At 37.4% G+C, this 283081-nt stretch overlaps 1 protein-coding gene across 15 annotated transcripts; it reads right to left on the bottom strand.

Annotated features, from left to right (window-relative positions):
- Nucleotides 1-64752: 64752 nt before the first annotated feature.
- PDLIM5 (PDZ and LIM domain 5) lies at nt 64753-282284 on the bottom strand. 15 transcript variants are annotated; one of them, XM_074396453.1, is made up of 18 exons: nt 282177-282284; nt 277819-277957; nt 215032-215183; nt 164524-164566; nt 161795-162216; nt 155298-155312; nt 153119-153136; nt 152679-152851; nt 151957-151993; nt 130339-130458; nt 128188-128253; nt 127273-127404; nt 119550-119737; nt 95717-95891; nt 79478-79658; nt 74812-74932; nt 70138-70253; nt 64753-68658 (listed from the first exon to the last, which is right to left on the bottom strand). In XM_074396453.1, the coding sequence occupies exons 2-18, from the start codon at nt 277912-277914 to the stop codon at nt 68569-68571; spliced, it is 2145 nt and encodes a 714-aa protein (XP_074252554.1). In that variant the 5' UTR covers nt 277915-277957; nt 282177-282284; the 3' UTR covers nt 64753-68568. The 15 variants fall into 15 exon arrangements, with proteins under 15 accessions (XP_074252554.1, XP_074252560.1, XP_074252562.1 ...); XM_074396459.1 differs by having other exon boundaries at nt 161795-161886; XM_074396461.1 differs by lacking the exon at nt 161795-162216 and adding an exon at nt 158814-158830.
- Between the last annotated feature and the right edge of the window lie 797 nt (nt 282285-283081).

The following is a 283081-nucleotide window of genomic DNA, read 5'->3' as shown; positions in this document are numbered from 1 at the left end:
ACCTTTAAAAAATATCCATTACCTATTCTTTCATTTATTTTGTAAATGTTTAGAGCATCTATTTGGCAACAACACAGGTGATCTATGAAGACAAGGCATGAATGAAGCATCTAAACGCTAGTCTCAACGGTTCATACACGTCAAAGCACTCAGAAAGCCCTGCTATGGGAGGGATAATGGGAGATTTTCCAGAACTAGGGCCCGAAGATCAATCTAGACTAGATAATTCCAGAAATCCATCCAAGAGGAAGCTACAAGGAAATTGACATTTATCAGGAGTCTACTTTGTGGCAGGCACCCTACACGTATGAGTTCTTATAATAAAATACTTTATGTAAAGAAAACAAGGCGGTGCAGAAAAATGAAGGCTAAAGCTGTGAAGATGACTTTGGGCATTCCAGTCCCCATCTCTACCACTTACTGGCTTTGAAATATTGGCCAAAGTATCAGACATCTTTGTTTTTGTTTGTTTGTTTGTTTTTGAGATGTACTCTCGCTCTGTCGTCCAGGCTTACTGCAACCTCCGCCTCCTGGGTTCGAACATTCTCCTGCCTCAGTCTCTTGAGTAGCTGAGATTACAGGTGCACACCACCACACCCATGTAATTTTTAGCAGAGATGGGGTTTCACCCAGGCCGGTCTCCAATTCCTGGCTTCAAGCAATCCACCCACCTCGGCCTCCCAAAGTGCTTGGATCACAGGCGTGAGCCACTGAGCTTGGTTCCAAACCTCTTCGTGCTCAGTTCCCTCATGTGAAACTTAATCATCCTTCCCTCATAGGATTAGTATAGGTAAATGAGCTTGTACATGTGAAGTGCTGAGAAAAGCACCTAGCATATAGCAAGAGCTCCATAAATGTCATGACAATTCTTAAGGAGTTCTTATGCTAGACTAGGGTCTAGCATCACACAGCTGGCAAGTTTCAGACTGTAATTTGAACACACGTGTGTGAGACTCCAAAGCTCATGCTTTTCCCACATCTTGGTTGAATTAGAAAGTGGCAATGATAAGCCAGTGAGAGGGACATGAGTCTGTTCATCTTTCCTTCTTCCTTAAAATCCTGTTCTCTGATCCCCTCCCCCAGAACCTCTGAAATTCCTAACTGTAGTGATGCTGAGGCACCACCCGACCACCCCCTTTGACCCATGGCACCTATCCTTCCTTTCCCCATCCCTGTTCTGAGGTTATAATTTAATAATAATTTGACTGCTCATGGCTCACAACAACATCCCTCTCTGGGAATTATTTTTGGCCAAAGGTAGCTGCCTCACCCAAGATTATGTCCCATCCTCAGGGACTACTTATATCTAATCACCATTTTATGTGAGTTGGAGTCTCCAGGCTCTCCTGCTTTAACTCAGGACACTTGTGAAGGGTCATCCCACTTGCAGAGTTCCCTGTGGGATCAGTGGAGGTCTGTGTCGCCACCTCTTCTCAATTATGCTTCTCTTACTTACTTCCTGCATGCTCCAGGAGCATGCAGCAATGCAAACCCCCATCTCAGCATCTGTTTCCAGGAAACCCAGCCGAGGAGTTGGTACCGGAAGTATTCTTAGGAAGCAGCTCTGCAGTGGAGCTTTGGAAAGGGCTCAGCAGGTGGAGTACCAAAAAGCTCCTGGCAGCTGAAGCAGTGCAATTGTTCACGAGAGGTTAAGGAGTACAGAAAATCGGTGGAAAGGAAGGTTCTGAAGCAGGCTGTTGTCTCAGGCATTTGAGCAGCATGGAGGAAGTGGTGTTTTTAAGGACCATGGAATTAGATGGCTGTTGCTGGGTATTATTAATGCATTAGAAAAAAGACAATGAAGACAATGGTGTTGAATCAGCAACTTAAAAACTGCGAGTTATAGACTGTCCTTGGCAGCATATAAAGAGGTTCATCTTCTGCAGCTAGAGGGCAGAAAAAGCTAAGCCTCTAACATTAGACTTAATTAGAAAGGGGGTGATGTTTAGAAGTTTGTAGTCCCAAATCTGATTTGATTACAGCACCCCGATTGGAAAAGACCTGGGACTTAAAAACATCTGGGTCAATGCAATCAAGAACTCTGAAATCTCAGAGTCTGCTGAATCCCTGGAGCCTGAAGAAGTGGCCCAGTCCTTTCTGTTGAAGGCCAGTCCTTCTAACCTCCCTTAAGGATGTTGTAGAAGTCTCTGCCTTGCAAGATAAATACACGCTGGCCAGGCACAGTGGCTCATGTCTGTGATAGCAGCACTTTGGGAGGCTGAGGCAGGGGAATCACTTGCAGTCAGGAGTTTGAGACCAGCCTGGCCAACATGATGAAACCCCACCTCTACCAAAAATACAAAAATTAGCCAGGCATGGTGACATGTGCATGTAATTCCAGCTACTCGGGAGGCTGAGGCAGGAGAATCGCTTGAACCCAGGAGGCAGAGGTTACATTGAGCCAAGTTCACGCCATTGCAGTCACTTCAGCCTGGGCAACAGAGCAAGACTTCGCCTCAAAAAAAAAAAAAAAAAAAAAAAAAAAAAAAAAAAAAAGAATGCCGTTATTTATCAGGTACTTTCATTACTGGAAAAAAATCAACGTATATTGAAATCTTGGGAAAAAAAATCCTGTTTACATATAAAATAGAATAAGGATCTAGAGTCAGTGAATTGTAAACAAGTATTTACTTACGTTAAGTGTCCAGCAGATTGGAAAGACATGCAATGTAAGTTAGTGCTTAATTGTATAGAAGTGCTTTTCCACTGAAGGATACTAAATGCCAATAGCACTTACAGTCATTGTGATAACCAAACTTGCTCCCCTTTGAGGAAGTACCTATCTTGATAAGAACCACAGCCCTTCTATGTCTGAATTTCTCCTGTTTCCTTTGCCACTCATTACGTGCTAGTTTCTCAAGGTATGAGTTGTCTGCTAGTAACCCCAAATCCACCATTATTATCTTCTTAAGCTTTAGATATACGTTTTCAACTTTCTGAAGGATATAGAATCTGAAAATCTCACCCATACATCAGATTCAATCTGTCCAAGTCATTTTAACCTTTACCTAAATCTACCTATATTTCTGTTGTCTTCATCTGCACCACCCTCATATACTCAATCCTGCAAGCTAGCACCCTGGGTATCATCTTTGTTTCCTTCCAGCTCCTACTCCCACATCAACCCTATCACTAAAACCTTCTGATTTTGCCATCTCTCCGTTCTGTAATCATTGCACAACATACAGAAAACAGTTACCTAGCAACCAGAGTAAAACAGCTGGATTGTAAATGTGATGTTATTCTCCTGGTTTAAACTCTTCAGACTAGGCTAATGTCTCTTCTGTGTTCATAAATAACACCTTGCACGTACTTCACTCATTGCCTGTGCCACACTGTATTATCATTACCTATTTGTATTTCTGTCCCACTAAGCTATAAGCTCCCTGGTGTCAGGAATTGTGTTTTATTCAGTTGTACATCCCCAGGGCCTAGCACAACACTGGACACAGCATAACAGTCAATAAATATTTATCAAATGAATTAAATATCCATAAGAAACCACAATACTAATGACTAACTTAATGTGAGTGAAGTAAGGAGTAACTCAATCATAACATACAGATTTGGGGGCCGGGCGCAGTGGTTTATACCTGTAATCCCAGCACTTTGGGAGGCCGAGGCAGGTGTATCATTTCAAGTCAGGAGTTTGAGACCAGCCTGGCCATGATGGTGAAATCCTGCCTCTACTAAAAACACAAAAATTAGCCAGGCATGATGGTGTGTGTCTGTAATCTTAGCTACTTGGGAGGCTGAGGCAGAAGACTTGCTTGAACCTGGGAGGCGGAGGTTGCAGTGAGCCAAGATCATGCCACTGCATAACAGCTTGGGCAACAGAGCAAGAATTTTTTTTTTTAAAAAGAGAAATTTGGGTGATGATCTTTACATTATCAATGAAATTATTGACTACCAAATGATCATCTTTTGAAATTATTTTGGGACAAAAGACATATTAAAATAATTGTCATACATTCTTTACTTTATATGAACAATAACAAAAGGATTGGTCTGATAACTTGATGAACTTATTTTTCCTGTTTTAACAGCTTCTTTAAGCTGTTCAAAAAAATCTTTTTTTTTTTTTTTAAGAGTTTTGCTCTTGTTGCCCAGGCTGGAATGCAATGGCGTGATCTTGGCTCACAGCAACCTCCCTGTCCTAGGTTCAAGTGATTCTCTTGCCTCAGCCTACCAAGTAGCTGGGATTATAGTCATGCACCACCATGCCCAGCTAATTTTTTTTTTTTTTTTTGTATTTTTAGTAGAGACAGGATTTCTCCATGTTGTCCAGGCTGGTCTCAAACTGCTGACCTCAGGTGATATAGCCACCTTGGCCTCCCAAAGTGCTGAAATTACAGGCATGAGCCACTGCATCTGGCCAAAAAATCTTTTCTAATCATAAAAGGGAAATGGCTTTCTTGATTGTCCTTTTCCTCATTTATTTAAAAATAGTCATTAAATAGTAACCACATGCCAAGGAATGTGTCAAAAAATGAATAAGGGTGGGTATGGTGTCCAAGATCTGGTCTTTCTTTAGAGGCGTTCGAAGCATGATAGGGGAAAGAGTCAGTAAACAAAATCACTAAGCACTGTGGCAAGTGTAACAATGAAGTTACGTAAAAAACACTATGAAAGCACAAAGAAAATTGTGAATAACGGGTCATTGTGGGAAAGACACGGAGCAGGCTTCCTAGATAAAGTCATACTTGAATTTAGTTGTGTTGTTCTATCAGCCAGGTTAGGTGAGGTTATGCCATGGTAACATCACCAGTGTTTCTGTTGCTCTAACACATGCACTAGGTTCACGTGTCACTCACGTTACACATTCAATTCCAGTGAGCAGCAAACGACTGCTCAATGTAGTCTCTAGGAACCCCTAGTGACAGAGACTTCATGTCAACAGGTTCCTTCATGATAGTTGTAGCTGGGGGAGAGAATTTGGTACCCCTCACCCTTGAAACTTCTGCCAGGAAATTTCTGCCTTTTGCACATAGCACATCTGCTTACAACGTATTGGAAAAAGCAAGTCACATGACCACATCTGATTTTAAATGGGATGAGAAAAAAGCAAGCTTACCGAGTGCTTGAAACTAATGGAGAAACTGACCATTTGTAAATGGCCCTAAAGATCACCAGTTATCAAGGATGAACAAGGCTGTGCTGCATGAAGAAGAGAAGGAATAGCAGGCACAGTGTCACAGAGTGTGTTATGATGAAACAGGAACGTTCCCTGACCCCCTCACGGGAGGTGTGACAGGGGTGTGGCTCGTCTCTTTGGCCACAGTAGCCAAACCCCTTATGGGACAGGGAGCATGCAGACAGGCAGGTGCAGGAAGTGGGGCATCTAAGGATGGGTGCCTGTGACTCTGGAAGCCCTAGTGGGCATGCCACTGTGTTCTTTTAGCTCTGTCATCTGAAGACGGCTTAGGAGTTAACCAGCTCAGTGCCCTCTTGGTACCCAGGTTCTTGACTAGTGTCCAGGAAGAATTAGGTAACACCCAGACTTGAAGGATGATGAATGCAGGGATTCTCCTGGGTGATAGAAGTGGCTCTAAGTGGATGGATGGGGAGCTGGAAAAGAATGAGTGGGAAGATGATCTTCCCCTGGAGTTCAGCTGTCCCAAAGATGATCTCTCCAACCGTTCCCAGCCAAACTCCTCTTGATACTCAGACACTCCTCTTCTTTCCTTCTATGCTGTGCTACTCTTCTGCTCCTCCACTCTTCTGTTTGTCTGCTTGTGGAGAATGAGGTTTGGGGTTTATATGGGTACAAAATAGGGGAGTGTGGTGGGCTAAAAGGCAACATTTGGGTATGAAAACAGGAATGCCTGTTCCCATTTAGGGCCACAGGTTTCCAGGCTTGAGAGCAGGGTATTTGCCAGGGAACTCCCCTCTTCTACCCAGGATTTCCCTGCCTGCTGTCTCAATCAGTAAGATGTATGGGCAATGACACTACTTTCCTGCAGTCTGGAACATAGGCTGTAGAGCCAGGGATGCTAGAACAGTTGGAAAAAAGAAGTGAAGGCCACACTGAGAAAGGTCTTCTTAGCAGGTTGAAGAGTTTAGACTTTTATCCATCAGTAACATAGAAGTACTTTGCAAAAGCTTTCAATCAGTCTAATCTATGTACCCATGGTAAATTGGGAGATATTAAGAAGTAATTGACAGTGGTTAGAATCCCTATGCTTTTAAAAGAAACGACATGCTTGTAAGCTGTTTCTGTTTTTTTTTTTGTTTGAAAGGAAGGAAGGAGAGAGAAAAGAAAGAAAGAAAAAGAAAGAGAGAGAAAGAGAAAGGAAGGAGAGAGAAAAGAAAGAAAGAGAAAGAGAAAAAGAAAGAAGAAAGAAAGAAAAGAACGGAAGAAAGAAAGAAGGAAAGAAAGAAAAAGAAAGAAGCTACCTGAGAGAGCAAAGTTCCATTGTATCCTCTATAATCTGTATCCACAGACTGTGTGGACACAGGCCTTGGGCTGAGTATGTGTGTGAATGCAGAGCAGCCTCTGGCTGGAGGCAGCACTTCCCTTAAGGAGGTTACAGCTTTTGGAAACAACAGGGTGCTTTGAACTGTGATTTCACCCCTGACTAGAAAACCACAATTCCCCCTGTGGCTTAAGGGTAACCAGGGTTTTGTTTTAAATTAAAAGCAAATTACTTACGTTAAAGATGCCCTAGGGACCATTAGGTATTTTATCATTTAAAGCAAACCAAGCAGAACTCTGAAAATTATTAGAATTCCTCTAGAGAACACTTCGGGCTATCTCCTATTGTCCATTCAACGGCCAGTTGTTTAGGAACTTCTGCGAGGATTGTATATCAAACTCAAAGCTCTTTCCATTTAATTATCAGTCAGAGAGAGGGTCTAAATAAACAGAAAATACAGGAATAACTAACTTATCTTTCCAACAGATATTGATGAGAAAGCTCAGGTTTAAACTCCACTATGGCAACCAATACCAGAAATATGCTTTATTTTTTCCCCATCACAAAACAAGTTTATTTAATAAAGAAATTAAGATATATGTCTGGAAACAAAAACCCATCCACTCACTCATTTATTCATTCAATCAAATTCTAGCAAAGGTCCCAGCTGGATCCCAAACTGAAATTCCAACATCACAGGCATGCCTAGTAAATAGACATGTTAGATTACTTAAAGTTGAGAAAAAGCCCTTCATGGGCACATGAAATTAGGGCCAGGAGAAGGCAGACAGCAAACTACTTCTCCCGGCTCTTGATTCCACTGCACGTTTGATGGAGTCTTATGTACAGAGGGACGGTATCCAGATGGTGAAGTTGCTGTCTAGAGAGGGATAGGAAACAAACAGTACTACTCCTGTGCTCAGGTGTCCAGGGGAGTCAAGATGCAGACACACACACACACACACACAGAGCATCAGTACACAGTGGCCTCCACAGAGTATCATGCTATTTTTTGACACCCAGGGGATGTGTATTTGTGTGTACAGGCATAGCCACCTTGTAGCACAATTCCAGGGAGTATCATTCTACTGGAGTGTAAGGAAATGGTGGCCCTGGGGTTGTGCAGGCCATAATGTCTGTGGTGCTCCGCAGCCCTCCCTGCAGCCCTGTTCAGATCAGAAGACTGCATCCTGAGCCGAGATACCAGCATTGCCATCTTGGCCCCATCACGAGTTTCTAATCAGTTAAAATCAAAAGGGGGCTGGAGTAATTGCCAAGGTGGACCTGCTTTTTAGTACAAAGAAGCCATTCCTTTCAAATTCCCAGAAATAGCTGCGTGAGACATTAAGAGGGCTGGAAGACTCTGCAGGTACAAAAGGAGTGAGTTCTTGCTGTTAGTTTAACAGATGTGGGGCCTCAAGAAAGGTGGGCTGTAATTTATTCAAAAGCATTTACTGAGCATCTAATATGCCAGAGTACCATCCTATATTGTTGTAAAGCATTTTCAGAAAATAAATAAAAGCCAATGCGTTTTACTGTGGAAGTGCTGTATATAGCCATAGGGTGGCCTCTCTGCAGCATCCCGTCCAACACTTCTCTCATTATGAATAGCAGCTACTTCTGGGGGTACGTGCGTGCACACACACACACACACACACACACACACACACACACAGAAAGAGAGAGAGAGGTTTTTCATACTCTATTCATATTCTCGTTTAAGCAGAAATAAATACTAAAATCCCCTTGGGTGCTCTTTTTTTGGGACTCCACATCCAGCATAAGTGATAAAACAGAAAAGATTTTCTTACTTTCCTTCCAAATTCCAATTGGTATTAAAAAAGAAAGAGTTCCAATAAAATTGGTGGTACAGTCAGTTTTGGTGGAGGCATAGTCTTTTCTTTTGTATTCCCACATCCTACCTACCTCTAATTTGGTCCACCCACAGAATGTCACTGCCAAAAAGGTGATACTGAGAACAGAGGGTCCTACTCAGATACATTCTTTGCTCAAAACAACTTTAAGCATTTAGATCATCTGACGCAGGTGGCGTCTCCTCTTAAATCTTGTTTTGCCCTTGGACTTTGACCACTTACATTGGATACAGCTAAACCTCTGAAAATGCCTCACAGAAATGTATTACCATCCACGTATATAAATTCTCTACTTCACTTTCAAGTTCCATTTCAGTCCTCCAAACCAAGACAACATAAAAACAAGAAGAAAAAAATCAGCACACTCTGCCAGCAAAGTCAACTTTTCCCACAAGATCCAACTATTCCAGGTTCATAGTACACATAAAACTTTTTATACTATTGCATTGGCAAGGATATTTCCAGTGACCCACCCATCGTTTTTTTTTAGCCTTTAAATATCTTAATACCCGGGATCATTCTTCACACTCTAATTCTCACTCTGAACATGAAACTGAAACTGTTAAGCTCCAAGTGACAGATTTTTATTTTAGGAAAAGAAGCTCACTACTTAACAAAATAAATTCATTTCCTCACATCTATTAAAGTTTGAAGACTGCCCCTCCCTCCCCAAGACTCCATCTCTAGACTAAGCTAATGTTTAATCTCCAGTTTACCTGGGACTCTGACAAAAGTTACATCAGACGGCCTTTGTTAAACGTCCTTTCAGAGGTGATAAATGAGAAAGCACTTTAACAGAAATTGATTTAAGCAAAACTCTTGGCCCACTTTGAAGCCTTTTCTCACACCATTTTCTGTCCTGATGTAAAGTCCAGGTTGACAACTAGGAAAAGACAGTGAGGCAAAAATATCTCTTATCATGCAATGAAAAAGATGATATTGAGAATTGAGATTTTCATTACAATTAAAATAGTTTTGCTTAATCTAATGATCAAATGGAACAATGTCAGAATAAATTCTAACCCATTAGTGAGTGGGCCTTCTAGTTTAAACATTAGAATTTGTTCACTCTCACGAAAATTATTTAACTTCTGTATCTGTTTAGAGGTAGTCTTTTTTTTTTTTTTTTTTTTTGGTAAAGAAGGATATTCTGTGATTCAGGATTCAGGGATAGTGAAACTCATTTTTGACTATTTGATATAAAGAATGCATTTTGATAAGTGTTACTCTACCCCTTTTTTAAACTCAGTGCTTGACACCTGGAAAAGTGATATGTCAGTTTTAAATATTCTGATGGAAAAGCAATTACGTTTTGAGTAATGTTTCAATTACGCCTCCCCTGAGCTTTATGGAAGGAAATCTGAGCTCTTGCTGCTTCTTAGCACCTATCACCAAGCGTAGATTTAATGAAGAAGTGAATACGATAATATTATACGCAAATATTGGAGGTGGAAACAACAACTGTGTTTCTTGCTTCAGCGAGGCTAACCACATAAACAGTTTTGCTTTTTATGATTAAACTGAACGGTCAATTTAATACAAAAAACAACCACTGTGGTGAGATCAGTTAAAATAGTCAAACTTGGGCTGGGCGCGGTGGCTCACGCCTGTAATCCCAGAACTTTGAGAGTCTAAGGTGGGCAGATCACAAGGTCAGGAGTTTGATACCAGCCTGGCCAACATGGTGAAACCCCATCTCTACTAAAAATACAAAAATCAGTCGGGCATGGTGGTGGATGACTGTAAGCCTAGCTACTCAGGAGGCTGAGGCAGGAGAATCGCTTGAACATGGGAGACAGAGGTTGCAGTGAGCCAAGATTGTGCCACTGCACTCCAGCCTGGGTTACAGAGCAAGACTCCATCTTAGAAAAATAAAAAAATAGTCAGACTTTTTAACAGTATCATTCACATTACATTAGTCAAGTTTCCCAAAACTTTAATAATCTTTTTTTATCAGTTCATGACAAAATTTTTCAAACTAAGAACACAAAATAAGTAATAATTGAAAATATCAAGAAATACCAAGAAATTGTGGCTGAATATACAAGAGAAGCTTATGTTAAAATGGATGTTAATTAGAACCTGGTTTAGGCAGCATAAAAACCGTAATTTAAATGTTTGTTCTAATAGAAAACATGTGAATAGGCTCTTGTGTTCTTATGTAAACTGGCATAAATATGCTTGTATATTTTATGAAACATAAGTGCCAGCATCCAAATGGCAAGTTTTAGCAGGTGTAGGATTCACGGCCAGTTTTGTGGTTTATCACATCTCCCCTTACAGGAAATGAAACTGGAAAAAAGAAAAAAACAACAAAAAAGCAGAAGCTACGAATATGGTCAAGGGCAATTGATGTGTATAAGTACACACTTAACTTTCCTGGCTGGCATTCTACAACTTTGCCTGTATCATAACAAACTGAAAAATGACTTCTACAGACAGTTTTGTCCGAATGCAACGACACAGCCCTACCCTTATACCGGAGGTGGCTAGAGACAAGGCAAGCAAGGGTGAAAAACGGAGCTCAATTGAAGAAAACGTGCACAGGATATTTTGTTAAGGAAGCAAATTTTTATGATTTATTTTTTATTATCTACAATAATAGATTTAAACTGGAAAATTAGGGCCATTTTTTAATCATTAGAATGGGAAGAAAAATCAAATTTGCTTTCCTGAGTAGAAAAGGATAAACGTGAACTTAAGCATTGTTCAGAAAAGGAGAAAACACATGACTTTCAGGAGGGCCACTGAGTATGGCTGTGTGAATTGTAGCCTGCACCAGGACGCCCAGCCAGCAGAGTTGGGAAGATAGAATCCAGCTGGCTGTCCTTTTGCAAAGCCATATACGCTAGTGGGTGCATCTGTCCGGCCAGAGGAAAGGGCACTTTTTTCTAATTCTCAAAGAAGCAGAGGCCCTGTTTAAAAAGAATGTGCAGTGTTTCCCAGGGCTCTGGGAAGTAGAAACTTGCATATACTGCTAGAGGACTATAAATGAATACAAATTGTCTGAAGGGCAATTCAGAAATACGTACTGTATAAGATGCTTTCATATGTATCTTATCCTTTGAAACTTCAAGTCCCACCTATGGAAATTTATTTCGAGCTCAGTTGTGGCGGTGGTTTTAAAAATGTGTCTGTAAAATGTTTAAACACTCCTCCCTTCAAAAGACGGAGCCTATGAGATTGTGCCACAGCAGTCCAGCCCAGGCAACAGATCAAGACTCAAAAGAAAAAAAAAAGGTGGATCCTAATTCCCCTCCTTTTGACTGTGTACCAGACTTTGCGAGGACTCACTTCTAAGGTATATCGTGTAGGAGGTATTGCTATATGAATTTGAAGGCTAAATTGTAAAACAACAACAACAACAGCTTTTTCTCTGGCTTTCCCTCTCTCACACTTGCGTTGCGGGGAAGTGAGCTGCCATGTTATAAGAAAACTCACGCAGCCTGTGGGGAGATCTATGAGGGAGGAACTGTGGCCTTCCGCCGAAATCAACAGCATTAGTGAGTAATGACAGCCAAGTCTTTAGTCTGGGACAAGGCTTCAGGTGACTGTAGACCCTGTGACATCTTGACTACAGCCTTACAGGAGATTCCAGCCCAGAACTACCTCGTCATATGTGTCTCTGCTTTTATTTATTTATATATTGTTTTGAGACAGAGTCTCACTCTGTTGCCCATGTTGGAGTGCAATGGCACCATCTCGGCTCACTGCAACCTCTGCCTCCTGAGTTCAAGCAATTCTCCTGCCTCAGCCTCCCAAGTAGCTGGGACTACAGGTGTGCGCCCCCATGCTCAGCTAACTTCTATATTTTTAGCAGAGACAAGGTTTCACCATGTTGGCCAAGATGGTCTTGATCTCCTGACCTTTTGAGTCACCCACTTAGGCCTCCCAAAGTGCTGGGATTACAGATGTGAGCCACCGTGTCCAACCCATGCCTGGCCAATTTTTGCATTTTTAATAGAGATGGGGTTTTGCCATGTTGGCCAGGCTGGTCTTGAACCCCTAACCTCAGGCAATCCACCGCCTTATCCTCCCAAAGTGCTGGGATAACAGGTGTGAGCCACCACACCTGACCCATGCCTTGCCAATTTTTGTATTTTTAGTAGAAATAGTTTCATCGTGTCGGCCAGGCTGGTCTTGAACCCCTAACCTCAGGTGATCTGCCCGCCTCAGACTCCCAATGTGCTAGGATTACAGGTATAAGCCACCATGCCTGGCTCCCTGTACTTTTTCTAAAAGTCATTTTAACTTGAGTGAGATGATATCTCATGGTGGTTTTTCATATATCTGTTAGTCATTTGCATGTCTTCTTTTGATAAATATCTATTCAGATCTTTAGCCCATTTTTACATCAGATTATTTGGATTTTTTTTTTTTTTTTTTTGCTACTGGGTTAAGCTTCTTAAATATTCTGGTTATTAATCCCTGTCACAGGGTTGTCTCTTCACTTTGTTGATTGTTTCCTTCACAGTGCAGAAGTGTTTTCGCTTGATGTGATCTCATTTGTCCATTTTTGCTTTGGTTGCTAATGCTTTTGAGGTCTTACACAAAAAATCTTCACCCATACCAATGTCCTGAAGATTTTCCGAATGTTTTCTTCTCATAGTTTCATAGTTTCAGGTATTAGATTACATCTTTGATTCATTTGATTCATTTTTATTTGATTTTTGTATACAATGGAAGATAGGGGTCTAGTTTCCTTCTTCTGTGCACGGATATCCAGTTTTCCCAGCAGCATTTATTGAAGAGACTGTTTTGTCCCCATTGTATGTTCCTGACACCTGTATTGAAAATGAGCTGGCTGTAAATATCTGGATTCTCTATTCTGTTCCGTTGGTCTAGGTGTTTGTTTTTATGCCAATACCATGCTAATTTGGTTACTATAGCTTTGTAGTATATTTTAAAGTCAGGTAATATGATGCCTCCAGTTTTATTGTTTTTGCTCAAGATTGCTTTGGTTATTACGGGTGCTTTGTGGTTCCACACAAATTGTAGGATTTTTTTTTAATTTATGTGAAGAATATCATTGATATTTCAGTAGGGATTTCCTTGAATCTATAAATTGTGTTGTGTAGAATTGTCATTTTAACAGTATTAACTCAGCCAGGTGTGGTGGCTCATGCCAGTAATCCTAGTAATTTGGGAGGTTATATATCAGGTCATCTGTGAGCAAGGCTAATTTGACTTCTTTCTTTCCAGTTTGGATGTCCTGTATTTCATTCTTTTGCCTGATTGCTCTAGCCAGGACTTACAGTAGTACTATGTCAAATAACAGTGGTGAAAGTGGGTTTCCTTGTCTTGTTTCAGATCATAGAGGAAAGGCTTTTGATTTCTCCCCATACAGTAGGATGTTAACTAAGGCACATTATAACTCTATTACATTTTAAAAAATTTATAAAATCTATATGTCTATAAAAGGACTAGAGGAGTCTAAAATAAAATGTTATTTATTTTACAGCAATTTTCTATGGGTAACAGAGTTAATTTTTTTTTCCCCTGCTGGTTTATATTTTCTTCAATGAGTATATATTACTTTTGTCAAGACAATAAAAATTTTGTCAGGATTGAAAAAATACCACAATGGAGTGGAAAGATAAATAGAACAGTAGAAGGTCAATAGTCCTGATGTTTGAGATCCTTCTACAGTATTCCCGGAAGCAAATTTGCCCTTTCGGTTTCACCACCCTAGAGGGCTGGAAACTTCTTGTTCCCTAAAATGAACCATTTCATCTTTAAGCAGCTTTACTGAGAGAAAGTTATTTTGTTTATTTATTTATTTATTTATTTATTTATTTATTTATTTTGAGACAGAGTCTCACTCAGGCTGGAGTGCAGTGCTGCAATTCGGCTCACTGCAACTTTTGCCTCCTGGGTTCAAGTGATTCTCCTGCCTCAGCTTCCTGAGTAGCTGGAATTACAGGCACCTGCCACCAGGCCCAGATAATTTTTAGTATTTTTAGTAGAGACAGGGTTTTGATATGTTGGCCAGGCTGGTCTGGAACTCCTGACTTCAGGTGATCTGCTTGCCTTGGCCTCCCAAATTGCTGGGAATACAGGAATCAGTATACCACACCCAGCTGAAAGTTATTTTTTATATGAGCTAAAATTATTCTTTCTATAGTTTCCATTCAAAGTTTCTGAGAAGGGACATACTCTTAAGTGTAAAATAATCTCTGAAGAATTAAAGAAAATTTTTATTTCTCTTATTTTATATATTAGACTTTTATCAGTAAAGCATCAGATCTTATTAACTTTTGATGGCTTTATATTATCAATAAATCCAGAGTTTACTGACAAATAAAAACCATGAATTCTTTTTTTCTTGATTTTTGACACAAATATTACACCAGTGTTAATAAAAGTAATAGATATTTTTGAAGTAATAAAAAATTTGGACTTAAGTCAAGGATTTTATTTTAGTCATTTAAAGAGATTTAATATTCAGTAAGATGGGTCCTGGGAATCTCTATTTTTAACAACATCCTTTTTGGATAATTCTGGACCTCAAATTGCACTTTGAAAGACTCTGTTTTAAAGATTTTACAAAAGTTACATACCCTCAGAAAAACACTCACATGCACAAATTTTTCACAAAATTTTACGAGTTTTGTAAACCTTCTCAAAGCATTTTTCCATATTCCAACAATTGTGGAGCAAGTCTTAGATTCAGTATCTTTATTCAGTAAACAGCAATTGGGGCATACTATATACCAGACAGAGTTAAAACTTAATAAACTCTCCAAAGTCATGATTTCCTCACTTTTGACATTTGACGGAGCTTTGTGAGAAGAGGACTAAATGAAAAAGGAAAATAACGGGCGTGTTTACATGATTTGGGGAGTTTGAAGTAGAAAGTTTACTAATGGATATTATCTCTGAATAACCTCATTGTGCCATTCGGTCAGGCTACATATGCATCATAGACTCAAGAATATTAGGAAACATTAAGCTGAAGAATAAAACCAGAGACTTCTGGTTTAAGGCGATAGATTGAAAAGAATTTTCTGCTGCTGAATACTTAACAAAGATAACTGCATTAAAAATAAAAAGGTTATCTGACATTCACTAAGTGCTTACTATATGCCAGGGACAGTTCTAAAAGCTTTATCTGTATTAACTGCTTTGATCTTAATAGGAACTCTTTTAGGAAGGCACTCGACACACTGGAAAACTAACATACAAGCTCAGTATCTTCACACCCAGTCTCACTGAGCAAGGAGCAGAGACTTGAAGCTAACAGTGTGGCTCTAGAGTTTATGCCTTTATCTATTCTACTACAGCTGCCTGTCATATGGTTTAAAAAAAAAAAAAATGTAAAAACCAGCCAGGCACAGTGGATCACAACTATAATCCCAGTACGTTGGAAGGCTAAGGAGGGCAGATCACTTGAGGTCAGCATTCGATACCAGCCTGGCCAACATGGTGAAACCCCCATCTCTACTAAAAATACAAAAATTAGTCAGGCGTGGTGGTAGATGCCTGTAATACCAGCTACTTAGAGGCTGAGGCAGGAGAATTGCTTTAACTTGGGAGGTAGAGGTTGCAGTGAGCTGAGGTTGTGCCGCTGCACTCCAGCCTGGGTAACAGAGTGAGACTCCATCTCAAAAAAAAAAAAAAAAGTAAAAACCAACAAGAAGAAAAATTAATCAAGGACCAAATAAAGAAAGAGACACAATTTACTGCAGTGAAAAAATAGCTGATTCCGGAGGTGGATCCAAGATGGCCAAATAGGAACAGCTCTGGAGTGCAGTTCCCAGTGAGAACAAAGCAGAGGTGAGCACCACATTTCCAAATGAGTTGTTGCTGCCCACAGACCAGGAAACTCCTGGGCTGAAAAGCACCACAAGCACTGCTGTTTCAGCCAGTGCAGTGGGTCTCCGCAGAAAAACTCACACAAATCTAGACAGCTGTTTCAACTTGTGCCTGGAACACCTGGGGGACAGAGCTGCCCATTCAACGGAAAAAAAGGGGGCTGAAACAGGGACCAGGTGATCTGGTTTGGCAGGTTCCACCTCCACAAAGACCAGCAATCTGAAATGCTCTGGATTAAGAGCTTCACAGCAAGCACAGCTGGAACCAGGACAGTCCAGCTCTGTTGGGGGAAAGGTGTCTACCATTACCAAGGCAGTTCTAACTATACCTCTATAAACAAAACCGCAAGTAAGTTCACACAGCAGCTGGACAGAGCCCACAGCAGCTCAGCAATGCCTCTGCCAGCAGACTGTGACTAGGCTACCTGCTTGCTGGGCAGGGCATCTCTGAAAAAAGGCAGCAGCACATCAGGAACTTATAAATAAAGCCCCACCTTCCCAGGACAGAGCACTGGGGAAAAAAGGTGGTTATGAGTTCCACTGCAGCAGACTTTAACGTACCTGCCCAGCAGCTCTGAACAGAAAAATGGAGCTCACAGCTCAGCACCTGAGTTCCTATAAGGGACAGATTGTTTCCTCAAGCAGCTCCCTGACCCCCATACATCCAAAGAGTCACCTTGTAAAGGAGAGCTCAGGCTGACACCTGATGGGTATCCTTCTGGGACAAAGATAACAGAAGATGAAACTGGCAGCAACCCTTACTGTTTTGCAGCCACCACAGGTGATCCCCAGGCAAGCAGGGTCTGGAGTGGACCTCCAGCAGTCCTACAGTAGAGGGGCCTGACTGTTAGAAGGAAAACTAAAAAACAGAAAGAAATACTTTCATCATCAACAAAAAGGAGGTCCACTTAGACTCCATCCGAAAGTCACCAACTACAAAGACCACAGGTAGATAAATCCACAAAGATGGGAAGAAACCAGTGCAAAATGGATGAAAACACCCAAAACCAGAATGCCACTCCTCCTCCAAGGGATCACAACTCCTCACCAGCAAAGGAACAAAGCTGGATGGAGAATGAGTCTGAAGAATTGACAGAAACAGGTTTTGGAAGGTGGGTAATAACAAACTTCTCTCAGCTAAAAGAACATGTTCTAACCCAATGCAAAGGCACTAAGAACCTTGAGAAAAGGTTTGATGAAATGCTAACGAAAATAAGCAGCTTAGAGAATAATTTAAATGACTTCATGGAGAGGAAAAACACAACACGAGAACTTCACAAAGCATACACAAGTTTCAATAGCCAAATCAACTAAGCAGAAGAAAGGATATCAGAGATTGAAGATCAACTCAATGAAATAAAATGAGAAGGCAAGATTAGAGAAAAAAGAGTGAAAAGAAATGAACAAAGCCTCCAAGAAATATGGGATTATGTGAAAAGACCTACTCTACATTTGACAGGTGTATCTGAATGTGACGGAGAGAATGAATCCAAGCTGGAAGACACTCTTCAGGATATTATCCAGGAAAACTTCCCCAACCTAGCAAGGCAGGCCAGTATTAAAGTCCAAGAAATACAGAGAACACCACAAAGATATTCCTCAAGAACAGCAACCCCAAGGTACATAATCATTGATTCACTAGGGTTGAAATGAAGGACAAAATGCTAAGGGCAGCCAGAGAGAAAGGTTGGGTTACCCACAAAGGGAAGCCCATCAGACTCACAGTAAATCTCTTGGCAGAAACCCTACAAGCCCAAAGAAAGTGGGGGCCAAGAGTCAACATCCTTAAAGAAAAGAACTTACAACCTAGAATTTCATATCCAGCCAAACTAAGCTTCATATGCAAAGGAGAAATAAAATCCTTTAAGAACGAGCAACTGCTGAGAAATTTCGCCACCACCAGCCCTGCTTTACAAGAGTTCCTGAAAGAAGCACTAAACGTATAAAGGAACAACCAATACCAGCCACTCCAAATACATACCAAATGGTAAAAAGCATCGACACAATGAAGAAACTGCATCAACTAATGTACAAAACAACCAGCTAGCATCAAAACAGTAGGATCAAATTCACATATAACAATTTTAACCTTAAATCTAAATGGGCTAAATGGCCCAATCAAAAGACATAGACTGGCAAATTGGATAAAAAGTCAAAAACTCTCCAGTTAGAATGGCAATCATTAAAAAATCTGAAGACAACAGATGCTGGAGAGGATGTGGAGAAATAGAACACTTTTACACTGTTGGTGGGAGTGTAAATTAGTTCAACCATTGTGGAAGACAGTATGGTGATTCCTCAAGGATATAGAATTAGAAATTCCATTGGACCCAGCAATCCCATCACTGGGTATACACCCAAAGAACTATAAATCATTCTACTATAAAGACATATGCACACGTATGTTCACTGCAGCCCTGTGTACAATAGCAAAGACCTGAAACCAACCCAAATGCCCATCAATAATAGACTGGACAAAGAAAATGTGGTACATATACACCATGGAATACTATGCAGCCATAAAACACAATGAGTTGGTGTCGTTTGTAGGGACATGGATGAATCTGGAAACCATCATTCTCAGCAAACTGACACAAGAACAGAAAGCCAAACACCATATGTTCTCACTCATAAGTGGGTGTTGAACAACGAGAACATGTGGACTCAAGGAGAGGAACATCACACACTGGGGGCAGTTGGGGGGGTAGCGGAGAGACAGTGAGGGGTGGGGAGGGAGGAGAGGGTGGGGAGGGATAACGTGGGGAGAAATGCCAGATATAGTATGCACCTAAAGTAAAATAAATAACTTATTATAAAAAGTCAAAAACTTCCAATAAACTAGGTATTGACAGAACATATCTCAAAATAATAAGGGCTATTTACAACAAACCCACAGCCGATATCATAGTTAATGGGCAAAAACTGGGAGCATTCCCTTTGAAATCTGGTACTAGACAAGGATGCCCTCTCTCACCACTCGTATTTCATGTAGTATTGGAAGTTCTAGCCAGAGCAATCAGGCAAGAAAAAGAAATAAAGGGTAGTAAATTAGGAAAGGAAGAAGTTAACCTTATCTCTATTTGTAGACAACATGATTATATACTTAGAAGACCCCATTGTCTCAGCCCAGAATCTCCTGAAACTGATAAGCAACTTCAGCAAAGTCACAGGATACAAAATCAATGTGAAGAAATCACAAGCATTCCTATACACCAACAACAGACTTAAAGAGAGCCAAATAAAGAAAGAACTGCCATTCACAGTTGCTATGAAGAGAATAAAATACCTAGGAATACAACTAACAAAGGATGTAAAGGACCTCTTCAAGGAGAACTACAAACCACTGATCAAGGAAATAAGAGAGGACACAAACAGATGGAAAAACATTCCATGCTCATGTTTAGGAAGAAACAATATCATAAAAATGGCCATACTGCCCAGAGTAATTTATAGATTTAATGCTATCCCCATCAAGCTACATATGACCCTCTTCACAGAACTGGAAAAGAACACCTTAAACTTCATATGGAACCAAAAGAGAGTCCACATAGCTAAGACAATTTTAAGCAAAAAGAACAAAGTTGGAAGCATCACACTACCTGACTTTGAACTATACTACAAGTTTACAGTAATCAAAACAGCATGGTACTGGTACCAAAACAGACATGTAGACCAATGGAACAGAACAACACAGAACAGAGGCCTCAGAGGCAATGCCACACATCTACAACCACAATTACACTGTTGGTGGGAGTGTAAATTAGTTCAACCATTGTGGAAGACAATGTGGCGATTCCTCAAGAATCTAGCAATAGAAATTCCATTTGACCCAGCAATCCCATTACTGGGTATATACCCAAAGGATCTTTGAAAAACCTGACAAAAAGAAGAAATGGGGAAAGGATTCCTTGTTTAATAAATGGTATTGGGAAAACTGGTTAGCCATGTGCAGAAAGCAGAAGCTGGGACCCTTCCTGACACCTAACACTAAAATTAACTCCAGATGGTTTAAAGACTTAAACATAAGACCTAACACCATAAAAATCCTAGAAGAAAACCTAGGCAAAACCATTCAGGACATAAGCATAGGCAAGGACTTCATGACTAAAACAGCAAAAGCATTGGCAACAAAAGCCAAAATAGACAAATGGGATCTAATTAAACTCCAGAGCTTCTGTACAGCAAAAGAAACAGTCATTAGAGTGAACCAGCAACCAACAGAATGGGAAAAAAAATTTTGCAATCTTCCCATCTGATAAAGGGCTAATATCCAGAATCTACAAAGAACTAAAACAGATTTACAAGAAGAAAAACAAGGAAACCCATTCAAAACTGGGCAAAGGATATGAACAGACACTTTTCAAAAGAAGACAGTTATGAGGCCCACAATCATATAAAAAAATGCTCATCATTACTGCTCATTAGAGAAATGCAAATCAAAACCACATTGAGATACCATCTCACACCAGTTAGAATGGTGATAATTAAAAAATCTGGAGACAACAGATGCTGGAGAGGAGGTGGAGAAATAGGAACACTTTTACACTGTTGGTGGGAGTGTAAATTAGTTCAACCATTGTGGAAGACAATGCGGCGATTCCTCAAGGACCTAGAAATAGAAATTCCATGTGACCCAGCAATCCCATTACTGTGTATATACCCAAAGGATTATAAATCATTCTATTATAAAGACACATGCACACCTATGTTTATTGCAGCACTGTTTACAATAGCAAAGACCTGGAACCAACCCAAATGCCCATGATGACAGACTGAACAAGGAAAATGTGGCACATATACACCATGGAATACTATGCAGTCATAAAAACAGATGAATTTGTGCCCTTTGTAGGGACATGGGTGAACCTGGAAACCATCATTCTCAGCAAACTGACGAACAGAAAATCAAACACCACATGTTCTCATTCATAGGCTGGTGTTGAACAACGAGAACACATGGACACAGGGAGGGGAGCATCACACACTGGGGTCTGTTTGGGGGGACTAGCGGAGGGACAGCAGGGGGTAGGGAGGTTGGGGAGGGATAACATGGGGAGAAACGCCAGATATAGGTGACAGGGGAGTGGAGGCAGCAAACCACATTGCCATGTGTGTACCTATGCAACAATCCTGCATGCTCTGCACATGTACCCCAGAACCTAAAGTGCAATTAGATAGATAGATAGATAGATAGATAGATAGATAGATAGATAGATGAAATAGCTGATTCTGGAATGAAAGTGCCGATAAAAGACATAGGTTGGCTCTGAATTCAGCCCTCAGCTTTCCAGAAGCCATGTTGGTAAGTTCACAAAAATCTGGGAATTCCCACAAAAACTTCCAAATATGGAGGAAAGGAAATTGAATTGGTTTTATTACCCTATTTCTCTTCTGACTGAGGAACAGTGGCAAGAACTAAAGGGGAGAAATGGGTGAGAGAGAAAACAATCCACAGCTCAAGAGCACTCACTCCCCAGTGCGAATGGTATTGAGCCCTAATTAGTTGGAGTGAACTCTGGTACAGGATATGCAATAAAATCTCAGGGAAACAGTGCAGGACCCCAGGTCATCTAACACAGCCTGCACACCCCTCCCATTCCCTACCATTTCCTAAGGTACAGATAAAAACAGTAAGAACATAATAGAATCTCAAGCTGTTGGTGGAAAGTGAGTTGCGGGGGAGGGAAACCACTTTAGACAGGCTAGAAAGAGAGTTGGGAGATCACCCAAACATCATCAGAGCAAACAGACTGGGGAGAGTCACCTAGACATGATCAATACAAAAAGAAACAGCATAGCAACTCTGCAATGTACAAGAATAAATGACAGCCCACTGAGAAAATAAAGCAACAAATCACCTGAAGGACAAAAAAAAAAAAAAAAAAAATCCAGAAAAAATAAAATTCAAAACAGGAGATTCCTTTTGCATTGTTCATCTTAATAAGAACATTGAAACTAAAAAAAAAAAAAAAAAAAAAAAAAAGACTTAAAGATGTGATTATACAACCAAGTCAGATCAAAGGAATATGGTAGTTAAAATGAAACGAAGTTAATAGGGAAAACAGATAAGGTAGCACCCAAATAAGGATAATTGAGGTCTCTGAAGCGAAGACCCCACAAAAAGAATAGAATATATATTCAAATATAGTATATTACAAGAAAATACCTCTGAAGTGAAGTGAAAACTATAATTGCAGGATACAAACTGTTCTTCAGTAAAATTTAAAATGGAAATCTTAACTTTAAGAGATATACTCAGAGAGTATATATGTATATAAAACATACTCATATATAATGTATATAATATATATGCTCAGTATAATATACAGTATATTATACTGAGCATATATATTATATTGAGCATATATATTATATACATAATATATACAAGATATAATATATATTATATACATTTATATGTATATTACATATATATATACTCAGAGAGTAGAATATATCAGAATATAATAATGTCATAAACCTGAGCAGTAAAAAAACAATAAGTAAATAAATTCAAGACATGAATCAGGGGGAAAGAGGCACTGTGAGGTGCTCATGTCCCATCTTTTGTAACAAAGGGTCAATTTCTACTTTGTTCTGTTTTTTTAGAGACATGGTCTCATTCTGTCTCCTAGGCTACAGTGTAACACCCAGATCACAGTTCACTGCAGCCTCGAACTCCTAGGCTCAAGTAATCCTCCCACCTCAGCCTTCTGAGTAGCTGAAACTACGGGCATGCACCACCACACCCAGCTAATTTTTAAGTATCTTTTTAGAGACGAGGTCTTGCTGTGTTGCCCAGGTGTGATCTCAAAGTCCTGACCTCAAGTGGTCCTCCCACCTCAGCCTCCCAAAGTTCTGGATTTTGGGTATGAGCCACCGTGCCCAGCCAATGCTTACTGTTTTTAAGAGCAATGTTTTTAAAAAACAAAACAAAACAAAACAAAACAAAACTCATGGCAATGCTGATTTTTAAAAGTTATTTAAAAATTACCTTTAGCCTTAATTTTGTATGTCTCCTGAGATGTATATATAAACCATAAATGTGTGTGTGTGTATGTGTGTGTGTGTAACAATTTGTTGTCTTCCATTTTAGCTTTTCTTGTCAGCATTTAAGTTAAATTAAATTTAGTGCTTTTATATTAGAAGGAGCATCTAGTGTATGATTCAAGTTTAATGCAAAAAGTTTTAAGCATCTAGTTATCTCTGTCTACATGTATAGAAAAATAATTTAACTGATATTCACCTAATTGTTAATGACATTATTTCTAGTTCTGGGATTTGGGTTTTCTCTTTCATGTTTACCTTTTTCTGTATTAGTGCTTTATAATTAATGTATCATTTTTAAAAACAAAAGAGTGATTAGGTTGAAGGAAGGAAAACAGGAAGGAAGGAAGTATGTTAAGGTTTGGGTGTTAGAAATGTGAAACATTGTATTCTCTGTGTACCATTGTCTTTCTTAAATTTCCAATAAACAATTTTAAAAAGGGTAATAGAACTATAGATAGAATGAATGTTCTCTCTCACACAAAATCAGAGGATTATGTGTAAAAAGTACTTGGCTGGAATTAAGTGGTTATATTTTAAGACGTCAGGACTGAAGACCTTCGCATTCAGTCTTTGTGCTCTGTGTCTTGTGCATTGTTACTAAGCACTCGCACGTGCTTGTCTGCTTTTCCTTCCACCTCCCTCCTCCCGATGGCTGCCCAGAAAACCTCTGTAAAGGACTGAAATTTGACTCCAGAGAATTCTTCCCTGCAAGGACACCCGGAATGAAACAAGACAATGAAATCCTGAATTCTCTTATGGTTTTCTCTAAGTTAATAGGCCAAGGCAAACTAGCAAGATTATGTTTAATCTGTTATATCAAAAACTGACCCACAGGCTGGAGCGTTGGCTCATGCTTGTAATCCCAGCGCTTTGGAAGGCGGAGGGGAGTGGATCACAGGAGTTGAATTCGTGACCATCATGGCCAACATGGTGCAACCCCATCTCTACTAAAAATATAAAAACTAAGCCGGGTGTGCCTCTAATCGCAGCTACCGGGGAGGCTGAGGCAGAGAATCACTTGAACCCAGGAGGCGGAGGTTGCAGTGAGTCGAGATCACAACACTGCACTCCAGCCTGGGCGACAGAGTGAAACTCCATCTCAGCAACAACCAACACATAAAAAAACCAAGCAAGCAACCAACCAACGCCCAAAGAACAGAAGTCAGCATTTCTCCTTCCTCGGCCTGCCTTGGGTTGAAAGTCGCAAGTAGTATTGAGGAGACTGATTTTTTCTCCTCCATTCTTTACTGAAGATTTTTAAGAAGCACCCCACTGTCCCTTCATGTAAGGTGCTGCTATCAAAAGGATTATTTTTGTACCTTTTGGAAAACTCTAAAAAAAACTTTAGCAGGCGGAAGCAATTATTGTGGAGCTAATGGTCAAATCTATGTGTGGAGAATCACAGAGTCAGGATACAGATTGAATGAGATGCTTATGGCATCGTAACATATATTTCTTTTTGAACATTCATCATTATGTCCTTTTTTTAAATTTTTTTGAGACAGGGTCTTGCTCCGTCACCCATGCTACAGTGCAGTGATGTGATCTCAGCTCAACCTCCCAGGCCTAAGCCATCCTCCCCCCGAGGCCTCCTGAGTAGCTGGGACTACAGGCATGTACCACTATGCCCAAGTAGTTTTTATATATTTTGTAGAGGGACAAGGTCTCATTGTATTGCCCGGTCTGGTCTCAAACCCTGGGCCGCAAGCCGTTCTCTCATCTCAGCCTCCCAAAGTGCTGGGATTACAAGGGCTGAGCCACTATGCCTGGCCTTAACTTGACTTCTTAAAATTGTTGGTAATAAAGTCATACTTCCATTTGGTTGTGAACATAAACAAAAAATTTCACGTAAAAGTACGTTAGCTTACCAAAAATTAATAATCTAATGGTATGGTGTTCTCTGATATGAAATATTTGACAATTATAGCTGCACAATTGGCACTATCATGCTCAGAAAAGTGAAATGTGGACACAATACTCAATTTTAGTTTCTACTAAGCATATTATTTGCCCTCTTCAAGCAACCATCCACGTTATCTGTTAAGTAGAAGTTAGTACACTACCAAAGAATAGAAATAGTCATCCTAAATACATGAAGAGAGACAAAATCATATTTCAAAGATTCTGGTCCTGAGAATCAACAGAGCCTCTCTGAAGAAATGAACCTCAGATTAAATGAGAGCTAAGTGTGCTGATTACTCCCTCTGCTCACTTAGGAGTGGAAACAACAAGAAATAATTATCATTCTTCCACTCATTCATTCAACAAATACATACTCAGCACTAGTCAGCCTCTGGGCTTTTTCTCTTCTCTTTTTCTAATAATGGCACCTATATTTTTCTTTGGCATCTATAATCCCCTCCCCTTTCCCACTCACGGTTTACTTGACTCCGTTGGGGCTAATTTCCTTTCCTGGCATATGACCCAGGATTGGTCCATTAGTAGTTTTTTTAAAAAATTCTTTTGGCTATAATTATTGGTTCAAGGATGGCACATACCCAAAAATAGACCCATGGGACTCAATTCTGGACTTTTACTGGAAATATTGAGAAAGAATTTTTTTTTCCATTGGATTGGCTAACTTGAAAAACTGTGAATCCTGGGCCACCAGCAGCCATTTTTCTACCTCAATTTCATTCAGTTGGCAACTCAGACCCCTTGAGCTTGTAAAGTTAGGCCCTCCTTGCAGCCCTAAGGGACCATAATTGGTCTTTCAGGTAGTAGTTGTCAACCTTGGCTGCACATTAGAATCACCTGGGAAACTTACACAAACAAACAAATCTGATGCCCAAGTCACACCTCAGAACAATTTCACTCAGAATCTCTGGAAATAAGTCTCAGGCATCAGTGTTTTTTAAGGCTCCCAAGGTGACTTCAGTGTGCAGCGGAGTTTGAGACACGCTGGCCTATGTCAATCACAGTAATGCCTTTTCCTCTTGCTAGTGATTGTTCTGGGATAGGCATAGGACCCAGTTTTAGCTAACATGTATGGACCCAATTCCAGCCAAAAGGATGTTAGAGATAGCCCATTGCTTCTGGAAAATTTTCTTCCCAGGTGAAAAGACTGAGCCCATGAGGCATCCATCCTTCCATCCTTCTTCCTCCTTGAGCCAGTTCAGTGAAGAACAGTGGCAGCGGAATTGTTCCCATGAGATTTCAAACAAGCCTTGGGGACGTTAAGAGATGGTAGAACAGATAGGGAGAAAGAACCAGGGTCCTTGGGGATATTGTTGTTTTTTCATTAAACGTGGGACTGCTTACTTTCACTTTTCTTGTTGTGTGACATAATCAAATGTCTTGCTGCTTAATACGCAGTTAGTTGGGTGCTTTCTTTCTGTTGAAAATATTCTTAAAAAATAATTGGCCAGGCGCGGTGGCTCAAGCCTGTAATCCCAGCACTTTGGGAGGCCGAGGCGGGTGGATCATGAGGTCTGGAGATCGAGACCAACCTGGTCAACATGGTGAAACCCCGTCTCTACTAAAAATACAAAAAATCAGCTGGGCATGGTGGCGCGTGCCTGTAATCCCAGCTACTCAGGAGGCTGAGGCAGGAGAATTGCCTGAACCCAGGAGGCGGAGGTTGTGGTGAGCCGAGATCGCGCCATTGTACTCCAGCCTGGGTAACAAGAGCAAAAACTCCGTCTCAAAAAAAAAAATTAACTTATAACTTAAGAAATGTATTTTTGTCTGGGCACACCTGTAATCTCAGCACTTTGGGAGGCTAAGGTGGGCAGATCACTTGAGGCCAGGAGTTTGAGACCAGCCTGGCCAATATGCCAAAACCTAATCTCTACTAAAAATACACACACACACACACACACACACACACACACACACACACAAATTAGCTGGGCATGGTGGTATACACCTGTAATTCCAGCTACTTGGGAGGGTGAGGCACAAGAATTGCTTGAACCTGGGAGGCAGAAATTGCAGTGAGCCGATATCATGCCAAAATGAGAGACTCTGTTTCAAAAAAAATGAAAACAAATAGGTTTTCTCCAAACATGGCATGTTCTCACTCGTGAGTGGGTGTTGAACAATGAGAACACATGGACACAGGGAGGGGAACATCACACACCGGGGCCTGAGGACGTAGGGGGCTATGGGAGGAATAGCAGGGGCTGGGGGATTGGAGAGGGAAAGCATTAGGAGAAATGCCTAATGTAGATGACAGGGCAATGGATGCAGCAAACCACCACCATGGCAAATGTATACCTGTGTAACAAACCTGTACGACCTGCACATGTACCCCAGAACTTCAAGTATAATTTTAAAAATAGGTTTTCTATGTGAAATACTATGTAGCTATAAAAAAGAACAAGATCATGTCCTTTACAGCAACATGGATAGAGCTGGAGGTCATTATCCTAAGCAAACTAACACAGTAACAGAAAACCAAATACTGCGTGTTCTCACTTCTAAGCAGAAGCTAAACTCAAGTACACATGGATACTAGGAGGGGAACAACAGAAAAAGGAGGAAGAGGAGCAGAAAAACTGCCTACTGGGTAGTACGCTTATTATGTGGAAGTTAAATAATGTGTACACATAGAGAGCGGAATAATAGACGCTGGAGACTTGGGTTGGGACGTAGTGAGGGATGAGCAATTACTTCATGGGCACAATGTATACAATTCAGGTGACAGTGAAACTAAAAGCTGAGCTTTCACCACTATGCATGTAATAAACATGATATTTTATCAATGTAACAAAATGACAATGTACTTCCTAAATCTATAAATAAATGGTTTTCTGTTCCCTGCAGGCATTTTTATCTTTTCTTTCTTTAAATATAATTGGCTTTCACCATGTAAATTCATACTTCTATTTACATTAAAATTGTGTCTTTATATCAACATTTGAAATACAGACAGGTGTGGTTTTGTTGCTTATTGTTTCTGCTGATTCTTGCTCATGGTACCTTATTTCCTTGTGTACTGTATTACCACTGACTGCTGCTTTCCTTTGAAAAATTCTATGCAGAAAATATTTAAGGCCTGAGATGCAGGTGGGTTTCTCCATAAGGGATTTGTGTTTACTTCTGCCATGTTCTACAGGGGCACTATCAGTCCTAGAATATTTTAGGTTAACTTCAAGACTTGAATTTGGTGGGGACATCCCAGAAGATGTGAATTTTGCCTGTAAGATCTCTTTCAGGACAGGCTGGAGGGTGCAATTTCTGAGGAATAGCTTTATTATTTTTTCCCCCATACCCTGCCTAAATGCAAGACAACTTTCCTTTCAATTTTTGAAATTCCTTGAGGTTGGAGGAGTGGAGGGAGAAGAAAGCTTTATTATCAGTTCACTCTTACAGGCTTACATATGTGGTGGAAACTTTGAGGTCCCAAATACATTAGGAATTGACTTGTTAGACTTCCCAGTGTTATGATAGACGGGCTCTGTCTCCTGTCCTTCACACTCCACCAGGCCTTGAAACATGAAGCTAGTTTCAGCATCATAGCTTCGCTTACCTTTCTGGTTATCTCCTTTACATGCATTTTAGCCTGTTTCCTTACTATATTTTCAGCATTTTGATGCTTAAGTGCACGCATGCACACACACGTGCACACACACACACACACACACATACACAGCATTTGTAGTCATTTTCAGTAAGAAGTTTGATATAAGTGTGTTGGTAGCCACATTACAAATATGGGACTCATAGAGGCTGCCATCTTTCCAGAATATTTGTGGAATCCCTTTTCTCTTTCTGTTCTTATGGATCCTGCCCTAGCTGAAGTCACTGCTTCCCACCTGAACTGTTGAAATAGTTTTTTTTTTTTTTTTTCAGACCGAGTTTCGCTCTTGTTACCCAGGCTGGAGTGCAATGGCGCGATCTGGGCTCACCGCAACCTCCGCCTCCTGGGCTCAGGCAATTCTCCTGCCTCAGCCTCCTAAGTAGCTGGGATTACAGGCACGTGCCACCACGCCCAGCTAGTTTTTTGTATTTTTAGTAGAGACGGGGTTTCACCATGTTGACCAGGATGGTCTCGATCTCTCGACCTCGTGATCCACCCGCCTTGGCCTCCCAAAGTGCTGGGATTACAGGCTTGAGCCACCACGCCCAGCCCTGAAATAGTCTATTAAACAGTTTTCTTCATTTCCAATCATTGCCCATTAATTTCTTTTTTTATCCTGTTGACAAATACTTTGTAAAACACTGATCTACATGTGGTTTCTTTATTAAAAATAACAATATAGGCTCCCTGTTGCCTAACAGAGGCCACACTCTAGTCTTGTCCCAACTTGACTTACGTTCAACCACTTTCTTCTCCACACACCAAAGCATGACACTGATACCTACACTTTTATGATACTGATATACTTTTATGATACTGATATACTTTTGTACTTCCATGCCTTGGTTCAAATGAACACTCTGGGCATGTACTGGTCTCCGCATGCTCAATTTCTTTCTTCTTTCTGGACCAAGTCTACTGTCTTCTCTTCTCCGAGATCAGCCATAATTCACCCAGTGAGAGCTAACACTTTCTTCTGCTACTCTACCATATCACATATTAATAGTTTCTTTGCATGGTCGTCTGTCAAAATAGAATGTGAGCCCGAATGAAGTCAGGAAACAGGTTTTATTTACTTAGTTTTAAAATGTCTAGGCGTAAGCATAGTGCCTGCTCTGGAACCAGGGCTTAATAAATAAATGAATAAAGGCAGTTGACTTTATAAAATCTAGTGTGCAGTTTTTGTTTTAAATTCCCCACTGTGGCAGAGTCGTCATAGCATTTCAGAGTTAAAAGACACTTTAGAAATCATTAGTACAAGTGCTTTTATGAGCATAAAAAATTAAAGCTCAAAATAATTAAGCATAAAAGTTGACATCCACGAAAACTCAGTGGATGTTTGTTTTGAAAATGAATGCTATTTATTCACTGTTTACCGGACAGCAGCCATTGCTAAGTACGTTACATACTTTATTTCATTTTCTCCGTGACCCTATAAATTAGGGATATTTTCTTCATTTTATGCAGCATTTTATCAGTTATACCAACTATATGATCTGAAATCATGCCACAGGTTCAAGTTATTGGACCATTTCATGGCCCCTGGCACCTTCTCCTTCAGCCAGTGCCTGGCTGCTATGTAAAGGAAAATGTTTTATTGCCTCCTTAACACCTTCTGGTTACTCCAGGCTTTTAATTTTTCTCCCCCAGGGCTGTTCCCGACTTAGAGGTTAGAGCTTGAGCCTCTGTGCACTTTTTGCTTTTATCAAAATGGTGGCAAATCATTTTGTAAAGCTGTCCCCACGATTAAGGAGAGCTGCTGCTTCATAGAAAACAATTCCTGTATTTGGAACTCTAGTTTCTTAAAGGTACCACGTGCTTTTTCTATCTATTTTACGTATATCTCCTCTCACATCATGTCAACCAAGTCTGAATGATTAACTGATTTAAACAAGCATCATTTGATTCCATTAGGAATCCCTCAGTCAAAACAGTTTTCTAATTGTGTGGTTTATAACTCCTTTTACCAAGCTACCCTAGCTATATAGATATTTGAATTCTCACAAAATAATTTTCTAAATTTCCTAGCTACAGTAAGTTTTTTAATGGAATTTGATAAGGCTGAAATAGTTGGAGGCATTCATTATTAGTAAATTAGACATTAATTGGGAGCAATTAGCTATAGAAAGCCTTAGTAATTCATCCTAAATATAACCAAATATTTATTTGTAATAAAAATGTTGTTTTGCTTAAAAATAGGTATTGTTATCACTACTCTGCTCAAGCATTGATTAAGAAATCATAGAATTCTTTTTTTTTTTTTTTTTTTTTTGCAACAAGATCTCACCCTGCTGCCCAGGCTGGAGTGAAATGGCATAATCACAGCTTACTGCAGCCTCGACACCCCCTAGATTCAGGTATGCTCCCACCTCAGCCTCCTGAGTAGCTGGAACTACAGGTGCATGCCACTAAGCCTGGCTGATCTTTCTTTTCTTTTTCTCTCTCTATTCTTTTCTTTCTCTTTCTTTTTTCCTCTCTCTCTTCTCTCTCTCTTTCTTTTTGAGACAGGTTATGCTATGTTGGCGAGGCTGGCCTCAAACTCCTAAGCTCAAGGGATCCTCCCATCTTGGCCTCCCAAAGTGCTGGGATCACAGGTGTAGGCCACCACACCTAGCCAAGAAATCATAGAATTCTTTTTTTTTGAGATGGAGTCTCACTCTGTCACCCAAGCTAGACTGTGTAGTGTCACAATCTCAGCTCACTGCAACCTCCACCTCCCAAGTTCAAGTTATTCTCCTGCCTCAGTCTCCTGAGTAGCTGGAATTACAGGTGCCCACCACCACCTGGATAATTTTTGTATTTTTAGTAGCGATGTGGTTTCACCATGCTAGCCAGGCTGGTCTCGAACTCCTGGCTTCAGGTGATCTGCTCATCTTGGTCTCCCAAAGTGCTGCGATTGCAAACGTGAGCCATCATACCCAGCCCATAGAATTCTTGATAAATGGAAAACGAATGAAAAAAGTAGAAAATCACCATTAGGCAAACATTATTGTAAGGCAGGAGCCTTCTGTGCATGTCAAAATTAGTGAGCAAAAGCACAACACGGCATATTTGTATTGTAAGAATGTGTCTCCTCCATGAATAATTTTTTCTTTTTCTGGAGAGACCTGGTCTTGCTAGGTCACCTAGGCTGGTCTTCTACTCCTGGGCTCAAATAACCTTGTGATCTGTTTGCCTCGGCCTCCCAAAGTACTGGGTCATATCTATATTCTTAAGTAATACCTTTCCTGTATTCATGATCTCTCTCTTACTCTAAGTCTCCCTCAGCCTTCTAATCATAACCAATCATATCAGCTGGCGGTTCACACACCCAGCTTCACTAGATAATTTTTAATAACAGAGGGGAAAATAGTAGCTTTACAGTGAAGAAGCCTGGCAGACATCACATTAACCAAATGAGTGAAGTTACCATCCCCAGCTAGAAAACCTACTGATGTTACATAAACTCTGATGTTATATCAGACTCAGAGTTTCACATCATTAAAAGAAAGAAAGAAAAAAACCCTTCTGTGTGTGTGTGTGTGTGTGTGTGTGTGTGTGTGTGTGTTTTAATGCATAACTTCAATTCAATCCTAGAAAACTTCAGATGAACACAAATTGCTGGACATTTTACAAAAGGACTGACCAGTACTCTTCAAAGCGTCGAGGCCCTGAACGACAAAGGGCTGAGGGACCTACCCAAGGAGACCCAGGAATCCTGGATTAGAGTCTAGAGGAAAACAACACATTAGTGAGGAGAGTGGCAAACGTGAATGAGGTCTGCCGTTAATAGTATTGTATCCACGTCAACTTCCTGGTTTCGATCACTGGACTATGGTCACAGAGGTTGTTAACATAAGGGGAGGCAGCGTGAGGGGTATACGGAACTCTCCTATTTGTGTAATTTTTCTGTGAAGTCTAAATTATTTCACAATAAAAGTTTAAAAGAAATCATGAAATTCCAAGAATAAAATCAGCCCAAAGTCTGTTTCTCCTCTTCAGTTTACTCCAGTCAGGAGGAAATAACAGACTCGTATTGCCTGCCTGTACAAGGTGAACAGAGAAAAATGGTTCCTGTGACAGGAATTTATAGTATGCTTGGTGTCCCCACTCCATCACTTGTAAATTCCCCCCCTCTCAGCCCACCTGTTTACTTCCTTCCCCGGCATAACCATTCAGGGTTTGTTTTTTAACTTTCACAACCAAGAGCCTGCACATAGACTGACAAGCATTAGAGCTAGCCTCACATTTCTGAATTCTCATCCATCTTTTCCCATACTTTCCTATTTTTATTTTATTTTGATCTTATCTCTAATATCTGTATTCCTTTTTTCCTTTTTTGAGACAGAGTCTTGCTCTATCTCAAAAAAATAGGTAGAGCTGAAGTGCTGTGACCTGATCTCAGTTTACTGCAACCTCTGCCTCCCGGGTTCAAGGATTCTCCTGCCTCAGTCTCCTGAGTTGCTGGGACTAGAGGCAAGAGCCACTATGCCCAGCTAATTTTTGTATTTTTAGTAGAGATGGGGTTTCACCACGTTGGCCAGGATGGTCTCGATCTCCTGACCTTGTGATCTGTTCTCCTCGGCCTCCCAAAGTACTGGGTCATATCTATATTCTTAATACCTTTCTTGTATTCGCGATCTCTTTCTCTAAGTCTCCCTCACACTTCTAAAAATAACCAATCATATCAGCTGGCAGTTCACAGAGCCAATTAAAATACTTACCTTTACACCTTGATTTCTGCTTTTAAAAGTACATTTGTTCCAGAGGCTGAGGCAGGAGGATTGCTTGAGTCTGGGAGGTTGAGGCTGCAGTGAGCACTGTGATCATCACTGTGTTCCAGTCTAAGCGGCAGACCTAGTCAGACTGTTAAAAAAAAAAAAAAAAGGACATTTGTACACATTGTTTTATTTGACTCTGTGAAGTAGGTGGGTCTGTTGTCATTGATCCTGTATTCAGGCAAGGAAACTGAGTCCCAGAGATAACTGACTGCCCAAAGGAGAAAAACAAGATTGGGAGCCCCTTCAGCTGTGAGACCCAGACGTCTCCAGTAACACCGGAGAGCAGTGCCACAGGGTCCTGGCACCAGAAGACGGCACCGCTCCCATCATGATGGCAGACGTGGGGGGCAGCCCGTGTGGCAGCCAGTGAGACGTCCCCCCGAGTTCTCCGAGACCCTGTCGTACCCTCAGGCAGCCGAGTTCAGGGAGACTCAGCACTAAAAGCCACAGAGACCTATGCCCTTCGTTTGCTTTCCTTATGAAAAGTTGCCACTTCGGCGCCTTCCCCAGAGTTCTCTGTTCCAAAGAGAAAACTCTCACAACTGTCATATTTTTCAAAATGTAAAAATAAAGGAAAAACGTTTTGTTATTCCAGCGCATTTGCTCTCAAAATATACAGCGATTAGAGTGAGCTATGTCATTTGGCTGTGAATGCTGGACCACCCTTTGGTTTTGTCTGTTCCATTCTTGAAGTCCACGAGAATTCTTGGCGCTCAGTTTTCTGTTTTCACAGCTTTGCCCCAGCACCTGTTCCAAAAGCAATTGAAAAGGCTTGACTGGATCCTGATTCTTAATTTTCAGCTCACAAGCAAGAATGTTTAGGATTTAAGGTATAATACCATATTTTACAGTGTCAGAACTAAAGCTTTTATGTGGAATTATGCCATAAAACACTTTTCACGATTTAGTGAAAATAGTATATTTAAAGGGGATTTTGTCCTTTCTGCAAGAAGACAAACAGAAGCACATATGATAACGGTGTAAGGAGGGAGAAACACATATTTGCATGAGATTTTATTGACTTTTCAGTAGATTGTAAACTTTTATGGAATCATATAGAGACTAAATGCCTTATAGATGTTGTTTCATTAAATGATGAAAAAATAAATTAAGGAATAATGACTTCGGTATTGTCAGATGTTTGCCCACCTACGTGAACCAAAAATCTTTTCAGTATTACCACGGTACATGAATTATTCATTAAGGCATCAAGAACAAAAAGTTTAAATTAAGTACTAATTAATTCAGTATATACATAAAATAAGAGTCCAAAACTGTTACCTGATCATTAGTCAAGTTCTTCCAAAGAGGATTGGTACAAAGTGGTCATGGAAAAGCAAGCCTTTTATAAGACTTCAGCTAATTTAGAGACCAGCAGCGGGGAAAAAAAAGTAAATTTTGGGAGTGATGTCTAGTGGCTTATTTTGTTATGAAAAGAAGACTCCAAGCCTAAATAACTATGAAGAGACTTTGTAAACTCCATCTTTCACGTAAAATTCATTCAAAAAAGCAAAGCTGTAATTATAAGTGGCACTGACTTAGTGAGACTTTGGACATGGGTAGGGACTCCTTTCCCGGGTAGGGAGGAGCTAGGGCAGGGATGAGGCTGTTTCTTGAGGGTCAAGTCAAGGGCAAGGTGGCGGAGAGGACTGGCTGAGAGAAAGATTAGGCCAAGGCTTGGGCCCCTGCAGCATCCCCAACACAAGAAAAGGAGCAAGACCAGGCCGGAAATTTCGGTGTGAAGGAGCAGGCATCAAAAACGTACAAGTTTTGCTAAGAAATTGAAAATGGGAGAGAAGAATAAAGAGGTTTCCAGGCAACAGCTGAACAGGATGGAGGGAGCTGTTCCAGGAGGGAGGGCAGCCCCAGGGCCACAGGCTGGGAATGGCTGAGAGTGCATGGGTCCCCAGCGGACGGAGGGTGGAGCTAGGCTATCAAAGGGGAATTGCTTAAGACATGAGTGGGTCACAACTAGACTTCAGAGAGTATGCACAAAAGATAAAGTCGTTCTTCACACTCGGTTCATCTGTAACACAGAGGAATGTCATTCTGTCTCTTAACAATGGGTTCTGAATTATTCATGAAATGGCTTGTTTAAAATCAACTGTAGATTCACAATCAGGTGGGTTCAGAGGATTTCCCAATGGACGAAAGAAGAAATGGTAATAAACTTTCTCATGTATAGGATTTAAGAAGAAAATTAAAATATTTACGTTTGTTCACTTTATACGAAGTCTAAATACCAGATTAAAAGTTCCCAGAGAGTATTATCATTCAGGATTATTCTCATTTAACATACGGACTTTTGAAAACTGCATCATTAAAATTCACTTTTACTAAATTGTTGATATACATATCCATAGAGATGGCAGGGGTCCACATACTGATGGTTTTTATAACTCTACTTGCAAAGTTGTTTACAAGTTGCTTCCTCAACTTATAATTTCGGTATTTTTAAATTAAATAGCAATGAGAACAAAATAGACATTTCAAAAAATTGAAAAATATCTCTCCAGTCTCTCATAAAGATTGACTTGCAGACTAGAGGTGGTGGCTCACGCCTGTAATCCCAGCACTTTGGGGAAGTCCGAGGTGGGTAGATCACCTGAGGTCAGGAGTTCAAGACCAGACTGATCAACATGATGAAACCCAGTCACTACTGAAAATACAAAATTAACCAGGTGTGGTGGCACATGCCTATAATCCTAGTTACTTGAGAGGCTAAGGCAGGAGAATCCTGGAACCCAGGAGGCAGAGGCTGCAGTGAGCCAAGATTGTACTATTGCATTCCAACCTGGGCAACACGAGGGGAAAAAAATCTAAAAAAAAAAAAAAAAAAAAGACTGACTTGCTTCATTAAATGAATAGTAATCTCCTAGAATTGTGGAGCAACTTAATAAAAATAATAATATATCCACTCTTTTTCAGGGGATGTGTTTTGATTTTCACATTGTAAAATTTTGTTTAAACATAGAACGTTAGCCTTAAAAAAATTGGAAACCTCTGACCTAGTCTAAACTGAGGCCCAAGATCACAGAGCATCTAAATGGCAGTGTTATGACTAGCATCTGAATTTCCTGACTTCCGCCCCAGTGCTATTTTCATCAGAGCATACTTAGGCAAATAAAACAAAGTCGATCAAACTGATGTTGAACCTTAAGAAATTGCAGTAAAATATAGTTTCAGATTTTGCCAATATATTTATGATAAATAATTAAAATATAAAACATCTACAAGATATCCAATCTTATTTGTGTAGTAAACAAAAAGTTTTCAATCTGTAATACTGATCTAAACATAAACTTTATGTATCCTGGCCATGTGACACTATTATATTCATATTTTAATCTCTGGAAATAAGAGTATAATAGAAGTGTATACTACAACTGTGGAGGAGGAATTGTGCCAATGTCATAAAATTCAATCCCACAAGTTTTCAATTTTATACCAAAAACATTAAAAAAATAAGAACATATTAAGAAATTATGCAGAAAACCTATCAAATGTTTAAGAGACAATAAAACTGCCACTAAACCATTAAATATTCTCTTGTAAGCATAAGAGCAAGAGCCAATAGTACTGAAGGTCCCAAAATTAAAACAAAACAGAAAGGAGTGGAGGGGCATGAAATTCTAAAGAACAAAATGACTGAAAAGTTAAAAAAATGGCTTAGTCATGGACGAGAATAAATCTAATAGTCTGAACATTCTACATACATCTACTACTGTACATCGTAAGGACAATAATTATCAGAAGAAGATGAGAGTTGAATATAGGATGCTTTAATCTGGGATTAAATTAAAAATTTAGGACATTTTTCAAATCACTTAACAGAGACCTAAGAATATGCAGACCTATGAATCGATAAACAGTTTATCTACTTTAAACAAAGTTGGGGCCGGGCGCGGTGGCTCAAGCCTGTAATCCCAGCACTTTGGGAGGCCGAGGCGGGTGGATCACGAGATCAAGAGATCAAGAACATCCTGGTCAACATGGTGAAACCCCGTCTCTACTAAAAATACAAAAATTAGCTGGGCATGGTTGCACGTGTCTGTAATCCCAGCTACTCAGGAGGCTGAGGCAGGAGAATTGCCTGAACCCAGGAGGCGGAGGTTGCGGTGAGCCGAGATGGCGCCATTGTGCTCCAGACTGGGTAACAAGAGCGAAACTCTGTCTCGAAAAAAAAAAAAAAAAAAAAAAGTTGGAAAGAGGACACATACTGTATTCTTCATGAGGCACATCTCTACTGTAGTTCCTGGAAGAAGGACTATCATTTGGAGAAGAAAATGAAATCATTTTCAAACAGAGCATGCTGTATAGAATATAAATATGCTTTGTGAATCAGGAAAGAATATTGATTTATGTGACACATTCATGCAACCTTAAATACAGCATTGTCATTTTGTTCAAATACTTGCTGACAGTATGAAAGATTGTTTTTTTATTTGAGGTGGAGTCTTGTTCTGTATCCCAGGCTGGAGTGCAGTGGTGCGATCGGCTCACTACAAACTCCGCCTCCCGGGTCCAGGTTCAAGCAATTCTCCTACCTCAGCCTCCCAGGTAGCTGGGATTACAGGCAGAAGAGCCACCATGCCCAGCTAATTTTTGTGTTTTTTAGTAGATACAGGGTTTCACCATGTTGGCCAGTCTGGTCTTGAACACCTGACCTCATGATCTGCCCGCCTCTGCCTCTCAAAGTGCTGGGATTACAGTCGTGAGCCACCATACCCAGCCTTTTTTTTTTTTTCTTTTTTTAGATGGAGTCTCTCTCTGTCACCTAGGCTGGAGTGCAGCAGCTCGATCTTGGCTCATTGCAACCTGGGCCTCCTGGGTTCAAGTGATTCTCCTGCCTCAGCCTCCCAAGTAGCTGGGACTACAGGTGCATGCCACCACACCAGGCTAATTTTTTGTGTTTTTAGTAGAGATGAGGTTTCACCATGTTAGCCAGGATGGTCTCGATCTCCTGACCTCATGATCAGCCTGCCTCAGCCTCCCAAAGGGCTGGGATTACAAGCACGAGCCACTGTGCCCAGACAATATGAAAGATTTCTAAATAGTATTTGTGAATTGTTTTAGTCAGACTTGTTGAATTTTAAAGGGAACTCAGTTAAAGAGGTCTTTATTGTTAAGGTAGATGTAGAATCTTGGTTTTCTAACAAGTGTTCTCAGATGGGCACATGGTATGTAGAAATTTAGTCAGGTTCCCTCATCAGAAAAGGGAGGTCCTACTTTGATTAAGCACTCTTTGTATCCAGCCAAGTTAACAAGCCTCTGGACTCAGATTGTCTGCTTTTGGATCATGAGCTCACCACATGCTGATATCATTCTTTTTGAAAAATTATTATTCTTTCTGAAAAGTTATTTTGTGGGAGCCACGTGTGGTGGTTCATGCCTGTAATCCTAGCACTTTGAGAGGCTGAGGTGGGTGGATTTGCCTGAGCTCAGGGGTTGGAGACCAGCCTGAGCAACACTGTAAAACCCTGTCTCTACTAAAATACAAAAAATTAGCTGGGTGTAGTGGTGGGCGCCTGTATTCTCAGCTACTTGGGAGGCTGAGGCAGGAGAATCACTTGAACCCAGGAGGCAGAGGTTGCAGTGAGCCAAGGTCGCACCACTGTACTCCAGCCTGAGTGACAGAGCAAGACTCTGTCTCAAAAAAAAAAATTATTTTGTTGTTATAATTGGAAAATACGACACAAGCATATCATTGCTTTTGTCTACTATTTTTGTAACTGCTTCCAAACAAAATTTGCAAATTATTTAAATAGCATGGAAGAAACAAAACCACTTCAACATCAATACAACTCTAGTAACATCAAGGAAACTCTGATGCCTCTTCCTTTAGGAGTTTTGTATCTGTAAATGTTTGCCTTCATGGCCTTGCTGAGTGAAAGGAACAGAAATCAGATACCTGGGTCCATACTGGGTGAGAAATCACATATAAGAAATTCTCACCACGATAAGCTGAAGTGCCAAAGGGCTACACCTTCAGGATAAAGTTGAGCTGTAAGTAAACCAGCCCTTGCCTAGTTTTGAGGTCCAAGTTTACACCACGAGGGTTGCCCAGGAAAGTTAAGGTGGCTGTATATTAGCAGTGTCTCCAGGCTTGTGTAACTGTTACATGTTAAGGTAAAAAAAAAAAAAGCATTATTGAAAGTAAAGACAGTAATTTAATAATAATAAATATTTAATTCATCAGAATGTATAACACTTTATTATATAAATAACACTTTATATTTCTGTGTGTCTAATAACACAGCCTCAAAAGGCATAAAGCAAAATGACAGAATTAAAAGGAGAAATAAAGTCAAACGTTTTAGGAGCAATTTGATAGAACAAAATGGGCAAAAAAGGCAGTAAGCTTAAAAGAGATTTACACAATCCAATTAACAAACTTGACCTAATGGACATATATAAAAGTGTAAGAAGAAAACAGTCACAGAATATATATATATATGAATACGTGCCATGTTTACAAATGTTAAGCATAATTGGCCATAAAGCAAGTCTTATTTCAGTGAATTGAAATCATAAAGACTGGGGTTCTCAAATAATAATTTCTAGCAATTAAGCTAAATATAGATAACAAAAAGATAACCAGCTTCTACAGTGTTTCAATATTAAGAAATTTACTTCTAAGTGATTTAAGGGTCAAAGAAAAAAATCAAATTAGAAAGTATTTTGAATGGAATAATCATTAACTTTCAAAATTTGTAGATATGGATACAACAAAGAAACAGGGATTCAAATATACATATTAGAAAAAATAAGAGGTAGAAAATTAATTAGGTAAATATACACCTCAAGTTAGAAAAAGAATGAAAGGAATCTTTAGAAAGGCAGAAAGAAAATTAAAATAGCAGAAATCAATGAAATGAAAACAAGTATGTAATACAGAGATTCAACAAAGTCAAAAGCTGATTGTTTAAAAAGAGATATTAATAGACTTTCGGTAAGATTTTAATCAACAACAGTGAGAGTGGCCAGCTGCAGTGGCCCATGCCTGTAATCGTCATCACTTTGAGAGACTGAGATGGGCAGACCACTTGAAGTCAGTAGTTTGAGACCAGCCTGGCCAATATAGTGAAACCCCATCTGCACTGAAAAGACAGAAATTAGCCAAGTGTGGTGATTAGTGCCTATAATATCAGATACTTGGGAGGCTGAGGCAGGTGAATCGCTTGAACCCAGAAGGCGGAGTTTGCAGTGAGCCAAGATCGTGCCACTGCCCTTCAGCCTGGGCAATAGAGCAAGGCTCTGTCTCAAATACAAAAAAAACCACAGCCTATCAACAACAAAAAGGAATATTACCACATATGCTGCAAACATGAAAAAAATTAAAAGATAAACAATTTTATGCAAACAATTTAAAAATATACATGAAATGAATTATGGAAAAATATAACCTACCAAAATTTAGGAAGAAATAAATTATCTGAAACATCCTGAATTGCTAAGTTGAATTGTTAAAATTATCTTTAAAAAAAATAACAGAGCTAGGTGTGGTGGCTCACACCTCTAATCCCAGCACTTTGGGAGGCCAAGGCAGGTGGATCACCCGAGGTCAGGAGTTCAAGACCAGTCTGACCAACATGAAGAAACCCTGTCTCTACTAAAAATACACACTTAGCCGGGCATGGTAGCTGGTGCCTGTAATCCCAGCTACTCAGGAAGTTGAGGCAGGAGAACTGCGTGAACCCAGGAGACAGAGGTTGCAGAAAGCCAAGACTGTGCCACTGTACTCCAGCCTGGTGATAGAGCGAGACTCCATCTAAAAAAAACAAAAAACAAAATAAAACAAACAAACAAACAAAACCACCATTATTTAGCTGTTGCTCTTAGCTTTATAACTTAAAGATGTCACAAAGAAGAGTAATGATTCGTTTTTATATTTCCTGGACCAAAAATTCTTTGAAAAATGAACCTTACTAGATGTTTAATTGCAAGTAAATTACATAGTTTCTGTGTTTGAGCTTTCTCATCTGTGAAGTGGGGATGTTAAAAATAGTGCCTATCGCTGGAGGCTGCAGTGAGCCAAGATCGCACCACCGTACCCCAGCCTGGGGCCTGGCGACAGAGCGAGACTCTGTCCCCAAAAAAAGAAAAAAAAAAAGTGCCTGTCTCATAGTTTCTAAGAAGTAAAAGGGAGATAGTATACAAAGTGCTTAGCACAATGCCAAGCACATAGGAACTGATTTAAAAACAGCTGTTATTTATCAATGGTAACATTGTGAGTCTGATAACCTTGAATCAGTTTTGTTCAACAGTGTGCTCAGAAATCAATTGGAAGAAAAGAATGAGAAAGCCCTATGTCAATGGAAATAATTTGAGCCCACATGGATAAAACAAGGAGGAAGTAGCAGCAACTATGAAAGTTAATTCATGATTTTTCTATGCGGTAAATTTGAATTAAATCTCAGTGTTATAAAATGCTTCTATAATCACAATTCAAAAATATTTGTGTTTCATGCACAATAGAACATATCAACAAAAACAAGGTGGAGTTTAATATTGACTCAATTCATATATAATGCATGACTTTATAGATAAGTGTAGCATTTATAACCTTCTTTAAAAATATTTGGCCCATGGCCAGGTGCAGTCATTCACACCTATAATCACAAACAACACTGGGGGCCAAGGTGGGGGGATCACTTGAGCCCAGGAGTTTCAGGCCACAGTGAGCTATGCTCAGGTCACTATAATCAAGCCTAACAGAGTGAGACCCTGTCTCTAAAATATATATATTTGGCCCCTAAACTTATATTTTTGTAATATCTGCACATTGCGATTACATATCTATTATGTACAACATGTTTTCTTTCCAATGGCTTTATTGTTTGTTGATTTATGGTTTGCAAATATCTTCTCCTAGACTGCGCCTCATCCTTTCACTTTTTTTTTTTTTTTTTTTGAGACAATTTCACTTTTGTTGTCCCAGCTGGAGTGCAATGGCACAAACTCAGCTCACTGGCACGATCCCAGGTTCAAGCGATTCTCCTGTCTCAGCCTCCCGAGTAGCTGGGATTACATGTGCACACCGCCATGCCTAGCTAATTTTTTGTATTTTTAGTAAATATGGGGTTTCACCATGTTTTCCAGTCTGGTCTCCAACTCCTGACCTCAAATGATCCACTTATCTTGGCCTCCCAAAGTGCTGGGATTAAAGGTGTGAGCCACTGCGCCCTGCCCCTTTCACTTTTCTAAAATGATCTTCAATGAACCTAGGTTTTACATCTTAATGAGGAAGAATGCATCAATACCTTCCTTGTGTGTATGTGTGTATGATATTTTTAAACTCTTATGATACCTTAAAGAAACAAATTCCCTATATATTATTCTAAAATTTTTGAAGGCTTCCTTTTCACCTTTACAGCTTTATACACTTGAAATAAATTATTGCTTGTGATGTAAACTACAACTCCCATTTCCCCCATATGGGCAACCAATCATGGCCGCTCTATTTATTTAAAAGATTGCTTTCTCCAGCTCATCTGCAAAGCTGTGATAGACCAAATGTTCATGTGTTCATGGTTTTGAATCTGGACCTTCTAGTTGTTTCCATTGATTTATACGTCTATCCCTGTGTCAAAACTACTTTAAATTGGCCAGGTGTGGTGGCTTATGCCTGCAATCCCAGCACTTTGGGAGGCCAAGGAGGGTATATCTCTTGAGGCCAGAAGCTTGAGACCAGCCTGGCCAACATGGCAAAACCCCATCTCTACTAAACGCCCCCCGCCCCACCAAACACACACACAATTGCTGGATGTGGTGGTGCATGCCTTTAATCCCAGCTACCCAGGAGGCTGAGGCAGGAGAATCGGTACCTGGGAGTCAGAGGCTACCCTGAGCCGAGGAGATAGTGTGACTGCACTCCAGACTGGGTGACAGAGTAAGACTCTGTCAAAAAAAAAAAAAAAAAAAAAAAACTACTTCATTTCTGTTTTAAGGCAAATTGGTTATATAAAAGGTTTACTGCAAAAAGGCTTAAATCACTTAAAATATTTTAGGACATTAATAACAACTTAGTTTTTAAGAAGTCTAACTCATATAACAACTCAGGAACTATTCTGCAAAAGCATAAAACTGCATTTACCATATGGTCATTGGGGTTAATATTTGCTTCGCCTGGATGAAAATGGATCATTTAACAGTATCTGTTGAACTCAATACTTGTAAGTGCAGTGACTGAATGATCAACAATCATTTCATGTAGAATTTCTGGCATGTTTGTTAAATACCAACTTGAATACTTAATAATTGTACTTTAGATTATTAACTCTTAAGATTAAAGTGTAGAAGTTAATAATTGCCCTTGTCCAAAGCTCAGAGCTTCTAGGAATAGTCTCAATAACGATGGTATTCCTTTTGTCCTGGAAACTCACTTTTGCTCTGGGCTTTAAGGATTTTTTTATACATTCTTGAATGTGTATATTGTATATATGTGAGTGTCTGTATAAGCATGTGCTGAAAGAGCGAGGAAAAGGGAACAACTGCATTTATCTATCATTCTCAAGTTATTTTCCTATTCAACTTTTTCAAAATTTGCCCATAGATCAAAGCGACAGTTGAGACCACTGTCCGTCAGCAGAGAACAGGGCTCTTACAGCAGCAGGTGGATCTGGTCCCTGATAAGGAGAAAGGAAATGAAAGGATAGAACTGAACCTGCCTTAAGGCGAGTTCAGGCTTCGGTTAAGGATCTTCTTAAAACCTTACAGCAAATTGGCATCTTGTTTTTAATTTATAGGAAACCGATTGCACAAAAGTTAACTGGGAAGGAAGAAGCAGGAAAGTAACCTAGTCTATGAGAATTCAGCTTTAGTGAGTGTAGGGTGTACATGGTCTACTTTCCAATGCTGGCCCTAAATAAGCCATGGTGATTTCATGGTAAGAGTCTAGAAGCAGTTTTTGCCAAGGTTCAATAGAGAGAGGAAAGTTGATTCCAATTAAGGCCACAAGAACAAGCACCCAAGACTGATGGGATCCTTGAACCCATTCAGACTAGAACAATGTACTCTCAAAATATTTCTGAGAGCACACTCAGTCCCTAAACTAAACAAAGTTCTTGTTGGAATTAAAAGCAGGTTTTAAAATTTTGTATTGCTCTTGGTGACAATTTTAGAACTTACTTTTATTGAGTATTCTGTAACATCCTCTTACAAAAAGTATAAAATTTCAAGTTAATAACAAAAAAGCAGCCTGGGCAACAGAGCAAGATCCCATCTCTACACAAATTAACTATTAGCTGGGCATAGTAGAGCATGCTTTTAGTCCCAGTTATTTTGGAGGCTGGGGCAGGAGATTGCTTGAGCCCAGGAGTTCAAGGCTGCAGTGACCTACGTTCACGGCACTCAGCACTCCAGCCTGGACAAGAAGGGAGATCTTGTCTTCAAAAACAAACAAACAAACAAACAAACAAACAAACAAACAAACAAACAAACTTTGGCTGGACGTGGTGGCTCACACCTGTAATCCCAGCACTTTGGGAGGCTGAGGCAGGCAGATCACCTGAGGTTGGTTTGGAGTTTGAGACCAATGTGACCAACATGCAGAAACCTCATCTCTACTAAAAATACAAAATTAGCCAGGCATGGTGACGCATGCCTGTAATCCCAGCTACTCAGGAGGCTGAGGCAGGAGATTTGCTTAAACCTGGGAGGTGGGATTGCAGTAAGCTGAGATCGTGCCATTGCACTCCAGTGTGGGCAACGAGCAAAACTCCATCTCCAGAGGAAAACAAACAAACAAAAAAAACTTTAAGAAAATAATGTACCAATGTAAGTTTCCGAAAATCTCTCTCAACACAAAGAGAATCATTCCTTATTAGGACTGCCTGTTCAAGGAAGAGAAATTAACAATGGTAATAGCTAACATTTAAAAGTGTTTTACTAGGTACGGGTAGTGATATATACTGTTTTCTATAAATTTTTCTTTTTTTTTTTTTTTGAGATGGAGTTTCACTCTTGTTGCCCAAGCTAGAGTGCAATAGCGCAATCTTGGCTCACTGCAACCTCTGCCTCCTGGGTTCAAGCAATTCTCCTGCCCCAGCCTCCCAAATACCTGGGATTACAGGAATGTGCCACCACGCTTGGCTAATTTTGTATTTTTATTAGAGACAGGGTTTCTCCATGTTAGTCAGGCTGCTTTTGAACTCCCAGCCTCAGGTGATCCTCCCGCCTTGGCCTCCCAAAGTGCTGGGATTACAGGCATGAACTACTGCACTGGGCCTGTTGTCTATAAATTTCAATACCACATGAGGTAAGGCAATATTATTTTTTTCTGTTTGACAGACAAGAAAACTGAGGCTTAAATGCATTGACAATCTAGGTTTTCCTAAAGTTGCATTGCAAGTAGGCGGTGAGGATGGGAACTGGGAACTGGAATTATGTCTGATTTGACCCCAAAGCCCACACAATTTTTTTCCTAAACAAATTGGTATAATCATCGTATAATCGCTGCGCTAGCCCCACGCCTTTTTCTAACTCCTGTGTCCAGTAGTGAATAGTTTTTGTTTCCTACAAGGACCAGATAAAGGAGAGCCAAACCCTGCCAGATTGAGACTCTGGGCCAGGTACCAACCTCACTAAATCTGTCTCCTCATCAGTATCTACATCCCATGGGGCTTTTCCAAAGGTGATATTAGACGACCCACAGTGCGTAGAAAAGGCTCAAAACTGGTGGCAATTCTAAGTGTTTAAAACATTCAGGACATCACACCAACATTTTATCTTTAAAAAAAAAAAATGCCTTACGAACTGAGCCCATACCTAAAAGCCTTGTAGGAGACGCCAGAAGCTTTAGAGATGCCTTTTTACTTGCCTGTTCTGCTTGCATTTCTTAAGCCTTTCTGTTCTTACTGTGCCTTTGTGCATTATGCCCTTCTAAGACCCACTTGTAAAACTGCAGGATGCTGATTTCCTTACACATAGTATAATTCTCACAATGGATATTTAAAATTTATAGCCAAATCTCCCACATGAAGTTGGTCTGGCAGCCATCATTTTTTCCTTCTGAACATAAATGACTATTAACTTGTTGGCGTTTTGCAGACAGGTTTTCATGAACTACGATATTTTGCTTAAAATCATTCCAAGAATAATGTCAGACTTCATAATTGCCTTACCCGTGACCACCAGCAAGCAAAAATCACCTCCACTGCACAGCTTACGTTAAAAGGAATCGAACTATAACTATGGACAGAACTGTGCAGACAAGAACACAGGGCAGACAGCTCCTTTCCTACAAGGAATCAGCAATATACTCAGAAGTGGCACAGAGATTAGATTACATATATCTATACGTTGATTTCAGCAAGTGTAGGAATATGCTGTGAGAATAGATTTCGTAGGCTGTTTCAGATTTGAAAAAAACTTTGCAGATGGTTTGACATGAAAACAAAGCAATAATCAAAATTCACTCACAGTGGCAATAGAAATATTTCAGTTTGTAGTGGCGGGCTTTTTAGAACAAATTGTTCCCTAAATGCCAGACGATGTTAAAGTGTTCATTCATACAGAGCAAGATCAGACAAATTTGCAACATTCCTACATGTAAAAGCAAGTGTACATATGTACGTCAGGGTTACATTACTAACGATGCTTACTCAGGAAAAGTTGCCAGTTATTCTGAGAGTGTGCCCTTTCAACTGCTTTCATGTTAAAATGTTCTTTCTTTATGTAATTAATACTTTCCACAGAAGATAATTGTCAATCTGTGGAAAGTTTTTAAATTGTCAACCTCTGAATTTAGTTTTTTGGAAATGTTAATGCTACAAGAAATCAAAAAGCCTCAAAACCCGAAATGGACTGCATTTTCTATTTTCCAGGCCACTGGTTTGCTCTCATATCAATTATCCTAACAAAGGACAGGGCAGGAAGTCATGTGGGGTGATGTCGCAAGACCTGAGGCTAGTTCTCAGGCACAATCTCAGTCAAACTCACAGGTTTGCACAGAGAGCTGCAGCCCCACCCACCACCCCCACAGAAACCCACTGAGAGGGAGTTTACAATTATTTTCTGTTCAAGAAACAAAAAAGAAGAAAAAAATTGGAGAGAAAAAAGAAGAAAAATGAAGTTCGGGCTGGATGTGGCAGCTCACCCTGTAATCCCAGCACTTTGGGAGGCTGAGGTGGGTGGATCATGAGGTCAGGAGATGGAGACCATCCTGGCCAACGTGGTGAAACCCCATTTCTACTAAAAATACAAAAATTAGCTGGGCGTGGTGGTGTGTGCCTGTAGTCCCAGCTACTCAGGAGGCTAAGGCAGGAGAATTGCCTGACCCCAGGAGGCGAAGGTTGTAGTGAGCCTAGATCACGCACTGCGCTCCAGACTGGTAAGAGAGTGAGACTTCGTCTCAGGGGAAAAAAAAAAAAAAAAAAAAAATGAAGTTCATTATGCAATGCATAGTTCCGTTAGGACCTTTCTTCAAAATCTTCTTGATACTTTGCATTATTCCATACCATTGCGAATGAATGAACTTTCTAGCACATACTCAAAAGAAAATAGCTCAGGGCATGCTACCTTGGGTAAAATCGCTTTTCCTAGATCGGCCTTTCTATCTTCAACTATAAAAAGAAAAAAGGATTGGACTCAGTTGCTAAAGTGTCTCCTAACACTATCATGGCACGCTTATTGACTTCTTTAGCCAACAAATACTTTGAGCCTCAGAATAGCTTGCTGAGTGGGAAGATTTGAATGGAAATTAGTGAATATTAAGGATTACCAGCAATTGCATAAATTGCTATATGCACCACATTTAAAGATCTATTTTCATGTATCATGATGTACTTTTTTTTTTGCTTCTTGAAATTCTTCTTTCATCATGTTTCTTTCTGACTGAAAGCTCTGTAGCTTTTCATTATTAAATGAAATAATGAGGTCTCTCACTCAAGTGCCAGGCTTTGCAGGTTAATAAAAACTAGTGAAGCGGGCTGAGCACAGTGGCTCACACCTGTAATCCCAGGATTCTGGGAGGTCGAGATGGGCGGATCACCTGAGTTCAGGAGTTTGAGACAGCCTGGTCAATGTGGTGAAACTCTATCTCCATTAAAAATACAAAAAAAGGCCGGGCGCGGTGGCTCAAGCCTGTAATCCCAGCACTTTGGGAGGCCGAGGCGGGTGGATCACGAGGTCAAGAGATCGAGACCATCCTTGTCAACATGGTGAAACCCCGTCTCTACTAAAAAAATACAAAAAAATTAGCTGGGCATGGTGGTGCGTGCCTGTAATCCCAGCTACTCAGGAGGCTGAGGCAGGAGAATTGCCTGAACCCAGGAGGCGGAGGTTGTGGTGAGCCCAGATCGCGCCATTGCACTCCAGCCTGGGTAACAAGAGCGAAACTCCGTCTCAAAAAAAAGAGAGAGAGAGAGAGAGAGAGGAGATTAAGGAGAAGGAGAAGGAGGAGGGGGGGAGGAGGGGGAGGAGGAAGGGGAGGAGGAGAAATAATAAGCTGGGTGTGGTGGCGTGCACCTATGAACCCAGCTACTTGAGAGGCTGAGGCAGGAGAATCACTGGAACCCGAAAAGCGGGACTTGCAGGGAGCAAACATGTGTCCACTGCACTCCAGCCTGGGGCACAGAGTGAGACTCCATTTCAAAAAAAGAAAAGAAAAGAAAAAAATTAGTGAAGCGATTCTAGGAGCACAGGGCAAATGAGCCTGTTCCTGCCCATGAAAAGGGACTGTGGCCACTCAACTCCAGCCTCGGGTGGCCAAACCTTAAAGGAAGTTAAAGTTGCCAAATCTTTCTCTTCCGTGAAACAAGGTAGAAATCTGATCCTTTGGGTATCTTATTATCTTCAGAATTTTAGTATCGACATAACAAATTATGTTTAAAATTTCCTAAACCTGATGGCTGCATAAAAGTCACAACTGTCCCAGCACTTTGGGAGGCCGACACAGGTGGATCACCTGAGGTCAGGAGTTAAAGACCAGCCTGGCCAACATGGCAAAACCCCCGTCTCTATTAAAAATACAAAAATTAGCCGGGCATTGTGGCAAGTACCTGTAATCCCAGCTACTCAGGAGGCTGAGGTAGACAGAATTGCTTGAACCCGGGACGTGGAGGTTGCAGTGAACTGAGATCATGCCACTGCACTTCAGCCTGGGCAATAAATAGGGCAAGACTCTGTCTCAAAAAAAGAAGAAAAAACCACAAGTGACAGGTGGACAGTTTGCTTGTTTACAGTTTCTGAGATTAAAGGATTACTGTTCTGAGATTCTGAGAACCAACCCTCTTTCACATAGTCCTGATTTGTTTGGGGCCTCAAATATACACCTTTTCTTTTCATTTTGTTCTTAGAATCAGCCACTGAGCCCAACACTCCTGATATACAGATGAGGGCACAGATCATGGGCTTTTTGTTTTTGATTTTTTGATTCAGTGGACACATGTACAGTTTTTTCCATGAGCATATTGTGTGGTATTGAGGTTTAGGCTTCTACCAACCCTGACACCCAAGTCCTACTGAATGTAGTACCGGATAGGGAGGTTTTCAGCCATTGTCTCTCCCCTCTCTCCCATTTTGGAGTTTCTAGTGTTTATTGTTCCCATCTTTGTGTCTGTGTGTACCCACGTTTAGCTCCCACTTATTATTACCTTTTTTATTTTTGAGATAGTCTTGCTCTGTCACCCAGGCTAGAGTGCAGTGATGCGCTTGGCTCACCGCAGCCTCCACCTCCCACGGTCAAGCCATTCTCCTGCCTCAGCCTCCCGAGTATCTGGGATTACAGGCGCCCTCCACCATCCCTGGCTGTTTATATTTTAAATAGAGATGGAGTTTCACCATGTTGGCCAGGCTGGTCTTGAACTCCTGACCTCAAGTGATCCACCTGCCTCTGCCTCCCAAAGTGTTGGGATTACAGGCGTGAGCGACCGCACCCCGCCTTGGCTCCCACTTATAAATGAGAACAAAAACATGGGCTTTGAAAACAGACAGCTCTTGATACAAATTCCAGTTTTGCCATTTGCTACTTGGTGAAATACACTTAACTATTTTGAACCCATCTCCCTAGCTTTAAAATAAAGTTCAGGGCTGGGTGCCTATAACCCCAGCACTTTGAGAGGCTAAGGCAGGAGGATTGGTTGAGCCCAGGAGTTTAAGACCAGCTTGGGCAATACAGGAAGACCCTGTCTCTACAAAAAAAATTAAAAATTAGCTGTGTGTGGTGGCAGGGGGGTGAGGTGGGAGGGTCCCTTGAACCTGGGAAGTCAAGGCTACAGCGAGCCATGGTCGCACCACTGCACTAACTCTGGCTGACAGAGCCAGACCCTGTCTCTAAAGAAATAAGCTTCACAATTCCCCAGCACTGTGTTGTGAAATGGTTTCACTCTCTTTTCCCCTCCTCTCGCCGAGCTGGAAGTGTCTTTGGATACATCTTTAGTCTTGCACCTGGACTGTTCTTTGCCTATCACTTATTTTGTTTCTACACAAACTTCAAGGCCTGACTTGTATCCCAGTCCCATATGTGGCCTTCTTAGACCAACTCAGTCTGAAGCAACTTCTCTGCCTTATCCTCTCATAAGCATTTGTGTTGCCATCACCCAAAGTCTTTCTGTGATCCTTTATCTCATTCAAGATTACAAGGAACCAACTGAAAATGATCGACTCCCACGGTCAAAGTCTATCCTGAGTCAGGAAGAGCAAAGTGATTTGACAAGAGAACACACACTCTTAGATATTGTCTAAGTCCCAAATTTTGATTAGTCCTAAGCACCATCCCTTACATCAACTCAGTGATACGACGCTTCTACATAGGATAATTCAGAGACTTGGAAAAGTTATCTTTTGGATGGTTTCTTTTTCAAAACCAGCGAAGACCGATTTCAGGCAGTTTTTTCTATCCTGCTGAACACCACCAGTATCACTTACCGTAACTAGCACGTGCCACCGTGGCTGCTCCCTCTTGTCCCCCAATTTGTGGCCTCAGTTCTAAGCTGCTAAAAGATCCTGTGCTAATTTTGCTCTGGGCTATGTTCAGAGTTGCTGGTGAAACGCTTTGGATACACTGAGATACACAGAAGCCTCAGGAGTGTTTTTCGTCAAAGCCTTGCTTTAGTGATAAACCCTGCTCTGGGAGGAGATAAGTAATGCCCTCCTGCGGCAATCCATTTCAATATCTGTCCACCAGAGGTTTCTCTGGAGATTTATTTGCACTAAGTTCCCATGATGTCACATAGAGGTGGCGATCTGGAAGAGGTGTTTGGGGGCATTATTCTAATAAATGATTGGTCCAGGAGGATGGTGAAGGGGGAACACAACCCTAATGGGCCTTTCTTACCGGAGATAAATGATCGACTGACTGCCAACCGCCCGTAATCTTTCAAAGCTCATAAAATCTAGCCGAACAAATTGGCAAGTGCACATGATGTACCTGGAGTCCAAAAGGAACAAACACTGCCCTGTGCATAAAGCATCCTTATGTGTGCTTAGCGGGAACTGTCTGTAAAGCTTTGAAAGTTTTGCTATGTGGCCAGAAAGTCATTGGAAGAACAAAGGGCGTGTTGTCTGGCTGGACAGTAACTCAAGACAAGCACACGGCAGGATGGAGGCAGGCAGCCAAGGAGGCCCCTCATCAGCGGAGGCCCCCAAAGCCCGAGGGCACCACACACCCTCGTTATTTTTCCTCCATCTCCATCAAGTCCAGCACACCACGGCGGTCTCCATGGCCTCCACACTCCCTTAACTTGAGTGCATTCATGATCTGTTTTGAGGACTCTCTTTTGCCTTCAAATTGCTCTTGAGAGTTACTTTTTCTGGGCAAAAATGTGTGAGGTGAGCATTACCATGTGATTTCCAAAAAGCTCTACATAGTTCTAGAATGGGTGAAAATCACTTTAAGACCATCAATCAACCGAACAAACAGATAAAATCTAAGAGTTTTCTATTTTTAACTTACTCAAGTTCTACAACAGCCTTTGTGGGAGCATCGTGTGGGAAAAGGCAGTGATTCCCTTCATCTCAGGACGCAGGTCCAATGTCCTGTGCCCATCTGCAGCACGTTTGCCATTTCCATGCTCATCCCAACCCTTAAGAATTCTTCCCTGCAAAGCCCCTTTCCAGGGCCGAGGAGCAGACTTCAGCAAAGGCACGTCAAAGGCTCATCTTGGTGTGCGGCTCACCCTGTGAAAATGAGCTCCCTTTGGGCACAGAAATAACAAAAAACAAGAAAAGGAAAATTGAAGACTACTAAATTTTGTATTACGGAAATTATAGGGAGTCCAGACTTGTGAAATTTCATCAAGATGAGAACTACATAATTTCTCTTACAAGCCAGAAATAGAGTGTTCCGGAAGCCCTGCCCTGTGAGCAAGTCACAGTAAAAGTCAAAGGTGGTTAGTAATGTTACAGACACTTGGGCCTTCATTCATTCAGACATTGGAATGTGGTCTGCCCGTTGCCAAAGACCTGCCTCAAAAGTGGAGAGAGACAGACAGAGAATGAATAACATGCACCAACCTAAAAAACTTGTTAAACTATTTATCATTAGAGTGCAGTGAAAGCCATTAAAATGTCCTGGCAAGCCCTGTCTGGCCTCCTCAAGCCCCTCTCCTCCCCTGCCTCCTGTTTTCTTGCTTCCTCCGGCCACCTTGGCTCTTTGGGGTTCTTTGAACATGCCAGGCTTTCTCCTTTGCCTGGAACAACCTTCTCCCGAATATCCACGTGACTCCCCACCCCCCACTTTGGTTCACTCGCTCCTATACTCTGTCCCTCACTCTTCTTCATCACACTGCATTTACCATCTGATGATATTCTGTAGATTCGGTTGTTAGTTGGTTTATTCTAGTTGGTTTATGCTGTTCTGATTAAAATGGCCTGTGTTTTTACAGTTGCTGGTTGGACTTTATCTTGATACAGGAATGTATATGCATTTGCTATATCTCTAATATGTTCCATCGAATTAGAAGTAATGCCATTTTGCTGTTTTTTTTTTTTAGGAGATCTTTTGGTCCCTTAAAATTACTTCTGAGTCCTCTGAGATGGAAAAAACTTAAAAAATAAGACTGAATGTCACTGCAGCAGAATGTGTCTCTCCTGACTAGCGTGTCTGCTTTAAGAGGGTGGAGGCTTATGCTTTGTTTACCGCTAGATTCCCAGTGGTAGATGTGGTACATGGTAGATTCTAGGTGCTCCACATACCTTAGTTCAATAAATGAATGTCTGAAAGGGTGAATGAGGCACCAACATATGTGGCTCATATTCTTTCAACTCCCTTGAAGAAATGTGTTCTGGGATGACAGTATTCTGCTCTTAGAAAGAGTTGATTTAAAAAACATAACTTTATGTAAATGATGCTCTTTGCCACCCATTCAGAGTTTGAAAACATGGGCCATTTTGTTGCCCAGTGTCTCTCACAGAAGGATCAACACAATAAATTCCTTCAAGAATCCAGGGCTTGGCGATTCCTCCAGAGTAACACTTATTTGCATCTTTTGAAACTGACTGTGCAGACCACATAGCGCTTGTCTCTTAGCTTAGCTGCCAGGAAAATAACTTAATACCACTGTTGCTACTAAGTCACGGAAAGCGTGTGTGCGCATGAGCCTGCGCAGGAGGCTGTCCTAATTACAGTGACCTGTGCTTTTGCACTTGCTGGTTAGACTTCACACTGACACAGGAATGTATACACATTTGTTACCTCTCTAAGATGCTACACAGAATTAGAAGTAATTTTGCTGTTTCCTAGGAGACCTCTTGGTCCTTAAAATCACTTCTGAGTCCCCTGAGATGGAAGAAACGAAAAAAACTATGACCAAATACCATTGTAGTAGAATAACCCAAAAGGAGAGCCATCGGCCAGACCATGGACAGATGAGAGAGAGAGAGAGAGAGAGAGAGAGGGAGAAATGGGGAATTAAAAGAGAAGGCCCACTACCGATGGAACCAGGGGAGCACTGCACGCTATGGCCTCCAAACTAACCCAACGGGATTCTGGAATATCCATTACTCAGTGGAGTGCAGCATTCACGTTGGCCTCTGTCCAAGCAGGTTTAGTGGGAAAAGTATTAACACCTGCAAGGTGGTCCCACAGCAGGGTCCCTGAGGACAGAGGTTCCAGTATAGCTGGGGAAGGCAGGAGGAACAGGCTGATCCCAATACCGCAGGGTCTGCTGCTAAGTGACAAGGCACTATATCATGTAACAAATTGCAGCTTCAGAATGGGAGATGCTGGAGGAATGATTGAAACCCATGTGTCCCACAGATGGACATGGAATGAGTGAGCAGGCCTGCCCTTGGAGAACATGATCTACATACCAGAACAGGCACGGGTTTGTTTAGGTATAAGCCATGGCAACAAATTTTAGCCTTGCAGCTCAGAGCAGCTGTACAGCAGGGGCCTTGGGCAAGGCCAGCTATGGCGTTCCTGGACTCCCTACTCTGGGCTCTGTTGTATTATATCTTCAAACAGCACCTAAGTGTTAAACCTTCAGTTCATTTGCACAGCACAGCTAAGAAAACAAAGCAACCCCCAGACCTCCCCGTGTGGCTGTAAGACAACCTTTCCTCTTACCTCCTCTCCCAGAGTGAAGCCATTTTCAATAGCTTGAAAAGAAAAAAAAAAAAAAAAAAAATCTGCCTATTAGTTTTAAGGCAGAAAGCACTAAAGAAATGGACTATGATTTAAAACAAAAACAAGACTATTCTGAAGGAGAAGCCCAAGTCATTGTGGGGAGTTTGATTGGATGTGCATCAAATAGCACAGACCCGCAATCTCCCACAGCTGTGCGATTAGAACTGGGGGAAGCTTCCAGCTAAGTCAGCTACAAATCTTGTTTCTGAGAACTTGAGGAATCCAGAGGCCTTTTGCTGGTTCTGAAAGTTAGAAGTATCTTCTGCTAAGAAAACAATTAAGCAATTAAAGTGCCCGATGCTTACTTCCTGCTTGTTTCATGTATTAAGTTCTCAAGGTGTTTTTAAAAGAGTCACTTTTGCCTTTTTTTTTTTTTTGAAATGGAGTTTCTCTCTTGTTGCCCAGGCTGAAGTGCAATGGTGTGATCTCACCTCACTGCAACCTCCACCTCCGGGATTCAAGCGACTCTCCTGTTTCAGCCTCCCGAGTAGCGTGCCACCATATTCAGTGAATTTTTGTATTTTTAGTAGAGATGGCATTTCACCATGTTGGCCAGGCTGGTCTCAAACTCCTGACTTCAGGTAATCCACCTGGCTTGGCCTCCTAAGGTGCTGGGATTACAGTTGTGAGCCACCATGTCTGGCCTGCCTTTTTAATAATAGCCATTCCATGATAAATAAATAAATAAACAAACAAATAAAAACAAAGTGTTCACAGTGACATAGAGAGTAGAATGTTAGCTAATGGAGACTCTAAAGGGTGATGGGATAAGGGTGGGGGTGGGAGTGGCGAAAATCATGATGTGGAATTGTTTACAGGGGCAATGCTAGTCAGTTGATACATACCCAAAAAGTTCTAACTCGACCACTATGCATGTAATGAAATTGCACATGGCCCCCATAAATTTGTACAAATAAAAAGGAGGCCAAGTGAGGTGGCTCACACCTATAACCTTAGGGAGACTGAGGCAGGTGGATCACTTGAGGTCAGACGTTTGAGACCAGCCTGGCCCAACATGGTGAAACCCCGTCTTTACTAAAAACACAAAAAAATTAGATGGGTGTGGTGGTGCACGCTTGTAATCCCAGCTACTCAGCTGGCTGAGGCAGGAGAATTGCAACCCGGGAGGTGGAGGTTGCAGGGAGCCAAAATCGTGCCACTGCAGACCAGCCTGGGCGACGCTGCAAGACTCCGTCTCAAAATAAATAAATACAGACAGACAGAAAGAAAAAAAAGAGTTACCAAAGGAAAGTATAGAAGACACCAATCTGGTCAATTTCTACAGAGCAGAAAGCCCTGTTCAAACCTGGTCAAGTGACTTTTGCAGTATGGAAGAAATAATAAACGACCAGCCAGCCAAAGACACAAATCCGTTCCCTCTGGCTCCATGCATGCTCTGCTATAACTGACTCCTGCCACACTCCCGTGAGGTTTATTGTTAAATAGTAGAGAAATTAACACTCTTAATCTGGAATGATGAAAAAAATCTACCGTTAAGATTTAGCTGAGTTCCAAATTCCCTTGCAGGGCTCACATCCATTGCCGGCGTTTAGTGTCCTGGCTCCGGCAGCAGCTCGTGCAGGATCTATTGTTCCAGTGCTGCTTTTCACCAGCGTCGGAAATTCTAAAAGAACAAAACATGAGGAAAAAACCCTGCCAAGTTCTCAGAGCAGATCATATTTTTCAATGTATCTAATTTTCAGAAATCAAAGCATGATTCTGTGATTTTAGACACCAGAGGAGAAAACACTGGGCTTTACCTTCAGGCTCACAAGGTTCCTCAGCATTCTGTTTTGTGACCTCTAAGCCAGACCCTCAAGTGTGGTCTGTGGACCAAAAGCACCAGCAGCATCTGGGAGCTTATCTGAAATGCATGGGTACCGGCCCCACTCCACTCCCACGGAGTGAGAATCGCTGGAGGTGGGCCCCAGGCGAGGCACCGAACACACTCCCTGGGTCCTTTGCTCGCACACTAAGGTAAGAAGTGTTGGGCTAGATCTAGAACAGGTGTTTCCCGAAGCGTGCTCCCGGACCAGCGAGATCAGCTTCACCTGGGAACTCGTTGGAGTAGCAGAGTTTCGTCTTGCTCCAGACCTTCTAAATCAGAAACTCTGGGGGTTGGCCCAGCAATGTGATTTTAAAAAGCCCCCCAGAGGATTCTGATGTACACCAAAGTTTGAGAAGCACTGGTCCAAAATGTGAAGAGAGTTACAACTCGGGGTATTCACCCTAAACAAACAGAAGGGATAAACCAGTGTTTCCCAACTTGTACGATGTAGAATAGGTGTTATGTAAAGGGTTCATGGTCAAATATATTTTTCAAATATGTAGTTAAAACTGTGCAAGACTACTCAGCTTAAAGTTGTATTATGAAGCTCTGAGATAAGACAGTTGATGGTAATCCCCAGTTTACTTGGGATCACTTAAGATTTAAGCAATAGCAATCCATGTATTTCCTAGTGTGTCTCATTTTCTGAACAAAGGATTAAAAATTTGAATTTGTTTTTTGAGTAATACCTCTTCTCTAGCCTGGAAAAAAGGGCTGAATATGTTGTCTGATGCACATTATCTCATGTGTGTCACTGCAGTTCTCAAAAACTGAGAATTATCCTCTAAGAAGATGAGAGAACACACTCATCAAGAAATGCAGGTTCAACCAAGTGATGTAGTTTTTCCAAGGCCAGAAGATTACTAAGTGAGGGAATATTGGCTAGAGTTGATCTCCTGGGCAGTTGCCAAGGGTGCCAGTCCATGAAGAGCTCTAAGACCTTGCTGAAAACATTACAAGATGGAGACCAGTGTGGTTCTTGGTGAGAGAACTTTGTGGGGCTGGACGTGCTATTCTGATAAGCAGCTTAGAGTCAGGGACTGAAACTCTTAAGATTCCGGAGCAACACCAGGTAACTCCTGGCCAAAGGCCACTTTTCTGAGTGTGTGTGTGGGAATACGGGGCAGAGCTAGGTGATCAGAGTATTTAACAGTCTGGTCTTTGTTCCCAGTTATTCTCCATTTTCTCCCTCCTCATGATGAAGTGCTCAGGCTTCCCTCTAAATAAATGTTTAATACTAATTTAACAAAGCAACATAGTTGACTTGAAAGGGATCCGAATTATTAGCCAGTCTGTGGCACTCCTACATATCAATTCAAGCTGAGTAGCATCAAGATTTATGCTCAGGTGGGTCTTTTAAATGCCAGTACCTGTGTTCCTCATAGACAAGATCTTTTCCTTTAAGAATTTGACTGTTATATTAACATATAATTGCTATATTCAATTACTACTAGTTAATGCTTCTACTTTAACAGCTGCTTAAGTTGGTCTTAAGATAAACCATAACCCCTGAACCTATTCCATTGGCTACCCATCATATTGGTGTAAGAATGAAATTTATTAGTAGGAAATTAAACTTTATTACAGTCCTTTCAGGAGATATTCTTTAGTGATTTTTTTGGTTTTAAAATTTTGGGTAACTAAATATTTTCAGGACCCTTTGTTACAACTTGGAACTCAGGCAAGCCTTCCAACAAAGTCCTAGATCTTAAGTGAGAGTAAAGTCAAGCTACACAGATTTCTGAAATGTAATAAATGTAATAGAAGTTGAAAACACTATTTCATCCATGTTATTTTAGTTTGAACCAGTTTAAGAGCCTAAACACTTAAGATTTCAGTCACAGCAGTCCAATCACATATTTCATGATATGTCTCATTTTCTGAACAAAGGATTAACAGCTTGAATGTAAGAAGCAGGTGTGAGCACTCTCAATAGGTCAAATCCTTCTCCCCACCCAGACAAGTCGACAATTTCTGGGCACAGTACATGGCATGCGTGAATTTTGTTTCAATATGTTTTCCATAGCTATAGCTTAGAAAGTCACATAGCCATATCCTACCCAGACTTCTATTCCTAGTGGCAGAAGTATTTGCTCTTGATTAAAAGGTCATGCAAAACAGATGTGAGGGCAGCTGGATTTTCCAGCTATGCTTCAGTGGACTTAGCAGTGGTGCCTGTCATTACCAAATAGTAGAGAGATTTTATTTCAATTGAATAAAACCAAGAATATCATGCAACCTTGTCAGCCTAATTGAACAGATATGCAATTTCTTTTCCCTCTCGTGGAGGTCTCACCTTTTCCATCCTTCGTTTTTCAGACTCACAGTCTGGAACTAAATCCATCAAACAGAAAAGGTAACAACTGGGTGTCAACCATTCTGACCTGTTTTTTTTTTTTTTTTTTTTTTTATCATCTTATCAATAGGTATTATTGACCTTGCTGTGTGAACGTAATTTTAATTGCATTTCCTACAGTCTTCTAATCTGTTTGATACCACATTTGGTTTATCTACACTTCAAATCAACTTTTTTCTCTCCTTATTTCTGTGGTTGTTTTATATCCACAGTGTATAGACTGTGAAATGTACTGAAAACACAAAGAACAGCAAATGGTGCATTGCAGAGAGGACTATCAACTCACAAATACCCTTGAAGAACAGATGGTCCAATTGCAAACCTCACAAATATTGACATCTGTGTAGCAGGCAACTGCGTAAGTCAGAGATAGTCTTTAAGTTTTACATACTACAGCAAAACTAAATACTTTCTAACAATATCCTTTACCAACTTAATATATGGGAATTGTCCCTTAATAATAAGAAGGACCTTAAAGAAATGTGTTTAAATAATAAATTTCCTCCCTAGGCTATTAGAAAGTCTAAGTCTCAGATTTGCTTTAATAACTGTGTATTTAGAGACTCATTTCTCTGAGTTTTCATTTTCTCATGTGTAAAATGTAGATTTAAAAATACTTGACTCTCAGAGTTTCTCCAATTATTAGAACTTTACAGTATACTAGTACATCAAGTAATATAGCACACAAATTACAAAGACGACACAACACATGTAAGCTGTTGCAGATCTGCTGGGCCTGAGCCCTTGATGGTTTAGTTTATTGAGAAGGGGAACTTGTTAATCTCTTTGCTTTCTATTTCTTTTTTCTTTTTTCTTTTTTTTTTGAGACGGAGTTTCGCTCTTGTTACCCAGGCTGGAGTGCAATGGCGCGATCTTGGCTCACCGCAACCTCCACCTCCTGGGTTCAGGCAATTCTCCTGCCTCAGCCTCCTGAGTAGCTGGGATTACAGGCATGCGCCACCATGCCCAGCTAATTTTTTGTATTTTTAGTAGAGACGGGGTTTCACCATGTTGACCAGGATGGTCTCGTTCTCTTGACCTCCTGATCCACCCGCCTCGGCCTCCCAAAGTGCTGGGATTACAGGCTTGAGCCACCGCGCCCGGCCTGCTTTCTATTTCTAAATATGAAAATCATTCATTTTTTTACATGACAAGGATTGGAGTTTATACAGAAGTTTCTATAAGCTGAAATCCCAGTTAACTAACATAAGCTTTCAATTCAGAATATTTTATTCATTTTAACTTTAGGAAAAGCATTACAGTAGAAGAAAAGGAACTAAAAAAAAAAAAAAACCCTTTGGTTATATCTGAGTATATATCCAACTAAATCTCTGAAATATTCAGAACTACTTAGTTATACTGAACATTTAGAGGACAGACCTTGAAAAACACAATCAATGCAACATTGTTTACTTTGCACATTGAAAGCATATTCATAAGAGGATTTTTTTACAAGAAAGAACAAAGTCGGAAGAATTTCTTATTTGACTTTATAATTCACCAATAATATACAGTGACATTCTAGATGATGGAAGCTTCAGTTTAGTTGAGAATCTAGTTTCTAGTTTGCATTAAGAGTGCCAATTACCAGTGTATTGACTTGCAGGTCCAAATTTCACCCTTTACTCTTCAGTACCAACTTTGTGGTAGTAATCATTTTTCCTTTACAGTGATCAAGATGCTTTGTCCAGAAGGGAGCAGAAGGAATCCTGCAGAAGCAAGGGGCCTCTCTTCTGGTTCTGGGTGTTACATTTGTTTTTTTCTGTGTGGTCCATCAGAGCACGTGTGCAGAGACAACTGGTGCTCTGCCCCAGCTGTGCTTCCTGCGCGCACAGTCCCTCAGGAACTTCACATCCCCGGCTGGGGCCTCATGATCACCTTGCTTCGTGACATGGGTACTATGTATTCTGGGACTGTGCCCACAGCAGCACCCAACTCTGTGCGCCCACCCGTCAATCTTGTCTGCATTCCAGAAGATTGTTTCCTTGTCCTCGGAACCTCAGCAACCTAGAGAACTGTTATGTAGTGGTCTGAAACCACTTTCTCCAACAAGGTCCTACGCCTAGCCGTGTGGAGGGGATCTCCTTCGAAGCTTGTCTTCTTTGGGTCCTCTCTCAGCCCAGGCTATCCTTTAGAGGATATATATATATACACACACACATGTTTTTTGAGATGGAGTTTTATTTATACATACATTTTTTGAGATGGCGTCTCACTCTTGTCGCCCAGGCTGCAGGCTGGAGTGCAGTGGCATGATCTCGGCTCACTGGAACCTCCGCCTCCCAGGTTCAAGAGATTCTCTTGCTTCAGGCTTCCGAGTAGCTGGGATTACAGGCGCCACCACAACCGGCTCATTTTCGTATTTTTTTAGTAGAGACGGGGTATCATCATGGTAGCCAGGCTGGTCTTGACCTGCCTCAGCCTCCCAAAGTGCTGGGATTACAGACGTGAGCCACCACGCCTGGGCTGAGGTCACTTTATATTTTCACTCTTCTAGCACAGCTTAATAATTCCTTATATTCCATAATAACTCTAACTTATTTTGTAATTTTGTCCTCCTGACTGTATCCAGATTTATCTACCAGGAGTAACCACTTTCCCCCCTCAGCTGTAATTAATATTCTTGATTATAATCTATGTTGATACTGTCTAAGGTCATCCAGAACTTCCCTGATATAGGCACAAACAAACTGTAAGGGATTCAGATCAATTTACCTTTTCTAGGGGCAGAAGAATTCAAAGCATTTATATGTACTAGAAAAATCACTAAGCAGTAGCACTATAATTTAGCAAAGCAGAATGAATTGTAAGTTCCAGTTAATTAAGCTGGAATTAATTTAACTTGTATTTCAAAGTTCATAGTTGAAAAGCTCCACGGATTCCTCTGTTCTCCATTTCATTCAATTAAGGAGGCTGAAATTGTCAGGATTCTAAAGGAAACAGGGATAGAGAAAGCTTCCGGGGTTAGATGACATCAATATAGGTTAAGTAAGCAGTTTTATTTATGCCAAAACTAATATTGCTATAATGTAACTGGAGTTCCATTTACTTTCTCATTTACCAAGGGAACAACTGGGCATATTAGTAATAAACTAGGATAGAAAATTCAAGACACACCTGAAGGTATTATAGTCTACTCCAATTCTTTAAACAAAGAAACAGTGGTAAGTTAGAATAGCACCAGTTGTGTGTGCTTTACAAACAAAAGAAACAAGAAAGAGGAAAAAAGAAAAAAACAGACCTCATTATATTTGAACTAGAGAGCAAACATGAGTTTGGAATATGAAGATGAAAAATAATATGGAACCCAATTAGGAAACTTCAGAAAGGACAGAAACTTTGTCCTTTGAAACACGGATGCATAAGAGACCGTGTCAATCAATTCATGGACTTGGCATAGAAGTCGTTTTCCTTGGGAACTATATTTACCATATTTGAGAAACTGAAAAATTATACTCCTTGAGAATTCTAAATTGCTTTATTTATCTCTCCAAGGCCAGATCAGTGGTTTTCTGACATGGAAATATCCCATTCTACACTAACCAAGAGCTCCAAGCTTTTTTGTGTGTTATTACATGCAGTCACAGACAGAACAAAATAAAAACTGTTTTCTTGGCAAACTTCTATTTAATAGGGCTCCCCTAGTACTCTGCCTTTAATGCAAATCACAAAATGCATCTCACTTTTCTCTAACCTCATGCTCAAGGTATGAAGGCTGCACCTTTCTTTTTTTCTTTTTTTGAGATGGAATTTTGCTCGTTTCCCAGACTGGAGTGCAATGGCATGCTCTCGCCTCACTTCAAGCTCCACCTCCCGGGTTCAAGTGATTCTCCTGCCTCAGCCTCCCGTGTAGCTGAGATTACAGACATGTGCCACCACACCCAGCTAATTTTTGTATTTTTAGTAGAGATGAGATTTCTCCATGTTGGTCAGGCTGGTATCGAACTCCTGACCTCAGGTGATCCAACCGCCTTGGCCTCCCAAAGTGCTGGGATTGCAGACTTGAGCCACCACCCCCAGCCACTGCACCTTTCTTATTAATCATTGATGCAATCTTGCCACCTACCCAGGCAATTTCTAAATCAGAGAATCAAGAGTAAAAGTTCCATAATATAATACTATAGACAAATGGTATACAGTGCTGTAAATTCTCCTCAGAAAATGAACAGTTTGGCAAATCAGACACTTGCTACATTAAAAATAATATGCATATCTCGTTAGTATGAAAAATATACAGGCAACATTTGGGCTCCATACTTACTGAGTTAAATCCTCTCATTCATATGTACAATACAAAACCATATCAGTCTGAGATTTCTGTTAGGTAGACATGTGTCCTAGCCCCTTTCCTCTGTTAAATTTTAAATACTGCAAAGGAACCATTTTCCCTGGGAGGCTCCCACACTTGGGATGAAGCTTTCTCTTCGGAATTTTGGCACCCTATTAATTAGTGGTTATGAGTGGGAGCTGCTCTCTCTCAGCAACTCCTATTCTGCCATCAGTCAAGTGTGATTCTGTAATAAATTTCCACGAAGCAAACTATTTCTGGTAATTCTCCCTAATTAACACCAGGCCTGCTAATAATACATCAGTACCTATGTGTTTCTGATATAACCAAGATCTTGTCTGAGAGTACTCAAAAAGGGAAACCGCCAACCCAAATTAAGCTTTTGCTGGCAAAAGGATTTTATATGTAGTTCTGTAAGAAAACCTTTGATAATCTTATATTGGGGACATTTTGACTAGAAAACACTGAACGACAGGGAGGCTTGCTCTGGTTTGAGCACTGAATGGGGATTTATTGTGAACACACGGTTGAGACTTAAGCCTATAAATCTTGTACTGGATTACTGTTTCTTAACGAAGGAATGACAGATCTCTTATTTTGTCGGTGCATTTTAATGTGCAATGACGTGATTGATAGAAACCAAACAGCAGCTATTAAAATGTCAGATGCAGACTTGATGCCCTTAAAAGTTTGGCTTCTGGAGTTTAATATACTGTGAGCAAATAGACTTGAATTTCTCTTTTATTGCCAACATACAGCATGCAACAGAAACATTTGTCTTAACTTTATACAGTTGGAAAAAAAAATCTGACTCAAACAAATAAACAAATGAGAAAGAGGTGAGCCTACCTAGTTATGGAACAGTAAGTTAATGAGATCGGGATGAGTTAAGCATCCCTGTATCTAATGCAAAATGTGGAAATGTGGATGATGATTTATGTTCTAATATAATGTTTGATATGACAGGCTGTTCTAATACATCATTTCAGCAATAAATATTTTAAAAAGACATTAAAACTTATCTATTAATTCACAAACATTGGGTACATTCTACATGCACAGCATAAAAACAGAGAGAAGTATAATAAATGTGATAATATTTTCAAATATTTTGTTTGAGACATTTTGATAAGCAAATATCATACTAGAAGGATTCTTCTGAGAATTATTACATCCAGTCCTAACCTATGAATATGGAACTTGATTTATTTTCCCATGATGACTTGATGGAAACCACTTACCACCCAACAACAACAACAACAAACCAGAAGAGCTCATTTACAACAATGCAGTCATTTATTTATTGAGTATGTGCACATTATGGTATTACTATACTGATTATATTTCTCATGTGACTTTTAATTAGAAAATGTATCCAAAAGCAAAACAGTAGATATATACAAACCTAAAGAGACAGAAGATAGAGATGAACAGATAAGGCAAATTACACATTGAGAATCCAAATCCCATACCTTTAAACATTTGGGAAATTAGGGGGACAAATGGAAGACAGATCAAATTTGGGTAAAACTATTCAGTATGTTTCCCTTGCTTTATGTCTGAGCAGGCTCTTCCTTCAACAGGGATGACTAAACTCCAAATACCACACAAATGTTAACAGAATACTAGGTTCATGCTTTAACAGGGGTAAAGAAGAAATTATTTTACATAAAAGGGCTCCTGATACAGTATTGCTTGAAAATGGTATATTTTTGTTGTAGATTATTTTAAACATAATACTACATTAATATTTTGAAGGTTTGAACTGCTATTTCCATTTGTTTTTACACTGTGACCAAGGGATTAGGTTATAGTTTTAGATTCTAAATGTAATCTTAATTAATAAGAAATAAACATGATACTACAGTTATCCCATGGTACCCCTCTGGGTGACTGGTTCCAAGGACCCCCTAGGGTACCAAAGTCCATGATGTTCAAGTCCCTTATATAAAATGGTGAAGGAATTGCCAAATAACCTATGCACATCCTACCATATACTTTAAATCATCTCTAGACTACTTATAATAACTAATACAATGTAAATGCTGTGTAAATAGCTGTTATACTATATTGTTTAAGAATTAATGACAATAAAGTTTGTACATATTCAGTAAAGGCACAACCATTAATTTTTTTCCCCCAAATATTTTTGACCACAGTTGATTGAATCACAGATGCCACACGGAGGGCCAACTGTAGAACCATCAGCAGGGGCTACTTTTTAGATTGCCTACTTCAGCGGGCAACATTCAGTCCATGTATGTCCAGAGAAAGATTATAAGTCTGAACTTATCACCAGAAATTTTTAAATGGGAAATAAATCCAAGGAATTTGTCAGGCATTATGATTTTCATCTACGTTATGCCAAGTACATCATTCCAAAATATACATCTAGAGAGGCTAAAAGTAAATGCTCTATAGTGAGGAAGTAATGATAAAAAATGCTACTGACATAGAAAATTTATAATCAGAAAAATAAATATTCAGGGAGCCCACCAGAAGAATAAAGTGCTGTGCCAGTTATTAAAGGATTACTGCTGGTGAATTAAATATGGCATTCTCCACTGGAAATACAGAGATTCTTCTGGATTATGTTCAATATTTATTTCACAGGATTAACTGTTTTAGGAACAGATATAAAGCTTCGCCACGGAAGAGATGGACAAAGTACAAAGACGAAAATGATACATTAGGAAGCAACACTACCCTTTCAGGAATATAATTGGAGAAATGCAACATTATGCTTCATGAATAATATGCAGAAAGAAAGGTCTAACAAAAATGATATCCTTAATGTAACATAACGTTATAAGAAATCTGGGTCAAATAAAAATCTCTGAAGAAAACATCTAAATGCCATAGACTTATCAAATACTATCTTGACATATAACCTATAAAGTCAAAACTAAAAAAAAAAAAAAAATCACACCAAACAAAACCATCAACTTATTTTGTATGCCATAATGTAAAAGACTGTAAAGATGTGATGTGTACATTATATGACAATGCACATTAGCCAGAAAGTCCTTTATAGGTGGTTTCAGCAGCAATGATAAATAATGCAGAATTCAGTTCCTGCATGTTGTTTCAAAAGGAATCTCCCACCTCCCTGCAAGATGCAGGGTGAGGAGGTAGCTTGGGGTTGCTATTGTACAAGTATTCAGTTTGCTACTTTGTGTCACCCCTTGCCATTCTTTTATCCCCTGTTAATTATTATCTGCATATAATATAAATCTGCTAGACCATAAATTAACAGCTTTCAGGACAGATGCCTTGAAAGTTCTTAGGGAGGTTAAACAAATATTGCAGCCTAAAACCTCCTCTATAACAAACAGGCACACAATGGAAGTGATGTCGTGAGTGAGTGATGGGGCGGGAAGGACCTAGGGCTCTGTCTGAACTATAAAAGCACCTTGCCCCAAACACATTTAAATTATAACTTAGGGGGTTCATGGTCTTTCACCCATTCTGGAAACAAAGAGAAAAACCAAATCAAATACCAAAATCTGTTTTCTCACTGGGCAAATAGTAACAGGATCCACAGTTTTACCGCAATTGTTTCCCGGTCTCCATGTGGTAGCTACATAATTCTTTTCCCAAAGGAGGAAATCAAATAACAGGCCAATCTGAATAATTAAACTCCCCTCCTAACACTACCAAACCTCTGTGAATAAAAGCTTTTCAAACTTTATGATCACATGTGAAATTGGTCCACTTATTGAGAGAAATCCACAAAAAGTCTGAATTTCATCACGTCCTCAAGCCTATCTTAATTTTTAAAGGTAGAAGAAAAAAAATGAAACAAAAAGATTATTCTGCAAAGAGAGCTCTCAACTCTTCATCAGCCAGTGGCAGAACTCAGAAACTGATTTAACTGATTTATTATTTGAGAAGCGGGGAATGACAAAACTGCGGGGTACAATCTTCTGATTCACTATAGCTCCCAGCCACATTTCCTATTTATTCTCTTTAGAGAGAGAGAAAGCTGTTAGAGGCCAAAATTATTTAATTAAATCTTTGCCTTAGCATCAGGGAAGAGAAAAAATGGAATTTGCCTACTATAAGTGATGAAGCATACACAATGAATAGAAAGTCACATTTTAGCAAAAGGCAAACATTTGAGACTTATAAGCTATATGGTAGCTTATTTTTCAGTGGGGAAGAAATGAGAAAAGAATACAACATCTCTTACTGGCATGACACATTTTGATTAAAAAAAATCTCATTGCCCTTTCCTACTAGAATGATTCACTGTAAGGCAAAAATAATATACAAGCAATTTTTTTTTTTTTTTTTTGAGACAGTCTTCCTCTGTCACCCAGGCTGAAGTGCAGTGGCACGATCTCAGCTCACTGCAATCTCCGTCTCTCAGGTTCAAGCAATTCTCATGCCTCAGCCTCCCAAGTAGCTTGGACTACAGGCGCATGCCACTGCGTCTGGCTAATTTTTGTATTTTTAGTAGAGATGGGGTTTCACCACGTTGGCCAGGCTGGTCTCGAGCTCTTGACCTCAGGTGATCCGCCCACCTTAGCCTCTCAAAGTGCTAGGATTACAGGTGTGAGCCACTACACCTGGCCTACAAGCAATTTTAAAAAACTGACATCTACTACTGATAAAATTCTCTGTTTAAAATCCTATTTACTATTTTAAAGATAAGTATTAGTTTTTTAAAAAATGGTTCTCTTATTGATATAATTAAAGGCATTTTCATTGCCTTTTGTGGATTTTCTTGTAACTACCTAACAGGAAAGAAGGTATAATTATTTCAGATCGGATTATTTATTCTAAAATTTAATTCTTCACTAATTTATTCTAAGATGAATTTAATAGTCCATCAGGAAATTGGTTTTTATAAAAGTTATATTATGGGCATAAAATACAGGAAAAAGTAATAATAAATGCCAAACTGTCTCTTTACTTTATGAAGCCAACTATTTCCTCAGACTTGGTTTTTAAAGCTGGAATTTATTCCTTCAGGGCCACTATGATTTTTCAAAACTCCATATAAATATTGAATCTAAAAATTAATTAGTAATTTTAATTTTCCTTTTTCTCTTCAAATTTCTTCTCTTCTCCTGAACTGTTGACTTTCAAAAATTCACAGAATGAGCATGTTTCTTACACAGTGGCTTGTCCTTCTTGGAGAAAAAGGTCTGACCTTCCAAACTTTCACAACACACCTGAAAAAGAAGCATTATTTAAGAGGATATTATTTAAGAGGATACTACGCATTATTTAAGAGGATATTAAGAGGATTTTATCAAGTTTGTTGGAGAAGGAGAAAGTGATTTTCCTCCCAATGGATAATATGGCAAAACACTTTATTTGGTTATGTTAGACTCCCTAATATTTCACGATTACTATGACATTAGATATAATCTTTCAAAAGCAATGAAAAATGTTTTTTTCCTAGAATATGTTCTACTTTATAGAAAGCACTGAGCATCACTTTTCTTTATCCAGAGGAAAGATTTATAACTTAAAATTTAATATAGAAAGAGGGCCCATTAAATATATTGTATGTCCCCAAATTCTAAACAATGTCTTAATTTTGCTTCGTGTTGTAGAGAACCAAAACATGACAATTTGCTTTACCAAACCTTCCCAAGCCCAACATTAGCTTGCCCCCAAATACACAGGCACAGAATACCTGAGAACTACTTTTTAAGGGGTGCCTTGTGTTCAAACTGAGACCTCTTTTTAGTTTCGTATATAAAGACCCAGGTCAACATCTGGCTGCTGCAGAATTATACAGTCAGCTGACTACCTACATGTATAGCTTCCTGTTCTTCCTACTGACTTTGTTAATTAAAATGCTCATGAACAGCTTTATTAAAGAAAAGGTAAATCTGCTAAAACTTTTGCTTTTTATAGACTTTATGAAGTCTAAGAGATGGATGAGGTAAACATGAGTTCAGTGGTAATGTTTGGGGAAATCATTAGGCTTCAATTAATATTACTTTTGCTCCCTTTATACAATGGGTATTGAAAACTATAGCTATGTTAGATCTCATTTTCAAAAATCAAACACCTGAACAGAGGCATGTTTAATGGATATTTACTTCCTACATTTAAAAACTATATATTTCAATCTCTGAATCTATCCTAATCATTAAACATAAAACCAAAAATGTTAAAATATCAAATGAACAGGCAAATACTTTATTACGTGTTTATTAGACTACAGTCTCAAAAAGAAAAGAATATCCAGGAGCTACTGCTGAGAAAAGAAATGAATCAACATATAGTTTATTCCTAGTGTTAATTCAATAGATTTTCATAATTGTTTATTTGTATTTTACGAAGTACCTAACATTTCCAAAAACTACAAAAAACATTCTAGTAACAGAAGTTTTTTTCTTTTTTTTTTTTTTTTAAGTAAAGGAATCTTACTGTTTTAAGAAATACACAGCTTCTTCTTATAGACAAAAACATGTTAAAATTATATTTTCTCTAAGGACTAAGGATCTCACTGTTTGCCAAATAATTTCAAAAATGCCAAAAAAATGTAATAAACAACTTTAAAAATTTACAAAACAGTAAAAAGATATATTTTTTAGGTTCAATGGACTAAAAGATGTAAGAACTGATATTTCCATTAAATACTAAAGCTAGAATTGGCCGCACTATACCCCTTTAATTAGGAAGACTTTACTTACTGAGCATACAAAGCAAGTGTCATGCCAGGTGTAGCCCAGAGCTTCCAGGAACATGTCACCAGCTTCTATGGGAAACTCACATCCATGGCATATAGTACCAAAGAGGGCATAATAATCTGTATTGGGGCAGGGCAGAGAAACATAATGTAAACACAATGAAGCTGTAGAATGATCGTTCCTAGAAGGCAGCAACAAAATCAGGATTAAACAAGATGCTAAAGATAAAGATAATTAGGAATTTGAAAAATCTCAGGAGGTGGCATAACGTTTGGCTTGAAAGATACATTTAGCATGTTTCAGGATTCCCTTGGTAAATATTATTTATGCACCCTTACATTCTTGATTATAATTTTCCATGTAATACTTCTCACTTCCCTCCAACTACTTAGTTGCTTAAATACGTATAAAGAAGAACTGTTCTGGCTGGGCGCAGTGACTCACGCCTGTAATCCCAGCACTTTGGGAGGCTGAGGCAGGTGGATCATGAGGTAAAGAAATCAAGAGCATCCAGGCAAACATGGTGAAACCCTGTCTCTACTAAAAATACCAAAATTCACTGGGCGTGGTGGCATGCGCCTACAGTCTCAGTTAATCAGGAAGCTGAGGCAGAAGAATTGCTTGAACCCAGTAGAGGGAGGCTGAAGTGAGCCAAGATCGCACCACTGCATTCCAGCCTGGGCGACAGGGTGAGACTCTGTCTCAGGGGAGGGGGTGGGGGGAGAAGAAGAAGAACTGTTTTGTGACCAGTTATCAGTAGAAATAACTGTTCTGAAGAAATACAAAGGACTTCTAATAACTAGCAACAGTGAGACTAATGGACAGAGACCAGGAACAAATGTCTGATATTGGCAGATTTCATAGTGTATCTGACTTGGTCAAGAAAGAAAAAGAAACGTTACAGGAGACTTACATGAATAAGTGCTATGACTGAATTTCTAGCTAGACTGTATCACAACAATATTAGCCACAATTTATTTTGTTATATTTTTCTTTTAATTTTGTAACTTCATGTTGAAAACCCTTGCCCAGAAAAGACCACTTATTTGACATAGACTACGGTTACAAGAATACTCACAGGATTTCCTTCTGAAGAAAGCAGTTTTGAGGAGATGTTTCTCTATACTCAATTAGAATTTTCTCTTTTTTTCCTTAGAGAGACAGTGTCGCTCTGTCACCCAGGCTGGAGTGCAGTGGTGATAACAGCTCACTGCATCCTCCACCTCCCGGGCTAAGCCATCCTCCTGTCACCATCTCCTGAGTAGCGGAGTCTACAGACATATATCACCATGCCCAGCTAATTAAAAACTTAAAAAAAAAAACAAAAAAAAAAAACAACTTTTTTTTTTATGTAGAGACAGAGTCTTGGTAGGCTGCCTGTGCTGGTTTTGAACTCACAGCCTCAAGTGATAATCCTGCCTTAGCCTCCCAAAGGGTGGGATTAAAGGCTTTGAGTCACTGTGTCTGGCCCTAATTTTCTTTCTTTTTTTTTTTTTTTTGAGACAGAGTCTCACTCTGTCGCCCAGGCTGAAGTGTAGTGGTGCAATCTTGGCTCACAGCAACCTCCGCCTCCCGGGTACAAACGGTTCTCCTGCCTCACCCTCCCGAGTAGCTGGGACTACAGAAGAGGAGCCCAACACCATGCCTGGTTAATTATTTTTGTATTTTTAGTAGAAACAGGGTTTCACCGTGTTGGCCAGGCTGGTTGCCCGAATTTTCTTTTAAGCAGCTCCTCTCACTACTGTGTTGACTCATGGTTCACCCTTTGGCCTTTGACATTGTCAGTCCAACCTCAGCTGGAGAGGAAGGCAGGCTATAATTTGCAACTCAATTCACCTTCCTTAGCAACCGTCAATCTTTAGTATTCCTTCGCACCATTTGTCAGCATAGATCCATGCAGTCTACTGTGTGCCAGGCATTGTTCAAGGCACCGCAGGGGTACAGTGATGAAGAAGACAGTTGAGGTTGCTTTCCTCATGGGGCTCATATTCTCATTGGAAAGAGGATAGCATGATTTATTGAATTTAAGAAATAAGTAATTTCAGATTATCATAAGTACCATGAAAAAAAGAAAACAGTAATTTAATATAAAATAATTCGGGGGGCACCTATGCTATTTAGGAAAATTAGAAGAGGCCTCTCTGAAGATGTAATAGTTGCAACGAAACGTGAAGAATAAAGAGAAATTGCCACAGAAAAGCTGACAAAGAACATTACAGTTAGAAGAAACAGTAAGCACAAAAGCCCCGAGGAAGGAAGGATCTCAGCATGTTTAGAAAACGCCAAGGGGCTGGGTATGGGTAGAATCTGGTGACAGAAGGTAAGGTGCAAGGAGATGAGGATGGCCAAACAGGCCCTAGGAAGAAAGACGGGGGCATGGTAGCGACGCCTGTAAACCTAGCACTTTGGGAGGCTGAGGCAGGCGGATCACTTGAGGTCAGGAGTTCTACAGTATCGTGGCCAACATGGTGAAACCTTGTCTTTACTAAAAAGACAAAAATATTAGCTGGGTGTGCTGGCAGGCACCTGTAATCCCAGCTACTCGGGAGGTGAGGCAGAAGAATTGCCTGAACCCGGGAGGTGGAGGTTGCAGAGAGCCGAGATCAGGCCACTGCACTCCCGCCTGGGTGACAGAGTAAGACTGTATCTCAAAAACAAAACAAAACAAAACAAAAAAAACAAAGAGAAGTGTAATTTTTTTTCTAGTGGAAGCCACTAAGGGGTTTACGCTTGATCTAACTCACATTTTAAAAAAATATTACCATAGCTGCTCTGTCCCTGCTATTTGGAGGCTGGAAGGAATGGGAGGGGCGATACCATTTAGGTGCTAATTACAATGACCAGACAAAGGGTGAAAGCAAGTTAGATTGAGTGACAGTTAAGATGGAGAGAAATAAATGAATATGATATACAATGGAGGCAGAACTGCCAGGATTTACTATTTAGATAGGATAAGGAAAGAACAAGGGAAAAAGCAGAATCCAACATGATCTGAATGTTTTTGGCTAGTGGACAGTAGGATTATTTATTGAGATGAGGGAGACTGGGTTCCGAAATGGTTTGGGGGGTTAAAAGAAAAAAAAGAACAAAAACAGACCAAGTTGATTAAATGTGACATTTAAATAAATATTCAATAACATTTTTCCTCTTCTATAAGCAAGTATGTGGTTTTTAAAATATGACTTCAAATACATTAAATATGGTATTAAGGCTACATAGTTTTATGTGTTTTGGCTATTTAGGGGCTACCTGCCAGTTAGTCAAAATGTTTTCCAAAGCTGCTAAAACAAACAAATGAAACTAAAAAAAAAAAACATACAAAAAACCGCAGTTCTTGCTTCAGAAAAATTAAGTATAATTACAAAATATTAAGCATTATTGTTGAATCGAGGAAGGCAGCTTGTGGCCAACTTGTCTCAAAACAGCCCATGGGGTATTTCACTGGAATTTCTGGGGCTCCTGGGAGACAGTCTAGAATATACCCAGGTTGGCTCAAACTAAGGAGCTGAAAGGAAGATGAAAATAAGAGAATATTGAGTGGGCAAAGAAGGGCTGAATAATGATGATACAGCTTCAATTCAGAAGCTGACTGCTCCTTTAACTCCACCATCCTGGAATATCCCCTTCTTCCAGCACAGCACTTTGAATTTCAAGGGAGAATAAAACTCAGTAGTGAGAATGTGGTGGTAGTGAGGGAGTGAAGGCATGATAAGGGAAAAATGTTTTCTATTTTGAAACGTGTATGTGGTAGTAATATCTAAGGGCTACATTAATAAGTAAATCACATGAAAGTTCATGTACAGACTCTGGGAAGGAAAAGGAAATGTTCTGAGGTTATGTGATAAGACAAATATAGTAGATAGGCCCTTATAGTCTAGTTTATTAAAAACCATTTTACCATGGGAACAATCCAAGTCAGGATTACCTTCTCATTCAGTAAAAGTATCAAAGGATTTCAAGTTTATTTTCAAGGCAGTTGCCTTAAAGTGCAAATCAATATCATATTCTAAAGTGGAACATTTCTGATGTTTACAAACACTCAAAATTCACTACTGGACTATAAGAAGTGGCCTTAAGGTACAAGATTTGGTAGAATTTATATCCATAAATTATTGGGGATTCAAGCAAAACATTTTTCCTACTAAGTAATGCTTACATTATCAGTTATTATAATAAAGTTGGGCATATATGTTTTGACAAAGTCACATTAAAAATTCTACATAAGGCCAGGCATGGTGGGTCATGCCTGTAATCCTGGTACTTTGGGAGGCTGAGGCAGGTGGATCACCTGAGGTCAGGATTTCGAGACCAGCCTGGCCAACATGATGAAACCTTGTCTCTACTAAAAACACAAAATTAGTTGGGCATGGTGGTGCATGCCTGTAATTCCCAGCTACTTGGGAGGCTGAGGCAGAAGAATTGCTTGAACCTGGAAGGCAGAGGCTGCAGTGAGCTGAGATCGCACCATTGCACTCCAGCCTGGGCAACATGAGCGAGACTCCATCTCAAAAAAAGTCTACATAGTTTTTTTTCTATACGTTTAGAGTAATATTAAATGCTCCCAAAATAATTAAGAAAATGACTTTGCCTAATATTTTTTTGAACTTTATAGTCATATATGGGTTAATGTTTTACCTTTATTCAAAATTCAAGAAACAAATGGCTCCCTGATCTTACCAGTCTCACAGTAGGGTTCACCATCCTCCAGGTGAAAAACATTGTTCCGAATGGGCTTTCCACAGGCTACACACACGAAACAGGAAACATGCCAAGTTTGTTTTAACGCATTGATGACTTCCTGTTACAGAAAGGTAACTGGATGTTAAAAAAGAAGACAATAAATACATAAAAGTTTATTCTAATATCTGTACCAGTATATCCCTGTAAAGCTAATCCAAAGTAGGCACACATACTTCATTTTTGTCTTGAGCTTTCCCTCAAAGTAGCAGGATACATAAGAACAGACTCACAAATCATCTGAACTGATGCATGTTTAGATATGTGTTCTTCACAAATGCCAATCAATAAATTTAAATAATTACCACTATGTTATTTATACATTATATATACAGTGAATAAAGTAAGCATATTTCGTAAGTGCTTACTACAAAACTGTCTGCTTCCTCTCAAAGGGTGCCAGGAAACATTAACTTACAAAGGTTTTATGGTATTATCTGCAAAAGTTCTAAAGGAAAGAGGAAGCATTTAAAAATTAAAACAAACCTATACTTTGGTGCATTCTAGAAGCAATAATCCAATCAGTGTAATCCAATCAGTTTAACAAGTGTTTAGGCTTTCATAAATTAGTTATGATAGCCCTAAAGCATAGACTGAAATGAGTATCTATAACTTGAACCATAAAGCATGGATTCTAGTCAACAATGGCCCAATGGTTAAATATACCAAGCTATAAAGTTTTGGGCCAGATATTAACGAGTAAAGAGGTTCTGGGAAGCTGGTTTTACAAAAAATCACTTCTATGGATTGAGAGAAAGATGGAGCCATTAAAATATTTTTGATGAATAATTAATACTCTTTCTATAATATTTATCACAAAAAAGAGAATGTTAAACATAAAGCATGGTTACAATTTTGTAAATGAATTACTTATAAAGAGCAAACTGGAAGAAAACACACCATAAGGTTAACAGTAACTATCTGTGATTAGTAACTATTTACGTCATTTAAATTTATTCTTTACATTTTTTTGTTTTATTGTTCTTGAGTGAACTGTTTTCTTTTATAAAAAAGAAAGAGCCAGGTGTGGTGGCTCACGCCTGTAACCCCAGCACTTTGGGGGGCCGAGTCGGGTAGATCACAAGATCAGGAGATTGAGACCAGCCTGACCAACATGGTGAAACCCCGTCTCTACTAAAAATACAAAAAAATTAGCTGGGCATGGTGGCGTGCGCCTGTAGTCCCAGCTACTCAGGAGGCTGAGGCAGGAGAATTGCTTGAACCCAGGAGGCAGAGGTTTCAGTGAGCCGAGATCGTGCCATTGCACTCCAGCCTGGCTAAAAAGAATGGAACTCCATCTCAAAAAAAAAAAAAAAAAAGAAAAGAAAATTAGCTGGGCATGGTGGTGCGGGCCTGTAATCTGAGGCAGGAGAATCACTTGAACCTAGGAGGCAGAGGTCGCAGTGAGATGAGATCATGCCACTGCACTCCAGCCTGGAGGACAGAGTGAGACTTCATCTCAAAAAGAAAAAGAAATATATATATATATATACACACACACACACACACACACACACACACACACTATATGTATATATGTATATGTGTGTGCACATATGTGTATATATATGTGCATATATATACAGAGATAGATACAGACATAGAATTATTAGCCATAGAAAATTTTATAGTTCACTACTGAAGGAGCATGGGAAGAAACAGATATTTCGATGCAAAAAAATCACCATGAACATATATAGAAGATGTACATTGAATCAAACCATCTCCCAAGGCTTCCAGAGTATTCCTCCCTTTCCATTCTTTTTTTTTTTTTTAATTGTACTTTAGGTTCTGGGGTACGTGTATGTGCAGATCATACAGGATTGTTGCATAGGTACACACATGGCAATGTGGTTTGCTGCCTCCATCCACTCTGTCACCTACATTTGGCATTTCTCCCCATGTTATCTCTCCCGGACCTCCCCACAACCCCGCTGTCCCTCCCTTGGCCCCCACCCAACAGATCCCAGTGTGTGATGCTCCCCTCCCTGTGTCCATGTGTTCTCATTGTTCAACACCTGCCTTTGAGTGAGAACATGCGGTGCTTGATTTTCTGTTCGTCACTTTGCTGAGAATGATAGTTTCCAGATTCATCCATGTCCCTAAGAAGGACATGAACTCATTGTTTTTTATGGCTGCATAGTATTCCATGGTGTATATGTCCTACATTTTCCTTGTCTAATCTATCGTTGATGGGCATTTGGGTTGGTTCCAGGTCTTTGCTATTGTAAACAGTGCCACTATGAACATACATGTGCATGTATCTTTGTAACAGAATGATTTATAATCTTTTGGGTATACACCCAGTAATGGGATTGCTGCATCAAATGGAATTTCTATTGCTAGATCCTTGAGGAAGTACCACACTGTCTTCCACAATGGCTGAACTAATTTACACTCCCACCAACAGTGTAAAATTGTTCCTATTTCTCCACATCCTCTCCAGCATCTGTTGTCTCCAGATTTTTTAATGACTGCCATTCTAACTGGCATGAGGTGGTATCTCAGTGTGGTTTTGATTTGCATTTCTCTAACAATCATTGATGATGAGCATTTTTTCACATGATTGTTGGCCTCATATATGTCTTCTTTTGAAAAGTGTCTGTTTATACCCTTCTCCCACTTCTGGATGGGTTTATTTGCTTTTTTCTTGTAAATCTGTTTTAGTTCTTTGTAGATTCTGGATATTAGCCCTTTGTCAGATGGGTAGATTGCTAAATTTTTTCCCATTCTGTTGGTTGCTGGTTCACTCTAATGATTGTTTCTTTTGCTGTACAGAAGCTCTGGAGTTTCATTAGGTCCCATTTGTCTATTTTGACTTTTGTTGCCAATACTTTTGGTGTTTTAGTCATGAAATCCTTGCCTATGCTTATGTCCTGAATGGTTTTGCCTAGGTTTTCTTCTAGGTTTTTTACGGTGTTAGGTTTTACTATCCCCATCAAGCTACCAATGACCTTCTCCGCAGAACTGGAGAAAACACCTTAAACTTCATATAGAACCAAAAGAAAGCCTGCATAGCCAAGACAATCCTAAGCAAAAAGAACAAAGCTGGAGGCATCACGCTACCTGATTTCAAACTATACTACAAAGCTACAGTAATCGAAACAGCATGGTATTGGTACCAAAACAGAGATATGGACCAATGGAACAGAACAGAGGCCTTGGAGGCAACACCACACATCTACAACCATCTGATCTTTGACAAACCTGACAAAAACAAGCAATGGGGAAAGGATTCCCTGTTTAATAAATGACGTTGGGAAAACTCGCTAACAGTGTGCAGAAAGCAGAAACTGGACCCCTTCCTGACACCTTATACTAAAATTAACTCCAGATGGATTAAAGACTTAAACCCTTTACATTCTTGAGACCAATCTTTCTTTAACAGATAATCAAATAACTAAAACACTATCTACACAAGCTATCAAAGTTCTGGTTCATCTCCAAAGCAATAAGTATGAGATTCCCATTTCTTAGAACTTCATTTGGTTCTAAGACACTAACTTCACTTTATTATTCTAGCATTCATAGAACATCTTGATACACTAAAACAGTATTAATGAATATTCCATTAATTATTTGCTATTATTTGGGAAGGTACAGTCTGAACCATTCCACTTCTTTATTCCCAACATACTATACAAATTAATAATCTAGAAATATTTCAGGTGGCATATTTATAATTTTAAGTGTCTTCTAAGTTTTATACACATTTAAGGATATCCTAAGAGATATCTTAAGACTACACAATAATGCATACTAACTATTCTCTCAATTAATAAGAATTAGAGTTTCATTATCATATTTTCACATAGAGAGTTTATTAGAGTTCAGTAGGGCCATTTCCAACTTTTGCGTGAAGCCACATATTTTGGCTTCTTCTGAAATCAAATTCCAGCTCCTCGTCACCCATAAAGTATGCCTGACTCTTAATTTATAATTGCAAACTAAGTATTCCAGAGCAAGAAATTCATGTATTCATCATTATTTATTATATACTGTATCTGATTCCTAAATTACTCCTTTTTTGCAAAACAAGGGAAAAAAATAATTTTTCCCTCACATGTGCACCCTCATAAAACTGAGGTTATATTTTTAAACATTATATGTATTCAAGAAAAATATATCATTTATAAACCTCACGTTTTATATATTTCATGAAATCAGTGTCCTGTGCTTGAACTCTGACAAGTGGGGAAATACTGCCCTTATAAAAGCCATGGAATTTAATTTAAAACAGTGAAGGTGTCAGTTCTGAGAACTCAGCTGTGTGTGGTCCTATGTGACCTCTTCATTCCTGAGCAAACAGGGTCCTGTTGAGGAAGCACACCCATGGTAAATTATTTTTCCCCCACAGTGGCTAGACTTTCACCAGACAAGTCAGCACTCAGTGAGACAAAACCAAAGACAACCTAACCCCATGAGTCCGATATATTTCCACAGAGCTCTATTTAGTTTTGCTTTACAATAATAAATAGTGATAAAAGCAGGGAGGGCACAAAGCAAGAAGAAAATAAAAAGTTAAAAAGATAGAAGAGTTTCATATCAAAAAATTATTCTACTTTAAAACTCAGTAAGAAAAAAACAAAAAATTTCCAATACTTACTCCAAGGATCTTCCTTTGGCATCTACCACACTCAGGAGCGAAGAATTTCTCATAGCAAAGCTCACAATATAGGGCTCCTTTTTCCTCTACAAATCCAATGTAGGCCATTGTATTTTTGCAGTGAGCACAGTTAAATTCTTCCGGGTGCCAAGATTTCCCCAGTGCCACTAAGAATGGTCCTCTGACAGAAGAAAAAGAACTCAACTAAGTTTGAGAATTAAAGTTTCCAGAGTTAGCCTCGATAGAACCTCTTTTATGCACTGTCCAGTCAATTAAATACTTGCTCAGTTTTCCTCCTTAAGGACTGAACTCATGGGTGTTGGGTGTTGTAAATTCACACTGGGACTCTGCATTTATGTGAAGAGAAAAGGGGAGAGGAGCACTTAATGGATTCCTTCAAGAAAGGGTGCTCCCCACCCCTTTTTCTGTCTTAAGGGAATTTGATGATATGTTTCATGGAGCTTAAATGAACCAATCTGTCTGCATCATGAGAAGGATTGAGAATGAGGATGTTAACTGTGACTGTGACAGAACATGAAACAACCAGAAAAGAAAATATGGTTTAGGAAGAGAAGAGACTTTGACATTTCTATAAAAGAAACAAACAAAAATTTCAATTTGGTAAGTCGAAGTGCTAAAAATAGTAATAATTATTACCTGAGACAATTTCTTTTCCCCACACATTGTTTCATATACTTATTTCTCAATTTTACTAAACATAACAAATCCTCACCCTCCAAAATGTCTACAGAAACTATAAACTAGATATTATGGATTGTCTGAAACTACTAGGAAAGGTTTTATTTCATTCAAATATGACTGTTTTCAAAAATTTAATCTTATTGTAAAATGGGATCCACTCACTTAACAGATTTTTTTTTTTTTTTTTTTGGAGACGAATTCTTGCTCTATCACTCAGGCTAGAGTGCATTGGCATGCTCTTGGCTCACTGCTACCTCTGCCTCAGGTGCAAGTGATTCTCCTGCCTCAGCCTCCTGAGCAGCTGGGACTACAGGCGCGCACCACCACGCCCAGATAATTTTTTTGTATGTTTAGTGGAGATGAGGTTTCACCATGTTGGCCAGGATGGTTTCAATCTCTTGATCTTGTGATCTGCCTGCCTCAGCTTCCCAAAGTGCTGGGATTACTCGCAGTGAGCCACCTCGCCTGGCCACTTAATAGATTTTTAAGAGTACAATGTAATATATTGTTAGGATGGACACAATGTTGTACAGCAGATCTCTAGAACTGATTCATCTTGCATAAGTGAAATTTTACACCCACTGTGTGCCAACTTCCCTCTTTCCCTTCCCCAACATGACTGATTTTTAACACACATTTGTATCAAGGTAACAAATGTTTGTAAAAAGAGTTTTTTTCCCCCCTATTAAATGCTATATGGTCATGAATTGATAAGATGGGCTTGGTTTGCTGGGCAGAAATCCATTATTAATCCTTATCTAGTCATGAAGCCTGCAGAGACTAACCATTCTAGCCTCTGCAACATACTTTTCAGTAGCTATATCACACTAATTTATATTCATAGAGAGGCTTTACCTCCAAGGCACTTTTCCGCTTATCTAATTTGTCCATGCAACATTCCTGTGAGATAGACCAGGACAGTTATTATGAATTCAGTTTAACAGATGGAGAAGCCAAGGTACAGAATGTTCAAAAGATATGACAAATATCATAAAATCACTGACTGAGCCAAGGCCAGAAGCTGAATTTCCTAATTTCTTGTATGCCACTCTAGTCAACTGATATTCTGCCTTTGACCTCATTAACATCACTTATCAGCCCTAGGCGACCATATGGTAATTATTAGTAAGCATCAGATACCAGACTTCTAGGCAGATTATTAGCAGGAGAAGACACAGCAATGTGTATCACAAAATCACAGCACTTTTAAACTTCTGACAGTAACATGAACCTTGCTATTCAATAACTATCTCCCACTGTAAATTCTTTGTCAACATATTGATGTTTACCCAGAATCAGTACCTAATTCTGCAAGAGTCACAAAAGGAGAAAAGAAATTTTTTATGTGGGGTTTAAGAGGGTATTTTCTTCCCCTAATTTTTGTTAACTTGTTTCTTATTAATAACATGATGCCACTTTGTATAAGCTAGTACATACCATTCTCTCTTTTTTTTTTTTGATAAAGTGGATTTATTCAATTGAACAGTAAGAGATAATTTCGAATAAAGTTTTAAGCAGAAAATATCCAACAAGAATGCAAAACTTAATTCTAGTACAAGATTAATTACAATATAAATCCATGGGGTATATTATTTTCTTAGGACTGCCATAAAAAATTTGCCACAACCTTAGCGAAACAACAAAAATTTACTTCCTCACAATTCTTGAAAATCAAAGTCTGAAATCAAGGTTTCAGCAGGGTGGTGTTCCCTTCAAAGGCCGTAGGAGAGAATTCTTTCTTTTCCTCTCCTAGGTTCCCGTGGATTCAGGCATTCCTTGACTTACGGCCATATCACTCCATTCTCTACCTCCAGGGTCACATTGCCTCTTTTATATATGTCTTCTTATCTATGTATCTGTCCCTAGTGTTCCTGAGGTTCTCTCTTATAAGGGTGAGAGTTCTCTCTTACATGGTTGCATTTGGGGCCCACCCAGATAATTCTGTATAAGCTCCTCCTTTCAAGAGCTTTAGTTTAATCACATTTTTGGACACGCAAAGTGTTTGAGATAAGCAGTTTATTATTATTATTTTTAAAACTTTCGGGTACCGTAATTTTGTTATGACTAGTAAGGAATGCCTTTGTGTTTATTAATTCTTGCCAGAAAAGAAAGGGCTATCGATGACCTATTCTGTAATCAAGTATCTTACATTTGGTAAGTGGGCTGTCATTTTTAACTAATAACAATCCTACTCAACAACTTCACTGATCTAATTTTCTCAGTGTATACTTGGCAAGTATTATATCAGCAAAGATAAACCAGGAGTCACACTGCTCAAAGCCAGACAAAGTTTGATGAGTGACCTGCGCTTTTCTGCCAGGTGAGTAACCGGTTATATATGCATGAAAAATCTTCCAGACTCAATTTACTGTGACCATAATACAGGGTATGGTAGAGCTTTGGGGTTTCATGCTACTATCTGGCTGCACATTGAAACAGACTCAAAACCATTTCCTAGGGTGAGTTTTTTACTAGGGCCCATCTTTAGCTCATTCATGAGGTTGGAGGACTCTTGAGGCTAGTAGTCTTATTTGGCTTCTCAATTTTCAAAGTCAATCCAACGTCAAACTGCATTCCGTTAAAGCATAAGTGTTGGTATGTACCTGGAACAAAATGAAAAGCTCTGCTCCTGGAACATGTCTATTGGTGCTATCAAATATTTGACAAAGTTCATCTGAGAAAAAAAAGACATTTAACAACAACTGATCAAGGAAAATACATTCCATTTGCCAGATTTTCTAAAATATGTGTTGAGTTCAAGTTAGCTCAACAGAAAACTGGGTTCTGTGAATCATAGCATATTGGGCCTGCTGCACCCCACAGGATTATTCCTTTTATGAACAGTGCTTCTTGTGATACATCAGCTTATACTGACAGTTGTTACAGGACAGAGCTCTATGAAATTCACCCTTGCTCTTCCTGCAGGTTGTTGCTGGAGTGTTGTTAGATCAGCCAGCATCATTTTCACATTGACTCATTCAGAAAAATTCCTCTCTGATTTTTGTAGCAAGAACTGTTACGCTTTTTCTCAGCCATAGTCTTTTTTTTTTTTTTTTTTTTTTTGAGATGGAGTCTCACTCTGTTGCCCAGGCTGGAGTGCAGTGGTACGATCTCGGCTCACTGCAATATCCACCTCCTAGGTTCAAGTGATTCTCCTGCCTCAGCCTTCCAAGTAGCTGAGATTATAGGGGCATGCCACCACCCAGCTAATTTTTTTGTATTTTTAGTAGAGACGGGTTTTCACCATGTTGGCCAGGCTTGTGTCAAACTCCTGACCTTGTGATTTGCCCACCTTGGCCTCTCAAAGTGCTGGGATTACGGTCTTGAACCACCGTGCCCAGCCAGCAATAGTCTTATTTTTATCTTACTGCAAATTGCAAAACTACCTTTCATTTTTCGTAGACTGCTAGAAGGCCAAAAGCCAAATTTACAGTCTAACCAGAGGCAAGTAGGCAGGTCATTATTGGAGTACTGTCCAGTCTCAATGTTAGGTTCATTTTTCACAAGTCCACCCATGAATTTCATTCTTTTTCCCCTTTTGTAATTTATAAGATTATCTTATATTTCACATATCCTTGAAATTCTTTTTAAAAACTTACTGGGATATAGTTCACTATAAATACATAAACTAAACCTATCATCCATTAAAAGGATGACTTTAAAATATTTCATTAGTTCCTTTCAAATAGCAAAAGGAATGTCAGACAGTAAAGAAATTCCCTCTGCACCTTTAAAAAAACAAGTTGAAAATGACTCTTACTCCTGTCAGATCTCCTTTGTTAAACAAGCATGCTCAGGGCAACTACTGGCCTAACTTGATACTTCCTGGCTATCCTGAAAGAACATCTTTCCCCACCAATGTCCTTGAAATTATGCATAGATCAAACAATGAAATAAATCTCTTACATATAGCAAAGTGTTCTCCTCTCTGTGTCAGCAAAGACTAATTTAACAAATTCATTAACACAGGATTAGCACTAAAGAAGTTCTTCTTATTCCACGTAGGATTGGGTTTCCATTTGTGACCAGGAATGACAGGCTCGGCTAACTGCAGAGTGGAATTAAGTATTCAGCTATCTCTTCTGGTACTCGATGTCCTGTGAGGCCTTACTAAGTACATGATAACTGACAAATGTAGGGAAAAGAGGGACTTAAAGCATTTGATTGGAGAGACAAGAGCTATGGCATGAAACTTTTCACCCTGTTTATCTTCTGTGAGGCCTATCCCAAAAAGCGGTTCAGGTGAGGGAAGGAAAGAAAAGGTAGGGAAGGATGCTAAGGAAGAGTTCAGAGAAAGAAAAGCTTACAAACACAAAGGTGAAAAGAACTGCAGATAGCAACAGGCACAACCTAACTGGGATTTAGCTTCAAAATCCGATGCTTATTGTTTGCTTCCCTTTGTTATTTAATTGTCATAATAACGCCAGTGATAGAAATTAACTTTTCCATTTACACGCAGATCAAGGAAACATCAGATAAATCAGCCTACTTTTCTAAGATCATATGGATGACAAACTAACTGTAAAACTGGAATTTTTCAAAGCCCAATCAAAACAGATTTTATCAGACCGAAAATTACTGCATCAACAGAAGTCAGTAACAAAAGTCTCCTGACGCTATAAAAAACAACTGACGTGCTCAAGAATAAAAATGGAATCCGATATTCTACATAGGTAGATACACTAATACAAATGTGCAAACCACTTTTATATTCTGAATTTGCCTACATAAAGGGAGAGCCTGGCATCAGCAAAGGGCAAAAGAACAATACAGCCACAGGAACAAAGTGAAATAGAAACAAGATAATTGGGAGAAACTGCATATATATACATTCACAAACACACACACAACACAAGCAGGAAGGGAGTAAAAGAGAATCAAAGACACAGTGACTCGTCTTAGAATACTCAACAGTGCAGATATTAACAATCCTTCCTAAATTTGGAAACACTGTATTTGTCACTCTTAATTCTTCATTTCCAGTGGATTATACCCAAACCTCCCAATTTGGAACATTAAAAAAAATAATTCTTTCATTGAATATTATCTTTAATTTGTAGTCCATTAACATACTACATTTAAAGGATTGTGAGGCCACCTATAGTTTTATATTTGAAAAGCATAAATGACTTGCTTCTCAAAAATGAATGCACAGGTAAAATGAGTTTAAACATAATAGTGAATAAAGAAAACAAGTTCTAAGGAGGTGATGTGAATTGACAACTTTTTAAAAGTCTACTGGAGACAATTATAGTCAATTCTTTTTATTGAGATTATTATAAAATCTTGCAAAGCAAGATAAACGTAATTCAATAATAAGACAAGTGAGATATAATTTCAATTTGGCAACACTAATATCCAATCTAAAAATATTTAAAAGTTCATCTAGCAATTGAACAAAAATTTACTAAATGCAGTATGTGCTAAGCACTATTCTAGAAATAGGAAATCTGGCAGGAACAAAGCCAAAAAAAAAAAAAAAAAAAAAAATCCCTGCTTGCATGGAATTTATAAGCTAAAGTAGGACAGGGAGAAAACAAGATAAATAAATAAAATACATGGCATGTTAGATATTAAAGGCTGAGAAGAAAAATAAAGCAGGGAGGGCAGACAGGAAGACGGTATATGTGGGTAATAGTTATGAAACAAGAGAATTTAAATAGGTGACCAGGAACACTCTGATATTTGAGTAAAGACCCTCTCCATGAGAGTGGGTAGAACCTGTGACCCAGATAGGATATCACTCCTGCGATTAAATAACTTTAAATCCCAAAACGGATTGTGCAGATACAATTACATCCCCCTAGGCTGGGTGCAGTGGCTCACACCTGCGATCCCAGCACTTTAGGGGGCTGAGGTGGGTGGATCACCTGAGATCAGGAGTTCGAGACCAGAACAGACCAAATAGTGAAACCCCGTCTCTACTAAAAATGCAAAAAATTAGCCAGGCGCATGCCTGTAGTCCCAGTTCCTCAGGAGGCTGAGGCAGGAGAATTGCTTGAACCTAGGAGGCAGAGGTTGCAGTGAGCCGAGATTGCACCACTGCACTCCAGCCTGGGCAACAGAGTGAGACTCTGCCTAAAAAAAAAAAAAAAAAAAAAAAAAAAAAGCCAAAACCGAAAAACAATTACATCGCCTAATCACTGGATACTGAGTTAATAAAAAAAACAGATGATCTAATCAGGTGAGACCTTAAAAGAGGTTAAAAAGCAAAAGCAAGGCCAGGCGCGGTGGCTCAAGCCTGTAATCCCAGCACTTTGGGAGGCTGAGGCGGGTGGATCACGAGGTCAAGAGATCGAGACCATCCTGGGTCAACATGGTGAAACCCCATCTCTACTAAAAATACAAAAAATTAGCTGGGCATGGTGGTGCGTGCCTGTAATCCCAGCTACTCAGGAGGCTGAGGCAGGAGAATTGCCTGAACCCAGGAGGTGGAGGTTGCGGTGAGCCGAGATCGCGCCATTGCACTCCAGCCTGGGTAACAAGAGCGAAACTCCGTCTCAAAACAACAACAACAACAACAACAACAACAAACAAAAAAGCAACAGCGGAGGCTCTACTGCTGGCCCTGGAGAAGAAAGCAATTATGCTGTGAACTGTCTAAGGTGGGGATGGCCTATAAGGATGTCAGTCCTAGAGCTACAAGGACCTGAATTTGTGCAACAACCTGAGTAAGACTGGAAGAAGATCTGGATCTCTAGATAAGCTCAGCTGACACCATGATTTCAGCCTGGTGAGATTCTGAGCAGGGGACTCAGCTAAACTCAAGACACAGAAACTGTGAGACACTGGCTGGGCATAGTGGCTCACGCCTCTAATCCCAGCACTTTGAAAAGCCGAGACAGGTGGATCACTTGAGGCCAGGAGTACGAGACCAGCTTGGGCAACATGGTGAAACCCCATTTCTACTAACAATACAAAAATTAGCTGGGCATGGTGGTGTACCTGTGGTCACAGCTATTTGGGAGGCTGAGGCAGGAGAATCCATTGCCCCTGGAAGGCAGAGGCTGCAGTAAGCTGAGATCCCGCCACTACATTCCAGCCTGGGCAATACAGTGAGACTCAGTCTCAAAAAACAAAAACAAAAAACAAAGAAATAAAAACTGTGAGACCCCTTAGTGTTATTTTTAGTAATCACAAGTCTTTTTTTTTTTTTTCTTGGTAGTTTAGCTAATGATCTTTCCAAGGAACCAACTTACAGATTCATTGATTTTTGTTTTTGTTTTTTTTTTTTTTTTTTTTTGAGATGGAATCCCACTCTGTTGCCCAGGCTGGAATAGTGGCATGATGTTGGCTCACTACAACCTCTGCCTCTTGGGTTCAAGTGATTCTTCTGCCTCAGCTTCCTCAGTAGCTGGGACTCCAGGTGTGCGCTACCACGCTGGGCTAATTTTTGTGTTTTTAGTAGAGACAGGTTTCACCATATTAACCAGGCTGGTTTCCAACTCTTAACCTCATGATCCGCCCTCCTCAGCCTCCCAAAGCACTGAAATTACTGGTGTGAGCCACCATGCCTGGCAAGTTTCATTGGTTTAAAAACTCTCAATTTCATTCATTTCTGTTGTAATCTTTGTTCTTGTCTTCCTTCTATATTTTGGATTTAGTTTGATCTTTTTCTAGAGTCTTAAGGTAGAAGGGAATGTTATTGATTTGAGATTGTTCTTCCTTCTAAATGCAGACTTTGCCAGCTATCAATTTCCCTCTAAGCACTGCTTTAGCTGCATTCAATAAGTTTTGGTATATTGTATTTTCATTTTCATTCAGTTCAAAGTATTTTCTAGTTTCCCTTGTGATTTCTTTTCTGATCCATTAGTTGTTTAAGGAGTGTGTTTTTTATTTCTACATATTTATGAATTTCCCAAATTTTCTTCTGTTATTGATTTCTAATTTCATTCCATTCTGGTCAGAGAGCATACTTTGTATCATTTCAGTTCCTTTAAATTTACTGGAACTTGTTTTATGTCGTAACATATGGTCTATCCTGGAGAATGTTCTATGTACACTTGAGAAGAATACCTATTCTGCTGTTGCTGAGTGAAATGTTCTACAGATAACTGTTAAAGTCTACTTGGTATTTGGTGTTGTTCAAGATTTCTAATTTTTTTTGTTTTTCTGATCAGTATTCAATTATATCCATTAATTAAAGTGGAGTGTTGAAGTTTCCAACTATTACTACTGAATTACATATATTACTCCCTTCTAGTCTGCCAGTTTTTATTTCACTTATTTTGTTGCTCTGTTAGGTAAATACATGTTTATAACTCATATTTTCTTGATGGATTTAACTTTTTATCATGATAAAATGTAGACTCTGTCTCTAGTAATATTTTTTGTCTTAACATCAATTTTATCTGATACCGTACAGTCATTCTAACCCCTTTTTGTTACTATTTGCATAATATATTTTTCTATACTTTTACTGGTAACATATTTGTATCTTTTTAAAAAACTGTGTCTCTTGTAGACAACTTAAAATTAGATTATAATTTTATCTACCCTGCCCATCTCTCTTTTAGCTGGAGTGTGTGACATATTTAGTTTAATGTAACCTACTGATAAAGTAGGATTTATTAGTGCCATTTTGCTATTTATTTTCTCTATGTTGTATGTCTTTTGGGTTCCCTTTCCTACATAAAAAAGTAAAAGAGGAATCAAGGTCATCAGCTAATAGTGAGGATGGGAAAGGGGATTTTAGAAGTCTGAGGCAATAACATTGTCTTCTACCTTAAGATTCTAGAAAGACGACGTAAAATCAGTTTTTTGGGGAAAGTGGGAAACTAAACATAGTAGAGAAACATAGCAGTTTTTTGTTACTATTAAGAACTTACCTGGGGAAAAGAAAGAACATACCTGAGATTAGCAGTGATGAATTTAAAATGAGACTGGTTAGTGTGATTGTGGGATTCCAGTCACACCCATCTGTTCAGGTGTGAGCATGGAGTAAACTAGAAATATATACAATGGTGCCAGTATGGTAACTTTCATAGCAGTTTTCAATGGACATTTGTTGTACAAAATATTGATTTGATTATAAACAGACTTCTGAACCTTATTGCTTTACATTCTTTTCAAATAACATAAATTGGTTTATTAAAGTTAGATAATCCTCACCTCTCCTTCTTGCACTGATGTAATCCTAGATGTATCTCTATTTGACTTACCATATTAATTTGGTTGTTGATTTGCTTGTCTGTATTTTTGATTAGACTATAAACTGAATTACTTTCCCAGGACTGCCTTAACAAAGTGCCGCAGACTGAGTGGTTTCAACAGCAAGAATTTATTTTCTCACAGTTCTGGAAGCTAGAAGTTCAAGGTCAAATGTCAAGAGGGCCTCTCCTCTTAGTGTACAGATGGTCATGTTCTCCATGTGTCTCACATGGTCTTCCCTCTATGTGTGTCAATGTCTTCTTTCCTCTTATAATGACACCAGTTACATTTAATTAAGGCCCACCCTACTGACCTCATTTTACTTCTTTAAAGAACAAATGCCCTCTTCAAATATAATTGCATTCTGAGACACGGAATTTGGGATTTCAGCAAATGAATTTTGAGAAGACACAGTTTGGTTCATAACAGTAACCTTTTTAAGAGAAAAGAGCATGTCCTTGATTTTTGTGCCAGTGATATCTGAGGAGAGTGGTACACAAAATAATCAATGTTGCTTACACTCAATTAGATGAGAAACCAGAAAACTGAGCCCCAGGTCACCTACATGAGTTTAAGAATACATATATGTGATACAAAATAATTTTAGAGGGGAGATAAGAATATGTACCTGTTCAACTTATTTATTATCTATTCTCTTCTTTCTCATCGATTCATTCAAACACTGTGAATGAAAGTATATTGCCATACTCTTCAGTTATGGCAGGTTTACTGAAGCTATTTTTCTGATTTAATACAGTAATATATATTGTGTGTATATTTATTCATCACGAACACACACACAATCCTTGTGCAATAAATTAGAAAGACTGAAGTGACAGAGAGAATAAAATAAACATCACATTTTGCAAATCCAATTATCTGGGGATTGTAACTCCTAATTTTGGGGTACAGTTCTCTTTTGGGTTTTTTTCTAAAGCATACTGCCTATATGTAATGTTTACTACTATATTCTTAAAAACAGTGGGATAAAACAGTGCCTAGTTCATTATAGGACCCTCAATAAATATTTAATAAATTAATAGAAGTATTTCAGAATCAAACAGATGGATTCCAGCCCTGGTTCTATTATTTAACCAGCTCTGTGACTTTGGACAAATAAATCTAAGCCTCTGTATTCCCATTTATAAACAGGCATAAGAATATATCTACTAGCAGGAAAAGATGTCATTATATGAAAAATATACTTGCACACTCATGTTTACAGCAGCATAATTCACAACTGCAAAAATATGGACTCAGCCCAAATGCCTATCAATCAATGAGTGGATAAAGAAACTGTGGTGTACACACACACACACACACACACACACACACAAGAATACTACTCAGCCATAAAAAGGAAAGAATTAATGGCATTCACAGCGATCTGGATGGGACTGGAGACTATTATTCTAAGTGAAGTAACTCAGGAATGGAACACCAAACACCGTTATGTTCTCACTCATAAACGGAAGCTAAGCTGTGAGGATGCAAAGGCATAAAAAATGATATAATGGACTTTGGGGACTCAGGGGGAAAGAAAGGGAAGGGGGTGAGGGATAAAAGACTACAAATTAGGTTCAGAGTATACTGCACGGATGATGGGTGCACCAAAATCTCACAAATTGCCTCTAAAGAACACTCAAATAACTAAGTACCACCTGTTCCCCAAAAACCTATGGAAATAAAAATATTTTTAAAAAAGAATAGTTTTAATTCTTTGGAGTTATTTTGGGGATCCAGTAGAATGATACTATTAAAGTTCTTGGCATGATACCCGTCATGTTCAATATAGAGAAGCTATCTTGCTATCTTTATTGTTAGGCTTAAATACATATCTTGGTGTATAATTTCTTTACACAAAATTGGAATCATACTTTTGAGTTCCTTATTTCATCTTTGCCACATTAATATGATACTATAAACATTTTGCTATGTAGTGGTAGTTAAAAGCATGAATACAAATTAAAGGTAGACAAAAATACACAACTTCAAGCAAATATATAACTTCTCTGGGCCTCAATTTTCTCAACCTTGAAGTGGAATAATCATAGCAACTGTCTCAAGAGGGCTATTATGAAAATTCAGGCAAAATTCTTAGTGCAATATTTGGAATATGCCAAAAACACATTTAATACAACTATTATCTGAAAATCACATTACATAGATGTGCACATTTATGTTCTTTCTAATCTTTTGCAACAGTAAATGGTAAAATCTTGGTCTCTGTCTTGCTTATGAGTCTTGGTCAATGTCTTTAGTTGTTTCCTTAAATACAAGGGCTAATATATTAAGCCTGGAACCCTTTTATTTTCAAGTAAAATCTCAATCAGTGGGGATGGTAAATAAACCTATAAATAAAGGGGTGCTCAGAGACTGAAATAAATGGTAAAACAGGCAAAAAAATTCTGCATGCTTTTCCTTGGTAAACTGAGATGGTGCTCCTTATGAGAGAATTTTTAAAATCACTGAGCAAAAAACAAATCAATAATATTAAAACTTTTTCTCTCACTAGAATAAACAATGGATTGGCTGTATATGGTTTTGCTGGTGCTGTACTGTAGGCAAAGACAAAACAATAGCAATGTGGCTATTTAAGCATTCCATATTAAGAAGAAATTCAAGTACAATGAGCCCCTAATTCTTTTACAAAGATGCCAAGAAGCTAAACATAAATAGTTCAGTTAACTCCATGTAATACAAATGGTCAATAGATTTTAATGCCACTGGATCTAAGACTTAAGAAATAAGCTAGAATGTTCGTAAGCCCATTCTACCAGGGAAAGTGAAATGTGGTTTTGGCTGCAATTACCTGATTTTCTATGATTCTCTACTATTTTCGCATTCCTACAGTCAATCTATTCACAAGTATGAGTCAAAGAAATGCTGCTTCTATCATAATTTGACTGGAAATGTCCCATAGCAAACTTAAAGCTTCAACTGAAGTTCCTAAAATGTAACTTCCTATTCATTTTTATCTAGTCAAAGTGATGTCACCATAATTTAGGCAAAACATCCATAATGTTTTCACAATTCAAATAAATCAAAAAATTTTAAACATTAGATCCAAATAAGATTAGCTATGAAATTTTAAATGAATGTGTTATATAAAGAGATAACCAGTTCAGTTCTAACATTCAGATTTCTGAGGTTTTCTAAAACAATTAACTCCACTGAAAAAACAGAACAATAAAACATAAAATGTGCTTTAGTTTGCCTTTACATAAAAAGTTTCTTTGCAAATTTGAAATATTGAAAAGTAAATATAAAACAAAACAACATAAATTAGTACAAATAATATAAATTACATGGTAGAAAACTCACAATGTAAATTATGAATTTAAACTTCTCCAAGCTTTCCAGGGTACAATACTCTGCATCGAAAGTATCAAGCCTGAAACTGCAGCTTGTTTTTAAAACAGGTGTCCAAGAGAATGTCACTTGATCTAAAGCCTTCTTGCTTGGGTAAGTAATACTGACACTGAGGCCAAGAACTAGAATTATGCTTTGACTAGGCCTCTGAACTGACCACAATCGATTCAAGCTGCTTAAGCATTTGAGCACCAGGCAAATGTGCTATGTTAATTACTGCTACATGATCTTGACATGAACTAATCCCCATTCCTATTAACTTTCTTAGTAAATTAAGCTTTAATGCTTAACTGATAACAAGTGCTGGATAATTCAGAACAATATAAAATTTAACAGATGAGGGAGCAATAAATGATGGCTACTCATGTTAGCATAATACATATTTATTTTACATGGCAGGATGATTGTATATTAAAATTGCATCCTGGCCTGGCATTAAATTTAAAACCAAGGCAGGTAGGGGTGGTGAATGTAATTTCTACTTTGATCTTCATATTTTCTCCATACTAAGTATGTTTTTTAGAAGTGCCGGAAGTGGTGGTTACAGGATATCATGAAATTTGATAACTAGACAACATGAATCAGCAAATGATGTGGTATGACATTTTGTTAACTCACCCAGTAATTACTTGCTTACAACAGCATACAAATAACAGCAGAGACTCCTGTCTCCACAAAGGGTGTTTTTATCCAGAATATAGTTTCCCTAAGCATCAGTCTAGGCAACCAAAATACTATAACTTATAGAAGCAATGTTACAAGTCAGAGTTTGTTTCTATTTTATTGGTATTAAACAAAAAATATAACAGCTAAATGTAGGTAGTAATTAAAACATTGCTTTCTTTATTAGGATAAAGCAGCAACATACTAGATCTTACATTAAATATTTCTGTAAGACAGAGACCCCATACTAGTACTTCTAGGAAAATAACTAACCAAATTGACATTATGGCCTAAATGATGAATGGGTCTAGAGTCAGGCGTGATCTATGCAGTTAAACATTTACTGAATGCCTCCTGTGTGCTGAATGCTGCACTAGACTTTGGAAACCTCTACTGATTTTCCCTTTCTCCCCATAACCACTATGACTACTCCCACTGCTTCTGGCTCATTCTTACTAAGCAGACACTCACTCTGAAAAATACAATTTAAATGAAAAATAACAGCTTAAAAAATACTGCATTATTCTTCCATTTTTGTAAAATACTCTGTCCTTATGAGTGAATGTTTTAAAAGTCTGAAAGAAAATAGTAGTAACAGTTACTTTGGGAGGTGGGATTATGTGTGAAATTTGTTTTTTGTTTTCTGTGTTTTTTGTTTGTTTTCTACGTTTTTAAAATGTCATAATGAACACTGACTACTTTTAAAATAAAAAAAAATCTATTCAATTTTGAATGACATACTGTGTGCTATGTTCTTGAAATATATATTATTTAATTAATAGTAGGCTAAAGAGAGGGGTATTTATATTTGATTCTTAAATGAAGTATTGAGGTTTCCTGGCTCCATTTTAAACATTATCTAGAAACATTATGCTATAATTATATAATAGAAGAGATGAAAATGTAATTAAGTTTTAATCTTATTCAACCTCAGAGAAGTCATTGTTTCAATTATTTCAAAGTAGGACAAATTTAAAAAGAAGAGAGTCTGAAAAAATCACTTTAAAGGATCATTTGTTCCTGCCAACAAGGCAACTCACAAAGTGCAACAGCTCCTTGGGGTGGGATGCCTGCAATCAGCACTGCTGCCTACACTGCCAACATTCTAAAAGCCCCTTATTCAGAAATACGCAGAGATTCAATAAGCTGCAGTACAGTGCATTCTTAAGGTCTCTGAGACTTCTTTCTTCTTGTAACTTAAGAGACAATGAAATAGATTTGGATAAAACATACATATACATACATATATATATTTTTTAAGGTGGAGTCTCGCTCTGTCGCCCAGGCTAGAGTGCAGTGGCACGATCTCGGCTCACTGCAACCTCTGCCTCCAGGGTTCAGGGGATACTCCTGCCTCAGCCTCCCAAGTAGCTGAGACTGCAGGCATGCAGCACCACACCCAGCTAATTTTCGTATTTTTAGTAGAGATGGGGTTTCACCATGTCTCGATCTCCCGACCTTGTGATCCACCTACCTTGGCCTCCCAAAGTGCTGGGATTTACAGGTGTCAGCCACTGCGCCTGGCCCTTTTATTTTTGAGATGGAGTCTTGCTCTGTTGCCCAGGTTGGAGTGCAGTGGTGCAATCTCGGCTCACTCCAACTTCCACCTCCCACATTCAAACAATTCTCTTGCTTCAGCCTCCTGAGTAGCTGGGACTACAGGTGCATGCCACCACACTCAGCTAATTTTTTGTACGTATTTTTAGTAGACACGGAGTATCACCATGTTAGCCAGGCTTGTCTCGATCTGCCCTCATGAATAGCCCACCTCAGCCTCCCAAAGTGCTGGGATTACAGACGTGAGCCACTGCACCAGGCCCAGATAAAACATATTTTAAAGAAGCAGGTCATAACCTAATTCAACATTCAAAACATTTATGAATAGGTCTGAAGGTACATTTCAATGCCTGTCTACTCAAAAATCCAATCTTCTTTTTCTCTAAGGCTCAAAGTTCTTTAATGTCACTAGTTATTTTTCATCTAAATGAATGTCCTCACTTCCATAATTTGTAGAATAATGAAATTAGAATAAGTGATTTTCAGGGCCCCTTTGAATCTTAAAATTTTATTATTCTCCAAAAAACCACATCAATCAGTTTTTCTTCAGTTCTAATAGGAATTGATAACTGATACCGAATACAATTAGTACTTTTATTTTCACAGAGCTCAGTATTACCTTTCATTAAAATAGTTTCTAATAGATATTCATATTTATCTACTCCATAATTAGTACTCTATAGGATTATGGCAAGAATATTTTCACTAATTATACTACACATATTTCAAAATGCAAAAAAAAACCAAAAAAAATGGCATTAAGTACTTTCAAGAAAATTTCAAAAAACAACCAACCTGATGACCTGGTTACAGTGGGCACACATTGGAGTTCGTTTCCCTGCTGGAATGTGCTCAGCTCTTTGCACTAAAGTGTCCTGGTCGCTTGGCTGAGGTTGTCCCAAAGCTGAGTTGGCTGGTGCCACTGCTCCTGAGGAAGTAGCACTGTTTGAGATTCTTCCAGTGGAAGGTACTAGGAGTTAAAACAGAAGAATCAGAATGAGAATAAGCCACATACAAATTTTTCCTAACAATTAAAATAAAATTATTATTTTAATAATAATCTATTCACTTGTTATTCTCTCACATTTACAGTGAAGTGATGAATCAAACACTGGGCTGTGACCATGCAAATGAAAAGGAAAGAAAACCAAAGATTCCAACATAGTGAAAGAATTATGACAGATATATGTATAGAATGTTTTAAGAAAAGGGCCAGGTGCGGTGGCTCAGCCTGTAATCCCAGCACTTTGGGAGGCCAAGGCGGCTGGATCACGAGATCAAGAGATTGAGACCATCCTGGTCAACATGGTGAAACCCCGTCTCTACTATAAATACAAAAAATCAGCTGGGCGTGGTGGCGCGTGCCTGTAATCCCAGCTATTCAGGAGGCGGAGGCAAGGGAATTGCCTGAACCCAGGAGGCGGAGGTTGCGGTGAGCCGAGATCGCGCCATTGCACTCCAGCCTGGGTAACAAGAGCGAAACTCTGTCTCAAAAAAAAAAAAAAAGAGAGAAAAGCATCTCCTCTGCTTCTAACAGGAGATGGTTACGGTGAATGTTGAAGGTGAGTTATTTCTAGTTATCTAGACATTTCTGCTAACCATTAATTAGATTTAATTCCAAATATAATCATAGACACATTAAAAATCCCAATGTGTTGAAGATAACAAAACCAAAAATTAACTCACTATATTCTCTCTGTTCCTGTATTCTCTAAATAGACTGTGCAACCAATCACCCAGGAATAGAAGGCAGATATATAAGCAGCATTCTTGCCCCTTCCTCCCCGTCCTTTGTAGTAATAGGTCCTGCTGGTTTGATACTACATATTGTTCTTGACTTTGCCTCCTCTTCCCCATTCCTATAATACTGCCTTAATTTAGATCTTCAACATCTCCCACCTCAACCAGCTACCAAAAATGTCTTGTCCTGCTTAAATTCATCCTCCCATCTGCCACCTACGACTGAAATCTTACCCAACAGCATTTAAAGATCTCCCTATTTGACCCCTAAATGTAGTCCCTGCTTCCATGTGCTGCATACAAATCTCCCAAGTGGTTTCTGCTTGCCCCACAACGTCATCTTACATTGCCCATTGCCTTTCACTTTATGCTCCACAACACTAAACTGCCTCACTTTTTCTTGTGAATCTATGCTCAGGCTAGATTCTATGCTCAGGCTGTTTTCACCATCAGTAATGCCATTTTCTATCCTTCTTCCTATTAACCTAGTAACCACTACTTTATTGTTTAAGTCTCAGCCCAGAAATCAACTTCTCCAAAAACTCTCCTTGAATTGCATTTCTCCCCAACCTGCTCCATATAATCACGATTAAATGTTTCTCTTCTATGTTCTCATAGTTTTCTGTTAATGTCTTTATTACTGTTTTTGCTACATATTTCTGTGCCTTTCTTTCCCCCAACTAGATAGTACACCCCCTGAGAGCAGAAATTATGTCTTTTTCATCACCCTAGCAACTTAACAGAGTCTGAAGAGAATGAATGAATGAATAAACTGGAATCAATAGATAAGTGAAAGAATGAGAAAACAGTGAGGCATTGAAACCAACAGATGGCCTGCTCCTTAGCCATAGGCAATTAAAAACCCATGGAAGAGAAAAAGTGTGCATGAAAATAGTCTAAAAGGAACAACTTTTAAGGAAAGCACACAAATAATACAAATTAACAGTGTATTTATATAGATAAATATACAGGTATTTACATAAATAGACATATATATGTGTATACACATTGACAGTATCTATATTGAAGTATAGTTGGAATTGGGAAAGATTAATTAGGATAATTGATAAGTAATTCTCCCTTATTAGAGTGAAGCCTGTTTGCAATAATGTGCAATTACAGATCCAGAAACCCAGCATTTATAGACACTTCACACATCTGCAGTGCGCTGCCTGGCACTTGATCTGTGAAACGGCACTTTCAGGCCAGGGATCTCTACTATTGCCCATGTTTCAAGTGAGTCAACTGGACTAGAAACATGTTTCCATTCTCTTAGACCCACACTTTCTCTTATAGAAATGGGGAAGAAAAGTACTATAATATTCACTTGGTACACTACTTTCTTGTTACCTACTCATGCAGCCCAACTATTACCTCTGTGCATCTTTAATTTCTTTATCTAGGCCTGATTTCTCCTAGAGCACCAAATATGTATTCTCAAGGGCATTTTCAACTCTACCACCAGTTATTATCTTTAAATTCAATACATGTAAAAAGGATGTCCTCTTCTTGCACATATTACCAGCTCTTGCCAAGAACACCTAGATGCTTGAATTCTCCCATTCACGCAGCATGGAATTCTGCCTCCTATGGCCCTAAGGGTTAGTCCCCAGACCCTAACAACTGTTTCATAGAAAATGTTTCTTTCTCAGGTCTGTCTTTCCTTTCTCATCCATTCCTATCCTCTATCTTTTGAACTGTGGTCTTGAATTCCTCAAATCTGTACTATTGCGAGTCTCCTAACCACTCTCTCTGCTGCCACTCTCCTCTTCTACCTATTCTGCTACATTGTTTTTCCAAAAACACTACTCTGATCATATATTCCTGCTTCTAAAATAAAGCCTTTGTAACTCATTACGAACTATAGGTGGTCTTGAAAGTTGAGTCCCTCAATGAGTCCACTCCAATCTTCTATAAAATCTTGTCCTTTGTGTTTCCTCACATATCACTGCCATCATCTTCAGACTAAATTAGAGTTATTAATATTTAGTTTGTGCAATTATTTAATACTATTTGAAGGTACTTTTTTTTTTTTTTGAGATAGAGTCTTGCTCTGTTGCCCAGGCTAGAGTGCAATGGCATGGTTTTGACTCACTGCAACCTCCGCCTCCCAGGTTCAAGCAATTCTCCTGCTTCAGCCTCCTGAGTAGCTGGGACTACAGGAGCCCACCACCTTGCCCAGCTAATTTTTGTATTTTTAGTAGAGATGGGGTTTCATCATGTTGGCCGGGCTGGTCTTGAACTCCTGACCCTGTGATCCACCTGCCTTGGCCTCCCAAAGTGCTGGGACCACAGGTGTGAGCCACCGTGCCTGGCCTTGAAAGTACTATTCTTAAATCCTTACAAAAGCCTTGTGATTTTGGTATTAGTACTACTTTTTTAATTTATAAGGAATCTGAGGCAAAGAGAGGTTTAAAAATCTGCCCAAAGTCACACAGCATGTAAAAGTCTTGAACTTGGGCTGTCTGGCTCCCGAGTCTGCTCTTAAACTATGCTACAGTTTATTCACTATCCCTTGCATATGCCATACCAGCCATTACCTCTGTGACCCTCAGCCAAGGAAATGGCTCTTTTTCCACTGCTACTTACAGTTTTCCCATTCTGTAAGGCCCACAGAAATTTCATTTTGGAGAAAACTTCTCCAAAGTCTTCTCTGACCACCCCAGTTAGAAGTTAACATTCTCCACCTGTATAATTTATTAGCTGTTTATCAATATCCTGCCAATATCTTTTCCTCCCTAAATTAATTATTAATTACTTAAAAATGAGTACAAACTCTATATACTTTTTCTTACAGCCAGAAAATTGCCTTCCAAAAAAATGATGAAAAAATAGTATCTAACCAATTAAATGAAAAAACGAAGATTCCCAATCTTTTCTTCTTCTTCTTTTTTGCATTTGTAAAGAAGACTATACAGATAGATGCTTTAAAAATGTGGATTAGGTTCAGGATTTCAAATAATGGGACAGTAACCAATTGGAAAATCTGAAAATCAGACTTCAAAGAAAGCCAAATCCTTTCATCTAACATATGCCTTTATTTTATCACATTAATTATGCATAAGCTCTAAAGTACTGAGTCACTGAGACACTTTTAGCAATAAAAGAGTGTGGTGATTCTCCATCATGATGGTCATTGTAAAATGGGACATAATCCATGTGTCCCATACCTCAAGGAGAAGGTATATGGGGAACTAACTTACTTAGCATGAGAAGCCATTCTTAAACATGAAACATGCGACTGTATCTTAAACACACATAAAGAGGCTCTCAGCTCTACTGCTATTCCTTTCTTGGGATGAAGAGCTTTGCTTTCTGTTACTGTCCCATTTTAACCACTTTGGAAATGAAATAAATTCTCACACCTCCATTTGTTGCTGTGTTGTTAGCACATTGGCCCGTACACAAAGCTATACAAGCTCTATTAATTACCAAGTCCTGAACATTTCCAAGGCACAGTTATTTCCCGTATGAATAAAGTAATGTTTCATTCCTTCAGACTGAATTTCGCACTGCTCCAGCACAGGAATGGGCAATCTGAGCAGTCAAGTGCCAGCCTCCTAGTTGCTGCTCACTTGGCTTATGGGGAAGACGGAAGCTAAGAGGGTGAAATCTTGGGAGAGCGGAAGTACCATAAATGAGCCCTGCTTCAATTATAATTTTGTAGAGAACTACACTACCATACTAAGAAAACCAGTCTTCCATGGGTAACACATTGACCAAAATGCTTCAAATGCATTGAACCCACTACAAAAACCATCTACTTTTATGTAGGAAAAAAAAAATACTTCTCTTTAGAGATCGCTTAAGGATGAGAATCTACTTGTTTGTAATGTTTTTTTTTCTCTTAAGTTCTAATGATAACATTAAACAGGAGAACTGAATCAGCCTCATTTCACAATCTAGGAATGTAAGTCACAAAAAATGTGACTTATTCGAACTGAATAATGAGCAAGTCAGGAAGCTGTTACGATGAGAACATTAGGAGGAAGTTGATTCTTGACTCAAGATTTCCTTTTTAACCTTAAGCTTGAGCAACTTTCATTAAATATTGGCTTCTTTTATGGCTAATCTCTACTCCCTGGGAGCTTGTTTGAAAATTACTTTTTAAAATCTTTTGTACGAAACACATTTCGCCACCAGAAAACTGTAAATTCAAATCCATTAGCTTCTCTCCAAACCAACAGTGTTGGTGAGAATCTCTTTCATTAACTTTAGAATTGCTATTTATGAGTCTTCTAAAGGTTCAGGATGATAACACCCATATTTAATCTTTCCTTTTGATTTCAACACTATGATAGTCAAACCTAAGATTACAATAATTACCATTAAAGAAATAAATTTACTGGAAAACCTAGCAATGTACTAGAAAACTTTCTCAGCATACAATATATAAATTTGCTAAGTTAATCCAGTAAAATATACCTAAACCACAATATACAGAGTTGTTACAAGTTTCCAATAAGAAAATGTTAATTAAAATCCATCAAGTTCCTGGTAGTACATATGTGAATTTTTTTGAAAACAGATGTTTTCTCACTGGATTAAGAATAAAGTGAGGGTTATTTGATGTTTTTGGTCTCTGTTCCTGTTCATAATGGCGGTTAATTCTAAACCAACACACTTAAAAGACAGTAGTGAGGATTATAATGCATAGATTAAGCACCTGGCCAGACTGTACTTGAATAGGCATGAAATTAATCAGTTGATTCTTTGGTTCAAATAAAATTATTCAACTATCAGTAAAATATTCTTATTATTGATATGTACTATGTGAAAAATATACTACATTCTATCAAACTTTACTCGGAAACTTAACGTAAGTCAGCTGGGAGTGGGGGTGGTATTCCAAAGCACAAACTTGCAAGTTTCGTGTTGGAAGATGAACTGCTCATGATGATACAAAAAACACATCACTTAATGACGTCTCACCATCTCCATAGTACATACTGGTCCAAGCCACCATCCTCATCTCTTGCTTGGATTACAGCAGTGACTGCCTACAGATCTCCTTACTTCTACCCTTGCCATAAACACAGAAAACAGTAAAAATGAAGTCAGTATATAATTGAAGGGTTTTGAACAGATACTCCTCTGCTCAAAATCCTCTAACAGTGACCTTTTAACTCAGCACTGAAACGAAAGGTCTTAGAGAATCTGACCCCTGCTATCTCTCTGACCCAATCCCCTACTACTCTACCCCTGGCCAATTATATCCTAGACATGCTGGCCTCCTGATTATTCCTCTGTACTGGCCAGAGTGCTTCTGATTCAAGGCCTTTGTACTTTCTGTTCCCTCTGCCTGGAAATCTTTTCCCCAGCGTTCACATGGCTTGCTTCCTTCTGATTTCTGCTCCAAAGCCATATTATCAATGTAGCTTTCCTGGACCATCCTATATAAAACACCACCCCATTCCCCACAAACCAGCAGTTCCTCTATTCCCCAGCAGTTTCTCTTTATCTACAGCACTCATGTTATATTCTGTTTATTGTTTATTATCTCCCTTCTCATATCTTGAGGTCGCGAACACCATCTATTTTGTTCATTTCTATATCCCTAAAACCCAACAGTCCCTGGCATACTGCTCAGTAAGTCTTTGTTTAGAGAAAAAAATGACTCCTGTACCAGAATTATTGTCTTTCTACTAAAAAGAACCAGATGTTTTAGAGAAATTGCTGATTCTAGGATTGGGGCAAAAAATGAATAAGGAGTTCAGAATATCTTGTCAAATTATAAAGCAGGGAAAATACTGAAGACTACTAGAGTTGCATCAAAATAATCTGAAGAAATAGATGGTACAGTTTGAGCATTAAGAAAAATAAAAATAGTAACTACAATGGATTGAAATACTTCAAATATATCTAAGTCTATAAGTTTACAATGATTCTAGAATTTTTTTAAAAATCCACTTTGCTTATCTGTAGAGGATGCTATGGAACCAATTCATTATTTAAAAACTACTACAACTTAATAAAAGGAAAAAATCAAGCTTTGTTAATCATTGCTTCATAATTGATCATGTTTCATCAATATCCCATTTACTCCCTGCCATGTCTGAACTATTATGAAACAAATTCAAGATCTGTCATTTAATCTACATTGTAATATAATCTCTAAAAGAGTACTCTTTTTTTAAAAACATAACCATAATACTGTTATCACATTTAAAAATATTTCTTAATATCACAAAATACCCAATTTTCAATTTTTTTTCTAATTATTTGATTGACTATTAGTTGTCTATTGCCACTGTAACAAATTACTAATAATTTACTGGCTTAAAAACAACACAAATTTATACCTAAACCTAACAGTTATCCTACGCAGATATTACTGGGTCAAAATCAAGGTGCTGGTAGGGCTGTTTATCTCTCTGAAGGCTCTAGGGAAACTGAGACTCTCCAGTTCTATGTTTCCAAAGCCCCTTCCACCATCTTCAAAGTCAGCAACCATGGGTCAAATTGTTTTCACTTAGTATCACTCTGATCCTCTCTTCTGCCTCCCTGCTATTCCACTTTGAAGAACCTTGTGATTACAGTGGGTCAAAGCAAAATAGTTTCCCCATTTTTAGGGTCAATTGAGCAATCTTAACTCCATCTGCAAACTTCATTTCTTTTTGCCATATAACATAGTCACAGGTCTGTGTTCATGGACATCTTTGGAGGGGGCATTATTTTGCCTACCACACGTCTCCCCACACAGTAATTTTTTTTTTTTTTTTTTTTTTTTGAGATGGAATCTCACTCAATTGCCCAGGCTGCAGTGTAGTAGTGTAATCTTGGCTCACTGCAACCTCTGCTGCCCGGGTTCAAGCAATTCTCCTGCCTCAGCCTCCCAAGTAGCTGGGATTACAGGTGCCTGCCACTGTGCCCAGCTAATTTTTGTATTTTTAGTAGAGACAGGGTTTCACCATCTTGGCTAGGCTAGTCTTGAACTTGTGACCTCGTGATCCACCTGCGTTGGCCTCCCAAAGTGCTGAGCCAGTGCACCCGCCCCAACACAGTAATTTTTTTGGTTGCTTATTTAAAAAACTAGAGACAAGGTCTCACTCTGTTCCCCAGGCTGGAGTGCAGATACATATATTTGAATATTCTTCTATAGTAAAAGTTTTGAAGAGAAAATAACTTAATTGTTTCATCTTTACAACAATATTTCAAGGTACTGTCACTATTTAACAGATCAGAAATACAAACTTCTGAAAGGATAAGTAACTAGTCCTAAAATGTGTAGAATCATGAAATGGGGCAAATGTTTTTAGAACAACTACTGTGTGCCAAAAAATGTGCTGGCTCTACCGACTTGGACAGGACAAACATGATTTCTGCCTTTACTGAGTTTAAAGGAGGTTACAGGAAAGTAAAGTCTATTATGTTATAGTGGGACAAGTGCTAGAAAGGTGTAAAAATACTGAGTTTACCTACAGATATCTTTCACTCACAAGTTTATACCAAGAGCCGGTAATGAGGCAGGCACTACGCTATGCATGTGTTCACAGTGGAGGATAGCACATGTATGTTCAAGTTGGAGGCACCTGTGGTCCATCTAGTACAAATAATTTATTGAATTAAAAAACTCAGGAGAAATATCTAAGCTAGAAGAATTGATTCAAGAGTCACCAACATACTGATGACATTTGAGTCTGTGGGAGTGAACGAGACTGTTTCAGGGAAAGTGCACCATGAAAACAGAAGAGCTCCTTAGGCAGAAAGCAAATAACAAATACCTCGGGATTCACAGAGAGACAGGAGAAAAACCAGGAGGGCGTGTCATGGAAACCAGTGGAGGAGAGGAGAATCTGGGACCCCAAACCATATCTATTTGACTCCAAAGCTTATGTCCTTATGCAATAATTCATCAATAATTATTTATCAAGTCCCTACTGTGTGCTAAGCTCTTTGCCAGTTAATGTCTTGATCCGTTAAAATATGAAGTCAGAGCTCCTTAAATGTGATTTAAACCTGGTAGTACTAACTTCTGCACCAGTCTGGAGGAGGGATAGTGATAGCTGAGATGATTTATTTCTGCTATTTTAATTTCCTTACTGAGCTTGCTAGGATAAATTTAGGAAAAATGTATGAAGGTGTTATTTTTTTATTTTCTTTGAGGTCTCTAATAACTTAGATTATCACTTTTAAACCTTCCATGTGTTCTGTAAAATATTAGTTTTTTAGAGAAATACTACTTTATTTCCATAAACCTGGCTGCCCAAAGTTTTTAGCCATTATAATTAATGGCTGCAAAATTCCTGAAATAAAACATGTGGATAAAAGGCTATATTCTTTATGTTTTGAGAAACATTTAGAAGAATTTATATAAATTGCTTTAGAAGAGAAATGTGGCCAGGTGTGGTGGCTCACATCTGCAATCCCTGCACTTTGGGTAACTGAGACAGGAGGCTCACTTGAGGCTAGGAGTTTGAGACCAGCCTGGGCACCACAGTGAGACCCGAATCTCTAAAAACAAAACAAAACAAAACTTAGTTGAAGCCAGGAGTGGTGGCTCATGCCTGTAATCCCAGCACTTTGGGAGGCCGAGGAGGGCGGATCACGAGGTCAAGCGATCAAGACTATCCTGGCCAACATGGTAAAATCTTGTCTCTACTAAAAAATATAAAAATCAGCTGGGTGTGGTGGTGCACGCCTGTAGTCCCAGCTACTCAGGAAGCTGAGGCAGGAGAATTGCTTGAACCTGGGAGGCAGAGGTTGCAGTGAGCTGAGGTCACACCACTGCACTCCAGCCTGGTGCCTGATGACAGAGCGAGACTCTGTTTCCAAAAAAAAAAACTTAGTTGGGCATTGTGGCATGCACCTATAGTCCTAGCTACTCAGGGATGTGAGAAAGGAGGATCACCTGAGTGCAGGAGCTTGAGGTTGAAGTGGGCTGTAATAACATCACTGCACTTCAGCCTGGGCAACAGAACGAGAAACATAATTATAGATCTAATACTTTTGCTAAGGACAAACAGACTTAAGTACTAAATCTATTTTATTGTTAATAGTTCACAATAAAAATCGGTGTGAATACTTCAACTACTACATTTGGATTAAGATAAAGCAGCAAAGAAAGTTATAGGGACAAATGTAGGAATAATCGTAAAATACATTTTGATTCCTTATTTTAAAAATCCTATAATACTTCATTCTCATTAAGTCAGAAGAAAGGCTGATATTGAAACCATCAATGGATACTAGGCTGGGTGCAGTAGCTCATGCCTATTAACCCAGCACTTTGGTAGGCTGAGGCAGGCAGATCTCTTGAGGTCAGGAATTTCAGACCAGCCTGGCCAATGTGATGACACCCTGTCTCTATGAAAAAATACAAAAATTAGCTAGGCATAGGTGCCTGTAATCCCAGTTACTGGAAGGCTGAGGCAGGAGAATTGCTTAAATCCAGGAGGCAGAGGCTGCAGTGAGCTGAGATTGAGCCACTGCCCTCCAGCCTGGGTGACAGAGCAAGACTCTATCTCAAAAAAAAAAAAAAAAGAAAGAAAAAAAATCAGTGGATACTAATACTCCCCCTGACAAATGTTTACAGCCCCAACAAGGCAGAAGTCATATGCGAGATTTTACGGTGTGAAAAACAACTGGCTCAATTGCAAGAGGCGTTCTTATTAAAAACACTGAGGCTGATGTTGTGCTTGTATAAACAACTGGGCTACATCAAAGTGGCACTCTTGGGGAGATAAAGTATTGTCATTTAACATCTCAGGAAGTATGTTCTCAATGGTATGGTAGCAATTTTATACATACTAAATTGGGTAGCAGTCATGGAAACATGCTTGCATTTCATTGTGTGCAGCAAGTGCTTTCTTCCCTGCCCCTTCCCCAGCCATTGCAAACAGATGGTGGCCAAGAGAAGCACAGAATATGTGCATTTTGTCTGTCAAGCTCCTTATGTTGAAAGCCTAAACAACAGTCTACTCTTTATAATCCAGGCATGAAATCACATCCAACAGAAATGGAGGAAGTTATGCCAAGATCTGGGATCAGAGGAAAGTACATTCTGGAGACGTTTGTGCAATTTTTAAAAAATGAAATCAGGATTTTTTTTTTCACTCAGTGATTAAAAGCAAATTGGACAGATTAAAATATTACCATTTCTCTAAGCAGTGGAGAATGCTGGTATGTATGCTATAAAAAATTGGAACAGGTGCACCCAAGGCTAAGTATCAAATATTTCCACATCTTCAGGAGGTTAGCTTCTTCCATTAGCAAACAGCCTTTCAACTTTAAGAACCCAGATTAAACCGGATCTACAGTATCTTAATTAAAGTGAGTGTGGGGACTTGGATTACGTTCAGTTCTCTTTTTAATTTCTTGTATCACACATCATCAAAATTCAGTACACACAGACCTGCCTTTTTCTCCCAGCTGACCTTACATAGAAAACTTCCATTTGGTCAGAGATACAAGTTAAAGAAACCCAGTATGTACCTTGAAGATAAAAATAGGAGATCTTAACATATCTGGTTCTACCAGCATTCAATGAAGTCAACAAATTACTTATTACAATATACACAGTTTTCTAAATCATCTTAATATCACTGTTCCATTTTCTACTTAGAGTGAAAAGACAAGTCTGTGCTTTTACTGTAGGAGGCCAATGTGCTTCATTTTCTTTAAAAAAAAAAAAAAAGAACAAAGGAAAAGAAATAAAAAATAATACAATTCAGATAAAATATTTTTAAAAGAACAACAACAAAACTGAGACATAATTCATGATCCCAGGAATACTAAAAAGGATCAATGGTAAACTTGTACAGACTTTGTAAGTGTAGAATGTATTTAAAATATTAAATTTGTAAAATTTTGTTCATATTTAGATGAGAAAACCATAAGGACATACATTAAAATTATTTTATACTCAAATTATGCCTAGAGTTCTAAGATGTCTTATTTCCAGAGTAACATGAAAGCTAAACGAAATTGGCTTTTACTATTTTCCCATCAATTTTGAACTATTTATACAAATGAGAAAGCAGCTTAATTTAAGAAATAAAGGTGAAAGGTACCTAAGGTTGAAGTTGCCCTATAAATAGAGTTCTAATCATGTAGGGGAAAAAAATGAATCAGGACAAAAAAGAGAAATTTTAAGATTTCTCCATGTCAATATCCACAGTGTCTCTAATGATGAATACAAGTTATTGTAAAATTTTAAAACGGGGTACTCCTTACATTTCTATTATTACCACTAATTCTCTAAGATATCTCTCAAAGTCATTAGCTCTCCAAAACAATTGACACTTTATCATTTTTCAAAGTTATGTTTGAATTTAGTATCTTTTAAAAGCAGAGATGGTGGGCCAGCTTTTTCACGGTAGAAACAGCAACACATATAGCATAAAAACTAAAATTTAAAATATACAGCCTACTAGCTCTGTGATGTTTGAAATGTCATCATTCTGTGTCTTAAGTTACCTTATCTGTAAAACAGCAATAATAACTACCTCAAAGGGTGAGAGGATTAAATGAGGTAGTAAAAGTGTTTACTTACACTTCGTTGAATGTGTAAGAAATGCTTAAGTGTTAATTTTTTTTTTTTTTTTTTTTTTTTTTGAGACGGAGTTTCGCTCTTGTTGCCCAGGCTGGAGGGCAATGGCGCGATCTCGGCTCACCGCAACCTCTGCCTCCTGGGTTCAGGCAATTCTCCTGCCTCAGCCTCCTGAGTAGCTGGGATTACAGGCACGCACCACCATGCCCAGCTAATTTTTTGTATTTTTAGTAGAGACAGGGTTTCACTATGTTGACCAGGATGGTCTCGATCTCTTGACCTCGTGATCCACCCGCCTCAGCCTCCCAAAGTGCTGGGATTACAGGCTTGAGCCACCGCGCCCGGCAAGTGTTAGTTATTATTACACTCTGACACAAGATCTTACATAGTTAAAAAAGTATCTACTCATTCAACAACTACTTAGTACATGAAATGTTTTAGACCTAAGAATTTTTCTGGTATAGAAGATACATTTATCTTATCCTTAAGATATCTTAAGGATAAGATATCTTATCTTAAGGATAAGATATCTTATCTTAAGGATAAGATATCTGCCCAGAAAGAGTTAATCTTCTTAAAGGCACTATAGACAAGCAAATAGGAAATCATAGTATCTCAGGACTAGTGCTGAGATAACCAAGGGTGCTGATGGCTGTCAATAAAGTCTGCAACTACTATGCAGAATTATCAGACATCGTTATTCTTATTCATGTGCTTTAAAACCAGTCTTAACCAAACTTTTTCTGTAAAGAGCCAGAGAATAAATATTTTAGGCTTCATATGGGGCTCACATGGGGCTCACAGACTCTTACGACTACTCAACTCTACCACTGTGGCATGAAATCACCCACAAACAATAGGTAAACAACTGTACTGTAGCTGTTTTCCAATAAAACTTCATTCACAAAAATCGGTGGTGGGCTAGATGTGACTGAGGAACACCGTTTGCCAACCCTTGGTTTAAACCATACATGTCTATTAATAAGAATAGTTCTTTATGAAAAGCATATATGAGAACAAATCTAGATGTCTACCTTTATAAAAGGTTTAATATTTTAACCTCAGAATGAGAAGAAAATGGGGAGAAAGAATAGTTTTCACAGATGTGCCCTTGCATCAGCACTGGAAAGCTTCCAACACAGAAATAAATTTCAACGAAGGAACACTTAGAAGAAAAGAAAGCAGACAATTAATGGTAGTTACTTTTATTTTTTCCTGAGAATCAGAAACAAAAATCTACTTGTTATGTAAGGAGATGGATATATTTACATGTTTCACACCCCAGTTTTGACAATGGACAGCTCCAGTCAGGGCTTTATGGCAAGTGGGCTGTTTAGTTTAATGATGTCAAAATGCAGGGGAGCAGATGGCAATAAAACATTATTAGAAGAGATGAAATACACACAACTGGTAGCAGTTTACTTATTCATATAAAAATTTTAAAATGGAACCAATAAATCTATCCATCTTAGCTAAGCAAATCTAGTTATCTTGATTTATTACTGTAGTGCAAAGCCTACAATGAAATTTGGGATGGTTGTAGAAACAGCAATTTCCTTTCTCACCCCTATCTCCCTTAGACTTCAAATAAAAGATAGAATTTATATTCACTTATAACTGAGATGCACATCATTCAGTCTTTGATCTAATCAAATCTCACAAATATATTTGAGTCTCAAAAAAAAAAAAAAATGAAACAACATATCAGATCTCTCCAAAGCTCAGTCCATAATGAAATAAATAAGCTTTTCTTTCTTGCTAAATGTAGCATACACCAGAAGCAGGGTATGATTTAAAAGGGGGGGGAAAAAAAAAACCACATTAACTACACTCTTAGCCAAATGATCTAAATTTCAAAAATGGAGTTTAGATGCAAAGAAAATGTTACTTGAAACAGATCTTAGCAGCTGCCAGTCACTTGATGCTCCCTATTATCCAAGGCAAGAATCCTTTCTATCCCATCCCTAAGACACATAGTCCTCCTTAAATATATTCACTGATACTGTCTTTTGACTCAGGAAAACACACTTCCTGAAATAGGGATGGTGAGAACTCCTCAGATAGGGTACAACAGAAGCAAAAATTAACTATTCATTTTGAAAAGCAAGTTTGTATCTTTTTCCCTTTTCTGTTTGATCAAAGGAAATTTACAGCATCCCCAAAAGACCTTCAAATGGTCACAACTTTTATATTTATAGCTTACTTGTATCATGCTTCTTCAAAACACAAGACTTATATCCTAAAAAAGAATCACCAACTTTTGTTTTTACATTCTTGACAGTTAAGAGCCTTTGTCTTTACTACATATTAAAACTGTTTCATAGAGAAAAGCATATCACTAAGATAAAGCTTATATACATAACACCCAATTCACATAAAGTGAATGGTGCCTTTACAAGAGCATAGGGAAATTGGTATCGGTTCATTACGGAGTATCAGAGGTTAAGAATGTCTAATATTAAATGATAAAATACTACTGTCTTGAATATGTCACCATAATATCAACTAATATCAATATATGCTTTTATTTTCCTTAGCAGAATGCCTGCCTCCGTGGACACCTTTAATAATAAGAAGAAATCTACTAATTTCTTGTCAACACCAGGGATATGAGAGTAAACAGGGCTTAACTGGGAATTGTGTGTACACACAAACAAAGTATGAAGGTAGCATTCTAATATGCTATAAATGGAATACAATCCTCCACTGGTGTTTTAACAGAGGATATACAGTTAAGCTCCCAGGGAGGGCAGTGGTTAAAACCGGCAGCCCAGTTAAGTAAAAGTGTAAATACCTTGCAGTTCTCCTGCCCAGGGAATTCTCTCCAAATCACTGCCACTGCCCAGGGCAACATTCATTTTCATATCTCCAGATTGGATTACCTCAACAACTTCTTAAATGGTCTCCAGGACTCCAATCTTAATCTCTACAATGAAGTCATGATGATCTTTTAAACACATTAATGCTATAATAATCTTTGAATAATTCAAGTCTGATTTTGCCACTTCCGGCTTATAAATCTTTTAATAGGTTCCTTTCAGCATCAAGTCCACACTCATATTCAAAGCCGCCATTAATCCATCCAACCTTCTCCCTGGGCCACTAGACAGTCTTGAACATATTGAACTACTTGCCCTTCCTACCCAAAGCCAAATTCTCTCAGTTTTTGCATATGTTGCTCCCTCTCCAAATTGGCCTCCTCCTAAAAATGGTTAAGGGTCGTTGACTACCTGCAATTTTGTTTTAGGCATTAAAATATTATTTCTGCATAAAATAGGACTTCACTATAAACAAACACATATTTTACCTTAAGATTGTATCCTCGGAACTTTATCTAAGTCTTTTTCTTCCCTTTCCACTGATCCGCATCTCCATGCCTTCTGACCTGGGACTCATAATCAGATCTGACTCTTCTTTGTGCCTTTTTTGATGATTTCTATATTACATACTGGTGCTTTGCATCCCAGCTAATTTGTCCACAATGACAAAATGGGTGATCCCACATTCCTAGTATTTCCTCTGTACTCCACTGCTTTGTTCCTTATGTGCCGTAAATTATCACTTTTTTTTAGATGGGGGTCTAGCTCTGTCACCCAGGTTGGAATGCAGTGGCACAATCTTGGCTTACTGCAACCTCCGCCTCCCAGGCTCAAGAGATGTTCCCATCTCAGCCTCCTGAGTAGTTGGGATCATGGGTGTGCACCACTATGCCTAGCCAACTTTTTTTTTTTTTTAATTTGTGGAGATGCGGGTCCTGCTATGTTGCCCAGGCTGGTCTCAAACTCCTGACCTCAAGTGATCCTCCTGCCTTCACCTCCCACAGCGTTGGGATTACAGGTGTGAGACACAGTAGTGACTGGCCCTCGTATTTTGAGGAAAAAAAATTCCTATCATAGGGCTTTACAACTGTCATCATTTTTTAATTTCCAAAAATAAACAATACATTACTAGTTATAGTACTGCTTATATTCACAATCTTCATTCTTAAGAGAGTTAAATGCTTCAAGGAGAGTGGAGCTCCCTTCTCCTTAGCAACATGCTTATTTTCTAATAGCAGCCTTTGGCAGACAGTGCTCCCACCTTTTCAATGACTGTTGTTGGAATTTCAAGTTTGGTAGGAGGACAGATCAATTATCTTGGCAGATGAATTCTGAATCCTTCAGATTGTATGATATCCTAAATAAGACAACTGACTTCTCCACCCATTCACTTTCTTGGGGATATTTACTGAAGGCCTATAAACTGTGCCAGGCATTGTTTAGGTGCTGTACAATAGCGATCAGTATGACCCTGTCCTCAAAGGAATGAATCTAAAAACAGCAGTAAAAGACACCTACATAAACAATTAAAATGAACAAGATGAATGCTATAATAAAAACATTATTGAACTTGTGTAGGAGCATAGAAAAAGAACAGGTAACAAGGGAGCTCAAGAAAGTGTCACAAAGGGGTAACAGCTGGTCTTAAATGGTGAAGAGAAGTTTGTCAGGGGTAGAAAGGATGGAAAAGCATTTCAAGTAAAAGAAGCAGCTTGTACAAAGCAGAGAAGTGTGTGCTAAGGAATGACGTAAACTCATGAACTTCAGTGTGAGTGGACTATAGGGAACAGTATTATAAAATGAAGCTGGAGAAGAAGGTTGGCCTGAAATCGCAAGGGGACTGAAAGTTCTGTTAAGAAGCTAAGCATTTTGACCATGGGCAGCAGACGGCCCCAAACATTTTCAAGTAGGGACATCACATGAGAACTGGTTTTCGTTGGACAGTAACAATGTAAGTCAGGCGCCCCCAAACTACGGCCTGGCCCGCGGGCTGCATGCGGCCCCCTGAGGCCATTTATCCGGCCCCCCGCTGCACTTCAGGAAGGGGCACCTCTTTCACTGGTGGTCAGTGAGAGGAGCACAGTATGTGGCAGCCCTCCAACGGTCTGAGGGACAGTGAACTGGCCCCCTGTGTAAAAAGTTTGGGGACGCCTGATGTAAGTTATTAATGCCATCCAGAAAAGGAATAAAGGCATAGAAAGTTAACTTCTGAGTATTCTCTAAGTATCAGGTATCTACAACCTAGTTACATCATTTCATTTCACAACAATGCTGTAGGAGATGTGTTTAAGGTCTTTATTTTAATAAAGAAATGGAGGCCAGGTGCACTGGCTTATGCCTGTAATCCCACCACTTTGGACGGCTGAGATGGGTGGATCATGAGGTCAGGAGATCGAGAACATCCTGGCCAGTATGGTGAAACCCGTCTCTACTGAAAATACAAAAATTAGCTGGCCATGGTGGTGCGCGCCTCCCAGCTACTAAGGAGGCTGAGGGAAGAGAATCGCTTGAACCCAGGAGCCAGAGGTTGTGCTAACTGCGCTCCAGCCTGAGCGATAGAGCGAGACTCCATCTCCAAAAAAAACAAAAAAGAAATAGAAAAGACTCACAAAAATGCTAACCTTCTGAAATTCATACCCACAAAGGGCAGGCATTTCTATTTTGGGGGGCCACCACCAGTCAGAAAACCGGGCTCAATGAACAGGTCCTGATCTATCAAGGCATTGCTTATATTCTAATGAATTAATCATTCTCATTTTGTATATGATTAAACCAAAATTAGAAAACTGATGGGTTCCAACACAGAAAGGCTCTTCATTACTTTCTGACTGGATTTGTGAAAATCATTTCATTACATTTGTAAGATAGTAATATTTTATACATATTTGTATCAAACTACATTTATCTAATCTGGTATCTATAACTTAGAGGATCTAAGAAAAACATCACATAAGAAATTAGGTTACCTACAAAAATACAGAAACATATTTTTATGTTCCTAACTGCTTATTAATTATACATAATATGAAACATTTAAACATGAAAGCCTATTAGACATACAAATGTAGTGAATTCAGATTAGGTTTTAAAAAGTACAATTCCTGGATTCCTAAGAAAAATCTCACCTTTTATATCTTTTTCTAGATTCAAATCCATATTTATGAAGGGACGATTGCATCTTAATCATGGAAGTATTACCAAAGATACAGGGCGAGTAGGAGGCAGTCTTGCTAGCTTAAATAAAGTTCGAGTTTGTATTCTTACTTTTTTTGTATTAACTTCCATCCCAACTGTGAACTTTTGGACATTTTGCATCCTAAGACATTTGGCTCTTTTTCAGTCCCTGGCAAGCTTGTGTGTGTGTTAGCGTATATTAAACAACATGCCTGAGAAAAAGATAATCCAATCTAAACTATAATGCTGTTATATACATACCTAGTTCCTATTTATCAGCTGCTATAGCATGACTGTGTTATTCAAAGACTTCTGGGTATCATAGGCCACATAATACCACAAGTGAAATGATCTAAGAGTTAAAGCTGAAACTTCAGTAGAGGTAACAGAAACCCATGACCAGCTCAGAGTACAATGGCAGTGTCTTAAAATTTCAGTCATTTCAATGCAGCTTTTTTTTTTTTTTTGGCCCCTCACTTCAAAACTACAATAGTCATCACTCAATAGACAAAAAAAAATGAGATATTTACTTAAATCGGTGACTTTCAAACTTTTCTTAAAAACTGTAAAACACAGTAATAAATATACTTTATCTTCTGACCCAAAACTTATGTGTTTGCCATGTGTGTATACACATACTTCCTTATAGACATTTATGTATTTATGTTGGCCCTCTGTATCTGCGGGTTCCACATCCATGAATTCTACCGATAGAGAATTGAAAAAGTTAACACAGCACTTTTTAAAAAGATCATAAAAAATACAGTATGGCCAGGTGTGGTGGCTCATGCCTATAATCCCAGCATTTTAGGAGGCCAAGGAAGGAAGTTTGCTTGAGCTCAGGAGTTACAGACCAGCCTGGGAAATATGACAAAACCCTGTCTCTACAAAAAATACAAAAATTAGCTGGCTGGTGGTGCAAACCTATAGTCCTAGCTACTCAGGAGACTGAGGCAGGAAGGATGGCTTGAGCCTGGGAGGCAGAGGTTGTAATAAGCTGAGATTGTGCCACTGCACTCCAGCCTGAGTGAAAGACGGAGACCCTGTCTCAAATACATATATACATACATACATACAGTACAACGATTTTCATAGTACTTACCTTATATTAGGTATTATAAGTAATCTAGAGATGACCGAACACGAGAGGATACATGTGGGTTATATGCAAATACTGCACTACTGTACATCAGGGATTTGAGCAGTCTCAAATTCTGGTACTGGTGGGAGTCCTGGAACAGCTATTCACGAATATCCAGGGATGATTTAAAATGTCATCAATGGTAACAGTCACTCTTTGGTGATTTGCAGGGTTAGGAGGGATCAAATTGTGTTGTTGTCGGTTTTTTTTTTTTTTTTGACAGAGTCCCACTCTCATTCAGGCTGCAGTGCAGTGGCTTGATCTCAGCATCTCAGCTCACAGCAACCTCTGCCTCCCAGGTTCAAGCGATTCTCCTGCCTCAGCCTCCTGAGTAGCTGGGATTACAGGCATGTGCCACCAAACCCGGCTAATTTTTGTATTTTTAGTAGAGACGGGGTTTCACCATGTTGGTCAGGCTGGTCTCGAACTCCTGACCTTGTGACCTACCAGCCTTGGCCTCCCAAAGTGTTGGGATTATAGGCGTGAGCCACTGTGCCTGGCCTGTTTTTTGTTTTTTCCTTTCTCAGCTAAGAGAATGAGGCCTGAAGCTTTAATGTGAGAGAAGGAAAGCCACCTGCCTTAATACTTAAAGCCCACAGACTCACTTCCTGACTGCTACATCTCTTTAGTTGGCACCGTCATTTCCACAGGTGAACTATGAAGAACGCATGAACCCATGATGAGCCCACTATCATCTTCTAAATCGAAAGACTTTTTCATTTGCATCAGGAAGCTTTTGAAACTATTTATCTAAGACTAAGAGTACATTCTGAAATTATTTTGTTGTCGTTGTTGTTGTCTTTAAACTATGGCATACCATTGCGTAGGGCAGAAGAATTTGAATGGCTGGGAATTTTGTATTTATTTTTAAATTTTCTGAAATAGCACAAAATAAGTTAACTTTGCTACAACATAATAATGCATTACCTGCCCATTTATAGCATCTGGAGTAAGATAAATAAGAGCTCAGTAAATATTTTCTAATTTGAGCTAAGCATTATGATGTAATTCAACTGTGACTTCACAACAGAAAACATACTTTCTTTTTATAATTTTGCTTTATAATGTCACATAATGTATAATGTTTTATACTGTTGTAGTTTTGCTCATGTAAAATTCATTTACATTTTCTAGAAAAAACAATGTTTTAAACACTAACCATGTGAATCATTATTACAGTTGCTAATATTTGCCTACTTTGATTATTCTAACAAATTTAATTAGGCTTGGAGAAAGCACTCCATTGCCCTCTTGTGGTAATTTTCCTGTACTATGTTCACCAAGAGTGCAAAAAAAAAAAAAAAAAACAATTTGTTTCTTTCCACGTAGTTCATCACATGTACCCCAAAACCTAAAATGCAATTAAAAAAGAAAGAGGCAAAACAGTATTTTAACCATAAATTTCTGAACTTCCAAAGGCCGTATATAAACTTTCTGTCCTCCACTGTCCATTTACTTTGTGCCTTCCCTTCAGTTTCTACCTCAGAAATTTAGTCTTTTCCTTCCTTTTTATAAAAGCCATTGCCATACCAACAGCATTTTTTTCTGAAAGTTACTTTCTGTATTCAAATGCACACAAAATAATTACAGAAAATCTTCATCATCATACATACACTTTAAAATAGAAATAACTAAAAAATGTATGGGGCTGAGCTTACCATTTTTTCCCCAAGAGCACAGGTCTTGCTAAGATGGTTAATAGGCCATAAATTTCATAGACTAACAATATTAGACTGAATGGTTTAAGTTTTTAGAAGTAATAAAAGTCTTTCCTCTTAAATAGTCTAACAATATGCAATGGCCTATCCTCTTTCCAACACAATAGAAATAATTCTAACTTCTTAGCAAAATTAGTGACATGTGACATATGCCATTATAAAATAGACTGTATAAGGTTTTCTAAAAAATATAAAGGATTTTAATTAATGTTAAACATTGTGGAAAATACAAAAATAAGATGGATTCCTAATTAACTAAAAATTCACTCTTACAAATGGCAAAAATATTCTCAAACAAATAATGAGTGATCAAATTTTTTTTTTTTTTTTTTAGACACAGGGTATCACTCCTGTTGCCCAGGCTGGAGTGTAGTGGCGTAATCATGGCTCATTGTAGCCTCAACTTCCTGAGCTCAAGTGATGCTCCCACCTCAGCCTCCCAAGTAGCTGGGATTACAGGTGCACGTGCCACCATGTCTGGCTAATATTTTATATTTTTAGTAGAGATGGGTTTTGCCATGTTGCCCAGGCTGATCTCAAACTCCTGGGCTCAAGTGATCCTCAGCCTCCCAAAGTGCAGGGATTCTAAATGTGAGCCACCCAACTCAGCCATGATCAATTCTTAAAGCTATCATACTGTGAAAAGTGGCCACTTGTGTACTCAATCAGCACTCATCTCAAAACTGATGAAGAAAGACTAGAAATTACAGGACTAAGTGAAGAAGTACCTTCTGTACAGAGGGGTAAGAACTTTCAAAAGCATGGTAGCATGGCATGTCTTAGAAACTGAAGATGGTTTAGTGCAACAAAGCACAGATTATAAATTGGGCAAAGCAGGAGATGAGGTTGAGAAGCTTGTAGGGGCCAAAGAAGAAAAGGTCCTAGATGATATGTTAAGGAAGGATGAGATAGTCGAGCATCCACAGCTTGGGAGTGAAGCAGCAAATCAGAGTTAAGAAAGGCTAAGCATGGCAGCTCACACCTGCAATCCCAATGCTTTGGGAAGACAAGGTGGGATGATCACTTAAGCCCAGAATTTTGAGACCAGCCTGGGCAATATAATGCTACCCGTCTCTACCGATTAAAAAAAAAAAAAAAAAAAAAAAAAGGAAGCTGCTAGGGAAGTTGAGGTGGGATGATCACTTGAGCCTAGGAGTTTGAGGCTACAGTGAGCTATGATTGTGCTACTGCATTCCAGACTGGGAGACTGTACTTACATTATATTAGGTATTATAAGTAATCTAGAGATGACTGAAAGTATACGAGAGGATATATGTGGGTTATATGCAAATACTGCACTATTGTACATCAGGAACTTGAGCAGCCTCAAATTCTGGTACTGGTGGAAGTCCTATTCACGAATACCCAGGGACGACTATATCTTAAAATGACGTTTAATTTCCCTGTCTCTTAAGAAAAAAAGAAAAAGCAAGATCACTCATTCTAGTATGGCCGTATGGAGGACACACTGAAGGAGTGAAAAGGAGACAGGGAAATTAGAAGTCATTTGCAATGAAGAGGGCATGAATCAAAGCAATGGCTCTGATGACACAGAGAAGAAATTTGAGAAATACTGAAAAATAAAACCATTAGATGTGAGTTACTATGAGAATGTGGGACGTGGGGTCTAAAAGTTCACACTCTAGCTTTGGTGACTACGTGGATGTGCAACTCCCAGAGATAGGAAATGGTATTTTCAGACATACTGGATTTGAGGTGCCACCAGGAGATGGCAAATAGGTTACTTGGAGGAAGCTGGAGAGAAAGATCTGTAAATTATGGATGGCTAAGCAGTGAAAAGAACCTGGATGAGAGATCACCCTGGGAGAGTATAAAGAGTGAGAAGAGATGAAGGCTGAGTTTGAGATTGGCAACATTTGATTATAGTCCTATTTCCCTTTTAAAAGGGTTACTTTTGTTATATAATCATAAACTTTGTTCATGTTGGGAGAAATAGAAAATGATTTAGTTTCTCTTTGTTTTGCAGAACAGAAAACTGAGGGTGTCAAAGAGGTTATGTGACTTTATTTAAGGCTGTTAACCTGTAGAAGACAATGAGAACTCAGGTTTCTGGACTGAGGCCAAGTTGTTCCACTGCTGCTCAAATGTTCTTTCTAGGACTGTGTCCTTCTTTCCCTATGCTATACACATTGTAAGAACAAGAATTGGAGGATGTTTTCTTGAATAATTGTTTGATGGCAATAAATGTTTCTGTGGTTGTTATTTGCACATATCATCAAAAATAAAATGTTTTATTTCCAAGGATAACCTTCCAACAATATAGTCTGTTATTAAATAAGACCCAAATTTACAATTCAACACATGCTTCCTGAATATTCTGGGAAACAAGGCAATGCCGAATCCTACAATTATGAGTAGCAAATGCAACTGTATCAAATACAGAATATTCATGAGATGTCTAATCTTGATAGTCCTTTCTAAATCTTAGGTTATTGAGAATGGGTTTTACCAGAGAATAATACCATATATCGCAGAACACACACTCTTTAAGAAAAGCAAGAAGCAAGACATTTCTTTGGACTACCTGCTTGGTTTGGCCGTTGCCAGCTTGGTGACTTGATGATACTGGTGGATCCTACAGGTTTGAAGGCAGCTGCAGTGGCGAGGCTGGCCACCCCGGGTCTGCCAGGGGCTGGGCTGTCCAGGCTTTCCAGCATGCTCCGTGTGGAAGCTACTGAGGAAGCCAACTGTGGAGAAGGCTCCTGAGAGTTACTGTAAAGGAAATAAAGAAACATCTTTGGTGAAGTGGTAGCAATGTAACTTAGCAATAATCCTTTCTTTTCAAAATCCATTAATTTTTAAGGAAAACAAAACACTAATTAATCAATTTTTTAGAAAAGAAAATAGGGACTGCCTCTCTTTAAAACAAAAAAGGAGTCAGATGACATTTGTTCTCTATGTTGAAAATTATTTTTAAAAGATCTACCACAAGAAATTAGGCTACTGAAAACTTATGCAGTTAATCATTTTAAACAATAAAAGTTTCCCTGACACCTCACCCCTTACCAGTTACTTTTTTTTTTTTTTTTTTGGTAGACACAGGGTCACTATGTTCCTCAGGCTGGTCTTGAATGCCTGGCTTCAAGCAATCATCCCACTTCAGCCTCCCAAAGCACTGGGATTACAGGTGTGAGCCATTATGACCAGCCCAGTTACTCCTTCTACTCACATACTCATTCGTAAATATTTAAGTACTTACTATATGCCAAAGGTTGGTTGTGCTATGCACTGTCCACAAAACAATAAACAAGAGACAACATCCCTTGCCTAACAGAACACCCAGTGTTCTGCATTCATAATAAAGGGAAAAAAGAGACAAGAATACCATTATCTTCTCTCAACTACCATTATCTTCTCTCCTGTTTACAAGAGGTTTTATCTATGGTAGATCCAATTTGGTTTTGAAGATCATATGGCCTTTATTACCAAGTCATTTGTTATTTATAATTATATATGACATCATTTCCAAAAAATAATAATTCTAGGTAGCCCAAACTATAAAATATAGTAATGATTATTTCCATCAAGTAAAGTATAATAATACTACTTAAAAAGAATACTTTCAGGCTGGGTATGGTGGCTTATGCCTGCAATCCCTAGCACTTTGGGAGGCTGAGGTGGGTGGATCACCTGAGGTCAGGAGTTCAAGACCAGCCTAAAATACATGGTAAAACCCTGTCTCTAATAAAACCACAAAAATTAGCTGGGTGTGGTGGTGGGCACCTGTAATCATAGCTACTTGGGAGGCTGAATCAGGAGAATCACTTGAATCCAGGGGGCGGAGGTTTCAGTGAGTCAAAATTGCATCACTGCACTCCAGCCTGGGTGACAGAGTGAAACTCCATCTCAAACAAAAACAAAAACAAAAACAAAAACAAACCACAACAAAATACAGGAAACAGAATCTTTCTATTACTTAACTTTTCAATGACGGTTGCTTAAAAAATTCCATGCACAAAAATTCAAATGATTTCAATACCTGAAATCAACAGCTGGAGAAGAGACTGATAAAGACAGGGTACTATATTAATGACTTCGATAAAATATCCTTACTTATACTGTTTAAAGTGGAGATTATTTTAATAAAAATAAGTTACAAACTAAATATTGTCCATGATCTTACCAAGTGAACAACAGTTTATAATTTCCCCAGTGACTCTTAAATCTTAGGTAACACCTAACATAGTAAGCCCCAGACTGCCCATCCATAGAAGGCCTGCTTGCAAAGTTGGCCCTTGACTGGCATCGGGGAACTTGGCTGGTGAACTGTGGCCAAGTGACATAAAACTTTCTCTAAATGCTAAGAGTGGCCCTCTGTGTCTTAACTGTTTGTATAAACAACATGGTTTATGTTGAACACCTGCTTTCTTTCTGAGAGTCTACAATCCTGGTACAAACTCACCACAAGGTGCCTATGTAACAAGCCCTTAAGAAAAACCTTGGTATGTGTTCTCTAATGAGCTTCATGGTAGGAAACGCTTTGCATGCTTTGCCACATTTGCTGCTGGAGGAATAGTGCACTTCCCGTGTGACCCCACTGGGAGAGGCCTTTTGGTAACTTGAGCCTCATTTCCTCTAGACTTGGTCCCATGCACCTTTTTCCTTTGCTGACCTTGCTTTGTATTCTTTTGCTATAAAAAATCATAGTCATGAGTGCAACTATATGCTCAGTCTTGTAAGTCCTTCTAGTGAAACAATAGACATGGGAGTGGTCTGGGAGCATTTCTGACACTAAACAGCTTTGAAAAACCATACAAATGATTTTCTTGAAATACTGCTCCCTATTCTTGTTTTCTCAAATGCAAGTGTCATAGAGCCATCACCTTTCATTATTTCTGATCAGTTTAATTTAAAAATCTAAAACTTGCTTGATTATAAAACACACTATACAATAAAAAATGTTAAGCACTTAAAAAATCTTTATAATAAATAAAAAGTCAAAGACTGCCTCCCTCATGATAATATTGAACACAACTATCAGTAAAGGCAACAAAACAAAAAACATTAATGGAAACAGGGTTGAAACATTATAGTACAGTGGTTATGGGCATCTTCTAAAAACACTGTACTGGACAAATTATTTTACTTCTCTAAGCCTCAGTTACCTAAACTTTAAGTGGGAATCACATTTTGCTCATGAGATTTCTATGAGGCTTAAATAAGATAATTATGCATAAAGTGCTTAGCATACTCTAAAGCACAGAATATAACCTTAACATAATTATTGTATTCAATAATAAAAGTAAGTCTTATTTTCAACACTTTTACTTATTACAAATAAATGATTTTTGAAATACTTATATAGAGGTCATTTTCATTCCAGGATTAAATTACTCTTGCAGATTTTATTTTTAAAAGTAATTAATAATGTATATGATCACAGGTCTAAGAAGAAAATTTATGACCAAGCAATGCTAGAAATTATAGATGAAACAAAAATATAGTCTGGAAATAACAACAAAACCCAATCCATCACCATTTAATGTGTAAGTCATCTGAAAGAATTAAAATTTAATTCCAGGGAGCTGCCAGGCAAACTGACTTAAAAGAGAGGACTTTGGTGTCAAGCCTAATACAGTTTGGGTGAGGGAACTGGTAATAGCAGCTCAGGTTATGAAAAAAATTTAGAGAAGTGCGAGAGTCATCCTCAAATTTCTGACATGGGGATTCACTCTATGTGACTATATTGTTTGCCTAATTTCATGGAGTGAAATCTATAGTGAGATGGATTTGCTTCAATAAAAGGTGCTTCCTAATACAAAAAATCATCAAAAGGAAAGAAATCTGTTCCTACTGAGGCTTTCTGTAAGACCCGTCACCAGAAGCTACTTAAGCAGAGGATGGAATGCTGCAGAATGAATGTAGCTATTTAGCCTGTAGAAGGCTTAGTTATATTTCAGAACCACACACAAAGCCTTCTAAGATAAAACTACAATCTACTAGTCTAATCTCATCTATCACTGTGCTATACAAACTATATTCTTGCCACCCCTACTGTCTGTCCATAATTCTACATTTTTTTTCCGGATTCTACATATGAGGTACCTCTTCATACTCTCTATATGCACCCATCCATATCTTATCTGTAATTAATAAAAGAAGTAAATATAATACACATCATGTACCGTGTTCAAATTAACATACATCATTTTGTTTATTTATTCAAGCTTCCACCAGTAGAGACACTCCTTTTAATTCAGGACATTTGTTAACTGCATGGCATATAATTTTATACTGATTTGTAATAGCCCATTTAAAATTAGTATTAATAGTTACTTCTTTATGCATCTTGTCTCCTCCACTACATTATAAACTACCTGAGGTTGGGGATTTTACTGTGACTGCAGGCAAATTATTTAAACTTGGCAAATTTCCTTATCTGTAAAATACTATAAAAATACTACCTTTATCCCAAGGTTACTGTAAGAAACAAGATACGAGATAATACATGCGGAGTACTTAGCACAGTGCCCAGCACAGAGTATGTGCTCAGGAAATATAAGGGATTCTTATTTCTACATCCTGTAATATCTGGTTTGGTGATAATAAAATTAGCAACAAGTATATTTACTAAATAAGCATCCTTCACCTGCACTAAGAATTTTGCTTCTAAATGTACTGTGGATCATTAGAGTACAGGGTATTGACCCTAGACAAAACCTTACTTCCTCAGTTCAGTTTTAAAAACACACAATACTTTTTAAAGTTTCCACAGGATAAGTATTATATAAGCTAAATAAAATTTTAATTTTGATTGTATTTTGTATACAGATTTGTATATATTCTCTCTCAAAGGCCTAAGATGTTTAAATCTTAAAAGAGTACTCTTTAGCTACAAAGGGCTTGGAGTAGACTATAAAGAATTCATAGAAATCTAAGTCATAACCAAGGCAGTTCTTCCATTTATGCTTAAATCCAGAATTGGTCTGAAGTTCAATTTTCTCTGGGGAAATAGATCCCTATTTACTTGAATCATTTAATTTTGTCATGGAAGAATATTAGGGTTTATCTAGACAATCATATATCTGAATATATGATGCCCAATCCTCTAAAACGCTAACATTTTCCCCCTAATTTTAACTATTAGCTACTATATACAGAGAACACATAAACATTAGGTATTGGCTGGGCACAGCAGCTCATGCCTGTAATCCTAGCACTTCAGGAGGCCAAGGCAGAAGAATCGCTTGAGCTCAGGAGTTCAAGACTAGTCTGGACAATATAGCAAGACCTTGCCTCTGTAAAAAAACAAACATTGTACTAAAGATGAAAGAAATAAGTCACCAACCATATTATTTTATACATGGGAATAAAATGTTATCAATAATCACTAGCAGCAAACTTCTAAAATTAATGATTTATTAACATAGTATGACATTGTTACTTAAATTAGATTGCTATTTTATTTCTGAACTCATGATTCAAATATATTTATTCTAATTTTAAATTGTTTAAGATGTACCTAAATCCTAAAAAAAAAATTAAATGTTTTCTAATGATTCTAATGAGGAAATTGTTGTAAATCCATAGATATCCTTGGCTGATACCACAGATACTGAAATTAAAATATGGTTATTTTCACTAATCTGCCAAATAAACAAGGATGGAAATGAAATAATATATTGATATCAATACCAAGATTTTTCTGTCTCGAGAATACCAAGATTTTTGTTTCATTTTTTCAAAAACTGAAAATAGACACAAATACACTAATAGAGCAAAAGTTTATTTTCAAGATGGAGCTAATGAGGAAAAAAAAGGAAGAAAAGTTAACTCTCAGTGTCAGCAACCTGATTTATCTTGAGTTTACATTCCTTTCCCACATTTGTTTAACTATTATAACAAATAAAGCTCAGATACAGATTAAGAACGCTTGGAAATTTTAAGTCTATTTTCAAAGGAAAAACTCTGCTTGAAGAATACTTTTGAAAGTAACATTCTAATTACGTGTTTAAATTTTTTTTTAAAAAAATCTAAGTGTATATCACAGGTTTAATTATCAATTTTTAAGTTAAACAGCTTTTGGCTAAAGTCTTACCAAACAATGGTATACTAACATACAGATTCTGAAATGGCAGGAAAGGAATATTTCTGGAAAGGCCTTAGTTACGAGCAATTGTTTATTTTATAGAATTCCTCTGACAGAACTCTTTTAAAGGACCTGGACATGTAGAGAGGGTAATGAGTATCTTTCCTTCCAGAATTCCATATTTAGAAGAAAGTTTTTAATATTTTCATAAGCAAAATTCTTTAATTTAGAGTTTGTAAGCCAAAATTTACAGCATAATATACTAATATATATTATAATGGAAATATATTTTAATGGGAAAAATATTTTTGGTATTATACTATGCTTATAATTTTAAGGATTACTATCACACAAAAGTAAAAATCAAGATAAAATATCTCTGACACATTTTATGATTACTATCATTCAAGGTAAAATGTTTCTGCTCTTTTGAGTACCCCTCTCAGTAAGTTAGCAAGGGTCTCCTCAAGAAACCCCATATTTCAGCTTTCTAGAATGCCAATTAGCCTATCTTTTTAGGAACCATTTCCCTCTCTCAATATCAAACTATGTTTTGTCTAAGCCCTATTGCTGCTAATAAAAAGCAATGGTGATGACTACTAATACTTGCTCTAGAGGTGAAGCCATAGATAGCACAGTCAGTCCATAAATGCATGCACACTCTTGCATGTATATGCACACAGGCACTTTTCTGGAGAGAGGATCTATAGTTGTCACCAGTTTGAAAAGTGTGGTCTCAGCAATCCCATTACTGGGTATATACCCAAAGGAGCATAAATCATTCTATTATAAAGACACATGCACATATGTTTACTGTGGCACTGTTCACAATAGCAAAGACTTGGAACCAACCCAAATGCCCATCAATGATAGACCAGATAAAGAAAATGTGGCACATATACACCATGGAATACTACGCAGACATAAAAAAGGATGAGTTCATGTCCTTGGCAGGGACATGGATGAAGCTGGAAACCATCTTTCTCACCAAACCAACAGAACAGAAAACCAAACACTGCATGTTCTCACTCATAAGTTAGAGCTGAACAGTGAGAACACATGGTCACAGGGAGGAGAAAATCATTCACCGGAGCCTGTTGGAGGGGTGGGGGGCTACGGAAGGGATAGCATTAGGAGAAATAGCTCATGTAGATGATGGGGTGATGGTGGAGCAAATCACCACAGCACATGTATCTATGCAACAAACCTCCACGTTCTGCACATGCACCCCAGAACTTCAAGTATAATAAACAAATAAATAATAAAAATTAAAAAAAATTTTAAGTGTTGTCTAAGTGTACTCAAGTACTCAAAGTATATTCTAAGCATGGCCAATAACCTGCCTCTGTACAATTTCATCCCTGATGATGAAAGACTTCTGCTCACTGAACACTCACAATTGTGCAAACATATAAAATAATTTCAGGTATTGTCTTTTCTTAGAGAAAAATGTACTATGATCTTTCCCCCTTGTTTAAACACCTCCCTTAAAAGTTACCCAGAATAATAGGTAAATATATTGAAAAATCCCTATAACAGTGGTTAAGACACAAACATCTAATCAATATACAGTCTAGTTATATCAGGTTTTCACTATGTTGTACACTTTGCCACTGATTTTATGTTCTGTCAAAAATCATTGTATACAGTTATTTCCTTGTGATTTTATGTTTAGTAAACACCTGCGATATTTTTATTTTTTGTATTATGCCTAAAAATTTCTGGCTTCATCATTAAGCTTAGGAGAAAAATCTATGTTTGTGTTTAGCATTTCTCAAATACAGTGAAAATTAAGTTGCTTTTCCAAGCAAAACTTTCATATTTAAGGACTATAATATATAGCCAATCAAAATTGATAATTCTTTTTCATTTTTTCAAAAGGTATATCAAACATTTGAGTATTCTAATATAGCTATATCCATGCAATAAAAGACAGAAATTCTACTGCAATTTAAATAATTGTACAATTACTCAAAATTTCACACCGAACATCAAGTATGCTAATGAAAGATGTCACAAAAGGTTAAAAGGTGAGTTAATAGGACATACTGTGCTTGTGCATTAGCATGGCATTGAAATTACAGTTAATTCAAAATTGGGCACAAATCCCTAGAGCTCTAAGGTCTTCTCACCTGGCCTGTTAATACAGTGGTGAAGTGAGACAGAAAGCAATCTCCTTAACAGCAAACCACACTTGCCATATCTGCTCCCACAGTACCTTGTTTTCCTAACATGGATAGAGCCAGTCGATTTCCTTGAGGACTGCAGATAGGAAAAAGCTAAAGGCTTGGAGACAGGGCTGATGCAAAGTGCATCCAGGATTGAGTGGTATCTTTCAGGAGTGTAGAGCCTGGTAAGCATTTGGAAAGAGTTTTAAGTCAAAATTCACACTACCAATAGCAGATAGTAGTTTTTAAGGTCTGTGATTTGAAACATTTCCTTTGAGAGAGGGAGGGTTGGGGGAGAAAGAAGAAGGAGGAGAAGCACAAAGCAGCAAAGGAGGATCAAAGAAGGTAAAAAGAAGCACCAAGAGTTTATTCTATCACTTTACTCATTAATATAACCTTGATTAGATTTTCACCAAAATGGTCAAAGCCATCAGTTAGAAAGTATTTGAAGCTCTAAGGACTACAGAAATTATCTAAAACCCCCGAGTCACGAAAATAAAACATTTTATTCTTTTTAGAAAAGGAAGCAATTTTATTTCTTTTAGGGGAAAAGGGCTATTTCAGAGAGTGGTCTTCAGATCACCCTTTAAAGGTTGTGGGAGAAGATAAAATCAATAGAAACTTAAAATACTCACTAATACTTTATTGTTTCAAATATAAAACCTGAAAATTATAAAAACCCAAGTGCCAATTAGCACACAACATGTAATAATCCACGCAACTGAGAAATGTCATACATAAACGGCAGCAATGGAGAGAGACCAAAAGGTGATTTTTTAAGAAAAAACATTAGTAACAAATACTGTGACATTTATCCACAATCTAGATAAAATATCCACTATACAATTAAGAGCTCATAATAGAGCTATGATTGCTTCAAATGGGTATGTTTTCTATGAGGTGACTTGTAAGACAGTGAAGAGCACTGGGATCACATCAGACAGATGCTGCACGTGTAGTTCTACCTGGTTTTTGCAGCAATAACAGCGGACACAGTAGCAGCTGCCCTGCTCAGAACTGCAGCACTGTATCTAGCAGGAGAAAAGAAGGTAGAAAAGTTTAGAAAACCTTCAAAAGAATCTTCCACACTTCCTGTGGAGCAGCTTAAACTGACAAGAGGGAAAGAAAAACAAGAGAGGAACAAAAAGGAAAGTAAGAAAGGGTAGCGTGATAAATATAAGAGAGCAATCATTCCATATTAATATCCAGGCATTGTAAAGGGGTGAAGTGTAAGAAGTGTAATAGGAGTTCAGGCCATTTAGTTACTGTTGCTATGGTTTCTCTTATGAGGTAAAAGCTGGTGTATAATCCTCCAAAAAGCAGATTTTGACATACAAATATTCTTGTATTTAAGTTCACTGACTCTATTCCTATTTAAAATTACCTTGTATCACACATTTAAAGACTGACTTGCCAACAACTTAGTAGAAAATAAATCTAAACATGAAGTCTGAATTTCTATAAGCATAGAAAAAAGAAAACTTTGTGGTGGTGTTTTTTTTTTCCAAAAAGCCTCTAATGAGCTTTACCTTAGAGACGATATACACTGACAGTGTAACATTTCAATAAGACTTATGTTTTCAGGAGAAGCAGGTACAACTGACTGCCTATTGAGAAGCAGCAATATACATGAACATGAAAAGAGATAATTGTTTAAAATACTGAGAGTAAAGCTATTTAAGGACTGAAAGTACCTTTGCAAAAATAAACAGATGTTACAGTGAATATGACCAAAACATCACCTTTTCTGCTGAGTTCCGTATTTCTATTATCAGTTAGTTCTGTAAGGATTTTCAAATACAGGTATAGCATTTTTTCTTCAGAACTAAGTAATAAGTATTTATTATTTAAAATAATAATTTTCTTTTGGCCTTTTAGAAAAGATTAAATGCCTGGACAGGAATGAACATACTATCATTAAGACTATAATGATTTTCAAATTGATTATTAAGTAAAATAAAAAGAGTGTCTAAACTGCATAGTGTGAAACTTGTCGTCTCTCTGCTTTATTTGTGGGTGCAAGTTATCAATGAGTGTTATCACTACAGCATGACCACTTTTTTCAGAAGTTTGTGACAATGGCCACCTCCAATGCAAAGCAATTATTTGGCAAACTCAAGCCCCAGTTAATGAGAGGTTAGATATTTGAAACTGCGAGGGTGGACATAAGTCTCTTTTTCCTGTCAGAAGAATTTAATAAGTCATTCTTCCAAGTTCCATAGGCTATAACTTTACAAAAACCATTAGAAAAAAAATTAAGGAACAGTGGCAAGCTGTTTTTTCAAAATTATACAGAATTAAGTAAATTTTTTTTGGGGGGGGGTCTATCCAGGTCTATCCATTAAATTAAACTGTATGGCTAAGTTTTAACAACTGTTGTGAATGGTTAGAAAAGAAAACATCAGGTTCTGGAAAGAGAAAAGAAAGATGCTATCAATGGTAGGGCAGGGTAGGTAACATGAATGTCAAAGGGAAGAATCAAGTTACCACGTGATTCAACTTTTGAGTTTCTGAATTGCTCTGCATCTTTGAGGCAATGGTTACTATTTAGAGAAGTAATGGTGAATAATAAGAACTGGAAACTTAAGTCTATTTAAAAAATCACTTAAAAATAAATCAGCTAATTCATTCTTCAGGAAGAAAAGGAAATGGTAATGAATTTCATATTGTATCACAAATAATAGAAAAGGATTTAGTATCACCAGAATCTAGTAACATCTCATAAGCAGTTGCTTATCTGACTATCTTTAGAATATGTCTGGGCATCTGGTAACTATCGTGTATGACCTTGATCTGTCTTTGAGGCAAATGCTCTAATTCAGAAAAAGAGACTCATGACAAATCCAGCAAGTTAATTTTCCAAATCACAAAGTGAATAAATAAAAGAGATTTCTTGATTCTATATTAGAAGTTAAAACTAATCAAAAATATATAAATATAAATATAAAAGCAGTGAGAAGTAGTGTTTTGAGGTTGAGTGCCAAGCTTTCTTGTCTATATGTTAATCATGTCAGTTCTGCAATCAACAATCACCTTTTCTTTTTCAAACAGTTTAGTATATTTAAATTCACTGCCAGCTTTGAAATTTTAAAAACACCAAGAAGGAAAAAGTCTACCTAGAATAAGTAGTTGCTACTTTAGAAAGTGTGGCCACTTGGCTACCAATAGTTAACACCTGAGGAGTTGCAGGTGGGTGCAGTCCACTCTTAGGTAGGTCTTCCAGAGAACTGTCAAACCTAAGTTTTCAGAAGTAAAATATATAAGGCAAAGGAAATATTAATGAAAAGCACAAAAGACATTTATCATCTATACCAACCTTTAAATCTATATTAGTTCAATTTGGGGAACACTAGGTGTTTTTTTTTACTTCACATCTACAAATGGTTAAAACAAAAACACCCCCACCACCACAAAATATGGGCTGTTTCCCCCCCAAATCCTTTAGCATGGCTACTTCTAAGTAATAAAATATTACGCTTACAGGGGAAAAGAAGGTGGAAATTCCCATTCATTATGTATTTTGAATGCTTTAAAAAAAACTTAGGCTCCAAGAAGTTAATTAAGTTGCCAAATACCATACATCTAGTAACGGTTAGGTGGAATTTGGACCAGGTCTGTCTGTATTATTTCCACTATGTAACGCTTTCCAGCATATTATGAAGTGGCTGCCTATAAAGTGCCCTATAAGCAACCAACCGAAAATTTCAAGTCAGAATGTTGTGTTTGTAGATCTGAAATTATATGGATGTTGTTTATCTTGATGTAAACAAACTATTTTATCTACTCTTACAAGAGATGGTTGCATGCAATTTTAGGACTTTGTTTTTCTGGTATCTGTACTATTTTTGATTTAGAATGCCAGAATTAAATTTTAGAACTACTACCAGGTAAAGAAAACATGAAAACCTCAATGTTAAGTTAAAAAATAAAAAGAAATCACTAGGTATAAAACTTTGGGAAGAAAAATAAAACAGGAAAAATACAAAATAGAGATTTTTTTAAAAGTCTGTAAATAAAAAAATAGAATGGTCAGTCGTGTTATATAAATGGATTAAAAAATGGATAAAAAAATAGAAAAAGAGAGGTTACAGTCCTGTTTCTTATTTCACTTTAGTCAAACCTTTACCAGAGTGTTGAAAAAACGTAGACAATTGAAGAAAAATGTCATGATAGAACTAAAACATCATTTAAGAGGTAGAGCAGAAAATTTTAGAGAATAAGAAATACAAGAACCGTAACATGGGTCGGCAAACCATGGCCTGCTGGCCAAATTCAGGCCCTGCCTGCCTTTGTATGGCCTATGAGCTAAGAATAGTTTTCATATTTTTAAATGATTAATGGTTAAGAAAATCAATATAATAATATTTCAAGACACACAAAAATTATATAAAATTCAAATTTCAGCATCCATAAATAAGGTTTTATTGGAATTTTATTGGAACGTAGCCAGGTTCATTCTTCATATCTATGGTTACTTTCACATGATATGAGAACTAATTGTGAGAGACCATATGACCTCAAAAACCTAGTATATTTCTTATCTGGACCTTTACAGAAAAATATTTGCTGACTCCTGTCCTAGAGAATAACTTCTCCATAGAGCTACCAGATTGAACTCTGAAAAACACAAATCTGATAATGCCTGTTGTTTAGACCTTCTAGCACTGCTCTACGTGATCTTGGGCTACCTGTTCTTCGGTGTTATGTCATGAAGCTGGTCCTCTCTCTTTGGCTTCTCCAGTCCACTGGAGCCTTCCATCTCTTTTTGAAATAGGTCCTGCTTCTTCGCACCTCCTGGCCTCTGCACAGTCTCCTACTCTTCACTTTCTACAACCATTGCTCTACCACACTTTCACTGGGATAATTCCTAAGCACCCTTCTGGCCTCAGTTTAAATGTCACCTCCTCCCAGAGGGCCTTCCTGATTCCCCAAACCACCTTAGGCTGCCCTGTTGTCATGTGCTGTCATAGCAGCCTGTACTTTTTAACTCATAGAATTTATTATTTTTATACAATTTGTGTCATCATTTGTTTAAATCCAGTCTCATAGACAAGAAGCTCCCTGATAGAAATAGTTACTGATATACATGAAGTGTACATTAACAAAGTGCTTACCATAAGGTTATCAACAAATATTTGTGAAATAAATGCTTGAAATTTGTTTTTTCCAAATGACTAATTCATAATATTTATATATTGAAACATATTTGCACCTTCTAGAGACTGTGTCACAATTTTGACTAAATAGATTTTTTTGCCTAAGGAGGCACATGGTAACTCCAAAGAAATGACTAGTGTTCCAAAATACCTTTAAAAAAATCTCCTCTATAATATTAAAACATTATAATTATTTCAGGAAAAAAGAAAATATGGTTATAAATTATTAACATAGCTATATATTACCACAGGACAGATTTTAAAAAAAAGGGAGTGAGTGGGAGAAGCTGAAGCTGAGTCTTCCAACATCTCCATGAAATATGTTGACTGGAAAAATCTGAGTGCCACTTGAGAATAAATTCCATGTAAGTCATGAAACACCTTTGAAGGTAATCTCCAAGTTTCCAAGCAAATGCTCTTTGGAGGTTTCCCCTGTGTTACACATACTGATTATCTCTTCATTGCTTAGCCAACCTCTAAAAACTAGACTTAAGACAAAATCTTAAACTACCTCATTTAATATGGAACAAACATCAGTATCTGTTCTCATTCTGACATTCCCTAATGTTTATTCCTTTTAGGTTGAAAGAAGCTCTGATTAATAGCATGTCTGCAGTAGCCAAATTTTCTGCATTGTCCTGCTTAAATGAGTTTTCATTTCTCACCAGAGAGAGGTATGAAGACTTTCTCTTTCCCAGATAAAGTCTTTCCCTTTTTGCTTGCTTTTCTCAGGATAAATGAACATAGAGCGAGTCATGCATTGTGACTTTGTACCATCTCTGCGCTTATTCAATGTGGACCCCTGTGAGCAATCTGTCTGGCAAATCAGGTGTGAGTTGTCCATCTAATAACTTACCAGCTTTACCATCCTGTAGGACCAGTAAGAAGAATTTTTTCTATCCCTTAGTCCTGACAACTGCCCAATAGCAACATTCTTATGTGGTGTACTCCATCTCCTTCCTTAATCTAAGTGGCCTCAATTAATCCATCTCTCCTTCTTCACTGGAGGCTTTGAGTTCTCTTTTAAAATGCTGTAGTTTCTCTTAAAAACAACCACCAACTATATCTTTACCTTCTATTTTCCTGTTCCCCTTAACAGTCAGACTGAAATAACAGTATACTCACTGACTGTCAGTCTTCAACCATCTCAGCTGGGCCCCAGCTCCCAGCACTCTATGAAACTATATCTTGCTAAGGTCCCTGATGAATTTTTTGTAGCTAAACTCAATGGACAATTTACATTCCTCGTTTTAAAAATTGTGGTTAAAAATACATAAGACGAAACTTACTATCTTAACCATTTTCAAGTGCACAGTCATTAGTGTAATGTATGTTCACATTACTGTGAAAGAGATCTACAGAAATTGTTCATCCTGCAAATTTGAAACTCTAAAACCATTAAACAACTACCCCTTCCCTCTCCCCCTAGCCTGTGGTAACTACCACCATTCTACTGTTTCTATGAAGATGACTACTTTACTTTTATTTTTGGAGACAGAGTCTCACTCTGTGTTCCAGGTTGGAATGCAGTGACGTGATCCCAGCTCACTGCAACCTCTGCCTCCCGGGTTCAAGTGATTCTCCTGGCTCAGCCTCCCGAGTAGCTGGGATTACAGTCATGTGCCACCATGCCCAGCTAATTTTGTATATTTAGTAGAGACGGGGTTTCACCATGTTAGCCAGGCTGATCTCCAACTCCTGACCTCTGGTGATCCACCTGCCTCGGCATCCCAAACTGCTGGGATTACAGGAGTGAGCCACCACACCCAGCCTGAAGATGATTACTTTAGATACCTACTATCAGTGAAATCATGCAATGTTTGTCTTTTTGTACACATTCCTCATTTTACTTAGTGTCTGGCTCGATTGACTACTGCTTCTCTTTTCCTGTCACCTGTGCCTCAATCCTATACAACTGCCTGTTTTTAGTATTATTTCACTGGCTATTCCATTTCCTGAGAGTTCTCTGTCCTAGGCTTTATTTCTCTGTACTCCACTATCATTAGTATAATGACATTATTCTCTCCTGTAGCTTTAACACCACCTATATACTAATGTCCAAATTTATATCTAGCCCAGCTCTCTCCTATGAGCAGAAGCCCATATTCTGAATTGCTCTTTAGTTATTAATACCTATAACATCCTTCTATCTCAAATCATCTTTCACCATGTCCCAATGACTCTACTTCCAAATTAATATTTTTAACCCATCAGTGTGACGTGTCCCCCACCAGGTTACTTAAGAGTGTTATGTCCAATGTTTGAACCTTGAGGGCCAGGCAGTTAGCTAAGGCCATGGTGCCTAGCTGAGGAGCCAGTGTCCCTGAGAACCCAACATCCTGAGGCATGGCTGGAAATATACCAAGGAAAAAAGTCCCATCACGCACACACGTACACACAGACCTGGACACACACACACAGGCACGCACATGCGAGTGTGGAGCAAAGAGCCAGAAAATTAGGTTAAAAGTAGCCTAGAGATGGGGAGTTGTGTGGATCTCTTGGAGCCATACTGCTGCTGTCCAGCAATGCCCTGTATGTAAGTCCTAATAAATTCACCTACTCAGCAAGCTGGACTTGTCCGAGTTGTTCTTTGGTCTTTAGGCAACTTCACAGTTTGCGAGGAGTTGTGGGGGGCACTACAGTCCCAAGTTTTCTCATTATACCATCCATCTGTCCCCTATCTCTGCAACCACCCTCTCTCATCTAGACTATGATAAGCACTAACTTATACTAGGGATTTAAGAACTAACTGCTCTCTTGCTTCTTCTCTTGCCAAATCCTGCCTATCCAGCCCGTGTTATCTGGCATAGTATAGTGTAGGTCACATGCCTTAAGAAAAAACAATAAAAAACATTTTAGCAAATCATTCTTGTGACTAAAACCTTGCAATGAATTCCTACTGCAGTTAGGATAATATCTGAAACGCCTAACATGCTCTACAAATCCCTAAGTGACCTGTTATGATCAACCTCTCAAGTATCTTTCCACACCAATTTTCCCTTTATTCACTAAACTCCAGTCACATTAGACTACTTGTCCAATGTCTTGAACAAATTAAGTTCTTCCATAATTCAGGCTCTTGGTCATTAATGATAATATTATTACTTTCACTTTATTTTTTAACTTACACATAAATTATTTGTTAATAAAAGCAAAATTTTTTTCATCGCTTAATACGTATCATCATATTTAATTCTTCCAGCAATCTTACAACGCTGGAACTAAAATTATTCTTGGTGATTAGCTAAAAAGCCAGTACTTTGGTATATGTTGGAGCTACCATACTGGCACCCATGGTTAGAATAACTTCAGTGGAATGAGGAGAACAGAAAGGGGTGCAGGGGCCTGGCATGGTGGCTCATGCCTGTAATCCCAGCACTTTGGGAGGCCAAGGTGGGTGGATCACCTTAGGTAAGGAGTTCAAGACCCGTCTGGCCAGCATGGCAAAACCCTGTCACTACTAAAAATATATTTATATAAATTAGCTGGGCATGGTGGTGGGCACCTGTAATCCCAGCTACTCAAGAGGCTGAGGCAGGAGAATCACTTGAACCTGGGAGGCAGAGGCTGCAGTGAGCCGAGATCCCACCATTGGATTTCAGCCTGGATGAGAGAGTGAAACTCCATCTCAAAAAGAAACCAGGCTGCAGAATGGTAAAGTTCTCTATCAGCAATAAAATCTCAAAATGTTAATTTGGGTTATTCAGATTTTGATGGAATTATATGCAAACTATTTAAGAAGAAATCTGTCACAAAGTCGAACCTTTAAAATCTTAAAAATAATGCAAACATTTTCTTTCACAGCATTAAAAATAGCATCTTCAATTAAAATTGTAAATGCTTCTTATATCTGCATTTAAATCTGATAAAATGATCAAAGAGAGTGACTTATTACATACATACATGATGAGTTTTCAATAAATGGAAAAATTCACAAATCTTGAAACACACATTTTATTAAAAGGTAAAGGAGGAAAATGGCAATAAATTGTCCTTGTTATTCTACTTCCACAAAGCAAACTTTTATGCCATAATACTGTGAGGCAGAAACTAGAATATATCAGTCATAGCCAGATTCTGTCCTTTTGGGATTCACTATTTATGTTAGCCAAGGAAACTGCTAGGCATATGAAAAAAGTATCTTCTGCTGGCTTCCTGACAATAAAGATATTGAGTCTGCTCATTTGTAACTATGATCTCCCTTCTGCAAAATTAAATCAACTAAATCTCAGGTGGGAATTTCTGGTACTCTCAATCATAAGCTATAAATTTATTAGTTGATTTTCAATGGTCTTTGTTTCCGTAGCAGCCCAAAAATATTACCTGAACCTGCTAATTCTACATCTATTACATAGATGACATCTTGAGAATTTAAAAATAAGCAAGTAGAGGTTTCTTTGCTTTGCATGTGGCAGACAAGGAAGACTTGATCTTAGAGGCTAAAATGCTGTGAAGTAAATTATCAAACATGAAAAAAATATTACCCAAAATGAGGTTTATTCTTTGTAAGAGCAAAGAAGGACTAACTCAAAGAAATCATTTTTCTAGAATAGCTTCCCATTTACTGAAGCAAGGAAAACATAGGGAAACAAAATGCTGAAGGCATTGGAATTTATTATTTGTTGCTATACAGTGAATGTTTGTGCCCCACCCACCCCAAATTCTATGTCAAAATCCTAAATCCCTATGTGATGGTATTAGGAGGTGAGGCCTTTGAGAGATGATTAGGTCACACAGGCAGAGAGCAGTCATGAATGGGGTCCCTTGTAAGAGACAACTCAGGGAGTTCCCTTTCTCCTACCATGTGAGGACATGGCAAGACGGCGTCATCTATGAACCAAGAAGCAGTCCCTCCAGACAATCTACAGGTGCCCTGATCTTGATTTCCCAGCCTCAAGAACTATGAGAAATAACTGTGGTTTATGTCACCCAGTCCACAATATTTTTGTTCTAGCAGCTTGAACTAACTAAGACATTTGTATTAAGGGAAAAGTTTGCTCTTTGGTCATATTTTCCATTTTCTCACGTCTTTCAAACTATGCCTTAACTCTTACACATTTCTCTTCTGTTCTCCATAATGGATTTTATCATTATTAAGTGTTCAGTACTTAATATTTTGCAAATTCTTTAGTTATCTAGAGTATTTTTTGATCTCTATATAGAAAATGTTCTATATGATCTAAAGACAGGCAAAGAATGGGCATATATTATATCTATACAAAATGCAAATATAATACGAATATTTTAAGGTGTAATGGTAACTTAAAAGCCCCTGGAGCAATTCCCTGATAAAGCCCTGACTCCCTCAGTAACCGCAGGGCACTTATCACTAACCTTAGGCCCTCTCACTTTACATCATCTGCTTCTTCACTGGATCATTCCAATCCATGACTTCAGAGATTTAAACTAGTTAGAAATAGCTTCTTATATGGGACAAAAATCTGCCATAGTTTTGACATAATGCTAACATTAGAAATTTATAAATGATAAAGGTATTTTTCAGATTCAGGATAAAGATGCAAAAGGCACGTATTATTTAATAAATAGTGTTGAGTGAAGTTACCTGTTTGAAAATATAAAAGAATCTGTCTGAACGTGTACCATTGAATAGCCACCCACAGTGAATCCTTAGAGAGGACACGTCTTGAGAAGGCCACAACAGTACCTCACGCTCCGCTATGAGTGTCCTGTTGGCATTGCAGAATAGCCAAGTGGCTACACACTCACTAGCCAATTTTCCATTCTCCATTACCCTCCACTTCAATATTTCTATACAACTATCAGCTCTTCCACTAGAATACAAACCCATCCAATGCTCTCCATCTCCATGGCTGCTATATTGGATGCCTGAACTAGGGGAATACTTGTAACAGTCTCCTGCTTCCATTATTTCTCTCTTACAATTAATTTTCCATAGCATTCAGGGTGATCTGTTAAAAATATACATCAGACGTTACTCTCCTGACTACCATCCTATGTTGGGCCTCTCATTTAATTAGGAAAATAATCTAAACTCCTTAACACAACCTACAAGACAATAATCTGGCCCCTGACTACTTCACGTAATCTCTTATCAATCTCTCTCTTATTTACTATGCTCCATTCATAATGGCTCTTTTTCAGTTCCTTAAACACACCAAACTGATTCCTGTGTCAGGGACTTTGCATTTGCTGTTCCTTCTGCCTGGAGAGGATATCTCCTCCATTTCCACATGACTGACTCCTTCAGGGTATTCACATTTGAGCTCAAATACCTTCTTTTTCTCCAAGTAGAGTCTAATGACCTTACTCTTCCCTTGCCCTCATTATATTCATCATGTTGCATTATATTACTTTATAGAATATATTATTTCCTTACTTTCCTTTTTCATTGCATGTCTGCTCCACTAGACTAAGTTCATAATAGCACCTTCATTTTCCTAGAAACGAGTACAATTAAGTACCTCATACTTAATTGGATGTATTTGTTATATATATAATATATGCTAAACATGAGCAGGGACCACTGCTAATTAGTGAGGCCTGAGACTAAAGGAGAATGTTTAGGAAAGAAGACCCACTTGGATTTAGGTCAAAGAACCAGCCCAGTATCAACTACTCATATAACTGCTTCTCACTCAAAGACAGCTTAATTGTCTCAGTGAGTCTTCAGTTGATTTTCCTGGGATTATCTATGTAATTGTCAGAGATTAATGCCAAGGACTAGCATCACATGCCACCAGGTGGGATTTACTAGTGCAGCACAGAACTACTGCTTATCATTTTAGGAGCCATATTCCATGACTAACTCTTACAGGGTTTATTTTCTTTTAAAATTCCCACTTCTTTAATATTTAGTTTTGCCAACCTTAACGGTTATTGAACACATATGCTATATCTCCCTGCTTCATGGTTCTCACAGATATGGGCAGCAAGTTGTGGATGTCCTCATCCAAGTCACTGATTAATCCTTTAAACAATATTCTTTGTTTAAATGTCTTCAACCTTTTATGCATTTAAAAACACAATACTTATCGACCTCATTTTATTATTAAATTCAAAGGAATTTTAAGGGCATTTCTTTGATGAACTGTTAAAATTAACATCTCCCCCAATCTATCCAAAATGTGTTAAGATGGATGCGATCTGTTTCTTGAGAATTTATTCTGGGTCTGGGAAATTCTGCCCCCCTCTTCTCAGTGCTCACTAGCCATGCTTCTCAGAATGCCTGCTAGACTTGTTTCCAGATGACCTCAAGTTCAAATTAGTTTATGATTAGAAGTTAATTTTTTTTTTCTTTTGAAAATCAGTACTGTATTTTCCTCTTACCACTCTTTCCCATCCAGGATTTGAAACAAACACGGATAGTACTTAGCGAATCTCATCTGTAAATCCTCTAAATAAACTGAGCTGTAAATCATTAAGAAAAAGAGCCTAGTGAGAACCATTTAGAATTACTTTCTATCTGTGGTTTCAAATCCCTCCACATGTAAATAAACCAAACCTGTTTCAGTATTTACCTCTGGGTTTCAGTTATTTTTATTTGCTATGTCTTTTAACACAGAGAATTTATTAGTTTCATAATCACCCTTGACAACATCACTTCTGTTTTTTACTTACCCCTTGAATGGATGCTATCTGATTATTTTACCTTTCAAATATAAAGGATTTTTAGTTTTACTGTTGATGCGTGCACATTTTTTAAAACATACATGTGGTACTGCTCCAACATCCCTGCTAAGCGCTTTGCTGATTTTAACAATCAAGTATGTGATTCCACTGCTGTAAGCCAAGGTTAAACTTGATTCCACCAAATTTGTCTAAGTGTTCCTTCTCTGTATTAAAGCTTCAAGTTCACTCATTGTCTATCCAATGATATACAGCTACCTGAAGCCATTAAAATCTTGCAGAAATTTATTCTCAATTTTTTTCTTCTTATGAATTACTAGCATATGAGGATAAAGTACGTGAAGAGGCAAAATAAGTGTGTATCACTAACTTGAAAATTCTGCAACAGGTGTCACCTTAGCTTTAACACAGTCTTCTCCTCAAAGATATAAATTTAGAATCTCTGGGAGTAATTAATTGGGTGCATCTGCGAGATGAACACCTATTACAGAGTTGGACACAGGGGTAGCATTCAAACGATACCCTTTAATAGAAACAAAAACGGAGAAACACAAAAGAGAATACATGAACATGTGAGGCTAATTTTAAGGTAAATGCAATTTGTACATAGAGTTCTTTAATTTGACTAAAAAAGGAAAATGAAGATGTCTTATCTGTCATATGCTTCATACTATATTATGTAATATATTGGTTCGATTTTCTTTTATAAAATCATGTCATTCTAATAAACATAACTTCACATAATATAAAAGTAGAAAAACTTGGACTTCTGAAACCTTCAATGTGATTGAAGTACATAAAATAGGATAGCAGCAAAAGATAGAAATTAAACTCTCCATAATTTTGAGGACCCCCTGTTAGCAATGCTTCTAATTAACTTTTAAAGTTGTGATTTCTTTTGAAGTAAAAAAAAAAAAATGCTAAAGTGCAGGAGTCTTCTTTGATACTGAGTTTTAGCAAAGGTAATTAAAAAAAAATTCTGGTTTAATTCAATACAATAATTTTAATGTGTAATTTACTTCTCTAAAGGTGAAATGGAAAACAACTTATTCTAACAGCATCATAAGAGAATGGTCACTAGTCTGACAAAATTCTGCCTCTAAGGAACTTGGTGAATATTCTCGGACTATGAAAGCCAATTTTGCATATTACAAACACTGACTTTTATAAATAACAGATATTTATAAGTGCTAATAGTGCAAGTTTAATTTGGTTAAAAAAACAGGCATTTCCCATATTAAACAGATAATTAAACAATTTGGGTGTGAAAATACGTAAGAACGATGTTTCTGGCCTCAGTAATTTTTAAGTGTTAGTCTCACAAGAAACTGAAGTGTAGTAATTACTTATGTTCAATAGATGGCGACCTTTACATTGTAGTTAGAAAACCAGTATTTGCATAAACAGTATAATAAACCAGCAGAAAATAAAAGATCAATTACAAATATTCTACCTTTTGGAAGAGACAAAAACTACTTGATCGTATACCCATTTTTTGACCCATGGTATTTTTTAGTTGGAAAACATTATTTTGTGGGAATGTATCTTGGTGTTCTATATTTTGGGGCAAGTCCAATCGCTAATTCTTACACCATGAAAATACGAGCAAATACCAGACTAGGAAATAATTCTTGCTTTGTCTGCATAGCTTACGAAGAGTAGCAGCTTTAAGTAATACACTCAACTAACATGTTTTAATAAGGGTATGTCACAAAAGACCAGTATGTTTGTGAAACACAGCAATAATGAAGACACAGAATGGGTCAGCAAACTGTTTCTTCATTAATCGATTTTGTGTGGGTCAGTGAATACCAACAAGCAAAGTTTTTTTTTTAAACTTACAAAACAGTATGTTCAGAAATATGTAATTTATGCTTCCTAAATTTTCAATGAATATACAAAAGCAATAGGTTTCTCCTCAAGAAGTAACTTTATTCTTCCAGTGTTAAAATCCAATTCTAATGGCCTTCAGTCAAAATGTGGACATTATTTGGTGCTAGAGGATAGCCTATAAGAAGATGGTTTCCTCCTCAATGTAACTGTTTCAGTTTGTGTATTGTAACTGGCAACCTGACTTTGAATTTTTTTTTTACTAAAGAGAGAAGCAGTCACTCCTCTCCTAAAGAGAATTTGAATTCTTTGACAATAGGTGAAGCCATTTCATACCACATAATTCTTAACCATTTATATGGTTTGGCTCTCTGTCTCCACACAAATCACATGTGCAATTGTAATCCCCACGTATTGAGAGAGAGACCTGGCAGGAGATGACTGCATCATTGGGGTGGTTTTCCCATGCTGTTCTCATGACAGTGAGTTTGTTCGCACAAGTTCTTGTAATTTAAAAGTGTGTGGCACCTCCCCCTTCTCTCTCTCTCTCTCTCACTCTCTCTCTCTCTCTCTCTCTCTCTCTCTCCTGCTCCGCCACTGGGAAGATGTACCAGCTTCTCCTTCACCTTCCACCATGATTGTAAGTTTCCTGAGGCCTCCCACCCATGATTCCTGTAAGTATACAGAACTGTGAGTCAATTAAACCTCTTTTCTTCATAAATAATCCAGTCTCGGGTAGTTCTTTATAGCAGTATGAGAACAAATACAACCGTAACAAATATGTGAAAAATCAGAACCCATCATTCTTTAAGCAAGGGAGACAAAGACTGATCAAAATATGTTTTAATCATTATTTTAGATATCCTTTTACTAAAATAAAATGCTACTTTGTAGCATTAAAAATTTTAAACTACATAGATTGATATTACTATTACAATAGTAGTAAATGAGAACATGGTGAGATCAAGAAAAACATTCTTTAACTGAAATTACACTTTGACAATATTTTTCAGCATAAACATGAGTGTGTGTGTGTGTAACATAATTATCTTTGAATAAAATTTTCTATGGGCTTCCATAATTCTCTATTCTGGTAGGCCACATATTATTAATAACATTCTATTATTAATATATTATTGATAAGACGGCTCTTGCCTCTTTTAAATCAATGTTGTAGTTTAGATTCTTAAATTTAAACATTTCCTTATTAATGATAAAAATTTTCTCTACTAGTATTTCTATTCAGAGCACTAACTAAGCATCTCATATGCCTATTTCTAAAATAGTTATTCTCTCCTCATGGGAATCACCATGCTCTTCATGTTGAAACACACCAAAAACACAAAGGAAGACATTAAAAAACAAATGTTCACTTAATGAAAAAAAAAAGTCTTTTACAACTAATTAACAAACAAAATATCAAGATAAAAGTGTCAACTTTTGGCAATTAGATTACTCCAACAAAGTACAATTCCCCTTTCAAGTGACTTAGGTATGGTTTCACTTTACTTTCAACACAGGTATTAATGTTTTGCTATTTTAATGTCTTGATATTTAAGTTGAACTTATATTGCATTAGACATTGTGTGTTCCATACTGTAAACAATTTCCCTAAAATTCAACTATTAGAGAATTGGAGAAATATGCCATTAGTAACTCTTAGTACCAAACGTGGTGGGATACTAAAATTCTTGTATTTAAAGAGCTTATATTCTAGTTGAGGAAAGAGAACATGGAGACAGGTACCTGTCATCCAAAGGAAAAAAGAAAGCACCATAAGAGAGATGACAACAATACTTCCAAATTGGGTCCAAGTCAATGATTCTACTTAAGAATAACTTTTTCTTAAATGATAATCTATCAAAATGAGGATTAGTATACAAAGACAGTTGGTGTATATTATGGACCAAACTGTATTCCTCCAGTATTCATATGTGGAAGCCCTAACTCCCAATATGACCATTTGGAGATAGGTCCTTTAAAGAGGTAATTAAGGTTAAATGAGGTCATAAGGGTGGGATCCTAACCCAATAGAAATGATGTCCTCATGAGAAGAAGAGAACCCAGAGCTTTCACTCTTTCTCTGTGCTCCCACAGAAAAAAAGCCACATGAGGAGACACAGTGAGACAGTAGCCACCTATAACCATGAGGAAAGGCCTCAACAGAAACCAACCCCGCTGGCACCTTGACCTAGAATTTATGGTCTCCAGAACTATGAGATAATAAGTTTCTACTGCTGGCCAGGCATGATGGCTCAAGCCTGTAATCACTTTGGGAGGCTGAGGCAGGTGGATTATCTGAGGTCATGAGTTTGAGACCAGCCTGGCCAACATGGAGAAATCTCGTCTCTACTAAAAATACAAAAAAAAAAAAAAATTAGCCGGGCATTGTGGCAGTTACCTGTAATCCCAGCTATTCAGAAGGCTGAGGTAAGAGAATTGCTTAAACCTGCAAGTCAGAGGGTGCAGTGAGCCGAGATTGCACCATTGCTTTCCAGCCTGGGTGACAGAGCAGGACTCCATCTCACAAAAAAAAAATTAAAGTTTCTACTGTCCCAACCAACCGGTCTGTGTATCTTGTTGTGGCAGCCTAAGGTGACTGACAGTGTATTTCTAATTGAAGAAGTAGTTTACCAGAGATGAATTTGATCATCTTAACAACCACCTTCAAGAAGAGTCATTTCATTGAATAGCTAGTCCTTTACTTACACAGCTACAGTTGCATCCAGGAAGAAATACCATGTCTATTAGAATGCCTTTTCCTTCCAATTTATACTATTACACTAAGACTCTTGTCTTTAAAGAGCTAAACTTTAATCAGAAACTTAAGACATGTAGATATATATCCATAAGACAAAGTAGAAAAGCAAGTGCCAAAAGAAAGGTAAAAAATTACATAGCATTTAAGTTCAGAGGTGAGAAGATTATTTCCACTGTGTGGTGTGGCAGTGGAGAGGGTGCTCTGTAGGTGAGAATGCATGATTATGGGAAGGAATAAGAAAATCTAGGCCGGGCGCAGTGGCTCAAGCTTGTAATCCCAGCACTTTGGGAGGCCGAGGCGGGTGGATCACGAGGTCGAGAGATCGAGACCATCCTGGTCAACATGGTGAAACCCCGTATCTACTAAAAATGCAAAAAATTAGCTGGGCATGGTGGCACGTGCCTGTAATCCCAGCTACTCAGGAGGCTGAGGCAGGAGAATTGCCTGAACCCAGGAGGCAGAGGTTGCGGTGAGCCGAGATCGTGCCATTGCACTCCAGCCTGGGTAACAAGAGCGAAACTCCATCTCAAAAAAAAAAAAAAGAAAAAGAAAAAAAGAAAAAAAAAAGAAAATCTAGGCCAGATGTGGTAGCTCACGTCTTCAATTCCAGGACTTTGGGAGGCTGAGGCAGGCAGTGAGCCATGATGGTGCCACTGTACTCTAGCCTGGGTGACAAAGAAAGACTCTGTCTCAAAAATAAAATAAAATAAAATAAAATAAAATAAAATAAAATAAAATCAAATCAAATCAAATCTTGGAAAAGGGAACATTTATACTCAATCCAGTCATTCTCAGTAGCATATATCTGGAATACTGGGCTGGATGATTCTTTCATTTGTAGGATTCTTCACTGCATTACAAGACATTTAGTATCTTTAGCTGCCAGTAGCATCTTCCTTCCTTTTAATATCTGTACATTACCCTACACATTTCCAAAGGCTACTCAGTAACAGAATCTCCCCAGGAGAGAACTAGAGGTAAACTTTAAAGGATGTGAATAAAACAGCAGATGTGTTCAAACAAAATTTATTAAGTGATGTATTAAATGGCTAATATGTAAGATTCCAAAATGCTATATATGGAAGACTATAACATGCGATATCATAATATTTTAAGTGCTGCTTTCCTGTTTGTAAGTGTTGCTTACATTTACTTGGTAAATCCTAATTCCCCATTTTGAAGCTTCTCATTTCATTGCTTCATTCCCATCTCTCTGATTATATTTGATTTCTAAATTCATCTGCTTGCTCATTACTCTCAGGCTGCCTGTGATGAAGTCAACAAATAAACATCCTTTACTTGAGGCAAAAAAAAAAAAAAAAAAGAAAGAAAGGAAAAGAAAATGCATGTTTCTCTTGATTTCCACATACCTTTCGGGCTTCTCTTAATTGATCTTTTACTTTGAAGACTTCTAAATGCTGTGTTTCTGATCTGGGTTGAAGATTTAAGGAGAAAAGATGAGAAGTGACCAAGACAAAGAAAATGATGAGAAGACAAATAAGAGACCCTGTGCAACTGAGGTCTAAATTGGGATCTAAAAAATTACGATTCTTTTGCAGATCAGGTTCTCCAGAAAGCAGAGCTTAGCATGTAGGATGCTTATTAATAAATGTCTCGTCGGGCGCGGTGGCTCAAGCCTGTAATCCCAGCACTTTGGGAGGCCGAGGCGGGTGGATCACGAGGTCGAGAGATGGAGACCATCCTGGTCAACATGGTGAAACCCCGTCTCTACTAAAAATACAAAAAATTAGCTGGGCATGGTGGCTCGTGCCTGTAATCCCAGCTACTCAGGAGGCTGAGGCAGGAGAATCGCCTGAACCCAGGAGGCGGAGGTTGCGGTGAGCCGAGATCGCGCCATTGCACTCCAGCCTGGGTAACAAGAGCGAGACTCCGTCTCAAAAAAAAAAAAAAAAAAAAAAAATGTCTCTAGGATCAACAACTGTGAAGTGGAAAGGACAGGAAAGGAAGCAGGAGTGGGCAGGAGAGGTAGAGTTGCCAAAACAAGACTTAGGACAGCCTCAGCTGACTCCACAGCAGCTCCTGAGCTAGAATGGTCCCCTCCAAGTTGGGCTTAATTGGGCTGAAATGACCAGGTTTTTGACTTCCCTCTCCTCCCAATCAATCTGTTCACTGAATGTGGGCAGCCCCACCAAGCCTAGGGCCTTGAAGAGGGGCTGTCTGCAGCTGAGATGATTTGTGAAGGGGCTGGCACATGAGGGCTGTCTGCCCACCACACTCTCAGCAGCAGGGTATCAAGTCTTCCACGAAGTGGTATCTGAGTGGGCAGCACAGTGTCCACCACAGATTCTAGCTCCATATTTTAAAGAAGTGGAAATAGGAAATGCTATGATCTCTATTGAAAAGAATGTGCAAGGAAATATTTATTTGGTTTAAGGAATTTTCTGGAATGGGGTAAACAAAAGGAAAGTCCAGATAATTCTAGCTAAGATTTTACAGAGAAGCCTAAATCATTGATTCATCACTATTATGAAGAGCATCATATGTCAAGTTTTTTTTGTGTGTGTCTTGTTTTGTTTTGTTTTGTTTTTTGTAGAAAGTGATTTATTTAGAGACAGAGAGAGAAACCGGAAGAGAGGGAATAAAATAGCTAACTCTCACACTGAGTGAGAGAATCCAGAAAGATGGAATCCAGGAAAGGAAAGCAGCTTCTACACTGAGTGGAAGGGAATAGAGAGAGATGGAGTTTAGGAGGGGAAGACAGGCTTCCACCGGAGAGTGCGGAAGGGGCATATGTCAAGTTTTATACATCAAAGTGTTTTCATATTTTCTGAATGGCTTTATGTATGCTCTACAGGATATTCTGTTTGTGTTCCCTACATACATATTACTAACATAAATTTATGCTTCTCTTTTCTAGGTCTTCATTGGGTCTCAACAGGAAAAATATTAAATTGTTAATAATCAGGACTGGTACCAACTAGGTGAGCACACTTCATTTAGCAGCCTGACTAACCTCCCCGCTTCTTCACTTTCTAATTCTATTTGGAAGCAATTAGATATGATATAATCGTTGCCTATTTAAAATGCTATGGATAGTAATGAGCATGCAAGTGTTTTGTCCACGTACACAGGAATTCTGTTTCTCTACCACACTTCCCTGCCTAGCCGGGACTCCGCCACACTGACCTTTCTGTTCTGTGTTCTTGCCATGCTCCTTTCCACATGTCTCCCCACCCTCAAATTATCACATGGCTGACTCCTTTTCCTCTCCCAGCTGCTGGCACTAAGGTCGTTCTCCTCAGAGGTCCACATAATCTAAAGTAATCCTTCCTTGACTAAGCCAAATTTATTTTATATTAACTTACTATCTTGGTAACACAATTAGCTCAGATCATCTTGCTTATACATTTATCTGTTATTCACTACTGTATCCCTAACACATTGATTAGTGCCTGGCATTTACATATTCAGTAATTATTCATTTGAAAGAATGAATGCCGGCAATGAGTAAATATTTACAATTTATATGATTTTAAATACACGTCAGAAACACAATAATAACAAAATTATGTATCTGGAGGGAAAAGCAATTCATTCTATAGTTTTGAAAAATTTTGAAAAAAAGAAGGAACTGCTACTCTGTGACCTACTACCACAATTTTTATTAAACAAGCTCTAAGATGTCTATATATCTGAGCCTTCCTAAAGAGCATAGAAATGCATCAAAGAATGCTTCTGTTTCCACGAAAAAAAAGTAAGTTCTGAGGTAACAAAAATACACTGGACCATAGTGAGACACTGTCTTCTGAATGATAAAACACTGTAAGAAAAGAATGCTGAAGCCAGGTACAGTGGCTCATGCCTGTAATCCCAGCACTTTGGAAGGCCAAGGCAGACAGATAACTGGAGGTCAGGAGTTCGAGACCAGCCTGGCCAACATTGTGAAACCCTGTATTTTTCATTAAAAAATATGAAAATTAGCTGGGCATGGTGGTGCATGCCTGTAATCCCAGCTACTCAGGAGGCTGAGGCAGAAGAAGTGCTTGAACCTGGGAGATGAAGGTTGCAGTTAGGCGCTATTGCGCCATTGCACCCTAGCCTGGGTGACAGAGCAATGTTCTGTCTCAAAAAAAAAACAAACAAAAAAAAAACAAGAAAGAAAGAAAGAAAGAAAGAAAGAAAGAAAGAAAGAAAGAAAGAAAGAAATGTTGAAAACATTCTTGAGAGCAACCTCCCAATTTCACCTTAAAAACAAGCCTACAGCGGGTGCTGAACAATGAGAACACATGGACACAGGGAGGGGAGCTTCACAAACTGGGGTCTGTTGTGGGGGAATAGGGTAGGGAGGTTGGGGAGGGATAACACGGGAAGAAATGCAGATGTAGGTGACAGGGGGATGGAGGCAGCAAACCACATTGCCAGGTAGGTACCTATGCAACAATCCTGCATGTTCTGCACATGTACCCCAGAACATAAAGTGTAAATATATAAATACATATATATATATATATATATATATATATATATATACATACATACATAAACAACAAGCTTATAATGAAGAAAGTCTGTATAGGAGAGACAAACAAAAGCAAGTCATAAATTAGGTCACCAGATTTACAATAATATTTTTGCAAGAAGCTTTTATAATTTTTGGCTAGCTTTTAAGCTAAGAATATAAGATGTCCCAGGAGATTCATTGATCTCAGGAATTCATCTTCTGACAGGGTCAAATGGAATGTCCTGTATGATCCTGGCTGAATATTTATCCTCATACTCAAGTGCAGATCATTCTAAGTCTATGCTTTCAATGAAACACTAAATACTTCATTTTTAATTAAGCAAGGTATTAAATTTTTATTTTAACTACACCTGTTTTAAGTTGTAACTCTATACATGTTGCCTTGTCTGTATTAGGGAAAATTTTTTCTATTTCCCTAAAATTCTTTTGCGTCATTCTTTCTATCAACTCTGCGGTTATTCTAGAAATTGGATTCTTGGTGGAAAATACCATGTTTACTCTACCACACCATTTAATTTTATGAGGCTTTAAATTCTATCATCTTTCAGACATCATCTTTTGGGATCCAGAAAGAATTACTGGGTATAGGAAGGCCTGGTCTAAGAAAGTAGATTTTCTTACAGAGGCCAGAGACATAGTTATAACTGGAACTGATGTCAGAATCATAAAATCCAAGCAGGCAGGACCTCTGGCTTAATATCTGAAGAAGAACTGATACAATGAAAGATGTCTTATATGTCATGAAGTATGCTAGAAATGAGCATAGATAAATCCTAGAATTATTTTAAAATGCATTTGATAGGCCAAATTTTAGCAATTACTATCTAAGATTAATGCTAGTTTCTCCAAATTATCAGGAAGTTGTACTAGACTATTATGTCACTAAAGTGAAAGAATACCTCGAAAAATAAAAATAGACCCTTGAACGCAGGCAAGGTCCTTCAGCAGTATTTTCACATAAATAATAATTCTATGTTGTGTAATAGTCAACTGATCTTATATGTTACTCACATAGGATACTAAATATTGTAATAATTCGGGGGGAAATAATCAAACGTGATCATTTGCCATGTTTTATACTCATATTTTAGTAACTTCACAAAATTAAAAATGTTTTCCAAATGAAATGTCAGAGAATTATTTATTTTACCCAGTTATATTGTAACAAGTCCTGGATGGCACTGTGTCTAGCCTCAAGGAAACAGAACAAGTACAAAGCCAAGTTAAAGGCAACTTTATTACAATACTTTTCAAAACTTCAAAATGCATTTATTACTAAATTTAGCTCTAACATATAATACACTATATTACAAGGCAGAAAGCATTTCTGGTCATATTATTTAGCTTCCATGTATTGCCCAAAACACAGCTTCCTAGGAATAGCAGCAATGCACAGTAATTTATATCACTAAGTAAAGTATTTCTCTGATGTCTCATAATGATTCATATTGCAATTTATTTTATGTTCTTCTGATAAAAAAGCAAAGCTATCTTTTCTATATCTTATTAGTTAATACGTAGAAATTGTCTATACTCTAAAAACATCCACTAGCTTAGAGATATTTCCTTTGATAGGAAATAGGATTTGCAAATCCAACCAAACCAAAGAACACTGTGTTTCTCCATTGCAAATAGGGATAAAATTCTCTTCTTTCCTTTTTTAGGAGTCAAATCTGGACTTCCTCCTCTTCATACAGCCATCCTTAATAGTACCTACTTTAAAAGATACCTAAATCTACAATGCACTCTTCTTTAATAAGGTCTTCTCTGTTTATTCTTGCCTCCTTATATTTACTTACTTAGAATAATTTATAATCGACTTTCAACATTACATAATGATGAACTTACAAAGTAAACTTGGGAAAGGTTAATAATAACATAAAGGAGATATTTTCCAAATTAGACAAGGACATTATTTGCCCATTATCCTCTGCTTCAATCAATCAACTAACCAAATTCAACTTATGAAAATAATTCATTTTCCAAGGTTACCACCCTAATAACAAGAAAAACAGATATAAATCCACTGAATAGATCTAGTCCCTTAATTTTCTTTTTTTTTTTTTGGTTTTACACTTGTGAGCTACCAACTAGCACAAAACATGTTCATCTTCCTTTTCTCACAACAATAGGAAATTGTTAGAAAAGTATAGAAAAAGTTCTATTTTTTCACAAGGCAAATTTAATACAGATTTTGCTATGAAGTTGAAAAAAATGTAAATGAAAAGGTATGTGCTGGCTACTTGGGGGGCAAGGCTCATAAATCACTGTACGTTAAGAGCACGTGCTGAAACTTCATGGTGCCAGTCACGTAATTTTGTGTATTTGGGACTAAAGACGTGAAGGGGTATCTTTTCCCTGTGGAAATAAGAAAGAGAGTGATAGAAGGGTCATAAGAGAAGGAAAAAGGTTCTAGGCTAATTCCATCATGCAGAAAACATGCCTTATATAAGCTTAATTTCACGGAGCTGTTTTATTAAGTGGCAAAGATTTTAAGGGTAGAGCGTTTTTAGAAATAGAGAAATTAATCCATAGATCCCTCCTGGAAATATACATTTTTACACTCTTAAAGTGTAATAAATAAAGTGACTGCAAGACAACACATGAGCTCATTCACAGACATGTATTGTTAGCAAAGCACTACGAAATACACCATTCTGCCCACTTCTTATTTCAATACTAAGGAAAACAAGCCTTAAAATCCAGATAACATCTACTACTTTAAAATCCGCAAGTTGTACGTTTAGGTCACACAAAAGGCACCAAAGTTAAATGCTTAGCTTCTAGTTGCAAAGACAAAATGCCATACCATTACACTTGACAATGTGAGAAACCAAATTGAGATCATTCATGAAAGGAAAACATTCAATTGACAAAAAGATGGAGAACTTACTTTGCCTTCTTTGTATTATCGGTTTCAGATTCTTTCACTGAAATATAACAAGCAATATCCAACATTAGTTTGTTTTGTTTAACTTCAAAATCACTTACGTAATTGCCTGCACCAATCAATATCAAATGTTCAAGTTTCATGGAGCCACTAAAGCGAATTCCATAATAGCCTGTTATTGGCTATAAACCATAGTTAGTACAAATACTATTATTTCTATACTTTTCAATGTTACTCTCCTGGGCTGGTGCCTTGTTTACTTATTTATTTATTTATTTTTGAGACAGAGTCCCTCTGTTTGTTGCCCAGGCTGAAGTGCAGTTGCATGATCTCAGCTCACTGCAACCTCTGCCTCCCAGGTTCAAGTAATTCTTCTGCTTCAACCTCCTGAGTAGCTGGGATTATAGGTGCCCACCACCATGGCTGGCTAATTTTTGCATTTTTAGTAGAGACAGGGTTTCACCATGTGTCGAACTCATGACCTCAGGTGATCCACCCACGTCGGCCTCCCAAAGTGCTGGGATTAGGGGAGTGAGTCACCGCTCCTGGCTTGGGGTCTTTTTTATATTACCCATACTATGTACAGCACATCGTAAAAGCAAACGGTCTTAGGGTTGTTTTCTGACAACTACCAATCAGTCTAAGTATTACTCTCTGTGGCAAAAACAAAACAAAACAAAACAAAAAACACATTCATCCATTAGGATACAGAGAAGTTCACTCACAATGTTCAGTCCCAGTGATCTGGGCAAGGATTCGGAAAGAGCGAGACTGAGTTGTTCCAGTCCTTGGACGCCAGTCTTCAGTATCCTCAATCAGTCTCTTCTTGCTGGCATCACTGTGAGTGGGTATATGATAAAACTCTGTATTGCGCTCCACAATGTGTTTTCTTGGTGGGCTAGGGTTAAGAAGAAAACAAAAAGAATTAAAAATCGTAAAATTATATTAAAAGGATAAAATATCTTCTACTGAATTATTTATAATTTCTGTTTAATCTTCAATGTTCCTTTTATATAAACAGTTTGCTCTGCAAGTATATTTTGGCCTCAATTGTTTAAAAGATCTGTCTAAAATAGACTAGGTTTTAAAAATTATAAGTTAAACACTGCACTTACAATGTTAATATAAAATAATGCTATAAAAATGTATTCAACAGAAAGATTACCGTTTAGGTGGAATTTTCCTTTAAATTGGCAGAGGAAGGCAGCAGAAGAAAAGATTTCCAACATGAAGAAAAAGGAAAGGAAAATGATAAGAAAAAAAAAAGAAGACAACTAGAAAATGAAAGTCCACAGAGTCAAAATCAAACTTGAAATTATTTGTATCATTCATTGTATGCCATAAAAAACACAGATGTGGACTATATTCACAACCACTGTTAATATCAGTATACTGCTAGAATATACTGGCTTTCATGAAATTAAATGATCGAATCTTCACTAGGTCCAGGAAACACCTATGGTTTAGCAGAGGCTAAATGAGCAATTCCAAACACAATTTTGGAACGGGTCCAAACTATTATTTTCTATAGTTTTCTCATTCATATGTACAGGTATTCCTTATTCTAAAGAAAGCTTTGTGTGGGATCAACATAATGAAAAGGAGGTATGGCATATTAGCAACTACTGAAATATATATTAAAAGATCAGAATTTAAAGCTTGACTCTAAGACTCTTTAGAAAGTCAGTCTCTTGAATATCACATACAAGATAGTGCTTTTCTGAGGATTAAATATGTGAAAAAGATGTGTAAACTACAGAGTTTATGAACTTTGAGTTTGCTACGAACATATTTTCTTTTAACAGGACATAAATACAAAGGAATTTGCAATACATATTTCTGTATAATATATTGAACATAATGACTAGTCTCCACTTCTTCCCCCTCAAAATAGGGCAAATGCAAATTTTTGGAGGCTATGAGTTTAATTTCCAAAGAGAAAAAGAAGCATGAGTCTGGATTAGCAGACTACTGGCACAAGATCTGAGTACAGAAAGTGTTATAAAAGTGGTCGGATGTGAGTGGTAACACCTGCTAGTTTCACCTCCCTGTTAAAAAATCACAGTGCTATCTGTAGGCCAAATGACTGTTACCATTTAATAGTTACGCAACCAAAACCGTGTCAGCACACTGGAAAAGTTTCTCCCCAGTGAGGAACATGATAGAATTAAAGTTAGTAACACTGGCTTAAAGTCAGATTTAGTATGTACTTTATGCAAGTCATTTCTCTATGCTCAACTTATTTCCTCATTTGAGAAATAAGACTTGCATCTTAAAGGGTGATTTAAGAACAAATAAGATAGAATAAGTATGTAAAGTGCTTTCCTCCATATATAACATGCAGTAATGATCATGATAATGTATTATTTTATGATTACTAGAAAATCAACTGCAATACATGTTCTAACACTATGAATAATCTGCATATATGAAATAATAAAATCAATATTTATGCACAAAATAGTAAAAACTACTGTAACTTATGGTAATATGGTAATACCATATGATTCCATAATTAAAATATCTAAAACACCTTCCATTAATATTGAACAAAACCTGATTATTTTTAAAATGAACAAAATGTTTTAAAATTAGGAAATAAGTATAGATTTCTTAATAAACACTCTGTCTCTGGCAGACATAAAATAGACAACTCTTTATCTTATGCATGTACTTGAAAAATTTTACATCCAGCTACTAAACTTACTACAGTTTTAAATTTCTCTGCAAATATTGAGTGTAGTTTACTCTTAAAGGATGACAATTTCAAATGTAAAACTATTTTATCCTCTATAAAAAGTTTGGTCTCTAAAAACAAAACAACAGTATCAAGCTAAGATAGGGAGAATAATACAACGACATCACCTAAGCAGCATTTTTAGCTATCACACATTTGTAAAAAGATAAGAAGTTTCTAAACATTTACTAGTGCTTTCTGGTTCTGAAACTCTAGAGTGTGATGACTATAATGAATGAAAAGAAAAATTTCAATAACTTTATTTTTTAAAATGCATTTGGGTTAGAATGTAAACTTTACTCTCAAGAGCAAATAATTTATTTCAAAATATAGACATTGAAATATTAGTAATAATAAATTAAAGGAAAGCCCAAACTACTGTTCTAACTCCATTATACACTCTCCATACTACTCATATATCCCAATGATTACCACTGATGCATACAAAATTCTCTAGCATAAAAAAAAAAAATGCTTCTTATGCTCTTTAACATTTTTGAGAATTTTTGTAATGAGAAGATCCTAACAAAATATGCTGGTATTATTAAATTGAAAGAAGGAAAGTTATAGAGACAATTACAAAGTAAACCATTGGTTAAGTACTTACACAGTGCCAGGGTTACTGAGGGAAAATGATATACACACAAAAAAAGATGTGATAAAGTAGAGAAGACATTGATGTTCCCCGGAAGATGAACAACAGACAAAGAAGGGGAAAAAAAGAAGAAAAAGAAAAGAAAATGAAATAAAATTCAAAACAATGATTTTCAGTGAAGGTGTTACACAAACATCATGCTTCAAAATAATCATATAAACATAGACAAAAAAATGAACAAATGTTAGTTAAAATTCTACTACATTGTTACAATCAAGACAACAGTTTTGTTCCCCACCCCACAAAACAATGAAAACTATTTTATGTAACAATGCCAATTCAAGTATCAAGTGACCACTATTTTTAAATGTACAAGGTTTTATAAAAATCATTTAAACAGGAATCCAAATTCTTATTATGTTCTTAACAAAGGACGGAAAGCAATCATATATAAAATGTAGAAATGGATCATTTTAGAATCACTTTTAAAATCAGAAGAAACAGAAAAATCTCTCAGTCTCACATAACAGAAGTATGTATTAATAGCAAGTATATTTTCTCACATGAATTATCCTGAATCATATGTTATTTTAAAAAATATGTCATTTGAAAAATTTATTGTTTCTTAGTAGTGATTATGATGAAAAATGTAGGAAGCACAGTGGATCATGAATAATAAGCTATCACTCAATTTTCTTACTCCCCCCGTCCCTCATTACTACCATCCTCATTCACAACCAAGTTCCAGTAAGTGATTTGTGGGAATTCCATAGTTCTGTATTATCGGTGACATAATTATTGCCCAGAAGGCATGTCTGATAAGACATGGTAAAGGAACTAAGTTAGTAACACCTGAAGAGAGGGAGAACTTCAAAACATAATTCATTCATATAGCCTATTAAGTGCAGAATCGTTAACAACACAGTCAAATTACACTGGGGATAGAAAAGACTAAACTGTATAGTTCCCTAAAGAACACACTATAGTATTCTTCAATTCTAAATGACATTTAGTCAGAGTAAGTTACAATTCATTACAAACATAGTAAGAAAAACTGCCTGCCAGTTTTAATGTTAAAACTGGTCAGTGTTGCTATATTTCCACATGTCAAAATGGGTTTCATAAACTGAACAGAGGGCTGAGTTACAATGAGTGAGGCTGAGATGCAGGATTAAGTTGGTCTCAATAGTTTGCTTGTATTTACTCTTCCGTAGCCACAAGACACAGCATTCTCTCTTCTGCCTTGTTATTTTAAGTAGCAGGGAATTCATTTTGCAAAATAACCTCATCTTGAACAGATGAGAGTAGATGTATATTTAAACATTTTAAAGTCTAGGAAAAGTTTTTCATATTAATATGAAGTTAATGGGGTGGTCAAATGTTCAATGGTGTGGTGAGGGGCAGCAACTGGAGGGTTGACTGATTTTAACCTAAAGGTGACAATCTGAATATGTCAAACAAAGATTTTTACATATTTTAGAAAATGTGCGTAAATGGAATAGTTCATCATATACAGCAGTGGCAAATGTGCTAACATGCAGCCAGGTGATCTGGCTTTTCATTCTGGCTGTGCTGCCCACTTTCCCCCATGCCCTGGGCAAGCTGCAACCTACAGAAGCCTCATTTTCCTCAACAGTGAAATCAATGACATTTTCTCTGTCTTTCAGACTTCCTCTAAGGATTTATGTTTAACATATTTGAAGGCATTTTGAAAACTAAACAAATACAGGTTTACTGTTGGAACAGATTCCCCAACTGCTCAAAAAAAAAGTGGGGAGGAGTATCTAACCCAATTGTAGTACATGCACATCAATTGATTCATATAACCTCAATTCAATTCTATAATCATTAAGTATAAATACTAGTTCAAAGTCACAGAAATAAGTCAAAGTCACAAGCAGATGACACAGGGAAAGGCACATCAAAATTTGGCTACAGAAGAGCTAGGATCAAATATTAGCTCTATTACTTTTTTTTTTTTTTTTTTTTTTTGAGGCGGAGTTTCGCTCTTGTTACCCAGGCTGGAGTGCAATGGCGCGATCTCGGCTCACCGCAACCTCCGCCTCCTGGGTTCAGGCAATTCTCCTGCCTCAGCCTCCTGAGTAGCTGGGATTACAGGCACGTGCCACCATGCCCAGCTAATTTTTAGTATTTTTAGTAGAGACGGGGTTTCACCATGTTGACCAGGCTGGTCTCGATCTCTTGACCTTGTGATCCACCCGCCTCGGCCTCCCAAAGTGCTGGGATTACAGGCTTGAGCCACCGCGCCCGGCCTAGCTCTATTACTTTTAAGATGTGTGACTTGAAAAAGGTATGTAATCTTTTGGCATCAGAGTTTAAAGAATCAAATCACATAATGCATTTAAAAACACCTAAAAGAATGTATGATAATACCTAACAGATTAATGAATCTTAACCTTGAATTAAAAAAAAAAATTCTATCTAACTTAAATGCTTATTGTTCCCAATCCCATTTTTTCCCTTTACAAGTCAAACATTTTTTACACTAGAATCTAGTAACTAGCCTAAGTCTCTGTGCAAAAGAATTTAAATGGACAAAAAAATTAAATAGGGTTTGGGGATGTTTACATTGGTGTGCAATATTCATATATATATATATACACACACACACACACATATATATATACTGTAAAACTGTTCAATTGGTGACATCACAGCCACATTAGAATGAAGTTGCTCTGATAATTCAGAAGTTAATTATCTTGGATGTGTCCCAAGATAGATATTTCATATTTCCAATTCTACATTATAGGGTGATGCTAAAGAAATTTTAGTACACATTCAGAATAACCATAAGTTAATTAATAAAAATTATTTTAGGTTTTTATCTAATGTGATTTTTATGTATTTTTAAAGCTAGTAATCATTAGCCAGTGTTGCATCAATACCAATGGAACACAAAAGTGAGGTATGAAAGTTATACCGTATTGATTCCCAACATCTACAAAAACAGTGACATTTAATAAGTTGATAATTACCTCTCTTAACACATTTCAAAGATGTGTGGACTTTCTATTACCACTGACACACACAATGTACATATAGAGGTCTGAACCTGCCAGCAACATTGAATTAAAACTCTCTGGAAAAATCACACAGGTTCTTAAGAGACTTCACCATTGGCTTTTGACATTAATTTGGACATCAACTCAGTTTTCCGTATGTTATTCACTAGTGGTATAAATGTTTATGCTTTCTCTTCTATCTTTGTGTTCTACCAGTCTTGACTGATATAAATTACATTCTCCCAAGCACTGCTTCTTTTACATTGATATATAGCAAACCGTATATGTTTTATAACTTATGTTAAACACTGCTATTTATTACTATAAAGCAATTCACCACAACATAGCAAAGCAAACCAAACTTACTGAAAACACTAAATGTGGTTATTCTAAATTATAGCTCTTTTGCAAAATTTAGCTTAATTTTGCAAAAATCAGGCATTCATGCTGTTTACTCATATATAAATCACCATATTTCCTCTCCAGTAATGCGGATACTAACTTTGTCACTTGTGTTTTCTGCAAAGAGAAAAGTATTTTAAAATATTACTACCACATCATTATATTTTCAGTCTTCCTGGGTTCTTCAAAATACAACACAGGAGCTGTTAGAAGAAATTTCAGTCCAACAACATTAAAAATCTTAAAAGATACTAAAAGACTTACCTCTTGAAAGCAGTGGCACATTATAATGCAAGGATATATGGAAAGGGAAAAGGTAAATCACTTAAACTATGTGATGCAAAACAAGTCCCATTTTACTCTTAGTAGAGTAAGGAGAGTAGTTAACGAAAACTGCCAGCCATGACCAATAATTTGTACATACAGAAGAAAGAGTTATTTTCTTAACATGCCTTAATCCTTACTCATAAGAAGGAACAGAAATGCTGACACTATTATTTTAAAATATTCTAAAAATATCAACAATATGTACAGATTTCATGCTATTAGGATGAATAGCTAATTATTTCTTAGCAATGATGCTTCGCATCTGTTTACGCCTTATGTTTATCAGTCCTATACAAATTTGTGTAAAATATCAAACTAGTCAGCTACCTTAAATCATTAAAAACTAATAGTCCTCCTGGTGCTTTGAGAAAAAAGACAAGTTAAGCATTTAACTTTACATCCTTCTGAACTCTTAAATTTTTGGTCATTGACATGTATTATTTTTAAAATTAAAAAGTAACTAATATAAATATAAAGTAACAACTCTCAACTTTAAAAGAGTTTTGTTGCAGATATTTTTGCAACATTATAAAAGTCTGGAAAATATAATACTAACAAGTTTGACACTCATTCCTAAAGAAGTTTGACAGCTCATGCAAAAAATGCATCCATTAATAGCACAAAACACCTACTCTTCAAAATGACACGTCACTGACTAGTAAAGCGTGTAATTTATTTTTTTTCCTATAATGTAAACATAGCGAGAGAAAGGGCACTGCCAATGTGTCTCAGAGTTTCACAACAATATACTTTATTTTTAGAGTAATCAAGTTTTTACTGTCCTAACATCTGGACAACATTTGAAATCAAGCTATTTTTGTATACACCCAATTTGCAAGTGCAATGCAGTTACTTGCCTGATAATGATGTAAAATATGTAATAATCTCTTTTCTCCTGAATTTTGCACACTGCTGGACAGCAGGCATATGCTTAATAAACACTGTCAACTGATTAAGAAGCCATCATAAAGGCTCTATAACACTGCCTAGTTTCAGTTTTAAAATAGTAAGCTTTAAATCATTTCAAGTTTTATCACCAAATTTGTGCTTATAAAGCACAAAACTTAAGCTTGGTATTTTCAGATGTTTTAAATGCAATACTTTTCCATAACCTCAGTTTGCCTTTACCTCTACAAATTTCCATTTTAAGAAGACTTTTTTATGAGATTTCAGTAAGTGCTAGTAGAAGAGATTTTAGTTAAGACATGTCCTTCAATGGATATTTTTCTACTGAACCTGGAATTTAATAAACATAGTAAACTTCTGTTTTAGTCTTCTGTGTGGCTTGTATTTGACAGGCAGCATTTTTCTTTGCAAGGTATCTACTCTGATTACTCGAAAAGCTATTGTCTTAAAACAAACATACCAAAAAAAAAAAGTTAACACCCAAACACTCCTGAACATTCCATACTGCTTCACTTCCTCACACAAAAGAAAAAATAACATCTTCTTCAAAGGATACTGGTTTTCTCTCTCTCTCTCTCTCTTTCTCTCTCTCTCTCTCTCTCTCTCTCTCTCTCTCTCTCTCTCTCTCTCCTCTGTCTCTCTCTCTGCCCAGGAGCTATTCTTCCAGAACTCCTGCTCTCCCTCTCAGCAGCAGCCTGGAGTTTTGCCACCTTCTCTTTCAAAGCCCCAAAGTTGCCATGGCAGCAGTGCTACAGAAAGCACAGCCTCTTCATTACAGGAATTAACATTAGGAAGGGATTATCTCATAGAACGGACCTATCCACACAATTATTTTAATTATACTTTCCTGGGAACTGACATTGGTGAAAACCATCAGGCGTGCAGATTATTTCCCTTTGTTTTCCTTTTAAGGTACATTTTTGTCACAATAAATCTGATCAAGGTAATTTTACATAAATGACTGCCTTAAAGTATTGTCCCTGAATTCCAAAAGGAATAAAATGACCATCAATAATTGAAGGTTGCTGAAAAATAGATGTGCAAACTTATAACTATGTGTGGTTTAAATAAGTTAATAACGTCAATCATTTTTTAAAAAAAAAACATACCCCCAAAAGGGGAGAAAGATAAGGAACAGATTTTTTAAATGTTCTCCTAACATTAAATGTTTAGTGTCCAATGGTTTAAACTTACCCATTTTAGAAAAATCTTTACAATGAAAATATTTTATAATTTGCCAGTGATGCTTTCTAAGCATGCCTTGTTGTTTCACTACTGTTTGATTTTAAATAATAAATTCTAACTTAAACTTATCTGAAAGAAATGTTGTTAGCTCTCTGCTCAAAGTTAATGCGTCATATATAGACACTGAGCCAAAAGTGGACTGGTTTTCTTAAGGCTACTTCCTAGAAAAAAAACTACTTTCAAATTCTTCATTTCCCCTCTCCTTATGATGAGCTGCATAAGGTGACAACAACTGTAATCAACGTTTGAACTTCTGGTGGCCAATAAAAGGATGAAAAATTGAGGAAGAAAGATTCAAGATTTGCCTTGCATTATAAGTGCCAGCTGCTCAATGCTGTGACAGGACTTGCAGAAAACAAGTTACAGAGATATTACATGGTTCAGAACATGTCAAAATGCACAAGTACGTTCTGAGTAAGTGATCATTGCTTTGTACAAAGTGCCCTATGTATACAAAGGCCATATGTTAATGAAGCAAATAATACTTCATCTCCCTTCCTTCAAAGATAAGCTGGTTTGAGGGGAGAGGAATATAGTCTGTTTCCTGGAAATTACCTGAAAGAAGAGTTTTGGTAAGAGCAGAAAGCACCCTTAGCCACCTACCCATTTTGTTGTTTACTGTCACCCTGGGATCCTCTTCTCTGTCCCTCTGCTAGCTCCTGAGAAGTCTCGGAACACACGCTGGTGACTGTGGGCTGCCGTGGGACATTAACTGCAGTTTTACCAGCACTCAGTGCAGATGGAGACTGGTCAGCACTAAGATTGGCATTAGCATGCAGTCCAGATGCAGCGAACGGGGGAGGAGTGACGGCAGCAGCCATGGGTGGAGGGGAAGCATGTGATGAAGTGGTCGAATGGGCTGGGGTGAAGGCAGACGATGGTGATGGGATGGATGTGACTTTTGGTGAAGACACAGAACCAAAAGGCCGTGGTGCCTTATTGTAGGCCATGTTGGTTGTGGAAGTGATTTTGGACACAGCAGGAGATGTAATGGGCACAGGTTTAACTACTTCTTTAGGTTCTCCCTATGTAAAATAAAAATAAAAATACACAAAAACACACCAAACACATGCAAAATATATTTCACTGAAAAGAACACAAAGCTGATTTTTTGAGACAAACACAATCAGGTTAGCAGCTCAAACAACACACTTCCAGGTAAAAACGATGGGCTGATAAAGCATAACATGCATGCTAACTTGTCCCAACATGCATAACACAGATGCTTTCACTAAGCATAATTTTTTTAAATAAAAAGGAAAGTAGTTTCAGAATATTTAGGAAATAAAGCAAGAAAACTATCAAAAAGCCTAAAGCCCTTTATCAGTGTCAACTTAGGCATATTCTAAAGAAAAAAATTTTAAATACCCTACAATAAACAAAACATTGCTAACTTTTATTAACAATGTTCTGTTTATTGTAGGGTATTTAAAAATTAACTTTATTGAGGTCTTTTTTTTCTATTTTCAACTATCTAAAGCCCATCTTTCCATCTTTCAAAGCCCATAGTTCTATTTTTCAAACATGTTTAATTTCTCTCCAGAGTAGAATTATTTGTTTCATGCAGAAGGAGCAGCACATGATTTCTAATTCTTTAATTTAAAACAAGAACAACAACAAAAAAATAAGGAATAAGATCATTTTCAACTAACTCAGAAATGTGCAAACTCTAACAATCTTAAATAATTAAAAAAAAAACTTTAAAAAGCAAGCAAATGAACAAAACAAAATCCTTTCTTTCCTGTAATCTACTTCTATTTCTCTCTGAATATTTTAAGATATGATTTAGAGACAGAATAAAATTCTTTCCCTTTTCCAAAATAAATATTTAATAGTTACATGAAGAAAAAAAGATCTTCAATATTTCCTCACTGTCGGCAGCCAAAGAAAAAATAACTAGTAAGAAAGGTCAATTCCTCCTAAAATTACCAGAATTTGTATTTGCAAATCCTTATTCCAAAGCATATTTAAAGTTAAACAAAATCAGACTAAGCTTCTACAACATTCAAGAATAAATCCCAGGAGGGGGGATATCTCAGAAATAGAGCATTAGACTGCAGATCAAGAATAAATCCCTACTCCACCTACCAGAGCAAAAGAAAAGCAATCAAATTTTTGAAAAATCATACAATGGTGGTTCTATTATGTTTAATTAAAAAAATAGGTAATCTCAATTCTTTTTTTTTTTTTTTTTTTTTTTTTTTTTTTTTTTTGAGACAGTCTCCCTCTGTCACCAAGGCTGGAGTGCAGTGGTATGGCGTCAGCTCATTGCAACCTCCACCTCCCAGGTTCAAGAGATTCTCACACCTCAGCCTCCTGAGTAGCTGAAATTACAGGTACACGCCACCATACCCAGCTAATTTTTGTATTTTAATGGTGATGGAGTTTCACCATGTTGGCCAGGCTGGTCTCGAACTCCTGACCTCAGATGATCTGCCTGCCTCGGCCTCCCAAAGTGCTGGGATTACAGGCATGAGCCACTGTGTGTGGCCTCAATTCATCTTATAGAAAGAAGAAAACTAACTGAGAAAAATAAGTACCTTAATGCCCACACAAATCAATACAGGTTGAGTATCCCTTGTTTAGACAGCTTGGGACCAGAAGCTTTCAGATTTCATACATTCTCAGATTTTTGAATCTTTGTAGAATGCAGGAGTAACCCTAATCTATGAATCCAAAATCCGAAGTGTTCCAATGGCCATTTGGGCATGGCAGTGCTCAGAAAGTTTGGGATTTTGGAGCATTTTGGATTTTCTAATTAGGGATGCTCAACCTGTATAATGAGTTCAATAAAAGGGCACAAATAAAATTAGAGAGAGAATAAATCAGATATATATGAATAATGGTTTGAAATATTTTGAAGCATAAACCAGTTATATATGAATAACGGTCTGAAATATTTTGAAGACATATATGAGAGAAAAGGGATACTTGCCAATAATAGAATATTCTGAAATGTAATTAAGCACTTATTAATAAAATGTTATTAAAGACTTATTGTGTTATTAATTTTCAGCAACCATTTATTCTCTTAAGAAAATATATGAATATGGATAAAGATTGGCACATCAAAAGTGAATAGAAATATAAAAAATCTGACATAAGTTATTGTAACATATGGGTTTAGAAATAATGTTTTAGAACATGTATAATTACAAATGGTATGTGCTGATCTCCATTTTCCTCCTCATCTCTTAGGGAAAAGAACAAGGAAAATTGTACTGAGACTATGAATTAAATGAATGTCAGTATGATCTGAGACAGAAATGGAGATTACAGTAGCTCAGCAGGGACAATCAAATGATACCCTGGATGCTGGCTTAGAAACACACCTTTTGAACAGGAACTGGCTCAGACTTGGGTGTAGCAGATGCTCTGAGGAAGAAAAGAAAGAAAAAAAAATGAATTTTTATAAGCTTGCAGACTTCTTAATGGAATTTTTGCTATTATAAGCATTAATACACTGCATCATTAGAATTTATAGTTTTATAATTCATAGTTTTATTGTTCACAATCTTCCAATATATTAATGTAAATCAAATGTGCAAGGTTCAACATTCTTACACACTAAGTATTCAACAGCAGTATCTGGTTCTCTACAAATTCATCTGAGGAATGATAAACATCAATCCTGTTTGTGACTGCACCCATGTTTAATAGTTAAGGCTATCGCCCACCTAAAAGGGTGAAGTCCAACAAACATGACCTTCTGATCTCTGAGTGGCTCCTCAACCATCTAATCTGACTCCAATCTCCAATAGTATCTGTCTTGTCTCCTAACATCCATGAACAACATCCATAGGATACCGGGTCTCTTGTGAAGATGCTGAATATATTCTGGTTGAACTGGGTCAATAAATGGATATTTATTTTGTATTCCTATTCTTAAGTGTTTATGCAAGTTAATATATATGTTTTGCTAAAAATAAACTGTAAGTTCTTCTTTTAGGCTATAATTTCAGTAAAGGCAATAACCATGTCCCATTTGTGTCTGTATCTCAGCACAGTGTCTGGCATGTAACAGGTCATCAGTAATGAGTGTGGAAAAAAGAGTGAAAAAAGACAAAAATCCATGTACATAACTTAATTATTTCCAAATTCAAATTAATTTTTATTTTAAATATATGCTTCTTGTACTATGTTATTATTGTGCCTTTGGTTAGCATGGGCTCAACAGTAAAAATAATTGGTTTGGAGCAATTATCTCATATAATCTTAACCATAATCCAAGTAAAAACTATTGTCATCCTAATTTTCAGAGAAGAAACTTCAAAAGAAGTGTAGGTAAATTGTTTAAAATGGAGCTGAGGCCTATATTTGTTAAATATAATAATATACTGGTTGTATTCAAGGAGATTAACTAAATGATTGGGAAAGCCTCTAATGTTTTAAAGCCTATTTATTTAGTGTTAAGGTATATGTTATGTTTAATATGCCAGAAGCAATTTGATTTCTCTCTTATCACACCAGCTGGAGGGTAACACAGCAAGCACAGAATTTAAGAAATACTAAGCATAGCAGGTAAATACTAAGTGATAATTTTAAGCTATAAACCATGAGACCATTTTACTTTAAAGAAAACAGATTACAACAGAAGACAGTAGCATGGGATATCTGGTCTCTATGAGTGTAATCTAATAATGAACTCTGACCAACAATTTTAGCAGCAACTGAATTTTCCAAAAACAGTTAATTTGGTTAGCTATGGCAGACACTGAGAATTGGCTAACCTAATGAGAGGTCACAATGGATGCTAATATTCAGTTACCGCAATACAGATTACTCTCTGTGCAGTTGCATGACCTTCTATGTGTATAATTTAATAGACAATTTCTCTTTTAGCTTGTAGGGTTATTATAATAAACAAAGGAAACAAGTTCAAGTAAAGAACAATGGAATCCTCCTTTCAGTGAAATTTCTTAATAAGATACAATCACAAAGGATCTACTCATTAAAACCACCAAGACATTACAGAAAGTTTGCCAATAGAAAGGATAGCATTCTTCCTCATCTAGACCCTCAGGTGCAAGGGGTGCTTCTTGTAACATAAAAGCAATTTGTAAAAACAGAACATGATATTTAACAGTCATTAGGCTACCAAATTTAGATAAAATGCATATATTCCATGTCTATAAAAACAAACCCATTAGTTTTTTTTACAGCTGACAGCCCTTATTCAGAGTGTCAGCAACAACAAAAGCATGAGAATTATTAGTTTTTATTAATTTTAGAGTCTAACCTTTTATTTTGTTGAGAAAACATAAAATGAGTCCTAATAGACTTTGTTAACTGAAAGCTCTATAAAAATAATACTTGAGATTTTCAATTCACACATAAATATCAAATCTAAAATTTGAATGTTTGTCCTGATTCCCTTATGATAAAGTCTCAGAAGTGCAATGACATGAACTAAGACAAGCAAACATGGAAAAGAGGGGCCATATACCTTCACACTCCCAGGGCTGAGTTCATTACACATTCAAATCCCAAACATGTTTTTGCAGAGAAAAATATGGACTGGCTTATAATTAAATGTCAGATAAAATAATTGACATTAGAAGCAATAAAAATCAGTTCTTCTGGTTTAATTAACCTCTAAATGAGTCAAAATCATGTGAAACTTAAAAAAGAAGGTTCCTTAGATTTACTTTATTACATGCTAATCAGAGGGTTGTCTGACTTCTGTTTGAATATTTATAGAAGCTCACAATTTTGGCCACACAAATTTTGAACCCAACTGCTTAAATACTCTTCATTTTAGTGTGCTATTTGCTTATTGAAGTAAACAGAAGAAATCAAATTATCCATATTACATTAAAAACACTGGGAAAAACATTTTTAACACACAGTATTATGTACATAAAATTTAGGGGTCACGCGCAGTGACTCATGCCTGTAATCCCAGCACTTTGGGAGGCTGAGGCAGGCGAATCATGATTTCAGAAGTTCCAGACCAGCTTGGCCAACAAGGTGAAATCCTGTGTCTACTAAAAATACAAATATTAGCCGAGCATGGTGGTACACACCTGTGATCCCAGCTACTCAGGAGGCTGAGGCAGACTGAGAATTGTTTGAACCTGGGAGGCAGAGGTTGCAGTGAGCTGAGATTGTGCCACTGCACTCCAGCCCAGGTGACAGAGCAAGACTCAGTTTCAAAAAAAAAAAAAAAAAAACTAGGCTGGGTGTGGTGGCTCACACCTGTAATCCCAACACTTTGGGAACCCGAGGCAGGTGAATCATCTAAAGTCAGAAGTTTGAGATAAGCCTGGCCAACATGGTAAAACCCTGTCTCTACTATAATTACAAAAATTATACTGTGGTAGTGGCAGGTGCTTGTAATCCCAGCTACTCGGGAGGCTGAGGCAGGAGAAATCACTTGAACCCGGGGGGTGGAGGTTGCAGTGAGCCGAGATTGTGTCACTGAACTTCAGCCTGGACGACACGAGCAAAACTCCATCTCAAAAAAAATTATAACATATACTAGTTATACTTTAAAAGATCAGTAAACTACAAAAATCTTATATTTAATTACATATTCTTAGGACACTACAACTACTGTGGTTCAGAAAATTTACAATATATGACAAAAGAAATCTATAAAACAGATGAATAACAAAGATACTAGTTTTAAAAAGCAATTGTTACTAACTCTCAAGGAACAAAATATAAAGATATACCATCTTTTCCTTACAACTGTATAAAGATTTTCTTAATGTTAATACATAATACTTGTGAGAATACTTCTAAATGTATTTTTCTTCCAGTATTGGGGAAGAACTATACATTAATACAGCTCTTTTGGAAAATAGTATTTATTTGTTAAAAGCCCAGAAGAAAGCTCATGTCCTTTGACACAATAACTTCTGGGAATCCATTAGAAGGAAAAATCTGAAATATGAAAAAGACAATGTATAAGGATATTCATTCACCACAGTATAATTTATAATAGTTCAAAATTAGAAACAACCTATTAAATATACAACGAGGAAATGGTTAATTTTAATATAATAATACGATGAAACATTATACAATAATTAAATTAATTCTTGGAAAGAATTCTGCCTTGCATGATAAAATGCTTACTTTATGATATCAAGTAAAAAAAATATAAAATGACATATATACATGATTGGTAAATGGAAAAAAATGGATAGAAACACACCAACATTTAGGAGAGGTTCTCTCTAAATACTACTTTTTTCTCTTTTATGTGTATATTTTCCATATTTTATATATAACAATGCATATGTACAACTTTTTACAATACAAAAAAGTATTTTTCAAAGTATGTTTCATGGAAAAGTACTTTCCAAAAAATAAAAAATTATTTTATGAAGCTGTCTGGAAAATATGAAGTTACAGTTACATAGCGTCTTAGCCACAGGACTTCTCCAAGCCTTTAAATGCCTAAAGAAGAAAATACTGTGGATTATCACCCAAACTCATTTGAAGGAGAACTCATTGTTTAGGGAACATTTCTCAAGACTGGAGTTAGGAGAAGAAAAATCTTCTGGGAAATTTTATTTTAAAGGAATATTTAAAGAAAGAGCAAATCTTTGTAAAGTCTAAACGTTTATTAAGTCTCCTATAAGTGGCTAAAATTAAGGGAAAGAAATATTACAAGATTTATAAAATATTTAAATCTTTAAAATTCTCAAACCCTTTTCTTATATGAATTATCTTTCTTATCAAACTAGCACTTTCTTGAACTTTATGTTTAATAAGATACCCAAATACCAACAGCATAATTTAATCAATACTTAAGGAGCAAAATCCTATTTCCTTCACCATAGTGAAATATATCTATTTCCAATATTCCCTGGGGAGAAAATCCTAATATGTGAATACGGAAATCTATTTCTCAAAATTAGAACTGTTGTAATTGTCTTTCTTTTCTTTCAACAAATATTAATCATCTTTTACTTTAACAATGTCACAGATTATATAAAAGCAATAATTTTTTAAAAGATGTTTAAAAATTTGAGGTATAATTATGATAAAATTTCTTCCTACATTTTTGTCTTCAAATCCTGGCAAATACACAATGGGGTAACAAATCCCCGTTGAATTACAGTGATCAACACAAGTCACTTTTGTGTAGTGTGTGAGTTTCAAACCAGCAGAGAGAGATCCTGGCAATGGCTTAGTGCCATGAGTTCAACAATTTGCTTATTGTTCTCTCTCCTTGCTGTGAAGCCACTGTTTAGGAGTAAGCCATGGTGGTGAGATACCAGTGCCTTAGCCCAGTAGTATCCTCAGTTCATGAAATTCAAAGAACAAAGCCATCAATGTGGCTGGAACAACCTATATGAAGTTAATTGATTTTTGTAAAAGCAATGTCCAAAATAAAAATCCCCGATGCATTATAACCAGTTTCAGAACCTCTACCTGAACACTTGAAAGGAGTTTTAAGTGATAACCCACTATATTAAAAACTAAAATTGTGATGTACTGGTTAGAATAACATGTAGGAAAAATTATGCCATAAATAAACAGCAGCCCTATCAAGAATTAGATGCAAATGAATCAAGCTAAACCGTATCTTTTTGAATGCCCAATGCAGCATTATACTTGTTATATTTTTAACTAATTAATGTATTTTCCTAAAACTGCTTTATAAAATAACATGTTTTTTAGTTAATAAAGTTCTGAATGTTCACATTGGTGTTTAAGAAAGAAGAATTAGACAATAGAACTAGAATGATAAACATCATGCACGTTACTTGTTATGTCTTGGTGGCTCCCTCAAACATCTAATATACTTAACTCATAAACAATCATACAGAAAAAAAGGAGGGTGTTTGGTTCATCTTCTATGAGATGAGCCCTTATCTAAGTTTCCCACAGTATGGCCATCTTTGGACCCACTGACCTTGGGACCCATAAACACTAGGGTACATCATTAATCACTTTAATTGCAAAGTTGTCAATTTGTAATAACAAAGCAACTCCAGAAGGAAAAAAGTGAGCACTCGAGAGTACAGAAGGATGTCTTTCTAAACCGTTTCCTCACATTTTATTGCATATTCAGCTAGTTTACTGTCCCAAATACTCAAACCTTAAACATTTAAATCCCTATGGCAATATATCAGTAGCTTTTTCTAAATGGTTTGAGATTATGTAAAGATTCTATTTCCTATAAACCAAAGTACAAAATAGTTGTATCTCAGCATATTATAACAGTTTGTAGCTTATAAAAGACTGTACTCTCCACATACACATGTACTCACACACACTCACTTCCTTTCTCCCTCTTTGCATATTCTCTATCTTACTATAGGAACTAACATGTACTTTTTCTTTCCTACAGAGAGAAAGAAATAACACAAAGCTGGTCAGGCTTTTTGAAGAGTCAAAGGAAGAAGGAAAAAACACATAAGCAGGGGAATTGCTTTAGCGCATCTGACTGTGGCTTTAAATTGAATATGGCTCTGATATATATCCAGAACAGGCAGTTATGACTTGATAATTACAATACTTCTCTAAGTATACTTAATTATAATATATTTAATTACAATACTTCTCTAAGTAGGGTTAGTGCTTCTACTGTAATAATCCTCTTGAGGTGGCCATGAAAGTTTATTAGAGTTTGAGAAGAAATTTTCATCAACCAAATATAAGTCAAGCCAGAGAACCAATGGATGGAAGAAAGGAAGAAAATAAGAGACTATTAGGGCAAAGTGTAAGTGATACCACCCCAATTTGTTATTTTAAAGTTCAAATGATTAATACTTAAATACCTGAAAATCTCTAAGAAAGAAAGCATTTTGTGGCCGGGTATGGTGGCTCACACCTGTAACCTCAGCACTTTGTGAGGCCAAGGCAGGCAGATCACAAGGACAAGAGATTGAGACCATCCTGGCCAACATGGTGAAACCCTGTCTCTACTAAAAATACAAAAATTAGCTGGGTATAGTGGTGACGCCTGTAGTCCTAGCTACTCAGGATGCTGATGCAGGAGAATTGCTTGAACTCGGGAGGCAAGGGTTACAGTGAGTCGACATAGTGCTACTGCACTCCAGCCTGGTGACAGAGAGAGATGCTGAGAGGGAGGGAGGGAAGGAGGGAGGGAGAATTTTGTAAAGTAGCAATTCAAGCAAATTTAAATTTAAATAGAATAAGAGGAAGCAAAAACTAACAGCTACATTAAATTTATTCTATGTGCCAGGTACTCTACAACATACTCATATACTATACTTTTCACTTCTAATAATCTCATGATATAGGTGTCATTCTCTAACTTTAAAGATGAGAAACTCAAATGCAAAGGGGTAAAATTGGACAAGCGCGCTGGTTCATGCCTATAATCCAGCACTTTGGGAGGCTGAGGTGGGCGGATCACCTGAGGTCAGGAGTTTGAGACCAGCCTGGCCAGCATGGTGAAACCCCATCTCTACTAAAAATACAAAACTTAGCTGGACATGGTGGTGTGCGCCTGTAGTCTCAACTACTCAGGAGGCTGAGGCAGGAGAACTGCTTGAACCTGGGAGGTGAACGTTGCAGTGAGCTGAGATGGTGCCACTGCACTCCAGCAAGACTCTGTCAAACAAATAGACATACAAACAAAGGGGTAAAATGACTTATCAAGTCATCCATCCAGTTTGGAGTGGCAGACTAGTTATCATTCCAGTCATTCTGCAAAGACTCTGCTCTTCAACACAAATCGCTTGAATTTCTAAAATCAAAATCAACCCAAGCAAAATGGCTTTCCAGTATCACCCTCTCTTCTAACCCCCTCATCACAGAGTGGGGGGGCCATTTTTTGGGAAGAACACTTACTCCATACGGGTACAGGTCGTCTCTAAAGTTACCCACAATCCAAAATTATAAAGAATCACGTCATGGAAGAATAAGAATCAATAAAGATATCATTTCACTCAAGGTGCAAAAAAAAAAAAAAAAAAGTCCAAAACAAAACTTACTGTGGGCATAAACTGACTTGGTGACCTGGTAATATTCCATGTAAATTCATTTAGTCAAAGCCTAAATCTTCTAAAGTATTCCAACAAAGATACAACACTTAGTTTTTTATCTCCTTAGCTACATGTATTTTAAAATATTAGCATATGGCATATTTTTAAGAATAAGTGTTTTATATATCTTAGAACTTATTTCCATACATCTTCCTTAAAACTATTTTCAAATTATGTGCAAAGTTTCACAGTATTCTACTTGATTTCAGAGGGAGAAAATTTACTGTTGTAATTCTACATTTATTTCCATAGTAACATTTTTATAAGGGAAAAAAATTTCATTTGCCCATTGTGCCTCATGTCCACACTCAAAAATAACTTCAGAATCATTTAAAGAAAAAAAATCCATTTTTCTAAATAGTATCTATAAATTTTTATATCAAAAAGCATGAAGAGATTGTATAATAGTTTAGATGTATTTAAGAATAAAAGAAAATTTCAAATTTAAAAGTAATTCATTTTTACTATAGAAAAAATTTCATTATGGTGAAAATACCATTTCAAAAAAGGGTTTCTATACAAAAATTATTTTATATGTCCCATTTTTAAGAAATGGCAAATTTTATTACATGGGGCCAGATAGTAAATATTTTAGTCTTTGTGTGTCATATGATCTCAACTATTCACCTCTGTCACTATAGAAAGACACAGACAAAACCTAAGTAAGTAACCATGGTTGTGTTCCAACACGACCTTAGTAAAAACAAGTGGTGAAAGAATCTGACCTGTAAGCCATCATTTGACAGCCTCTAGTTTAGATCCTGTTAAGGTTTTGATTACAACAAACCTTTTAGTAAGTAATCCTACATGACCATGGCTCTTTTGTTCTCTAAACCTCATAATCATTCTGCGCTATGACAAGCCCTAATTATAATATGTTTAGAGATTGATAAAAGAAATGAAAGTTAAACGTATTATTCCTTCTGTAGTTGCAGGACACTATCTTTAAATTCCTCTTACCTCCTCTACCTAAAATTTTCACACTGTTTACAACTTTTTAGCTGATCTATCTGCACTTCCATACCACTCATCTAAATGAAATTCACACCACACAGCACTGATACTGAAGCTTAGTCAGATTTAATATTATTGGACTAGAATAACATTTTAAGCAGTATTTGTAACTCTGCTAGTCAGCACTCCAGTTCATTTGCTAATAGATAAAGACTACTAAAAACTCTTTCATCCCTGCTTCTACATACTATAAACAGAAGTATTAGTAATATAATTATTTTTAAAAAATTCTAAAAGAACAAGTGAAAAGAATACACCCTGGATTTTTATGCAAGAGACTGATAGGTATAATTCCCTTCTTTCCAGTCTTTCCATTCTTTTCTACCAAAACTCTGTATTTTTTAACAGTCATGAACTATACTACCTTTAGGAATGATTTTAAAAAAAGCAATTTGTAATAGAATTGAATTATCAGAAAACTTACTAAGATCTAATGCTAAGTAGTTACTGCTACTTGATAGATTTTCTCTTCCAGCTTCAATCAGGTAGAGAAAAATAACATTTTAATCAACATAGCACTTCATTACTAATATGAAAATAATAAAACATGCAAAGAAAATAATCTGCCTGTGAAAAATGAAGATTCTACATTTTATTGGCTCTTTTGTGACACTACTAAACTGCCCTTAAACATAGTTAAAATTCATATTAGGGGAATAAGCATCAAGAACAGAACCATATTCTAAACTCTATTTTCACAGGCTTTAAACAATGTAGATAAAATTAACTGCTTCAGGAAAACCTGCTAAAGGTCAGATGCTGAATGGGGGTTATATACACGATAAGAGTAGCATAAGCAAGCACAATTCATAACCTACTTAGTTTTTTCTTCCTTTCCAGAAAAGCTTAGAGCCCTAAAGAGACACAGAGTTCCTGCATTTCACATTCAAGCCTTCTCTTATAAAGCTCTTTGTTGACATAGGAATTCTTTGAGGAAAAGAACAAATAGCTGAGTAAAGGTTGCATTAGGCAACATACAGTTTCTTTGTTGACATGAGAGTCATAATACCTCCCTTGCAGAACTGTTTTAAGGATGGAATTAAGTAATGTATATAACATATCTAGTGAAGTTCTTGGCACAAAGTAAGCAGTGATAGATGGCACCTTCCCCAGAAGCAGATGACCTGACTCTGGAGTTCTGGAAATTATTCTGTTTCTGATTATATACTGTTAGAATCAAATTAAGCTAATAGGATCAATTTCAAGGAAAACAATAACAACAAAAAACCTAGAGATAAGCAAGAAAATATCACTTACTGAGTACCTATCAAATGCCAATAATTTCAATTGATCCATTACATAAATTATCTCATTTATTCTTCCTGAAAAAGTAGTATGTTCTCATTTTAAATATAGGAAATAGAAGCTCAAATCGGCTAACTTGACCAAAACTTAGAATTTGAAAGTGGCAGAAGCTGGATTAGAACCCAAGTTGTCCAGAAGCCTATATGCAGCCCTAACATTCTGCCCTCTAGCTGCCCTCTAGGAATAACATCAAAGAGAAAGTTACAAAATTAACTTTGATAAAGAACTTCAGAGAGTAATGCCTTCAAACAATGAGTAACTACTTTCTATTAACAAATAGCTATTCATTTTCAATGACATGTTGTTTATAGAAGGTCATTTTTTATTTAATTCAAGTAAATTCAGAAGTTACTCACTGTATATAATATATACATATATGTCTATGTATAGTCAATATATTCAAACATATAATACATCTATCTATCTATTTGTAGAGTGAACACTTTACAGACTGCACAATATACATATAAATAAGAGATTAAGTTCTTCAGAAAATTCCCAGTGAAAGCTTAGTAAGTAGATGCAAAAACAAAGAAACTGTTTTCAGACCATTGTTCTTTACTTTTCCAGAAAAGAAGATTAGTTTGTCCTCCACAGCAACAGAAAATCTCTAATAATTTCATTTTTCAGCAGGACGGGATTGGAATTTCTGTAATGAATATCTTCTGTGGTGCTAAATTGGGTGTTCTATTCAAAATAGTAAACAGCTTTTGACATCAGTAGCCATGCAGATACCAAGATACCACATCACATAATCTTCTTGTGAGTCTTGAGAAAATAAAGGAAGAGGAATCATGGTCCCCACTATAACTATCAATAGTGACATGCTACCAATAACAAAATGAATTAGTTATCAGGACTGATGTGTGCCCTGTGATACAGGGGGTTGCATATTGAGCATGCAGGATTTATAGAAATAACTATGATGGTTCCTTTCTAATTTGGTTTTGATTACACATTCATATAACTGCATATATACCTAATCACTGAATAATATATTTTTAATCATGTTCAACTCTTTTTGAATCAGCCTCTGCTTTTATAAACGTAAAAAAAAAACACCCTATGTTACAGTCAGAATCTAGCTCCTGTCATCCTGACAACTGTGTTAGGACTAACACGGCTTTCTACATTACCAGAAATCATTTAACCAGTCAACTTATCATTCCTGACTGATAATTATTTTACCCAGCATCACTTCAAGTTCAAGGGCAACATTCATGCTATGTTTTTTCCTTAAAATAATTTATTTCATTAATTTCTTAATTAGTTCCACAAATATTTATTAAACCCATGATGCAGAAGGCTCTGTTGAAGGAGGTGGGGCAATTGTAATAAATAAAACAGACAAAAGTCCTCCTTTGAAGGTGCTTTATCCATCTGAGAGAAGCGCACCAACAGGCAAAATATTTCACATGGTAATAAGTGCCATGGAACATAACAAAGCAAGACACAGGAAAGGATACACTGTTTTACACAAAACGATCAGAGAAGGTTTCTCTAATGAGGTAAAATCTGAAAAGAAACCTGAAGTACAGAATTCCTGGCCAGCCAAATAGCAAGTGCAAAGTCCTGCCTGAGGCAGGAATGTACCAGTGGGGCTAGAATGGTTCCAGAAAAAGCTGGGGAAAGCAGTGAGAGATAAAGCTGTAGAAATGGCAGGGGGCCAGAACACAGGAAGCATATGAACCCATAAAAGGACCTGGTCTTTTATTTGAGTGAGATAGAAAATTATTCCTAAATGTAGTACTTCATTTTGGAAGAAGGTTAAATCCAAATCTCAGTGTTAAGCAATAAATTAGCCTATATGTATGTTTGATCTGTATAAGCCTACTTACTAAATGAAAGGAAGAAAGAAGGAATAAAAACTGCCCCAAATCTTATATATATTGTGATGAACAAAACACAAATAGAAAAAAACAAAATATCTAATTTGTCTTCCACCTTTTCAAAGTTTGAGACATGTTATTTGAGGTTCACCTTTATATGTATCCTGTTCTATGCCAATACCAGAAGCACAACTTTGCCAGTAATTTTTAAAAATTAATTAATTAATTAATTAATTATTTTGAGACAGAGTCTCACTTTGTCACCCAGGCTGGAGTGCAATGGCGCACTCTCTGTTCACCACAACCTCTGTCTCCTGGGTTAAAGCAATTCTCCTGCCTCAGCCTCCCAAGTAGCTGGGATTACAGGTACGTACCACCACACCCGGCTAATCTTTGTATTTTTAAGTAGAGACAGGGTTTCACCATGTTGGTCAGGCTGGTCTTGAAGCCCTGACTTCTTGATCTGCCTGCCTCAGCTTTCCAAAGTGCTGGGATTACAGACCTGAGCCACCCCACCTGGCTGCCAGTAATTTTTTTCCAGGCACATCTCTTTTTCTATTCTTGCCCAGGCTAAACATGTTAAATTGCAAACCTTTTTGTAAAGTGAGTATTTTTAAGTATTTCAATAAAATTTAAGGGGATAAGTTTTCCAGCATTCAACACAGCCTTATTAGAAAAACAAAGTCAGTCTGCTATCTTCTGTGTAGAACACATGAAATGAGATTTCTTCATAGTCTCAACCTAGCTTTTTCCAGTTTTGTAACACTTAAAAAATAATTTTGGGTGAGTTTAGATTTTTTTTTAAATCTGAAGGTATTCAGAGTCAAGGAATTTAAAAATTAGCGATCAAATGTGGCTATTTTAGCTATAGATAGGCCAAGTCTCTCCTTATTTAATAACTTCAAGATGAGCCTTTAACTTCACATTCATTAGGAAATAGAATTTTGTCTAACATCCCTATCACTAAACTTACATTATTAAGTCAAGGCATTCAAAGTGATAATAATGTCTACATCTAAAAATAGGAAATTGAAAGCCAGCTAAATTTTCAAAGGTATGTTTTTATAATTTCTTATATTATTTGTGATTTATCTCACATTTTTACCATCACAGAGAGAACTAAAACTTATTCAATTGTTTATTAAGAATCTTTATTTTTGTTTATAGAAAACAATGTTCTTTACAAAAGACTTGTTTATATTACTGACAGAAAATTTAATGGATTTTATTGAAAATTTAAGCTAAATTAGAATTGTAAAGCTTTTCAATATTAACAAAGTGTTACTATCTTTTTTTCTAACAAAGGAACCATAGAAAATATAAATTGCATTCTTCACCTTCTAATAACTTTTCTTTTACAGGTAAAAAATCTGAAACCATAGCAAATTAGCAACACATTATGCCTAATTCACCAAAAGGTACGCTTCTTAAATCCCCACGGCTCCACCACTCTTTGAGTCTAATAGATTAGGAAATGACCTAAAATGGTGCTAAACATACACAACTCACAACGTATGCTACTCATCAGGGAATCTCAACACTCAAACTGAATTACACTTGTTCGATGGGACAAATCCACTAAGCAAAAAGCTTGAAAACTGTGGCAATGTGAAATGGCTACAATAGTTCCTAAATGCTTCTTCTTAATTTCGTGCTTATCTCCCTGCAAACCAGGAACAAACAGTTCAGACTGGTATCAGTACAAGACACACAAATTAAATAGCACTGATCTAGAAAACTGTTTTCACACTTTTATCACACTGGACATCAGATATACATTTTCTATCATTATCTATCTAATACAATTATGGAGTAGTAACATACATATTTTCCTGCGCAGCCTGTTAAAATATATTATTTTTATTTACAAAGAAAACAAACTAGCTCGAGGGAGAGGATGCTGGTCTTGACCCTAAAAACTGAATATATAAAGTCTCAGTTTGATAAACATCAACCTTGACTCAAAGGTGGAGATCTCAGAAAGGTCTAGAGGTCTGAGAAGCCGCATAATAAACATGATGACTGGCTAACAGGGGTCACAAACAAATGTCCATTGAATTGTACTGGAAAAGCCCATTTGTAAAATACTATTAAACTATTTTAACTTTAAAAAAATTCTGCACGCAATAATATTCTCAAAGACATAAAATAAGCAGATCTATCAACAACAACAATTAACACAGAGTTCCGGCTAGGACACGTCTGCAAAACTCATCACCACCCAATTTGCTTTTGACATAATTAGAATGACTGAGAAGAATAGAAATGCTGACCATAGATTACTATACGTTTTGTTCCAACAATAACATCCTGCAGCAAGTGCTTATAAAACAGAACTACACAAGAGAGATTTCCCCTATTTGGCAATGAGTAAAAATGTGAAGAAGCCAGACACTGATGCCTATCTCTTAAGATAAATAATCTAAAAAATATTAGATTCCTTAGTGAGAGAAAAACAAACCCTCTAATCTGATGTCTTCCTTACTTTGGCTCTAAGGATCCCCTAAAAGACTGCCAGAGAATAAGAATAGAGATTCCTGTCATATTAATTTCCTCTTTTATTAGAGTCACAGAAAGATCTGAGACCTCGTAAAGGGTAACAACCAGCACATAGAAAAAAACACATGTTCCATGCTGTGATCTTTAAAAAAGTATTTACGATAAACAAAAAAGCACGTATATAACTCTAGCATCAAAGTTACTGACTCCTCTCAAGATAATGCTCCTTTTCTCCCAGAACTATTTTGTAACTCTTTTGGCTGCTTTTCTAAAATGTTCTTGCTGAATACCAATGGTGAGTTTTTAATTCAAAAAACTTTCCCTTAATTAGCATTGTCTAACTGGAATAAGCTGTATCACTGTATCAGGGATTCTTGAGGAGGGGAAGGATCAATTGGCCCACAAGATCTCTTCAAGCTCAACGGAATTTGAATAATATCACTAACATACAGCCTGTATCATACTGTGTTCTTCATTCTAAAATCTGTCTATATTAGCTAATTATTTTATTTTTCTCAGGAGTATATTATTTGTAACAAGGTAGAAGAAACTCAGAACAGACTGGTAAATAAACCCAACACCAGACTGACTTCAAAGACAAGCAAATCATAGGTACATTTTAGAAAAATCATCTAAGTCTTGGCCTGGTTGTTTTGACAAGCAATGTAACACAGCCTCAAAAATGTCCAGTATCCCAGAGCTAAAAGCAAACTGCCGAGATACTAACCCTGGCTCCTCCATTTACTAGCTTTTCAACCTGGGGCAAGTGACTTAACCTCTCAGTTTCCTTGCCTGTAAGATGGAACAGCAATAACAAGGTATTTTTAAGGTAATACTAATAATAAGGTACTTGGGACACTAAACCCAATATTGTTTTGTGAAAGCCATTCCACTAGACTTATTTCAGAAAATTTCAGTTCTTGGCTGCATAATAATGGGAGAGTATGGGAATAATGATAAGTGAAATAACTCAGGTCCAAATTATATAAAACTACCCCTAAGTTCCTAGAGTGAAACTAAAGTCCACCTGTCTTCTAAACAGTTTTCTTAATTAGCAACAAATTCAGGGTTTGGTGGCAGCTACATTCGTTTCTGTAAAGTTCAATCAAAGAGAAAGCATATATGTTGAATCACCAAGGTGAACTCAATGATGCCTTTTCTGAATTCCCCTCAGGTCCTTTGCTGAATCCTAGGTACAAGGAAAAAACATAGGTTCACCATGACCTAGAATTACGTGCATCTGCCCTCAGAGGCAATGTCTGGGGGACAAAGCGGGCCTTGGATGCTTCCAAACCATCACAATGATTCGCAACGGAGTCCACATAGATAAGAAACAATCACAGACTGACTAAAGATGGAGCTTTGCTCCCAATCCTCGTAAAGAAATCCAGCATATTAAAATTTTCTCTGAAAGTGCTTCCAACTATTAAGTTCTATGAAAAAAAGTTATGACACAAATAGCCAATGCCAAAAACATGTATATTACTATATAGCCAATAAGTTTCCTCCTCTTTCATTTGCATCAGTGGTAATAACCCAAAGGCCCAGTCATAATGGCAATAAAATATAATAATTACAGAACAGAGTAGCAGCTGTGTGTTTATGGACCACACCCAAGGCTGTGGGTGAGCTGCATACCACAATTAATGTTGGGATCCATATTTAAGGAAAATTGAACTTGCATTATAATCTTTGTTCTTGTTTTGACATGCACAACATCTAAGAGTTTGGCTTTCAACCATGGCCTTGTTTGCAGCCTTCTGCCACATAAAATTTCAATTTAGCATCTCACTGATCTTCTCTGTTTTCTAGGGAAACCTACCCCAAAGCAAACACTGGCATATGCTGATGCTTCAGTGTTCCAATGAAAACAAGATGCAGCATGATTCACTGCTCTTCTTGTTGAATCTGTGCCTTATGTGAGTTCTAAAGAGATCAGCAGTTAAATGAGCTAGAATATTGATGAGTATGGCTATAAGAAGATAGAGTTACAGAAGAAACGTTTGACAGTGAAGCAGCCTTGTAAAAATAGCACTAGATAGAAGGTCCGGTTCAGATAATTACAACTTTGCATCTCAGAGCCACCAAAAACATCTGCTATAACCTAGATATTTGCTGTAGCCTACGTTCAATAAAATTGGATACTAAGAAAACTAGTTTCTGAAATTTGACAAAGTTCTCAGAAAATGCTTGAGAAATCAAAAAATCATAATAAAATCTTTTTTATTTTTTCAGGTTTCATGATAGAAAACAATAAACTGGTGTATGTAAAACTATCACAGTTTCTTAATAGTCTAATAAAAATCCTTATCCTATATTTTCTCTAGTTTACCAAAAATAATGAGCATAAAAGCTACTCAAATTTATCATTGCTACAGCTGAAATGCTCTAAACCAAAAAAAAAAAAAAAAAAAAAAAAAAAAAAAAAAAAAAAATCATCAGAACTACTTGCAGAGGTGACCCAACACATGATTTTATTAAAAACATTTAAGATCAACATCTACTTACATAACGTAGTTCTGATTAAATTTTTCGAACCCCTCTCCCACACACAGAAAAGAGACCATGACAATTCATTTTACAGAAAAATGGACAAGGGAACTAATTTATTATTTCGCCTTGAATTAAAAAAAACAGCAACAAGAAAAACTGGAAAGCCCACATTTTTATCCCCCAACTATGTTAGTATTATAATTCTTAGTCATACTTGAACATATTTCAAGGTTCAATATATAAAACAAATAAAAGCAAAGCTTCTCTGGTTAAAGTACAAGTATAGGCAGAAAACTAAAAACATATTCTACTGTTCTGCTATAATACCACCTTAGGATACCTTAAGACATTTCATATAGTTGAACACTTGTATATAGACAGGAAAACAGAAATTCAGCAAGAATAGGTTGACTACTATTTTATTGCCCAATCTACCACACTTAAATCCTAGTCTTTTTTTTCTGTCTCAGTTTGCTCATTTGAGACATGGCTATAATCATTTCCACACATTTACTTCACCATTACAAAGAGACAGCATAATACCAAGAAAATTAACAGCATGAATTTTATTTAGAGCCAAGCAAGACTTAGGTCTCAATACCATCTTAACAACAGTAAACTCACCTAAGTTAATTAACTTCTCTAAATTAGTTTCCTCATCTATAAAGAGGCTAATACTACCTACATCACAGGGTTATTCTGAAGATTAAATGATGCAATCTATGTGAATTATCTTACTTTACGCCTATACCTTGTACTTGATTAACAAAATAACCTAGAATTGGTACAGGATACCCATGTAGATACAATATAAATCTACTCAATGTTACAGTCATCATATGGTATTTTCATGGGGAAATTAATTATTAACAATTTATCTCCCTATTCTGGTACTTCAGTAGTGGCAGAAATAAAAGATTAAAATGAAAAAGGTTACAAGCTAAAGTTGAAAGCACAGGGATTCTTCACACTTGTATTCAATTCTACTAGACCACAATTCTATAATGAAATAACATTTGACAAATTTACATACATTGTGGAATAAGTTTTTCTCCACTTACATACAGATGCTCCTCGACTAATGATGGGGTTATGCCCCAATAAACCCATTTTTAATTGGAAATATCCTAAGTAAAAAATGCATTTAGGCTGGCGCAGTGGCTCATGCCTGTAATCCCAGCACTTTGGGAAGCCAAAGCGGGTGCATCACCTGAGGTCAGGAATTCAGGACCAGTCTGGCCAACATGGCAAAACTCCCGTCTCTACTAAAAATACAAAAATTAGCCAGGCATGGTGGCACATGCCTGTAATCCCAACTACTTAGGAGGCTAAGGCAGGAGAGTTACTTGAACCTGGGAGGCGGAGGTTGCAGTAAGTGGAGATTATCATCACTGCACTCCAGCTGGGGCAACAGAGCAAGATTCTGTACTGAAAGTGAAAAACAGAATGGTTTCATACCATTGTAAAGTCAAAAATTCATAAGTCAACCTTTGTAAGTTGAGAACCATTCTGTATATATAGATACTCTACATTGCATATACCAAAAGTATACACTGCATATACCAAATGCATTTTATTATATACTGACAGTAAACTTAAAAAAAAAAAAACTGACAAAACCTCTTCACAAATTTGATAATGCTACTCCTTCCTTAAAACTGTTCATGCTCTTATACCATATGCATTTGCTAAAATTATAATAATGTGATTGTATACTGAATATCATCCTTTATTAGCTAGTGTGGCAGCTGCGTGGCAGCAGACACCATCTCTCTCTTGTTCCCACCTATTTTCCTGAAGCTTGTTTTGAAAGAATGTTTAATCTGTGCCTTTATATATATGTATGAATGTATGTATGTATGAATGTATATACATATATAAATGAGTATATATAAAGAGAAAAAAGACTAGATGGATATCTACCAAAATATGCTTATTTTCTCTGAATGGCACATGAGGGTTTTTTTCTGTATCTTCCAAATGTTTTTCAATATATGTGTAATTGTTTCACAAACAGAAAACAGCTATTCAATATTTTCTTAAAGAGAAATGTTACTAAAAAAAAAAGTAACAATTAAAAAAAAAAAAACAGAATTAGTTTGGAAAGCTACTTAAACTCAAATGATTTCTGGATGAAAGATGGTCTCAACAGGGATTCCTGCATGTACTCAAGGAAAGGACAATGCAAAGAAAATAAATTAACTGGTTTTAAATAATAAAATGATTAAAATTATAGGAAGACTAACAAAAGCTATAAAGTCCAACAACAAAAGATAGGACGAATAGCTCATTCTTGGCAAAGACTTTTTTGACACAGTCATTTTTCAAAGACAAATTATCTGTGGAGAACAATGTAAATAAATACACTGAGAATGTAAAAGAAGAGATTTTTTAAAAATGTATTTTCAGAAAATATTTTCACATTTCCAGCAAGCTTATCTAATTTATTCATCTCCCAATGATATGTCCATATAATACTCTCTGTGGGAAGCTGAATTTCTTGATACTACAGAACCTGGATTTCAAACAAGCAGTGGTAAACATAACGTATGGAGAACTCTGTAATCTGGCAAAGAGGGATGGGCTGCAGGATCATCCACACGAGGGTAATCCAAACAGTGAGTGGGGCAGTGGTTCACACTTCCTTAGGACCCACAATAACCACAAGTGCTCTCTATAGACCCTGTGAATTCTCTATTGAATTCTAATACACTGGATTCTCCCATAATTTGGCTCAGCACTGAAAGAATATTTACATTGCCATAAGAATGAGAAAGTTGACTATGGAATTTTAAAAATTATTGTTAAATAATGATGATACTGAGAAGATGGCAAGAGTAGCAGAGTTGTAAAGCAAAATCTTCACCTACCACAAAAGGAAGTCAGAGGTTAATAATTAAAACTGATCATTTGGCCGGGTGCGGTGGCTCTTGCCTGTAATTCCAGCACTTTGGAGGCCCAAACAGGCGGATCACTTGAGGTCAGGAGTTCAAGACCTGCCTGAACAACATGGCTAAACCCCATCTCTATTAAAAACACAAAAATTAGCTGGGTGTCATGGCATACACCTGCAATCCCAGTTACTCAGGAGGCTATGGCAGGAGAACTGCTTGAATCTAGAAGGCAGAGATCTCACCACTGTACTCCAGCCTTGGTGACAGAGTGAAACTCCATCTCAAAAGAAAAAAGAAGACAATAATAAAACTGATAATTTAATAGAGTCAGCAGACAGTTAATATTTAGAAATATAAAGGTAAATACTAGAAGAAGTCACTGGTTGCCTCTGCTGAAAGATACCAGGAAAGGCAAGAGGAAAAGAAAACAACTGGGGTTTTTCTTGTATTAGATGACACTATATTTCTAGCTATTTTTCTCCTGCTTCAGATGCACTAATCAAACTAGACTACCAAAGTCACTTTATCTTGCTCTGTCCCTTCTAGAGTTACCTGATGTTACCATGACATGCATTTTTTTTCTGCTGCCACCATATAAAACTAGATAACACTTTTTAAAGTAATTTCAAATACTACTATTTTACAAAGCAAAACCAAAGGAAAAGATATTTTCCTTCATTATGTTTCTACTTTATTATATTTTTTCTTATGAAAAAATTCGTATTTGGATTTTATATTTATATATTAGTATATGTAATTTTACTGAGAGTAGACTTTGCTATAAAGAGATTTTTATATCTATCTGCATTCAATTGGTCAATGAATTTTCTATTGGGATCATATGCATAATCAGAAATTAATTTTAATGCGCCCTCTTCAGGACTTTTAAATATAAAGATAATATTTATAAAGTTGGAATTTAGTGTATTTCTTTTTTATTTTAAAAGACTCTACATCTCACATATAATCCCTTTAATAATGCAAGCATTCAAAACAGCTTTTAACCAATACTTTCACTTTTCCCTCATTTTTTCCAACCACAAGGATGTTGCCCACATTTCTTGAACCAAATCTCTTAGCCACTCAACTTGACGTCTTGTAGATATTTTAAAATTATACTAGAGTATATATTACATTGTCAAAAAATGGCTGTCACTAAATGGAATATATGACTTAGAAAGGAGATTAAGCTTCTAAAGATTCTGAAAATAGTTAACTGTGTTTATCTATAAAAAACAATCATCAAAATCTTCGTTTTACAACTGCAGTAATAAAAAATTGTATACATATCCACAGGTCATCTTAGCTACAAAATCACACTCTTACTAAGCATTAGGTAGCTATTAAGTACAGTGATTAAGCTTCCAAATCATTAGGCAGAGTCCAAAATCTTACCTTAGTTTAAGTAAACTTTACTACATAATATCTTTGCCTAATAATCAGTTCATCATATACAGGAAAAAAGTCAATCAGTCCTTCTATAGTGAATGAATAATGTACTTCCTAAAGCCAAGAAAAGACATTCTTCTACTTCTCCATATCATCTTACAGGACAATTTATTCTCAACTGCACAGGAAAACTATTCTTTCTGAGATGACCTCAGTCGTTACCACTATTTTCCTTTATGGGTCATATACCATACACAGCAGCTGGTTAGGTAATCATTATTTTGCCTCAATTTAATTTCTCATGTTTATGCATATTTTACCATTGCTATGTGTCAAGACTTTTTCACGTATTGTAAGAGACACTACATAGCTGAATAAAAAGTGACTCCTTCTTCGAAGGATCTTAACATTTATTTGGGGAGATGAAATGAATAAACAATACAGGGCTGTGGTTAAAAATATGGGCTATGAAGTAAAAAAAAACTTGACTCTAGAATTAAAAACCCCTGATGATGGAACCCAGTAATCAGCTTCAAGCATTTTAAACTCAATAAAGTTTCAGGGTCTTCATTTTAGAGAATCCAAGGGATACCCTTTGATTTACTACAAACTTACACATGTATTAAGGTCCAGCTCTGGCACAAGTTAATTTATGGAGTTCTCTACAAACAGAGTAAATCTAGTAGTTTAAGACTACTAATTCTTCTATCCTCAGCCTTTGGCATTAAACAGGTATACAATAAGTTAAATTTGTTAAATAATGTTAATAAATAATATCACTTCATTGAAAATAAATGTAGATTTAACTGAGTTAGAACCAGACCAGCTAGAAAACCCTGAGATGGAAATGATCTTTTCTAGCAGAGGCATTACAATGATTACAGCCTCATGTCACCAGTAACACACTGTCCTTAGCTTTATACATGATTGGGTATCCTTTCACTTTGTTCTTCAAAATTTTCTAAACTCTTCTTGGGCCTTTGACTTTCCATTTGAATTTTAAATTGGTGTATTAAGTTCAAGTTTTTATTCTTTTTGCTTAGCATTTTTTCTCTTAGTTCTTTCTGCCTCTATTTAATTTTATTGCCATAAGGACCTCAACCAGTTCATGTGAGTGTATTTCAAAGAAAAGTTACACACTATTTTCATGACCTTCTTTCTAGTAATGCTTGTACACAAACTATTACTTAAAATATGATGATCAGTAATTTTCACTGTGAGAAATAAAACCATCATTAATTGCAGATATAAGAACTACTTTCTTTTGCTCAAGTATGGAGAATTACAATTGAGCACCACAGAATTCCAAAATTGGAGTGTTAGAATTCCAAACTTTTAGAGTTCCAAAATTAGATATTTATATCCTTCAAGCTTAAGTCAATCTGTGGTGCGTCTGATGGATACTTTGAAGTGCATCAACTAAACTAAAATGCTGCTAGAGATAATACACCAAAGTTATTCTAAGAAATGATGATAAGCTCTAGCCAAAGCCACACTGTTTGCTTGCAACTTTCAGTGTGTGACAACAGATAGAGCTTAAAATAATTTTACAAGGACAATAGTATTTGCTAAATACTTGCTAGCAAGTCTTTGTAATTTCTCATTTTCTGTTATTCACTCTTTACACATTGGAAAGTAATTGAGAGATTTCTACTAAATATATAATACATAAATATTTCAGAAATGTCCTAACTTTAAATCTAAAATGTGAGAGTAAAATGCCTTTTATATAGAAAAATAATCCATATGCAATTATAGATTAGGACAAGAATATTTAAGACAAGAGCAATGTCTTGAAGCAAATCTTATAAAGTGAGCAAATAACAAAAATATATTCAGATGACAATTCTACTGAATCATTATGTAACTAATATATTACTATACAATTTCCATATACTTAAATATGTGTATTTATGTGTATGCCGGATATTTTACCACTGACTTAAGTAAGGAAGTATATAAAACAAAGCTTTCTATTCTGTAAATCATTATAGAAATATGAGGTACTGGTATCATCATTTTATTGAAGATTTTATACAGAACATAAGAATTTTTTTTTTAAGACAGAATCTTGCTCATTTGTCCACGCTAGAGTGCAGTGGTGGATCTCCGCTCACTGCAACCTCTGCCTCCCAGGTTCAAGCAATTCTGTGCTTCAGCCTCCCCAAGCAGCTGGGATTACACGCCCTGCCACCATGCCCGACTAATTTTTGTATTTTTTGTAGAGTCGAGGTTTTACCACCTTGGCCAGGCTGACCTTGAACTCCTGACCAGAAACTTTTTTGAGATGGAGTCTTGCTCTGTCCCCCAGGCTGGAGTGCACTGGCACAATCTTAGCTCATTGTAAATTCCACCTCCATGGTTCAAGTTATTCTACTGCCTCACACTTCCAAGTAGCTGGGATTACAGGCGTGTACCACCATGCCCGGCTAATTTTTGTATCTTTAGTAGAGACTGATTTCATCATGTTGGCCAGGCTGGTCTCAAACTCCTGACCTCACCTACCTCGGCCTCCTAAAGTGCTGGAATTACAGGCATGAGATACCATGCCCAACCAGAACATAAGTTTTGAATCATGGTATGTAAGACGTCTCTAGACTCTAACCCTTCTGATTATATTACCATTTACCAATCTCAGTTTTCCTCGAAGCTGTGGCCCAGGGATGCTTAATAAATGCTTAAGAATGAATGAGTAAAGTAGGTAGGAAAAACTCCTCTTCAATAATAAAGAAGCCACCTCTGACAATTAGAACAAATAAATATAGTTAAGAAAAGTTGAGTGCTCAATTCATTGTGCCAACAGAAAGGAATATTCCAATAGATTTACAAACCCTATACAATACTAGTAAGCGGCTGGGCGTGGTGGCTCATGCCTGTAATCCCAGAACTTTGGGAGGCCAAGGCGGGTGGATGATGAGGTCAAGAGATTGAGACCTTCCTGGCCAACATGGTGAAACCCCATCTCTACTAAATATACAAAAATTAGCTGGGCGTGGTGGTGTGCACCTGTAATCTCAGCTACTTGGGAGGCTGACGCAGGAGAATAGCTTGAACCCGGGAGGCGGAGGTTGCAATGAGCCAACATTGTGCCACTACACTCCAGCCTGGCAACAGAGCAAGACTCCGTCTCAAAAAAAAAAAAAAAAAATACTGGTAAGTAACAGGTGACAAAGATGAGAAAGGTTTTTAGAAGAAGGAAAGCACTGCTGGAGGGTAACAAGCTCTACCTGCTTATTACCCAGGGAGACAAAGGGAAATTATGTTAATTGAGCACAGAATACTTTGTCCAAATTGCACTCTGACGTGTGTACAGTATCTACAAATGTACATAGATACTATGCACACTGTTTTACATCTTGCTTTTTTAACTCAATTTTTGAAACTTCAGCTTATTTTTACTTGCTCAAATAAAAAACTGCTTATTTAAAAAATAATATATATTGTTCCTTTATGCAGACAGACCAAAATATATTGACTCCATTCCCTGCTGATGAACATTTAGCTTGGTTTTAACAATGCTTTAATAATTTACTTCAAATATTCTTCATTTTACACATTTGTGAGTATATCTATGTGATAAAGTTCTAGAAATGGAATTGATAGGTCAGAGTATAACCATTCCCTTTAGAAGAGAACAACCCTACAGATGTCCTATCCATCAAAGGCCTTTTCTAGCAATGCATACAAATAGGCAATTTCACAGGAGAATGAGAATGCATACATCAAGACAGATAAAAAGATGTTATTTAGCAACTAATCCTGTACTCCATATAGAACCTCCTCACATATAAGAATATGAGGCTTGCAGGCATTATGTTATCCTAGGACGCTGGCACAAAAATGAAGTTCAATTAACTCTGCATATAGTGTCCTTAACTTTACGACCAAGAGCAAATAGACACAAAAGTTTTCTACAAACAATTATTGGAAACCAAGGATGTAGGAAATTTAGAGTAACCAATTAAAGCAAAACATGAATTAATGAAGTCATGTAGGTATTTAGCACCTTATACGCTTTTTTTTTTTTAACTTAGCGCCTTAGATGGCTTTTTCAACTCAAGAAATATTGTCAAGGCAATGGAACGCTTAGGATTAGACAAAACACTTGTGAGTCAGGTATTTATTTATACGTATAAGGAAGAAACTGAGACAGAACAGGAAGAACATGGCCAGCCACAGCCACAGGACATCAAATCACCACTGGCAAGGTAACTACATAGCAAAAGGGGTGAGCTGAGAAAGACCAATTTATCTGTGAACTATACTAAGCTTAGAGGGAAGTGGGTGTGCCCTAAAGAAGATTAGATGAATTCCTTACATGTTTTTCAAGTAGAATAATGTGAGTCACTCAGAGGGAGTAAACAGGCACTTTATATCTGATGTCTTTTGGTTCACTCCTTTATTTCCTCTCTTATCTTCCCTTAGAAAAATATCATGAAAACAATCTAATCCCTTATCTCTTTCTAAATTGAAAACTGGATGTACATGAATTGTTTCTACTGAATCTACTAAAACACTGACAATATATCTCCAATTTCCTGTTGTAGACTTCTAAGAGGGTGAGGCAAAATGAAAGTATTTCATCTAACTACTATCTTCCTGCTAGTAAATAAATTTATATTTAAAGTACTTTCCTTTCAGTTTTAAAGACTTCTTTACAAAAATATCAAGACAAATAGATTTCAAAAGTAAAGGCTTACAATTTGGAATGAATGTTGGATGACAATCCAGTTGAGTGGTAGGTATGGCCTCTTCAGGATTAAGCAATATGGGTTCAAATCCTGCATCACTGATGAGTAACCTTGTGTAAGTTACTCAAACTTCCATTTCTTTATTAAGAAAAAAAAAAGTGCTTTAGCACACACACACAAGAAAAGTGTGAAAGAACAAAGAGTACAGTCAGCACCAAGAAAATCAGGGTAAAATTAAAAGTGTCATAAAGCTGGCACCCTCAATGACTAGATGTTAAGACATATGAACTGTGATCAACTGTGATAATGGTGAGAAACTTAATGATAGATAAGGATGGAAAAAGGCCGTTTTTTTGGTAACAAGTAAACAACCAAAAGGTTACTTAATAGCACTGTACTTATCAGGAGTGAGAAGAGATGGCAAACGCTGACATTTTATCAATAGTAGTCCTGAATGACTCTGGTATAGAAATTCTCTACAATGTAAGAGTGCAGTCACCTGCATAAAGTACTAGAAAACCACAAGGCCAACCAACTATCCAACATGAGAAGTCTGGAAAGGAGTCTGAATATAATTCCAGCAAACAGGTGGTAATAAAATACATCAGTCAGATCTCCTATTTCACATAATCTCCATTGTTATAGTCAGTTTGCTATGCATAATTTACCCTTTCAGAAGACAAAATGTGTACACAGAATAACGGCTTCCCAAAGATATTCCTGTCCTAATCACCAGAACCAAAAATATGTTACATTAACATGCAAAAGAGAATTTAGGGTACCAGATGGAATTAAGGCTGCTAATTAGATGATCTTAAAATAGGAAGATTATCCTAGATTATCCAGTGGGCCTACTGTAATCACATGGGTCCTCAATTGTGGAAGAGGGAGAAAGAAGAGTCACTGTTAGGATGATGTGATGTGAGACAGACCCCTTAGCCACTGTTGCCTTTGAAGACAAAAAGAATGCAAGTCCAAGAATATAGGTAGCCTCTAGAAACTGCAAAAGGCAAGAGAAACAATTCTCCCCAAGAACCTCCAGAAAAAAAAGGTGAGAAGAGCACAGTGCTCTCCTTAATTTTAGCATAGTGAAGCCCATTTCAGACCTATAAACCTCCAAAACTGTCAAATAATAAATTTGGGGAATTATGGGGTACAATTTGGCCACTAAGTTGGTAATTTGTTACAGAAGAAATAGGAAACTAATGCACAAGTAAATTAATGTTTGGAAAACTTTTTTTTTTTTGAGACAAGAGTTTCACTCTTGTTACCCAGGCTGGAGTGTAATGGCGCTATCTCGGCTCACCGCAACCCCCGCCTACTGGGTTCAGGCAATTCTCCTGCCTCAACCTCCTGAGTAGCTGGGATTACAGGCCCGCACCACCAGGCCCAGCTAATTTTTTGTATTTTTAGTAGAGACAGGGTTTCACCATGTTGACCGATGTGGTCTCGATCTCTTGACCTCATGATCCACGGGCCTCGGCCTCCCAAAGTGCTGGGAATACAGGTGTGAGCCACCCGTGCCCGGCCCTGGAAAACTTTTATGAAAATGTTGTAGTAAGCATTTTTTTAAATTGAGGTATCTGATGTCAATTTATCTAGCAAATTCAGTTATTCAGAATTAACCATGTCCTGGGGTTTCTGGGATAACTGAAGTTTACCACTAACTTTAGATTTTTTTCCCCCTTAAGTCCTAAGATTATTAACAGTTAAGTGTAAAACCTAGATGTTACAATGGTAATTAATGTAACCACAAAATAATTCACATGCAATTTCCAATACCTTAAATCCCTTGACTATTCAGGTTGAAAAAGAGAGCCTACTGTCAAAAAGAGTGCTAGGGATGAACATATTAAGTAGAAATTGTAAGTAATACATATATTAAAATACTAACAGTAAAAAACTTAATATCCATAGTGTTTTTGTACTAACCATAGATTAATTTAGCTTTATAATTTAAAAATTACTTCAAATTATAGATGATGTATTGTAAACACAAAGAACTCCTATGATTTAAAATATCTTCTATTAAGATAGTGAATTTAATTTGTGTTTAGTATCATATAGATAATTTAGTCATATTAATGTTTTTCCCTAAAGAATATTAGGAAAAAGAATCTGTTTGAAACTTCTTCAAAGTAATGAATTCCAAAGATTTCCTAATAGCTTTTGTTTAATAACAGTTTAAAAAGTAAATGTAAAAAGGAAAGGAACTACTTACATCTGCTTCTCTATCTAGAAAAAATTTACCTTCTTTTTTTACACTGTTGCTTTCAATATGAAATTGTTCTGCTTGGAACAGAAGTAAGGCTGTGTGTTTACAGATGTGTGTGTGGGGCTGGGTGGGGTGGGGTGGGCAGTAAGGTTGAAATGGGATATAGTAAAAAAAAAAACATTTTCTACTCCAGGAGAAATTAATGCCAGGAACAGTATTGACAATGCAATATCATTTGGGTCAGAATATTTAAAAAATCCATCACAAATTTCAGTTCTATGAGGATATCCTCTTTCCAAAGCAAGCACCATAAATGGTCGAAACAAATTTTATAACCATCATTTGTATAATCTGCACAGAAGTGGAAAATTAATATTTATAAATACTACTGAATAAGTTACAACTTCACAGCTTTTTGCATTATATAATCAACAGCTCCACTTAAGACAAATGGAATACATTTAGACAATAGTCTAAGAGTTGTTATAAAATGTCAAGAAATAAGACATATTTCAAAAAACACTTCTAAAAAATATACTTTTGAAGGCTGCTCACCTGTCAGTGATTTAACAGGAGAAGAAAACACAATACTGGGAAAAAATTTAAGGACTTTCATAAGAAATTAGATGAAAAATATATCTGACTACCATGACCTTAACAAATAGGCTTACACAAGTGTGAAATGCAAACAAGAATAAGAGAACAACTAGACTGGGGCAGTTTGTTTTATTCAGCACCCAGCCAGCTCAACAATCATCTACTAAAAAATGACTATAAAAATGAAAGGTGATCGATCATGTTTCCTGTCTAGGAAATATTATTCAAAATCAGAACACAGTGCTCTTAAGAAGAAAACAGTGACCTCCAACCTTAACAAGAATATCTTCTTCTTAGGAAGAGTCTATCAGCCACAAAATGCCAAAAGTACAATAATCTGATGTTGTGATCTGAGCAACATTCTTTCTCATAATTTTTCCGTTTTTGGTATGTGTGTCAGGCACTGAGTAAGAGAAATGATCCTTTTTTTTCCCCTAGTGAAACACACACAAATAATGAAACCAATGTGTGTTGAGACAGATACCACAAATAGGCAAAGCAAATATTATTTGGGCTTCTAAAAAGATATCATATGGGTAAATGGCTAACAAAAGATGCTGACATATTAGAGTTGCAAAAATTTAAAGGAGCAAGCTCCATCATTTGTGATGCAAAAAATGGTTTCAAGAGTTTTATTACTATGGTAGAGGTATAAACAAGCCTGAAGAAAATCACACACATTACGATTATATTTTTAAAAATATTTATATGCTTAAGTTAGGCAAACTATCAAATTCTGAGGCTTAACTTTTTAAAGTAAACAAACTACAAAATAGGAACTCCTAATTTATGGGTAAATAAACCCACAGAGTTGAACTAACTTGCTCATAGCCAGTAAATGATAAAGTCAGGTTTAGAACTGACATTTCTGATTAGTCTCATTAAACCAGAAAAACAAAAGTCTATGCTGTTGTCAAAGTAGTGAACTGTCTCCTCTTCTCCTGGATTTAACCACAGCAAAGTACTGCTAATCTTTGCATCAAGAGATTCATCAATAAATCTTAGGCACATACTTCCCAAAACAGAGGTTATGTAAGTAGCAGCAAAAACTGACCAGTTATTAGCCGGGTGTAGGGTCACATGCCTGTAAAAATTCCAGCTACTCAGGAGGCTGAAGCACAAGAATTTATTGAACCTGGGAGGCAGAGGTTGAAGTGAGCTAAGATTGTGCCACTGCACTCCAGCCTGGGCAACAGAAAGTGAATTCACCCTTAATTAAATAAGGGACTGGATTTCATACAGAGAATGCTTGAAAACGGATCCTTTACAAATTAGAATAAATTAGCATGGCATCACAGTGTGATGGTGGAGATGCACAGCTCCTAGTGATAACGCGTGGCCAGTGCCAACTTCACTGCTTACTCAATGTATTCCTATAAAACTGGGAAAATAAGAATATGTACCACTCTTCTGCCACTTGCTCAAGCCCACTCCCACTCTGTAGAGTATACTTTTGCTTCAATAAATCTATGCTTTTATCTTCAAAACAAAACAAAAGAATATGTACCTATATGGGTTGAATGGTGGCCTCCCAAAAAAATGTACCCATGTCCTAATATCCAGACCCTATGAATGTTATCTATTTGGGAAAAAGGTCTTTGCAAATATAATTAAGTTTAAAATTTTGAGATGGGATCATCCCAGATTATATTCAGGTAGAACCTAAATCCAATGACAAGTGTCCTCATAAAAAACAGAAGAGGAGAGGACACAGACTGACTAAGAGGAAGAGACAAACTGACCAAGGAGACAGAGACTGGAGTGATGCAACTGCAAAGAATGCCAAAAGGATCACAAGTGTTGGTGAGGATGTGAGGAAGGGAAAGAAACCCTTGACGTACTGTTAGTGGGAATGTAAACTAGTATACCTGCACTCCCGTAATACAGAATCAACCTAAGTGTCCATCAGTAAATGCATGGATAAACACACACACACACACACACACACACGCACGCACGCACGCGCGAGTGGAATACTATTCAGTATTAAAAATGAAGGAAATCCTGTCATTTGTGAAAACATGTATGAATCTAGAGGACATTATGTTAAGCAAAATAAGCCAGACAGACAAATACCACATGATCTCCTATGTGGAATCTAAAGAAGTTGAACTCGTAGAAGCACAGAATACGAGGGTGGTCACTGATGGAGGAGGGCTGGGGCGATGTTGGTCAAAGGACATAATTTCATTTAGGTAGGAGGAGTAAGTTCAGGAGACATCATAAAATATGGTGATTATACTTAATAACAATGTAGTATATTCTTGAAAATTGCTAAGAATAGATATTGAGTACTCTTACCACAAAAAAATTAGTATATGAGATAATATATATGTTAATTAGCTAGATTTTGCCATCCCACAATGTATGTATGTTTCAATACATCATGTTGTACATGATAAGCATATACGACTTTTATCTGTAAATTATTTAGAAATAATTTAAAAAGAAAAAGAACTGCCAACAGCCACCTGAAGGTGGAAGAATGAAGGAAGGACTCTCCTAGTGAGAATGATCCTGCCAGCACCTCGACATGAGACTTGTCTCCAGAACTGGGGGAGAATCAATTTCTGTTGTTTTAAATCCCCTAGTTTGTGATAATTTATACAGTAGTCACAGGAAACTAATATAGTACCCAAAAAGAGTTTTAAAAGGATCTGATAAAACAGTGTAAGCAAAACACTTTCATCTGAGTACTGACTACTCATGAATGAAAATATATGAGGGCTGTCCATTCTGTCCACTTTTGCATTTTCCCAGGGTGGAAAACATCACATATTTCTTTGTTCATTGTGAAATGAATTATGAAAATGTACTCAGTGCCCCAGTAAGCATATTTTTTAAAATAGCAGTTATAACCATTAAACTTTGTTTTTAGGAAATAATTTTCTCTTTTAATAATGTTTCTCATTTATTTTACTAACTTAGCTAAAGCTAAATTTACCAGGAACTATAGAAAACTAGCATTCACTCCTACTAAATAGATGAAATAACAGGAATTAGAGATTCCTAGAAGTGACTGAAATTATTAAAATAGGGTAGATAATTTAATAAAAAGATTCATTTTCCAACAAGTGAAATATTGCTTGTGTATGACAATATACACTCACTGAAACACAATAATTTTTTTTCCAACCCAGAGAGACACTTCAGTCATCAAGCAGTCCATGAAATCTACTGATTAGGTAAAGACCCAAACCTCCCCTCACCTAGAAGGTAAGATGTACCACTGAAACCAACTTCTCTGCAGGGTTGTGGTCTATTAAAAACTGGTAGGCAAATGAGAAATAAATGTGCCCCTTAATAAATGTAATCTCTCCCTGGAAGGCCCAATATACAGGCTTCCTTCTTGTTTTGGTACAAAAAGGGGGCCCTTTCTTTCTCCCTCTCTTTCTTCTTCCTTCCTTCTTTCTCTCTTTCTCTCTCTCTCTCTTTTCTCTCTCTCCTTTCTTTCTTTCCTTTTGAGACAACCTCATTCTATACTCTAGGCTGGAGCGCAATGGCACAATCTCGGCTCATTGCAACCTCCACCTCCCAGGTTCAAGTAATTCTTGTGCCTCAGCCTCCAGAGTAGCTGGGATTACAGATGTGCATCACTACACCCAGCTAATTTTTGAATTTTTGGTAGAGACGAGGTTTCACCATGTTGGCCAAGCTGGTCTGGAACTCCTGACCTCAGGTGATCTGCCCACCTCAGCCTTCCAAAGTGTTGGGATTACAGGCTTGACCTATGCTGGCTGGGCCTCTTACTTTAAATTCCCATCTCCCTGACTCCATTCACTTTTTCAAAACAGCAGATAAAAGAAACAGGAAGCCAGAGAGAATAGCATGCCCTGGCCAGAGCACCTGCCACACCTGAGGACAGAAGGTGAAGTGAAACTTGGAGACCATGATTCTGCTAAAGCACAGTTTATTCATTCCATCCATCAGAAATGTGACCTAATGAAGATCAAATGAAGACTAATCAGTCACAGACTCACAGGGGAGGGGCTGGATGACAGAAGCTGTGCCTTCCATCAGCCCCCTCCAGCTGGGCAGAGAAGATACATATGGAAATTCTGTTCTCATGATAGGCTCAACTGGTAATGAGCAGAACAAGAGGTTAGGTATACAATTTGACATTTAAACATGGGGATGATAAGTTATGGCTCCCTTGAGAGGGCTATGGCATGTGGGGCTGTCCCACAAAACTGTTGTTGCCAATGTGTGGCCAGGACTTAAGTGTTATTTTATTTAGCATCACAAACTTAGGCAGGTTCACTTATTTCTATATTTTGGTCTCCAAGTTCTTGATAAAAGCACTTTTAGAGAAATTTCACCCTTGTGTGCAATACTCAGTTTAACACATATTTTAGCATACATTAAGTGGTAAGTTTGCAGAAAATGTCAGGGCATACTACTGAAAACAAAAGAGGAATGGCTTTTGGCCTTAGGAACTTCAGTCCAGTGGCAGATGTGAATGAGGTTTTACATGGATGATATTTTGGTCTTGTCTAAGGCCAAGACAACGAAAAATTGGGAAGTGGTATACATTAGGGTATACTAAGTATTGTACATCCCTAAAGAGAGAAAGTGCAATGGCATAAGAGGGTCCAGCTCTGACCTTAGGGAAACCAGGGAGCTGGAGATCTCACCAGCCCAGATGAATCTGCCTCAAATAGTTTTATATACACAAAGGAAGATGAAGTATACAAGCAAACGGCACATGGTTCTCCCAGAAGTTTGTATCAATCTGATGACTTCTCTCATACTGACTTCTGATGCAGGTTTTTTTTTTTTTTTTTTTTTTTTTTTGAGAAGGAGTTTTGCTCTTGTTACCCAGGCTGGAGTGCAATGGCGCGATCTCGGCTCACCGCAACCTCCGCCTCCTGGGTTCAGGCAATTCTCCTGCCTCAGCCTCCTGAGTAGCTGAGATTACAGGCACGCGCCACCATGCCCAGCTAATTTTTTGTATTTTTAGTAGAGACGGGGTTTCACCATGTTGACCAGGTTGGTCTCGATCTCTCGACCTTGTGATCCACCCGCCTCGGCCTCCCAAAGTGCTGGGATTACAGGCTTGAGCCACTGCGCCCGGCCTGATGCAGGTTTTGACTTAGCTGTCATACTATAGCAAATGCTCCTAAAAGGCAAGGACTTTGTGTCTTTTTCTTTTTGCAACTGTGCAACAGTTAGCACAGTCATATCAACCCAAAACTGACATATAAGTGTTAAATGAATGAGTATTGGCGTTACTAATGGGAGGCGAGAGAGAAATACAAACAAAAGAAGCAGAACAGAGTTTTAAATGGAAGGTAAACAATAAAAAAGAGATAATAAGACATGGATCAGTGCAGCTGCTCAAAAGAAAGTCACTCAACCAGTTTCAGGATTTTCACTGGAACTCTCATTCCTCCACCCCAACTCTCTCCTAGCACCCAGGCCTTCATTAGTTCCCACCTACACTTGTGAAACAGTCTCCTCTAACTGGTCTCTTTTTTCCCTCCCTACACATATTACACAGCCAGAATACCTGGGTTTTTCATCCTGGCTGTGTGACCTTAGGCAAATTATTTAGGCCCAGCTCCTCCACTTCCTCATCTTTATTAAGAGGATAATAGTAGTATCTATGCCTCACAGAGTTCTTGAAAGAATTAAATAAGTTGTATGTAGAGCATTTAAAAGAATGTCTGACACACATTACCTGCTCTATAAATATTACCAATAGTATTATTACATATTTTATTACTGCCTTATTAAAAAAAAAAAAAAAACTCTTCCACAGTTTCCTATTAACTTAGAAACAAAATTCAAAATTTTACTTATGGCAGTTCAAGACCTTTTATAATCTGAACCCTCCCAACCCTCTAACCACCTCCCAACTCTTCCTGTCCCCTCAAAAAATCTGTATTTTTGCCCCAATGAACTACTGCCAAGTTATTAGAACTGAGTGCATCTTTGCTTAAGCTGTCCTCTCTGCGCCAGAATGGCCTCCTTCCTCCTGCTATCAACCACCTAGCAAGTTCTGTATTCAAGTTTCAATTTATGCTTTACCTCCTGGGACATGTTGACTCCACAATCTTTTCTCTCTGCTCCAGTTGCTACCTGTACATATCTACATTCTGAAAAACATCCACCTGTATTATAAATACTGTCACTTTATATGTCTGTTTCTTTCTATTAGAATCTTCTTAAACTGAGAGACGCATTTTTTTAAATCTACCTATTCCCTAATCCTAGCATAGAACTGGCATACCACCATAGTTAAATAAATGCCTACAGAAGAGAGTGAGAAAAGAAATGAGGAAAAGAGGGTGTTTTTTCCTTCATATATCATGGCCGCCATAGCCCACTCCTCTCCTGCATTCTTCCATATCCCATATAAGTACTCTTTAGCTAACAAGTTCATATATAGCAAGCACATGTAACAGTTTTTCTATACTACAAATGAATTTGGGGTATGAATTAATTATATACATATTTACATTATGTATATAATATATATATTATATAAATATATATACATATATTATACATAGATACATATATGTGTATAATGTAATTATGTATATATGTATATATGCATATATAGTATACATAGATACATATAAGTACAAGTCATGGGGGACTCTGTTCATCTTGTCACTTATTTACATATTATTAAGGTTTGTACAATCCCTTCAAGTTTCTTTTCCTAATTTATGCTTGATCCCAACCTCCAGTCCAGCTCAACTCATTTGATTCCTGAGAAAACAGTACTCGTACTAACTTATTACTTGCCCTGTCTTTTAATTATGGAATCCCTCTAAACTAGGATCTCTCTTCTTGAAGATCTAAGCAAACTTTATCACTGTCCTTAGTTTTAAGAAGTCTTCCTTTTCAGAATTTCAAACTTCAATTGACAAAACAGTGCTACTCTGCTCTCTCCTGCCATCATCATTCACCCCAATCTATATGACAGGGGCGGCATTTCAATATTTTTAATGTTTCTGTGTCCACTTTTCCAATTTCTGTAATTCAGTTACATAAGGTTTATTCAAGGTCTACATATCATAGTTGACAGAGGACATTATGGCACCACAGAATCAAGGAGGGATTTTGAGGCTCTAAAGAAAGAAATTTAGGAAAATAAGCAACTTAAAGTATAAGAAAAGGTTACAGAAAATGGAAAACATGATGATTTAATAGTTACGGTATTTGCTATAAAAAAAAGTTACCACTAAATCCAGAATTTCCCAATCTCAGGATAAAATACTGATGAGATACATAAAAGAAGACTGTAATTAGACCACAAAATAGATGGAGAAGCAGTGGAGCAAGGTCAACAGGGTGGAAAGGTTAAGATCACAGTTCTACTCTTCCTTCCCTCCCCAACCACACAACTCCAATTCCTGTGTCACTACTGTGACAGAGGTGTCACAGAGCTGTCACAGTAGGCAATCTTCTACATAGATCAAAATGAAATTTTGAAGCATAAATAAGGACAAGAGGCTCTGCTGATTGATAGCTGGAGTTGCTTCAAATTCTCAAATGCTATGAATTTATGAAGTCTGTTCTCAATACTCAAATTTAACCATGCATTTTAATTCAACTAAAAAACTGTTTCACAGATGAAGATCGTATTAAAGCTACTTTAATTAGTATTCAGAGAATGTACACACTGGAGCTGCTACGGAAACAAATAAGGTAATACTGATACTGGAATATTTTGTAAGCTTCTAATAAAGCAAAAATTTTCAAAGAGCATTGACTCCTTGCTAGAAGTTTCCATGGAATCTGAAATTACTGGAATATCAAAAAATGTCTTCATAACTGCCTCTTTCTCTGCCTCCTATGAAATATATTTAATGGCAAAAATTCTTACTGCATTGTATTTGGAAAAGCAAAACAACTTTTAGAAAAGAAGAACTTATAATTACTAAGCAGTAAAAATATTTTAAAATTTCTGTACTTAAAGAGTTGTGTGCAGACAAATCATTACATTAAGAGACAAGCAAATCTGAGATTGAACTCTGGCTTAATTACTTACAAGTTGTGTGACTATGAAGTACTTGCTTAACTCTCTGTAAAGTACATAATATCTGCCATAACAAGCTGCTACTAAGATTAAATGACTAATGACAAAGTTCTTATCTCAGTAACTTATTAGAGGTCAGAATTTAAAGTGTAAGTTCCTTTTTCTTTAACATGCTTTACTTACCAAATTCCTACTATGTACTAAAAAACAACACTGAAATTGCTTCCTTAACAACTTGACCACTTTTTCCCTCCTACCTCAGAAGAAAAACTATTATCTAAAGTTCTTGGAATAAAGAACACTGTTATAATTTATAATTTATTTGAAGCCTCTTCAAATATAAAACTTTTCTTTCAAAATATAAAAATATCTTTCTGTTTTAAGAATAATTTAAGGACCAGAAATATTTTCAGGATAACAAAACATTCTGGGCTAATAAATAACCTATTATTTCAAAGCCTTGTCTATATAACATAATTCCAGTAAAACAGAAGAATTTGGAAAGTCCCTCACATTCATCGCAACAGGAAAAAGTGTTGTAAACTTCAGCCAAAACAGCCAAGATAAAGGCAGACTTGAGTGTAAAAGAGGTATTTTAACTCAGGGTTATCCCCTATGAATTTTTATTGTGATGTGGAAGTGAACCTGTATTGTATTACCCAAGAAATTAAAAGTTCATAAACAAAAACAAATGAATGAAAGACCATTTTTCATCTGCATTTCAATTTGAAAGAACAAGTATTTAGAGAGATCACAGCAAGTAAAAAGAAATTATTAGGTAAGACTAGTAACATCTGAAAAACTATTTTAAAGCTGATTTACTGTGAAAATGCAGGCTTTAAAATACATTAAACAAAGGAGTTTGACAGTTTAAATACTCTGCGGTGTTTTGCATGGCCAACCACTCCTATGTACTTTTCAACTCACATAAAGCCTAAGCTATTTCAGTCTTTGAGACAATAATAGCAACAACAGCCACTGGAAAACAGTTGAGAATGACTTGAATTTCAATCCTTTGAAAAATTCCTGGAGCTATGGAGAAAAATGTTTCACTGGAACTCTAAGGAGACTGCTGCCATTAATATAGGAGAAAGACTAGCTTGTCACTATTTACCTCACTAATAACTTGTAAATTATTTCTAAATTTATCAGACAAAAGTAGTAAAAATTGTCATATTTATAAAAGTGACATTCTCTACAACTCAAAGCAATAAATACATATTTGGTGTCTTCTATGACACATCCAAACCATGGTGGTAGGCACTGGAGTACGTAATAAATACACACAATTTCTGCTTTTGAAGAGTTGGGTATGATTGTGTTAATCATAGCCTCTTTTTCAGCTATTCCTTTTCATACAACAAGGAAATATTGAGTACTTCTCATTTAACTGAAATTAAGCTATTTTTATTTTTAAAATGACAATAAAGGTGTGGTTAATTTGGTGGAATCCAATGTTACAGAATCATGCTCCTTTTAATCTACTGATACTCAGATGTGGCCAGGAAAATCTTATGTGACTACTTCAGCTGTCTTCCAGCCTGGGATTTTCCATCTCTGCTATCCTCCTCACCCTCATGCCGTCTCTCCTCAATCTCTCCCTCCCTGCAAGTATCTCTGCTTTCCAGTCTCTACCTCCAGATGCCTTAAAATATTTTTGGTCTGTGCTTCCCAACTCGTATAGAGCCACACTTGAGGCAGCTGGAAGTAACTGGCACACAGTTTTAAGCATTCACCAGTGATCCATAAACAAAGCCTGCATAAATCTTGTATATACTTGAATTTTTAAATAAATGTAGATTATTGTATATCAAGATAGAAAATCTACATCTTCATTTAAAACTGCAATACAATATTTATAAAATCTCCAGCTACCGAAAATACAATTATTACCTTAATGTGGTAGGGGAAGGGTTGTCCACAAAACACTTGACATAAAAAAAAAAAAAAAGACTTTATATGAGGTTAGAAATCAGCACTATGAGCTTCAGGGCAGGTATGAGAACTTCCTTTCTATCTCCAGGGATCCACATATAGCAAGTGTTTTAATTGGTGTACGCTGAAACGCGAATCTTAAACATTTTTGTTCAAGACATAAGCATAATGACTAGGAGCGGGGCCTCTCTCCACTACCATGCTGTGATGCCATGGTATCTACTCTATTCCTAGTCTGTTTGGAGACATACATGCTAAGGCTAATGAACAGGTGATCACAGGTGAAAGTGAGGGGTTCAGGCAAGGAAGGGGTCTTTTTGATCTGGCTAACAGGGTAAATGGTGGAACCATTTACCAGGACAAGTGTAGCAGCAGGAGACACAAAATTGTGAGACAAGGCATACAGCTTAGTTTTGACCACCACATTGAGCTTGCAGAATCTGTAACACATCCTAGTGAGAAGCAGTTTCAGTAATGTAATAGGAGCAAAGCCAGACTTCAGTGAGCAGAAGAGCAAGAGGAAGGTAAAAGAAGCAGAACACTGAGCCTGGGCACAAGCAGGCCAAAATCCTAAGACACTTTTGTCTCTTCCCTCATGCTGCACCTATCAAGCCCATGACTGTGGCTTTTAGAAGTACTGCTCAATTCTCACTTCTCTCATTTCTCCTGTTTTCTATTTCAAGCCCTCACTAGGCCACGTTACTGCAATACTTGCCTGACTAGTCTCCCTGCCTCTGGTCTCTCTCTACCTTCTTCTAAGCAGTCTCATAAAATATGGTCCTGAAAATGTCACTTTTCTGATGAAAGCTTTCAATAATACCTCCATGTCCAAGACCCTATAAAACGGTATTCAGACCTCACTTTTCTTTCATTCTTATCTCTATTTCCAGTGGTCAACATGCTTATCCCAATATCTGCCTAAGGATTTGTCATCTCCATACTACTTCAGAGGGCATTGCTCCATCTGAATATGAAACAGAGAGGGAAGTCCGGTAGGTAGTCAGGTACCTACCGGACTTCCCTCTCTCAGTCTCTCCCTTTTTCCCTCAGTCACACCCATTTTGTTGCCAAGAAACAAAACAAATATGATCTTCTAGAAGTACTTTACAATGGATACCATACTAACACTTATCAACTGAAGAGGAAATTAGGGATAAAAAAGAAAACTTACCTTTATTATGTCCTAGGTTCTTTACATATGCTATTTCATTTTACCTCATCCTTCATAGCCTAGCCCGGATTTCTGCATCTCCACAGAGGCTTTCCATTAGAATGGGATCTCACTTTCCTTTGAATCCCTGTAGCACATTCTGTCTCTTCTGATCCCGATGAAGAGATTATAAATTCTTTTTTTTTTCTTTCTTTTTTTTTTTTTTTTTTTTTTTTAAGATGGAGTTTCACTCTTGTTACCCAGGCTGGAGTGCAATGGCACGATCTCAGCTCACTGCAACCTCCACCTCCTGGGTTCAGGCAATTCTCCTGCCTCAGCCTCCCGAGTAGCTGGGATTACAGGCGTGCGCCACCATGCCCAGCTAATTTTTCATACTGTTAGTAGAGACAGGGTTTCACCATGTTGACCAGGATGGTCTCGATCTCTTGACCTCGTGATCCACCCGCCTCGGCCTCCCAAAGTGCTGGGATTACAGGCGTGAGCTACCGCGCCCGGCCGAGATTATAAATTCTTTAAAGGCAAAGATTATAAATCTCTTTAGATCCACTTCTTATAGCTGCTAGTCATAACATAAATCTGAAGGAAAAGTGTGGATTTTTTTTTTTTTTTGAGACAGAGTTTCGCTCTTGTCGTCCAGGTTGGAGTACAATGGTGCAATCTCAGCTCACTGTAACTCCACCTCCTGGGTTCAAGCGATTCTCGTGCCTCAGCCTCCCAAGTAGCTTGGATTACAGGCATGTGCCACCACGTCCGGCTAATTTTGTATTTGTAGTAGAGGCAGCATTTCCCCATGTTGGTCAGGCTGGTCTCAAGCTCCCAACCTCAGGTGATCTGCCCGCCTCAGCCTCCCAAAGTGCTGGCACTACAGGTGTGAGCCACCATGCCTGGCCCCCAAATTTTAAAATTTAATGAATATTTAATTTTAAACCTCAGTAATTAATGATATTGTTGAGAAAAGGTTTTAAAAGAAAATTTATTCTAAAAGTATCAGAAAAACACATTCCAAAAGTTAATAATTTTGCTTGATTTTAAGATGTTACTCAGAAAATTACTTTAAAGGGAATACACATGAATATAAAATGAGAGAAAAAACTTACATTTTTGTTTGTCTTTCTGACTTAACCCCCAGTAAAAAGAACTATATTTGTATTATCCCTCTAAGCTGAAAAAGAAGAGTTAGCAGAATAAATAAGACTAGATGTGTACTGGTTTTTCTTTGCTGCCACTATCTTTCCTGCCAGATGGGCCAAAAATTATTGGTTAGACAATAATTTTGAACCAAAGCAGTAATTAGCTGGCAGTAAACATGTTTGCATCCATTAAATACTCTTTGAAAAGGCTTTAATTACATCTACAGGATCTAAAATCACTCATTTGACTAACCAATCCTCTCTTCTAAAACTTGCATCATTATCTTTCTAACTTTGTCAGGTAATAACCTACTGACTTCTCTCTCTCAGTTCCTACCTCTTTTCCTCAGTTACACCCATTTTTGTTGCCAAGAAACAAAACAAATATGATCATCTAGATATACTTTATAATGATACCATGCTAATACTCACTTATTAACTAAGGAGAGTAATAGGAAGAGAGAAAACTTATCTTTATTATGTCCTAGGTTCTTTACACAGGCTATTTCATTCAACCCATGTAAAAGCCCTAGAAGGCAGGTCTTATATGCCCATTTACAAGTAGTTAACTGAAACTCAGTTACATAAGCTGCCTAAGGTCATATAGCCAGGAAATGGTGAAACCAGGATTTGGACCAAGTTTGCTTAATTTCAAAGCCAATGCTGGTGCCATTCACCTTCTTTACATCTCTATTTCATGGACCTTAAAAATTCTACACATTTGCAAAGACTATTTTAGGTGTGATCTAAAAAAATTTTTTTTACAGTAAAGATTTAAAATTAAACAGGTCTTTGAACATATTCCTGGTACTGTTTTCCCAAAGGACTACAGATTGAAATAATTTTTCCTTCAGAGAAATAAATAAGATTTTTACATGTTAAAAAACAAAACTTTCAAGATGTAAAGTTCAAAGTGAAGAATTTCAAAATACAAAATACATCGTCACCAACCCATATTTATCAGATCTGTTTAACTGTCAAACTGCCACAGACTATTCAGAACTAAATTGAGCCTTCAAGTCCATTTCCAATAATCTTTATTCCTACTGAATTGAAGAAAAAGAGATAGATAAATGCTTCTCTTCTATGTCTGCTGATTGATTTGTTGATTGACAATCATGGTCTCTCCCAGTGAGTGTCATGTTGAGCAAATAGTCCCTAAAACATATTATATATTTTTTCTTTTCTTTCTTTTTTTTTTTTTTTTTGTATCTTTAATAGAGATGGGTTTCACCACGTTGGTCAGGCTGGTCTCGAACTCCTGACCTCAAATGATCCACCCACCTCAGCCTCCCAAAGTTCTGAAATTACAGGCATGAACCATCATCCCTGGCCCCTAAAACATATTTTTTTTTTTTTTTAAGAATTCCTGAATCTTCAGTTACTCACAGAATGCATACATAGAAGCACAGGAATGAACTAGCAAATAGAGTCAGCAGGCTTGTAAACTTGGGAGATAAAAATAAAAAATGACTTTCTGACTTAGGATGGGAAACCATATACGCAGGTCAGCATCCAAATGAATGTTTCTATCTGGTGGCTCATTAACCTATTAGCTTCCCATCCCCCCCACCCTCCACTTTCCCTTTCTTTCTAATATATAGCATCTTTTTAAAGCACATAGAAAAAAAAAATTAGGTATAATTTTTATTACAGGATTCTGACACGGAAGAATAAAAATGAAAAGTACTTTTTAACAGAGATGCAGTTGCTTACAAGTAGAGGAAGAGTCACCCCTATTATACACTATCCCATTTTATCAAACATATACTAGGAGACTAGTCATTAAGTCCTTTGTCACAGCAAAGAAAGTAAGGAAGGTACTGGCTTTGAACTGATTTGAGTTTGTTAGGCATGTCACATAAACTCTCTAAGCCAAGCTCGACCAACCCATGGCCCATAAGCTGCATGTGGCCGAGGATGGCTTTGAATGCAGCCCAACATAAATTTGTAAACTTTCTTAAAACACCGAGGTTTTTGGTTTTTTTTTTTGCGATAGTTTTAAAGCTCATCACCTATCGCTAGTGTTAGTGTATAGTATATGTGGCCCAAGACAATTCTTCCTCCATTGTAGCCTAGGGAAGCCAAAAGATTGGTTATTTCTGTTTTAAGCCATTATATTTACCTGAAATAGGCTAACTTCTTCCTCAATTGATTGATATAAAGATTTAATGATACATGTAAAAAAAAAATTCACTAAGCAACTCAATACATGTTTTTCCTCTTTCCCTTTCCTAAGCAGCATTTCTCATTTTAATGACGAATGGGAGACATAATCAGACTCAGTCCTTCAAAAAACTGTCATCCTCCAACCTAAGAATTAAAAACAAATAAGCAAACAAGAAGTAGTAAAAGCTAAACTGAAGAATAAACACTAGAAAAGTACATGAATACCAAAGAGAAAAAAAGTAACTTCAAATGTGATGACTTGAAACTCCAATTTTTAATAGAAAAAATAATCCAATGAAATACTTTCAATTCACATGAACTGAAATATCCCAGATAGAGAAATGAAAACTTTGAAAAAAGTACTTTCTAAACTCCTGCCTCTATTCTGTTGGTGAAAGAGACAGCAGAGTTGAACCCATAAAGCTAACAGTAATGGAATATTAAATAATCCATTAAAATGAGACAAAAGATGGCTAATAGCTTCAGTCTGGTACAACAATTACTTCTTTTTCCTTATAATCCAATGTACCTATTAAATTACTCCAATCATTAGCAGTAGTATCTGGACCTCTGGCAATCTTTTTGTTGTTTGAAGAATGAAGAAGGAGGAGAAGGCAGAAAGAGTAGCATATCAATATTTTTCAAAATTCAATTCTTCTAGGTCTTTCATTTCCAATCATAATGAAGTTTGAAGTTTCTCCAAACTAAATGAAGTTTGAAGAACAAAAAACAAAAATTTTTAAAAAACCACAGACATGCCACTACTAATAATATAAAAACAAGGAAGAGTAGAAAAACTATATATATATATATATATATATATATATATATATATACACATATACATATATATATATTCTGTGATTCCAAGAGGATTAATTTAACAATATCAAATAAGAATGAAAATATATAATACTATATTTTCTAATAAATAAACGATGTTTGCATATCCATCTGACCTACCTTTCACCTTAAAGTTAGCAGAACAGTACAAGTCACTTGGATAACCTGGCATAGTTTAAGATAACTCCAATGAAGAAAGTCCAGTTTCCTGATTCTCCCAGCCAAAATAAGCAAACTTAAATTGGTTTGATCTAACAGCAAGCTCTAGGGAACTTATACACTTACAGTTGAAAAACCAGAACAAGAACCACTATTTTTATTACAAACAGGGAATTTAGAAATCACCCATGACCTCATTTTATAGTCAAGAAAATTAAGGCTCAGTAGTTTAGCTACTAGCCCTAAATCATACAATAAGTATGTAACAAGTTTATCTATGTCCTATGTAGCTACCTTCTTAAATAAATGGAACAGTTAAAAACCTTATTTATAAAAACCAGTTCTAATACAGTTAATCGTTATTAGACATGAAAGCTTCTGAAAGTAATTTTTTTCTTGTATCAGCTGAAATAGTATAATTTTAAAAACGGTAACACTTTGATTTTGGATCAAAATCACAGGCAAAACACATTTGACATTTAAAAATATGCACTGCTATTTGCCTGACTTCCCCAAAGTAAAAATAATTTTAAATAGAATTTTTCGTAGTCCAGTTGTAGTACTCCTAGAATTAGTTTCAGGTGCAGAAAAAAAAATACGTATTTTCCAAGCCTTTCCAACGACAAATGACAAATCAAAATAAAATCATTTACATTTCTACATTCATTAGATATCTGCAGTATACTGAGTCAAGTCTTATTTTTCAGGATATCATGGAAAGACAACGTGTTTGCTTTATTATATGCCCCCAAATTAAAGTAGACATAAATAACAGTTACAAAACAACCCCATTCAAGAAAGTATCTTTATCTTACTTTTTCTTATCTAAATTCTATTTTAAGATATTGAGGTTGGGCCTAAAAAGGAAGCCAAATTTTGAATATACACATATATTTTCTTAAAAAATTAGTAGATATACAAGAATAATATTCAATGCAAAAAAATTCACAAAACAAAATTATTGGTAATTTTATTTTCAAGGACAAAAATGGACTTTCTCTCTCATATTCTCTCCCTGGGAATTCTTATGTTGAGGAGAGCAGAATTTGGCGCAGTGGTCTTCATCCAGTATTCCTACAACGCTAGCAGGAAAGGGCAGTGCCACCACCATTGAGTGGGGAGAGGCTTGGTCTGCTCCTTTCTCTGGCCTCCCTTTCCGTGACTGTTTTCTCTCCCAAACCCTGCTCTACATACCTGGCCAACCAGCTATAACTTTACAGAGTTTTCTCACTATGTTTTAATAGGCCCAGGCAAACTTAAATTTGATTACAAACATGGCAATGACCCACGAGGCTCTATAAGTTCTTGCCACTTCTAATCCCTTCCCGCTACCTCTCTGACCTTGCTTCTTACCAGTCTGCCTTCACTCACTCTGGCTATACCAGCCTCCCTGACAGAGGGCCTGCACACTGGCTCTTTCCTCTGCTTGGGATGCTCATGCAATTCCCTGGGGAACTGCAGTTTAAAATAGGGTGGTAAGGAAAGCCACAGTGAAAAGGTTATTGGATATCTTGGGAATTAGTATCCCAAGTGAGTAGATGCTCCCTATGTCCCACACATGCTTTATTTTTCCCTATAACATTTATCCACACAAGATATATTATATATTCTGCTTACTTGTTTATTATCTGTCTCAGTCCTTTAAAATGCTAGTACTATGAAAGCAGGGATTTTTGCTTGGTTTGCTCACTGCTATGTCCCTCCCCAGCATCTTCAACAGTGCCTGGCACATGGTAAGAGTTCATGAAGTATTAGCGAAATAGACAAATGATTCTAAGTTTGGGAAATAATACTGGTGCCTATCAAAAATAGACTACTATATAAGATGCTGTCAAATACAAATAGACTAAAAAAAAACATAGCCTTCCTCTTAAAGACTCTTCTTGGAGAACCAGGACTAATATACATGGGGTAATTAGTAAATAACACAGGCAATCCTAGGTATGACTGTTTGCTAATTAGGTTTATTTGTATAAGATTCATAGAATTGCCCTTGTTAGTCCTGATTATACTTAGCGTAAAATTAAATGCTGAACTGAATGGCATAAACTATTTCATACAAGTTCAGAAGGGGGAAAAGGAATGAGGTGTAATAGTAGGAACAGACTGTGGGCAGGAGACATTTGATTTGGGTTAGTGGATGTGAAGGCATGCACTGGCAGTGAACAGGTGGTGGGCATTTCAGATGAAGTGAACTTCATGAGAGGGCATAAAGGCAAGGGAAGGATGTGAGAAACCTATCCTAAACGGAAGAGAGGACACTCAGTGATGAGTGGTCGTGAGTGGTCGTGATCTGCAGAGTACAACGTGAGGAGAACTTGATTACGGAGAACATAACCTTCTGAGCAGAGGGCTTAGTCTGGATAGAATCTCACAGCATGTGCTGTTGTCTGTGCCCAGCTTGGATCTCCTGGAACCCTCCTAACAGTTTGCTACACCCCTCCCTCAGGTGTTTCTTCCATTGCTGCTAATGGTTCACACCAGTAATTTTTTTTTTTTTTTTTTTTTTTTTTTTTTTTTGAGACAAGAATTTCACCCTCGTTGCCCAGGCTGGAGTACAATGGCATGATCTCAGCTCACTGCAACCTCCACCTCCCAGGTTCAAGTGAGTCTCCTGCCTCAGCCTCCCAAGTACCTGGGATTACAGGCATGTGCCGCCACACCCAGCTAATTTTTTGTATATTTAGTAGAGACAGGGTTTCTCCATGTTGGTCAGGTCAGTCTCGAGCTCCCAACCTCAGGTGATCTGTCCACCTTTGCCTCCCAAAGTGCTGGGATTATAGGCATGAGCCACCACGTCCAGCCACCACAGGAGTAATTTTCTTTGGAAGCAATAGAAGCTACCTATTCCTCTTCTCTCTGTTTACTCACACAACATACTTTCAGGAAAGGTGACAGCTAATTACTAATCAATACAAGGAAGGGGGTACAAAAGCCCAGTTTCATCACCTCAAGGCAAGACCAGCTCTCTGTAATACAATTTTGTTCCCAAGTTTCCTGCTGAATCAAGTGAAGCTGGATATCACCTGAAATCACACCTTTGCTCATCTCAGTTTCTTCTGCTTCCCAACCCTGTTTCACTCACTCCCTTCCAAGTAACATTTTAAAGGACTCCCTTACTGTATCACTTACACAAGAATCTCCATCTCAGGCTCTGCTCTAGCAAACTGGACTAAGCCAAGTCTGTGAATGATAGTAGTACATATTCATGCAGAAAACTTCAAGTTTATGAAGGAAAGAGTTGGACTAAGAAACTACTCTTGCGGGTAATTCAGTTTGGAAGAATTCAGAGCAGTCTGGTTGGTGACAAGTGGGATGAAGAAGTGACCAGAGGTCAATTGAGAATGCTGTTCAGGCCAGGTACAATGGATCATGTCTGTAATTCCAGCACTTTGGGAGGCTGAGGTGGGCAGATCACTTGAGGTCAGGAGCTCGAGACCAGCCTGGCCAACATGATAAAACCCCCTCTCTATTGAAAATACAAAAAAAATCAGTCAGGCGTGGTGGCATGCACCTGTGATCCCAGCTACTCGGGAGGCTGAGGTAGGAGAATCCCATGAACCCAGGAGGTGGAGGCTGCAGTAAGCCGAGACTGTGCCACTGCACTCCAGCCTGGTGACAGAACGAGATTCATTCTTAAAAAAAAAAAAAAAAAAAAAAAAAAAAAAAAAAAGTGCTGTTCAAATTTGGAAAACATACTTGCTTGGATATAAGAGAGAAAACTTAAGGAGAGAATGGTCCTGGCATAGAGAAGAATCAAAGGTATCTCTTCAAAGTTGTATTTTTTCCTTAAAAGGCAAAAGTATTTCTTCAGTAGCAGTGTCAATGTTATACTATGAATTTTGTTAACCACACACACTATCAAAACAAGCTGACATTGCCTAACACAAGAAGTGTTCAAAAACTTGAAGAGAACTTCAGTGAATAACAATGGGACTCTACAATATTTTGGGTCCTGGAATGTCTATTATTTAGAAATATGAAGATACAATTAGGATGTTTGTAACGAGTCTATTTTGTAAGTTGGTTTGTTAGATTTTGTATTTAAGCAGGCTGAAACAATCTTTATTAGAATCAGTAGCAGATTACTTAAATTGGAATGGAATCCAAATAGGGCAACATCTGGTTTTCATCTATTCTTATGGGGCCCAGAAGTGTTTTCAATAGAAAATCAGATACTGGTTCCTCGGTCATAAAATAAGCAGCACAATGTGAAAACAAGCAGGCTGGTGTGAAAGAAATTATATGCAACCCATGAAAGAGCTCATATCCTTACATAAACTTCCAGTTTTAGAATGTGTAAAACACCCTGTCAACATCTCTATTTGTTTTTGCTTTCTTGATATCTCAAATAAGTGAAGCTTCTTGACCTCTTGATTTCCCTTCAAAATTTATACTTGGTAAAATAAAAATGACTACTTTCATTTGATTAGTAACAACTTTCATGTTACATGTCTCAATATAGAGAACAAAAGAATACTAATGAAGCACATTTTCTTAGCAACCAATTACCTTTCTCATTGACTACTTTTCTACGCATTAAAATGTAAAGCTAATAGCCTATCAAAATTTAAAATACATATAAACATTGATTCAGCAGTCCCACTAAAAAGAATTTCTTTTTAAAAAACTTTTTTAAAAAGACCCTGAAGAGGAAACTGGTTAGAAACTCATGATACATCAAAATAGATCTGTATGTCCACATCAGTCTAAGTTTGTAAAAACAATATCCTATTCAGTTTTAATACCAAATTGATACTTACTCAGACAGGTAAATATAAATTATCCTGTAGAAATCCTTTCCCTAGCAATCCCTCGGACAGCAGTTGCAAAAAACAGAGAAGCAATATAAGTGTTTTTCATAAAACACTACTTCTAGGATAGGCTCCATGAAAAAGGTTCCATAGCCAAATACATTGGGAAGGTACAATGTTTTAATTCCCTCTTTATAAAATTTTTTTTGTTTGTTTTTTGGAAGCAGGGATAGAGTGTCACTTCATTGCCCAGGCTGGAGTGCAGTGGCATGATCTCGGCTCACTGCAATCTCTGCCTCCCGGGTTCAAGTGATTCTCCTGTCTTGGCCCCCGAGTAAGGGGATTATACTTTCTACTTTTATATTTACCTGTCTGAATGAATATCAATTTGGGATTACAGGCATGCACCACCACACCCATCTAACTTTTGTATTTTTAGTAGAGACTGTGTTTCACCATGTTGGCCAGGCTGGTCTCAAACTCCTGACCTCAGGCCTCCCAACGTCCTGGGATTACATGCGTGAGCCATGGCATGCAGGCTATTTCCTTCTTAAAGATTCATAATATGCATGACAATTTATAGAAGACTAAGACAATCATATGCAATATAATTATGGAACAGATTGGGGAGGGAGAAAAATGGTGTTTTCCAAATTTCATAGAATTCAGAACACTTTGTAATCAACAAAAACAAGATTTGCTTAAAATGCTCCATAACTACCTCATAAAGCTGAAGGTTTCACAGCTACCATCCTGTCACTTTCCATTCCCTCTTTCTCCTCCCTTCCCTTTAGCCCAGGATACTACAGTGATCAAACTTTATAAGTCATAATAACCACAGAGAACTTCAACAAATATAACTCCTGGTCTTTCCTTCCAGAAATTCTGATTCAGCATAGAAATCAGTATTTTCAACAAGCACTCTAGGTGATTTTGGTACAGGTTTCAAATGATGAGATGCTCAAAATACCTGATATTTTATAAATAATGTGATGATTAATTATTTTATAATTATGGCCAGACTGACTTTAGAAAGTAGTAGCAGTAAGTTAAAAAGGTTCAGCCTTCAAATGAGTCCATTAAAAATTATTTTTCTACTCAGAAAAAGAGAAAAGGACAAACTAAGGAAAGCCGTATCATACCCTAAAAGAATACCCTTTAATATACTGCTCAGAATTTTACCTAGCAAAAAGAACTCTTAGCCTACACTTCACTGAAAAATTTCAAGAATTCCTGGATTCTCTGAAATAGTATACACAATTTTCTTTTCTTTTCTTTTCTTTTCTTTAAGATAGGGTCTCATTCTGTCACCCAGGCTGGAGTGCAGTGGCACAATCAGAGTTTACTGCAACCTTGACCTCTTAGGCTCAAGCAATCCTCCTGCCTCAGCCTCCTGAGTAGCTGGAACTACAGGCACATGCCACCACACCTGGCTAATTTTTTTATGTTTTGTAGAGAGAAGAACTCATTATAGTGGCTAGGCTGGTCTCAAACTCCTTAGGTCAACCAATCCTCTCACCTTGGCCTCCTAAAGTGCTAGGATTACAGGCCCACACAATTTTCATTAGTATGGGAATACATGCCTTTTGATGGGGAAATAACCCATAGCTTTCAGCAATTCTCATGCTGCTCAATTATCCAATTTAAGAACCATTATTATTTTTTATTTATTTACTTGAAACGATGGTAGCAGAAACTGAGTCTTAGTTAACATCATGAATCAGACACACAAAAACACATTCCTCAATGTTGTTTTCTCTTTCAGGGACAAATAAAAAGCAACTTACCTTTGCAGAGTCATATTCAAAGAGCCTGTACAACCCTTAATCTTATTCTGGGCTTCAAGATGAGTCATTCCTTGTGCACTTATTCCATCAATGGTGAGAACCACATCACCTATTCTTACATTTGCCTGGGCTGCCTTGCCGCCATCTTTTAGCTGTAATAAATATATTTCATTAGGTGTGTCACTCTTTGAAAAAGAAAAATAAATGCTGATAAAAATTATACTTTTTCTTGTACCCAAAGTATATTAATATACTATTAAAGTAACCCAAAACTATCTTGTTTAACATGTAAAGAATTTTAGCACGTAAAGTGAAAATTCAAATAATTTTCATGTTTATTTTCTTAACTTCTTATTTGTTCTCTTTAAAAAAAAAATGGAAATAATTCTCTGAGAAAGATTCCCTGATCACTTCTTCATTGTGCAACAGTAGTTGTGGGATTTTTTTGTGAATCAGGAAGAGAAGCAACAACAAAAACTTCACATTTTAGCAGAATAAAAAGAATGCAATCTGAATGGGGTTTTTATACTCTTTTAGAAATATTTTTTTAAAACTCTTTTAACAGCTATATTTTTGTTTGAGCACAAAGAGGAATAGAGAGGGAAGATCTGCTAAACAATCCTTCCTGTTGAGTCCAGTTCATATGCAGGATTCTGGGACTGAAGTCTTTCAGATTCTAAGCCCAAGTATCTTTTATACTGGGTGCGCTTCCTGCTCTAGGCATTCATTCTCAGAAGGGAAACTCTTTGTATCTGAGACACCAGACCTTTTTTGTGTGTATCACAGTCCTTAATCCTTAGTCTTTCTTCCCCTGCTCAATAAAACCTTCTATGTGTTTATGTTATTTAGTTTGATCTCCTTCAAATTTCGTGTGTATATATTTCATTGCCCCAAAAGAAGCAGATATAATATTGCACTAGATGAGTGACAATGAACTTTTCATAGATACCTAGAAATATGGAACAACTACAAATTAAAGAAACCATTCAAATTGAAATGACAATTCAGCATTCAATAAGTACAAATAGATCACACTGAATACTGAGTTTCTGGAAGATGAGTGAGACTAGGCCTAAAAAAGCAAGTAAATAACCAGTATTCCTCTAGTACTTGAAACTAAAATCTTAGTTTCTGTTTGTGATGATGAAAAAGTTCTAGAAATAGATAGTCAGGAAGGTTGCACAACACTGAGTATTCAGCGAATACAACATTTTAAAATAATAAACCACTTTGGGAGGCCGAGGTGGGCAGATCACTTGAGGTCAGGAGTTTGAGACCAGCCTGGCCAACATGGTGAAACCCCGTCTGTACTAAAAACACAAAAATTAGCTGGGCATGGTGGTGCATGCCTGTAATTCCAGCTACTCAGGAGGCTGAGACAGGAGAATCGCTTGAACCCAGGAGGTTGCAGTGGGGCAAGATCGCGCCAGTGTACTCCAGCCTGGGTGACAGAGCAAGACTCTGTCTCCCCCCCAAAAAATAAAAAATAAAATAAAATGGTAAACATGGTTAACTTTTATATAATTTTATCACAGTTTAAAAAAAAAACTAATGATTTTAGAAAACATTTAAAGAAAGCAGTTCTGAAAGTGAGCTATATACCACTTTCTCTGGGACTTTGGGAAGGTCATTTCACTTATGCTATCAAGTTATCATAATGATTATATACAGATAATATAGTTCAATAAATTTTAGCTATTAATGTATTATTATTCCCTTGACCTCAGATTATTGGTCTGAGAAATGTGGGGCCTGCACCAGATGATCTTAAAGGTCTTCTAAGATCCCTGCTAGTTTTAAAAGTTTATCTGTGAGCTGCTACCTATAAAAAGTTACAGGTTTAATCCTAAAATACAAGTCAAATCTGGAAGACTTCTGTGACACAAAGGGACATCTATTCCCTACTAAAATCAACAAATGAATTGAAATTTGAAATTTTTGTAACAAAAGAAAATATAAACATAGGTCATCCTAGATTTTATTTTAGCAAAGAAGGGCAGGTATTAAAAAAAAATTAGGCCTGGCTTGGTGGCTCACGCCTATAATCCCAGTGCTTTGGGAAACCGAGGTAGGTGGATCACCTGAGGTCAGAAGTTCGAGACCAGCCTAGCCAACATGGTGAAACCCCCATCTCTACTAAAAATACAAAAATTAGCTGCGCATGGTGGTGGCTGCCTGTAATCCCAGCTACTTAGGAGGCTGAGGCAGGAGAATTGCTTGAACCCAGGAGGCGGAGATTGCAGTGGGCTGAGATTGTAGCACTACACTCCAGCCTGAGCAACAAGAGTGAGACTTTGTCTCAAAAAATAATAAAATAAAATAAATTTTAAAAAATAAAAAATAATTAACCAGAAATAGAATGCAGTTAAATTACCTCACCACTCTCATCTAAAGTAGTCTTAAAACAGAAACACTGAAATCAATGGGCACTTGTTCTAAACATACCCAAAAGAAACAACTTAAATACTCCTAGTTAGTAGTAATACAAAGGTAATGAACAATGTAGAAAGTAATGGAATCAAAGACAATGTCATAACCAAATAACTTTTCTTATTCTATTCCCCTTACATACTTGATCTCTTGATACTCTATCATCTTAAGATGTTCAAAACCAATTTCTTAGAATTACCTTTCTTTCTAGGACTGCTTTTATTCTGTCACCCTTATTTTCAGATCATGGAGCACAGGAATCCCGTAGCCACATAGATTCTGCCCCTTCTTTAAGTACCACATCTAGGAAAATTTCTAAATGTACCAGTGTAAATGTAATCTGTCCATCCTTCCATTCCTCTCCTGTGATACTCCAAGTCTTGCTCATCTTTCACCTTGTCCCTGCCTATAGCCTACTTGCCTTCCACTAGAGTTTCCTATAGACCTTCCCTACCTTCGCATGCTCCATATTTGTCTTTTCCATTCCCGAATGGTAGCCCCACTACCTCTCGTACTGGAGAGTTCTAACCATATCAACTCTCTCTTTATAAAATGAGTAGAAAAACTGCAAATGTCTTCTGTTTCCTATAATGTAAAAAAAAAAAAAAAAAAAATCTATAATTTGTCACCAATCTGTTTCCAACTGCAAAACAAGCTCCATAAGATCAGGGTTATATTTTGCTCTTCTCCGAGAGCCTTGAATATTGTAGGTTTTCTAAAACTTACACAACTTCCCTTGGTAACTTAGTACAATAAGTATTAAGAACTTAGCTGTACTGAATCTCAATTCTTTCTCAACCAATTAGCACAAATGGAAACAAATGCCCATCATCTCAACAATTTTTCATATATTTAAAATGCCATACAAACTCCCCCCCCTTTTTTTTTTTTACAGTTTTTCAGCTTGGTAATATTAATCATCTTGAGTTTTTGACACTGATGTCTTTTTGGAATCTCTAACTATCTTCATTATTCTCTACCCCAGCTTCCTACTCATATATCGTAAACTTGAGGGCGTGATGAGCTTGAGCTAATGCTATATATAGTGGGAAATGCCCAATACACAGAAAAACAAATTTAGGACTTGTAAAAAGGCAGCACTTAACTAAATATTCCTATGAGCTTCATTTATCCCAGAACCACTTCCTCAATCTTTTCACTCATTAGAAAGATAAATGTTGCTTTTCTCTTAATTGGGTAGAATGTAGCATTATGAATACCAGCAGCTAAGGAAAGACTACAGTCATTCATTATTTGCATAGCTCTTTGTTTGTTTGTTTCACTGTTGAATTTCAAGTCTGAATAGCTTACATTTGTTTAAAGCAATAGTAACTTTCTGTCATTAGTACATCTTGAACAGGGCAACCACAAGTGTGTGTATATTTCATAAATGCACAGAGTAGGAAGGAAGCAGTTGTGGGAGGCTCCTGGGTTGAGCTCTGTATAAATCAAACTAATCAGAAGCAAATGCTTCTTTTTTGATCTTTAAATGCATTTTTCAATACTGCTATCCAATCTAATTTTCCACAGACTTAATTGTAGCTGTGTGCTTTTTCAAAAACATTACTTTGTGGTCTCACTTTAGTTGCAAGTACACATGGCTGTACATGTTGGAACTACCTCTGAGTTCAGGTCTGTTTACTGATGCTGAAATGAAGGAAAACCAGAAAACTGTATGCTTTTGAAGAGAGTGTTATCTTTACTAAGCCTCCCCATTAATTTTGGTAGGAAAGGATCTAGTATCAATTATCTGTACTCAGATTAAAACTCATCCCTAGGAACAGCTGCATTTTAATTCTTTTATCTGTAATAACAGATTACAAGAAGTCTTCTCTTGAAAAGGAAGTCCAGTCTTTAGCAAGCAGTTAGGAAAGACTGGGAGTTTGCAAGCAGATAGGAAAGACTGGGAGTTTGCGGGGAGAATGTAAAATGGAATCAGAGCCTTGAGCTTGCCCATCCTTCTTAACTAGGAAAGACCCAAAGGTAAATTTTTTTCAGTCATTTTAGGAAGGTAGCTCCTCTCACACAGTGTTTTACTATCCTAAGAAAGAAATGACCCAGAAAAAGTAATTAGTACTATCTACAAAGCATGAACCATAAGTTGGGGACTTTGTGGGATGCTTCAACGTTCCTCTCTATTGTAAGGTAGTTGTAGTCTGTTTTACAGATGGGAAAACAGAGCTTCAACATGATTAAATAACTTGTCTATGTCCATACAACAAATAAGACCACAATACTGAACACAGGCTTTGAAGTTAGGCAAATGAGTTCATATTCATGTTCTGCTATTTACTAGTTGTGTGACCTGAATTTACTTGGCCTCTCTAAGTCCCAGTTTCCTCTCTTTGAATATTAGGACCATAATTCCACCTCCTTCACAGAGCTGCTGAGCAGGTTAAATTAAACACCAGCACAGCACGTACCACAAAATGCACAGGAAATCTTCAATATTATTGTTTATTTTTATACGATGCCACAAATTCACATAGGTGGGAAGCTTACTTCAAGGTCGTACAGGGCAGAAAAGATAGCGTTTCAAACTGACCAGTCATACCTACTTCTGGGTTTTCACTTCCTTACTTAAACTTCCTTCTGCTTCTTTCTAAGTCTAACTTTCCCCTCACTAAGCAACAGAGATGAGTATGCCACACATTCAGAATCTAGTTCACTGCACCCTCCTTCCCTCTGTACTACTATCCAATTATGAGTTTTCCAAAATCCATTCCTATGGAATGATGGCCTCTTGTCATCATTTCCCAGGAGTGTTAGGTGTTGCCACTGTACCAAAAGGCCAGAGGATAAGAATCAATAAGGTGATGATGGTGAGGAAGCCTTGAACTGGAGGTCAGAGAAAGACAGGAATAAAAGAAAAAGAGAGAACACACGGGAAAAAGGAGAGTATTAGTATAGATGGTAGAGGAGGGAACCAAGACCATGAGGGAAGAAAGGATCATGAGATGTCTCAGGTGTTGGAAAGTGAGATCCAGGCCTTATCTCTAGGTGTGAGATACATCCAAGTACATATGCACAAAATAGTATTTAAACTGAACATCAAAATAACCACTAATTATAGAAGAGAGAAGATTCTATGCTTTGATTTGCATTTAAAATAATATACATGAACATAATTAGTAACCATAGAGTCAATTTTTTCACAGTAATACTTGTGTGTCTAATAACATGTCAATTTATTTTTCTCAAATAAAATTTATAACTAAAATTACCCAAAATGCTTAGCCTCCACATACAATGTTCCAGCATTTGTTTCTAATCATTTTAACAATAGGAGAAAAAGTAGTACTGTGTCTTTATAAAATTACTCTGAAAATAAAATACTAGTATCTCAAGACAGCAGAACGCTTTGACAAGGAACTCAGAAGTGCACTAAGTAGAAAACTTATCCACAAAGAAATATGTTATTTAGGACTTATAAGGAGTTAGATATACCTGCTACACTAGCCCTTGCCCTTAGCTATTACCTCTTGACAGCACTTCCATCACAAACAAACCAATAGAGCTTTCATTTTTAAAAATTATAACCCATTACGGTAGATACCTTTTGAAATAAGTCTAACCATCTAAGATTTCTCTTAAATATAATCGTTCAATATAGCTGCTAAATGCCCCAAGCTTTTCCATAAAAAGGCACAATGTTTAGCAGTAACAGTGACTCCAATGTGTTAGAATTCTCTATGTATGAAATTTATCCTTCTGAATTGTAGAAAGAGTATGCACACAAAAACCTCTATTTGCTTTTTCTCGAAAATACGCCAACAGTTGCCAAACTAAGAAAATAGTCATCGGCAATAGAAATGATTTATAATACAGCCAGGTAACACCATTTTAATAGTCAGATGTTTACTAAATAGAACAATTTATGCCAATTCAAAAGAAATTTATTTTAGTGATTCTCCTGTAACATACTACAGACAACAAGCAGGAGATGTACTTATATAATAAGCCACTACCAAAGGGCAAGTTTCAATCTTCTGCATATTTTCAACAAATATGGAATGCCTGGAAACACATGACCCTAACACCATGGGTATGGCAGGAATGCCATCAGACATAGTAAATGTAAAAAAGGTACACATAAACATTAGAGCTACAAAAAGAAACACTAACAGAAATTTCCCATGTCCAAAAACCCTGGGAACCAAACCATGGGAAAATGAAAGCTGTTGTTTTTCTAACAGTGCTGTTACCAAAATTTGAAGAATTATGCTAATAAAATTATATCAATCTGACAAACAAGACTTTCTTGAGGCAAAAAAAAAAGCATTGAGAAAGCTGTCATTTTTCTTAAAATCTACTTAATGAGCAATCTTGAATTTTGTTTTAAAATGTATTTTCCAGTACCTGCTGTCAAATAAAAAAATGGAATCTGAACCAACCATGAGACTATGGTTGACAGTTTCTAGTTATCTCTCTCCCACATACTTCCCAGGATACCATAAACATGACTATGTGACTTTTTGCATCACCATCCCCTTGCAAAACACCTACGTAAGAATGTATGAGGATTACACCCATAACAGAGAACTTTCACAGAACTTGTTTTCCTGCCAACAATATGTAGTACTCAACCCACTACCAAATATCACAAATAAATAAAATTCTGATGGAGTTTTTTTTACTAGCAACTGAGGAACTAGTAAAGGGAGCAGAAGTAAAGAAAACGTGTAAAGTGCTGATTTTCTCCCAATATATGAATTAAAGCTTTTTTCAAATCATAACGGGTTTACTATCATCCTAGTGCTTATTAATCGACCTTACAATATTACACTTCAGCACCTAACATTGTTCTATCCTGCACTATTTTTGTTGTTATATAATGTTGGCACTTTGACCAGACTACAAATACTATTCACTACATTTAAAATGTCAATCTCTGGCTTAGGTGACTAATGTGAACATGCCTCTTAAAAATCTAAGGTTGGGGTGGGCACAGTGGTTCATGCCTATAATACAAGCACTTTGGTAGGCTGAGGTGAGAGGATCACTTGATCCCAGGAGTTTGAGACCAATCTGGGCAGCATAGTGAGACCCTGTCTCTACAAAATTTTTTTAAAAAATTAGCCGGACATGGTAGTGCATACCTGTGGTCCCAGTTACTCAGGAGGCTGAGGCAGGAGAATGACCTGAACCCAGGAGGTAAAGGCTGCAGTGAGCCATGATTGCACTCCAGCCTGGGAAACAAGTGAGACCTCATATGGATTAAAAGAGAGAGAGAGAGAGAGAGAGGGAACTTTGGATTTATTACCTTTTTCTGTGAAATAAAACGATATGCTTTTTTGTAAGTTAGAATGGTAGGGAAATGAAACAAGCAATCACTGATATCTCTCTGTAAGCAAACATGTAAAATCCTGACTCATATGAGCAGTACTTTTGTTAACAGTAGGCCTTATTTTGGTTATGCCAATTTTACTCAAAAGTTAGAGAATACACCTTATATGGTAACAATGAGGAGAATATCTCAAAGTATGTGTCATCCCTTATAAAACCAAACAGAAGAGGGCAATTATGCCTCTTTCCTAATGTAGCCATGGAACTATCTTGTTCAAACACAGGGCTTTTGCTGATACTGCACTGTCTGTTCTAGTACTCTATTTCCTACAATGAACCCTTATTTAGTAAAATAGTATCTTACTCTACTCTACCAAAGGCCTAACAAATAGAAACATGTCTTCATCAACTGTGATTTACCATTGAGATGTCTCATTAACATTTTTTATTTATAGCTAATCTATATATGTCTAAATCCAAACCATTAATGTGTGAATATCCTACTAGAAATGTGAAAGTATGGGCCAGGCATGGTGGCTCACACCTGTAATCCCAGCACTTTGGGAGGCCAAGTGGGCAGATCACCTGAGGTAAGGAGTTCAAGACCAGCCTGACCAACACGGTGAAACCCTATCTCTACTAAAAATACAAAATTAGCTGGGCATGGTGGCACATGCCTGTAATCCCAGCTACTTGATGGGCTGAGGCAGGAGAATTGCTTGAACCCAGGAGAAGGAGGATGCAGTAAGCCAAGATCATGCCATTGCACTCCAACCTGGGCAAAAAGAGTGAAACTCCACCTCAAAAAAAAAAAAAAAAAAAAAAAAAAGAAAAAAAAAGAAAAAGAAAGAATGATAGTCTGTAAAAAGAACACATCCATAAACATCTGAAAATTAAACAAAATTTGTTCATTACAGAGAAATCAGTGTTTCTATGCAGTCTACTCTGGAATAATAAAGAGAAATGATAGGAAATGTCACAAATAATTATAAAAGACTAAAAGTAAATTAGTCAAATCTAGTATACCTGGGAACGGATTAACAATGATAATCCTACATTTCAAGCTTCCCTCAATGATGAGACAAATCTTCTGAAATTGTAAGCAAATTCTGTGCAAGCATGCATGTATTTTGCATTAAGTGGGACCACAACTTTCTACAAATTCTCAAAGGCATCTAACCAAAAAAAATTTTAAGAACTTACAATGTAATGAAACCTGAGAACAGAGTTTCTCCAAGTGTGGTTGGTAACCACCAGGCGAGCATACTTCTACGGTAGGAGAAAAAATCCCAGGCCTTTCAAAACCCACAAGCTAAAGATGTTTCTAAACAAAAGCTCAAGAAAATTTAAGAACTTTTAAAACAGAATGCTTATTCCAAATGGCACAAAATCATAATTTCACATGCTAAGGTAAGTATAACTTACAAAAACAGGGATTTGCTTTTTAAAAACCTTTATAATCTTCAAGTGTTAATCATTAACATTTAATAAGGGTCTATTCCAATAAAGTATTACCTTCAATTCTAAGAAAAGATATTAAAAAAGAGGCATGGCTCTTTCTCTCATCTATTGCTTTATACTATTTCACTTTTCACATGTGTTCACAGCTCTCCATAATACAATGCTCCTCTAATTGTATCTTATATTTCTATTTAGGTCTATTGTACATGAACGTAAACACAAAATGCAATAAACATCTGATGAACTACTACACTGCAAATCAAAGGCATTTAATAAACAGGCTACTATTTAGACTTTTAAGTCACTTCCTAATATTTTCGTTCTTTTTTTTTTCTTAAGACAGAGTCTTGCTCTGTTGCCCAGGCTGGAGTGCAGCGGCATGATCTCAGCTTACTGCAATCTCCACCACCCTGGTTCAAGCAATTCTCTGCTTCAGCCTCCCAAGTAGTTGGGATTACTGGCACCCACCACCATGCTGGGCTAATTTTCGTATTTTTAGTAGAGATGGAGTTTCACTATCTTGTCCAGACTGGTCTTGAATTCCTGACCTCATGATCCTCCCGCCTCGGCCTCCCTCCTAAATTTTTGTTCTTATACATAAAATGATGAATAATATTATACTTCTATTGTGGCATATGTATCTTTTTCTTTAGAAATTCTTTCTTAAAAGGTATGCACATTTAAAAATAATATCAGGAATGAAAAAGGAGATACTAACACTGTTACTGCAGAAATCCAAAGGATCATTAGTGGCTACTATGAAACACTATATGCCAATAAATTGGGTAATCTATAAGAAAGGGCAAATTCCTAGTCACATAAAACTTACCGAGACTGAACCAGGAGGAAATCCAAAACCTGAATAGACCAGTAATAAGTAATGAGATCAAAGCCATAACAGAAAGTCTTCCAGTAAAGAAAAGGCTGGGACCCAGTGGCTTCATTGCTGAAGTCTACCAAACATTTGAAGAACTAATACAATCCTACTTAAACTGTTCTGTAAAATAAAAAAGAAAGGAATACTTTCGAATTCATTATATGTGGCCAGTATTACCCTGATTCCAAAACCAGACAAAGACACATCAAACAAAACAAAACAAAACAAAAAAATGCAGGCCAGTATCTCTGATGAACATTGATGCAAAAATCCTCAAGAAAATACTAGCAAACTGAATGCAACAATACATTAGAAAGATCATTCATCATGACCAAGTGGGATTTATCCCTAGGATGTAAGAATGGTTAAACACATGCAAATTAATCAATGTGATGCATCATATCAACAAAATGAAGGACCAAAACCATATGACCATTTCAATTGATGCTGAAAAAGCATTTGACAAAATTCAACATCCCTTCATAATAAAAACCCTAAAAACACTGGGGAAAGAAGGAACATACCACAACATAATAAAAGCCATATATTACAGACCCACAGCTAGTATTATACTCAATGAGGAAAACTGAAAACCTTTCCTCTAAAATCTGGAACATGACAAGGATGCCCGTTTTTATCACTTACTCAACACAGTACTAGAAATCCTAGCTAGAACAATCAGACAAGAAAAAGATATAAAGGACATCCAAATTGGAATGGAAGAAGGCAAATTATCCTATTTGCAGATGATATGATCTTATATTTGGAAAAACCTAAAGAATACACATACACACACACACACACACACACACACACACACACACTCATAAAGTTGCAGGATACAAAATCAATGTACGAAAATCAATAGCGTTTCTATATGTCAAAAATGAACAATCCAAAAAAGAAAGCAAAAAAGTAATCTCATTTACAATAGTCAAAAATTAAGAACCTCCAAATTAACGTAACCAAAGAAGAGCTCTACAATGAAAATTAAAAAATGGAGATGTAAGAAATGGAAGAGGACAGGAAGAAATGGAAAGATATTCCATGTTCAAGGATTGAAAGAATCAATATTGTTAAAATGTCCATACTATCCAAAGCAATCTACAGATTCAGTAGAATCTCTATCAAAATACCAATGACATTTTTCACAGAAATAGAAAAAGCAATCCTAAAAAACCATGAAAGGCCTGGAATAGCCAAAGCTATCCTTAGCACAAAGAACAAAACTGGAGTAATCACATTATCTTATTTCAAATTACACTGCAGGCTTACAGTAACCAAAACAGCATGGTATTAGCATAAAAACAGAAATATAAACCAATGAACAGAATAGAGAACACAGAAACAAATCCACACACCTACAAGAAATTCATTTTTGACAGAAGTGCCAAGACCATACACTGGGGAAAAGACAGTCTCTTTAATAAATGGTGCTGGGAAAACAGAATATCCATAAGCAAAAGAATGAAACTAGACCTCTCTCTCATCATATACAAAAATCAAATCAAAATGGATTAAAGACTTAACTCTAATATCTCAAACTATGAAACTACTATTAGAAAACATTGAAGAAACTCTCCAGGACGTTGGTCTGGGCAAAAATTTCTTGAGCAATACCTTACTAGCACAGGCAAAACCCAACCATAAAATGGACAGATGAAATCACATCAAGCTTAAAAGCTTCTGCACAATGAAGAAAACCATAAAAAAACTGAAGAAGCAAAACACACAATGAGAGAAAATGCAAACTACCTGACAAACAACTCTCTATGAAAAAAAAAATTAGTAATCCAATTTAAAAACTGGCAAAAGATTTGAACAGACATTTCTCAAAAGACACGTAAATGGCAAACAGGCATATGAAAAGGTGCTCAACACTGATTATCAGAGAAATGCAAATCAAAACTATGAGATATCATCTCATCCCAGTTAAAATGGCTTTTATCCAAAATACAGGCAATAACAAATGCTGGTGAGGATGTGGAGAAAAGGGAACACTTGTACACTGTTGGTGGGAATGTAAATTAGTATAATACTATGGACAACTGTTTGAAGGCTCCTTAAAATTAAAAATAGAGCTACTGGCCGGGCATGGTGGCTAACGCCTGTAATCCCAGCACTTTAGGAGGCCGAGATGGGCAGATCATGAGGACAGGAGATCAAGACCATCATGGCCAAAATGGTGAAACCCTATCTCTACTAAAATTACAGTTACAAAAATTAGCCGGCTGTGGTGGTGCACACCTGTAGTCCCAGCTACCCAGGAGGCTGAGGCAGGAGAATCACTTGAACCCAGGAGGCGCAGGTTGCAGGGAACCAAGATCAAGCCACTGCACTCCAGCCTGGAGACACAGCAAGACTCCGTCTCCCAAAAAAAAAAAAAAAAAAAATAGAGCTACTATATGATCCAGCAATCCCACTGCTAGCTATATACTCAAAAGAAAGGAAATCAGTTTATTGAAAAGATATCTACACTTTCATGTTTGTTGCAGCAGTGTTCACAACAGCCAAGATTTGGAAGCAACCTTAGTGTCCATCAACAGATGAACAGATAAAGGAAATGTGATACATAAACACACTGGAGTACTATTCAGCCATAAAACGGAATGAGACTCATTTGCAACCACATGAATGGAAGTGGAGTTCATTAGGTTAAGTGAAAAAAGCTAGGCAGAAAGATAAACAGGTTTTCACTTATTTGTGGAACCACAAAAAAAACAAAATAATTGAATTCATTGACAGAGAGAGTAGAAGGATGGTTAACCGAGGCTGGGAAAGGTCGTGAAGGGGTGTGGGTGTGTGTGTGTGTGTGTGTGTGTGTGTGTGTGTGTGTGTGTGTGTTGCGGGGGATGGTTGACAGGGAAAATACAGTTAAAAGGAATGTATGAGACCTACTACTTGATAGTAAAACAGAGTGGCTATAGTCAATAATAACTTAATTGTACATTTTTAAATAACTATAAGAGTATAACTGGACTGTTTGCTAACACAAAGGATAAATGCCTCGGAGGATGGAGACATAATTCTCCATGATGTGATTATTATGTATTGCATGCCTGTATGAAAATATCTCACATACCCCATAAACATATACATCTACTATGTACTCACAAAAATTAAAAATGAAGAAAATAAAAAATAAACGTAAATAAAAAGTTATGCACATATAAAATTTCTATGATACTAGATTGCTAGCCAGAATATTTGTGGCCATGTATAATTCCACCAACTATGTATGAAAGTGCCCTGGCAATCCTTAATATTATAAAGGAAACCTGAGAGCAATTCCAGTTCTATCTACCACTAACAAATCTTGTGACTGTGGGCAAGTTACTTACATCTCTGGCCTCATTCTATTTAGCTGTAGAAGATGGTCAGATCGAATGTTTCTAGGGCCCCTTTTGATTATTAGAGGTGATAAATATTTATGTAGACTTTACAATTTTTCACTAGTTATTAATACCAATATTCATTTTTCATGTGGGCAACAAATTTGTATTCTTCTCCAATTGCTACATATGTATTATTTTTATTTCCTTATTTTATTTACACCACCACACCCAGTTAATTTTTGTATTTTTTTTTTTTTTTTTTTGAGATGGAGTTTCGCTCTTGTTACCCAGGCTGGAGGGCAATGGCGCAATCTCGGCTCACCACAACCTCTGCCTCCTGGGTTCAAGCAATTCTCCTTCCTCAGCCTCCTGAGTAGCTGGGATTACAGGCACGTGCCGCCATGCCCAGCTAATTTTTTTTTTTAGTAGAGACGGGGTTTCATCATGTTGACCAGGATGGTCTCTATCTCTTGACCTCGTGATCCAGCCACCTTGACCTCCCAAAGTGCTGGGATTACAGGCTTCAGCCACCGCGCCTGGCCTATTTTTTTTGAGTAGAGATGAGGTTTCACCATGTTGGCCAGGCTGGTCTCAAACTCCTGGCCTCAAGTGATCCGCCTGCCTCAGCCCCAACAAGTGCTGGGATTACAAGTGTGAGCCACCATGGCTGGCCTATTTCCCTATTTTAAAATGTTAAAATAACTGAGAGAATTCTTGAGATTAGTATTAAATGGTTAAAATCTGCTCTGGGTCTAAGATGAAAAAGACAAGATCGTTGCAAAACTGATTAAAACAGCAACAAAATTAGGACTACCAAATGAACAATAACCAAATTTGAACATACAGAAGTAAAACTGAAAATTACAAAAAGGTCTGGGTTTTGGTCAGAAAAATGTGAAAAGAGAGACTGGCCTAACGTCCCAGCCTACATCTTTCTCCCGTGCTGCATTCTTCCCGCCCTCAACCATCGGACTCCAAGTTCTTCAGTTCTGGAACTTGAACTGGCTCTCCTTGCTCCTCGGCCTGCAGATAGCCTATTGTGGGACCTCGTGAGCATGCGATAATACTTAATAAACTTGCCTTTATAGATATACATATATGTATATATTCCATTAGTTCTGTCCCTCTAGAGAACCCTGACTAATACATGAAGAAATAAAATATTCATTCATTCTATCATTCAACAAATACTTGCTAAGTATCTACTATGTGCTAGGCCATTCTAGGCATGGCATGATACAGCAATGAACAAAATGAGGTCCTTGCACTCATGGAACTTTAACTCAGTTGGGGGAAAGAGAAAACCAACAAATAAACACAAATCTATAATAAAATGTCAGGAAGTAAAAAAATGTACTACAAAAGAAAAATAGAGCAGAGAAAGGGTACAGAAAATGCCAAGAGATTCTATTTTAAGTTTGGGTAGTCAGGGAAGACTTCTGGTAAGAGTGACATTTGAACAGAGACCAGAGACCAAAACAAAGTAAAGGAGAGAACAATGTAGATATCCAGAGAGAAGGCATTCCAGGCAGAGGGACAAGCAAAGAGAAAAGATAATCTGGGCCATTATGATATAATGATGAAATGTATAAAAGCCATCAATAACACAAAGACTGGAACAACTAATATACTTTGGTGGCATGAAGACAGTTTCTCAAGAGATGATAATTGTTTTGAGTAATAAAATATGGGTTAGAATTTGCAGAAACAAAAAAGGAAAGAAATATGTACTATAAGCAAAAACAAAAAACATGTGAAAGATGACTATTTCCAGGAAATGGCAGGCAATTAAAGGTGTTTATAGCATAAGGAGAAAGTAACAAGGAAATTGAGAGTCAAGGATAGCAAGGCTGCCAAAAGTCGTATTAGGTTGGTGCAAAAGTAATCAATGGTTTTTACCATTGAAAGTTATGATAAAGAGCACAGTATTGGATGATAAATAATTTCTGAACAATCTAAGTTTACAATATGCTTCCATAACAACCAGTATGATTTCATTCTTTATAATAGATTGTACATATTATGTGCTATTACTCCTGGATGCCAGATTGTTTTCAAGAAATCCATGCTTGCCAACTCCTGGTTCCTCCTATCAGTACATTTTCTACTAAGTATGTTCTACTATCCCATAGAGAGGATGAGGAAATCTTCAGTCCATTCCAGCCCCAGGACATATGGCAACAGACTCCTTTCTACAGCTGTAGCCTTTCAGAACCAAGGCCCATCAACACTTGACCCAAGGAGCCAAGTTTCTGACCTCCTAAAGAGCGTTTTCCTTCCAGCTCTTTGTTTAGTTCAGAACTTCCACCAATACCACTTATAAGTTTCCTGTACCTTTTTTCGCAATCTTTGGTTTATTTATTTATTTTTTGCCCAGTATGCCAGTCTACACAATTGACTTTTATCAAGACAGCACCAAATGTTAGTAGATCACTTCTAGCTCTCTGATCTCTCATCACAAAGCATTGATTTAACTCTAGATGTTTTATTTCCTATAAAGAAATCAAATACACAATCAAAAACAGCAGCTAGGAATGGAAAGGAAATGTTCTTATGTTAGTGCCTCTTTGCTTCTTTTTCTTTTTTAAAACGAAGTAAAATAAACTGAAGCAATACTGAAGATTCTTGTTCTATTGCAGTGGTGCATCATGTGTTCCTGTGCTCTGGATAATACTGGGCTTGGCAGAGGGCAGGGTGCTGACAGCAGTTAGGGAAAATCTATTAAGCAATGTCACCGTTCCCAGTTGAGCAAAGTCTATACCAGGGAGGGAGTGAAGGAGCAGAGGAGCAAGATTCTGGTTTGCCTGGCAGAGTATTTCTCCAGCACACTGTATGCTGATTCATACTCTCTCACTCATTACAACAGTGCTTTGATGAATCAGATCACTTCTGCCCTTCAGAGTAACAGCCCACAAGCATTCAAATATAAGGATAAGGGTACAGCCATTTCTGTTAAAGAGAACAAGAATTCGCTACCAGAAATTGCAGGTAAATCTAGAATCTATAAAGGAATTTCCTTGTGTACACCATAAATCAATACTACCAACTGTTGAATTACTGCGCTGTAAAACAAGTGATTTTGTAAAACAAATGTTTTACAGAGCAGTAATTCCTCCACTTGACTGATCAAAATTTGTGATACTATGAAATATATATTTGGTTCACTTTCCTGCCTTACAGCTCCTAAAATCCTTGAAATCCCTTAATGATACAACTGTCTTTTGTATGCTAATGAGATGACAGTGGCTGGGGACCCCAGAGAGCTTCAGGATGGAGGCCCGTCACCAGAAAGACCAAGGCATGATGAGAAGGTTGAGACTTTCAGCCCCACCTCCAACTTCCAGGAAGGGAAGGGGGCTGAAATTTGAGTTGATCACCAATGGCCAATGATGTAAGCAATCATAACTACATAATGAAGCCTCTTTAAAAACCCATGAGGACTGTGTTCAGATGGACAGCTGAACACATGGAGGTGCCTGGAGGGTGGTTCCCAGAAAGGGCAATAGAAGCTCTATTTCCCTTTTCATATTCCCTGCCCTGTCCATCTCTCCCATCTGGCTGTTCGTCTGTAATGTTTTATAATATCCTTTATAATAAATGGGTAAATGTAAGAAAAGTGTTTCCCTGAGTTTTGTGAGCATTGCTAGAAATTAATCAAACCCAAGGAGGAAGTCATGGGACCCACCAATTGATAGCCAGTTGGTCAGAAATATAGGTGACTTCCAGCCATGCATGGTGGCTTCTGCCTGTAATCTCAGCCCTTTGGGAGGCTGAGATGGGCAGGTCACTTGAGGCAAGGAGTTTGAGACCAGCCTGGCCAATATGGTGAAACGCTATGTCTACTAAAAATTCAAAACTCAGCTGGGCATGGTGGTGGCAAACACCTGTAATCCCAGCTACTCGGGAGGCTGAGATGAGAATCCCTTGAACCTAGGAGGCGGGGCTGCAGTGAACCGAGATCATACTACTGCACTCTAACCTGGGTGACAGGGCAAAACTGTTTCGAGAGAAAAAAAAAAAGTGACTTAAGACTGACATCTGAAATGTGGAGCAGTCTTGTGGGACTGAACCCTCAATCTGTAAGATCTAAATCTATCTCCAAGTAGGTAGTGTCAGAATTGAATTGCAATACATTGGTGTATGGGGAAATATCCCCACAGATGTAGTGTCAGAAGCGCTGTGCTGAATAGTATAAAAATAAGAAAAACACTTTGGTTTGGTCCCCCCTCCACCACTCCACCGCTCTATCTCTTTAAAATCTCTCAGGGCACTGTTGTAAAATACAGACTATGCTAACTCATTGTAAGAGATCCTGGTTTAGAAAGTCTCAGTGAGGACCCAGGAATCTAATAATCCTCTGGATAAGAACTATGGTCCATGAGTGCAAGTTCCAAAAAGAAAGATTTCAATACTCAGCACAGTTCAGAGTTTGGAAACATTCAGAACATTCCAAAAATAAAAAGGATTTCATTGCAAAGTAATGAGATTCCTGCGTATGTCTAAACACAAGGCAGACAACCACAAGCCCTGAGTACTGAACCGGAGACATATGAATCTGAAAATGAGAAACAGATTATGTACTGAACAAGTTACTGGTGCATAAATGACCAGACACAAGAGCACCATTACACAATTTCAATTACATATGGTAGCCTTTCTCCACGAAAGTAGTACAACCATGAAGTTCTGATTCTCACTACACATCACAGTGATTTCAATCAGATCACAGACATGTTTTTTTTTTTGCTTTTTTGTAGAAAATGCTACAAAATGAAATATGAGCTTCAATCTAGCTAGCAGGAACCTGGATTTATATTATTAAAATGAATAATAAACTTAATTTTAAAAGAAAATACTAAAATACCTTTCTATTAGACTGTGATAACACTAGTAAATGAAAGAAACAAGAGAGGAGGAGGTCTCCTAGGCCAGACAGAATTCTGATTATCTAGGGTATTGTAAGTTATTTCTACACGGGATATTTAAATTATCCCATACAGATGTAATAGTATTGACTCCAAATGGTAATAAAAAGATTTGAGAGCTAAACATGATCAATTTCCATATCATTCTGCATATAATAAATGTAAGCTCATGTTAAGTAACTTGACACTAGCCAAAATCACAACCTGCTGTTTATGAGCTAACAGAAACAAGCAGAACAGAGTGAGAATATAAAAGGGGCAGAACTCTGAGTGATCTACAGTTAGATGTTCAAATGACCTTTCTTGCATTTGATAGAGAAAAAAGTCTGAGGTATCAAAATTGGAAAATAAATCAGATGTGTGGGTCTTTTAAAACAGGACTATCATCAGAAACTAAATGGTTTGATTGGCAATGAAAGAAATAATTTTGGTGGCCAACTGACAGATAGGATGAGAAACATGTAGGAGGAGAATTTTGGAAGTTCTCTAAAATAAATTCATACACGAACTGCACAGTATTACTGCTGTTCTTGTCCTAATGTGAAGCTGTACTATCAAAACCACCTTCCTACTACACGATGAAAGGCTATTGTAAAATAGTGATATTTAAGAGAGGTCAGTGAAAAATATCCAGGTCACTCAAAAATTTTACTGGCTAAAGACAGATTATGAAATCCTCTTGTAGCACTAATTTAAATACTGAATTAATATTCCAAAAGGCTATTTTCAAATAGGAGTATACAAGTCACCGAATAATTGTCCTGAGTTTGCTCAGCAGTTTAAGCAAAAAAGTGGTGGGGGAGGTGGGGGAGTATAGACTATATAAAGCAACTTGTTTGCCACCCCAATAATTTACCTTTCTATGCCTCTGTTTTGTGACTATCAATTCCAGGAGGAAATGGGAAAGAATTTAAGCAATATCCAACATCCTCCTATAACTCTAAACTTGAAAACGGAAAGACAATTACTATCAAAAATGTTCTGTCTACTAATTAAAAACAACAAAATTTTCAAAATAACAAACTAGAAAGGTAAAAACTTCACCAAAAACTCACCCCGCAAAATATATGGCTAGTACCTACACCAGTGGCAACAATCACAAAGACATCTATTTCAATATGCTACCTGGAAAGTTAGATGTTTTACATATATTCACTTTTTTTTTTTCTTCTTGAGATGAACTCTCACTCCATCACCCAGGCTGAAGTGCAGTGGTGTGATCTCAACTCACTGCAACCTCCGCCTCCTGGGTCCAAGCAATTCTCCTGCCTCAGCCTCCTGAGTAGCTGGGATTACAGGTGAGTAACAACACCATGTCAAGCTAATCTTTGTATTTTTAGTAGAGGCAGGGTTTCACAATGTTGGTCACGCTGGTCTCGAACTCCTGACCTCAAATGATCCACCCACCTTGGCCTCCCAAAGTGCTTGGATTACAGGTGTGAGCCACCTCACCCAGCCTTAACTTGTTTAATCTCATAAAAATCCTATCCAGTAGATACTATTATCCTCAATTTATAACTGAGAAAACAAGATGGAGAGAACTTAAGTTGCCAGCCTAAGGGCACAGAGCTAAGGATCACAGGGCTGGGGCTGGAACCCAGGAAGTGTGACTCCAAACCTCATCTCATGACCACCATCTGGGCTGCCACCCACCCTACACATCATTGCCATCCTCTCTCCTGAGATAATTTGATACACTGCACATTTTATTCTTCAACAGTTGATTCCGTCAATTCCACTATCTGTTCTTCCTACTTAAATATTAAGTAGGCTGGATAAGTCAGGAGTGAATTTTCTCTCTCTTAAAGCCTAACTCTAGATGGCTACTCTGATTAACTCTCAGGAAGTCTCTTCTAGCTTCCAAGAGAAACACAGGTATGTCCAAACATCACACAAGCTTCAAAACAAATTTCCTCAGTCACAAATTCCAAACACCTAGACAAAAAGGGAAGAGAGACAAGGAAGCACAAGTTGAGGAGGAAGAAAGGAAAAGGGGAGAGAAATGAAGAAAAAGAAGGGAAGGAAGAGAGAAAACTAGCAGAAAAGGGCAAAGCCCCCAGTTTCCTTTCTTCGTTTTATAAATCTCTGCAGTTCTCCTACTGAACTTTACTCCATAACCCCAGTAGTAGGCTCATCCAGAGAGGAAAGAAGGCAGCCTTCCAAGTTTTTCTCCTGTCCCTGATGGATATCACTATTTCCTCCCAATATTTTTATTTTGGAGGGAAGATCTTCCTTGGTATGCCACCCTTGATGAATGATGATGGAAGTCTCTCTCTGAGAAGAGGGAGGTTGACTGAGTGAGGGAGGAATAAAAAGAGCTCAAATATGATTGAAAAATCAAATAATAGAGAGCACAGCTTCTCAAACTGTGAAGATTGTCAGTCTTTTAAGAACTCCAATCTGTTTCAGGCCAATACTTCAGTAAAATATGACAAAAACCCAAGTTATCAGAAAAATGAACTCTAAAAAACTATAAAATACAGGCCCCAAATTCTTATTATTAGATTCAACAGACATAAAATTACTGTTAAAAATTTCTAAATTCTTACTCTCAGTTTCTGAACTTACATTGTCATAAACTGACAAATACACAGGCAGCACTCTGATTAGCACTACACTGGAATGGCAAAGATGATATTTTATGCCCTTAATGCCATAAAATTTGACAGGGCACAGTCACTCATGCCTGTGATCCCAGCACTATGCAGGGCTAAAGATTTTTTGAGCTCAGGAGTTCAAGCCCAGCCTGACAACATGACGAAACCCCCCTCCCTTTGGTGACCATTTGGTCTAACCAATCTTATCTCAAATTGTTTTGAAAGTATTCAAGCTCTCATTCATATGTGATCTACCTACTAAAGTAGACCACAATGCCCAACCCTAAATACTTCCATAAAATAATTTTTGGTTTACACTTTTACCATTAACAGCTATATTTTTACCATTAACAGCTTTTATACCTATTGTTTGAGCAATCTGCTAAATGAGAATAAAATATCAGATAATTATAATTATGAAGTCACATAATGAACTGAAAATAGCCTTTAACAAAAATTTAATTGCTTTGTGAAGAGTCACACATCAAGGATTAAAAAACCTATTTTTCCAAAACACAAATGTAAGAGGAGAAAAAAAAAAAAAAGCCTTCAAATTTTACTTAATATTCAGACATCTTCCCTCCCACATCAGTTTCCCTTTTTCATCTTACAGTGGATCCATGCATGCATTCACCCGTTCTGTACATATCCATTAAATACCAAAAAGGCAATGGGAAATGGCAATACAGCAGTGAACAACAACAACAAAAATGCAACTGTTGCCTTGTGAAGTTAGGATAGAAAGTAATTAAATAATTAGTAAAATTTCAGTACTTAAATACAATTCTCAAAAATGGGCTACTTCTTCAATACAAGGTATTTTGAGAAGAAGTAACATGTATATCTCAACTAGTCTAGGAGTCAACCAGATTAATTCTTCAGAGTCCAAGTGTTAGCTAGGCAGAAATAAGACCCATATGTGGGAAAGTTCTGAGTTGGGACTATGTCATTACAATAGCAAAGCATTTTTTAAATGAAATATATAAAAACACAAAAGCATCTCTATTAAATATGTTTATTTTTCATTTTCAGTCATGTGTGAAAGACTTCTGCAATCACTTCTGGGGAAGTGATTTTAAATTTAGCCACTAAATTTGAATAAGGAATAAATGTTACACTAGCATCCCTCAGCAGGTACAATCCAAATGAGCCTGCTTTTTAAAGCATAAATATTCGGTTTCTCACTGACCAGCCCTGACTCAAAAACTCAGCTCAGTCCTCATTTGGATTATTGGCTGAACATCTAGGTTTAGCTAAGCAGTGGCTTTGGTTCTTCAGAAAGGATTTCCCAACAACAGATATAACAATGTAGCTTTTCCTCTCAGGACATGGAACAAGTTAAAACTTCCCTTAGGAACAGGTATCCTGGAGTTCCTTCTCTCAGCATTGAAAGTCTTCTTAAACAGCTACATGCTGTCCAGCACCTAGCTACCCATTCAATCTGGCAGTTTTAAAGAGAAAAATGTTGGTAGCTCACAGTGGCCCAAAATCTTCTATGATTTGAACTACAGGATAGCCATTAGATATACATTCTTCTCCACTACAATATATCATTCACACACAGCTAACACAAAACATTTCAGCTTTTTAAATGAAGCTGTTTCATTCTGTCTACATAAATCTTTTTGATGATATGTACAAAAGACAAACCAAACTGCAAACAAGCTTTATAATAAAATAGTTCATATAGATGTTTTTCCCTTTATTTCTCTAATAGCAATGTCAAGGTGGCCTCAAAAGATATCTTAAAAAATAAGCATAATCAATTTACTTTTCCAAAATGAATTTTATATAAAATCAATAATCATATCACATCATGTTTTATATAGTTCAATGAGTGTAAGTCCTTCTTCTACTTTTTACCCCTATTAGGATACTTAATTAGGTGTCTGAATTATTATTTTCACCTTTCTAAATAGAAAGTAGTCATTACTATTAGGATGAAAAATCAATTAATTATCTTCTCGACTTTAAAATACTAAGCAGAAAGATTTTACTGATAGCAAGTAGATTACTGTTAAGACATGCCTTCATAATGCTAAGCAAAATCATTAGGGATATATAAGCCATCAAAAAAAAAAGTATTAATTCAATTCAATCCATTTACAATCCCCTCTTTTGAGATAGATAATATACAGGACAAAGAATAACACATAAAGCAGCCTTCAAAAAATGAAAACTGTACTCAAGTATAGTCTTAAGCAATTCTTAAATCACAATTCACCCATTTGGTATAAACATTAAGTCAAACTTGCTTGGCATAAACCTTCAAAATCAGGAAATCTCAAACTTTAATGCTTTTTATGTACTACCATCACTTACAGGGCAACTACACTATAATGAAAAAAATAATTCTGGATAAATCAAATATTTCTGGAACTAGTTCAATGTACAGGCTGTTATCTACTTATGCTCTCATTTTTAGGATTAAGTCAAATGGAACCTAAAGTTGGCAGTGAATTGTCAGTTCATTAGGTCAAATGTGCATCTGGGCTGGGCGGAGTGGCTCACGCCTGTAATCCCAACACTTCAGAAGGCCAAGGCAAGCAGACTGGAATGTGAGACCAAGAGTTCCAGGCCAGTCTGGGAAACATGGCAAAACCCTGTCTCTACAAAAAATGTAAAAATTAGCCAGGCATGGTAGTGCACAACTGTAGTCCCAGCTATTTGAGAGGTGGAGGTGAGACGATTACTTGAGCCCAGGAGGTGGAGGCTGCAGGGAAAAGAGATCGTACCACTGCACTCTAGCTTGGGCAACAGAGTGAGACCCTGTCTCAAAAAAAAAAAAAAAAAAAAAAAAAAAAGTGTGTATTTTCTGGGTATTAGTCTGCTGGCCAAAGCAGCCCCCCAAATGATTCAACTTAATGCATTAGTGCTATTCAACGTACAAGAGGAATAAAGCAATCCCCAGATTTCACCTGGAAAAAAACTTGTACTGACTGTCATTAAAATAATCTCGAATATAATCATCAATTTAATAAGACTTCCAAAATAATTCTAAAATTATTTTTGTTTTTATCTACAAAGTGAGTAATACATTCATTTCTACTTACAGGTCAAATGACTCAGATTTTTAAAAATTTTCAAAACAATTAGTTACATGTAAATCATCGGTTTTTGCTGCTTGATGAACAAATCTGTAAGCCTAGGGTAGATGGACAAATAAATGCTAAACTTTTTTTTTCCCAAGAAATGTCACACATTCTTTAATGAAGCTGACTTTGAAGTCCCCATTCCTCTGAATTGAGGGAAATTCAATCTTAGTCATTGTTAAGAGTTTTCTCTCCTCTCTGCGCTCTCCCCAGGACACACAAAAGTCCTGAAGTTCCTCCACAGAGCAGGCTATTCAGGAAGACCCCTCTGGCAACTAGTCCATGGTCCTCTTTCAAACCGTCATCTTTCAAGCTCACAAAGCTCCATGAAAACTGGAAACTCTCTGCAACTATATCATACATGAATTTAGGAACTTTTGTACCTGCAAGCCTCGCTTCTGGGGTGTACCTCACTGGAAAGCATGAGTTATTCCTCACTGAGGACCTCCTCCCTCCCTTGAATGGTTTAAGGGAGTGGGGCGCTGTCCTTAGCAATTCGCATCATGATCTTCTTACCATTCCAGTTGCAGCTCAAAAGTCACTTCTGCAGGGAGGCCTTCCATGATCACAAAGTATACCATCCCTGTTTCTAGCATATGCACTTCATCTTCAAAGTGGTCAAACTTTTTTTTTTTTTTTTTTTAGTCACCTCCATTTTAATTTTGTCATTCTATCTAACAGGAGATGTTGTTAAGGTCAATTTATGATACAAAGTTACTGCAACTTAACAGGAAATCTTAAGAAAAATATAAAAGTTTAACAGGATACTTTGAAATTTTAAACAGTAAAATATCATGCTTATACAGTTGTGTCATCAGATATTATAAAACTCGGAAACAAACTATTTTAACATGTATGTTGTTGTCACATATGTTCACAAACACAAGTAGAACCTTTATAGTATAATTCTGGTAGGAATATGATCACAATTAATAAGCTTTTAAAGTTGAACACCATATTACTATGAAAGATATACTGTAGAATATAATACTGACTACTGATGAGAAACCTGATTTGGTTCAAGCATAATTAAGTTAGTGGTAAGGAGAACCACTATTATATGCCAGAAACAGTGGTCAGTTTTAGAATTCAGTGATGAATATATAACATGTGGTTGGGCCAGGTGCTGTGGCTCACGCCTGTAATCCTAGCACTTTGTGAAGCTGAGGCAGGAAGATTGCATGAGCTCAGGAGTTGGAGACCAGCCTGGTTAACATGGTGAAACCCTGTCTCCACTAGAATACAAATAAACTAGCTGGGCGTGGCAGAGTGCACCTGTAGTCCCAGCTACTTTGGAGGCTGAGGCAGGAGAATTGCTTGAAGCTGGGAGGCAGAGGTTACAGTGAGCTGAGATCATGCCATTGCACTACAGCCTGAATGACAGAGCGAGACTCTGTCTCAGAAAAAACAAAAACAAAAAACATGTGGTCAGGCACAGTGCGTCATGCCTGAATCCCATCACTTTGGGAAGTCGAAGCAGGTAGGTCACTTGAGGTCAGAAGTTTGAGACGAGCCTGGCCAACATGGTAAAACCCTGTTTCTACTAAAAATACAAAAAGTAGCCAGGTGTGGTGACAGGTGCCTATAATCCCAGCTACTCGGGAGGCTGAGGCAGGAGAATTGCCTGATCCCAGAAGGCAGGGATTGCAGTGAGCTGAGATCACACCATTGCACTCCAGTCTGGGCCACCAGAGTGAAACTTCATCTTGAAAAAAAAAATTTAGTGAATGCTCAGGATAAATTTGTACTTAAGTGTTGAAATTGAGAAAGATTTCATTGAGGAGGGCCACATTGATTGAAGCCTTAAAAGATATATAGAAATGTCAAGGTATATGTTCTGAAAAGCATGAAGAAATATAGTTATAAAAGTCCTGGCTGGGCATAGTGGCTCAAGCTCGTAATCCCAACACTTTGGGAGGCTAAAATGGGAGGACTGCTTGAGGCCAGGAGTTGGAGACCAGCCTGGGTAACAGAGCAAGACTCCATCTCCAGAAAAAAAATAACAAGAACAAAAATTAATCACATGTGGTAGTGCATGCCGACAGTCCCTACTACTTGGGAGGCTGAAGTGGGAGGATCACTTGAACCCAGGAAGGAAAGGCTACAGTGAGCTACAATCAGACCACTGCACTCCAGCCTGGGTGACACAATGAGAGCCTGTCTTGGAGGGAAAAAAAAAAAAAAAAAGGCTTAGCAATGTATGAGAAACATGTATTAGAGGGAGAGAAAAATTATACCAACCTGTAAGATATGAAAGTAGTCTGGAGTCAAGGTAAGTATGTAGTCAAAACCTAATGTATACAATGAGAAAGCGGATTACAATAGTCTATAGAAAATGTACACATATAAACATTTTTGGACTCTCTCAAATGCTCCTGCTGTGGCAGTATAATCTTTCTTGAGGGCATTTTAGCAATAATCAAAAATACATAAACTTTTGGCCCCAATAATTATACCTCTTGGTTTATCCTAAGGAAATTAACAAAGAAGGCTGCAGGATATTTAAAGCAGTAGCTTTTATAATACTAAAGTATCATCTTTATGGCATAGAGTTTTAAAAATTATCATAAATTCAAGAAATTAAATATTATTCAGTGATTAAAAGGGTCATTGAGACTAACCTGGGCAACACGATGAAACTCCATCACTACCAAAAATTTTTTTTAAAAAATTATTCAGGCATGGTGGCATGCACCTATAGTCCCAGCTACTCGGCAGGCTGAAGTGGTAGGATCATGTAATAAGCTCAGAGACTGAGGTTGTAGTGAGCTGAGATCTCACCACTGTACTCCAGCCCCTGAATGACAGAGTGAGACTCTGCTTCAAAAATAAATAAATAAAATCCATCAAAAAAATGAAAAGATAATCCACAGAATGAAAGAAAATCATCTATATGAAAGGGACTTGTATCTAGAATATAGTTTTTAAAAACTAACCACTCTATAATAAAAAGATAAATATCACAATTTTTAAACAGGTAAAAGATCCAGATAGCAATTTCTCCAAACAAGATATACAAATGTCCAACAGGCACATAAAAAGATTCTCAGTATTATTAGCCATCAAGAAAATGCCAATAAAACCATAATGACACCACTTCATGCTCACCAAGATGACTACAGACAATAACAAGTGTTGCCATGTTATGTGGAGAAAGTGCAGCCCTCATACATTGCTGGTAGGAAGTAAAATGGTGCACGCACTTTGGAAAATAGTCTCATAGTTCCTTAAATAGTAAAACATAGAATTACCACATGGCCCAGTAATTCCTCTCCTAGGTCTATACCTAAGAGCAATGAAAACATCCATCCACACAAAAATGTGTATGCAAATGTTCACAGCGGCAGGATTCACAATAGCAAAAAAGTAGAAACTAACTAAATGACCACCAACTAATGAATGAATAAACAAATGATGACACGATGGAATACTGGTGTGCAATAAAAAGGAGTAAGACTGATACTATGCTGTGTTAAAGATGAACCACAAAAACATTATGATAAGTGAAAAAAGCCAGACATAAAAGGACACATATTGTATGATTCCATTTATATGAAATACCCAGAATAGGTAAATCCATAAAGACAGAAAACAGATTGCAGGTTGCCAGGGGAAATGGGGAGTAAATGCTTAATGGTACCAAGTTTCCTCTTGCAGTAATGAAAATATTTTGTAATCAGATAGAGGTGGTTGCACAATACTGAATACACCAAAATGCCACTGAAGTATACACATCAAAATGGTTAATTTTATGTTATGTAAACTTCACGTAAATTTTTAAAACTTCCACAGTGCATGCACACTGCATGTAGATGATCATAATAAATTCATTTCAATCAAAAAGAGAGAAAGAAGCATGGGGAGAGGAAAAAAATAAAAGAAAGAAAGTATAATTTAACACAAACTCAGTTAATTCCAACACATTCTCTTATAATAAAAATGTGGAGTATCTTCCAAGCTAGCAAACACATTGAAGATCCTGCTTCATAAATTTAAATTGGTCCTCTCTCTTAACACTTAACCAATGGGAAATAGGAAAAGAAAAACAATTCTTAAAGCCGAAAGAATGTGTTTGAGTATTAACTATTACACAAATTACTTTTAAAGAAGGATATTGAGGGGAGGGAATAGGAAGTTATTGGTCAAAGGATATAAAATTTCAGACAGAGAGGAGAAATAAGTGTTGAGACCTATAACACAGCCGGATGACTACAGTCAATAATAATGTATATTTGAAAAAAACTAAGAAAACAAACTTCAAATGTTTCACTGCAGAAAAAAGATGAGTAATTGAGGTAGAGGGATATGTTAATTAGATTGTATTAACCATTCCACATTATTTACATATATAAAAACATCAAATTGTACTCCGTAAGTGTAGAATTATGATGTCTCAATTTAAAATATTATTTAAAAATAAAGAGAGACTATTTTAAAGCAGGCTAAAGATCTCTATCATATTATAAAAATGATATTTCTTCCTTTATCTGATTCTAAGAAAGAACCTAAGAAACCCCTAGCTTCAATGAGTTAGAGGTGATAAAATGCATATTCATCTTAGCAATGCTGTAGGAAAATAAACACAGCTGAAGTTTCTCAGTTGTAAAGGTTGTGAAACTTACTTTTCATTGAAAATCTCCAAAGGCATGAAAGAATAGCAATATAATATGCAAGTGATGAATTCAGCAAGTTAACAAGGCCATAAAGATAACATTCCAAAGAGATTATTCAATATTCAATTTGTCCTCTGTCCAAAAAGAAAAGGACACTGTCCCAGGATTTAAATAGAATTGGAAATAGCAAAAGGTTTTATAATATGATAATGTTAACTCGAAAATATTAGATAAGGATAATCAATGTCAGAGTTAAAAATCTCTGTAAAGAAATGATTTAATCAAATGCCTGAATACCTCAAAAGCTTAGAAGAAGGTGAAGTTTCTTTTTTAAAGCACAAATGCTAGATACTAGTTAAATTAATCCCCTTAGCAGTCAGACTCAACATTTGGCTTTCAATAAGGTGTTGACCAGTTTCCCCACCATTAAATAGTGACTGTATCTCTCAATTAATATATCAAAGATTTCTGTTAGTAAACACAAACAAGGTCTACACTAGCATGTAAAAATTCTCAATGGGAATAGACATGTTGGTTTATGATAGAAGTAGGGTATAATGAGTTTTCTGACAAATGAAGTTGTATAAGAAACAATGGTATACAGTCATTTAATACTATAGTATAAAATTCACATTCACCTAACAGTATAAAAGTAACCCATCTTGGAACCAAAAGATGTATTAAGAAAGCACTCCTGCCGGCACAGTGGCTCACACCTGTAATCCTAGCACTTTGGGAGGCCAAGGCCAGTAGATACCCTGAGGTCAGGAGCTTCAGACCAGCCAAGCCAACAGGGTGAATCCCCGTCTCTACTGAAAATACAAAAAAATTAGTTGGGTGTGGTGGTACATGCCTGCAATCCCAGCGACTAAAAAACAAAACATAAAAATAAAAAGTAAAGAGAAAAGAAAGCACTCCTACACTCTCCTGGGTAAACCCAAATTAATTTACTCAATTAGTTAACATTGCAATTTATAAAAACTGTCATCTAAAAGTATCATTTAACTTCTTAAATCATCTCTCAATTCACATTTGGATTATGTGGTTAGCAGATCAGCCACAACAATTTTTGTTTAATCCTAAATTGACTTTTGCTATCATTTAACATTTATACAATTATCAGAGATGCTGACTCATTTTAGTATCAACCTACATAAAACAGAATAAGAAACTAAAGAAAAGTTTTAAAATGAGAACACATGCAATATACAAAATACCTTAATTTGACCATCAAGTCCTGTGAGTCATCAAACCATTTCTTTTTCTACTGCTATGTGGAAGGATATAATCAGTAATTTTCAGTAATATGAATAAATAATATACACTGTATGAAATATACTAGTTTTTTATTTATGTCTTTAATAAGCTTATTTCAATTTTAATTTTGAGAAGAACTGAATAGAAAGCATATTTGCAGATGTCAAGGGTTAAAATATTTATAATGCAATCTGAAATCATTAGAGTATTACTTTACACAGAAACAAGTATATAGAAAACAATCATAAACAGAGTTTACAATATTTTAGTCATTGTTGACAAAAATGTTCAGGGTATTTTCAAATTGTTTATTAATTTTAACTGAAATTTGCATATAAATTATTATACTCAATAAGATTATACCACATTTCATATTTGATTTTTATTTATAACTACATAAAGATACATATTAAGCAAAAAACCCCACAAAAATATTCATTAAAAAATTCCTGGATATAAAGAATAATTATAATATCAGCAGAAATTTTGATGCACATATTATGTTACATCCATATGATAAATGTCTATATGTACTGACGTGGACATATATCCATGATATTTATTAAAGAAAAAAAAGAAAGCTGCAGAACAACATGTATTTGTGGGGGAAGCTGGTGCACATTAGAGCATCCAAATGAAGACAGAAATGCTGAAAAGATTATATATGAGAAGGAGGAAGGCTGGAAGAGGCTGAAGAAATTTTATTTTTATTTTTTGTTTTATTTTTTAAATTTTTGCAGAGATGGGGGTGTTCCTACATTGCCCAGGCTGGTCTTGAACTCCTGGGCTCAAGCCATTCTCCCACTTTGGCCTTCCAAAATGCTGGGATTACAGGTGTGAGCCACTGTGCTGGGCCTTATATTTTGTATACTCCTATACTGTTTTATTATTGTATAAATATCATTAAACCTTAAGTTTTAGATAAACGTTTATATATATGTATGTGTCATAAAAGAGATATTACCAGATATTATTCAATATTATGAAAATTCTGCACCTAATTGGTATGGATCTTATTACGACAAAACCATAAAGCAACAAATTTTAACTGTCTGATAGTCAAACTCTAAAATGTTCATCATTTATATACTACTCAGTATTCAAATACAATTTGTCTATCCAAAGTATGTATAATATATATGTATATGCATTCCAAAGAACTGCATGTTGTATAATCTAAAATAATCCGTCAGACATTCCTACAGCCTATAAAGTTCCAGAACCAGGGACAGAGTGTTCCAGGCTGACATAGGCCTGGTTCACAGCTGCTAGGACAGCTACTGTCTGAATTAGCCATTCTATTCCCCCATGACTAAAGAGAGACAATATACTATTAAAGAGGGCCCACATACTACCCAAGTTTGAAGGACTCCCAAATCTTCTAGGGCTAATTGTATTGCATTAAAAGAAGAAAACAAACCTTTATGACCATTTCAAAAGGAGCATCTTCTGGAATGCTTGTTAATGGGTGGCGTACTAAGTAATTCTTCCTGCAAAATTACTTTCCATAAAAGGAAATGAGCTGTACTCCCAGCTGACTTCACTTCCTTAGTACTGTTACCTCACCTTACTCATGGAGAAATAATTGCCTGTAAGGCAGATCCTTTATAGCATTTGCTTTAGAAAAGATTGAAGCACTTTATGATGACTAAGCCCAATAAACAAGAGGGTGGAAGAGAAAGCAAAACACATGCTCAACCTGGAGCCCTCAAAAACACCTGGCTAAACTGCAACTGGCATTGCTGAAGACCTGACTCAAAATGTAGGAACACTTTAAAATATGTAGTGTTCTATTTTAAATAGGTACAGAATCAGGTTAATATAAAGATGTGTCTACTTATGTATTTCACTTGGAAGTGAAATTTTTGTATCAAAAAATAACAAAAGATGTGTGTTCCAAGGCTACTTACAGTATGCACTTAAACACATAGGTATGGTTTAGAAGTGACACTCATTTTTAACAACTACTCAGAGTAGAAGCAAGTTATTTTAAGAATATCATACAATTTATTTTAAAAATTATTTTTCCATTTATAAAGAACTTTAGGAAACTGTGACTAAAAAGTTAACACCTTTGAAAGGAGAAAAAAGATTTTCCCAATAAAAATTGCTACAAGTAATAAAAATTGCTGGAAACCCTAAATATAAATCTTATACATCATATAAGCACCATTAAAGGAACAACGGCTCTTTGGATATTTATTTAAAAACATTTCAATTCAAGAATATCAACTAATCCAAGAAAAGTACTTTCTACAAACATTAAACACTCATGGGCCAGGAACGGTGGCTGACACCTGTAATCCCAGCACTTTGGGAGGCCGAGGAGGGTGGATCAAGAGGGTCCGGAGTTTGAGACCAGCCTGGCCAACATAGTGAAATCCCATCTCTACTAAAAATACAAAAAATTAGGCCGGGCGGTGGCTCAAGCCTGTAATCCCAGCACTTTGGGAGGCTGAGGCGGGTGGATCACGAGGTCAAGAGATCGAGACCATCCTGGTCAACATGGTGAAACCCCGTCTCTACTAAAAATACTAAAAATTAGCTGGGCATGGTGGCGTGTGCCTGTAATCCCAGCTACTCAGGAGGCTGAGGCAGGAGAATTGCCTGAACCCAGGAGGCGGAGGTTGCGGTGAGCCGAGATCGCGCCATTGCACTTCAGCCTGGGCAACAAGAGCGAAACTCCGTCTCAAAAAAAAAAAAAAAAAAAATACAAAAAATTAGCTGGGCATGGTGGTGAGCACCTGTAATCTCAGCTACTTGGGAGGCTGAGGCAGGAGAATTACTTGAACCCAGGAGGTGGGTGTTATAGTGAGTTGAGATCATGCCACTCCACTCCAGCTCAAGTGACAGTGTGAGATTTCATCTCAAAAAAAAACAACAACAACAACAAAAACCGCTCACATAAAATCAGTGTAAGTGTTGATTTCACATGCGGAACCACCATTTGGCAAACTAGGCTGCATCTGTGTCAACAACAAATGTCTGTAGTGAAAGATGCACTCATCAAAAGGAACGGGTTAAGTCAGTACCATAATATTAACACAAATGCACAACTTAAAGACTTTGTGTGGGAGGGAGGTTGGGGGAATCTAGGAAGGCTCAAAAACAGTATTTCTCAAACATCTGTGTCCTTAAATCACGTGTACTGCTTGTTAAGTACAAGCAGTACTTTGGCCCTACTACGCTAATTCGGTAAATCTTGAATAAGGAACAAGAATCTGTGTTTTTACTAAGATATTCAGGTAATTCCAATACAGGTAAATGAAGAAACGCTGTTCCAGAGACTCCTCTACACCCTCTCAAGTTTCTCAAGAAACACAAATGGCCTATCCACAAGCACACAAATGCCTGAATACTCCCACCACCACTGTAGCAATGATTCTGTGGTACACAAAGACAAGAGAGCAATTCCTGAACACTTGTACCATGCTACCAATAAACACAATGGAGTCTCCATTCCTAATGAATATTTTACAGGGAGCATGGGCAGGCTAACACTGACAAGGAGAAGCACAGCGACTTTTAGGACATATGCAATATGCCATCTGTCTCAATGTCTTTCATCCCTTAAGGAATGGCCACACTACAAGAGCTGTGAAAGCTGCTAACTATACACAGAAACCTAACCATAAATGTAAGAACATATCTGGATGCAAAGTTTTCTTCAACTTATTGCTCAGGAGGACAGAGATCTTCAATCACTTGATTCTTGATGATATATTATGCTCAAATTACATAGAAATTATGCTTTTTTCTCATAACTTCTTCATCCCAGTTGGTCAAATTCTTCACTGGTCAAGTCTACTGACAAAATCTATATAGGGGGCCAAGGGGTGGTACTGATACCTTTTAATAACAAGGCTGTAATATACCATAACGTAACAAAATATTTTTAGGCAAAAAAATTAGGGTTCTATTCAGCTGCCAATAGCAGAAAACCCAAAAAGAATAGTTGTTATTTTTTTCAAGTAAAGAGAAGTATAAAAGAAACCAGCCCAGGGCACCTCCGCAATAGCATCACTGTCTCAGATTTCTTCCTTCTTTCTCTTCAGCCACCCATATAAATAGATTTCATCTACTTTTTATTTTAATTTTTTAAGAGCTAGGATCTTACTCTGTTGCCCAGGCTGGAGTGCAATGGCATGATTATAGCTCACTGAAGCCTTGAACTCCTGGGCTCAAGTGATCCTTCTGCCTCAGCCTCACAAGTAGCTGGGACTATAGGCATGCCTCACCACACGCGGCTAATTTTTTAAATTCTTTGTAGAGATAGGGTCTTGCTGTGTTGACTAGGCTGGTGTCTCAAATTCCTGGCCCCAAGCAATTCTCTTGACTCAGCCTCCCAAAGTGTTGGGATTACAGGCATGAGCCACCACGCCTGGCCTCATCTACTTTATTATCACATATAGTGGCAAGAAATTCCAAGTATTGTGTTCACTTCCCAGACAGGAAGAAGGAAATCAAAAGGGAACAGAAGAACACCTGACTCAGGGAAAAAGAAATATTCCTTAGTAATTACCACTTAGACCGCACTGCAAGGAGTCTACTAAGGCAAATCTCCTAGGCTGGCACACTGCTGCCCTCAAGAAAGTATAGTACTTCTAGTAAGAAAAAAGGGGATGAAAAGTACCTTATAGGCAAATTGCAGGGTTTGTCACCCAAAACTTTCTACGAGAAAAGACATTTCAGCATTTCAGTCTACAGAGCTCACTTATAGTTTAATACATCAATGTTCCCAACTCACAAAAGATCCTTCTATTATCTCCTGAGCCTTAACCCTATATATAAGAAGAGAGTGTTTATGCAGAGGCTACATATAAAACCTTGCCTAACTTATCAAAAGCTAAAGGATCTTTACCTTTAATAGAATCCTTTATTATTTGGTTATGTCTCCAAATACAAAAAAAAGAAAAATGTGTACACTATTTTGAGGAAAGAAATGCTAATACTAAGCTAGATGTTCAGAGACGATAACCTACAGATCTGTACTGAGTGGCTAGAACATAAGAATTTTAACTAACATCCTGGTGGCAGAACTTAGATGCATAGTACTCATCTAAGGGATCTCAAAGAAATGCATTGACTCCCCAAGTTCAGCCTTCCTGACCTTGAGGAGGGCCTTTGAGATCTCCTTCTCATCCTGAGTCCCAATTTGTAATTGATTGATCTTTCACCACACTGATGTCACATGATTTCACATTGTTTTAAAGCAAAAAGGAGCCACTGGAGATAATACTTAAGGATAAGGTTTATGGCCAGGCACGGTGGCTCATGCCTATAATCTCAGCACTTTGGGAGATGGGTGAATCACAAGGTCAAGATACTGAGACCATCCTGGCCAACATGGTGAAACCCCATCTCTACTAAAATTACAAAAATTAGCTGGGCATGGCAGTATGTGCCTGTAGTCCCACCTACTTGGGAGGCTGAGGCAAGAGAACTGCTTGAACCAGAAGTCAGAGGCTGCAGCGAGCCAAGATCGCCCCACTGCACTCCAGCCTGGCAACAGAACGAGACTCCACTTATGAACTAAACAGAACTCCATGTGGTTCGCTCACTTCATATAATTTCTTAACTACATATATGTTACATTGGCCATGCAGTGTGTGAAATACTTTTACTTATAGACTATTTAATCATATTGCTTGATGGCATAGCTGTAGCACAATAATATATGTAACCAAAGGGAGACAAACTGCAGTCAGAATCCTACAGTGCTAACATGAGTAAATGGTGAAAGCATACGAGAAATGAACTTGGAAACTAGAAGGGATGGGTGAACAGGAGAGAAGCAGAATTTGACAAGAGCCAAACACGCAAAAGTAGAGATCTATACTTTCTTCTGTTCTTATTATCGTCATTAGTGTCTATCAAATAACAGACAATTAGGCATGTATTTGACTTGTGACTCTGTTCTCAAAACATTCGTTTCTCTCTCCCCCTTCCCCTCCTTTCCTTCCCACCACCAGTCCTCTTAATACCAGAAACACACACAATGGCAGAAAGTCCCTTCAAATCCATCTACACTCCCTTTCTATGTAGTTATGTGGCTAGTCCACATGAGGTTTCAATAAAGCTACCCATAACAACTTATTGTCCGATTACTCCAATATAGAGGCTCCCCATTTCACACTCCCCCCCCCGTGTGTGTGTGTGTGTGTGTGTGTGTGTATGTGTGTATCTCAAACAACTGTAACTACTCTCCTCAAAACTCCCATGGTACTCTATTATCCTCCATTATAGTATTTGCCCCAACAGTAGCCTAATTATCTGAAATAAGTTATCCAAGCTTATATAGCTAAGGGTAGTAAATAGCACAAGGTCCAGAACATCTGACTTCAAACCCAGTGCCCTTTTACTAGAGTATAAGACAAATCCCTACATGATTGTTAATATCTCCTCTGACTGGCTGTGTACCTATGGTCAAACCAAGTGATTTCACTGGGCTTCCCTCAGCTTCCTAGTTTGTAAAATGAGGATGATAATTCCTTGTAGAGTGACATGAGATACAACTAAGAATGCATGTAAAAGAGTTTTCTTAAGTTATTTTTGGAATATTTATTTGGACATATAAACAAAGATAATCCATATATGTAACATAGTTACATATAATGATCCATACAAAGTAAATTAATAATTCTATTTGCCTCCAAAGTTCATATTTTGAAATTATTTAACTTTTAAAAACTTCTTAAAAATTCACTTTCTTAATTTCATCTTCAAACTTAACTTTCTCTAAAACAGAAAGAAAAATGTTTTCAGCTGTTACTTAATTCTATTTATTAACAAAAAACTGATTATTTCAATGAGAATCCAGAAGCAAGGTCCTGTTTTTATTTGTTCCCCTGTAAAATTACATGTCACACGTAATGGAATTTGAACCTGAAAGATAAATATGCTGAGCTGGCTGAATCATGATCTCAGATTGGTAACACACTTCATTAACAGGTTGCTAGTAAAACCATACTTTGCACAGAATGTACCATGTTTCTGGAGACATGAAGAAACATATCTAAGGTTTCAAACTGGTCTCTCTTGGGGTAACTGATTAAATTTCAACATGACAGGTGAGTGGAGGAATAAAAAGAAGAGGAGGCATTAATATTAAGTCAGCATTTCCTAATATGTGGTCAGGATTACTTTATACAGTACATGAATAAAGAACTGTACTAAGATAAATATAACAAAGACATCAAATCCATGATTCCATAAATGTGAAGATTAGAATGATAATCAAGTATAAATTTCAATTTTAAAAGCAGGGTAATAATCGTGAAAGTAGTAAATAAATGGCATATCTGGTATATGGCAATAATCACAAACAGTAAACAAATGACAAATCTGTAAAACACGATGTTGAACCATCTCTATTTTTCTATATTAAAATTATTTCTCAAAAAAAAATTTTATCTAATTCAAATGACCAAGTTTCTTTAACATAAAATTGCAAGAAATAAAGCTACGGAAGAGAAATTTATAGACTACAATAGATTTAAGAAATTTACAAACCATCCAAAATTACGGACTTTATTTGACTCCTGTTTCAAACAAACTTTTAAAAATAATTATAAACATATACGCAGTACTTTGGGAGGCTGAGGTGGGCGGATCACAAGGTCAGGAGTTCAAGACCAGCCCGGCCAACATGGTGAAAACCTGTCTCTATTAACAATACAAAAATTAGCTAGGCATGGTGGCACGTGCCTGTAATCCCAGCTACTCGGGAGGCTGAAGCAGGAGAACTGCTTGAACCAGGACCTGGGAGGCGGAGGTTGCAGTGAGCCAAGGTGACGCCACTGCACTCTAGCTTGGGCTATAGAGGAAGACTCCATCTCAAAAACAACAACAACAACAACAAACCATATACGTATATATACTTATGAATGACAGGCAGGGAAATGTGAACACTGAGTGCCTTATGTTGGAAAATAAAACTGGTCATGTACTTTTGAACCTCAGTGATGGGTACATTGGGTTTATTATATATTATTTATATACATGCTGAAAATTTCTTAAAAATTTTAAGTTTGTTTTAGCATTTCTTCAATTAATACTAATTATACCAAAATTAAAACTTATGATCAGAAGGAAATTAAAAACAAGTCTCTTATTTTGAAACTAATTTTGAGAGGCTACTTTTTCTGATAAATACACCATTTTTAAACATATCCTAAAGGGCTAAGTTGACCATCTGTCATAATAATATACCACACTTTAGAAGCAAATACAAGTGATTTCCTCTCTAATTTAGAGATTTTCAGAGTCCAACATCCTCAACACAAGTCAATAAATTTACCAAGGAATAAAAAAGAGTTAGTAATTTTTAATCTTAATATTTTGGCTTTTACTTCCCTGTCTACTCCATTTTTTTCTTTACTTATTTAATTTTATGTTAGTGACAGGGTCTTGGTCTGTCACCCAGGCTCGAATGCAGTGGCACGATCATGGCTCACTGCAGTCTTGACCCGCTGGGCTCAAGCAATCCTCCCACCTCAGCCTCCTCAGTAGCTGGGACTACAGGCGCACACTACCATGCTCAGCTAATTTTTAAATTTTTTAAAGAGACAGGCTCTCTCTATGTTGTTCAAGTTGGTCTCAAACTCAAGCAATCCTCCTGCCTTGGCCTCCTAAAGTGCAAGAAAGTACAGGAATGAGACACTATGCCCAGCCCGTCCACTAAATTTACACAATGATCCATACCACAATTACCAGGTTAATATAATTACAGCAACTAATTTAAAAAAGCAAAGTCGAAAACTTATTATTAGTCACTCATTACTCAACAGTCATTTCATTCTCCCAAAACTTTAGTAACAAAAAATGAAAATGAGGACAGCTCTTTGCAGACTTGCACATAAAAAGCAAATAACAGAAATGCACAAGACAATATTGAACTTGGAGATATTAATTAGTTAATCTCAAAAGATCTTAAACTTAACCAAAATTGGACTGGGTGCAGTGGCTCACACCTGTAATACCAGCACTTTGGGGGCTGAGGCAGAAGGATCACTTGAGCCCCGGGAGTTCAAGGCTACAGTGAGCTATAATTGCACCACTGCACTCCAACCGGAGTGACAGAACAAGACCTTGTCTCTTTAAAAAAATTAAAAATAACCCAAATCACAACATGACATGCTAGAGTTAATTTTTAAAATAAGGAGGTAAAATATTTTAGGATAGCAACTTCACAGATGATTAAAAATAGAAGTACCTTATTAAGGAAGTAGAAAATATAATACTTTAAATAAAATTTAGAATATTACTATAGATTGGTACCAAATTTAAAGAAATCGAGCACAGACTTGACATTAGGGAGAAAACACCAAGATTTCTCAAAGCATAAGTAAGCCTTAAAAACTACAATAATGGCCAGGCACAGTAGCTCACACTAATCCCAGCACTTTGGGAGGCCGAGGAAGGCAGATTATGAGATCAGGAGATCAAGACCATCCCAACCAACATAATGAAACCCTGTCTCTACTAAAACTACAAAAATTAGCAGGGCAGGGTGGCACGTGCCTATAATCCCAGCTACTCAGGAGGCTGAGGGAGGAGAATCACTTGAAACAGGAAGTTGGAAGCTCTAGTGAGCCGAAACCACACCACTGCACTGCAGTCTGATGACAGAGCAAGACTCTCTCTCAAAAAAAAAAAAAAGAAACCAAAAAAACCTGGAATAAGCTGTCTTAATCAGCATTAAGATAATGCATCAACCCTACACAAAAATTAATTCCAAATGAATTCCAGAGTTTGAAAATACTAAAAACTCAGAAAAAGCAAATGACAGGATACTTATTAAATATATTAATGAAAATACCTAATCTTTTCAGATATTTAAAAATGTAAAGGAAAAGATTTGAACAAATGAAAATAAATTTTTGTGTATCCAAAAATACACACACAATAAAAATGCAGAGACTGGCAGAAATATGCACAGAAGATACTAGTAATAAGAGCTTAGTATAATCTAATATCAAGGTTCATAAAAACCAAAACCACATACATTATAATTATTTCCTTCTTACACAAGGAATCTTGAGCCATGAGGGAAGAGGAGTGTTTAAAATACAAAAGCACTAATATTATCAGTTTGAGGAGTGGGGGAAGTAAACCTTTTTTGTATTGTCTGTGCTGGCAGTTGTCTCCTCATTCACATCTTTTCCTGGCTTTTCCCTGCTCTCTCTGTGTGACAGAGAATTACATTCCCCAGGCTCCCTTCCTCTGTCTGTTTTGTGGATAGGTCCCACCAATAAGAAGCAATGCCAGAGTTCTGAAGAGTAGAATGAGGGGGGGAAAGCCTTGGTATTTCTCTCCCTTTCTGTATCTTCCCTAAGGTTTCATCTCTTGTCAATCAGCCCCTGGCTCTGTAGTCCCAGCTCCTGATCCATGCCTTCTCTGCAGGTTTCACTTCTGCCAGAAAGACCCAGCATTCAGGTTCTGAAACACCACTTCTTCCCATCGTCTCTCTGGGTCCCTAAGGGTGGCAGTGGTTACCTGCTGTTGCTTATCTCTAGATTGCCCTACCATATACCCACATATCCTGTCGGATTTCTCTGCTCTCCCAAAACCCATTTTACTAAAGACTTGTAATAAAATTTCCTGTTGAAAACATCTGGAGTGTTTTTGTTTTCCTAACTGGACTCTGACTCATTTAATTCCCAAATCAAGACCTTAATGGTAGGTTTCAATAGAAGAGACAGATAACTCAAGAAATGTTTACCATATCTTACTTTTTATGAAAAAATAAAGAAAATTAAGATGTATAAATTACTCATGATCTAGAATTACTTAACACTAGCAATCTTATGTATATTCTCTATGGTCCACAATTACCTAAAAAGTAGTCATGGTCACAAAAAAAACTAGCTGGGCGTGGTGGCGCGTGCCTGTAATCCCAGCTACTCAGGAGGCTGAGGCAGGAGAATTGCCTGAGCCCAGGAGGCGGAGGTTGCGGTGAGCCGAGATCGCACCATTGCACTCCAGCCTGGGTAACAAGAGCGAAACTCCGTCTCAAAAAAAAAAAAAAAAAGTAGTCATGGTGAGTAAAAGAAGTTATATTTAAAACATTTTTTCAAAGAATTAAATATAAAAGACAACTGCTGATTTAGTGATCTTCTATTAAATGAGCATTTTAGCTGGAGGCTCCTCTCAAACCCTTAACTTTTCCTTCTCTCTCCTCCTCCTAGTGATATTTTCTCCAGGGGCAAAAATAACTGAAAGCTGGTGAAAGGCAGTAGAAAATGTTATACAGAATCTTGAAAATTAGATTTACATCAGCTTTTGCCAGTAAACGTCTGCCAAGATTAAAAAATCAGGATCAAAGCAAAGACAAACACCATAAAATGATGATAATATGGATGAGAAGAGATAAATAAGCATGTTTAAAAGATCACAAGATATGACAGAATATTTTACCTATGTCCATATTTCATGTATATCTTAAAACAAGAGAATAATCTAAGAATGATTTAGTTTTTCATCATGGTTTGCCTTGAAAACAATCCAATATACAAAGATCTCTGGTGAGGTGCAGTGGCTCACGCCTGTAATCCTAGCACACTGGGATGCCAAGACAGGCAGATCGCTTGAGTTCAGGAGTTTGAGACCGGCCTGGGCAACATGGCAGAACACCAGCTCCGTAAAAAAAATATAAAAATCAGCCAGGCTGATGGTGCACATGGTGGCATGTGCCTATAGTCCCAACTACTTGAGAGGAGGAAGTGAGAAGATCGCTTGAGGCCCTGGAAGGTCAAAGCTGTGGTGAGCCATGATTATGCCACTGCACTCAAACCTGGGCAAGGGTGAGACCCTGTCTCAAAAGGAAAAAAAAAAAAAAAAAGAAAAAAAAAAGAAACAGAAAAAAATATCAAAGATCTCCTTATAAAAACTGAGTAAGGGGGGAAAAAAGTACTGAAATAGTAGTTTTGGTGTGTTTTACAAAATCAAAAACAGGCCTGGCACAGTGGCTCATGCCTGTAATCCCAGCACTTTGGGAGGCTGAGGTGGGAGAATTGCTTGAGCCCAGGAGTTTGAGGCCAACCTGGGCAACATGGTGAGATGCCCATCTTTACCAAAAACAAAAAAATTATCTGGCCCTGGTGGCACATGCCTGTGGTCCCAACTACTCGTAAGGCTGAGGCGAGAGGATCATTTGAACTCAGGAGGTCAAGGCTGCAATGAGCTGTGATAGCATCACTGCACTCCAGCCTGTGTGACCAAGCAAGACCATGTCTTTAAAAAAAACTACACCTACTTTCTTTTCGATAGAACTCAAATTCATTTAAACAAACAAACAAAAAATTTTGTAATGAAAAACAGCACTGTCTTAAAAAATTACTAATTCTGTATATTTCAGCAAGTGGCCTAACATTTCTGCTTATGGCCTAATTCAAGCCTAACTGAGCTTCACCATGACCTGTATGTTTGTAATAGTACTTTAAACCATTTTCTACTGATCACAATAACTTCCTTTAACTTACGTGCCTAATTTGGTAACAAAAGTAAAATAGACATAAAAATTAGCAGTCACAAAAATCAAATGCTATTTTAAATTATACTACAAAAAAATTGATGTCATGATAAGTTGAATATAGATTTCCTTGATTAATAACTTTACATTGACTTTCAAGGAGGTTCATGAAAGACTATACTAAAATAAAATTTTATAAATACCCTTGAACAACATGGGGGTAGGATGTGCCGACGCCCAATCCCATGCAGTTGATAATTCATGTATAACTTTTGACTCCCTAAAAACTTAACCACTAATGGCCTACTGTTGACCAAAAGACTTACTGGTAACATAAACAGTCAACATGAATTTGGCATTTTACATATATTAATACTATATATATATATACACACACATATATGAATTTTATATATATATATATATTTTTTTTTTTTTTTGAGACTGAGTCTCACACTGTCACCCAGGCCGTAGTGCAGTGGAATGATCTCGGCTCACTCTAATCTCCGCCTCATGAGTTTAAGCAATTTGCATGCCTCAGCCTCCCTAGTAGCTGGGACTACAGGCATTCACCACCAAGCCCAGCTTATTTTTAAAAAAAAATATTTTTAGTAGAGACAGGGTTCCCCATGTTGGCCAGGATGGTCTCGATCTCCTGACCTCATGATCCACCTGCCCCAGCATCCCAAAGTGCTGGGATTACAGGCGTGAGTCACCACACCCGGCCTTTTTTTTTTTTTTTTTTGAGACAGGGTCTCTCTGTCACCCAGGCTGGAGTGCAGTGGCATGATCTCAGCTCACTGCAACCTCCGCCTCCCAGGTTCAAGTGATTCTCCTGTCAGCCTCCTGAGTAGCTGGGATTACAGAGACCCACCACCATGCCTGGCTAATTTTTGTATTTTTACTAGAGACAGGGTTTTACCATGTTGGTCAGGCTGGTCTCAAACTCCTGACCTTGTACTCCATCCACCTTGGCCTCCCAAAGTGTTGGAATGAGCCACTGCACCCAGCCTGAGCCACCACACCTGGCTGATACTATATATATTCTTAAAGTAAGCTAAAGAAATAATTTTTTTAAAAAAAATCATAAGGAAGAGAAAAAATATTCACTATTCATTAAGTGGAAATAGATCAGCAAAAGGATCTTCATCCTTGTCATCTTTCTTCATGTGGAATAGGCTAAGGAGGAGAAAAGGGATTGGTCTTACTGTCTCAGGGGTATCAGGGGCAAAAGAGGTGGAGGAGGTGGAACGGGAGGCAGGCCAGACAAGCACAGTTAGTATAATTTTTATTGCAAAAAATCCTTATACAGGCCGGGCGCGGTGGCTCAAGCCTGTAATCCCAGCACTTTGGGAGGCCGAGGCGGGTGGATCACGAGGTCGAGAGATCAAGACCATCCTGGTCAACATGGTGAAACACCATCTCTACTAAAAAACTACAAAAAATTAGCTGGGCATGGTGGCGCGTGCCTGTAATTCCAGCTACTCAGGAGGCTGAGGCAGGAGAATTGCTTGAACCCAGGAGGCAGAGGTTGCGGTGAGCCGAGATCGCGCCATTGCACTCCAGCCTGGGTAACAAGAGCTAAACTCCGTCTCAAAAAAAAAACAAAAAACAAAAAACAAAAAACAAAAAATCCTTATACAAATGGACCCATGCAGTTCAAATTCATGTGGTTTAGAAGTCAGCTGTATATATAAAACCATAAGCCAAATTTTCTTAACTTTTTTGTTTCATTACCTTTCTTCTATTACCGACCACTTTAAAAACTACTTTAAAATAAAAAATAAAAGCCACAGTCTTACTCTTTTCCTCCAAGTTTTAACTTTTAAGGAAAACCATGGAGAGACATCAAAAAGGCCAATTCCAAAAAAGGAATGTCTCTCAGATAACACAGGTCACTTTCAATACTTTAATAACATTTAAACACACAAATCAAGAAAATGCTCTGTAAGGTTACAGAAGTGTATCTCCAAGCTGGACTGCATGCCAAAATTTACTAACTCACATTAACTTAAATTGCCCTTTTACTGCCTCTGAGTTGAAAACCTTTAACACTATTTCCTAAATTCCAGGATATAGCAGAGCTGGCTCTACTGAGAGCAGCTATAGTCAAAGGCCACCCAAGATATCCCAAAGGCAATACGGCTGGAAAAAAATGGATAACTGCCAATAGTAACTCTACTCAAATCTCTAAACCCTATACCTCCTATTTCCACTACTCTTTCCTCACCCCATCTCCATCCAACAGACACAAGACAATATCATGCACAAACTTTTGAAGACATGGAAGCTGGGAAGGGTCATGTATAGATGCTTGAAGTAAACACCTAAATCTCTATCTTAAAATATTAACAATCATAGAATCCATAACGTTAAAAACTTTATATTAATAAGGCATAGTGTTCCAGATAATGTTCCAAGTGCTTCAAAAATAGGAACTCAATATTCACGGGAACTCTGTAATACAGGCATGCTGTTAATAACTATTTCACAAATAAGAAAACTGAGACTTTGACCTTTATAACTTACTCTAGGTTACACAACAAGAAAGTGTCATTACTGTGCTTTGAACCCACAATGGCTAGCTCCAGGGACCAAACTCTCAAGAGTTGGGATATCCTGCCTCTGTATCCCTTGTTATATCTCCTCTAAACTATCAACACAGAAGCACAAAAAACTTAAGTATGAAACTAATGCTGTGCAACAACATACAACCAAAAAAGGGATGATAAAGGTCTTTATATACTCATGATGAAGATCCAAGGTGTACTGTTACATAAAGAATGTCAGTAGTCTGTTTTTAGAAATATTCACAAAAATGTCCACAGTAGTTTTCTCAGTAGTTGGATTTCAGGTTTGGTAGGGAGTTTTATTGTTTCATTTTTAGCATTTTTGCTGTCATTGTTTCTTATGCAGTTTCAATTGGAATATATACATGTATAATTTTTTATAATCAAAAAGTAAGTTTATGTTTTTCTTCCTCTAGTTATAAATTGTTATTTTAAAAGAATAGACAGGGAGAGAAAGGAACTAACTAACTCTTTTTTTTTTTTTTTGAGACGGAGTTTCGCTCTTGTTACCCAGGCTGGAATGCAATGGTGCAATCTCAGCTCACCACAACCTCCGCCTCCTGGGTTCAGGCAATTCTCCCGCCTCAGCCTCCTGAGTAGCTGGGATCACAGGCATGCGCCACCATGCCCAACTAATTTTTGTATTGTTTGTAGAGACAGGGTTTCACCATGTTGACCAGGATGGTCTCGATCTCTTGACCTCGTGATCCACCCGCCTCGGCCTCTCAAAGTGCTGGGATTACAGGCTTGAGCGACCGCGCCCAGCCCTGGAACTAACTCTTAACAAAAATATAACAATTCTTTACGCTTTACTTTTAAATGATCAGAAAGGTTTGGGCTAACTAAAAACAAAGTGACATTCTTATCTACCCAAGACAAAATATTGTAATTATAAATAATACATAATCAGAAATAATGTATGTGCAGAATCAGGTTTCAGAGTATTCAACAGTTAATACTAAATTATCAAGTGCATCCATACTTTATTCTCCTGAGACATGTAAGCATGAATTATATTTATGACATATTTGTTTTTAGTTTAGAAATGATACAACGTCAACAGTTACCTAATAGTTGAAATGACCTAAGAGAAATACAAACCAAATATTTACAGTGATTGTTTTTTTTTTAAGAGAAGGCATAATAAAACTGCCACAGAGTTGTTGAACTGGGAGGTGATTTCCCAATTCTGACAAACTTTACACTGTCTTGAAATATAGAGGCTATGTCCTAGTAAATCTGTTCAATATAGTTAAAAAAAATCATATTACCAAAATTAAACAAATCCCCGATCTAATTTTTAAAAATCCAGGTCAATATGCTACTATTTCTTCTCTTATTTTTTAACCATCTTAACCATTTTTAAATGTATGCCATTTTAAAATAGTTAGTAATGTTAAGTATATTCACATTGTTATGCAAAAGAACTTCAGAACTTTTCATCTTGCAAAACTGAAACTATAATCATTAAACAACTCCCTGTGTCCCTGTACCCCTTAACCCTGGTAACCACCATTCTACAATTTTTCTACTAGTTTTTATTTTTATTTTCATTTAAACAAAGACTATAAAAGAATTAACCCTAATGCAAATACACATCATCATTTCTAGGGAGGGCCATATTTGACCATGAAACTCAAGAGTCCATTGTATTTGCAAAAAATCTGAATTATTCAAAAACCAAATGCAAGACCTTATTTATACAGCCTGCTAAATCAACTCCCAAATTTTGTTGAAGAAAATACTTCCTTAACAGAATTACTGAAAATTAAGTTTTTAAACTGTTACCAAGGCTAGAGAAGCATATCATCTCATGGCATTCAGAGCATTAGCATTAAACCGAATTTACCAAGTAGCTCTCCATTAGGATAAATCCCTCTTTTATACAGCAACCTCCTTTGAAGAAAAAATTTCCAGCATTTCTTGCCCCACCTTTAGGCAAAAAAAAAAAAAAAAAAGGCAGGGGAAGGTGGAAGTTTCATTGACCCAAAGAGCAATAAAGTTCATTATAAAATTTTTCATTGGGATAATTTAGATAATTTTCTAACAATAATAAAACTTGTCTTAAAAGGAATCAAAGTTGATCAGAAAAATTCTTCCGAAAAACTGTGCCTTCCCAAGAAAATACTTAGCTATTTTTATTGAAAATTTCAGCTGGCTTCAGTAGCTCATGCCTGTAATCCCAGAACTCTGCAACGCCAAGTCAGGAGAACAGCCTGAGTCCAAAAGCTCGAGACCAGCCTGGTCAAAATGGCAAGACCCCATCTCTAAAACAAATTTCAAAAAATTAGCTAAGCATGATGGCATGTGACTGTAATCCCAGCTACCTAGGAGGCTGAGGCAGGAGGATCCCTTCAGCCCAAGAGATGAAGATTACAGTGAGCTGTGATCATGCCTGCTTGGGTGACAGAGCAAGACCCTGTCTCTAAAAAGTAAAAATAAAAAACAGAATTGTAATAAAAACAGTCTAATGACTACAACAGAAGCCAAGACAATTGGTTTGTGGCTACCAGTTCACCAGGTAAATTAGCTGTCTTCAAAAGGTGTAAATGGGCCAGCCACGGTGGCTCACATCTGTAATCCCAGCACTTTGGGAGGCTGAGGCAGGCAGATCACCTGAGGTCAGGAGTTTGAGACCAGCCCAGCCAATATGGTGAAACCCCATTTCTACCAAAAATGCAAAAACTAGTCAAGCATGGTGGCGCACACCTGTAATGCAGCCACTTGGGAGGCTGAAGCAGAAGAATCACTTGAACCCAGGAGGCAGAGTTTGCAATGAGCTGAGATCATATCACTGCACTCCATCCTGGGCGACAGGGCAAGACTGTCTCAAACGAAAACAAAAACAACAAAAAAAGGTGTAAATGAAATATTCTAATGATCATTCTCTGAATGACACCGAAGTTTCCCAAGAAAGATTTCTGAAAGAAAAATTTAAAAAGCAATTTCAAATGTTGATTGACAAATCCCTAAACAAACTAAAACATTCAACATGCTAACATGCCTAGAATAATCTGCACGTTACTTTGGTGATCACCCAAAAGATTCTAAAATTTCTCAGCCTCCATTTTCAAGACGAAATCTTGGTGTAAAGACAAAAGTAATTTTATTTCACCTTAATTTTTAAAGTGAGTATTATTGTTAGGGTGATGGCAATGAAAATATATTAGTCACCAATCCATACAAATTATCACTGAACTAGGTATTTAATCTGACTCCACTTCTCATTCACAGTTACTCTTCCTACATATCAAACAACAGTACCAAGAATGCAAATATCACTATTTACAACCTTTTAAAACTTCAACTACTATTAATAATTAACATCAGTCCTTAATAAGACAACATTGCAATCAGCAGACATTTCAAACTTGAGAGAAAATATTTACTGCTTACCAAAAACAAACAAAAACTCACTATGTTGACAAGGCCTCTTTTTAATTCAAGGAAAAAGTGCTTCTGTCCCATCAACTAACCATAGTGCAGGATTTTAACACAGCTAATCTTGAGAAGTAATTACCTTCAACTCTCTGGAATCATCTGTTACCATTCTTCTCCTTATTCTGTCTACTCCAGCCACTGGAGCCTTGCTGTTCCTTGAACTAGCCAAGCAAATGCTCACCTCAGGGTCTTCACCCTTTGCCTTGAATACTATTGCTGAACTTTATCCGTATCTCTGCTCAAAAGTTACCTTATTTGCTCACCTTCCACAAATTATGTAACCCCCACACAACTGCCACTCTTTCCCTATACCTCTTTGTTTTGCTCCATACCATTATATCACCATTTATTTTTGTTTATTGTGTCTTCTTTACCTCCCTAAAATATAGATTTGAGAGGGCACATACTTTGTTTTATTCACTGCTGTTTCTTTGGTTCCTAGGACAATGTCCTGCACATAATAAATGTTCAATAAATATTTGTGGAATGAGTAAATAAATCAGTAAGTGACCAATATATGACTGAAGTTCAGATTTGCTAAATTTTATAATTTATTTCATCAAGTTCACAGAGCTTGTAACTAATGTGACAACATACAAATCTCCTAACTTTCTCTATAAGTGCTGCATTTAGGGCAGGCACTCATGCTAGTCCGGCTGGCCACCGCCAGGGATGCAGAATGGCAAGATAAGCAGCATGGAGACCTCCACACAGAGGCAGCTGATATCACAAAAACACCTAGAAAGCAATAGTACGAATGGCAGGTACAATGCCTAGTTCATCTAGTCTACATTCATTCCACTTATATATTCTCTCTTGCTATCAAATTCATCCTCACTGCAGAAGAAAACTGTTCCCTGGAGCAACTGCCTATCACCAGCAATATTGTACATCATGCTACTTTAAAAGAATCTACAAAAAAAAAAAAAAAAAAAAAAAAAAAACCTACACTGAATGGCAATCACTGTGGAAAGAACGTCTAATTGGAGGTACTAGTGCCAACTCTCTTTTCAAAACTCTGAGAGTTTATGCCAGATCATGACAGATGGAAGAAGGAAATGGACCACTCATTCAACAAATATTTATTATATACTGAGTATAAAGAAGATAATTCATAAGTAATTCGATCCAAACTACAGGGTGTGTGTGAGAGTGTGTGTGTATGTGGGCGCACTCGTGTGTATTTTAAAAGGTGCTTCAAGAAAATCCTACATTAAAAACCATCAAAAAAGAAGAGCAGAACTGAATTTCAAAGATGATGTTATCTAAGAAATGAGGTATCTAGAAATATTATTTCAATAATAGTTTCAAAACTGTTTCAACTGCGTATTATTAGTATATACTTATAAGATAATTTACATTGTTATTATTAGGTTACCTTAACTTAGTAATTATTGTGTGCCATGCACTTCTAAAAACCTTACAAGTGTTCATTTATTTAATTTTCTCAACAATCCTATGGTGCAAACATTTTTACCCTTACTTAACAGGTAAGGAACTTGGGGCACTGTTCAATAATTTGACCAGTGGTAAATTACAATGGGTAAATTACAGAACCAGGATCCACACACAGGCATTCTGTTCCTGGGCTGGCACCTGTAATAACGACAATCAACAGTGTGTAGAATATAGTTCACTAAAAATGTAATCCTAAAGTGGTATGTTGGAAGAAAATATAAATCCTAAAAGACTGCTGTGAAAAAAGCAATAAAAAATACAATACCAATATATTAGCTTTAATAATATAATGTTTACAGATATTTGACCATTCATCACTATATATTCATGGTTACCTGAAGTGCCCCCCCTCAAGGCTAGAAATTAAGTACTATTTTAAGATAAAATCATTTACAAAACTATCTCTCAAGTAGACTTTATAGTGTATTATGTTACCATATTTAATATAACAGGTAATTTATAAGTTGGTTTTAAAGAATCAAAACCCATCTAAAATCCCTAGGAGTTCTCCTACCATGGCCTCCAATGTTATCCTCCTCATTAGCAGGAACCTCTTTTATCTCTCATCCTGCCAATGGACATACTCCCTAATCTCACTCACCTTCCTCCTTGCTCACAGCCTTTCTGCCACACTAACCTCCTTTCTATTTCTGGCACACATTCAGCTCTTTCCTGCCTCAAGGCCCCTGCACTTGCTAATCTCTGTGCCTGCAACGTGTTTTCCCAGCCCTTTGCATGATTAGTTCTCATACTTAGATCAATGCTGCCTCCTCAGAGAGCCTGTCTTGACTGCCCAATCTCAAATCAAACTGTTACCCCCAGACACCCATCCCCTTCTCCCAGTTACTGTCTGGCACATCACCTTATTACATTACATTGCTTATTTTTTTTTTTTTTACTTGTGAGTTACCATTTCCTCTTACTAGACTACAAGGTGCATAACTTCGTTTATCTCTGTATTTTCACTGTGTACAACAGTACAGAGCACATAGCTGGTGCTTATAAAGATACGGAATAAATGATTCTGTCTGCCACTAGTACTTCTGTGTCCGCCGCATGGGTTCTATAAATCCTAGTCTAGAAGTTCCCTACAACCTTGACATAGGCTGTATAATTAACGCTCATCTTTTCCTTTCCCAGATTTGATTACATTTATGTCCTTTCGTAAGTCCAAGCTCCTTCCTACATTCCATATCATGTCCCATGTGACCTTTGTCAGAAAATGGAAAAGCACACTCTATATCCAAGGCCCAAAACATGGTAAGAGATTAAAAAAAATATGTGTTGACTAACACCTCTTCTTATGGCTCTGACATGTATCATTCAAGAGAAGGTCAGTACTAGAAAACCATACCAACAGAACATAACCTGCCATACTGAGAATTTACCAATTTTTCCTAAAAGATAGTAAGCAGTAACAATAAAATCTACAAGGACTAAGTTTGAATACACCTCAATTATCTTTTTCCTAAATTTCTTCTCATGAGTCTGCTTTCCCATGCAAACACACCACACGTGCATGCACGTGCGCACACACACACACACACACACACACACCCCAAAAAAAAAACAACACCTGCTTCTCTTAGGCTCTCCTAATCTCCATATTATCCAGACAAGTCTAAATTTGCACATGTACCAAGCATAGATCAGGTTTAGTTTTCTTTCTGTTTATGTCTTCTCTTAAACAGAAGACATACAAATTGCAAAAATTTCAAGCAGTGCAAGAATGCACAAATGCCAGACACCGTAGTTCATTCCTGTAATCCATTGATCACTTGAGCCCAGGTGTTTGAGACCAGCCTGGGCAACAAAGTGAGAGCTTATCTCCACAGAAAAATGTAAAACATTAGCCGGGCACAGTGGCACACACTAGTAGTTCCAGCAACTTGGGAGGCTAAGGCAGGAGGATGACTTGAGGCCAGGAGTTCAAGGCTGTATGGAGCTCTGGTTGTGCCACTGCACTCCAGAGCAAGACCCCATCACCAAAAAAAAAGTACACAGAGAAAAAAAGTGAAAGTTCCATCAAGCCTACTCCTCAGAACAGCTTCTAAGTCCCAGTATCGAATCAAACAAAAATCAGTTTCCTCACTTTAAACTTTTGCATTGGTCTTAATACATCTGAGGTATTAGGTTCAGTTCTAGGAGTTGACTTAAGAGACATTTAAAACCTACACTACTTCTAAAGGTAAATGCTAAGGGATGTGAAGATAGGGAAACTGTCATGAGGAAAGCATTTGAAGAAATGCCTTCTTACAGAATATGCACAAGACTCAAAGGGAAATATAACTCATTCACCTATTTGAAAGGCTGTAAGGCCAGGCGCGGTGGCTCAAGCCTGTAATCCCAGCACTTTGGGAGGCCGAGGTGGGTGAATCACGAGGTCAAGAGATCGAGACCATCCTGGTCACCATGGTGAAACCCTGTCTCTACTAAAAATACAAAAAAATCAGTTGGGCATGGTGGCATGTGCCTGTGATCCCAGCTACTTAAGAGGCTGAGACAGGAGAATTGCCTGAACCCAGGAGGCAGAGGTTGCGGTGAGCCGAGATCCCACCATTGCACTCCAGCCTGGGTAACAAGAGCAAAACTCCGTCTCAGGAAAAAAAAAAAAAAAAAAAAAGCCAGGCGCGGTAGCTCAAGCCTGTAATCCCAGCACTTCGGGAGGCCAAGGCAGGTGGATCGCGAGGTCAAGAGATCAAGACCATCCTGGTCAACATGGTGAAACCCCGTCTCTACTAAAAATACAGAAAAATTGGCTGGACATGGTGGCACGTGCCTGTAATCCCAGCTACTCAGGAGGCTGAGGCAGGAGAATTGCCTGAACCCAGGAGGCGGAGGTTGCGGTGAACGGAGATCACGCCATTGCACTCTAGCCTGAGTAACAAGAGCGAAACTCCCGTCTCAAAAAAAAAAAAAAAGGAAAGGCTGTAATGTGCAAACATGCATGTCTGCTGTGTAGGACACTAAAGAACAGAAGTAGAACTATTGGGTCAAAAAGACAAAACACAAATCTTGGCTGATAAACGAGAAGACTACCTTGGGAAGTAAGGGTCTATCACATAAAGTAACCTCTAGGGCATTTCCTAGAAACTTAATGCTGATTAGGATTGAAAACAAGGAAAACCAAAATGTTTCATTAAAATGTTTCATCACTTAATTCAATCAATCAGGTACATTAACAAATCTAGAAGAAACATGATTGCAAATGCAACCCAACTTCCCATTCGTCCTCTATTAACACTGTGATCATTAATCGATAGTTACTGAATATGTGCTGGGAATTCTAAAGTAATCTTGAATAAATAAGACTTGGGGGTTTTCTTGAGGGATAAGACAGGCTCATGATCTAACAAAATATATGAACTATTAATTGTATTTAAACTGTACTGCTGTGAAATCTAATATAGAATCCCAAAATTTGAATTGATTTCCCTGGCCATGGCCTTAAAAGACAGTAACTTGTTTGTTTTAACTTTAATGTAACCACTTTATCATGAGGTATAAAACAAAACCTAGTATAGCCAAGGATTTTTCTTTCATAAATCTAACATTCAGTATTAACTGTTAAAACATTAAAATATTATACATAGCATGCCAATTTCAAAGTCCTCCAAATCTCTGATTTGTCAAAGAGGTGTTTACAGCATAATAAACAAAACTAACCACCTGATGTCATATGTTATTAAAACTGCACTTTACTTCTAAAAAAGACTTGACCTATGGTGACTGAACTCTGAAAAACAAGGAAGAAACTGGCAGTTGGATAAAAACAGAACTGTCACATTATTTATTCAATTCCAGTTCAGATTCCAAGTAACTTACCTTAACCTTTTTGCTGAAATGATCTAACAAAAGCTCCATAATAAAAATATATATTTTTTGTTTTTACAACAGCAAAGCTACATAAAGCTCCCAAACAAAAGTATATAAAATGGAACCCAACTGGTACAGGAAAAAACATTTAGAAAACATGTGAAAAATACAGAATCTAATGAAACCCTAAATATCCTAAATTCAAAGTCTGGGTCAAAGTCCTGGAATCCACAGTTTTAAAGTCTCGCTGATGATTCTGACTACTAGTCAGTCTAGAAACCAGTTATATTTTTTTGTTAATAATCTCAGTACTCTGATACAGACAAGTCTTTGATTCTCTATTCTCTGGTTAAGAAACACCAAGTGCTTCAGGCCTATAATACCAACACTTTGGGAGGATGGGATGGGAGGATCATTTGAGGTCAGGAGTTCAGACCAGCGTTGTCCTCTAGTACCTTTTTCTCAAGAAGAAAAATACTTTCAGAACAAACATAGTCTGCTCTGGATAGCGTTATACAAATTACTAAATTTCTTAATTTTACCACTTCCAAAAGTTAATATCCCAGAAACCATTTGAAAAATAGTGGGCTGTAATCAGATCTCAATGGAACTGAATCACAACACTTAAATCCCTGATCCAATCAATGTAAACAGCATCGAATTGTTAATGTTATTATAATAACTACTTTCTCTTTCTTCAATTAAAATTTAGCCAGAACAATTATCATGAAGTACAGTGGCCATTGTTAAATTAATTTCTAGACCTTGGGGGAAAATATTTAACAATTCACAGAATTCAAATAACAAATGTTGCAAATTCTTCTCTAATTCGAAACTCTTCTCAACATATTTAACATTTACAGCAACACACTAAAGGGAAATTCCTCCGTCTTCCATCTTTACCACAAAAAAAATCCCTGGAATCCTTACTCTTTTTGTTACCATAGTTACCAACACATACAGTGTTGGCAACTGCTGCTCACATTGGGCTAAAATGAAGAACTACCTTGTGACACACACTAGTACACCTTCCCAATGCCTGATTCACTATGCTACGGAACACTCTATAAACCTACCTGACTTCAGTTAAGTTCCATTGGATAATAAATGTTAATAAAAATACACTGAGGCTCATAAGGGTAAAATTTACCAGTCCTAAGACCATAGTAAATACCTCACAATGGTCAGTCTCCTTGTCACGTCACATAAAAGTAGCTAGAGAAGACTAAAATTCAAAACCACACAATACAGTTGACCCTTGAACACCACAGGTTTGAACTGCACAGGTCCACTTACAGGCAGATTTTTTTCAATAAAAGTTACATCAAGTGTGCCCACCTCTCCTGCTTCCCTTTCACCTCCACCTATTCCACCTCTGCCACCCTGAGACAGCAAGACCAACCCTTCCTCTTCCTCCTCTTTCTCAGCCTACTCAAAGTGAAGCTGACAAGCAAGAAGACCTTTATGATGACTCCTTTTCACTTAATGAACAGTAAATATATTTTTCTCTTCCTTATGATTTTTAAATCATGCTTTCTCCAGCTTATTTTATTCTAAGAATATTTACTATGTATAACATACAAAATATGCATTAATCAATTGTTTATATTATGGGTTAAGGATTCTGATCAACAGTAGGCTATCAGTAGCTAAGTTTGGGGGGAGTCAAATGTTATAGACTGATTTTTGACTGCACAGGAGGTTGGTACCCCTAAACCCTATGTTGTTCAAGGTCAATTGTGTATCAGCTTACTGAGGAGACTCCAAAGGTACTTTGAGTCCATTAAATGTGACTTGCTTAATTTTCCAAAAAGTCTATGACGGGGGACTATGCCAGAAACACAAAATCTTTCGCCATGCAATTGGGAGTAACAGGTCAAGAAAGAGAGGTTAGTTTGGAAATGGGACACAAATGATAGAGATAATTAGTAATAAAAGCTCTGGATTAAAGAATTCAGAAAATGGCATCCCTAAGAAATTAATGGTATCATTTAAAGAAGGGAAACATGTTTTTATATTCTAGATTCTCTTGCAAAATGGAAAACAAACCACTTAAAAACACAGAAAATCCTTTGTAAAATGCTTGTGACTAGCCCCGTAAAAAGAAGACAGGTGGAAACTGGCCCATCTGACTGGAAAAGATCAAGGTCTGTTGAAACTCAAGCTGGTATAGGTACAGGAAAATGGGCATCCTCATACTGTGAGTAGGAGTGTCTCCATAAAGATATTTGGCAGTACCAGTCAAAATTACAAATGCATATAACCCTCTGACTCAGCAATTCCATTTATAGGAATTTATGTGACAAATATACATATATATAGACACATACATGCACAAAACTTAACTGCAGTGACAGTAAAAGCAAAAGACTAGAAAAAATCTAAATGTCTCCATTTATATATATAAATGGGCAAAACTTATACTGCAGTGTCAGTAAAAGCACAAGACTAGAAAAAATCTAATTGTCTATCAATAGAAACTAATTTAAAAAATTATGGCAAATCCAAATACAGTGTAGCTGTGAAAAAGGAATGAAGATACATTCACTGATGTTGGGTTAAGTGAACAAAATGCCAAAAAAATAAGTATTTCTATTAAGGATACTATTTGTGTTAAAAGGAGGACAGGGAGCAGATATACCTACAGAGACAACCTCCGGAAGTATACTACTAACACTGGCTGCTTCCAGGAAGAGGAAATGAACAGCAGGGCACCAGGAGACATTTCCCCCTATATGCTCATGTATCTTTTGAATTAAGAAACTAAAAGGGAGGAGAGGTAAAGGATTAAGCAAGAAGATTTCTTAAGTAACAAATCTGAAACACTGTGGCCTTTTAAAAATGTACTCTTTATTTTCTCCTCTCATCTAACTTTTTCTTTCTCATTCCATCCTATTAACTTTTCCAGTTCATTTAGACCTATTAGGAACATTTACTACAACTACTCAGCCTAGTTGGGAGCCCAGTTGCTAAATGCCAACAAGGTTGGTGAACTTTGTTCTAGTAATTGTCATAAAAAATGAGTGACAACATCAGCCATAAAAGAAATCTGAATATTAAAGAAATCTGAATATTTACAGAAGGGTAGATAACTATACTTAAACATCAGGAAAGAAAAAATATAAGAAAAATGGTGAAGGAATAAGGAAATACTCATTCAATATTCTCTGCTTTGTCGATTCAAAGTTTATGACCTTTAAAAAAAAAACCCTTAATAATCCAAGTATGCTAGAAAAGTGAATTTCCCTCTCTGTTAATTAAGGAACCAAACCTATCTTCTCAACAAGACTATACAGTGGCCCAAACATAGAATACCTAAACAATCAGTAGACATAACTGTCACCGCTCTTTAGCTAATTAATGTTTTCTCTTTTCATTCCCATTAGGTCATTTATTTACAAATACATCCACATATTGTTATTTCACATGCTAATATCTAGTTTTGTCACATTTTATATCACATAATATTTTTAGCATCTCAGACACTGAAATAAAGGCCTAAGTCTCATACGCCAAAGCTGAAACATAATTATCTCTCCTAAGATATCAAAGGAGTAACTCCTTTTTTGTTTAAAGCAGCATTTGCTTCTAGAAATAACTAAATCATAACTGATTTCTCTTCCACACAGTTGTAACTGGGGGAAAGACACATGACTGGACCTGTGGTACATGGAAATCTGAGTAAGAACTAGGGATGTCACAGACCCAAAGACCACTGCTCAACTGTGTATTCACACACAGTGTGACTAGCAACTGTCATAAAGAAAAGCTCTTTGCCTCAAAAGTTCTAAAAAATAATTGAAAGTTCACAGGCTCAAAATTATTAATAACAATCAAATCTGCCTGTATAACACTTTTTAATTTACAAAGCATTTCTCATACATCAAAGAAAATCAGAAGCTCAAATTAATGAACTGATTTTCTAGCTAAGACTTAAATCCAGGTCATTCTAATATACAGCTGTACATTATCTGTTATCTATCTATTCTTAGTTTAAGTAGGTAGATATATCTAACTCATGTATAGGTGAATAGGTTATATGAAAACGTTCTTTCCCAAAGTCTAAAGTGCTATTCTTATCTTTTTTTTTTTTTTTTTTGAGACAGGGTCTTGTTCTGTGGTGCAGACTGTAGTACAGTGGCATGATTACAGCTCACTGTAACCTTAAACTCTTAGTATCAAGTCATCCTCCTACTCTGTCCTCTCAAAATGCTGATATTACAGGTGTGAGTCACTGTGCCCGGCCTACTATTCTTACTTTATCCAGCCTACTATTCCTACTTTATCCAAACCCTACAAGCAGTTTCGTCCATCAGATACTAAAGTCCGGCCTACCAGTAAAATTTCTCTTAATCACTTTCTGAAAAATCAAACATTTACTAAAATCAAATAAGCAAGCCCCTTTTTTTCCTAAAACTACGAATTTTCAATTAAAAAAGTATAGGATTTTCATTTCTTTACAAATCATAGAGCAGAAAAATTTCTCCAGGATTTATACTGAGATTTCTGACATCTGTGACCACAAAAGATATAAAACCGCCACATGGGAAAAAGACAGGTCTCTCAACCTCATGCAAAGAGTAATTAATGTTTTTAAAGCAGAGTGACCATACATGTGAAACATACATCATACAGTTATACAAACTAAATTATTTTCTAACTTGGCATAATGACAGGGTAACTGGGAGGGAATATAAAAGAAAATACTCAAGAGCTTAAAATTAACAATGGGCCCATTTATTCGAGGTAGGACAGCTCTCTCATTACAACCTGAGAAGACTGAAAGTCATTCTGTCTTCCTCTAAGAGGGAAACTGCAGCTGGCAGTTCTGGAGAATCACTCAACTATATTCACAGCTTTACTTGGAGTCAAGCAATGGCAAGAAAAGTCTTCGTCTTCATGATGCATTGGACAACATGGACAAAATGCTGACTTTGAGATGTTTAAATTTCATCCTTGGAGGATCAGTTCCATTAACTTCTCCTGAAGGAAACCAACACCCACAAACAAAAGATTTAAACCCAATGAAACTGAGAAACACTTACCAGAATCTGTCATTTCATAGAATATTGTCTTATGACAGGTCTTATGACATGGTCTAGTTCTATAGCACTGTGCTTATTTCTTTTCCATCCAACCTTTGTACTCCCCACTTTGTATCTTCTTCAATGGCTTCTAGGAAGTATTACTATTAACTACCTAATCAATGAATTCACAGCAAAGTGTTTCACAATTCTGTCTTTCTCTGTTCTGTGTTAGACTCCCAAACAGGGCTCCATCATCCAAACAATGGTAAGTTTCTTCTGCTTTCCAAATCCAATTAAAATTCTGTCTAAGCTTGTAAAAATTTATCCTCCCCTAACTCTTGAGAATCAAAGTCATTGTTATTTAGATATTAAAAAGTTCGAAGCAATTCTTATCTCTTAAAGAAACATCTAAAATGTGTTTACAGAGAACTGGGAGATCCTCTTCAGGTAAACCAAATATTGACAATGAAGAAAAGAGCTCAAATATAATGAGAAAGTAACACACAGCAGAGTATTTCAACTTTAGGATATAACAATTTAAAAGATGTTACTCACAAATGTATTATCTTTCTTATCATTCCATCATGAAGAGTATCAACTGGCCAAAATATACCCTTGAATTATACAAGCCTCCTATTTCATGTTATAAAATATACTGGCAAAAACCAACAAACCCACAGTGCTACAATGAAACCTATCCTCACATTCCACGGCTTTAGGGCAACTCCATAAACACAGGGTCATAGTAAGACAGCCTGCAAACTTATGTAGCCGGAAATTAAATGACATGTGATCATGCAGCTACAGAAACCTAAGGCTCTTTTTAAAAAGCTGGCAGGAACTGACAATCTTATCTTAGAAATTCACCCATAAAACAGTATGCAAAATTCATACAATACAGATGACGAAGAAATTTTAGTACAGTGTTAAACTGTTACAGCTTGTATGCTTTAGGATACAAGTTGTATTCAGAATATTCACATGCTGATACAATAAAATCTAAAGAAAACGAAATGTTCAAGTCCCTGCTAGTGGCTTACTTATCTCAAAATACAATTCAGTACTCCAGAGCTCCAATGTTATAAAGGAATGTAAATGACCCTTTGGAGTTCAACATAATAATACCTAATCAGAGGGAGAACTGTATAATTTTGAACTCTAAAGATGCAGATTCCCAGCTAAGTACAAACTTTGGACTTTTTTTTCTTTCTTAATTTCAGTGGACAATAAGTAAAAAACAAACAAACAAAAAATCCCATAACTGCTATGTTCCCTACAACTATGGGGGTTAAATATTTAATGTTTCAAATCTCTAAATAGTTTTCTTTCTTTTTAAAGTTTATGATATTATTATAAAACATAATTGAGGGACTGTCAGGCCTTGCTAGGAATTTCATATGCATTATTAAAGTAAGTGAATCATTAAATTACATGTTTTAAGCATGGTTTCAGGTTTTAATTGTTTCTTGATACTATTAATTAAAGAACCCGATGACTAGTAATATCCCAGTAATTTTACATAATTAGGGCAGAAAAAGTATAACTAAAGAACTAATTAAGATGAAAGTAAGTTAAAAATTTACAAGATTAACAATCTTACCACAATATAAATTAGTTATTAAACACAAACCTTTATTAGGCAATGTTACTAGGCATATTTAAACCACACAAGGGGTTAAAAATAACTACAATGAAAGGCCAAGAGCCTAGCAGCCCAATTGAGCCAACATTCCCTTCTCTCCTCCCCCTCCCCTTCCAATCCTCTCCAGTCCAGAATGAATTGCATGCCCCACTGCACAAGGCCCAAAAAGGTCACAGTAGATGGCAGAGACTTTTGTAAGAGAACAGAAATAACTCAGCAGCTTTGTTACCATAGTCTCTTTTAATCAGTATGTTCAAAATCCTTTAATTAGCACTCTGTCTACACAAGGAAAGCATTTCTTTGGTGCCAGGGGAGGGCACATATGTATGTACACAGTGTTCTGTTGTATCAGCATCACAACATGGAGCTAGTACCTCAAACTGTCTGCCAGGAAAGTGAAGCACAGGAAACTTTTTTAAAGGCACAGTACCACAAAATTCACCTACAAACTCTATTTGCATTTCTATTACCACACAACAAAATGATATTTAAGTTCGGCTCATTTAGGTGTCAATTTGTTTCTGAACTTTTTTCAGCAAAAAAATAAGCATTTAAACTAAATAATGACTTTCTTCAGATAATTAATGTAGAATATTTAAAATATAAAGTGCTAACAAAACATAAAAACCAGTAATACTCAAGGATTGCTCCTGTTCTCATAACAAGCTTGTCAGTAGAAGAAATAAAATACCAGCTCCCTCAAACAGGAATAAATCACATGACACATCTTCACATGGATGCTTTACATTTAAAATTTCATCCAACCATGAAAGGTATCAAAACTTGCAGGCTGGATTACATATAAATCTAATTATAAAATCAAACTCAAATCAAGGCAGAAATTGGTAAATTAAAGATAACTTTAAAAAAATCAACAGCCAAGAAGCAAAGGAAACTCCATTAGTAAAATGAGATTTGCAATATTTTAATAAGGATATTTAGGTGTTATAAACTTACTCTTAACCTTTCAAAAGTTGGACAAGCATATAAGATGTCAAGTATGTATACATATATATGTTAATAATATACATGTATGTATAATGTATATATTTGGTTAATACACATGGATGTATACATGTATATATATATATATATATATATATATGTATACATCCATGTGTATTATTAACCAAAATGACAATCTTCTAAATATCTGATTAAAGAAACAAACTAACTAAATATAATGTAAAGTGAATTATTAAAGAGGCAGCATAGCGTAACTGTTGGAAAGCCAGCTCTTCCATACAAGCCATGTGAGCTCATAGCAGTTATATACAGTGGGAATAATACCACTATTTTGGAGGTTGATATGAGAATTAAATGAGATGACACATTCACAGCACTTGGTAAAAATCCAAAAGTTTCTTGGTAAGATAGTATTTTCACGCATTGCACAAAAGTGTAAATTGGCACAACCTTTCAAAATGACACAGGTATATATATTCACATATATATATATTTATATTTGGTATTCACTGCACCACTGTTTTTAACAGTAATATGGAAATGACACAAATACCCTTCAGAACGAGACTAGTTAAATGTCACTTTCCCTATGAAAGAAAATTATACAATTGTTTAAAAAAAAAAAAAACTTCCTTATATATTAATAGACAATGTTCTCCAGGGTAAACCGTTGAGAAAAAAGCAAAGTATAAAATAGTGTGTATTATATGCTACCATTTGAGTAAAGGAGGGATGGAAATTCATATTTATTTGAATATGCAAAGAGAATCTTTTAGAAATTTATGTAAGTAATTAACAGTAATAATTACCTACTGATGATGAAAGTGAAATAGTACCTTACGTATAGTTAAACCTCAATAAATAGAAGCTGTAATTACTTCTCTCATCAGTGCTATCATCATCACCATCATGAAAACATAGCCTTAAAATATACACACAGAATACATTCAAATTAAATCTTTAATGAGGTAAAAAGCCAAATCTCAATTATTCATAGCCTAACTATCTAGTTGGAGCTCCAACCCCTTCATTTCCTCTTCAAGGGTAATTAGCTTTTGGCCATCTTACTGCTGGCTATCGCCTCCACCAGAAAGTGAGCTGAGGAAATAATTCCAAAACCATCATTTTATTCCATTTTGACCAACAATTTTTAATAAACAACTTTTAAAACTGACAGGATTAAAATCCCATAGCACAACGTTCTAAAATTATATATAACAAAACTAATAATCAGAGAATTTCCCCAATTAGGGACAGTTCAAAAATTTACAGTCTGTCGCTAAGTGGTTTTTCCATTTTATTATTGATAACATGGGGGAAAAAAGAAAAGTTAAATTGAAATCAGTTATCCTTGCTAAATCCACTCTTCTCATCCTTTATTATAGATAAGCAAATTTGCCAAGATCAAATCCCAGGAGCAATGATAGTAAGTAAAGGATAGGTCAACAGAGAATTAAACAACTCAGCCCGGGGACTAAGCACTGAATCAACATCTATAATAAAATCTGTAAAGTTTACTTACACTAGAAATTGTCAGAGGCATGTTGAAATCCTTGCCGCCTTGCAGCCTGAAACCCCAAGGAGCTGGGCCAACCAGTGACACACTGTAGTTGCTCATGGTTCTAAATGGCTCAAAGTCCAATGACAGAAAATGAAAGATGCTGTGAAAGATAATTAGATGATCAGCAAAAATGTTGACTTGAAACTCTACTACATAAATTACGTTTAGTATTTTGTTTTGGGGGCTGAGAGGATATAGAGAGTAAGTCTAAATTAAGTTCTTCATTAATTTCAGTTTAAGAAAAGCAATCTGTGGCCAGGTGCGGTGGCCCACACTTGTAATCCCAGTACTTTGGGAAGCTGAGTTGGATCACCTGAGGTCAGGAGTTCAAGACTGGGCTGGCCAACATGGTGAATTTTGTATTTTCTTTTTTTTTTTTTTTTTTTTTTTTGAGACGGAGTTTCGCTCTTGTTACCCAGGCTGGAGTGCAATGGCGTGATCTCGGCTCACCGCAACCTCCACCTTCTGGGTTCAGGCAATTCTCCTGCCTCAGCCTCCTGAGTAGCTGGGATTACAGGCACGCGCCACAATGCCCAGCTAATTTTTTGCACCTTTAGTAGAGACGGGGTTTCACCATGTTGACCAGGATGGTCTCGATCTCTTGACCTCGTGATCCACCCGCCTTGGCCTCCCAAAGTGCTGGGATTACAGGCTTGAGCCACCGCGCCCGGCCGAATTTTGTATTTTCTATTAAAAATACAAAAATTAACCAGGCGTGGTGGTAGACACCTATAATCCTACCTACTGAGGAGGCTAAGGCGGGAGAATCGCTTGAAACCAGGAGGTGGAGGTTGCAGTGAGCTGAGATTCAGCCACTGCACTCCAGCCTGGATGCCAAGAGTGAAACTCCATCTCAATAAAAAAGGCAATCTGTCAGCTAATATAAATTTTCTACACTCATGGCAATTTCCATGGTCTAAAAATTCCATATCCGAATACACTTCTAGACACTTAATCTGTTTTACAACTTGCTACAATCCAATTTGTGGCTTCTTGGATACAAATTTTAACTCAAAGTACTTCACAACACTTCACTAATGTATATAAGAAAGAGCAAGATTTTATTTCAGATTGAATTCAAAATAATTTTCTCCTTCCCTCCACTTCATGTATTCTTTTGTCTGCCATTGGCAAGAGTCTTTCAATTGCACTTACTTAAATTCTAAGTTACTCTGACATGTGAAAGAGCCTGCAAATCAGTAGGCTCCCATTTGTGCTTTCCAAATACTTAATTCTTTAAAATGAGAAGCTGTTTTTCAATGCATAAAACTATTCTCTCCGATCATGAACTACAACTTGTATTTTCTCTTACAGGGACACGGTATTTTCCACACTTAAAGTGATATCTGTTTTTCCTTCAGATAGTCAATGATAGGCAATACTCTAGTACAGTGACAGGTTAGTCACAACCTGCTTTTTGTTTTATACACACACCTCACCAGGCAGAGAGTAAGCATTTGCCACTCAGTGAAAAAGTTTATCACTAAATATGGTAGAAGTGCAGGGTTAACCTTAATGCATTCAAATGAAACTGGCAATTCAGAAAAGAACCAGTGCTTCAATACTGTCTTTTGTCTGTTTTGCTTTAAGTGTGCAAGTAAAGACTCTCATAGTAGTACTTTCATATAATTTTTAAAAAGAAAAAAAAGTCTGATTTTGAGTTTCCTATTGGCTGTTATAGTGGCAGGAGAGATAGAGAGGAATGGAGTTTTGTTTTGTTTTGTTTCGTTTTGTTTTTTTTTTTTTAGACGGAGTCTCACTCTGTTGTCAGGCTGGAGTGCAGTGGTACAATATTGGCTCATTGCAACCTCCACACCTCCCGAGTTCAAGCAATTCTACTGCCTCAGCCTCCTGAGTAGCTGGGACTACAGGGGCACACCACCACACCCAGCTAATTTTTGTATTTTTAGTAGAGATGGGGTTTCAGCATGTTGGCCAGGATAATCTCGACCTCTTGACCTTGTGATCCACCTGTCTCAGCCTCCCAAAGTGCTGGGATTACAAGCATGAGCCATCGCACCCGCCAGAGTTTTTTTGTTATTTTTTAAATGGAATACTAAGAAACAATAGTTCTCTCTTTAAAAAAAATATTAAAAACATAGCATATGTGATTTTATAATTTTTAAAACATACTTCTTTGGAAAATCTAAGCTATTCAACCAAATCACCACCTAATATTACCTGTTTTTAAAATGTTTTTTAATCCATTCAAAATTTCTACCCCATCAGCCTAAATTATAGTCGCAGCTGTAGATATTTGAACCATAGGTACATTTAAATCAAACATTCCTTCTTCTCATAAAGGGAAAATGGGGTAAAACATTCAAATAGGCCTGGTTTTTAAGGAAAAACTGTATCAGGGAAAATAAAAAATTATAGAAAATTGTATCAGAAACCAAAAGAGCTTTTCTACTGGCATGGTAGTATACTGAACTACTAGGCAATAACCCATTACTTCAGTATTGAAGTAACAAGCACAGAGCACTAAAAAAGATCCAAAGGCCAAGCCAGAAGTCAAACTGTATACATAGGTGAAAAACTACTAGCAGGAAGTTAATAATGAGCCACACATAATTCAATTGCTTTCCCACTGAAAAAAAAGAGATTTTCAGAAAACGAATAGAGGGACTGTCCTGTTATTGACACAATACAAATCAGAAGGGTGTAAAGCCAACTGATATTTCACAGGCGGCCTACCCTCCTTTATTAATCTTTAACTTGTGTCTGGGGAAGAATATGAAAGTTAGGCTCAATTTCCTCTGGCCCCATTCTTCTCTACGAGAAAATGTATTTCATTTAGATTATCAACCCATGGACATGTCACGTCCCTTTATTTGGGGATTCCCTTCCTAACTTCTCCTTTGTTATCAAAATTCCTAGCACTGGCAAGGTCACAGCCACACTACAAAACCAGTGTCATTTCATTTCGAGTCACTGTCGGTTCATTTCTAGATGCTGCTTCTGCTAGCTTTATTTGGAATTCATTTGCCTTAAAACAGTCTGTGCCCCAAGCAATGGCAATATTTTTATTGGCCTTTCCAAGTCTCCTCCATCTGGTTATTAGTGCCCAAACCCTTCCTCAAATACCAAGCAGGCAGGAAATAGCATACTCTGCTTTCAAACTCGTAGAAAAAGTTGGAATTTTTGTACAGTTGTGGATTTTCTTTTGGGGAATGTCTAAACGATGTCTTTGCTCTAATACTAGGGAAGGAAGCTTGGTATTTCCCACACTTGTCTCAGCTTCTTCAGTGGGTGAAAGTAGGGGGCGGGAAGAGAACTCAAGATGAACTAACTACACAGATGACAAAAAAGGCCTGAAATTCAAGAGAACTATCCTGAGAATCTCTTTCTCCGCAATAGAGAGAGAACGTAGGTAGAGCTGAAGAACCAAAGCCACAGGCACAGGATGAAAGCAGCCGACCCGACAGTTTTCCAGGCGAGATTCACGCCTAGCCCTGTTTGCCAAATAAGGCTCCCGAGCAGGCCGTTTCCGTGGCAGGCGGGTTCAGACGTCCTCCCCGTCAGGAAGGCGGACTTGGGATAGGATCCGGAGATCACACCCTAGACGTGCCCTGCCCAGCGCAGCCACGAATTTTCTTTCCAAGCTCTGCCCTGTCCACACGCCCTTCCTTTTTCCACTTATTGTAAAACGCACGGAAGGCACAGTCTTAGAAAAGCCCAAACAAGTACTCCAGCGTGAGCCAATCTGGTGTTCGTGACAGATGTGATTCTTAAACGAGCTTTAATTTCTGGACGCGCAGAAGTTTCCCCCAAACAGGTCACACAAAACTGTAAATACGTGGGAGAGAAAGAAATGCTTCTCAGTAGCCTGAGAGCAAAGAAACACTAACGCGCCTTCTCACTTGAGTCCCGCTTCCCCCCACAACCCAAGAACCTGGCGCGGGACGGGCACCCCGACGCCACGGCGGTGCCCCGGCGACGCCGGCAGCCGGGCGGGTGGGAGGCGCAGTGCCCGGGAGCGCGTCCGCGCCGGCCCTCGCCCCTGGGCGCCCTCCCACGTCCGGGTCTCCGCTACGCCGGTCCGGCTCGGCCCGGGCTGCGGGGGCTCCAGGGCTCGCCCTCCGGCCTCACGCGGACTCCCGCGCCGCCCTTTCCCGGGCGCTCCTCTCCCCAAGCTGCTCTCCCACCTCGGCAGGTCCGCGCCCAGAAAGCACCTGAGGAGCAGACCCGGCGCGAGGAGCGCCCCGTCCTCATCCGCAGCCCGGCTTCCCTCCTCGCGCTCAGCGCCAGGCGGCCGCTTCTTTCCCTCCTCCCTCCCGGAGATCCGAGAGGCGCATCGCCGGCCGGCCGCCACTCACCTCGGGTCCGGCGCGGCGCTGCCTCCGCCTCAGACGAGGGCTGACAAGTGACTCGCCTAGCGGGCGCCGTCCCCACGGCCCGCGGGAACTTCCGCCTCCTGGCTGTCCCTCGCCCCGCCCCCGGCCCGGGCCACGCCCCTCCGCGCTGGGCCACGCCTCCGGGCCGGTCCCAGCCACGCCTCCGGGCCGGTCCCAGCCCAGCCGCGGCCTCGGCGCGCGGGCTTGCTGGGGCTGGCTCGAGCAACCGGGGAAAGACAATGACGCTACCACCGAGTTTCGGTAGGAGTTGTCTTAGCGGATTTTGAGCGCTACTGGGCAAAGGTCTAACGCTCCTCGCGTCCGTTTTGTACTGGGTGCATTTCTCTCTCCAGAAATTTGAATTGGCAAGCGGTTGCTCTGCCTAAAAATTGAAAGAGACTTTGGATAAATCTCTATCCAAGTTCAGCAGTTACTGCCTGGGTTTTTTTTGTTTGTTTGTTTGTTTGTTTTTTGAAAGAGCTTTCTATGTCTGAAAAGTGCAGACCCGGAAGTTTACCTGTCAGGAAGGTAACCCTAACAGGTAGAAGTTAACCCTGTCCATCGCACCAGAAGACAGTGATAGAAAACAGCGGCCAAAAGTGATTCAACCACTGTATGTTCCGTTTATTTTTCTAAGTCCAAATCAATAGTCCACTTTCCAGCTCCTACACGGTTGCTTGATATGCCCGAGGAATTTTATTCATAAGAAAACGTGAATAATATTCAGTGAACATACGGAAGGCAACTAGACTCTTACACTGTGCATTGGCTTATAAAATGTGAAAAGGACAATTCTTAACAAGGGGCATATAAAGCAAGGATGAACTTCTCATGAGGTCCGTGAACCCCTGCCCCCTACAAGTGCAAGCAGAATTCTAAAGGCGAAG

Source organism: Saimiri boliviensis, chromosome 3 (assembly GCF_048565385.1).
Source record: "Saimiri boliviensis isolate mSaiBol1 chromosome 3, mSaiBol1.pri, whole genome shotgun sequence".
NCBI lineage: Eukaryota > Metazoa > Chordata > Mammalia > Primates > Cebidae > Saimiri > Saimiri boliviensis.
The sequence above is the reverse complement of the archived record's forward strand: the minus strand, read 5'-3'. Positions and strand labels throughout refer to the sequence as shown.

Excerpts from the sequence above, each read along its gene's own strand:
- PDLIM5 (XM_074396453.1), bottom strand. The coding sequence starts at position 277,914 with ATGAGCAACTACAGTGTGTCACTGGTTGGCCCAGCTCCTTGGGGTTTC. Across the intron at positions 119,738-127,272 it reads ATCCATGTTAGGAAAACAAG|TAACTCTCAGGAGCCTTCTC; the intron begins GTACTGTGGGAG and ends TTTCCTTTACAG. Across the intron at positions 70,254-74,811 it reads TGAACCCTACTGTGAGACTG|ATTATTATGCCCTCTTTGGT; the intron begins GTAAGATCAGGG and ends GCCCCAATACAG.